The sequence below is a fragment of the Lepidochelys olivacea genome, assembly GCF_965140295.1.
Source record: "Lepidochelys olivacea isolate rLepOli2 genome assembly, chromosome: 15".
Taxonomy (NCBI): domain Eukaryota; kingdom Metazoa; phylum Chordata; order Testudines; family Cheloniidae; genus Lepidochelys; species Lepidochelys olivacea.
Window position 1 is genome coordinate 21555314 of NC_140425.1, and position 288358 is coordinate 21843671.

At 44.3% G+C, this 288358-nt stretch overlaps 6 protein-coding genes across 17 annotated transcripts; 1 reads left to right on the top strand and 5 right to left on the bottom strand.

Annotated features, from left to right (window-relative positions):
• Positions 1 to 11277: 11277 nt before the first annotated feature.
• On the bottom strand, positions 11278 to 34310 carry NOC4L (nucleolar complex associated 4 homolog). The gene is made up of 15 exons (XM_084648759.1): positions 34166 to 34310; positions 26033 to 26153; positions 24564 to 24670; positions 23985 to 24092; positions 23598 to 23747; positions 22672 to 22771; positions 21840 to 21874; positions 21705 to 21755; positions 21031 to 21142; positions 20128 to 20188; positions 18846 to 18956; positions 17255 to 17418; positions 15843 to 15925; positions 14162 to 14275; positions 11278 to 13437 (listed from the first exon to the last, which is right to left on the bottom strand). The coding sequence occupies exons 1-15, from the start codon at positions 34274 to 34276 to the stop codon at positions 13321 to 13323; spliced, it is 1545 nt and encodes a 514-aa protein (XP_084504885.1). The 5' UTR covers positions 34277 to 34310; the 3' UTR covers positions 11278 to 13320.
• Positions 34311 to 35664: 1354 nt separating this feature from the next.
• EP400 (E1A binding protein p400) lies at positions 35665 to 99132 on the bottom strand. Of its 8 annotated transcripts, none has more exons than XM_084649311.1 (55): positions 99070 to 99132; positions 98263 to 98398; positions 96335 to 97684; positions 94064 to 94174; positions 90001 to 90088; positions 89488 to 89595; positions 88385 to 88773; positions 87760 to 88062; positions 86796 to 86981; positions 84564 to 84704; positions 84375 to 84453; positions 84060 to 84112; positions 83191 to 83248; positions 81908 to 81997; positions 80746 to 80853; positions 79796 to 79989; positions 79051 to 79228; positions 77514 to 77650; positions 76922 to 77091; positions 75901 to 76075; positions 74356 to 74492; positions 72780 to 72966; positions 71461 to 71627; positions 69457 to 69611; positions 68685 to 68921; positions 67470 to 67634; positions 66220 to 66387; positions 63636 to 63730; positions 62457 to 62755; positions 59788 to 59990; positions 59523 to 59692; positions 59115 to 59311; positions 57763 to 57874; positions 57019 to 57162; positions 55907 to 56065; positions 55568 to 55651; positions 54737 to 54823; positions 54589 to 54633; positions 54345 to 54498; positions 53197 to 53438; positions 52369 to 52542; positions 52085 to 52132; positions 50917 to 51053; positions 50287 to 50343; positions 50105 to 50183; positions 49226 to 49417; positions 46965 to 47010; positions 46749 to 46858; positions 45384 to 45588; positions 44809 to 44975; positions 44193 to 44402; positions 43656 to 43851; positions 41476 to 41753; positions 40225 to 40302; positions 35665 to 38109 (listed from the first exon to the last, which is right to left on the bottom strand). In XM_084649311.1, exons 3-55 carry the CDS (start codon positions 97652 to 97654, stop codon positions 37837 to 37839), a joined length of 9345 nt encoding a protein of 3114 aa, XP_084505437.1. In that variant the 5' UTR covers positions 97655 to 97684; positions 98263 to 98398; positions 99070 to 99132; the 3' UTR covers positions 35665 to 37836. The 8 variants fall into 8 exon arrangements, with proteins under 8 accessions (XP_084505437.1, XP_084505440.1, XP_084505434.1 ...); XM_084649314.1 differs by having other exon boundaries at positions 41623 to 41753; positions 54737 to 54871; XM_084649308.1 differs by having other exon boundaries at positions 54737 to 54871.
• A 48-nt stretch (positions 99133 to 99180) lies between these two features.
• On the top strand, positions 99181 to 101867 carry LOC311531700 (putative EP400-like protein). Of its 2 annotated transcripts, none has more exons than XM_084649318.1 (2): positions 99181 to 99520; positions 99832 to 101867. In XM_084649318.1, the coding sequence occupies exon 2, from the start codon at positions 99862 to 99864 to the stop codon at positions 100930 to 100932; it is 1071 nt and encodes a 356-aa protein (XP_084505444.1). In that variant the 5' UTR covers positions 99181 to 99520; positions 99832 to 99861; the 3' UTR covers positions 100933 to 101867. The 2 variants fall into 2 exon arrangements, with proteins under 2 accessions (XP_084505444.1, XP_084505445.1); XM_084649319.1 differs by having other exon boundaries at positions 99181 to 99348.
• A 143-nt stretch (positions 101868 to 102010) lies between these two features.
• Positions 102011 to 157261, bottom strand: LOC311531699 (E1A-binding protein p400-like). Of its 2 annotated transcripts, XM_084649316.1 has the most exons (38): positions 157203 to 157261; positions 151136 to 151449; positions 147614 to 147799; positions 146443 to 146583; positions 145665 to 145740; positions 145023 to 145042; positions 144451 to 144508; positions 143054 to 143140; positions 142251 to 142622; positions 141875 to 142011; positions 139668 to 139837; positions 139329 to 139503; positions 139108 to 139244; positions 137994 to 138180; positions 136857 to 137023; positions 135832 to 135869; positions 134283 to 134447; positions 128894 to 128964; positions 128183 to 128481; positions 126992 to 127194; positions 126728 to 126897; positions 124867 to 125063; positions 123595 to 123706; positions 122551 to 122694; positions 120136 to 120288; positions 119291 to 119374; positions 118549 to 118677; positions 117739 to 117783; positions 117499 to 117652; positions 116591 to 116835; positions 116187 to 116360; positions 114008 to 114144; positions 110320 to 110398; positions 106026 to 106212; positions 105745 to 105860; positions 104092 to 104275; positions 103450 to 103565; positions 102011 to 102837 (listed from the first exon to the last, which is right to left on the bottom strand). In XM_084649316.1, exons 2-38 carry the CDS (start codon positions 151208 to 151210, stop codon positions 102775 to 102777), a joined length of 5253 nt encoding a protein of 1750 aa, XP_084505442.1. In that variant the 5' UTR covers positions 151211 to 151449; positions 157203 to 157261; the 3' UTR covers positions 102011 to 102774. The 2 variants fall into 2 exon arrangements, with proteins under 2 accessions (XP_084505442.1, XP_084505443.1); XM_084649317.1 differs by lacking the exons at positions 151136 to 151449; positions 157203 to 157261 and having other exon boundaries at positions 135700 to 135869; positions 146443 to 146656; positions 147614 to 147742.
• Positions 157262 to 158878: 1617 nt separating this feature from the next.
• PUS1 (pseudouridine synthase 1) lies at positions 158879 to 170180 on the bottom strand. Its single transcript, XM_084649616.1, has 6 exons — positions 169996 to 170180; positions 167642 to 167860; positions 166026 to 166163; positions 164906 to 165008; positions 163935 to 164632; positions 158879 to 161434 (listed from the first exon to the last, which is right to left on the bottom strand). The coding sequence occupies exons 1-6, from the start codon at positions 170089 to 170091 to the stop codon at positions 161387 to 161389; spliced, it is 1302 nt and encodes a 433-aa protein (XP_084505742.1). The 5' UTR covers positions 170092 to 170180; the 3' UTR covers positions 158879 to 161386.
• A 17867-nt stretch (positions 170181 to 188047) lies between these two features.
• ULK1 (unc-51 like autophagy activating kinase 1) lies at positions 188048 to 287537 on the bottom strand (the record flags this gene model as incomplete). 3 transcript variants are annotated; one of them, XM_084649216.1, is made up of 29 exons in its annotated part: positions 188048 to 190982; positions 193596 to 193731; positions 194793 to 194950; positions 197750 to 197868; positions 198066 to 198244; positions 201082 to 201269; positions 203273 to 203416; positions 204037 to 204152; positions 205163 to 205347; positions 206199 to 206461; positions 207168 to 207251; positions 208581 to 208732; positions 212516 to 212641; positions 217364 to 217453; positions 218868 to 218928; positions 220210 to 220372; positions 222489 to 222577; positions 229505 to 229555; positions 234156 to 234238; positions 238817 to 238875; positions 248297 to 248398; positions 254656 to 254729; positions 256969 to 257142; positions 267033 to 267069; positions 267645 to 267677; positions 285512 to 285553; positions 285643 to 285735; positions 286586 to 286684; positions 287217 to 287537. In XM_084649216.1, 29 exons carry the CDS (start codon positions 287535 to 287537, stop codon positions 190927 to 190929), a joined length of 3477 nt encoding a protein of 1158 aa, XP_084505342.1. In that variant the 3' UTR covers positions 188048 to 190926. The 3 variants fall into 3 exon arrangements, with proteins under 3 accessions (XP_084505342.1, XP_084505343.1, XP_084505344.1); XM_084649217.1 differs by having other exon boundaries at positions 287200 to 287300; XM_084649218.1 differs by having other exon boundaries at positions 220210 to 220369; positions 286586 to 287334.
• Positions 287538 to 288358: the final 821 nt, after the last annotated feature.

Here is a 288358-nt window from a genome sequence, read left to right on the forward strand (position 1 = left end):
CGTGGGTGGTTGTGTTGGTTTGTATGTGGGTTGTGTTGTGCTAGGGAAGTTGTGTGGATTTGCGCAGCTGATGAATGAGGTGTGTGCGCTGTGGTAAGGGTGTGTGTATGTTTGGGGTTATTGTGTATGCTGGTTGTCTTGGTATGTAAATGATTGTGTTAATTTTTATCAGAGGGGGTGTGATGGGAGATTTATGCACGTGGCAGTTGGGCCAAGTAATCCCCCGTCCGTGCAGTCTCCCTCATATGACCAATGAAATGGTTGCATGCAAATTAGCTGTAGAGTAAGGATGGTGATTGGTTGAGCTACCTCTGATATCACAGTGGTTTAGGACTCTTGGCCTGGCATAGATACATGCCTTACTGTAGCTGCAGATTGCACGAGTGTAATTTGTAAAGTCAAAATGGCTGCAAACTTAACGTTTGGAAGGTTACAGACCACAAAACCCAACCTGAGTCAACCTGGCAATATTCTGAACCACCACCTCACCCATGCTTATAGCTGCTTCCAGCACTTCACACTCACGGTACAGCAGTGGTGGATTAATGATTTTGCCGCCCCTAGGCCCTGAATTAATTGCCCCCCTCGCCCCCACCAGCAGCTCCCCGCCGCCCCTGCTCGCCTCCGCCTCCTCCCCTGAGCGCGCTGCTGGGTCCTGCTTCTCCCCGCTCCCTGCCAGCGCTTGCGTGTGAAACAGCTCCGCAAAGGAGGGGGAACGCGGTACGCTCAGGAGAGGAGGCGGGGCCGGGGCGGGGATTTGGGGAAGGGAAGGGGGGGAGTGGGGGCGGGGTCAGTGGCGGAGGGCGTGAACCGGCGACGGGGGAAGCAGCCTCTGGCTGCTATTATAAATTTGCCGGCCTAGGCCTAGGCCTTGTCGCCTAGGCGTTACTATGCCGCTGCGGTACAGACATTTTAGGCTCCAAAGTGACGCACAGAGTGACAGCCCTGGAATCTTATTTAGATTCCAACTTATTGAGTGGTGATGCTCCTGTGAATTTAGAGTTTACAGCTGCTGGACTGACATCCCTGGAGACTCAATGTCATCGAGTTCAAGGCCAGAAGGGGCCTCCACATCATCCAGTCTGAAGTCCTGTATATCAGAGGCCACTAACACCATCCAGCCTAAGAATGAGAATTAGACCAAAGCATTACAATCCTCAGGAACTTAAACTATGATGTGCCACAGACAAAGAAGAGGCGGGACCACAGCTGCAATGGCAGATGATGTACCTGTTTATCCAGGGTAGATTCAGCCTGGACAAAGGCAAGATTGTCCACGATGTAAAAGATTTCCAATACTACCCTATCAGCCCTGAGCTGGAGGGAGCAGCTATCGGAATGAAAGTGCCTGGTGTCCAATCAATCCTTCACCTCCTTGCCAATGCACCCGTGACTTGGCTATTTCTACACCACGATCTCTCAGACCTGATCCTTGGTGTTTTCTCTCTGGTGACCCCCGTATGCTTTGCCATGCCCTAAAGTTATCTGAAATGGAATTGTTCCTTGGGTTAAGGATACATCCAAGGACAAACGTTCATTTGGGGTTGAATTTTTTGCATTGTTGCTATTTTATTCAGACATTTCTGGATACATGTTTTGCAAAGTCCATTTGCACAGCAGGGAAAGCACTTAAGCACATGTCTAGCATCAAGCACGTGGTTACACCCTGTTAACCCCAGTGGGACTTACTCACGTGCTTAAGTGCTGCCCTGAATCAGGGCCAAAGTGAGGAATCTTTGGGACCAGTTTTAAACCTAGTGAGGTAGAAATCCCATATGCAGATACCTTGGGAACTGCCAGCTCTCAAGGGGGCCTGGTCGTTTTATTTTGTGCATGCCCGCCCAGAAACGCAGCAGCAGCAGCAAAAGTCAAATAACGACTTTAAATGGGCTTTGTAATTGAAATCTGCTACACAAAACTCAGCCAAAACAGCAGAGCCCGTGCTGAATGACAATCTGCTGCTTCGCTGCCCATAAACGCACCACTGGTGCTGAATGAGGGCAGCTGCTTTGCAGAAAAGCCTGCACCATCAGTTAAAAGCATTTTATTCTCATTGCATGCTGACACCGTGAACTACAGCAGTAGCCAAAGAGCGGGTAGACATTACTGTTAGCCTGTGATTTTCTTAATTCCACCTCTATAGCCCGCAGTAGGGATGTCTGATTCAGCTGGCTGGAAGAAATGCCTGCCTGCAATCCTGAAGATAAATATTTTAATAGGATACAACTGTGTCATGGTAGGTCAGTTTCTTATAGGGGCATCAACCTTGATTGCATCCCTTTAACTACCAATGCTCATCTCGTGTTATGAGCCACTCTCTTTGCTGATTTGTCCTCTGGCTATGTAGCCCTCCAATGTGGTTACACTTACTCCATTTATAAGATTCATAATTTAACCTATTAAAGGTTCTGGGAATTCTATAGCACCAAGAAAGCATTAGGGGTCTGAGGCCTCATTTTAATCCATTTGCAAATTACTTTAAAAAATAAAATCCAGGATCCAAGGTCACTGTGAGAAGACGACTATTTATCAGCGCCCACTCCAGGCCCATTCTATCAACAGACGTGTATGGTCTGGCTGTTTAACCAATTGAAACGGTTATTTCGGAGAAGCAGTAAATCAAATGTAACTGACATCATTCCTTAGTAAGCAAATGCTTCTGCACAATTGTATTTCGTTGGACATATTTCTGGGTAACACCACAGCCTCCGTCCTCACATGTTTAACGATTTACTCTGGGAACGCAACATAACCTTTCTCACAGCTACCACCTTGCTGCTCCCCACTCCCTCCTTGCGATGGACTGTCCTCTGGGCAGCCGGCTTGACGCTTAGTCTTTACTGACCTCTAGTGGCACTAATTGCTAATTCATCCATCTAAAAAGCCTCATTCTGTCAGGCAGGACAAAGATGCTGTGGTGAACAACTTCTCCTGCTCACCAGCTCATCTTTGATACCGACCACGTCTGGTGGGAAAAGGTAGCTGGAGATGGACTGGATGGCAGATTGAGATAGATACAGTCAGCCCAGGTTTGGCTTTTTCTGCCCAACATGACTCGCATACGTTCACTGACCCATTGCATCCCTGGCTCACCCATGTAACAGCATGCTCCCTTGCCCACAGTACCACACTGTGCTGTGCCGTTCCTACACACATTTACGTAACTGATCTTTGCCAGCCTGTAACATGGGCTTTGCGTGTCTTTAGACCCACACGATAAGCTGCTGACAACACATCCACTTTGCCCGTCTCCTTGCTCCCCACTTTCAATTTTCACACAAGACATGTGCCCTCTGATGGTAAGAAGAAGGATCGTGATTTACTATTGTAGCAACTTATGCTAATTGTTAAGGCCTTTGGCTTCCTGGTGAGTCAAAACACATAATTGGAAATGGCTGAGAAAAGAAAGTAAAGTCTCACCCTTCGATGTTTCTATAACCTTTAGACAAGCATCCTCCCGGTTAGTCAACAGCACTGCAGGAACAGAACTTGACAGACAGGACCAGGTTTCAAGAGGGACCTAAGCTGGTCAGGGACCTATATTCAGAAATGTACGGCGGGGGCCCGCTCTCAGCATGTGTTAATAAAGCTGTGTTTTGTTCACCTCGCTTGCCTCATCACTGACTGCTAAGGAAATGTGCAGTAATGCAGAGAAGCAGGATTTGGCTGTAGCTGGCCCCTGCCAACAAGGCCCAGCACGCCTTGATGCTGAGGTCTGTCTCTTTCACCCCAGTTTTAGTGTGTCTTCCACTTTAAAATTAGCCAGGGATACACTGAAAGATAGTTCAAATTGCCTACTCTGCCACTGGATCTCTGAGATCTCCACTGGGTTCTCCTTGTGCCACCTGCAACCGACTGGTACAACACAGAACAAAACCACTAAATAATGATGGGGGGAGGACAGGCTTGATGGCACGTTTATTTGCCAAAGGCTAACCATGATAACATCTCCAGAGTATAAATACACTCCACCAAGCAGTAATCACATTGCAATTCCCACACCTAGGCTGGAATGTAACTGATCGGTCAGAGAGCTGCACAGTAAGACCTACAGTAAACAACACAGCACAGGCCTCCTATAGCAATATCTTGCCAATGTATGGCGAGTTTTTCCCCCCCACCCCCATCCGCGCATCAGAATGTTCCCTGCAAACTAATGATCACATATTTCTCTGCCCCATACTGCAAGAATGGAAACATGTTAAGAGTAAACCCAAACACTTTTCCCCATGATCCAGGTCTTCTGGTTTTTTTCTCTTTCTCCACAACAGTAAACACAGATTACTTCCAAAGGCATGACCCTTTGCCACGGTTTTGTACACAGGCAAGTAGATTTGGTGGTAAAGAGGCCAGCATGGGACAAACTCAAGGGAGAACAATTGTTTGCAATACTAAATGTTATACATGAAACATTAAGGGCAAAATTCTCTCAAAGGGCAGCGCGGCACTCTCTGGCCCCCATATCACACAGAGAAGCACGCAACTGCCCCATGTACCCACATGGCTCTCTATACAGAATCAGGGCCAACGCAAGTAGCAAGTGTTTTGTCCTCTCCAGGACACACCAGTAGTTTGGACTCTTAGGACCAAAGCCCTCAATCCATGTATGAAATTTGCAGTGATGGGAATCAGCAGTGCATACCCAGACCGAGGGAGCTCTGTGGCCTAAGAGTGCAATTCAGCCCTCTACCACGTGGCACAAATCACCAGGCACGTGTTCAACGGGAAGCCACTAAAAGAGTTTGGTAAAAAATGGTGGCATTTTTGCACTTCCAAGTGCTTGCATTTTTGCTATTGAATAAGTCTTTCCAGCATGAGACATCAGGCCCCCAGAGCACGTCTCCGATTCAGCAAAGCATGTCTCCAGCCCCATAGCACATGTTTAGGGTTAAGCACATACGTAAGGGCTTTGAGGAACCAGAACTGAACTGTCCTCCAATGTTGTCGGATGTAGCTTTGTACTGTTCAACAGGAGGTGCTGCAATTGGTAACTTCAGTCACCTTCTAGGTTTATGGGATTTAGTAGTAATATTTATTTGCATTCCAGTTGCATCGAAGAGGGCCAGGATTGGACCCCATTGTGCTAGATGCTGTTAAAACACATAGTAAGAGAGGGCCCTTGCCCCAAAGACACCTTTACGTCTGTCTTGCAGCAGGAGCTTCATCCACTTCCACCCGCTTCCACGGTGGTTGAAGCAGGCCCATGGAGCGCATTAAGCTTGTAGCCTCTTACACGAGCAGAGGAAAAACACTCAAAGTAATGTCAGGCTTGTCCCCTGCGATAGCCAAGGTAAGCAACAATTTGCTAGACTACACGGTCCCCTGCGGTGGCACGTGCTGCTGCCCATTACTTGCATAGCAAATACCCCTAAGCAGAGAGATCTGCTGAGCATCCATGGTTAACTCTTCCCTCTCTGTACAATCGAGGGGCTGGCTCACTGGGGCCAGTGCAGCACAGGGATGGCTCCTTGTGCTGTATTGTGACTTTGGCCAAGATGCTGTGGTAACACCTTCATCCTTCTTCCTCAACTCTGAGGGCTTGGCTACACATACAGCACGGCTGTCGCATTCTCCCACCACCAATGTAGTTAATCCACCTCCCCGAGAGGCAGCAGCTCTGGCAATGGGAGCAGCTCTCCCAGCCACACAGTGCTGTCTACACCAGGAGTTAGGTTGGTATAACTACCTGTATGTCGCTCAAAAATATGGATTTTTCACACTGATGTAAGTTTGTAGGGTAGACCTGGCATTAGAAGACAGAGCTGATTTTGCTTTTGTTACATGACAGCTGGAAACAAGCCGCTCCTAGCAACCTGTTGCTTGATTTGGGCAACAGGAGGGGTGATCACTCAATCGCTTGCTAGCTCGGAGACGGATGCTCATTCCTCTCAACTGCAGTGCAGAAATCCCCCTCGCTCCCAGCCTAAACATTTGACAAAAATTAAACAAAACTGCCGGTGATTTATGCTTCTCCCAGCATAAGTACTTCAGCCCCGCTCTCATGGGTCACATGCAGTATTATTAAAGCATCAATTATCTTTAGCCCAAGCAAAGCTGCATTAGCAGAACGGCAGTCTGCTCCGTGATAAGGTTTGCTCGGCTCGTTTATCAGACAAAACGGGGGTGCCAGCAGAGAAAAGATTCTGCACTTTTTAACTCAATTAGGAGGCAGTTTACTGTGAGGGTCCGAGATGCTCATCTCCCCACCGTGGACACTTTAGATGAGATTCCACTGGGTGTGATTGGTGGCCCAATTTGTTGGGTTTATTACGTGTGAGTGAGAGATTGCTTTACTTGGGGAATTAATGCTTGTGGAAGGTGCTGGATCGACACACGAGACACATTCAGCATGGACAGTGACACTGCGGGGCTTTTCTCCATGGCCCCAACCAACCACATGCCTCAGGGTGATGGAAAGGAGCAGTCCTAAGCACGAGAGGACAGACAGTACAATGTATGTCACTTCAATCTCTGGGCTCAGCAGACAGTGGGGGGCATGAATCAGCATTCACCTCGCACTCACCCGGGCCATGGAAGCTAGTGATCCAACCTGCGGACCAAATTCAGTGATGAATCCTGGCCATGTGCCACCAGAGACACCTTGCACATACGCTGAGCAGCAGCAGAGATTGCCAACAAACATGCCAATTGCTGATAATGTTGGAGGAGATTTTTAACAATGTGAACCACAGCCTACTCTGAAGTGGGCTTTCACAGACAGCAGCGAACACCCAGCGCCCCACTTAAAGATTCGACTGGTTGGCGAGGGATTCCCCATACCGATCTCCTCATAGAGGCTAAGCTTTTAAGAATGGAAGATGCTTTTTAAGGGCAACCATTGCCCATTGACAGGTGACAACCTGTTCCTGCCAAACTGACTTAGATTCAAGTGTCTCACTGAACACTTCACATCCCATTACCATCCCCTGGACTACCCCCAAATGCTCTGCCTGTGGGGTTTCATTATCAGACACTGCTAGGACTGCAGGAAGGGTGGTTTGATCACCCAACTCCACCCACCAAAGAATTTCCCACCTAAGCAAGTACCCGTGGAACCCAAGCTTGCCGGCAAGCAGGGGACAGCGCTCCCGAACAGCTTGATCCTCCCGCCACTTGCGTACAAACATGTTACTCGCTTAGAAAAGAAAAAGAGACAGCAATCCCACTACCTCTGAACTGTGACAAATACTGCCCCTCACACCAGCAGCTAGGGTGGCCCTGGGGCTACTTTAAATAAATGTTTCTCCTTTTGTTTATTACATTTTTTCACTTTCGGCAGCTAGCTCTCTGGACTGATCCACACTCTCCCCCGTCAATCGCAGGCTGGGATCTCCTTCAGCACTGGAGAGAGTCTACATGTTTCACTGCTGCAAGGATTGCCATGCCGAGGAACTCTGCAGAAAAGCAAGTTTGGTTTTTGCTTTTTCAAACAGCCCTGAGGCTCCCTTCATGAATTACACACGAACTGGACACCTGCCTTATTATTAACCACAGTGAATCTTCAAGTCCAACAGATTCCAGTTAATGAATATTGATGATAGTGCTGGAAAAGGCAGGTGCCCACTGAACCGAGGGGTCCCATAATCCCTATTTGTCTGGTTTAGGTTGTAATTTACCTCAGGCACAAACCTCGCCTTCACGTACATTTTGTGACATAGTGGTAAAAACACAGGGATGGCAAAGCTGAAAAAGTCGTAAGCCATTGGCAGCCGACGAATTACAATCCAGCTTTCTCCTGGTTTTATTTATAGAGCACTTTGAACATGCCGCTACGCTTGGACACTGTAGCTGACTGCTTATTTACAAACCCCGATTTCTGAACGTCAAGCGTGTATAATCACTATTCATAGAATCATAGGACTGGAAGGGACCTCGAGAGGTCATCTAGTCCAGCCCCCTGCACGGATGGCAGGACTCCGTATTATTGAGACGTGTGTAATTATGCATCTAGTCACTGGGAGTGGTACCACTACATTCCTTGCAGGCTAACTTGTCTCTGGATGGACCAACATGGATCCAGCACCAACGTCTCCGTTTTGGAACAGGGCCACCTCTGCTTTTTCCCCCATCGGGAAACGGTTGCTAATCAGAATAGTAGAAGCCCACCCACCCCCAACCCTCTTCCCAATGCACCAAATCCTTGGGCAGGCCCCTGGTTTGGAACGTGATCAGCGCATGCATTTCCCCCTACCTTGCTCGCCAGTGTCGAGAGCAAACAATTCAATCGGCGCCATGGCTCCAGCTGGTATTTACACATTTCTCTCTCTCTCTGTTTTTTTAATTAAAAATGATAAATATCTTAAAACCAACCAAACAAAACCCAACCAAGCAGATTCAAACCCCCACCAACCCAGTCACTTGGACTTTAACTAGCAAGATAGAAAAATCTCATCCAACTGTGGTGAGCTGCTCCCTCCCTTATCTGGAGCCTGGGACGGCTTTGATATTTACTGCCTTTAAATGAATGGGAGTTTATGAAAATAAACCAAAGGCAGGAAGTACATTGACACACCAACACAACTGCAGGAGAGGGGAGTTTGATTGAAGCTGTTTTCATAAAGGTCCCTTTTGTGCGAGAACAGCTCCCCCCCCGGCTGATAAAAATCAAATAATAGCAGGAGTGATTTATGCCCCTCTCTGCCTGTACTTCAATCTCGCCTCCAGTTAATACCAAGTATGATTAAAACATCTCTAATCTTTAGTCTGCAGGGACCTGGGGAATGGCAGCAACAGCGGGTGTGCAGCCTGATAAGCTTTGTTCTGTGAGGGCAGACGGCGCAGCCAAAACTTAATATTTATAACTTCTGATTTCCGGGGCGGGGGGAGGGAGGGAGTTTAAAGATAAAAGCTCTGTGAAGAGTTGAAGGAAACCCTCTCAAGGACAAGATGGTCTGTAGGTGGGGAAAGGATCTTTTGGTTACCAAAGTACCCAGTTTAAGAAAGTAGCTCTGGGCAAGAAAGGTGCTTAAACCCAGGCTTAACTCGAGAGTGTCAAATTTAGAAAGCAGATCGTAGCTCTTTGGGGCAGGAACTGTGCTTTGATTCTGTTTGTACAGCACCTAGCACAGTGGAGCCATGCCCGGGCTCCTCGGCGCTACCATACTAATACTAACAACATTTATTAGTTTTAAGTCACACTGAAGCCATTTAAGCATGTGCTCAACATGACCCATGTACGCTTTTCCTGAATCAGCACTGTGTTTACAGCTCAGGGCAGTCAGGCCACTGCCACGTCCAGCACGGGGCTCTTCTTACAAAAGTCGCTTCACTTGTCAGGCCAACAGTGGCGTCAATAAAGAGCACAAGGGCCAAAAACTCTCCGTCGGTGCAACTATAGAGGGAGAGTTTTCCAGAATTGCACCTGTTTTCTACAATAATCTAAAGTCCTACTTCCTGAATCTTATTTCTGTTGTTCCAATTCCACACCACCGTGACCGCCAGAGTGGAACCATAAAACCTTCTCCCAGTTCATTTGGCGTTGGAGACACCTGGCTCTGCCTCAAGAGTAGCAGTAGGCTGAATTGTGAACCACATCCCTTCACCGTCCATTACATCCACATCCCTTCAGAAAATAAATCAAATTCTTTTCAAAAGTACAAAAATTTGTCAAAATTGGCCCCCTGCCAGGAAGTTTCGGTTTCCACGAACTGATATTTTCCCCACAAAAGTTCTGTCGACAAATTCCCAGTCAGCTCCACTACTGCGTTGTTGGTTTAAAAAAAGTGCTTTGACGCAAACTAAAATTGTCCGGATCCTGACTCTCAAGCCTCTTCCATGATGGAGGCTGTCGCTACTGACTCACCTGTCCAGCACGGGGGGGAATCTGAATCTTCTGTTCCCTTTTGCACTCCCTGGCTATGATCCTGCCTGACAGGAGCTGAGGAGCTACCAGACAGTTCAGAATTCACACCGCCTGTACTGTCAGCAGCTTTTCCTCATTAATACAGGCTACAAACAAGAGCGGGCACGCAGAGCCGGCGCAGTGCGAGACAGCCTCTCCCAGCTCATTACTCTTTGGTTTATTTAGAAATGCAAGGGCTTGTTCAGAAGCCCAGGGCACAAGAGATCCCTGCACACAGCACTGGTATTTGCAGCAGAGCGTTGATGGGATTAACGTAGATGGGAAAGCGCCACTGCGCTCAAAAGGGGGGGGGGGAGAAATCTGACCTCACCTTGGTTGAAATTCACACCCATGCGGCGGGGCCAGCATGTGGCCCACGTGCTGCTTAAATCCCATGTAAGCCCTTCAAAGATTTCAGCAGTGCCCCTACACGAGGATGAATATCCCCCTAACCCTAGGGCATCTACTTGTCCCTAGCAGATCTTTGTGGATTCCGGTCACACATTTCCAGCGCTCGGACGCACCCCTTCCCCCGTACAACCCTCTGAATCCTGGTGGTGTCAATCTGATTGGTAAGAAAAACTCTGCTTGTCTTCCTGCGTGCGGCATTTTCAGCTCATGAAACACCAGGTTTTCCTTTGCTAGCAGGAATGGGTATCTTCCTCCTGACCACCCAGCCTGCGGTCACACTGAGGCCTTGTCTACACACAACAGTTGTACCAACATAACCTATGTGTATTACACCATAGCACCTAAGATTGCTAGTCATGGACCAGGCCCCACTGTGCTAAGCTGTGAGCAAACATACAACCTCCTCTGCTACAGACACGGTTTTATGATTAGAACAGTGCTTTGAGTGGTATAGCTCGTTCCTGCACAAGAAAGGGAATAAGTTATATTGGTTGGAAGCACCTTTAGATCCACACTTGGGGTTATATCAGCTTCCCCCCCAACCATGCGTGAACCATGCCTAAATGTTCTGCCCATATTACACCTGCAGGTTTCTGATCTCACACAGAATTAATGAGAAGCAAACCATTTGGGGATGAGGATACAATCGGTTTTCCTAGCACCCTCCAGGGTTGGAAGTCTCAGAAGTTGTATTACAAATGCTTACAAATAATGGCTACACTTTCATACATTCTCACATCCAACAACTCTTATTCTTCTAGTCATCATTTGAAACAAGGGACCCTCTCTCATCGATCACAAGATCTAACAGGAGAAGCCCAGTATTAGCTCTGCAGTGAAATTCAAACGATTGCACCGCGCTCATCTTCATGTGCACATCAGTGAAGGCAAAGTCCGGGTGAAGGAAGCTGGAGATAAGGGATCAGGCTCCGCAGCCAGGTCTCGTTTTAACAGTGGTCAATAACACCGAGTGAGGGTAGCAAAGGTCACACATTTCAGACAAAACATATCAAGGACACGTCAGGTTAAAAATCCGACAAGTTTATTCAAGAACATCTTAGGTCCTTACACGGCTCCCATGACTGTTGTGTCTGGGCACCTCACAATCATTAATGTACTGATCCTCACAACATCCCTGTGAGGTAGGGCAGTGCTATCACCCCCCTTTTACAGATATGGAAGAGAGGCACAGTGGGGGGCTTGAACCCAGAACTCCTAAGTCACTGGCTAACGTCACAACCACTGTATCACCCTTCCACTGATATCAGAAGACAGGGAGCCGAGGGCAAGGAGACCGGTTGAGATCACACTCCTGCCTTTGCACGTGAGAAGCCAATAATGAAGGCGGGGGGCTTCCTAAGGAAGTCAGGTGCCCAGCTCCTACTGAAATTCAACTCGAGGTCAGCATGTAATTCCCTAAAGATCCCTTGAATATCCCAGCCAAATCCTTTGGAAGTTTATCTGAAGTGAAAACAGCAGAGGTGCTGGAGAGCAAACAACCCCAGGAGATGTGTTCAGCACTGCACTCTGGGAAGTAGGATCATATCTCCCATAGCCACCGAGAGAAATTATCTATTCAATTCCTTGTATATGGCCCTTGGTAATTTGCTACTTGTTCCACACTTAACAGCTTGGAGAAAATGTAAAGCTGGACAGCTAGAAGACACTATTATAGGATGTACTCTGCCCCAATTTATGCAGGACCCTGGGATTTCTACTTCTGTCCTCCCACCTTTTACCTGCTTCTTGCAGGAGATGGAGAAACATTTTCTGTTCAAATTGTTGCAAGACAAAGCTAAAAATTAACTGGACAAGAGCAACTTGTTAAAGACCATTGGATCCCATTGATTTCAAGGAGACTACTCACATGTTTAAAGTTAAGCATGTGCATAGCTGGATCTACGGCTGCACACTCAATATCTTCAAGATTCAAACACAAGTCAACAGCAAAGGAAATTTCTGCATCACTGCTGGAAATCCAAGTCTGGGACTTTACCAAACTATTCACCTTGCTGCATCGAACAGTGAAAATACACTATTTAAATCCTAATGGGCACTCAGGCTTCCACTGGCTCCGTTCCTCTTCCTCCAAGTTGTAAGTGGAACTATGTTTAGCCAACTCTCAGCACTCGGGAGATAATACCCAGGATCAGCATGGCCTCCCACTGCAATTTGACCAGGCATTTAGCCAGAGAAATCCCCAAGAGTATGCTCATGTTCAAAGCAGGAGAGATTTAGCCTGTGGTAATGTTCTGCTAAGACAACTTTGTACCAAGTGACTGACGTGTATGCAAGAATTTGGTCCCATTGCCACCACAGTAGATGGAGTTAGTTGGTGTCGTGTGTGAACAGCTGCTTTTGGAAATTGAGTCTGTTCTTTCAGCCTCTGCACGTACAGCCAAAACCCAGTACCTGTAAAAGTTTATAATACTTCTCCAATTAAACTAGTTTCTTACTAGCTAAAGTTTGTCAAATATATGTCGACGATAATGGCTGTAGTGTCATTCACCTGACACCAGTTTACAAGCCATATACTGAGATCACCTGCAGCAGGACCAACTCTTCCACCACAAGAGTGCAGCCAGCTCTGGAGTGAAACCTGGGCAGGACCCAGGCCTAATGGGTTGAGCAGGCCCCCGCTCCCCTCACCTTCACACACCCAGAGGCCAACGTGAGGAGTGTACTGCCAGAGTTGATCAGGTCCATCCAGCCCCGTCTCCAGTCAATGACAATAACCCACACCCGACGCTTCACAGGAAGGTGCAAGAACCTAGCAGTGAACAATTATGGAATAACTGCCTACAGAGACAGTTTCTTTCTAACCCCAGGCAGGAGATGAAGATAAAATGCAAAAGGGAGGCCAGTGAGAAACAAGGAATCTGCTATGAGGAAGAGACGGTAGAGTCTATTTGTGGATGCTGACAAAGGTCAGAGGAGCATCTCAACTAGTCCAACCATCGACTTGGATTTCACAGCCAAACCTCAATGGAAATACTCATGAATCAGCTGGGTGTGTCTTCCACCGTCAGAGTCAGCCGTAAAGAAACGTGTATTACCGAAAGGCAGCATCATTCCAATGCAAAATGCTCTGCAAAGAGATCGTTTTTCTTGCCAAACAATCCTCTCACTTGTTCAAACTCCAGGGGCACGCCGGTGGCTTTTTTCTTTAGCTCTCTATCGAAAAGCTATTTAAACAAAGTCAAACGTGTTTGGGGTGTCATTAGAACTCTGTAGCAAAAGGGGAATTTTTTTGGCAATACAGATTCCAGTCATGCAAGGCCAGACATTGATCCCCACACCCAGAGCAGAAAAGGGGAAAGCCAGGGATTCTCGAGGTCTTTTTGGTTATGTGACAATGGGGGGAAAAAGAAATAGTTTTTTAAAGGAGCAGCCCGGAAGCAGACGGCGGTTTAAAGGAGCTGCACCCTTTAGCCCACTGCACAAGGAACAAGGTGAAGGCAGCATCAAGCATTGCATGGAAGACAAAATTCACCCCCCAGTGCAAAGGCCCAGGCACTTAAGCTCTAACAAGGGGCCAACGTGGTGCTCAGAGCTCTGGGCAGCTCCTCTGCCTCACGGCGGCTGCAGCAGGCTCCAATACGAGAAGGTGGGAGGGGGAAATATTTTGGTAGCTGGGATTTCTCCAGGACAAACTAGAGCTGGCAAATGAGTATTAAACTAGCAACAAGTTGGCTGGTGTAATCAGGCCCTGCTGCCGTCACAGCCTCCCACTCCTACATCCCTCCCACCTGGCAGGTGGGAAGGAGCATAGCTCCTCCCAGAGGTTGGCTACCCATTCACCCTGGACAGCAAGTGGTGCAGCCCATGGCTAGCCCCTGCAGGACCTGATCTAACCCGAGCCCCCATCCATTATTAGTGTTCGAACACACACAGAGTGAACAACCCTACCTCATAGGCAGATAGCTCCAGGAGCTCAGATATGTCATCCTCCAGTTCAGACAGCGACTGGTTCACAATGGCAGCTGCTTGGGACACATCAGGGTGATAGTGGCTCTGAAGGGTCTGAAACACCAAGAAGAATGGTACGTTCTATAATCAGGAGCTGGCGAGACGAGTCCATCAGGCATCCCCACCCCCACTGCTGGCATCTGACCCTCTGCTGATCAGTTACAGCACCAGCTTAGTCTGACTAAGGCCCACATCCTCAAAGGTATTTAGGTGCCTAATACCCATGGGAGTTAGGCACCCAAATACCCTGGAAGTTTGGGGCCTTATTGCCTGAGTAACAGTGATGGATCTGCTGCTCTTCCCACCTTCAGCATCGATGCAGAGCATCTAGAAATCCAGCCTCCTGTCATGTGGTCAGCAGCCCCTTAATCCAGGGAGACCCTGCGTAGGGACACTGGTTAGCATAGGCAGGGACTGACTAGAGAGAACTACAGGGCACCACCTGTGTCCATCACAACCAAGGTCCGGCTCCCACAAACATAGCTTCCTGCAGGCTTACTCCCTTAGGCAAAAGCCCCACAGAATTGAAACGAGAAATCGTAACCTCGCTGTAGCGTTTTAGAGCCACCACCCAGAATTTAATGCATTCTACTCCTGCTAGACTCTGACGGGAGAATGCAAAGAAAAGGCGGAAGGGAATAACCTTCTCCAGATTTTCAGTTCCACAGAGCCCAACTGGATTCATCCCAATTAAACTCCACAAGGGTTTAGTGCAGAGGTGGGCAAACTATGGCCCGCGGGACCGTCCTGCCCAGCCCCTGAGCTCCTGGCCGGAGAGGCTAGCCCCCGACCCCTCCCCCGCAGCCACGCCACCATGCAGGCAGCGCCCTGGGCGGCGGGGCTGCGCGCTCCTGCAGGGCAGAGCGGCAGCGTGTGTAGCTCTGAGCAGCATGGTAAGGGGGCCGGCGAGTTGGATAAGGGGCAGGGAGTTCTGGGGGGCAGTCAGGGGACAGGGGGCAGTTGGATGGGGCAGAGGTTCTGGGGGGCAGTTGGGACGGGGTGGGGTGGGGCGGGGCGGGACGGTTGGATAGGGCAGAGGTTCTGGGGGACGGGGTGGGGGGTTAGATAGGGGGTGAGGTCCCGGGGGTGGTCAGGGGACATGGAGCAGGGGGCGTTGGATGGGTCAAGGGTTCTGAGGGGGGCAGTCAGGGGGCGGGGGCCCAAGCTGTTTGGGGAGGCACAGCCTTCCCTACCCAGCCCTCCATACAGTTTTGTACCCCAATGTGACCCTCAGGCCAAAAAGTTTGCCCACCCCTGGTTTAGTGGGATCATTTTTATTCCCGGCCCTAATGTCTTACGTATTCAGTGCAGGATATTTGCTGCTCTCTGCAGCCAACTGTGTGCTTCTGGCTGTGTGGCCAGACAGACTTGCACTTGGGGATCATTTCCCTCCACAGAAATGCAGCCCAGCTTTTGTGCACGTGAAATAATTTGCCTCTTGCCCCTCAGTTCCTATCGTAATGCAAGCAGGACACTGGCCAGGAAGTCATCTCATTTCCAACCATGTTCCTTTAAGTAACACCTCCCACTGTAAAGTCATGCAGCGAAGGGGAGGTGAGCAAAGAAGGGGGGCAGGAGGGTGCCCTGTGTCCTGCACCAGTCAGGTTATTAGAGGACTTACCTGTAGCTCCCACAGCGAGCTCTCCAAAGCCCTGCTTTCGGACGGCTCTTCCTCATCCATAACGTATGGATCTTCTGACAGATCTGAGAGAAAGAAAGAGAGATTAATCGGAACATCTACAACGCACAACTAATAGCTTCCCTGTATGGGGAGACACACACCACCAGGGACACGCGGCAGAAAGAGAGAGCAACAGCCACAGCTAGACTGGGATAAGAAACCATAACCGACACGCCTGCGGTTGAAGAATAAGCCTGCACTGATGTGACCTGGCAGACCTCAGGGCTGCTCGCACTCCAAACAGCGGCTAATTCTGCTGAACTGTAACAAGTCCAGGAGGTGACTGTGAGAACTGGAGGCATGATGCCAGAATGGTTTGAAGTGAAGACAGGAGTCTCTCACAACCCCAGCTTGTCACTCATGTTGTTCAAAACCATCCTCAAGCAGTTCACGGAAAAGGCAATAAAGACCCTGGAGGCTGTTAAGACAACCTGGTGGGAGAAATACTGGGAACTAAGGAAAGACCGAGCACATTTATTCATATCCAAAATAAATTTTCATTCTTTATATTGAGCACAATAAAGTCTGCCCCAGGGCATCCAAGAAAGAGATTAAAACGGCTTAACACACCTACAGACGTGAACATTTTCAAGTGACTAGTGATTTTGTGTGACCAATTTGAAACCCAATGTCCAGAAAGTGCCAAGCAGCCACCTCTGAAAATCAGGCCCTTTGAAGCATCTCAACTTGGGCACCAAAAACCATCAGTTGCGCATCCACATATCCATCCACACAGACGTCCTCTGAAAGCATTTATTTAGATGGAAACCTAAAGAATGGCAGGTTTAGCAGCTAGATCTCAGCACAAGGGATTTACTTACCATGCCCTCCTCCACAACCCTTTGGTTTCTAGATTTACTGGTTCTTTTTAAAATACACATTCCGGCACCACAGTGCCATTAGGGGTATGTGTGGGGATGTGTCAGTCCCGGAGCCCACTCAAACTGGGAGCTGTCGTAGCAGGTCCACATGCCTGCCTCTAGCCATGAGCCCTGCAGACATTCTCAAACAGGGCTTCCAGCCTCTGAGGCAGAAGAACAGATAGGGAGTCCTAGCACCAGGGAAGGACCTAGCAGGAGCTCTGTGCCTCTGCTGGGTGGAAGTGACTGAGAGGAAGACACCAGCAAGGAGCAATAGCTGGCTGGAGGGGACTGGGGAGCTTTGGTAGATGGGCCATGAGAACTGTGAAATCCTGGAGACAAACAAGGGACAGTGAGACTACTCTGAATCTTTGTTAATAAAACCCCAGGAAGGGACCCGGAGATGGGATTTCACTTTCCCCAGCTGGTGGATTGGCCCCTTTGTGAATGCTTCATAGAGCACTGCAAGCCTCCTCTCCGTTCCCCTATTACCTTCAGGCCCGCCGGGTCTGTGCACAAGAACCTTGCAAGCTGGGTGCCTCCGGAAGAGATTGCAGATGAAGGGAATGACCATGAGCAAAGCCTGGGGAGGAGCGGTGAGGGCCAACCTAGAGAGGCGCTTTATGAATGCTGCCACCAGGTATGCTGGCAAGTGCCTATTGGAAACAAGAGAGACCAAGAAGATATGCGAGTGTCAAAGCCTTAGCTAGCGCTCTAGCAAGCAACTCTGCAGCATGTGGCTCCTAAAAATCTAATCGAGACACAACACAGGCAGTCGCTGACAGCACGTCTTTCATGCTGATATGACCACCTTGGACTGTCCAATGTAAAGATGCTACAAGAAAAAAATTTAACCTTTTCATTTAATTGGAGCCTGGCACCCAAGTCCCAGTGAAAGTCAATGAGCTGTGCACCTCATTGCCATCCACAGCCATTTCTGAGCCATGCCTAGAATCTCAAATTTCACTGATCTCTGATCAACTCTTGTGTTCCCCTGTTCTCCCCGCCCCCTGCAATCTTTTGATCTGCATCTGTGGCATCTCTTTATGGACATTTCCAGAAGAAATTGACTCGTAGCTTTGCAATGTGGTAATTTGTACAGGAATTTGCTAAATTGTGAGCGCTTGACTTTGTAGCCTCAATAATGTTCTTTAAATGAAGGGGGGGGGTGAGTGAGAGAGAGAGATTGGTACACAGGCCATGGTGATACATTTATGAAATATCTTTAGGACTAAGGCGAGTGTTCCAACTGCCAATGAAGACCAAACCTGTCTGCAATGCCCAATAAGCGTATGAGCGTTTTCCTTGTTTTTACTAACCAATTCCATTTTACAGCACCCATCAGCCAATCTAGACACTTCCTCTGGGACAGGAGAGCTAGGATTGAGTTACAGCTGAGTTACAGCTACTCAGTCTTGTGGCCTAACACACACACAAATTCACACAGATTTTCTAGTGGTAAATCACAAACTCTGTTACTCTTGGTTTGTGTCATCGCTGCAGTATAGGGATAGAAATATAGCTTCAAATCAGCAGGTTGTTTGTCCAACTTCTTCTTTCCATGCACTGAACTGACAGTGTTAAGACAGGCTGCTGAACCCCTTTGTACAAAAGGCCAGCAACTTCTCAATGGCTTTACAGCCCAAGGCCTGTAAAACCTTGCATGTGCTCTGTATGTTACTCCTGAATTGCACACTTGCTACTAAAGCCATGTTGAGAATGGTGTTTCCTCTCCATTTCCAGTTACTGGTTTAAAACAGCAGCCAACTGACCTGCAGAGCAGCATGAGCTCATAAGGGACTGCCGATAACATTCAGATACACAACCGCCCTTTTCCCTCTATTCATACATATGACAAATCTTCAAAAATTCTGCATGTGCAAAATGAGGGAACAAGACTAAGTCACGTTCTCAAGCTCAGTTTCCTACATGAGGCTAACAAGAATCTGATCCTACAGACAGAGCAAAATACATTTAGTCAGCACGCACAGAGGATTGTTCAAGGGCAGTCTCTGGTTGGACAGAAACGCGGGGGGGGGGAGGGGGGAATAACTGGTCATATAATATCAAAAAAGGTACTTACGATGAAGACAAAAATAAATCAGCTAAATGGAAAAACCGGGCTCGGTACTTCACGTGGTATATGGAGGCGTCTAAGAGGCTGTACAGCTTTTTGTAAAAGTCGGGATACTCCCTGTTAGAAAAAGCAAACAGACGTGCAAATACTTGATTTGTAAGTGACTCAGAGGCACACTGTCACTCTTATAACCTAAACTCAGACCCTGTCCCCTTCTCTAGAGCACCCTCATTTGGCCTCTTTCAACTGAGCGGCCAGATGGAGGCTCCTCTCTCCAGCCACCAAAAAAAATTGTAAGGTGAGTTTTGTGCTTTTGGTAAGTGCTGCCCGGACAGCTTTGGTGCCTGGAGTTCTCACTGGCTTGACCGACTCCCACTGATGTCAATGGCAAAGCTCCCCTTGATGACAATGGCTCAGGATCACTGACAGAGGGAGTGTAAGCTCCCACGCACTGCTAATGTGACTTCACCTTTTCCTGGAGGGGCAATTAGGTCTTCATGCCCATTCACCCCTTGCCCAAACTGCTGGCAAGACAACGGGGACCAAGGAAGTGGACTGAGATGGCCAAAGTCACCAAGGCTCAGATGTGAAGAGACAGAGAGAGAGGTCGTGGAACAAAGGACACCTCAAAAAGGAAAGTGAACTCATTCATGGAGCAGCAGGTGGTGGGGGTGGCAGAAGGGCTGATGCCTATTCAGGGGTGATTTACAACCATAGAGAACACACAGTGAAACAAGTGCAGAGCAAATTCACCCCATCCTACAACACACACAAGCATCTAGCCTCCTTTTCTCCCCCTCTCAGGGATTAAGTCACAACTGGGAGCTTTTCAGCTCAAACCCATACACTACCTGCTGTAAAAATGTGTCCCAGATCTCACTGATGCTAGCTACAACCAGCTCCAAGGGTGTGACCCACGCCTTATTAAAACATATTGCAATATTCTCTCGTAACAGCCCCAAATCCTGCAGTGTCCTTATGAGAACTGCAGCGTTTTGCACAAGTGGTGCTAGATTTTCAAGGGCTCTGCACTCACACGTTCAGAGGGCTTCCGTTTCCATTTAGGCATTTAAAGTAAGGGCCAGATTATTAAAAGAGCCCAACCCCCAATGGGCTGAACCCTAGTGCAGAACCCTGCAGTACTTTGCTTTTTAATGAGGGGGTTTTTAGAGCACAGGGAACTGGGGAATCCATGTCAGTCCCTTTTATATATAAAGAAGGAACCGCAAAACTCTACTCAAACAGAACACTTTCCCCTTTAAACAAGATGACATTCTTTTTTACTTACAGGTTATGCTGATGAATCAGAACAAATAGCCCATTTAAGGCTAGAAGACTGATTGCTCCACCTATAAAAGAGCAAAGTGGGATAGTAAGGTCTAGCAAAGCCGACAAGTCATCACTGGTCTCTGTAGCAAACATTAACGGAAACAGACCCTGAAGGGGGACAAAATTCAGAGCCCTAGAAACTGAAGCAATTAACCTATGTGAAACCCCCCAGTGTAATGGCTGGCTGTAAAATTCAATGGATATGAATTCAACTAAAGGCTTCCAGAGACTCACAAATCACTTAAAGAGCTTTTTGCTACTGACTGATTTTAGCTCTAGTTAAAAGGATACATCCACAAAGAGATAGGAGCTGAAAGAGGCACCATAACGCTGGCCTAATCCCCCCCATGAGGGCAATGTCTGGAGACAAAGAGATTGCCTTGGAATTAACAGTTCCGCAGGAAAGTGGTGCATCTTATATTTAAACACAGCCAAGGTGGAAGCTTATCTTGTTTCACAACAGTATTGATTGAACTCTGTGGTTTAAGAGATCTTTCTGGTACATGCCTCGATCTAAAGCTCTGAGCAGAATCTTCTTACATACAAAGAACCAGAATGAAAAGTTACTTCTCAGAACACAATAGGTACTGGCAACCAATTTGGTTTATTTCTCTTTACCTCACCCTCAAAGCTCCTGAAGTTTTACCTATTTTCCCTGCTTTCCTCAAGGTTGTTTCCCTTCCAGCCAAAAGCAACACACCCCTACTGAATCAGCCAGATGGATCTCTCTTTAAATCATCCCCCGAAAAGGCTGAGGGGATGTGGCTTTCTCAGCCCATACCATACTGTAAAGAAAGACGCAGCAGCACCATCGGTCCTTTGTCATCCCCCAAGATTCACAGAAGCCTATTTCTTTACCCACCTATGTCATAGGCGACTGTCAGAAAGTCTATCATGAGGGTGGGTTCATTCAGGTGAGGCAGGATAGAGTCGTGCAAAATTACAAGAACCTTTTTGTAAAGGCTGGTGGGTAGCTGTGAAGATGGAAACATCACATTAAACACTTGTTCCAGAGAAGAATTCAGAGAAGAGAAACAACACTTAATTAAAGGCTAGAACTGGAAAGGGCTGGACAGATATAGCGTAGTTCAGAGACAAAGGTCCCGATCCTGTGCCTGCAGAGACCCCCTGTGAAATCAATGACACTCTGTGCAGGGCTCTGTTCCCACAGAGTGACTTGCTGGGTCAAGGCCCACAGCAGGATAGGAGAGCTGGCTTCCGTTCTTTTAAGGGTGTAGGTACCAAACAGGGAGAGGAACTCTATAGGGTGACATGGGGCTGATATTAATGAAAAACATTTCGGGTTTATGAGTGGGTGGGTGGAGCAATGCAACAGAGGTGGCCTCAATTCAGCATCTAAACCCAAATCACATGCAAAAGTGAATGTGTCTGCTCTTATCCAGTCCCCCAGGGCATCTGTTCACATTGCCAAGTGTGTTAAGCTGCATGGACGATTTGCAGAAAATTCCAGGACTGGAATAGCAGCAAGAGTTAGATAAGGCTAGATTAAAGCAATAAAGGCCAGCTCACACTCACCTTGTGTTTAAGAAAGCCAAGCCACATCCTTTCAAAGGCTCGCTTATGCTCCTGAAAACAAAAAATGTAAACACTGAGCTAAACATACTGATGAAGAAAAAGTTCAACTCTGCCAATTATCAAATGAAGTGTTACCTTTAGCTTTGATACCTTCCATTCTTCCTGATTAGCTGTTTAAGGGGGGGAAAAAAGCAGGACAAATAATTAACTTGAAATGACCAAAAACCGATACCTTTCCAAATAGCTACACCGTAATTATTACAGTGAGCCAAGCAGAACTGAGTTCAGTTTTATTTCAGGCTGAATCTACATGGAGCTGTGGACATTTGAAAAGCTTTTCACTTCAGACAGCATTACTCAAATTGTTCTCATGCAGATTTAAGCACAGAGGAGTTAAACAAAGTATGATTTTCTCATGTCATTGCACTTTGATCAAAAATATAGAAGGAATAAACTTCTGAGCTAATGAGACTCTAGGCTTGCCAAGGCCATCTCGGTTAAAGAGTGATGGATGGAAAGGAGGAATAAACACCAATTAAAGTGACCATAACCAACCATGCACATTTTGCCCGATTTGAAGCAGGTTTGGATGTTTCAAAGCTTGTTTACAAACAATCTCTCACTAGAGCTCCCGCACCACCATGGTTTGTCTTTCCTCAAGAGCATTTCTCAATTAGCAGCTGGAGATACCTCCATAAAAGGTGATCCAGGGCAGCAGAAGAGGGTAGATCCTCAAAAGCAGTTTTAAAAAAGGACTGTAGAAAGTTTTCTATTTTAAATACATGGTCATGAGTGTGCAGAATACTTGGTTTTAAAGTTCTGCATTGCAGAAGTTGGATTTTGTTACATTTGGTGTCATTCTAATCACATAAGAGCGTTTGCTTGTTAGAACTCACTAAAGCATGCTTTCCCCCTCTACTCACAGGCCATCACATGAAGCTAATATCAACACTACAAAGTCCACTACCTTGCTTTACCATGAAATTGACCACCTCATTCTCTTTGCTTGGCATGCTCATTGATGAAATGAGGGAAAAGACATTCTGCTGGTAAATTGGAAGCGGAACCTGGAGATGGGGGAAAAAGCACATGCATAAGTAAGAGTTGCACAAAGGATCAGTGACTTACACATTAGTCCATTTTACACGCAATGATAGCATTTAACTAGAAAAAAAAATTAACACAAAGCTCTGGATGTTAGAATCAGAGACAAATCAACATTAGAATCGTTCTTACAAACTCTCCCAGTCTTAAATTTTGCTGGTTTGTCTAATATAAAACCTGAGTCTGAACTAACCCTTGTTTTACAAAACAAAAACTTGACTGCTGATGATAGAAATAACAAACTGACAGTGTTTGCGCACTAGAGAATGAAGCGAAAATCAAAACCTTCTATCTGAGCCTTTCAGATTGCTCAGGTTTGGATAAATCAGAACACAATACCCAATCAAGGAGGTTATGCAAAGTAATCCAGAAAAACATTCCTCTTGGCCTATGCCTAGTTAAAATTGAGGACAGCGTTCCGTAAACCTGGCATACAAAGAAAATAGGAAAGAGCTCATGGCACGCAAAGGAGCACACGTCTCTCTCTAGGTCTCAGACACCAACACTGGGACCATGAAGGGCATTCCAGGTATCACAGAATCTCAGGAGGTCATCTAGTCCAACCCCCTGCTCAAAGCAGAACCAATCCCCAATTTTTGCCCCAGATCCCTAAATGGCCCCCTCAAGAATTAAACTCACAACCCTGGGTTTAGCAGACCAATGCTCAAACCACTGAGATAAACGATATGCAGTATGGCTGGAGAACCCCAGACACTCACTTCACCTACAAGTTGCAGCTTCCAAACTGAGGGGTACCCAGACCCACTTCAACTAGAATATTCAAATCACCTCTTTTGTCTTCTGCATGACTTGTCCAATATTTTCAGCAACAGCCTTCATCACAAAGTAGCGAATGTCATCATACTCCAGGTATTCTTGGAAACGTGAAATCAGGAGTGAAGAGTCCTCTTCACAAGGGATCAAGTTCTTCACAACTAACTAGCAAAGGGTTTTGGAAAAAAAAGCAGCATGTCAATATTTATTATTTACAAACACTAGCAGAGATATTTTTGTTAGCCATGAGCTACCCCAGACCTCTTATCTCAGAGAGCATCAGAAAGTCAGTGCCTAGTCTTCTATGGCCTCTGAGCATGAACATATGTCCCCAATGTTTAGGTTTTGTGCATGACACAAAATAGTTGACGACAACAACAACTTTTAAGTCCTGCTACTCACTTTTAAAAGCTCACGAGGAAAACGGAAACTCCCCTTCCATTCTTCTTTGACCAAAGGGTTTTTCCCTTCCAAGTCAACAAACTTCATAAGGGTAGTGAGTGATAATTCCTTTAAAGGAGACAAAAGAGAGATTTAAAAAACCCCACAATAAACCTTAGGGATGCTCACTCTAGTCAGGATGAATATGATGATAGGACAACAACGGAAGTCCCAACTTTATATGATACCACTGGAAGTGCTATTTGAGGGAGGAAGGCAAAAAGTCTTTATGACAGTGGTGGGCCACCTGCGGCCCATCAGGCTAATCTGATTGCAGGCCACAAGACATTCTGCTGATGTTGACCATCTGCAGGCCCAGGCCCTGCAGCTCCCAGTGGCTGCAGTTCACTGTTCCCAGCTAATGGGCGCTGCAGGAAGCGGTGGGCAGCACATCCCTGGGGAAGTAACCTGTTGAAGCAAATATCTTCCCCTGTGTTCACCTCAAAAGCATCCCATCTAAGTATTATTCCTGCCGATTTTGCAAGCTCTGGAAGGGACACCTGGCACAAGGCAGCATATTATTAAACTAACAAAACTTACCTTGACCTGAAAAGACTCATGGCTCATCAGCTCCACCAAACAGTTGACACAACTGTTATAACGATGCCTCATCCATATTTTATACTTGTCTTCTGCACTGTAGTTATCTGAAGGGCAAAATACAAAGCGAGAGGCTTCTGAATGCCAGTGAGCATGACTGAAATGGAGCAAATTAGAGAAGTTAATGTGGTTCCTGATAGTCCTGCTCAGGGAGGGGAGCAGTCTAAGGGTTACAGCTGGTAACAGCATTACGAGGCATGTTCCATCCTTTGTTCAGGAACTAACTCAATCAGTGAGCTTAAGCAAGTTACAACCCCCTTAGGCCTCAATTTATCCATTTGTAATACTTGAATCTCTGGCATCTTCTATCTGAGGATCTCAAAGTGCATTAATGTTAAGCCTCAATCTACCCTGTGGGATAAGGAAGCCTTATCCCCATTTTAATTAGCAAGCTGCCATGCAGATAGGTGAAGTGACTGGCCCAAGGTCGCACAGGAAAGTCTGTGCCAGACCAGGGAACAGAATCCAGATCTCCTGGCTCCAAGTCAGGTGCTTTTGCTACAAGCTCATCCTTTCCAAGTGGTAACTAAGATTTAGGACTTATTCTTTACTGATATCTGGGACTGATTTCACTATAGCAATTTAGGAACAGATCTTGTTAAATCAGTGCAGTCCCCTATAATGAATGCAGTTATGCTAATGCTGATATCAGTGTGGTAGGACCACGTCCACACTAGGGAGTTGCACTGGTTTAAGGACTTTCGTTTCTAAGGCTTGGTCTACACTTGACAGTTATAGTGGTATAGGTATGTTAAGTCAAGGGTGTGAAAAAACCACATTCTTGACCAGCACGGTTCTGCCAACCAAACCTTTGTTGATGTAGCTAGTGCTGTTGGGGGGCAGGTGGGAGGGGGGTGTTTCCTGCGCCCCAGGCTGCATCTACACTAAAGGGTTAAGCCAGAATACGCTGTGTAGTAGAAAACCTGGATTTGTGCTGGAAATGGCCCAACTTGATGATCACTTTAGATAAGCTATTACCAGCAGGAGAGTGGGGTAGGAGGAGGTATTGTTTTATGGTCTCTGTGTGTATAATGTCTTCTGCAGTTTCCACAGTATGCATCCGATGAAGTGAGCTGTAGCTCACGAAAGCTCATGCTCAAATAAATTGGTTAGTCTCTAAGGTGCCACAAGTACTCCTTTTCTTTTTGCGAATACAGACTAACACAGCTGTTACTCTGAAACCTGTGTAGTACAGACATTCCCTAGTTAAACTGGTACAAGACCTCTCTGTGGACCAGGCTTTACCGGCTCCTCTCACCCTCAGGGGTGTTGGGAGATTTAACCTGCTCTGATGAAAGTGGAAATTTATCAAGGCCGCTACAGGATAATGCTGGGAACTGGGGCCACACAAGCACGTGGGCAGGGTATTCCAAGAGCCACAGAGACCAGCCAGGCAGCCGCTCGCTTACCTCTGAGAGAGGTCTCTTCATCTGGCAGCTGGCCTACAAACAGCTCCCCCCGCTCCAGCAGCGCCCCGAACAGCCGGCTGCAGGTTCTGATGGCGCAAAGGACGACGTCCGCCTCCTCCGCCTGGGGGAGAGCAGCAAGGTCAGAGAGCTGGTCCGCAGAGAGACAGGTGGGGAGATGAAGACAGCAGGAAACCTTCCCATCGGGGCTGACCAAGCTTGTCCACAGAACCCCCTGGCATGGCAGTCTGCAAAGCCCCCCCGTGCCTCTGACATTGCCCCCCATTGCCCTCCCAACTGCCTCTGACTCCTAGTCCCAACCCCAGCCCCCTACAGCCACCCCCGCAACTGCCTCTGACTCCTTGTGCCACCCCCGCAACCATCCCTGCCTCCGACTCCTAGTCCCAGCCCTAGCCCCTACTGCCACCCCGCACCTGCCTCTGACTCCTAGTCCCCCCAACCCCCTACTGCCACCCCCCACCTGCCTCTGACTCCTAATCCCACCCCAGCCCCCTACTGCCACCCCCCACCTTCCTCTGACTCCTAGTTCCCCAGTCCCCTACTGCCACCCCGCACCTGCCTCTGACTCCTAGTCCCCCCAACCCCCTACTGCCACCCCCCACCTGCCTCTGACTCCTAGTCCCCCCAGCCCCCTACTGCCATCCCCCCACCTGCCTCTGACCCTAGTCCCCCCCAGCCCCCTACTGCCATCCCCCCACCTGCCTCTGACTCCTAGTCCCACCCCTAGCCCCCTACTGCCATCCCCCCACCTGCCTGACTCCTAGTCCCGCTAGCCCCCTACTGCCACCCCCACCTGCCTCTGACTCCTAGTCCCCCCAACCCCCTACTGCCACCCCCCACCTGCCTCTGACTCCTAGTCCCCCCAGCCCCCTACTGCCAGCCCCCACCTGCCTCTGGCTCCTAGTCCCCCCAACCCCCTACTGCCACCCCCCACCGGCCTCTGACTCCTAGTACCCCCAGCCCCCTACTGCCAGCCCCCCACCTGCCTCTGACTCCTAGTCCCACCCCAGCCCCCTACTGCCAGCCCCCCACCTGCCTCCGATTCCTAGTCCCCCCCCAGCCCCCTACTGCCATCCCCCCACCTGCCTCTGACTCCTAGTCCCCCCCAGCCCCCTACTGCCATCCCCCCCACCTGCCTCTGACTCCTAGTCCCACCCCTAGCCCCCTACTGCCACCCCCACCTGCCTGACTCCTAGTTCCCCCAGCCCCCTACTGCCACCCCCCACCTGCCTCTGACTCCTAGTCCCCCCCAGCCCCCTACTGCCATCCTCGCACCTGCCTCTGACTCCTAGTCCCCCCAGCCCCCTACTGCCAGCCCCCACCTGCCTCAGGCTCCTAGTCCCCCCAGCCCCCTTCTGCCAGCCCCCACCTGCCTCTGATTCCTAGTCCCCCCAGCCCCCTACTGCCATCCCCCACCTGCCTCTGATTCCTAGTCCCCCCCAGCCCCCTACTCCCACCCCCCACCTGCCTCCAACTCCTAGTCCCACCCCCAGCCCCCTACTGCCACCCCCACCTGCCTCCAACTCCTAGTTCCCCCCAGTCCCCTACTGCCATCCCCCCACCTGCCTCCGACTCTTAGTTCCCCCCAGCCCCCTACTGCCATCCCCCCACTGCCATCCCCCCACCTGCCTCCGACTCCTAGTCCCACCCCTAGCCCCCTACTGCCAGCCCCCCACCTGCCTCCGATTCCTAGTCCCCCCCCAGCCCCCTACTGCCATCCCCGCACCTGCCTCTGACTCCTAGTCCCCCCAGCCCCCTACTGCCAACTCCACCTGCCTCCGACTCCTAGTCCCACCCCCAGCCCCCTACTGCCACCCCCACCTGCCTCCAACTCCTAGTCCCCCCCAGCCCCGTACTGCCATCCCCCCACCTGCCTCCGACTCTTAGTTCCCCCCAGCCCCCTACTGCCATCCCCCCACTGCCATCCCCCCACCTGCCTCCGACTCCTAGTCCCACCCCTAGCCCCCTACTGCCAGCCCCCCACCTGCCTCCGATTCCTAGTCCCCCCCCAGCCCCCTACTGCCATCCCCGCACCTGCCTCTGACTCCTAGTCCCCCCAGCCCCCTACTGCCAACTCCACCTGCCTCTGATTCCTAGTCCCCCCCAGCCCCCTACTGCCACCCCCCACCTGCCTCCAACTCCTAGTCCCACCCCCAGCCCCCTACTGCCACCCCACACATGCCTCCAACTCGTAGTCCCCCCCAGCCCCCTACTGCCACCCCCACCTGCCTGACTCCTAGTCCCCCCCCAGCCCCCTACTGCCATCCCCCCACCCGCCTCTGACTCCTAGTCCCCCCCCAGCCCCCTACTGCTATCCCCCCACCTGCCTCTAACTCCTAGTCCCCCCCCAGCCCCCTACTGCCATCCCCCCACCCGCCTCTGACTCCTAGTCCCCCCCCAGCCCCCTACTGCCATCCCCCCACCTGCCTCTAACTCCTAGTTCCCCCCAGCCCCCTACTGCCATCCCCCCACCCGCCTCTGACTCCTAGTCCCCCCCCAGGCCCCTACTGCCATCCCCCCACCCGCCTCTAACTCCTAGTTCCCCCCAGCCCCCTACTGCCATCCCCCCACCCGCCTCTGACTCCTAGTCCCCCCCCAGCCCCCTACTGCCACCCCCCACCCGCCTCTGACTCCTAGTCCCCCCCAGCCCCCTACTGCCATCCCCCCACCTGCCTCTGACTCCTAGTCCCCCCCAGCCCCCTACTGCCATCCCCCCACCTGCCTCCGACTCCTAGTCCCCCCCAGCCCCCTACTACCATCCCCCCACCTGCCTCTGATTCCTAGTCCCCCCCAGCCCCCTACTGCCATCCCCCCACTGCCATCCCCCCACCTGCCTCCGACTCCTAGTCCCACCCCTAGCCCCCTACTGCCAGCCCCCCACCTGCCTCTGACTCCTAGTCCCCCCCAGCCCCCTACTGCCATCCCCCCACCTGCCTCTGACTCCTAGTCCCCCCCAGCCCCCTACTGCCATCCCCCCACCTGCCTCCGACTCCTAGTCCCCCCCAGCCCCCTACTACCATCCCCCCACCTGCCTCTGATTCCTAGTCCCCCCCAGCCCCCTACTGCCATCCCCCCACTGCCATCCCCCCACCTGCCTCCGACTCCTAGTCCCACCCCTAGCCCCCTACTGCCAGCCCCCCACCTGCCTCCAACTCCTAGTCCCACCCCCAGCCCCCTACTGCCAACTCCACCTGCCTCCGACTCCTAGTCCCCCCAGCCCCCTACTGCCACCCCACACATGCCTCTGACTCGTAGTCCCCCCCAGCCCCCTACTGCCATCCCCCCACCTGCCTCTGACTCCTAGTCCCCCCCAGCCCCCACCGGCCTCTGGCTCCTAGTCCCCCCCAACCCCCTACTGCCATCCCCCCACCCGCCTCTGACTCCTAGTCCCCCCCCAGCCCCCTACTGCCATCCCCCCACCCGCCTCTGGCTCCTAGTCCCCCCCAGCCCCCTACTGCCATCCCCCCACCTGCCTCTAACTCCTAGTTCCCCCCAGGCCCCTACTGCCATCCCCCCACCCGCCTCTGACTCCTAGTCCCCCTCAGCCCCCTACTGCCATCCCCGCACCTGCCTCTGACTCCTAGTCCCCCCAGCCCCCTACTGCCAACTCCACCTGCCTCTGATTCCTAGTCCCCCCCAGCCCCCTACTGCCACCCCCCACCTGCCTCCAACTCCTAGTCCCACCCCCAGCCCCCTACTGCCAACTCCACCTGCCTCCGACTCCTAGTCCCCCCAGCCCCCTACTGCCAACTCCACCTGCCTCTGATTCCTAGTCCCCCCCAGCCCCCTACTGCCACCCCCCACCTGCCTCCAACTCCTAGTCCCCCCAGCCCCCTACTGCCAGCCCCCACCTGCCTCTGACTCCTAGTCCCCCCAGCCCCCTACTGCCAGCCCCCCACCTGCCTCTGACTCCTAGTCCCACCCCAGCCCCCTACTGCCAGCCCCCCACCTGCCTCCGATTCCTAGTCCCCCCCCAGCCCCCTACTGCCATCCCCCCACCTGCCTCTGACTCCTAGTCCCCCCCAGCCCCCTACTGCCATCCCCCCACCTGCCTCTGACTCCTAGTCCCACCCCTAGCCCCCTACTGCCAGCCCCCACCTGCCTCTGACTCCTAGTCCCCCCAGCCCCCTACTGCCATCCCCCCACCTGCCTCTAACTCCTAGTCCCACCCCTAGCCCCCTACTGCCACCCCCACCTGCCTGACTCCTAGTTCCCCCAACCCCCTACTGCCACCCCCCACCTGCCTCTGACTCCTAGTCCCCCCCAGCCCCCTACTGCCATCCTCGCACCTGCCTCTGACTCCTAGTCCCCCCAGCCCCCTACTGCCAGCCCCCACCTGCCTCAGGCTCCTAGTCCCCCCAGCCCCCTTCTGCCAGCCCCCACCTGCCTCTGATTCCTAGTCCCCCCAGCCCCCTACTGCCATCCCCCACCTGCCTCTGATTCCTAGTCCCCCCCAGCCCCCTACTCCCACCCCCCACCTGCCTCCAACTCCTAGTCCCACCCCCAGCCCCCTACTGCCACCCCCACCTGCCTCCAACTCCTAGTTCCCCCCAGTCCCCTACTGCCATCCCCCCACCTGCCTCTGACTCCTAGTCCCCCCCAGCCCCGTACTGCCATCCCCCCACCTGCCTCCGACTCTTAGTTCCCCCCAGCCCCCTACTGCCATCCCCCCACTGCCATCCCCCCACCTGCCTCCGACTCCTAGTCCCACCCCTAGCCCCCTACTGCCAGCCCCCCACCTGCCTCCGATTCCTAGTCCCCCCCCAGCCCCCTACTGCCATCCCTGCACCTGCCTCTGACTCCTAGTCCCCCCAGCCCCCTACTGCCAACTCCACCTGCCTCTGATTCCTAGTCCCCCCCAGCCCCCTACTGCCACCCCCCACCTGCCTCCAACTCCTAGTCCCACCCCCAGCCCCCTACTGCCACCCCACACATGCCTCCAACTCGTAGTCCCCCCCAGCCCCCTACTGCCACCCCCACCTGCCTGACTCCTAGTCCCCCCAGCCCCCTACTGCCATCCCCCCACCTGCCTCTGACTCCTAGTCCCCCCCAGCCTCTGGCTCCTAGTTCCCCCCAGCCCCCTACTGCTATCCCCCCACCTGCCTCTAACTCCTAGTCCCCCCCCAGCCCCCTACTGCCATCCCCCCACCCGCCTCTGACTCCTAGTCCCCCCCCAGCCCCCTACTGCCATCCCCCCACCTGCCTCTGACTCCTAGTCCCCCCCCAGCCCCCTACTGCCACCCCCCACCCGCCTCTGACTCCTAGTCCCCCCCAGCCCCCTACTGCCATCCCCCCACCTGCCTCTGACTCCTAGTCCCCCCCAGCCCCCTACTGCCATCCCCCCACCTGCCTCCGACTCCTAGTCCCCCCCAGCCCCCTACTACCATCCCCCCACCTGCCTCTGATTCCTAGTCCCCCCCAGCCCCCTACTGCCATCCCCCCACTGCCATCCCCCCACCTGCCTCCGACTCCTAGTCCCACCCCTAGCCCCCTACTGCCAGCCCCCCACCTGCCTCCGATTCCTAGTCCCCCCCCAGCCCCCTACTGCCATCCCCGCACCTGCCTCTGACTCCTAGTCCCCCCAGCCCCCTACTGCCAACTCCACCTGCCTCTGATTCCTAGTCCCCCCCAGCCCCCTACTGCCACCCCCCACCTGCCTCCAACTCCTAGTCCCACCCCCAGCCCCCTACTGCCAACTCCACCTGCCTCCGACTCCTAGTCCCCCCAGCCCCCTACTGCCACCCCACACATGCCTCTGACTCGTAGTCCCCCCCAGCCCCCTACTGCCACCCCCACCTGCCTGACTCCTAGTCCCCCCAGCCCCCTACTGCCATCCCCCCACCTGCCTCTGACTCCTAGTCCCCCCCAGCCCCCACCGGCCTCTGGCTCCTAGTCCCCCCCAACCCCCTACTGCCATCCCCCCACCCGCCTCTGACTCCTAGTCCCCCCCCAGCCCCCTACTGCCATCCCCCCACCCGCCTCTGGCTCCTAGTCCCCCCCAGCCCCCTACTGCCATCCCCCCACCCGCCTCTAACTCCTAGTTCCCCCCAGCCCCCTACTGCCATCCCCCCACCCGCCTCTAACTCCTAGTCCCCCCCCAGCCCCCTACTGCCACCCCCCACCCGCCTCTGACTCCTAGTCCCCCCCAGCCCCCTACTGCCATCCCCCCACCTGCCTCCGACTCCTAGTCCCCCCCAGCCCCCTACTGCCATCCCCCCACCTGCCTCCGACTCCTAGTCCCCCCAGCCCCCTACTGCCATCCCCCCACCTGCCTCCGACTCCTAGTCCCCCCCAGCCCCCTACTACCATCCCCCCACCTGCCTCTGATTCCTAGTCCCCCCCAGCCCCCTACTGCCATCCCCCCACTGCCATCCCCCCACCTGCCTCCGACTCCTAGTCCCACCCCTAGCCCCCTACTGCCAGCCCCCCACCTGCCTCCGATTCCTAGTCCCCCCCCAGCCCCCTACTGCCATCCCCGCACCTGCCTCTGACTCCTAGTCCCCCCAGCCCCCTACTGCCAACTCCACCTGCCTCTGATTCCTAGTCCCCCCCAGCCCCCTACTGCCACCCCCCACCTGCCTCCAACTCCTAGTCCCACCCCCAGCCCCCTACTGCCAACTCCACCTGCCTCCGACTCCTAGTCCCCCCAGCTCCCTACTGCCACCCCACACATGCCTCTGACTCGTAGTCCCCCCCAGCCCCCTACTGCCACCCCCACCTGCCTGACTCCTAGTCCCCCCAGCCCCCTACTGCCATCCCCCCACCTGCCTCTGACTCCTAGTCCCCCCCAGCCCCCACCGGCCTCTGGCTCCTAGTCCCCCCCAACCCCCTACTGCCATCCCCCCACCCGCCTCTGACTCCTAGTCCCCCCCCAGCCCCCTACTGCCATCCCCCCACCCGCCTCTGGCTCCTAGTCCCCCCCAGCCCCCTACTGCCATCCCCCCACCTGCCTCTAACTCCTAGTTCCCCCCAGGCCCCTACTGCCATCCCCCCACCCGCCTCTGACTCCTAGTCCCCCTCAGCCCCCTACTGCCATCCCCGCACCTGCCTCTGACTCCTAGTCCCCCCAGCCCCCTACTGCCAACTCCACCTGCCTCTGATTCCTAGTCCCCCCCAGCCCCCTACTGCCACCCCCCACCTGCCTCCAACTCCTAGTCCCACCCCCAGCCCCCTACTGCCAACTCCACCTGCCTCCGACTCCTAGTCCCCCCAGCCCCCTACTGCCAACTCCACCTGCCTCTGATTCCTAGTCCCCCCCAGCCCCCTACTGCCACCCCCACCTGCCTCCAACTCCTAGTCCCACCCCCAGCCCCCTACTGCCAACTCCACCTGCCTCCGACTCCTAGTCCCCCCAGCCCCCTACTGCCACCCCACACATGCCTCTGACTCGTAGTCCCCCCCAGCCCCCTACTGCCACCCCCACCTGCCTGACTCCTAGTCCCCCCAGCCCCCTACTGCCATCCCCCCACCCGCCTCTGGCTCCTAGTCCCCCCCAGCCCCCTACTGCCAGCCCCCCACCTGCCTCTGACTCCTAGTCCCACCCCTAGCCCCCTACTGCCATCCCCCCACCTGCCTCTGACTCCTAGTCCCCCTCAGCCCCGTACTGCCAGCCCCCCACCTGCCTCTGACTCCTAGTCCCCCCAGCCCCCTACTGCCAGCCCCCACCTGCCTCTGACTCCTAGTCCCCCCCAGACCCCTACTGCCATCCCCCACCTGCCTCTAACTCCTAGTCCCACCCCAGCCCCCTACTGCCAGCCCCCCACCCGCCTCTGGCTCCTAGTCCCCCCAGCCCCCTACTGCCAGCCCCCCACCTGCCTCTGGCTCCTAGTCCCCCCAGCCCCCTACTGCCACCTCCCACCTGCCTCTGACTCCTAGTCCCACCCCAGCCCCCTACTGCCAGCCCCCCACCCGCCTCTGGCTCCTAGTCCCCCCAGCCCCCTACTGCCATCCCCCCACCTGCCTCTGGCTCCTCGTCCCCGACTCTCCCTTGCCACAGACCCAGCCCGCATCGCCCCCCCCCCGGTCCTCTCACTGTCCCGCCATTGCTGCTGACCCCCAGTCCGCTGCCCCAGCTCCCCGCGCCGCTGCCGGCCCCCGCCCCGCGGCCCCGCTCGCCTGCAGCAGCTCCAGGATGTCGAAGACGCGGTTGGCGCTGCCCCGGCTCCGCAGCACCGACTCCAGGCTGGCGGCCAGCGCGGCGGCCGCGCTCTGCCCGGGCTGCGCCATGGCGGGGCCGCCCCACGTGTGCGGACGCGGCCGCCAGCCCCCAGCCCGCCCCCGGCGGCAGCCACGGGAAGCGCGGCCCGGCGGAGCCGAGTCCCCGCCCCGCCCCGGGCCGAGCCGAGGCGGCCCCCCCGCGTACCCCGAGCAGCCCCCACACCACATGGCAGAAGCCCCCCATGCACCCCGAGCCCCATAGCGGCGGCGGCCCCCTCCCACTGCCCTGCACCCCCGGCAGCAGGGCCAGGGGGCAGCAGCCCGCTGCCAACAGCCATGATTTTATCAGGCGTCTCACCCTGATTATCATCCTTAAAGCCCCAGCTCCTGGAGTCAATCCTCTCCCTGCAGGTAAACATCCCGATTTGGATCGTAAACATCAGTGTAATTTTTACATGCATTAATTCTGCCAGTCCGAGTTAACATTTAAAAAAAAAAAACAGGCAAGCCCCTGGACAAAAATGTCTTTTCCCTCCCAAGAGCAAATTACTAGCAGTCAGTAAAAAAGAACAAGAGGACTTGTGGCACCTTAGAGACTAACATATTTATTGGAGCATAAGCTTTCGTGGGCTACAGCTCACTTCGTCGGATGCATAGAATGGAAAATATAGTAAGAAGATTGCATATATATATATATACACACACAGAGAGAAGGTGGAAGTTGCCATACAAACTGAAAGAGGCTAATTAGTTAAGATGAGCTATTATCAGCAGGAGAAAAAAACTTTCATAGTGATAGTCAAGATGGCCCATTTAGACAGTTGAGAAGAAGGTGTGAGGATACTTAACATGGGGAAATAGATTAAATATGTGCAATGACACAGCCACTCCCAGTCCCTATTCAAACCCAAGTTAATGGTATCTAGTTTGCATATTAATTCAAGCTCAGCAGTTTCTCGCTGGAGTTTGTTTTTGAAGCTTTTCTGTTGCAAAATTGCCACCCTTAAAACTTTTACTGAGTAGCCAGAGAGGTTGAAGTGTTCTCCTACCGGTTTTTGAATGTTATGATTCCTGGTGTCAGATTTGTGTCCATTTATTCTTTTGCATAGAGACTGTCCGCTTTGACCAATGTACATGGCAGAGGGGCATATATCATGTGCACATCTACCAATGTGACATATGCCACCATGTGCCAGCAATGCCCTGTACTATATGTTCCATTCTAGGCATCCAATGGAGTGTGTTGTAGCCCACAAAAGCTTATGCTAAGATGCCCCAAGTACTCCTGTTCTTTTTGCGGATACAGACTAACACAGCTGCATTCTGATAGCAGTCAGTTAGTTACTTTTAAAAGCCAATGCCCTACGCATTTTAACAAAAAAAAACAGTGAAAGTGTATTGAACATTATTTACCCTACAAAGTACTGAAATGACAGATGTGTTATAAAAATGTACACTTTATTACACCTTCAGGTAGGATACATCACTATTCCTTACAATCCTACTGATCAAGTACAAATATTTATGTTCATAAAGTATTTACAGGTAGATTGACTTTCTAACACCTTCTTGGGAGAGTGACAAAGAAAAAAAAATCTGATTTTAATCTTTATTAACTGACCTTAACAATAAAAACAAAATTGCCTCTTTAGACGCTGCCTCTTAGACCCTTTAGACCAGCACATTGATGTAGTCAGCAGTTTTTTCCCAACTGTTGGAAGTGTTCCCCCTTTCAAGTACATAAGAGCTGAACACTTGAAAGTAAAATGGGGTGTACTACTTCTAGGCAATGCTTTTGGATGAGAAACAATATACTGTACATGCTGTCTGTTATCCTGTTGTCATTGCATTTTAACTATTCCACTGCCAGCTCTATTAGTTTGTGTTGCAGAGCTGCTAATAAGGATTAGCTAATGGCCCTGGCTCAGGTGCAATCAGGGGAATCTAAAAAATTGTTCACTAGTTTGCTCATGTACGAACTTAGTAAAAAAAATTCTACAACTTGGGAGTCCAGGAAAATATTAAGATGCAGGAGAAAAGAAGTGATGAGATTAAAAAAAAATTAAAAATCAGGAACGCTGCCTGACCCCAGCGTTTATATTCTGGATCTTAACTGATGACATATTTCCTACTTAAAACAGAGGAGCTGCTTGTGAATTCTCTTATTTAAGCCATTTGTGCTACTGTTTGATACGAATAACTGTATATCTATAGAAATCAGAACAAAAGATATACATATGCTTTTTCCTTTTTAATTAGACTTCCCTCCTAAAATATTGAAAAGATTACAGATTTTTTTAAAAAAATCAATTTTCAGAAATGGAATATTACCATTTTCATTGAATTTCATGTCTGTGTCCTGCAGTTTTGTGGCCAAAGTAAAACAAATCTATTCATCCAAGAGCTTTTTGAATCCTCTCTTAGTGCTGTCAAACAGGCTTTTGCAGCATTTCCCCCCGCCCAGTTCTATGAAGCTTTTTCCTCGTTTGTTTGATAACAATAAGGCAAACTGATGTGGAGGAAGAGGCATCCAAAATACCCACCTGAAGATACATTCATCATTAGCTTTAGTAAAAGAATAGTACAAAAGTTAGATCTTATTCTTTACACAATTGAAGAATTAGTCTTAGATTTACATTTTCTATTCCCCACTCCCCCAAGCTGAAAGATGAGTAGAAAGTACTGAACATTTAAACATGTTGCAAAAGCAGAATTAAACTGATGTATTAAACTCCATCTGTTCACGATTTTCCGATTTGGAAGTCCCATAAGAAACAACTAAGGGCCATTTGTTTAGAGATACCAATTAAACAATTCTTTTACAAAAAAAAGGGGTACACTTTAATACACATCTACTATCAATACAGTATTCAGCACATGCCTAGAATATCCATTATTTTAAAGTGAAGTATGAGAGTGAGCGCACAGGTTGGGTGCTTCAATAAACTGTACACAGAACTACTAACAAACATTTTAAAAGACTTACAAAAATGGAGGATGAAACATGGTTCTTTTCTTTTTAATTACAGATACTTACAAATTTTCACATTTATTGGCTAAACTCTGCAGGGAGAACGTCAAATATAATTGGTTCTTCTGAGAGATGATCACCTCGGGTGAGAACCACATGAATAGCTTTCACAGCCAGGTGGAAAGCACTCTGCTACACAAGTCACACTTAGTTCTTGGTATGGCTTTGCAATGGATATTAAACGCTCATACACATTACAGCAGAGGACTGCATATTCTTATTGGCAGTTATACAATATATTACATGGATGAACTTTACCAACATTTAAGGGATATCACCATTTTTTGTGAAGCTAGGCAGAAATTAAATGTAAATAACATTTGCATCGTATGGTTTGAACAAGCACAGAAAATAAGACCTTTCTGCTGGGGCAGAATGCGCCTTGTATAAACTTTATGAGCATTTTCTGAAGTTTTTTTTGTTTGATTTGTTTTGAGAGTTTCCATGTCAAATGTGCACCGCCAAAATCCTTCTGTTAAAAAATGAAAGGGATTTATCTTCATTTGGATGGAGATCTGCAGAGAACCTGCCCACATTGCCATGGCTTAGCAAACACAAAACGTGGTATATCCATGCTTATTTCAATTTAATCATTAGTTCAACTAGGTTTGGAGGGTGCCTTCAATCTGACAGTAGGCGTCCTCATTTGCACTTTTGCTTGCTGGTTTTGGGCTTCGGACGTTGCTGGTGCCTGGGCTGGGTTCTGTACACCTGGGGCCTGAATTTGGGGAGATGCTGTTGTCACAACTTGCTGCTGTATCAGTTTCTGCTGGACCACTTGAGCTGTAGCAGTTGTTGCTGGAATCACTTGGACTTGTTGTTGACCTGCAGTCGTCTGAGACAGTGTCACAGTTTGGGGCTGAGCCTGAACCTAAAAATATGCAGGTGACAGGAGATGAAAACGTGGTTCAGTATTAAATACATAGAGTTCTTCATTAGTATTCTGCACCACAGTACAGCAGTTTACTTGGTTGGATGTTCTTACTTCTGACTGACAGACAGGCGAACCAATCACAGTAGACAGTTTTTGGGCACACACACCGCACTACCTCTTCCATTTGCAGTAAGGAAAGGAGACAGGGTACCTGTAGCCCTGTGCATTCCAGCTAAAAGCCAAGATAATTATCACCCAGCCTTCTTGCAGTGGGTCAGAGAGCATTCTCCCTTCGCCCCCCACAAGAGAGGTGGGGAGGGTATGGTCATTGGATAGTCAAACATTCCAATACTGTTGTTTCCTTCAGGTGAAGGAAAGCAGGGAGGAGAGGAGAGGGGTTGGAAGAGATCAAGGGAAAAGCATCAGCCATTGTAGGTAAAGCCACTGGAGGTCCCTTGCCCATCTTTAAAGAAGGCAGTGGGGACAGGGGGGCTACAGCAGGCAGTCTCTATCCCCACTTGAGTGAGGGAGCCTGGTCCTAGCACCTAATTTGCACAGCTGTGGCCACTGCAGGGGGGTTTTCAATGCTCTCCAGCTTGTCTATCCATTTTGAGATCACAGGAATGAAAGTGGAGGAGCAACATCAACTGTCACTGCCTTCATCAGAGGCAGAATGAGGAAGGGAGAAGTGAAGCTTAAGCAGAGTGCCCAAGTCTCACCGTGAGAGGTTCAGCAAGCGCCCGCCCGGTCAGTCAAAGAGGAAACCCATCCATTGTGAAGTGTTGCGTTAAGGGTGCAGATAAATTGTAAACATTGAAGGTAGCATTTTCAGAAGTGTTTAGCCCTGGCCTAACTGTGCTCCCACTGAAGTCAATGGTAAAACTCCCACAGCTGTAAAATGGGGAGAAGGATGCATACTTCCTTTGTAAAGGGCTGTGAGATCTACTGATGGAAAGTGCTTTATAAGAGCTATGTTTTTATTGATTGGGAGCAGACTTTAGGTCAGCACTGATCACCTGAAACTCCTACCCTTAATGTTTAGGTCTACTGAAAAAGAGTAAGACATGTTTATTGCTAATGTTCTGAAAGCCTTTATTCCAAACAGTTTAAAGTCAACTATCAGCTACTTAGGGCTTGTCTACACTTACCGGGGGAATCAATGCAGGGCAATCGATACATCAGCAGTCGATTTAGCAGGTCTAGTGAAGACCCACTAAAATGATCGTAGATCGCTCTCCAGTCGACTCCTGTACTCCACCTGAATGAGAAGCACAAGGGGAGTCGACGGGAGAGCGTCTCCTGTCGACATAGCGTAGTGTAGACCCTGTGGTAAGTAGATCTAAGTACGTCGACTTCAGCTACGTTATTCACATAGCTGAAGTTGTATAACTTAGATCGATCTCCCCTCGTAGTGTAGACAAGGCCTTAATTTTTAGTTTCCTCTTCATCTGCCTCATCCTTGCTTGCCCCATTCCATTTTGTGTTGCACTGAATATTTCTTTGTTTTCTGTGAAGCACCTGGCACAACTTTGGCCACTACAAAGTAACAAACAAGCTTGTAATTCTATTATTTTCTCCTATACTTTAAATAGAACAATCACTGAATTGGCTGCCATTAGCTCAATTCTCTTCCTATCCATCATTATCTTCGATTACACATCATGATGAACAGCCACAACTTTTAGAAGCTCTCTTTAGCTGCAGAGGACATAAGAGAAGCTGATTTAGGCTCATCAAGAGTAATAAGAAATAGAAATATATAGCAGTTGATCACATGCCCAGTGACTGCAGTTTTACATAAGAACGACCATACTGGGTCAGACCAAAGGTCCATGTAGCTCAGTATCTTGTCTTCTGACAGTGACCAATGCCAAGTGCCCCAGAGGGAATGAACAGAACAGGTAATCATCAAGTGATCCACTCCTTGTCACCCATTCCCAGCTTCTGGCAAATGGAGGCTAGGGACACCGTTTTAATTTTTAGGAAAGGCAATGAAAATACTAGGTATTTTACAAATTTTACATACTGTACAGGGGAAAGAAAAATACATTTCTCCAAATAAGAAAACCTGCAATAGATTGTTTTCCTGTGTTCAGCCTGAGTGCCCCTTACCTGTTGGGAAACTGAAACCATCTGCTGAATATTGGCAACAGTTGTCTGTTGCTGGACCACCTGTGGAAGCTTTGAAACCTTTAGCAGCATGAAACAGAAAAGGGGATTAGAGAAAAATGACGAATATCTTGTAGATATTTATTTTCTCTATACATGTGGTAAAATAGCTTATGATGGGTCTGTCTATTATCAAGCCACAGCGTTATTTAAAATATGCTATTAACGAACTGTCCTTTGGAATGCCCATCCCAGTGCCATTGGACTGGGTAGTGTGGAATTCTGCACTTTGGTGGTGTTCTTTTTTCATCAAAAGCTTTAGGACTATTGCACTGAAGAAATCTTTTGGGGCCAAATTTTCAACCACACCTTGTATATGTGAGACACTGTTGCTAAGCCATTGAAAAACTACAAGGTTAGCATCCGATGAAGTGAGCTGTAGCTCACGAAAGCTTATGCTCAAATAAATTTGTTAGTCTCTAAGGTGCCACAAGTACTCCTGTTCTTTTTACAGCAAGGTTAGTAATTCCAAAGGGTTGGACTGTCACAGCCCTTACTTGATTGTACAGGGGAATAAAACTTCTTCCCCTCTTTAATCTCCTTGCTTGCCCTGGTTAGATAGTGAGCTAGCTGTGCAGAGGAGAGCAGGAGCCACCTGCCCACTACTCCCCACTGTATGCAGTGTTGATGTAGCCATGTTGGTCCAAAATATTAGAGAGAAAAGGCAGGGGAGGTAATATCTTTCACTGGACCAACTTCTTAGAAGAGCTTGAAAGGTTGTCTCTCTCACCAACACAAGTTGGTCCAATAAAAGAGATCACCTCACCCACCTTGTCTCCCCTTTGCAAACAGGTTGGCAGGAAGGTGATGGCAAATGGGAGTAGAGCCAGGGCTCTACTCCACCTCTTCTTATCACTGGTGAGAACAGCTTGGTGGGTGAGCAGTGGGGAGTAAACTGCTTGACGAAAAGGGTGACGTAACTTACTTCTCCACAAAAGCAAGGAAGGTGTGGGGGACGAGTACTTCATTCTCTGATCTGCTCCCGGGTACAAGACAGAACCTGCGGCAGACTACAAGGTTGCAATCCCACCCAGTGAGTTTTACAACTACAGCCAATTTTTAAGAACATGTAACTAGTATTGAAGCCAGCAGCAACTAAAACTCTAACCTGACTCTACTGCAGTAAGACTGTGGTCTTTGCTACTTTCTAGTCACACAGTATTAACTTCAAGGGGAGAAGTTGTGTCCCTGTACCTGTATCTGTGGTTGCACTTGCTGGGTTCCACCGGGTTTTTGGGCCTGGGAAATTGGAGTTGTCAGGAATTGGGTTTTAATGGCTGGCTGTGCACTATAGGTAACTTTCTGTTGCTGTGAAGTCTGATGTTGGGTTTGGACAGTAACCTTTTGCTGTACAGTAGCTTGACCTTGTGCAACCTGGGGCTGGATGGCTTTCTGTTGCTGTGCTGTTGGGTGATGCTTGAGTTTTAGCAGCTGTTGGACATGCACTGGCTGTGCCACCACTGTCTGTCCTCCTGCAAATTAAAAAAAGAAAAAAGAGGAGTCTTCATTGTAGCACTTCTGCTAAGTGTGTTTAAGGAGTGCTTAAATCCCACCGATCACGGAGTACAGAGATTTATGCTAAACTTTAAGCACATAAGTTATCCCATTGAATTCAACAGGACTTCTCACATATTTAAAGTTAAGGAAAAGTCCTTGCAGGATCGAGTCCTAACAGTGCCTTTCTCTCCAGCTGGGAGTGCGGTAAGAGACCGTAAACATGCAGCAGCCTTTTAAGCAACAGAATCTCTCTCGCCCTTCAAACAAAAGTGAACATTCTAAGCATGTTCTGTGAAATTAGCTACGAAGCATGAGTGTGCCATCACCATCACTGATTTTAAAAGAGATGTGGTAGTATATGCCATTGTATCTAAAGGCAGGATTAAGCAAAATTTCACCGCATTAGTATTAGAATACCCTGTTAGAAGAATTTTTTACATGTCATACTAGACACTGATCTGAAATGAGTATCTGGTACAGAAATATCAGTTAAACTGAATCTCAGCTTGCTACTCAAATGGCTTTTAACTCTATTCTTAATTAAAGACTATTCTTCTCAGAGATTGTGTGATTACTATGGTTTTATACAGAAAACCAGTTCACCACCTATTCTTAAAGGGATACTATCAACTTCAGTAAATATAAGTGCAAAGTACTTCACTTAGGAAGCAAAAATCAAATGCACAACTACAAAATGGGAAATAACTGGTCAGGTGGTAGAACTGTGGAAAAGCATCTGGGTGTATAGCAGATTCCAAATTGACTGAGTCAACATGTGATGCAGTTTCGCAAGGCAAATATCATTCTGGGGTGTATTAATACGACTGTCATATGCAAGATGCAAAAGGCAATTGGGCCCTGCTCTACCGGCATTGGTGAGACCTCAGCTGGAGTACTCTGTCCAATTCTGGGCCCCACCCTTTAGGAAAACAAGTGGACAAATTGGAGTGTCCAGAGGAGAGCAGCAAAAATGATAAACGGACTACAAAACCTGGCCTATGAGGAAAGGTTAAAAAACCTGGGCATGCTTAGTCTTGAACAAGAAGACCTGATAACAGTCTTCAAATATATGTTAAGGGCTGCTACAGAGAGGACTGAGTTCAATTGTTCTCCATGTCCACTGAAGGTAGGACAAGAAGCAATAGCTTAATCTGCAGCAAGGGAGATTTAGGAAAAACTTTCTAACTAGAAAGGTGGTTAAACTCTAGAATAGGCTTCCAGGGGAGGCTGTGGAATCCCGATCACTGGAGGTTTTTAAGAACAGATTGGACAAACACCTGTCAGGAATGGTCTAGCATTTACTCGATCCTGGCTCAGTACAGGGGAATGGACTTGATGACTTCTTTAAGTCTCTTCCAGCCCCATATTTCTAATATTCTATCATTTAAAAAGGAAATCATACTTCTGTCTGAAAATTCCTTACCTACGATTGTTAAAAGTAACACCAAAGATTACTATAACTGAAAGGTTACATTTACTTTTCTCTGTCCTCCTGGTTAATTTTGTACACTTGACAGAAAATCCAGCTGAAGTTATGGGGAGTCTTTACATTAACTTCAATGGGTTTTAGATCAGGCCCTCTGCACATAGATAAGTTTTTCTGATTTGTATTATTTTTCCACAGCGTAGCAGGAAAGAGAGAAAACAGTTTAAAAATAGCCAGATGTGACTGCAGAAGCACGAACTGTCCAGACAAATCTAGTACTTGAAACGTTTTAACTCATTTTTAAAGTAGACTAAATTTCAAACTGTATCCTGTTAAGTCTTGAAATGAGATGGAGACAGCATCTTGTACTAGACATTATTTGAGGTGCCACAGAATTTTTTTAAAGCACAACTTTAAATGACATTGTATTTCAAGAAGCATAACGAAGTACCTGCTGCTTTCTGTGGCTGCCCAATAGCAACGCTAATCCCAGCAACCGTAACAGGGAGAGTTGTAACTCCTGCAGATGACACAACAGCAGCTGGAACAGACACCACGGGAGGCTTTGCCAAAGTAACTTGTGCTGCCTGAGGTGTCTGGGCCTGGATCTGTCCTTGTGCTTGAAGCTGGGAAGCAGGAACACGAGTCTAAGCAGCAAGGAATCAGGATTATTGTACAGAAAAAGAATATCTGGTGTATTTAACTAGGTCATTGCAAGATGATAACTGTATGTTCAGAAACTAAGGACCTGATTCTCATTTACACTAAGACCCCTTTACACTGCTCTAACAACATAAAGCAAGCTTAAAATGGGCTTAAACTACATTTACATTCACTTTACGTCCCCTTTACGCTGCCAGAGCAGTGTAAAGGGGCCTCAGTGTACATGAGAATCAGGTGCTAGATTCAGATACAACATCTCATTCATTTTAACCAGTGTAGAACTAGCTGTTTAAGTGCATTTTTAACTAAGTGTATAGCAACTTACAAGACGAGCAACCTGCAGGTTTGTCACAGTAGTGCCTGTAAGTACTGCTCCAGGCCGTGATGCTGCGACAGCAGCAAGTTGTTGAGTTTGCTGCTGCTGTTGCACTTGTACTTGTGTTGTCTGTTGTTGGGCCCCTGGCTGCGTCTGCTGCTGTGTTGCTTGCTGCTGAGGAAGTTGTAATTTCTGTTTCTGCAACTTGAGCAGCTGCTCCTGAAAGTAGAAACACTTTTATTGCTTTCAATTTCATTATTGATTTTAGGAAAGGCGGATATACCTCCAGTGGGAGCAGACTTTGAAACTTTAAGCTATGGGAGTTCGCCTGCCAGTTTTAATCAATGAGCAACGGAACTAAGAACGTAGCTCCTTTACAGTGTGGCTCTCCAGAGAGCAAATACCTAGTGCTTATTTACTGTTTTACTTCATGGAAGGACTTAACAAACTTGAACCAGTTGGCATGCCCTGTGCTTCCATGAAATTTTAGTCTCACCGGCAGTGAATTTAAGAGAGAACCCCTGTTTTCTGTCTAGTATGAGACCATAGGTCACCGCAGACGACATCACTGGTAAGTGTTTAAAGAAACAGGAAAGAACAGCATTCTTCGGAATGTTTCCCTCACCTGTGATAACTTCCCGACAGGTTTTATTTGGGCTGGAGACTGGGCTTGTGCCTGGGTCTGAATCTGTGGAACCTGCACCTGAGCGGCCTGCTGCTGCTGCTGCTGCCTGAGAAGCTGGAATTGAGCAGGTATGACTGTTTTGCCAGAGAGTTGAACTGTTGGCGCAGCTGTAAATAAAGCAAAAAGGCTCTGAAGAGAAAGTTCCAACATTTGATTAATTTAATCATCTTCACTGAAACAGTTCTAGTACAATTGCTAACCCTGTCCTTTTTCGCGACACTGATTCTGAGGAGAGATTCAGGATTAGATGAAAGGAAATAGACTGGGTAGGGAGGCCCAAATGAACTATATAAGCAGGAACGCAATAGGATCATTGTTAGCAAAACAGAAAGGACAACTAACCCCTGTGATTTCTGGCACTAAGGATAAGCAGGTTAAAAGTTTTCAGCAGTGTTTAACAGCTGTACTGCTGGTAAATTCTGACGCCAATATTCTGAGGCTGAGGTGGTCAAGTAAGTTACAGGAAGTTTAGGCACTTAAAGTACACTAGGAAAGAATCACCACACAATTATTACCTTGCGTAACCTGAGTCACTAAGGATCTCGCCTGGGTCTGTACTGGCGTTAGGTTGGTAGTTACCACGGCTGACGCAGTCACGGATGTCACTGCTCGAACACCCTGGGTAGATGCTATGGTCACCAATTCTGTTGATGCAGCAGGTGCTGCTGCTGTTCGCTGCTGAGTATGTACCACCTGAGCAGAAGAAGTACCTCCTGAAGTCTAAGGAAGAAAAAAAACATTATTCCTCACTACCTTCAACTTACATTTAAAACCATAGAACCTTCTGGAAACAGAGGACATATTTTAAGATACAAATGTCATAAATAAAGGCAAATATGTACATACCTTTCCAGTCTATCTAATAAATGGCCAGTCACCTCATTCTCAGTATTCTGACCTGAAAGCCTTTAACTATACTATTGAAGTGTGAATTTTCCCCCATTTGCACTCATCAGTTTTAGATGTCTTGTCTATAAGAATGGCCATACTGGGTTAGACCAAAGGTCCATCTTGCCCCATATCTTGTCTTCTGACAGTGGCCAATGCGAGGTGCCCCAGAGGAAACGAACAGAACAGATAATCACCAAGTGATCCATTCCCGGTCGCCCATTCCCAGCTTCTGGCAAACAGAGGCTAGGGACAACATCCCTGCCCATCCTGGCTAATAGCCAGTGATGGACTTATCCTCCATGAATTTATCTAGTTCTTTTTTTGAACGCTGTCATAGTTTTGGCCTTCACAACATCCTCTGGCAAAGAGTTCCACAGGTTGACTATGCGTTGTGTGAAGAAATACTTCCTTTTGTTTATTTTAAACCTGCTGCCTATTAATTTCATCTGGTGACGCCTAGTTCTTGTGTTATGAGAAGGAGTAAATAACACTTCCTACCAGTCATGATTTTATAGACCTCAATCATATCCCCCCTTAGTCGTCTCTTTTCCAAGCTGAAAAGTCCCCGTTTTATTAATCTCTCCTCATACAGAAGCGGTTCCATACCCCAATCATTTTTGTTGCCCTTTTCTGAACCTTTTCCAATTACTTTGCTTTTATCAACATTGATTTGTTTGTGTGTATTTCAAAAAAAGGATCACTGATCAGAGATGGACTGGCAGTGGTAAAGGCTGAATGATCTAAGAAGTCTTTTCCCATGTCTCATTTATAACCGTATTTGTTATGCAACACATTTCCATTAGCTGCATCACTCTCTTCTTTGGAAAATATACAGACTGGTGAGAATATACCAGACTAAATGAAGTTAGCTATGGGCAGAGTTATATACATAAAACTAACAAAAAATTAAATGCTAGAAATTTATTGTGCTGCTACAATCTGCAAGTAAAAATAATTAAATTACAGTACAACTACTGAAATTTACTCACTGTCAGTGTCCCAGGTATAACTGGTGAAGCCAGACGTTTATTAATAGGCTGAAAGGTAGCAGCAGGGACTCCAGCAACTGTATTCACTATAACATTCCCACTCACAGTAGCTGAAAGTAAACCCAAAAAAACCATGAGACTACTACAAAAAAAAAGACAAAGGAGTATTTCTGTATTTCTTCACCCATCCCCAGTGCTTCACTAAAAACATCTTACCAGTCTGTATACTTGTCCCAGTGACTGCTGTTTTGATTGTGCCAGCCTGTTTAGAAGACAATTTGAATAATATTTCAGAGACAAATTGGAAAACAACTTAGTGCAGGTCTTTAAAACTACTTTTCTGTTTAACATATATAGCTGCCCTATTGTGAGAATGAGATAACTACCAACATTTATATATAAAAAAAGATCTTATAATAAAAGTGCATAGATACTTATGTGCCATTTCACCATGTAGCACATGTGCAGCTATATATGCATATATTCATCTCTCTCCCAGAGCTGTGGTACTTTGATTCTTCTCTAAAGAAATTAAATCAGCACCTACTATAACGAAGGCTATGACTTTGTCATGGATATTTTTAGTAAAAGTCATGGACAGGTTACGGGCAATAAACAAAAAATCACGGAAGCTGTGAACTGTCCCTGACTTTTACTAAAAACATCCCTGACAAAATGGAGAAGGAGGAGGGTCCAGCACCCTGCCCCCCTGGCAGTGGCTGGGAGCTGCAAGGGAGCTGTGGGGGGAGGCGGGGCCCTGCCAGCGGCGGAGGCTGGGGAACTGTGGGAGGGGGCCCTGCCCTGGGCTGCTGAGCAGCTCCGAGGTTCCTCTGCCGCTTCCGGCTGGGAACTGTGTGTGGGGGCCCCCACCACCTGCTGAGCAACTCCAAGGTCCCTCTGCTGCCGGCAGCAGCAGCTGGGAGCTGTGGGGGGACCCCCATCCATGGCCGCTGAGCAGCTCCAGGATCCCTCTGCTGCTGCCGCAAGCAACCAGTGGCACTGGAGCATTTTTAATAGTGGGGGGGCCCTTATACCTGTCCACCCCCCCACACACCCTGACCTGGGGCTGGGAGCACGGTCGTGTCTCCCGGGGAGGCGGGCGGGCGGGAAGACCCGGACAGGGGTAAGAGGGCTGAGGCTGGAGCCACAGCTGGAGGCAGGGCCAGCAGCTGGGACCCTCAGGCACAGGGTCAGCGGCCATGCACAGGGCCAAAAGTGGAGGCATGGGACTGGGGCTCAGCGTGCAGGGCTGGGAGCAGAGCCCCGCATAAAGCCTGAGGGTGCTGCAGCAATCCCCACACCCGTAGTTCCCGCAGCTATGACAGGACCGGGGGGGGGGCAGAGACTGCTCTCAACGGCTGAGACACTGCAGGGTGAACCCCTGCCAGCGGCAGGTCAGTTCTGGAGCTTAAACTATAACATACAAGATCTGTAGCCTTCGAAACATCAGTCCGACTCCTATTATCAGTTCCACTGGCACAGGCTCTAGAGCTTGTTCGGAGCCCCACTGAAGCTAAGGAGGCATGTCATGGGCCTGTATTCGTGGATCCAGCTGTAGGATCAGGGTCATGGTGTGCTATAACAGTTCTTCTCTCCCCTCCCCAGCGGCTACCTCCCACCCCAGAGCGTATGTTGTTTCACACAACCTTTCGGTTTTGAGCTGCTTAACAGAATCTCTTGGCAAAATTACTCCTTGGTGTCAACTTCTTACATCAATGGGAACAAATCTGGCCTACAGTCTCTTTCGGTTAACATGTATCAACTGGTCTGTAATGAAGACTTGTCCCATACAGTCGGTTATAACTGTCATAAATGAGTTTCTTCTCTCATCTTCCTTTTGACCCAGCAGACAGATGGGCTGAAGAAAGAGGCAGCACCAAAAAGCCTGGCATTTCATCATGTGATTCTTCAGGGACTCTGACACTTGAACTGGTGATCTTGAGGAGAAAGACCCCAAGTCATTCTAAGAAGTTTCACATTACTGTCTGAGCAAAGGAACAAGAGTTCCACAAAGAAAATGCATCTCTTGAACTGCACTGTGCCATATTCCTCCAGATAAAAGATCTCCACAGGTAGAGGGATTTAAAAAAAAACAAACAAAAAACACTACAGAGAAGTTGTACTCCCCAAATTACCTGGATGAATTTTTTTCATGTACCTTGCCCGTATCTGCTCAGATTTATCAGACAAAGAGGTAGTTTTACTGGCTGATGTCCTTGTTGATGGCAGTTTCACATCAGAGACTACCACAGCCTACTATCTCAATTCTAGCATGAATTCTCCAAGGAATCCTAATAAGTGAGTGGATGAAAACCAAGATATGCAACCTATCCAGGAAATGAACAGGGTACTGTGACTTAACCTGCTCTATATCAAGTCAGAATTCTCACTTTCAATATGAAGAACGTATGCATAGATGGTGCACACACAAGAACTGAAGTCGCTGCTTCAGAAGCGGCAAGCCTTCCCTTTCTTACCAATACTGCCGTGTTGGCCACAGTAGTTACTGCAGTCTGTACCACTGCCTGTGGCTGCTGAACTACCTGGGCTTGAGTCTGAGCTTGCGCTTGCTGCACAGCTGATTGCTGAGTTTGCTGCTGGCCAGCTTGCTGTTGCTGCTGAGGCTGTGGGCCTGTCTGCTGCTGTGCCCTCTGCTGTTCAGCCAAAGCCTGGGAAGCGTAAAAGAAATACGTTTAGTAAATTCTTCAAAACAGCACATAAAACAAACCTTCCATACTCAGTCAGGAGTTAGCCATCAACATGCTTAGTAACCGATCTCCAGGTGTGCTCTATATAGCATGCCCTTACATTAGCTGATGAAGCAGGGCAGCTCTTACTGGATAAAATATGAATGGGGGCTACAGAATGAACAACAATAAAATGAGGAAGTAGGTTACTTTTTGAGTGTGTCTCAAGAAAAGAGAGTCCTAGGTGCTTGTGAATACTATTACATTAAGTCAGGCCAATAGGAAACTTCCTGCTTCAGGAATTTGATGTTCAAACTCAACTAAAGAGAAGACTGGAACACTGCATGTGCAGGCCACTATCGTGGCCAACTTCCCTTAGAAGTCAGCTCATGTCACATTCCCATAATTCATTTTCTAGAGCAATTTTATTTTGTTATTATTTAGAAGACAGAAATTAGTGGACTACTGCTGCAGTAGGATATCGAACAGGAAAAGACTGAGCTCAAAAGTAAAAGGAAGTAATACGGGTTTAATGCCCACAAATTACAACTACCCACTCATAGCAAACTCAGAACACAATGTTGGTAAGTTCAGGCATAGGATGGAAGGGCATCTCACTTGATTGCTTTTACTGCAGTCAGTTTATATGATTGAGATGTAAAGATGTACCTTTTTCTCTTTTGCAATACGCTCTGCTCGGAGGGATGCAACCTGAATTGGGGGAAGTGGCTTATCATAGTTGATTCCACTAGGAATAAAAGCAATAAAATAATTTAGAAATGAATATTTTAAAAACAAAATCCCAGTTTTTAAGCCATTTTTAAACCCTTTAAGAGACAGTGACGACCCACCTTTCTGCAAGCACAGAAGCATGCTTTGGATTCTTCTGGAAAGGATTCATGCCAAGTCTGAAATTAACCAAAATTACATTACTGGAGAGAAAAAACCTTAGCAGAAACATTTAATTTTATATGTTTTGTAAGGTAACACTTTGCATTTCTGAGCATTCCCAGCAGCACTCATGCTCATACATGGATGGATGCATTAAGACAGACAGACTTTTACAGTAAACGTTAAATAAATGTAGCTGGCAGGTGCCACACAAATAAGCATAAGATATTACTAGGATTTTTGTAGCTTAGGCAGAAAGAACGTGTGCTGTACGGTGGAGACTTTTCTTAAAGGGTATTCTCTGCCCCACTACCGCCCCTCCCCACCCCCACCGAAAAGGACCAACAATTAACCCACATAAGAAAAGTTATCAGTTCCATCCTCACAGTCACAGGACAACAGGGGTAAGGGGAAGAGTTCAAGAACAGAGAGACAAACAGCTAAGCAGAAAAGCATGTTTGCATCACAAACATGAGAAAGTAAAACGGTCTTTTGCTAGGAGAGTGGTTGAGAATATAATTATGTTTAAAAGGCTGGGGGCACCTTTAGTATATACTGAAATAGGAAATATCCTCATTTAGCTTACTTACAGGGGTTTGATTGGTGGACTTCTCTTTCCTGCAATCATTTTCATCATCTCAAAATGATTAGTATAAAGCTGGGTGTGGGTTGCACCTTCATCTTGGGCATAGATCTGATTGGTACGAAGCGGACGACTATTTTTGGTCTAAAAATAAACACACACAAAAAACCTTTACATTTAAAAAAACCTAAAATGACACTTGTTTATGCACAAATACCTAATGAATGTAGATTCCTTAAAAACACACAGTCCAGCTTAATCGATTACAGACTGATTTCTGCCTAGCATTACTTATAATTTGCTGTCACACAACTCTATGCGAACTACATAACGCAAATACAAAAAAAGAAAAAAAAAAGAGCAGATCCCAAGGTCACACTGTATCTGGAATCTCCACTCTATAGATACACAGAATGGCAAATTCTAATTTGAAAGATACTCTTTGTTTTAGTTTAGATTTTGAGAGTGTATGTGAAGTGACAGCCCACTGGCTATTTGTTTATAGTTATGTTATGCATATCGCATACAAGCACTGTAAAATTACCACAGCACAGCTCTCCTAACAAAGCTATGTTACTCTCCAGCACCATTTTTACTTCTAGAACTTGGCTTCTCCTGAGCAGCAACGGCAAATGAGAGATGAGCCTGACTACTAGTCAGAGAATGGGACCAAAGGCAGAACTTCTGGATCTACTCCCAGTTCTGTCATGTAACTTGCTGTGTGGCTTGGAGAAAGTCACTTAGCTATGTGACTCAGTTTCTTCATCTGTAAAATGGGGATAATACTATACCACGCAAGGGTGTTTTAAAGATTAATTCATTAGTTCTAAATCACTTAAATTTTTATATGAAACGTGCTAGTATAAATGTTAAGTACTATGATAATAATCATGATGAACTATGCGGTGTTTTTGTGAAGTGGACAAATACTCACTAGTGATTAAGCTGAAACAACGGAACTGTGTGTGTGAATTACAAATTTAGCTACTAATTATAGGTGCTGAAATCTGGTGTCAATCTACCGTACCAACAAGCAAAAAGAGAGTCAGAATTTTAACTGCTGTTTCACGATTCAAGAAATACTCAATAGATCTTCAAGGAATCATTTGCCCACCTCTACCAATCTTAAATACCACAGGGTCTAGATTTGATTTGGAAAGAATACCAATACACACCTTATAAATGCTTTTTGTCTTCTTTTTAGGATTAGCTTCATACATTAGCTGTAAAACAAGAAGGAAAGTTAGATCTCTTGTGGCAGATTTTGTTCAGGTGCTTTTTCTTTTCAAAGTAAATCACAAAATAAGTGAAAATTCAAATAAGGATACTCTTACATACTTTTAAAAGTTATTCAGTTATATATAAATTGAAATATATAAGAAAACCATGTTTACAGAGTTCAGAAAAAGAACACTACAAACTGAAATTCAAAAGGATGCACCATTCAACTTCAACTCACTTTTCCTTCTTCTCTTGGAATAATGACATTTTCATATCGGTTTCGGCATTGTTTTGGTGAGCGATAGACTCGGCTACATGAGTTAACAACGTCACTAACGAGATCCCAATTGGGTGTGTGCGCCGGTGACATGACAGCAAGGTTTAAAGGAAGTTCCAGTAATTGCTTCACTGCCTGGAAAATCAAAAGGTGCAAAATTCAGGGTGACAAATAAAATCACTACAAACTTCTAAGCTAAATGTTTTCTGTATGTGTTGTCAGGCCATTAATTTAATCATAAAGAAACCTTATTCTCAGGCTAACCCCAAAAAACCCTTTTAGAGAACCAGCCTGCACTCCTGTGCAGAGGAATAACTGAGTATAAGGTGCTCTTACCGCCCCCCCGCACAAGCTTGCCACAATATTGGTTACAACATGGGGGTGGAAGAGCAGCTGCCTGAAGCTGAAGCATCTGATGGAAGCTTCTCCCTCCCACACAGATGTACAGAATTTCAGCTACATTTTCTATTGCCTCAGCCAGCACAACTGATCTGGCATGTACGGAAAGATGGGCCAGGAAAAGGGCTGGTGCAGCTTACTTCCTTTGTGGAGCAAAGGGAAAACAGGCACTGAACTATGACGGACAGTCACAGTTTTGGTCCCTGATCTGTTCCTGTAGCAGTGCAGCTACGGGCTGCCCCTCACTCAGAACAGACTGCAAAGTGCCAGTCTAGCCCCTAGAAACTAGAAATAGCATTGCAGGGATAAAGTCAGAAAATAGCCAATTCCGAAATTAATAATTACATTATAGCAAAATGATGAGACTGGAAAGGAGAGCATTCATCTTACCTGCAGTAGTGCCCAGTCTTCACTAATCAACCACTCAGGATTGTCCTGTCCAGCCTCAGCAGCTGGTTTGACAAGAGTTGGCAAAGGCTTTGCAAACTGCGTTTGCTGTTTCAACAGTATGTTCTTCTTCTGTTCTTTGCCCTCTCGTCGCATTTTCAACATCCCTGGAGTGGCTCGGTCAAAAAGTGATCGAGGAGGAATAACAGCCTCTCCATGGCGCTGCTTCTTCTTTCTACCTGCAGCTAGAAAAGTGATGCCATCTTCAGTGAGACAGTAAAACAGGTCATTTTGTTATGGCAAGCAACACATAAAAATCAGTAGTGACTATCTGGCTGTGCATAAAACTAATGACTGTAGGTTAAACCAACAGCTACCTATTAAAAAGTATCGTTTAACTCAGTGATATTCAGACCTCAGTGGTGCAGGAGACAAATCGGAGATCAACACTACCCAAAAGAGCCAATTCATTGGGTCATTTACTATGGTACTATATTATATTTATTGTCACAGCAAATAAGTAAATAACCTATTGCAAGTTGATAACTTAATTAACAACATAGTAAAAGCATTCTGGCCAGTTAAGAATTAAAATCACACAGCGTTTTAATATCATCTGATGCAAAAGCTGCAGGAGACACATTAAAGAGCCACTTGCGACTTGCAAGCCTGAGTCGGAGTATCACTGGTTTAACTAAGTCTAATATGCCCAGTAGTTTTTGTAATTGTTCACATTATAAATAATGTGATAAGTTTTAAACAGCTAAGCATATTGCAAATTAACTTTGGCCCAATTACTATATTAAAAGAACAGGTTTAGAAATGAGACATTGTAATTGTTTACAGTATAAAGGAAGACAGACAAAGTAAAAAGGAATCTTAAACAATAAGTCCCAATGTACGAGTGGCAAGAGAGACTGTAATAGGCAAGTTATATAGTTCATGACTATCCTGTTTTGAAATTGATTCTGCAGCTATTAAACAGACAAAACTTTCAGACACTTCAAACCTGACTGTAAAAACTGCATGATCAGACCCTTTGATTTTTTTGGACACCGATTATGTGGCACAAGGTATTGGAAGACACTATGTAAAATTTAATTTTGCCTTCAGCTCATAAGTCTCAGAACTTTTTTGAACCAAACATTTACCAGATGGATCCGTTTTGTGTCGCTTACGCTCCTTCCTGATGTACACTGGGGGCAACTTAGACTCTGGAATTGGGGTGGTATCATACATCAGACACATAACAGAATCGATATAGATGTCATTGTCATCCTGAGGTGGGGTAGGGGGAGTCCAAAGCTGCACAAAACACAGTATACATGTCATTATGTTTTATTAACTAACTACAGATTTCTTCTCTTCAAACAGATTAAAGCCTAAATAACTTACTGGCATTATTTCTGTTTGTCCATCTGGGCCTTCGTAGACATATTCCTATAAAGCAAAGAGAGACAACAGTTCAAATGATGCCAGTGAACTGACTGCATAACACCAAAAATGAATAGCTATTAAGTGACAATAATCTCTAAGTCATTACCTTGTTGTATGCATCCTCCCGAGTGTAGGTAAGTAGTTCCTCCTCCTCTTCTTCCCAAAGCATTTCTTCCTCCTTTTCTTTCAGTTCCTTCATGTGATAAAATTCCCATGCTTTTTTTGCAGCTTTCAATTCCACCTAAGTGACAACTCAGTCCATTTATAAAGCTCGACAGAGTACTACCCGATGGACTAAAATCTTGACAGGGACATTGTCAATTTGCATTTTGGGAAATGGGAATATTCTTTTGAAATTTCTAATTTTCAGGTAGAGCACTATTTAAACATTATAACCTGCATTTTGTTAAACATTTCTTTAACGAAAATTTAATAAGTGGTTTTCTGCTCCCCAGTGATGTTTAAAAGGATCATTTGGGTTAGCCTGTGAATAAATAAGCTCAGATCTGGGGTTCATTACTTGGCTCCGTCAGACACCCCATGTCACCTTGAGCAAGATAGTTGGGCCCCAGTCCTGCAATTTATGCATGTGCTCAACATTACTCAAATAAGCAATCCCTTTGCAGTCAATGGGACTATTCCTACATTTCATGTGATGCACATACATGAGTGTTTGCAGGACCATGGCCATGTGAATGTCCCTGCCTTAGTTTCCCATTTGTAAAATGAGAATAATACTTGCCTACCTCTAAGGGGTCTTGGGAAGAAAAATTCAATACTGTTTGTGAGGTGCTCAGATACTATGGTGCCAAGGCTCATAATAGTGCCTAGGATAAATCAAATATCTTTGGAGGAGTTTTCCACTCATAGTGAAGATGTATCTCTGCTTGTATGTACTGCAGAAGTATACAAGAATGTGTATTCACTGATACCTTACCTCACTTATTCTTGGTTTACTCTCATCAGTGGAAACATGGAAGAGCTCCAAATAATTCAAAGCATACTTCTCAATTGGAGTAAGCTAAGGGAATACATTAGGAGAACACAGTTATTGTTGAGGATAAACAAAGTTACAATGCAAACAGGGATTACCAAAGCTGTCATTTAAAATAAACCTCCTTTGTTTAAGGTATAATGCCCCATGAAAGTCAGCTAGAGTTTTGTCACTGATTTCAACAGGAGCAGAATCAGACTTTTAGAAAGCCAAGCTGCTCCAGGGTCAGAGTGCAGAAAGCTGAAGTTTTTGAACTAAAATGTTTATGGAAAGTCATGGTACCTGATCCACAATAGCAACTAACTCCTGCAATTGCGAGGGCTCTTCATTGTACTTTGGCTCAGACAGTTCTGAAATTAAAGGTTTTATGCTTGATTCTGCTCCTGCTTCTTGTACATGTTTGTTTGGCTCTTCATCTTCTTGTTCAATGCTGTTGAGAGCCTTTAAAAAAATGTAGGTTTTAAAAGATACAATATACGATTACAAAAATAGGCTTAAGAGGGTTGACACAAAGCCCACTGAAGTCTATGGAAAGATTTTCATGGACTTCAATCAGCTTTCGAGCAACCTGAAGACTGTAAATAAAGTCACAAATTAACACAAGTACATGCTTTCACAATAAAAGTGTTAAGCCCTGTCATAGTGGACCAGCTCTACCCACACCCAATATCAACTATTTTGAATGAAAACTATACAAATATACATCCTGTCTACTTTGCCATTAAATGTGCTCTCCCTACACCACACACTATAATGGCATTAAAAAAATTAAATATTTCCAAAAATTACTTTCAACCATTAACAAATGAACAGGCTTTCTTATTCCTATAATTCAAGATACTAGCTGATTTCAAACGCAGAGGACAACAAGCAATTAATTTATTGTGTAGACCAATTGCTCTAGTACCTTGAAGAAATTGGTTAAATAAAAAGCCACACTATTGTAAAAAGCTACACGCGCAGAGGTAGAATTAAGAATTACTTTTGCAGAGGGCTATTAAAAGGAGTACTTTGGTATTTCTGCTCTTCGTGCATGTGTTCATCTCCCATTAGCGTTAATACACATCATGCACACAGGTCAGGTAAGGAAATCCCACTGTTTACATTCTGAATATGTTTAAAAAAAACAGACCATACACGACGCAAATTTTTTCAATAAATATTTACGTATGTATTCAGCAAAGAGACCAAACAGCTCCAATGGACTACTCAGCTATATATATTTTATAAACTTTGCTAAAACAGAAGAAAATTTTATACAAAAAAGCTAAACAATGGAATTCAAAAGTGAGAATTCAAAAAGTTAAGGCAGACATTTCAGACTCAACTCATACTGTTGTACCTTCTCCTCTTGTCCTCTGATGCCCATTAACACAAATGTGTTATGCAATTACCTCTATAAAAGGTCTTGCAACTTTGGGTGAGATTGTTTCTGCTGGAGAGGGCTCCTGAGAAAGTACCACAAACTCCTCTGCTTTCACTCTAAAACCAGAATCCTCCATAGGAGAATGAACCTCAAACAGCTCCTGGATAGTTTGCTTGGTGGAAGGGCAGAGAGGAGAAAAAGTACATTCAGTTCTTCATTCAATTTCTGATGTTACTCACAGTTAACTTGGGGGCAAATGGAGCTTATAAGTAGGATCTTAGTTAAGAGAGAAAAATTAATCTTTAACTTTTCTGACAGTATTTCTGGAAAGATGTTCCTTTTTCTTCAGTACATTTTTGCCAGAGGAGCGTAGAGAAGGATAAGTGTACTTTGTATACCAATTGTACTGTAAGGGAGTTCTGAAGGGCCCACAGTTCACATTTCCCATGCCTGCACTTTATATCCCCATTTTCAAAGCTATATATTGCCACTTCTATCCTTTCGAGCTCCACAGAATTAAATCAATGGGTAAAAGACCAGGCTGAAATCAAACCCAGCTCTTGAGCACAATTGTATATTATCGGGCCACTAGGTGGCCCAAATATATCTTTTAACAACAGTGTATTAACTAGACATATATTAGAATTACTGATTGCTTAACTCAAATACCAATCTAAATACATTTCTACAACCCTCTGGCTTTATGATAAATAAGTCATATCAATTATGAGAAATCTCTTTTGGGGAAAAAAATGAAAAAACATAAAAGTACCTGTGTTAAAAAGGCCATGGAATAGTCATTTCCCTGAGCAGCTACTTCTCGGATCAAATCCTTAGTGCCATTTTTCAGAAGCTTTTCTTCTACAGAATTACCACTTACAAGCCTAGAAAAAATGACAGAGAATTTGTTATACCATTCTCACAATGGTTTCCAGAAATCAAAGAATACCCTGAACAATAAAGCTGAACTTGTCTAGAGGAGGATAAAATGTGTATTCTTAAACAGTGTTAGCTAGCACATTTTAACTAACATATTTTCAAACTCTAGTGTGGACAGGGCAAGTTGTATTTACACATAAGCTGGTTGAGGTGAAGCCTCAACACCCCCTCCCAGCTAACACATGTTAAAAATACACTATAGTTGTAAAATATGCTAGTTAAAACATACTAGGCTAACGCAATTTAAGGACACACCTTTTATCCTAGACAAGCCCTTGACATCGTATTTACTTTGTCTTAGATTTATCACAAAGGGTGGGCTATCATTAATAAAACTGCCATTATTTACAAATAAAAAACAACAGCATTTGTGAAACATATAATTTAATAATAAACATTAGAGAAAGAATCTATACTAGGAGTTTCTACCATTGAGCATTCTTACATTGTGATCGTTATTTATGATTTTTTTCACCTCTCAGTCCGATCTTACCGTAACATTTTCCATGAAGGGAACCCAAACACATCCATTATAAAACTCTCTATTAGTGATCAAATTAACATACCAAAGGGTAGTAATTCATCTAGAAAAATCAAGAGCAATTTAGCAGATTGTTAACGTGAATTTTCCATACTACAGAAGACTTCAGTATAAATGTTTCACAAAATCTATTGTTTTTAAGACAGACTATATTGTTAATTAGAGAGAAAGGTATGTGAAGTAATATCTTTAACTGGACCAACCTCTGTTGGTGGAAGGGACAAACTTTTGAGCGTCACAGAAATGCTGGCACTTCATTTTAAGTGGTCTTCTACAGCATGTGTGAACCTCTTCTGTTTAACAATCTGTCCCTATATGTATTGAGCTCAGACACTCTGGCTACCTTCCCCAGACCTGAAGAAGAGCTCTGGGAAGCTCAAAAACTTCCACCTTCCACCAACAGAAGTTGGTCCAATAAAAGATATTACTTCACAGACCTTGTCTCTCATATATCCTGGGACCAACACAGCTACAAGACACCAAACAAATATTAGTTATTATTGTGTCTGACTTCCTTAATTAGCTAAAAAATTAAGCTTTTTTCCATCTGAATTTTAAATCACATAGAAGCAATGTTTCCTGTTTTAAGTTTTAATTTTAAATTAGAGCATGCTATAGAAAAGGCTACTCTGTCTAACAGTCACCTGTATATGTGGATGTCTTTGCATCTCCCAATTCTGTCGCACCATTCCTGAGCCTTTGCATCCATCACTGGGTTTAAATCATTGTCATAGAATACAACAGTGTCTGCCTCCACAAGATTGACACCTGTGGAACGACTGTGAGAGGAAAGAATGGCACAGAAAATGCGCTTGTCTCTGTTGAAACTTTTCATCAGTTCCTAGATGGGGGGGAAAAATTGTAAGCAGAACCATAAACCAATACTGAAATAAGTTTACACTCACTCTGATGGAATGAAAAGTGAACAAAATCTAGATTTCTCATTCACTTTGAAATGACAAAGCAGGTTTCCTCTTCATGTATCATGCTCAAAATTAAAATTTAGAAGTATATCACAACTATATGTGTGCTAACAGACAAAGTGACCTTACCTGACGTTGTTCATGGTTAGCATATTCATCAATTCTGACAAATGTGAGAAAATGGAAGTTCAAGAACAGCTCCAGTATATCTAACATTAGAATCATCTGTGACAAAATCAGCACACGGCGACCCTCGGCTTTCAGTTTCTGAAGCAAGACAGCAAGAGCTTCCAACTTTCCTATGTTTTAGGGAGAAGAGATTATAAAGACTTTATACACAAGATTCAACTGCTGCCAGAGGAAGCAGATCTGTGTAATACAGGTTCTCCTTTACCTGAATCATACTGCACCAGTCGGAGGTCAGGGAACTGTAGTAAGTGTGGAGTTGTGATCTGGTGCAGCTGATGTAAATATGGAGTTGCCTTCTCCTTAAGATTGTGCTTGAAGATTTTCATCTTATGACTATATGAAGGGGGAGGTTTTGCTATATACAAACATGGGGGAGCAGCAACTGCAGCTGGTAACACACAGCGAGTCCTGTAAAATGCAGCAGAACTATTTCAATAGGCAGGAGGCGAAGAAACTGCATTTTTAAGTGATCAATTCTAGCAATCATCTTTCAGCGTCCCAGGGTAATCCCATTCTTACACCATTATATAGACAGCCTCACAATTCTTTGTAAAAAGAAAAGGAGTACTTGTGGCACCTTAGAGACTAACGAATTTATTTGAGCATAAGCTTTCATGAGCTAGAGCTCACTTCATCAGATGCATTCAGTGGAAAATACAGTGGGGAGATTTATATACATAGAAAACATGAAACAATGGGTGTTACCATACACACTGTAATCACTTAAGTGATCACTTAAGGTGAGCTATTACCAGCAGGAGAGCGGGGGTGGAAAAAACCTTTTGTAGTGATAATCAAGGTGGGCCATTTCCAGCAGTTAACAAGAACGTGTTAGGAACAGTGAGGGGTGGGGTGGGGGAATAAACATGGGGAAATAGTTTTAGTTTGTGTAATGACCCATCCACTCCCAGTCTCTATTCAAGCCTACATTACTTTTATCCAGTTTGCAAATTAATTCCAATTCAGCAGTCTCTTGTTGGAGCCTGTTTTTGAAGTTTTTTTGTTGAAGAATTGCAACTTTTAGGTCTGTAATCGAGTGACCAAAGAGATTGAAGTGTTCTCCAACCGGTTTATCCCCCCCCCCCACCGTTCCTCAGACGTTCTGGTCAACTGCTGGAAATGGCCCACCTTGATTATCACTACGAAAGGTTCCCCCACTCCCTCCCCGCCTCGCCAGTAATAGCTCACCTTATGTGATCACTCTCGTTACAGTGTGTATGGTAACACCCATTGTTTCATGTTTTCTATATATATACACATCTCCCCACTGTATTTTCCACCGAATGCATCCGATGAAGTGAGCTGTAGCTCACGAAAGCTTATGTTCAAATAAATTTGTTAGTCTCTAAGGTGCCACAAGTACTCCTTTTCTTTATGCGGATACAGACTAACACGGCTGCTACTCTGAAACAATTCTTTGTGTATCTTACTAAATATTATAGCTGTCTCAGAGTAAAATGTTTTAATTAGTTTTTGTAGACCAATCTGGATAATGGCTACAAAATAATATTCTGCAATAAAACAATAAAGGATTAAAGCCTTGAGCCTGTAGACTGAGAACTTTACTCCCATGAGTACTCAGACTGTTTGCAGGATCAGGGTCTACGAATCTAAATATTAATTTCTACTCAATATGACATGAGTAGGGCCCTACCAAATTCAGGGTCCATTTTGGTCAATTTCACTGTCATAGGATTTTAAAAATAGTAAATTTCATAATTTCAGCTATTTAAATCTGAAATTTCATGGTGTTGCAATTATAGGGATCCTGACCCAAAAAGGAGTTGAGGGAGTGAGGGGGGTGTCGCAAGGTTATTGTAGGGAGTGCGGGGGTCGCGGTACTGCTACCCTTACTTCTTCGCTGCTGCTGGTGGTGGTGCTGCCTTCAGAGCTGGGCAGCCGGAGAGCGGCGGCTGCTGGCCAGGAGCCCAGCTCTGAAGCCAGGGCTGCCATCAGTAGCAGTGCAGAAGTAAGGACGGCATGGTAGGGTATTGCCACCTTTACTTCTCTGCTGCTGCCTGCAGAGCTGGGCCCTCAGTCAGCAGCCACTGCTCTGAAGGCCGCAGTGCAAAAGGAAGGGTGGCAATACTGCAACCCCCCCTAAAATAACCTTGCGACCCCCCTGCAACTCTCTTTTGGGTCAGGACCCTCAATTTGAGAAACGCTGGTCTCCTCTGTGAAATCTGTATCATATATGGTAAAAGCACACAAAAGGCCAGATTTCACGGTTCGTGACACATTTTTCATGGCCATGAATTTGGTAGGGCCCTATTGATGAGCTAGCGGCAGTTGAATGAATTTCCGTAAGGAAAAAAAACAAACATATTTATTCCATGCAAAGGAGATTGAAACTAGCATTTTTCCTGGCAGTGGCAATGGGTCAATTGCTCTCCAAAGAAGAGAGTGGACAGTCCATGTGTAAATCAATCCTCCATTGTGCCAAAGAATGGCAGCTCAGACATTGGTAAGAAACAGCCCCAACTGTACCAACCCTACTGTAAGCAATTCAAAAGAAGTTTGAAATTCGCTCTCTAACACGTTCCTTTGCACTGTGGGTTTTGAGGAAAACTGCACCCATTTTGCGCTACAGAGCCATCTGAAAGCTCATATGTTGAGAAATTCTTCTCATATCTTAATTGAAACACAGAAGACACGCAGACATATAGGAATAGAGGAGACAGTGACAATTATAAAGAACAAAAGATTCTACACTCAGCCATTAAGAAAAACATAACGATTACTGTAATGCATGTCTGCTACTGCAATGCTAAATGGCCTAAAATGAACAAGCTATGAACAGGAAAAGGCAGTTTTACAGATGTTTGAAAAGAACTATCTTAGTAGAAATCCATAATCATGAAATCCACAAATTACCTATTAACAACACCCTTTAGGGATTCCTGCCGCTGATCGGATGTCAGGATCAGGGCTTGCAGTGGATCACTTCGGCTTTCAGAGGCACTCAAAGAAAGGCAACAGTTCACAAAGCCAGACCACCTCCATTTGTTCTCCCCAGTGGCACAGTGTTGCGGGACCTTTCTTTCGCCAATCAAAGAGCAAAGTCCCAGCAAGTCTCTGCCGTACACTGGCGCTCTGGAACAACGGCGCTCATTGCCAGAGAATATTCGGTCAAGGCGCTCCTTCAGAAGCCTGTTCTTTTCTTCAAATGAGTCCTTTGCCAAGAAACAGTGACAAAAAATGTGCTGCTTATAACGAGATTGACAAGAGCATGAGTTACTTTAGAGCGAAGCTGCAAGCATTAAAACAGCAGAGTAGAGATAAAGGACGTTTTATATCATTCAGTTGCCCAAGTGGTACAGCTACTTGGGTCCAACTGCTAAAGGATTAAAATTCCATGTACAATTGGAAGAGCACAATTCAATTCATCTCTAGTTAAAAGGCTCACTTCCAGCATGACTTTGAATTTCCTTGCTTTTGTTAACTTACATCTTCCTTATAGTTTCATAAAAAAATTTTTGTTAATTTATATGGAACACTCCAATAAATGTATAAACTTCCTAAGATACATCTGACTATTCATCCTGTGGAAGGCTTCTTCAAACGTTGCATAAGTTTGCTGTCTCCCCATATTTTTATGGGTATCCTAAAAATTTCTCACCTTTTCAACAACTTTTAAAAATTTCATCTATTTCTAAGCTTCCTCCATGTTAAGAACACACAGGGAATTTGATGGTTCTCATAATTGTTTCCACAACTGGAGGAAATTGTGTCTTTCTGTGCATTATTGCATACTTATGATCTATTTACTATGTAATATCCTGTATGCCAATACGCAAGCAATCCATTCACTGCTGTGGAGCTTTATTTACCAAAATACGTTTTCATTAATAATTCCTAGCCTGTTTTAAATTCAAAAGTCTAAACAAAATCTGAAATACTGAAAGAAATTGTTTTGCCTACCCTATAAATCAAAACTGCTATATATTCCAGCTGTATTTATTTAGTTTGTAAATTTTATTCCCATACTATTTGGAATTGATACAATATTAATTCTGAGAAGTTTTGTTTACACTGCAAAATAATTACAAGTACCTGTGATTGTCCACCATGGGTAGGTGCAGGTTTTAATGTTGGCCCCGTGTCACCTGATGTTAAGTTAGTAACTGCAGTTCTACCTGGAATACAAACTAAAGATAAACCAAGTGTTTATATTTATATCTATGATGTACAGAACCTCTCAGTCTTTACGGCGATATAACATTCTAACAATGTACCAATCTTGTCAGGATTCAAACAGCTGACAGATGTTCATACCAACTGCTTAAAAAACAAACAAAGCCCCAAAGGCAGAACAAAAGGACCATGGAACAGCCATTAAATACTAGCAAGCCAAGTTGAATTAGGACCAGTGACAGAGGTAAAAATTGCATAACCTGGTTATTCTCACTTCTGACAGAAATTAACCTGTTTTTGCTTCTACTTCAGTATACATACTGCAAGAGCTTTGTCCATTTAAAGTTCTCTTTGGGGAAAAAAGGCTTTGCTTTTTGTCTATAGCTTTGCTCAATTAACCTGCTTTTCTCCTTTAGTGAGAAGGTCTCATTTGTCTACAGGACAGATCTGAAGGAAAAAGTTGTTAAATTTACAAGATAATACAGAGGAGGAGGAGGAGGAGAAATTGATTTACAATCAGCTGGACTGGGCTTGTACTAAATAACCTTAATTTTTGTCCTCAGCTCTATTACTAGGACTTTGATTTATCTTCTCTTACTAGTGCATGTGATTATAAGTGTGGTATATCAAATTATTCTATCGTGATTAAAAAACCTAGTTTTGAGTCTCACCTTATAGGATTGTCAAGTATTCTCCACCATCTTATTTTTTTAAAGATGGTTTTGGTAAGTCTTTTCTGTATTTTTTCCCCTCTGTATTTATTTGTTCAGGGAAGAGCGACATGAAAGAGACAGTATTACTGTTAGGATTTTATATTCAGGCAATTCTTTTTGTACATTTACCATCTAGTATCTGCAGCGTATTGCTTTTGCAGGATTTAAGCAGCAGAGAGATGTTTAAATGTGAAGGCGAACCTAAGGTCACAACAAGTACCTGTGCCATAATAACTTGGCTCTGTATGAAGCACGTTGGTACAAACATGTAAATATATTGCCAATATTCATGTAATTACTTGTCTGTGTTCCTTCCCTTTCCCTACATATTTTGCACCACAAAAAATTATTGTCCTGTAAAGGAACACTAAATGTGTTCAGAAGTTGTGAGAGTGTTTTCGTCTTTCTGAAATTTGACTAAGCAAGTGTACAATCAACATTTCTGAGCAATGCCATTGCCTGGGTTTTGCTTTGCTTATGCAAAGACCTGGTGCTTTCATGATCTGGTGTGTATGCCATTTGCAACATTATTGTATTAGTCTGACAATTCGATAATTATCCAATTTTTAAAAAAATAAAAAAAAGAGTGTCCTGCCAGATAAAATGATGCTGTCATAATCTTAGGGATCTCATAGTAATTTAGATCTTCTTTCCAAAAATATATCAATTCAATATTCATACAATGAAACACAACATTTATATAATTAAAAATGCACCTAATACATCTTTTGTATAACATCTTTGCCTTATCTTGCAGCAGGTGTATGAATGCAGTTGCTTCCAAGTTCTTTCCCAAAACAGCTAAACCAGCTACTAGAATATTACACAATAGTAACAAATAAAACTACATACATCAAGGATAGCATTCACCTAGTGGGAACACAGTATTGTTCTTGATTTCTAGGGAAGATGTATAATTTCTTAGCACACACACTGCTCACCAATACTGAATGCTCTCAGTAGAAAGTTTGTACTAACTCCCTGCTACTCAATATGACACTGCATTTCGGGGCTGAATTGATACACTAATGAACAATTAGACTCAATTAGCACAATCTGTGGCAAATATATTATACAGTTAAGAGGAATAATCAACTGGAAGAAGCAAAGAGAGGACATCTTCTTGTGGAAACATTTTTACATTAAGCAAACGAGCGACTCTGAGCTTCCAGCATACATGCAAGTTTGCAATATACAGACACAAACTAAGCAATTATGGCTTCCCATCATCTGCAATAATGGCATTCATTCAGCATTTAAAGCAAAGTCTTGAAAGTCAAAATAGATACTTCCAAAATATTTTTTACTGTGCTTAAAAGATGAATCACAGAAGTCATTCTTTAGTTTTCCTTTATAATATATAAAAGTAGCCTCAGTAGTTTCAGGGAGACTCTTCTCTCATCTTAAACAAATAGAATGTTTAAGCTTTTTACTTCAGAAATATACGGTCCTGAGAATTACCTGTTTTTCTTGGAGAACTTTAGCAATATTAGTGGTACTGAAACTGCACTGAAACGTGGTATCACGGCTGAAGGATGAAACATTAAGCTATACCACCTTCCAACCTAAGACTGTTTTGGTTTAAAGATTTGTGTTCATTTCCAGTTTAGGTAACTCAATCCCTGCCACTTAAACAGAACAAAATAGCTCCATCAGTTAGCAAGGGCATGTTTCTGAATTAATAATGGCAATTACCTGGTACCAATTAATAAGCAACTTGAAATACATAAAAAGCAATTTTGCTAGGTAGATGTCAAACCGGAGACATAACGTCACGATAGAGCACCTACCTTGCTGTGTTACTGCTGTAGAAGCTGGCACACCTGCTTGGTGCTGGTTTCCCAAAGCATTAAGAGCATTCTGAACAGTTCCAGCTTGAGAGACTGTCTGCATGACAACTGGGCCCTGAGGCCGCAAGTACTGCTGGCCTGGAGCCGAAACAATTTGAAGAACACTTCCTGCAATTGTGAGTTAAATGAAAAAAATTACTCAGCGCAAAAGAGAGAAGAACCAAACGTCTTCTCTGGCAGGGTGTATTGCCGCAACAGGTAAGGCATACCCTGCTGGGAATATCTCATTCAAAGTGAATGGATGTAAAGATACTGTTCATCTAATGCAAGAATTATTAATCTGAAACTAATTGAAGGAAGTTCTTAAAATTACATCATTTCCTTACATGCCAGAAGGAAAAGGCAGCAAGGTATTCGGAATCTATGTAGGTATTTGTTTTTAAAATTACTCCCAATTATGTAATTTCTTTCCCCAAATATACAATATTTTAATTTTAATTTTGCTGTACATCTAATTTACTTACCGGATTCAAAATTTAAGATTTTCTGCTGTGAGGACAACCATTTTCTCAAAGTTACATATAGAAATATCCCCACTTAGGAAAGGAACCTCATAGGCTAAATCATTTTAAAACTAGGAAAAGCCCATCACCTTCCCTCCGCAATTACATCTATTTCATGGGCCTAATTAAAGTCTCTTCTTTTGCAGCTAAGCAAATTTCCCGAGAATCTGGGAGTTTACAAACCACAGAACCTCCATAACCAGAGCCAAGAGGGGCTGTTTCAGAGCAAGAATATCGTATGCCATGTACTCTGCCCATGGCAGTGGCTGGGTTAAAATAGACACACATTAGTTTATTATGGAGAGGTGCAGAAACAAGGTTAAAGATTACTTTAATTTTGCTCCACATGACTGTGTATTTAATTTTTAATTAAAGCATTACTTTACTCTATTTGCACGATATACATATAAGAATATATTCACGAATGAAATATTCAAATAAAATTTATAAAAATGCTGTAACCACATTTCCTCCAACAGGTGTATATTTTTTCTAGAGAGATCTACCTTGCTGCCCCTCACAGCACACACACAGAGGAAAGACACAACAAATGGTATTATCAATGGAAAAAAATACCTCCTTTTTTAATATGCTTAAAGTACAGCAATGAGGAAAGCCTTCCCCGTTCCAATGATCTAGGGTATCAGCATTAGAAAACCCACTGATTGAAGCTGGACAGAAGAGTACCTTGCAGCTGCAGAGGCTGCCCTGCCGTCAGCTGGCGGAGTTGGCTGTGTGATAAAGTAAATTTATTCCCTTGAAACTGCAGTGTTACAGGTGTCTCTGGCTGTGCGATTCTGCCTTGTGCTGATGCTATGGAGGCCAGGTGGGCAATTTTTACTACCTCACCACCTGTTAAGGAGGGAAACATACATTAATGAATGCCCTTCTGTCCCAACAATTCTAAATGTTGGTTAGTAAACTGGTGCTGAAGCGCCTTCCATGCATAATTATATAAAGTGCTTCAAAAGTGTCATATAAAAGTTCAGCAGGTATTGCTTTCTGTGATTGTTGGACAGACTGGAAAAAACCGATCATTTAAAATTAAACATCAACATTTGAGAAGTTATCCATTCTCTTTTAGTTGCAAAAAGTGTAAAAGCTACCTGAAAACTCATGTGACACTTTATAACAGAATAAGTATACATATTAAAGTGATCTCCACTGCCTTTTCAAGAGCACTAAGAAAGGCTTAAAGAAGAGACAAAATATTCACTCAAAATAAAATGAGAAAAAACACATTTTAAAAAGCTTGAAGATTAAAATGTGCAGCGTAAGCAAGATTTATATTAAGTGAGCTGCACTTTTAGACAAGCCAGAAAGCTCTAAAATTATAAGTATCGAGATTTTTCTGATTTAAATGCAGAAAGTTTACAAGCAAAAAGCGTCAAGTATAGTTACAAAATGGTGGCATGAAACTTAGCTTTTGTAAAGGCAGTGCATTACCCCAGAGAGAAAAATTAATACATCGGTGCTCAGTATTCTATATACATGCTAATAGGCAGGGCACATACAACCTTAAAGCAAAGCCTCACTGCTTTTCTCTGCCTAACAGTTGTGACTTTTGTCTCTGCGAGAGAGGTCTTTAAGCAGATGGATTAGTGTTTAATATGAAAAGAATAATTAGGATAGAGCTAAAACATTTGGTCTGAAGGAAGTCTTGCCAGCAGAGGAAACATGCAGAAATAGGAGATTAAGTTGACACCACTAATGTATGTCCACAGCAATTCTATTGTTTCTTATCCAATTTTTGATTTTCCTTGGTCATAAGCAGCGTAGTGAGCAAGGCTAATCAGAAGAGTGAAAAAAAACAAAGATTCTGTACACATTTTAGGGTGCCTAGTAACTTAACCTCATTGTAGTAAAAAGGTGGGAGAAACCTTGAAAGGGGAGGCCACTTACTAGGCAACCGTGCCTGGGCCTGAGAGGTCAGTACCAGCCTCTGAGGCAGCACACTTTGTTGGAGGGTGTGCGAGGGGGCCTGTGGCTGGGTCTGGCCTAGCTGTGAGGCCTGGGCAGTGGTCTGACCCCGCTGCTTCACAGGATGGGCTGTGCTAGTTGCTGTGGTGAAGGTCGCTGCTGGCTGGTGTCTTGGAGCACTGGTAGAAGCCTGAGTTGTCTGAAACTGTGCTGCTGCCGCTGCAATCAATAAGGTTTGTTTGGGCAAGTTGTTAGAGGGTTTAGCTCCAGTGCTTTAAACAACCTGCATTAAAAAGAAACCTTCCAACAGGGTGTTACAATGGCTAAAGGAATGGCTTTTCCTTCCAGACTGGGGTTCCTACCCGTACCTATCGCGCCATCCTATTTTTACAACAGTATATCATTGGTAAGCATTTCTTAAAAAGACGAAGTATATACACAAAAGCCCTGTAAAACCCTAAACTCAAGAGAACATTATATACAGTTGGGGGTTTAAATACCAATTGTGTCCCACTATATTTCATGCATTATCAGTTCGGCTACACCGGATTAGCTTTGCACTACAATGGTAGGTCACACTGTAGCAACTAGTGGAGGAAATGTACTGGCTATTAGCTTGTTTTTATTTTATTTTTTTAAAAGCCATTAGCAATCTAGATCATCAAGCTAGAGGAAAGAAGAGTTCTATTAACAAACTAGCATATGTCAGTATATTCAGAGGCTTAACTAACTCAGGTCGCAATACCTTTCTTACCTTGATTTGCAGATACTGTAGCAATGGGTGACCTTCCTCGCCCTTGTCCCTGCTGAGTTACTGTTGCTGTGGTCACTGTCCGCTGTACTTGAGCACTTGGAAAAACTACAGTCCTGCCCTCAGGCTTCTGCCCATACTGAACTGGCTGAAACAACCTGCAAAGTACATGCAAAATAAAAGCTTAAGAGAAAATGATTAACCCACTCAACTTTCCCAGGGGAACAGGGAGACCAAGCCCACCTGTGCCTGCTAAATTTAAGCTTTCCTTTAAAAAAAAACAAATTTCAACTGACGCAATGCTGATTTCTTGAATCTGCAGACCAACAGCTTCATTGCCTCGGCTGCTGCTCACAGCTTTTCCAAGAGCAGCAACAGCATGACACTGAAAAAGAAGCGGATTGGCTTCATGAACTACTCTTCAAAACCCTTGTGGACAGCAGTGAAACCAACTAAAAATCGCTGACACTGTTGCTTGGAAAAGCTATGACTTGTAACACATAGGTGTGGAGTTGTATGAGGAAAGGAGAAGCCATAAGGAGGAGCGGAGCAAAGATATCCGGCCACTCGACCCAGCTAAGGAGAAGGAAGGAAGACAAGAAGGAAAGTTCCTTCTCCTTTGCAGATGTTTGCGTCTACAAGGGAGCATCTGAATAGGACTCAACACTGGTAGAAATTCCAGCATCCCACTTCTGCCTTCACTGATCAGTCTCTTATCTAATCATATTTAATACCAGACTCTGGCTGGCAGATATCTGATAAAGTTTGCAAGTCTTGTTATTACATACTAGAAAATCTACATGTATGCAGAAGTGCTGCAAAATCTGTACACTAAGCCCCAAGGGGATGAATTGCCACATTTCTTTCACCACAACACCAAGTGATAGATTCCAGCATATACTTGTGTAGTACACATGCAGAAGAATTAAAACTACTACGATGGGCTGCAAGAATCGAGGCAGAAAGCAGGAAAAAGAAGGAGGTCCTCAGAATTTTCAAAGGGAAGTGGGGCACCCCCCTATGGCATCTCTAGAAAAAAAATCTCTACAACCTCCAGATTCTTCAGTACATTGGTTCCTTACAAGAGAAATACTGTTAGAAAGCATACCACTGTTTGTTCCTATGCTATTGCAGACACAGATAAATGTCTGAAGAACTACCTGCAAAATATTCACTAATTCTGCAAGATTTGCTTTCAGTATTTTCGGATTCCTAGACCCAAAGACGATTTACTTCTATATTAGTGTGAACCATAACACCACACTAGCCAAAGTAAAAATTCAGCAAGCCTAGAGATTGACTCAAAGTGGATTTCGTGGCTTGTCTACACTGTGCTGCAGTGCGGACTATGGGAGTGTGAACTGCAGAAAGCACTAAAATGTTGTGCTCTAACTGCCTCACGTGGATGCTGCTGGCACACAGTAAAACGTACCTACCTGGCGTTAACATATGTTAACGCAAACTAGGTACCTTTTAGTTGCGCCAGCAGCACCCACACAAGGCAGTTAGGTTGCAACATTTTGATGCCCTCTGCCATTCACATCTCCACAGTCAACACTGCAGCACAGCACAGACGTAGCCTGTGTCTTGTGTTTCACAAAGCAGCTCCATACAACGTGCCTGTCATGAAAGTGCATCATGTCATAATGATGTTTTGTTGTTGATCTAGAGCCCGAGTCTGCTCAACTAACCCCCATTATCAGTTTATAGCACGCTTTACTAAACCAAAATCTAGTTTTGAGGGCAAACGAGCTGAAAGTGTGCCATACAATACTAACAAAATACAGAGTATGATGTGGTCTGACGAATGTAATGCATTACCAGAAGGGATCTTTAAATCTAACATTCAGTTTCATGGAGAAACATTTTGAAAATACAATGAACCTATAAACTAGATACAGGTAGAACTCAGTGACAGATGACTTCTGACAAGTTTAAGATGAACTGCATTCCTTTTTAAATATTCTAGCTCAAAGCAATAGCATTTTCATATGAAGTTGGGTGTACCTGCTTGGTTTGAGCTTCACGGGGTGGGGTCTGGCTGGATGATGAGGGGAGCTGTAAATCTCTTCAATAAGCTTTCTGGTCACCTTTTGTTTTGGCAGCACTTGTGCTTCATAGTGAGTCATTTTATTTTCTACCCCAATCAGATCAAAAAGACACATGTCTGTATCCTAGGGTTATTGTAAAACAATAAGGTTTACAAGTCAGCACATAAAAATAATAAAGTTCAACATAAATGACACAGAAAAATTAGACTCTCACCTTTTGGCTGTTTAAAGTGAAACTAATATTGCTGGCTTTTCTCATTTACAGCATACATTTCAACGGGGGGTGGGAAAATCAGGATTTTTTTTTAAACTAATAAAAGTTAAACTGAAAATGCCAAATCTCCAGGTATTTTTTTGGCCGTAACTACAGTTGACAGTCCCATCTTTAGTATTAAATTGGCTAGGAGAGGAATTAAACTGAGAAGAGTTAGGGAAATCAGGACTCTGTTTTACCTAAGTTGCAGTTTTCCTGGTATTTCAAATATCATCAACTGAGCAAAATACCAGCAAATACAGTTTGTAAATATAAATACAGGGCATACACAGATTTTTAAGAGTGTGGAAAAAAGGTTCAACTGTCTTTTTAACATGCCCATCATTACGTAGGCATAGTACATACGCACTAAAGACAGCAACAAACCTATCCAAAGGGACCATGCCTTCGACTTTTAGCCTGCTTTCTTAAGGTGAAGAGGTTGTTTTCCCTTGCTCGTCTAGAGCGACACTACTACTTTGGCAATAAGCCATCCCAAGCATCACCAGTGCTAACACAAGAACAATAGTGCAAAGAATCAGAAAGTTCTCACCCTGGTATTAAAAAAGAAAGTCACAGTGTCCCCTGCTATCCCATACTATCCCCAGGCAATTATAAATCCTGAAAGCAGGAAAATTAATTGGAACCCTGTAATTAAATATACTGCTACAGCCTATCCAGATTTTCTTCTCATTGAAGAGTGTTTTTTGGGGCATAGGAAAGCTCCTGAAGACAAAAAAATACATAACAGTAATGCAAAATTAAGCCAATTTCTCTTCGGACAGCTGGAACACGAATGCAAACTTATTACTCGACCATTTCTTAAAACTCATACTGCAGGGAGAAAGAAAAATGTAGTAACGTGTTCAGTTAGGTGGTGGACTCCCAATAGCAAATTCATCCCACTTATAATCTACAGTTGGGCTTGTAGCACAGTCCCGTGAATGAGAGACTGATGCTGTGTTCACTAAACACCAACATTCTGCAAAGACAATTTTTAAACAGTTCACTTTTCCACTCACCTTCCAAATATCCCGCTCTAGTGCTTTTAGAACCAAAGAAGCAGTTCCGTATTCTAGTGCCTCTGATACATATGAGGAACTGGAAAGCCTGGGATTTATCAGGTCAGGGTGATTACAAATCCTTTGCAGCTGCATGAGAACGTAAAGGACACTGACAAAATGTCCACTTTTAAGAGCTTCCTGGGTTCTATCAAATAAAAAAAAATAATTTAAAATTTCTCAGTTTAAGCATAGTTTTTATAAAGCCTGAAACAGATGGCATTGAACTCATAGGGCTAGAATTTGAAGTGTAATGTGTTAAATAGCAATCTTAATATATACTTAGGTTTTAAATGGAGAGATGTTCCAGGAGTATTTAGTGTAACACAATATCATTTCAAAATATGTAAATGTGCATTTGGAATTATGAAACTGAGGAACCAAGGACACTGCCTAAAGTCAAAAACAGTCTAAACCACGGGCAGCATCCGGCCCGCCAGACATTTTAATCTGGCCCTCGAGCTCCTGCTGGGGAGTGGGGTCTGAAGTTTGCCTGGCTCCGGCGCTCCCGCCGGGGAGCAGGGTTGGGGACCGCTCCGCGTGGCTCCTGGAAGTAGCGGCATGCCTCTCCCCGCCCTGGCTCCTATGCGCAGGGCAGCCAGGGGGCTCCGCTCCATACGCTGCCCCCACCCCAAGCAACTCCCATTGGCCGGGAACCACAGCCAAAGGGAGCTGCAGGGGCAGCATGTGCAGACGGGGCAGCGTGCAGTAGAGACACCTGGCCGCACCTCCACATAGGACACAGAGCGGGGACGTGCCACTGCTTCTGGGAGCCACTTGAGGTAAGCGCCACCCAGAGCCTGCACCCCTGAGCCACCCCCTCGTGCCCCAACCCCCTGACCCAGCCCTAATCCCTCTCCTGCCCTGGCACACCCTCCTGCACCCCAAACTCCTCATTCCCAGCCCCACGCCACAGCCCGCACCCCCAGCCAGAGCCCCCTCCTGCACCCTGAACTCCTCATTTCCGGCCCCACCCTGGAGCCCACATCCGCAGCCAGAGCCCTCACCTCCTCCTGCACCCCAGCCCCAATTTCGTGAGCATTCATGACCTGCCATACAATTTCTATAACCAGATGTGGCCCTCGGGCCAAAAAGTTTGCCCACCCCTGGTCTAAACAGACAGGTTCTCCACCCCACAACTCTGTCAGTCAGCAGCATCCTTACCCACACCACTATTCCTATCGTTTCACTCCTGGACATCCCATGAGTAGCAACTGACTGTTCTGTTGAACTCTGGTGGCTTTGTGGTTTGAAGAAGCACCCACAGAGGATAAAAATTATTCCAAAACAGCTTTTAATTGACCATGATAACTTGATTTTAGGCTTCCAGAAGTAACTGGTTGCTTTTTTCAAAGCCCATCATATTATTTGGCTCTAATGTTAGAAGTTTCAGGGTAGTTATGTCATATTCTTTGGTCACGAAAAGGTTAGGAAAAATATTAAATGCAACCACCCAGGACTTAAGTAGTTTTTTAAATCTCCTTATCCAAAGAGTAGAATCATAAGATTTTTTCACTTTGCTATTTGAATTACTTACCCTGGCTGCAATATGACATCTTCATACATAGCCTTTTGCCGGTTAGACAGACGACACTTTAGCACATGTTCATATTTTTTTGTTAGTTGCTTTTCAACATCTCTCTTTGATCTTCGCAAAATAAATGGTTGAATCATCTGAAAAATTTCATAGAATCATAGAATATCAGGGTTGGAAGGGACCTCAGGAGGTCATCTAGTCCAACCCCCTGCTCAAAAGCAGGACCCATACCCAATTAAATCATCCCAGCCAGGGCTTTGTCAAGCCTGACCTTAAAAACTTCTAAGGAAGGAGATTCCGCCACCTCCCTAGGCAACGCATTCCAGTGTTTCACTAGGAGGGTGGTGAAAAAGTTTTTCCTAATATCCAACCTAAACCTCCCCCACTGCAACTTGAGACCATTACTCCTTGTCCTGTCCTCTTCCAACACTGAGAATAGTCTAGAACCATCCTCTCTGGAACTACCTCTCAGGTAGTTGAAAGCAGCTATCAAATCCCCCCTCATTCTTCTCTTCTGCAGACTAAACAATCCCAGTTCCCTCAGCCTCTCCTCATAAGTCATGTGTTCCAGACCCCTAATCATTTTTGTTGCCCTTCGCTGGACTCTTTCCAATTTATCCACATCCTTCTTGTAGTGTGGGGCCCAAAACTGGACACAGTACTCCAGATGAGGCCTCACCAATGTCGAATAGAGGGGGACGATCACGTCCCTCGATCTGCTCGCTAATTCATAATAAATTAAATAATCTTCCCTCACATTAAAGATACTTTGACAACTTGAAGCTAAGATTACCAGATATAATGCACACACAAGCAGCAGTTATGCAGGCACTTGTGTATAACGCGATTACGCTGCTACAAAACTGGCCGCAAAACTGCTGCTTGTTGGTTTTTATAATTTCTGCATAAAGGTGCTCCGAAATCTAAGCTTTCGGTTTTCTTTTGCTTTTTGTTAAAGACAATTTTAGCCCTTATTGGCCGTGGGGAAACCCACACAAATCAAAACCCACCCTACAAGCTGGAAAAAGAATGTAAGTCAACCCTCCCCCAAGTCTGAAATGGCAGCTTTGAGAGAGGTGTGAACTGCTTGTATTCATAGTAAAGAGATGCTAAAGACTGATAATTATTTCAGTGATTATCATTTTAGCAGACACTTCCAGTTTCTCCCCCAACAATTTCTAAAATGCCCTTCTATCAGTATAAAATTCTGTGGCACACATTGAAAATTTGTGCACACCATATAAACAGCCAAACTGAACATGCAAATCTTTCTTAAGGTTTTACTAATGATTGTACTGGATTCCCAGGGGCAGATGGCTTGGGAAGATCCCTGCTGCATAAATTCTGGGCTCCATACTTTAGGCCCAGTGTTCCACATAAGACACAATGCTCTGATCAATGTATAACACAATGCTTATAGAAGGAGTTCCTGTATCAGCTGATCCAAATGTTAAGAAAAGGCAGAGAATTCATCAATCTGAACCCTCCTGAGTCAACTGTGTTTGGATACTGACGTAAAAATGAGAAAAAAATTAAGTGACATACTCTGTGTAATCTTATAACAAGTTTATGGCAATAATCCTGATTCTCCTCATTGGCTGCCTTCACTGGGAAATCTAGATAAGATCTGGAAATTCCTGGAATTAGAAAATGCACCATGGTCCACAACTCCATCAAAGTGTTATGCAAAGGAGTGTCTATCAGGAGCAAACGATGCTGGCTGTGAACAATAAGAAAAAGAAACTCAGTAATGAGGTTTAACAATTAAGTAGTTTTAAATAAAATAATGAGACACTTATCTGAACTCCCTGGGTATCTGACAAAAACTTAAAACACAATTTTTTAAAAAAAGAAAAACAGCAACCCCATAGCATACAACACCACTAAGTATCCACAATAAACCAAATTAACACAAAAATAAAAACTCTACATTTTCCCTAAACATTGCCTCCAACAATATTTGCATCTTCACTAAATAATCAGTTTCCCTGAAAATCTCAGCCATAATGGTTAAGACAGAATGCTAGTTATTAAAATCTGAAATTTAAGACAAAACCAATCAATCAGTGTTACATTAACATTTAGGACAGTTATCTTTATAGTTGTAATATTAAACTACAGAGCTTCCTATATGCTTGAGTGTTTTAATAAAAAGAATTTTTTTAAAAAGTTTTATTAACTTAAGCCTTCTGACACACTCATTGGAGCTTTTATGCAAAACTAGCGAAGCATCCAAAATAAAGCAGTTATCCACCAAACTAGTTTCTTATTTCCATAGCATAAAAAAAATTGTAGGGAATTTTTCTGCTTGAGCAAGTCAAGGTCCAGAACAGAGCAGCTACAGAGCTACGTGAGCTGCTACCATTTGGCGCTAAGCAGGTCTCTGAACCTTGACTGCTCAAGTAAAAGGAACTCTACAGTGTGCAACTATCATACTATCCATGTAAGAACCCGGGCAGATAGAAAAATTAGTTCTACATAATTCTGGAACAGAATTCTTGAATTTTTTAACAGAAAAACTGATCTAAAAGCAACACGAAGGAAAAGTTTTTGATATGCGCCACACCTTCGGAGATGGAAGAGTGCCTCCCAGTGCTTCTCAGTCATGTTTTTAATTTGCTGCATTTCATCTACGACTAGGTACTTCCATCGCATTTTCATGAAGGCATGGTTGCCTTTAAACAGTTGCTTGTACGAAGTGATACATACATTAAAGCTGTTGGGTTCCATCCATTCCTACAAAAACCAAAATAAATTATGATCCATACAGACAATCTCCAACAGTTAATACTAGTAGGACAGAAAAGTAAGGGCAGAATTCCAGTGATTATGATTGCATGCTATCCACTGTACAGCTATTAAAAAAATGCATCCCAAATGATTTATAAGCTAATCCTGGTCTTCAAACTACAGTCGGGGTCCAGAAGTGAGTAAGGGTGCTGTACGTATTGTTCAATACTTAGAACACCCTGTTGCTTCACTTGCATTTTCAAAGAGACTTTTGGGTAAGAAGTGCTTGGTAAATGCAAGAAGCCCACATTACATTATTTCATTGTTCACTTTGTGTTATATCTCAACAAGAACAAGCTGCATAAATCTGTGTACCTAAACAGTGATCTAGTCTCATCACTAAAAATAAACCCTGCAAAACAGAATACCTGTCTCTTTGCTCTAAGTTCTCTTTGGCTGCCAAAGTACAGAAGAATTTTCAATCCAGGGCACCAACGTTTCAATTCAAGCTCCCACTTCAGTATGTTACAACTTCGTACAACAACAAGATGAGGACCCCAATTACCTACAGGAGGAAAAATACAGCAGAGGACAAAACAGACATGGGATAAATATTGAAAACTCATTTTCTCCCTTCTGCTTTTAAAGTTAAGAACTGTACGTACTGAATTCATTGTGTGAGCCAATACTAATGTCAATACAGGACTACTATAAGATCAACTGCTAACTAGTCTGAGAGAATACAAAACTGTAATTCAAGGTTGCAGTTCTGTAACGGCAATTGTCTATCAATGGTTGAGTCTCAGAAGTGAATTGAGTCATTTGTTCATTACACAATATTGATTTTTTAAAAAAATACTGTTAAACTGGAGATTTTTAAAAAATTTGGCCCCCAAAATCCAAGGCAGGGGAATGGCAGATTGAGCAGTGGGCTGTCAACTACTAAAACTGTCCACTTAAAACACGAAGGCACCTGAGTGTCATATTCCAATATAAACAGGTTTTTACTAAAATAATTGTCCTTGCCCATATGCTACCAAAGTCTGATTTGAACCCACAGAATCAAAGAGATGATGATGTAAGACTGAATCTCTGTTTCTCTCTCTCTCTCACATTTTGTCCAGAGTACATTAATTTGTCAGCTTCTGCTACTAGCTTCTGATGTTGCTGGCAGCTGGCTCCTATCCCCTCCTCATCCCACTTACCAACAGCAGCAAATCTAATCTAATACCTGAGCCACCTTCAGGGTATCTGAATAGTGCGTTTTGCTGCCACAACACTTGTGTGCTGCTTATACAGTTCTGCCCCCGATGAACCCAACAGGTTTTCACTGGGACGTGTCAGTACTTCTTAAAACAAAAACCCCCAGATTGTAACTGAAACCCCAGACTGCAGCTACATTAGAAATGACTCATGCAGATCTGAGGAACGTGGTCAGCACATGTCAGATGCAGTCTTTGGGAAGTTAGCATCCTTTTCGGTTTGTAGGTAATATGTATTAAAGTGCAGATAATAGTTTGCAGCTCTGCAGCACCTTTAATCAGGCATCAGAAGAGCTTTATAAATACCTCACCCTTCACCGCTTCTGGAGATAAATACTACCTCTCGCAAACCACAGCAAACAAAGACACAGAGATTTTAGAGGAAGCCAGGAAACAACAATCCCTTATATAACATAATGCAGCTTATTATCAAACACCGATGAGTATTTTGAGTATCTTGACCATTTTTCTTAACCAGAAGGAGATAGTTTAAGAGTGCTTGAGAACAGCACTTCTAGTAGTTACTCAAGAAGTGACTAAAACTGCCAGCTTTTTGCCAATATTCTTAAAAGGAATCACCACAATTGTAGGCAGAGTTTCAAGAAATGTGCAGGACAGCTGTAAACAGGCAAAATAGTGATTTATAATGGTAGTGCTGGTATACCTTAAATTAAAGTTGCATGAAACAGCAGAATTAGCTTACCTTCATTACTAGCCAGGTGTGCAAAAAAGGCAATGACTTGCACAGTTTTGCCAAGCCCAGCCTCATCTGCCAGAATACCATTGAGATTCTTTTTATATAGCTTCGCTAACCAGTCCAGCCCAATCTTCTGATACTCTCTGAGAGTGCCATACAATAAAGATGGAGTATTATATTTTACCTGTGCCAAAAGAATATATGCATTTATGTTGCTGCTTTTGATCAAAGGTTAGAGTATGATTAAGTTCAAGGAAGCAAGTAAACAAACATTGCCTTCTATAACTCCACAATTATGACGATATTTTACTATTAATTGATTATTAAAAAAATAAAATATTTTAAAAATGGTGCAAAATTTCTTGAGGAAATAGCAACACTGCTTGCTTTCTACTTCTAGCATTCCTTTTAGAAGATCCTGACCCACTCATAATTAATCAAGCCTCACAACACTCTCTATGAAGTTGTGCTATACACTTTTACAGATGGAGAAACTGAGTAATGAGGAATTAAGTGAACTGCCTAAGCCCAAGATCCAGTCATTGGAAGAATGGGGAATGGAATCCCAGTACTTTCAATTCCTATTCCCCTCATTAAGTCAGGGTGCAAGGCTGCATCCAATATTATGCTGGCTAAAAGGCAAACAACAAAAGACATTCCTTTATGTAGTATTTCCAGTTTTAAAGCTACACTTTTAAAAAATAATCTTTATGCACAAACACACGATGTAATGGAAAATGAGAAGCTTTACCGCCGTCAAGATACGAGCACTCCCTTTAGGTAACAGTGCTTCCGCAGCTGCAGCAACTTCTGTTATGTCTTTTGTGTGTTTCTTTGCAGCATTTGTTCTCTCTACACCCTTATGCTGATCAATGCTGAGAAGTGAATCGATAAGTACCACTTCCTTCTGAAGGCTTTCTTGGTCTCCTATATGGTCTTCCAATTCTACATAAGATGCAAGTTGATGGTTATTTTACACACAGACATAAAACATCAGACGTAAGTTACTAAATTGTTTTCACTGTTTCTATTATCTTCTGTTTAGCCAAGCTAAAATGAAAATCAAGTTAAGTGCAGCACCATGTTCTGAATGCTCACATTACCTAGTTTGTAGGGGCCATTGGCACAGAAATACATTTTTACACTCCCTCTAAGAAATCCTCTGGCATTTCCCAATTTTCTAAAACTGAACCCAGAATGCATAATTCTGTGACCAATGATAGCTGTGACACATAATATCTAGGACACATCACGATAAGAAAAGTAACCACTCTGCATGCAACCGTATATACTTCATTTATAGGCTTTTCTATGGCTACCCTCACTATAGTTTCTGACCATCTTCAGATGTTACTGGATTTATCCACACAACACTCCTGTTAGGTAGGTTAGGAAGTATTATCCTCACTTTACACATTGGGAACTAATAAACAGAGATTAAATGCTTTGTGCAAGATCATACAGAAAATATTTTGCAGTGCCGGGAATATAACACACAGTTCCCAAGCACCTTTCCAGATCTTTAACCACAAGACAATTCCACCTTTCATACAATCCCATAGACACCAGTACTGTACTTTTTATTAATTTCAGATGTGATTTACTTTATATTTGTTCTCCTATAGCATGAACCATCTTGATAAGATGAGCCCAATGAACAATCAGTTTCTTCTAACAAAAATAAAATAAAAATAAATTTACCTTCTTCACTGGTGTCCTCTTTGCAGTCAGGCTTTGGCTGGGGCCAGTGAAAATTCTCTGAAAATGCACCTTCATACATCTTTACTAAGTCATCCAAAGGCAATTCAGCTGAAGGTTATTGAAGAACAAATACAAGGATATTAATACTAAAAACCAGCAGTTATCAATAACATTACTTTTTAATGACCAAGGATGCTTTGATATACGTTGTAATCCACACAGTACTCAATTCAGAAATTGACTTTAAAGATCATTAACACATGGAAGCAAAGCTACGTTTTTAAAGTCAGTTGGCTCAACCCAGTAGGTTCTTACCACAATGCAAACCCACTATCTAATATGACAATCAGTTACTGCTTAGGAGAATCACAGCACTAAAACAGCAGGCTTGTTAGATATCAAAACTGAAGGACGCTGGCAATCTCTGTGGGGTATTTTGCACAGCAGCAACATGCACCTGCCTCTGACCAGTTTTACAAAAGGGAGGAGGTTACTGGCATAGCATTCTCTGGAAAGGCCCCTTCCCCTCTGATGCTTAGCTTGTCAAGATCTGAAATAGACCAAATCTGCTGGCCTTCCAGCCTTGCTGCAAAGCCATTCTGGTTGAGCAGGCACTGGTGAAGAGCCAAGGCACCTGAGGCTGGTGGGATTTCTATCTAATGGGAAAGTGCTGTGTAGGGTTTTAAGCAGCATTGCTCACATGACCAGTGATCATGGTAGTTGGGAAGAAGGAGAAGTGCTGCCATGTTAGTCAATTTTTAATTTGCATCTCCAATGCTCTTGTGTTTTCAGTGTATATCAAGGGCACTTGGAGATTTGGATGGGACCCTTTTAGTGTAGAGTTTGTATAGGAGCAACATCTAAATAAAAACATTTATACAAACTCTTTTCCAAACCAAATTACTTAAGAATTAGGTAATCATTATACATACCACTCCATAAACACTAACATTCATCACAGTCCACTATTAAAAACAACAAAAAACACACACAGGAATACAAACTATACATGGTTTGAAAGTTGAATGGATTCAGAAAAACAAACACTCATTTGACAGTTACCATATTTGCAAATATAGTAACTACTATACATTTTCACATTTTACTCCAAACCCCACCAATACGTAGCAAACTTGTGTCCACAGGCAATCCACATACCTACCTTCTTTGGCTAAGTTAGAAAGTTCAGCTTGATGGTTTATATTTCCTTCTTTAGCCTCCTGCTCTTCAATTGTCTCCTCTTCATCTTCAACTATCACCGAAACACACATTTATAAAGGCAGCTTAGTTAAACAAGTATAAAAAAAACAGAGTATGACTGTATACATAATAGATCTGCCAGTTTAAGCCTGCTTTGGAGATTGTTCCCAAGTCAAAGGCACTGGATATCACAGTGGAGTTGAGCAAGAGAGAAAGGTCATTAAGGTAGCCTCGTCTCAGTGTAATTGCTGAACTTTGGACAGTGGTAGATTGTAGCATCTCCATTACTTCGTATCTGTGATCTAGTGAGGAGTACAGGTTCTTAAGATCTCACCAGCTCAAGAAGCTATGCAAGTCACTATTTAGGTATCTCTGAATCTCACTATAACCGGATATCACTGAGAACCTTAGCAGGATTCCAAAAAGGATTAGATATTTATATGAACAACAAGAATATCCAAAATTACAATAATATTTTCTTTTTAACAAAAGAGGTTTGGAAGGGATAGAATCCTTCATGCTTCAGGGCATAAGTCAATCTTGAACTTTTGAGTGTTAGTAGGAAACTTTCCCTGGGGCCAGGTTATCCCACAACTGCTAATTGCAGGAGTTTTTCCTCTGAAGCAGTTTGTATGCTGTCAAACAGGATATTAAACTAGATGAACCACTAGTCTGATCCTGTATAGCAATCCCCCTGAAAAAGCAGTGTAAAAAACAAGTAAGGAGGTTGGGGAGAAGTGAGAAAGAGGAGGAGGAGGAGGAGAAAATTATAATCAGATATACTGACCCACAAGAGAAGATTTTCTTCCACTCCCTAGTTCTAGCAATACCAGCATCCATGCTTCTAAAAAAAGTCTCTTTATTAATATTATTTTGTTCTTAAAGTGAAAACTATAGCTCAATTCAGTTGGTAATTCCACAAAAAAGGAGCAGACGATGGAAGAAGCCAATACCACAAAATGTTTATTCATCTCTTTCCTTGGGCATTTAGGGAAGGATTGGGTATAATAGGTAACAATAGTAAAGTCTTGGTAATAAAACGTCACTGAAGCACCTTCCCTCACTCTGCTATTTAATCTTTGCCGAGAAGTGGATAAGGTTGGCAATTATGTGGCGAAAATGCAGGGTATCTGGATCACAAGATTGAAAATCAGTGTTCAGTTTTTAAATATATAAAATACATACCCACACTTCCAAAGACAAATGCATCAAGCATTGTAGACAGAATTTTAAAAAGTGACTAACCTTCCTCATCAGTCAAGGATGTGCTTGCCTTTCTTTTCCTTCCAAATGACAGCGAACCCTAGCATTAAATAATTTAAATGTTCAAACCCATGGAATATAAAGCCAATACATAAACAAGACTTATAGGACAAGAGGAAGCTAAATCTCCATCCAGCTAATCCTTAAATCTAACTATCCATACCAATATTTGTATAATAAGTTGACCAAAGTCAATCAGAGGCATCGACATGAGTTGAATTCCACTGATGTCAATGGGACTGTATGCAGATATAAAGGTCGCTGCAGAGATCACTTTGTAGGATCAGAGCCTATATGTGTGACTGGGAAAATAATATACCCTTTAAAAAAGTCCAAACATCTTTTTCATCCCTAAACACTAGAATGGCCACTTTGAAGCCCTTATAGGTTCCTGGATAAACATTAACTCTCTTTTCAAAAGGTATTATATTATCAATCTCAGACACACAAAAAATTCAGAACATTCAAATGTCAAAGGTTTATGGTTCCTAACAACTAGGGTGACCAGACAGAAAGTGTGAAAAATCAGGACAGGACAGGTGTTATAGGTGCCTATATAAGACAAAGCTTCAAATATTGGGACTGTCCCTATAAAATTAGGACATCTGGTCACCCTACTAACAACATACTGTGTTTTCCCCCCTGCACACAATGATGAATCGTTTAAGGCCAAAAACTCAGCATTAAACTTCCATAAATCTGTTTAGTGTCAGTTTGCGTGTTAGTCTAAAAGAGCTAATGTCAGTTTGTGTGTTTATTTGAAACAGACAAAAAAATTAAATATTTCATAAGAAGCAGTAAAATTTAGAATAAATCTGAGACTCTAAGTAACAAGTAAAAAAGAGACTTACCACCTCACTTTCTTTTTCCAATGAAATGTCTTCTGCAGGTTTTGTATCTTTCCCTGGAAAATTATTACAGACATCCAACAGACACTTCAGTAACTTTGTGTTTCTTATGTTAACATTTAATTGCATCCATGAGAAAAACCATCAAGATAAGTAAAGTCTAACAGTAAAACATAATAAATACCATGATTCACAATTTGGATTTCTACTGTCAAAAAGATGAGACCCCATACTTGAGTAAGTGGATGCAAATATGTAAAAACCGTAGGGTGGCCCATGAATTTATACTCCAGTTTTAATAAACTGAAACACAATTACCTTTATTTGAACTTTTCCTTAAATTCAATGCTTTTTTCCTTTTCTCTTGAAATTCAATTTGCAGTTTTATTTCAACAACCTAATATATAAAATTGCAACAAAAATGTGATTAGAGCCTCTAACAAGACTTTAAAACAATCTGGCAGTCACAAATAATTTTTTTTTTTTTTAAGGAAGTGGACAGTTTACCTGTTCAATATTTGACCAGAAGTATTCGATTTCTCTAGCAATTGAGGCAGCAATACGCCTTAACTTGTTTTGTTCCTCTTTTCTGGCTCTCTCTTCATTAAGTTTCTTTTCCTCATGGTAGCGAGCCACAGTTCTCACCATCTAATAAAAAACATTAGATTCTGAATGAGGTTTCCTCAAAATATACATCAGAACATTTCTTAAAATTAGATTTTTTACCCATCAACTAGATGTTAACTGTAGCATAGTTTCAGTGCACCTATGGTGTAATTAATCTTCAATATTTCTATAATCTTTCTTTGTCAGAAAAGTAACTGGTATGAAATGAAAAAAAAAAAGACAGAAAAGTCTACTAGATTATGGTCTTATTTACATTAAGGCTACTTTACTAATGCAAAACTAAGTCCTAAGGTTATTGGAATAATTTATAAGATGTATTTTAGAATTTCCTTGTGAAATAAAAAGAAAAGGAGTACTTGTGGCACCTTAGAGACTAACAAATTTATTTGAGCATAAGTTTCGTGAGCTACAGTTCACTTCATCGGATGCATCTAGTGTCCTTTTTCTTTTGTAGAGAAGCAAAGTGTGTGTTGTGAATGGCTTATCTAGTTTTTGTAAAGTCCAGCCACAAGGAAGTTTGTGTGGAAGGTTGGTTATTTTATGAGAGTATCCAGTTTTGAGAGCTCATTCTTAATCTTTCCCTGTTTGCTGTATAGGATGCTGTAGCTCACGAAAGCTTATGCTCAAATAAATTTGTTAGTCTCTAACGTGCCACAAGAACTCCTTTTCTTTTTGCGGATACAGATTAACGCAGCTGCTACTCTGAAACTTGTGAAATAAGTATTTCAAATATAAACTAAAATAATTTAAAATTTTTGAACAACAAGGTAAGTGGTGCACTGCATTAGGATATCGCCTGTAAGGAGAAGGGATCTGAATTCACAACAATTTAAAATACAGAATAGGAAATGACATACTGAATTAAACCAGTGGTCCTTAATAATCCTACTTCTTGACCCCAGAAGAGGCCAGTACTAGATACTTCAAAGGAAGGTTTAAGAATCAACACAATAATAACCATGGAATAACATGCCCTGATGGGAAGTTTCTTCCTATCCCCAGGCACTGAGGTTATATCTAACACAGCAAAAAAAAACTCGCGGTTGGCTCGTGCCAGCCAACTCAGGATCACAGGGCTTGGGCTGTGGGGCTGTTTCACTGCCATGTAGACTTCTGCGGGTAGGAGGACCCCAAAGCTTGGGTTTTTCTTTGCTGTGTAGACACACACTTAGTGGTTGGTTTATGTACTGAGGTGTTAAGGATTACAGTCCTTTAAAAAGAGAAAAGAAAAAAATAGCACTTACCATATGGTCACAACTTTGGATGTTCTCTTCTACAGAAGTGTCTAATTCTTTGTTTTTGTTTTTTTTCCAAAACTTTTACTAAATGTTTCTACTCAACAATATCTTCTGGCAGCATGTTCTAAAGGCTAATGCATACTTTTAAAAAAATATATAACTAATACATTTCCGTATCAGTTTCAAATTTATCTTTCAGTAATCGACTATTCCCTTACTTTTGTATTATGAGTACAGATAAACAGTAGTACCTGATTTATCTACTCTGTACTATTTATTATTTTATATCCTTCATTCTGGATCCCTCTTATTAATCTCCTAACTAAATTAAAAGTTTTGTCAGTCTCCTCATACGGAAACCTCTTCATGCCTCATTTTCATTGCCTGTCTCTGAATTCCTTCAATTTCTGCTATATTTTTTACGAGATGGGTTGATCAGAACTGAACAAACTATTAACCACCCAACAGTATACATATATCTACTTGTAATAAAAGTGCTATATATTTATTTTTGGATTGGAGGGCGTGGCTGATGTGAGACACACGCACTATGGCCAAAATTTTCAAACTTGCCTAACGTTAGGATCCTAAATCCTTACTGATGCACCTAAATGAGCGGTCTGATTTTCAGAACTGCTGAGAATGCAGCAATTGCCGCTAAAGTCAATGGCAGATGCTAGGTGCTCAACACTTCCAAAAATCAGGCCAGTTATTTAGGTGAAATGCCAATACTTTACACTCCTGGCACTCCCTTCCATCTAAAAACATAAGGATTTTACTATAACTAGACAAAATACGTGTTTCAATAACATTGTTCCAAAGATGACTGACAGCAAGACCAGTTATTTCTCTTCAAAAACATATTTCAAAGTACCTTCTTAGCAGTAACCATCTTCCATCTTCTCTCTTGAGCAAAATCAGTTGCCATCCATTGCATTTCTTCTAGCAGATAATCCCAGTGAGATTTGGGTCTCGGGGCCTCCTGGAGTTTGGGCAATCGTCTCAGAGACCACAAGCCTTCCTTCCTCAGCTCTGCTATTCGTTGATGGATTTGATTTTCCTACAAAAAAAAAAACACAACAAAAAATCCCTCCACAAATATGTCATGTACAAATACATTTCAATGGCAGATGCCTCTGTCCAGCTGCAGCTATGATAGTAGCTGAATAAAAAAAAAAAAGTGTTATAAAGTCCCAATATCATAAACAAATTTCACATTTAAATTTAATGCTACACCATGGGAAACAAATCAAGTCTGCACATAGCACTGAAGTGCCAAAATTAACAGACTAAATGAGATTCAGTTGTAATAAGAATTACAATAGTTCAAACTGTATTCAACAAAGTGCCTTCGGTAACACAAGACAGACAGACACTTCATATGAAAGCACAGCAAACAACTTACAAGACCTATGAAAACTACACTGAACTATCCTTTTTTACTGAAATCAGAGCTTTACTATATAAGGAAAATATAATAAAGGATAAGACTACTTCACTACAAATCCTTCTTAGCTATTAGGAGAAACAAAATCTACAAGGATCCTGTTAAAGAGGCAGAATGACCTGGCTCAATTTTAGAAAAGTTATCTTACCACAACAGTACATCTTGAGTGATCAGGTGTGATCAATATTATGGAAATACAAAAAAGAAAAATGCATTTAGCAAAGAAGACTGATTTCACTAGCAGTTTTATCTCTAGCTTCTTTGGAACTGCATAAAATATAACCAAAAATGTGAGAAATAAAAATTGGAACTCTCCTGTGTATATTAACAGCTCAACAATGTAACCTTTCTTCACGTTAGCGGTCTTTAGGTTCCGAAAGAAAATTCTTACCAGTTTTACTTGCTCAGCAAGCTTGTCTTGAGAGCTATCCTGAGGTAACACCGCTGCATTCTGAGCTGGGCTCTGTGTTTTAGGTGCTGTAGTTACGGCTAAGCCTGGGGGTTTTGATGCAATAGGAGACAGTGACTTGTTAGTTGCTGGAGAAGTTCTGTTTGTCTGTACTGGATATGAAGAAAGCGGTGCTGTGCCTGAGAGAGCTGCTGGTGGAATAGAGGAGACAGGTGGCAATGAATTCGCCGTAAGACGCTGAGAAGTTTGGGCAGCATCTGCAGATGGTCGTGTCAGCGTCACAGTCTGCGGAGAGATAAGGAACTTTATAATCAAATATTACCTAATGCTGCATTACAGGAGAATATGTTAGCCAGCCAAATGCTGACCTAACTTTAATCCACTAGAAATACTACATTTAAAATGCTTTACAAATGCTTTACTGTTTTACTCAACAAGCTACATCTACATAAGTTTATTTTGTCTTGTAGAGTTTAAAAATTTCAGCCACTTAACATATTTCACATATTTATAAGAACAGACTGCTGTCATTCTCTCCCAGTTATTGCAACAAGAGTTGTTTTAGGAGTAAGCTTTTCACATTAGGCAAACATTAATATTTATATACCTGTTGCTGTATTGCAGCTTGCGGCTGGGACACTTGTGTTGGGGTCTGTCCTTGTATATGGAGTGCTGGCTGTACCTGCTGTTGAACTGGTGTTGGGAGCTGGCTATGTGGAGCAGAAGTGACGGGTACACTTTGGGGCTGGGTCTTCACCTGAATCTGGGGCTGTGCTGGAGACTCTACTATCTGTGGCTGTTGCTGTGAAAGCTGCAGTGCAGCTGGGAGAGACGTTATTGGGACGTTAGCAGGTTGCAGCCTCCCCGGCAGTTGAGGTGGAGGAGTGTGTAAACTTGCTGCATTCTGCACAGGAGGACCTTTGGATGGGTCATACTGTTGCTGGCTTTGTTTCTGTCCAGTGAGCTGTACTGCTTGAGGAGTAGGAGGCATTCCACCTGCAAAGCAAGAGGAAATCAGCACAGATGAATTTAAGTGTCAATGTTCTTTACCACTTTAACCAGAAAATGGTTAGACAGCGAACACATTTTGACTTGTTACTTACTTGGTGATAAGATACCATCACTTTGAAAATACCACATCACAATCACAAAAATAAATCATCATTACAGTAAACAATCTATCAAACAAAGGAATGCAGCTAGCAATTTTTGAATAAGAATCAATTACAATAAAATGCATTCTCTTTACTAAATTGTCTTCTGGATTTCCTAATTGTTTTTTCAACTATTTATGAGTTAGCGGGAGCTCAAAACTCATTGAATGTTATACACGGAGGATGCTGTACATTAACACACTTGGACAAAAAATGACCGTCAGCGAACTAACACCAGTAATGAAGTAAAACCAACATTTATCACACATATGGCAAAGTAGGAGCTACTTTTTTCACAAACCCTTGGTTTAGATCCAGAGCTCCTAAGCTAACCATTTTGCACCAGCACTTGTGACGTACTTCCATGCCCACATGCACCACTGGAGCCCATCACTCAGCTCCTTAAACAAACCAGGCATTGCATACCAAGAATTAATTTACAAGGAGAAGTCTATGGTGGAACTAGGATCTCAGAAGACTAGGAGCCGAAGTTTCTAGTCCCATCACTTTCATCTCCTTGTTAAATTAATTTGCAATTGGCATGTGGTGACAGTACCTTGTGCCGTTGGCATTAGCTGTTGTAGAGGAACTCCTGAAGCCACACCTGGATGCTGAAAAACCATCCCATGACGGCCCACTTCAATTCGTGGTCTCTTAGACGAATCTGTGATATTCAAATTCCATTTATGGCATGGTATAATGGAATGGGTTCAGTTTACAAAGCAAAAGTACTACACATGATTTTAACATCAGCTCAGAAAGCTACAACTCCACTACACATGTGTAGCATTCATGAGGAGTATGCTCCAAGGGCAGAGTTCCTTTATATTTCAAGGTGACCAACTTCACTTTCCCTCAGCCAAATGACAGACTTGTTGATATTTCTACACTTGCCAAATCCAGTCCCATTTGTTGTAAGTGGAACACACTGCACCATACCAGTCACAACGAATAGGCCAAAGGATCTAGCAATTGCCAGAGTGAGGCAAAGCTACATTTCAATAATTATGCAGTAGTGGGTCTTCTATATTCCTTCCAAATAAAATTAAATTGTTGAAGACAAACATACCTGCTGGAGTAAGTGCTTGCTGTCTCTTAAAAGCTTCAATTTCTATGGTATTCACAGTCCCCGTTACTGGAGTCCCTGTGTGCGTTTGCTATTAAAAAAACCAAAAATCATAAAAGTTCAGCTACCTCATCAGTTTCCCTTACAACAACACATGAAGTTACAGTTAATCCAAAGAACACCTACTTGTATTATTAGCGCTTCAAAATGATTGTATACTCTAAAAAGTAAGACTTGTTCAATATCTTCTGGCAATTTTTAAATACTCCTATAACAAAGCTATATAAAGTGACCCTGAGAGTCCTTCATTCAGCTTTCAAGTATAATTATGTTAACTAAAAAGAGGAAATCAGTTATGTGTGTTATAAATTTTGAGTTTCAAGGAAAGTGCTAATAAAACTAGGAAATGGGGTGGGAGAAGAAAATATACTTGGCCATTATTTTTCTGGGTTCCTTTTGCTATTAAGGATTTACATTTATACAAGACCTCTCTCCTCCTGCCATCTGCCTGACGCTGCAATGAAGTTACAACCAAGTGCATGTATCATCACACTGTTATTGCATTAAAAAAAAATAGTCATGTCAAAAATTGAATATTTTTACCTCACTACAGAATTAAATAGATGGCAAATCAGATTGGGAGACACAGCCCTTGCATAGTACTAGTATCAGTAACCAGTAAATATGGTAAAATATAATAAAGACTATTTATTTATTTTTTAAAAATTCAGTATGCAGGGCTAATTTAATTCTGTATGCCAAATATTTGGAAAGCATGTGAATGAAGTTAATTTGGATCTTGAAGAGAGTTTAAGCTTACCAAGAGGCCATCAACATTACTGTGGGCTTCAACAGAAGCTGGTGGTTGGCATGCCTCAGGATTGAGCTCCACAAGTCAGCTGTTTAACTTGGCCAAAAAATGGCTCAGAATCAAAATGTGGAATAAAAAAAATCTCAACCCAGATGTAAATTTCAGCTCCACTTCTCTGAATCCCAGACTTAAATTTATGTTATTATAGCTTGCTATTAGACATAAGCAGCTGACTACTAGAACGTAATGGTACAGCTAGTCAAATGGATATTGAAATTTTGAAGTAAAGCAGGTTGTCTGTATGATCATTTGCATGCTCTTTTGGCCCTCAGCTATTCCACAGCATTGCCGGTAAGGGCTTAAAGTCTAGGAGAGTTTATGGGTGCACAGTTCTTTTGTGCAAATTTCCAAACCAGATTATTAGGTCTTCACTTTTAGCAATCATGCTATCACCACATACTCTATTATGAGATTAACTATGCAAAAAATAAAGGTTACCCAAAGAAAGCTCTTAACAGCTTTTTCTTTTTTTCTTTTCTTTTTTTTTTTTTAAAAAAAGAGGAAATTATGCTAGTCGTTAAAAAGGAATTAATTTACCATTCTGTAGTTCTCTAAGTGCAACTGGCTGTTGAAAGTGGCAAAAACTATGCAAATGTATAGTAAGCACTTCCCAAAGGATTTATCACAACATATCATAACATACCTTTTGTATATCTAAATACATCTATACTGAAGACAGTAATTTCTCAAACGGTACATTTAGTCTATTCACAACTCCAATGCTCTCAGGGATTCCTCCTTTCTCCTTCCTCCCCTCTTTTTATAGAAAGCCATACCAATTTAAATAAAGCACAAGAAAGTAAACACAAAATGATATTGAAATAAATTGTAGGTGTCCAAAAATCTTCAGTGTCCTATTGTACAGTATAAACTAACACACACATCTTATATGCATAGCATCCCATTGTACTTAAGTACTGTAGTATGTATTCTGCTCAACCTCACACATGAGGACCCTGTCCAAGTCTAGGATTAACAGATAGACATTTATGACCACCAGTGGTATGTGTATGGTATTAAGATGTTCATCTGAGTTAAGAATTTTTAGGCAAGCACGGTGGACACTGCCCCAAACTATATGGCATATGCACTCATCCAATATGGTACTCAAATGATTAAGGATTAACTGTCTGCCTTCATTGTTTCCTTTTTAATTCACTACTTTTATTTACATTAACAAACGTAATAATGTTACGTCACGTTGGATATGAAAAACTTTCAAAGAAGTTTTAGTCTGAAGCAGACACCTGGCCCAAACAGTTAAGTTTGGCAAAGTATGATAAATTTAGATGTGTACAATATGACTGATTTCAAATAATGTGTTACAATAAACAATGCACACCTTCCATACAACCATAGAATTGCACAGAATTAATTAATATATCCAACTCAGACACTATTTGTACCAAATGTCTTTCTGAGCAACAACTTAAGCAACCCTTCTCCTCCAAAGCCCACTCTAAAACCCATTTATTTCACCTGACTTCTACTACTGCTCCTGGCTTCGATTTCCAGGTCTATTTGTTTCAGGTTTCTGGACTGACACTTAGTATATGAATGCCTCCAACTTATTTGCATTATTTTTACTGAATTTAGAACATAAGCTTTTGAGAGCAAACACTATGTTTTATATGAAATGCAACTGTACAACACTGGCACTAGAAAATAAATTGTTCTAAATCTTCTTAAAAATAATGAAAAGTTCTGGGTACTATATGGTTATCAGGCAGGATGTCCACCATAATAATTTTAACTTACTGTGCTTACAACACTCCAAATTCAATGACAGAACTGATCAAGATACCTACTATGTTTTATAAACAGCAACAGAGAGAGATGATGTAAGGATGTGAGGCGTACTATCGTTTTTCTGCTAAAAGCTTGGGAATAATCATATTACTCACAGCACTTTGTATATTTTTAGTGTGTCTGCTATTTTCATTTTGAAGTAACTTAGTTCCTATGGAAACTATGATGTCATTAGTATGGGCGGAGCTTACGGACATCCACAAGTGCTATACAAAGTCAACTGATACAATGTTTTCAAATGCATATATTTTAAATGGATTGAACAAAAGATGATATATGACTGACTTTCAAAAACTTTTGAAACCTATGTAATTACTGGCCACATTAAAAAGCATTGGAAACAAACACATCTTCGCTAAACAATTTAATTTTTTTTTAATTTACATAAAATTAATTATATTTGTGAATACAGACAATAATACTGTCTTGACTTAAAGCCCCAGGGCAATCTAGAATGAAGTTAGTGGGGTTGCACAAGTTGTAAGGTAAGGCAGGATATATAGCCCATCAGGTACATTTGCTGTTAAAGATCTTCCTCACCAAAATAGAAGTGCATAACATTTGAGCTGAAAGAGAATATTTCAACTACAGAATTAGGGCTTATCCTTTGTGGGCCAACAGCAAGAGGGTAACAGCCAGGTACACTGAAGTAGGTCTGAAATACCCAGTAGAAGGTAGTGATGTACACACAAGCTAGCCTGTGTTAAAAGTGCATCGCCACAGATCCATATAATTAGTTCTGTTTATAGATGTCATTCCTCTCTTTAGATACCTTCTTCAGTGTGCTCCCATCCAAAAACAAACTTCTGTCTAAAATGGGACCCTCTAAACACTTTTATTTCTTCTACCTGATACCCATGATAAATCTAGTGAAAGTGAGGTAAGTTGGAGTACTTATGATGACTCATTTTGAAGTTTTTCGGTAGAAAAATGCATCATACAATCTATATAGCAAGCAAGGAAAATCTAATACCTTCTGCAGGCATATACAAAAACCTTCAATCAATCAAGAAAAAAGAAAGAAATTGAGAAGAAATCCACAGTTACAATGCCACAGACAGAGAAATCCAAACTACTACTATGCAGAATGCACAAATGAACCAAATGCTTTAGGGAAACAAACGACAAACAAACCAAAGTGAAAAACATTCAAGCTGAAAGTTGATGAAATAAGCCAGCAACTTTGAGACAAGAAAGATTTAACTTTCCTCAACACCCAATAAACATTCATGCGTTTCAAGATTTGAAGTTATTTTTGGTTTTGTTTGTTTTAGATGACAACGGATGGGCTCTTGGGAAAATACGAATTCTGCTAAGAAATATCAAATCTGAATGAAGAAAAAAAAATCTGGGATGAGACTACATTTTAGAACCATTGAAAAGTACCTGAAACGGTTGCTGCTGGGATGAAAAAGCAGCAGAAACATTTGGAGGAAGCTGGGTTGCTATAGCAACAGGAGTACCAGTCTGCCCATCCTTTCCTGTCACAACCTTTACCTGAGAGAAAATATTTTGGGGAAAACAAAAAAACAAAAAAAAAGGGAGAATCATTTTCTTTTTAAAAGTTTTTAAAACTGATCAACACACTTGTTTTACACTGTACTGATGGTACCTCACTGAAGAGGGGATTATAACTAAATGACCATTAGTACAGTTTGGTTTGAATATAGACAATTTTTGAAGAGTTCTGTTTCATTTTTAATAGCAGAACAGAGTGAGAGAGGGACAGACTACCTCCAATGACTCTCACCACTGAAAAACTGTCTTAAATCCAGATTAAGTAACAGTGTGGGTTAAATTTAATTATCTCAGTTCCTAGTTGACAACAAATTAGCATGACAGACAGTCTGAACTCAAGAGAGCCCGAACATTTATTTAAGCAATGAGCATAGCCACCATTCTCTCTCCCCCATTAATTTCCAAAGTGATCAGCCCTTCCAGGCAAGGGATGAGGTGCATTGCTTTAGCAGAAAGTGATAAAGAGGGGGAGAAATAAAAGAGAGGAAGACCAAAAATACAAAGAAAGAAAACATACTCAAAAGGTGCCTTGATTTGCAAAAGCTATCTTAATTTGTTAGGTCAAACAAGTTTATTGGCACAGTTTGCAAAATCCTACAACAGTTAAAATGATTACAACTTTTATGAGCAATTAGCTGTTCACATATAGCATAAATATAACTGTCTGTATAAGTTAAACTGTGCCTTAGAACTAAAAAAAGAGTGAGCAAACTTGAACCCCAAAAGACAGAGGCAGATCCTCAGCTGGTGTGCACTGTCAATGCTCTAGTGACTTCAATGGATCTATGTCAATTTATCAGGTGAGGATGTGCCCCTGAATTTGTACAACAGACCTGGCCATTTCAGCTAGTGACAAATAAATAGACCAACAAGGACAGGCAAACAATTTGACAATAAATTTCAAACCACAAGGAATAATTCATGGACACCCATTGCTGATTTTAAAAAATAAATAAATAAGACATCCTGTTATCACAATTTAAGCTACTGTGTGCAGAAACCAATTATTTCTTCAAAATTATCAGTATCTGATCTTAGTCACAGTTTAATTTCTTCTCCCGTCAAACATACTAAATGCTACACATTATGCTACAACTTCTGACCCATCTGCAAATTCAAACTAAAGCTGGGGCCACTAGTAACCCTTTAGTTTAAAGGTTCATCAACTTTTCATTGAAGATATATGGAACTGTTATAGAAATGTCAAACATACTCAAGTCTTTTTGAATGGAATCCTTTTGCAAACTGGCAAATACATACCCTTCCCTATTTTGGATACATAATTTGAAAAACGGTATTTCAGAGTTTCAAGTGGTATCAATTCACTCATTGTGCCAAACATGACATCACAACTACTTGCTACACAACTGTCAGAGTCTGCTCAAGACAGGTTTTGCTCAGGCCACCAAAATGTACCGGGTAGAGGGGTACCGCAGGTCAGAATTAATATGCACTGATATAACTAATCAGGAAAAGTTGTGCATCATATTTGGTTACCATATTTGGTTCAAGTCACTTGCCATTACTAAGCATGGAATTCATTCAAAGAACTTTAATATTTTGTTTAATTAAAACAGGAAACTGTTTTTTTATGCACAAACTATAAATTCTTTGGACAAAAGCCAAGTTCCAAGTTAAGGTTGTTTTTCCATCTCATTATTTTTTTTAATGTAGGTATTACATGATGATAACTTATAAATTAAAATTACTCTAGGATACATAATAATTTTTTATAAGCTAACATGCTTCCAGCAACAATTCAAAACTTCTGTGGGCTTAGGATAGAGCTTAACTATTTTGTGTGGGGACTTGAATACTGACATGAACTTGGTCAGTGAGAAAACAAGTGTACTTTCCTTCAAAGCCCTAATTCTTTTCCCCTCTATTAAATTACCTCTGTTCTTAAAATACATGCTTCCAATTGTATGCTCAAACCAACCTTCAGTTTCAATCGTCACATAGCAAAATTACAATTCACTCAGAATCTTCATTAAAAAGTTTGCTCTATTACTTCAATCAGAAATAAAATTTAAAATATCTCTAAGGTATAATTTAAGGTAGAATCTAATACATTGGTATCCAATTGCCACAATTTAATTTAGTGTTTTATTCCAAACTATTAAACAATAGATTTCTTACCTCATCATTGATAACCTCAGATTGTTCTTCCTCTTCCTCCTCCTCAAGGTCCAAGTCATTTTGCCTCAGGTATGCTTGTAATGGAACACAGTGTTTCTTCTTAAAAGCTAAGAAGTCCATCATATTCCCTTGAAGATGTTGCAAGAAAAATAGTTCAATCAAATATTCCTTAAAAGTCTCCCTCAGAATCTCCATCTGTTTGTGGTGATGATCCAAACACTGCTTTCTCATCTGAGCAGCTTCTTGGGTGGCAGGCGGAATCTCCTCCAACTTTTTAGGTTGTTTTTTCACTCCTGTACTTACCGTAGGAGTAAGAGGAAGATTAGACAGACCCTGTGGTACAGTGGCTCGTGAAGGGCTCGTAGGAGGGGGTGGTGATGTCATTCCAAAAGCAGGTGGTCCTCCAACTCCAGCTATTAATCCACCAGAAGCCCTATCAAATCCTATGGGTCTGCTCAACTGCTGCCCTTGAAGTGCTTGCTGCTGCTGCATGAGCTGCCCTTGAATAATATTGCTGATCTGCGGTGGCAAGTTAGTCGTTGTAATATGACCGGGGCTAGTCAATGGTTGCATGTTTGCTCCACTAGCTACAGGACTTTGAGGTCCAAGATGATGAATGGTGCCACCAGTCTGTGAATGAGGTTGTGAAAGCCTGCGTTCTCGTACAGTTGCAGGTGCCCCAGAAGATGGAATTTGTACCTGTGCTGCAGTTCCTTGAGCAATTTGTGCAATTCCGGATCCTTCTTGATATACAAAGTGTCCACCATTTGAAGGGCTCAGACTGATCTGTCGCACAAGCAAACTAGCATCTACAAATCCTCTAGTAGGGCTCTGGCTGCACATACCCAAGCCAGAACCTGGAGTGCCTGCCCGAACATTTGGTAGTGACTGCACTGGTACAGGACTGGGTTGTGTAGGGCTTTGAGACTGAACCTGCTGGGGCAATGGTGAAGTAACTTGAATATACGATGGAGATCCATGCTCAAACCTCCTTTGCTGAGGGCTAAACTGAAAATTTGGTGATGTTGGATTTGGTATTGGCAAAGGGGTAAGTGTTATCTGTTGGTTTCCTGATGCTACCGGTCCAACATTCTGCAGTGTGATGTTCACATTCTGCCCAGTTACCGGACTTCTACTCATTATAAATTGCTGTATTTGGTAACTGGGGGACTGTGGTGCAGATGGGCTTGCAGAAGGAGCAAATGAAGTTGCAGGGGACTGCGGTAAGTTTGTCTGCTGCTCTTCTCCCTCACTACCTGTGAAGGATCTGGACCTCTGGAGCTGACGCTGAACATTCTGAGGACCGTTCCCATGGTGCATTTTCACCTTTTTGGTTTTTTAAAGTAAATTCTAAAGGAATACATAAAAACAGAAATTTAGTGACGCTAACTTTTTTGGGGTAACTGAATGTTAGAAGATAGACATTTGAGTAAGAATGTAGAAGTTTTTCTGCCTCAAAATTAGGAACACATTCTACTGTTAGAGTTAATTAAAACAATAACCTTCATGCAATCATTCAAAATATGATTGGTCTGAAACACAACCACCCCAACTATATTTACTATCTAAACCTCTGATACGCTTCTCTAACCGTCTAAGACATTCTGGAATAACCCACAGCAAGATGGTAGTACAAGGCATACGTTCCTCTTTTGACCAACCAAGCTGAGATGAAAGTTAAAAGGCCGCTTTCTTCTTCCAGTTGCTGTGGAAGATCCACAAGAAATGAAGGCTCCATTTTTTAAACATATGTAATTTGGCTCAACAACATTATCTAAAGTGAAAAATGTTCTGGTTTTCAAGTTATTTGGCATTCTAGTGTAGTACAATCTCACTGATGTGCACTGACAGGGAGACTGATTGCCAAAGACTGGGCACTGCAAATTAGCAGGAGAATCAAAAGAAAGCTAATATTTCAAAAAACCTACCTTGCTCATTTATTTTGAAAACTGCAGTTCCATTTCTAATACTTCACTGCATACAAATATGTTGGTCTATAGTGTGCCAAACCTCTTCACTCCCCCGTTTCTTGTCATGGTTGCTGGCTAGTTTAAATCTAAACTCCTAGGAACAAGGAGTTGTTATATTAATTTGTCTGTCAAACACTAATCATGCTTGGCAATCTACAAATGAGTGAAAATGCACAATCAACCCTTGATAATGAGACCTCATCAGCACACCCCGCTATTAACCTCCTGGCTGGAAAGCGGGAAGGGCGATTACCCTTTGAATTACGGGCTCGAGCGGTGCTCCCGTAACACGAATTACTTCAGGCAAGTGAATCCTGATTTCTCAGAACTCCCAGTTTTAACAGGTTGCAATGCGGCCCCACGCCCGGACGGAAACCGAGACCTGTCTGTAGAGACCGGCCCTGGATAGCCCCGAGACTGGCGGGGCAGGCGAGCGTTCACGTCCCCCCCGATCATCATCACACGGCTCGCCGCCACCAGCGCAAAGCGGGAGGATGCTGCTCAGCGGGGAGCCGTGGGGGCGGGGTGTGAATTCCCCTTTACACTTAACTCCTAACGGCCCCGGGAACCCGCCTCCCCGGTCGCCCGCGGCGGGGCAGGAGCAGAGACCAAGGCCCGCGCCGCAGCCTCCCGCCGCGGGTGGGACGGGTGCCCCGCAGCCCGGGCCCGGCCGCAGCCCCGGGCCTGCCCGGCTCCGCGGACGGAGCGGGGCGGAGGGGAGCCCGGCACCCTCCGCTCCGGCACCCCCGGCGGGGATCCACTTACCCCAGCAGCCGGGGCCGCACTTTCCCTTCCCTCCTCACAGGAAGCTGGGGGCCGTCACCCGGGGGGGGGGGGGAAACACATCCGCTACGGGCGCTGATAGGAGACAAACGGCGAATTCCGTTCCTGCACCGAGACTCCCGCACTGCGTATGCGCAGTGGCTCGAACCGAACAGCGGTAGCAGCAGGATTGCGCTAGGGGCAGCGGGCAGCGTAGCGGATGTGTCCGGCCCCCCAGCTTCCTGGGAGGAGGGAAGGGAAAGTGCGGCCCCGGCGCCTGGGGTAAGTGGGTCCCCGCCGGGGCTGCCGAGCTCCCCTGCACCCGTCCCACGCGAGGAGCGGGCCTTGGTCTGGGGATTCCCGGGGCCGTTTGAAAAATGGAGCCTACATTTCTCCTGGATCTTCCACAGCAAGTGGAAGGAGAAAGCGGCCTTTTAACTTTCATCTCAGCTTGGTGGGTCAAAAGAGGAACGTATGCCTTGTTCTACCATCTTGCTGTGGGTTATTCCAGAATGTCTTAGACGGCCAGAGAAGCGTATCAGAGGTTTAGATAGTAAATATAGTTGGGGTGGTTGTGTTTCAGACCAATCATATTTTGAATGATTGCATGAAGGTTATTGTTTTAATTAACTCTAACGGTAGAATGTGTTCCTAATTTTGAGGCAGAAAAACTTCTACATTCTTACTCAAATGTCTATCTTCTAACATTCAGTTACCCCAAAAAAGTTAGCGTCACTAAATTTCTGTTTTTATGTATTCCTTTAGAATTTACTTTAAAAAACCAAAAAGGTGAAAATGCACCATGGGAACGGTCCTCAGAATGTTCAGCGTCAGCTCCAGAGGTCCAGATCCTTCACAGGTAGTGAGGGAGAAGAGCAGCAGACAAACTTACCGCAGTCCCCTGCAACTTCATTTGCTCCTTCTGCAAGCCCATCTGCACCACAGTCCCCCAGTTACCAAATACAGCAATTTATAATGAGTAGAAGTCCGGTAACTGGGCAGAATGTGAACATCACACTGCAGAATGTTGGACCGGTAGCATCAGGAAACCAACAGATAACACTTACCCCTTTGCCAATACCAAATCCAACATCACCAAATTTTCAGTTTAGCCCTCAGCAAAGGAGGTTTGAGCATGGATCTCCATCGTATATTCAAGTTACTTCACCATTGCCCCAGCAGGTTCAGTCTCAAAGCCCTACACAACCCAGTCCTGTACCAGTGCAGTCACTACCAAATGTTCGGGCAGGCACTCCAGGTTCTGGCTTGGGTATGTGCAGCCAGAGCCCTACTAGAGGATTTGTAGATGCTAGTTTGCTTGTGCGACAGATCAGTCTGAGCCCTTCAAATGGTGGACACTTTGTATATCAAGAAGGATCCAGAATTGCACAAATTGCTCAAGGAACTACAGCACAGGTACAAATTCCATCTTCTGGGGCACCTGCAACTGTACGAGAACGCAGGCTTTCACAACCTCATTCACAGACTGGTGGCACCATTCATCATCTTGGACCTCAAAGTCCTGTAGCTAGTGGAGCAAACATGCAACCATTGACTAGCCCCGGTCATGTTACAACTACTAACTTGCCACCGCAGATCAGCAATATTATTCAAGGGCAGCTCATGCAGCAGCAGCAAGCACTTCAAGGGCAGCAGTTGAGCAGACCCATAGGATTTGATAGGGCTTCTGGTGGATTAATAGCTGGAGTTGGAGGACCCAACTCCACAGGCCCGCACCGCAGCTTCTCCCCGCGCATGGGATGGGTGCAGGGCGGAGGGGAGCCCAGCACCTCCCACTCTGGCACCCCCGGAGGGGACCCACTTACCCCAAGAGCTGGGGCCACACTTTCCATTCCCTCCTCATAGGAAGCTGGGGACTGTCACTGGGGATGGGGGAAAATACATCTCTTACGGGCGCTGATAGGAGACAAACCGCGAGTTCCGTTCCTGTACTGTGACTCCCTCACTGCGTATGCGCAATGGCTCAAACCAAACAGTGGGAGCAGCAGGATTGCGCTAGGGGTAGAGGGCAGGTCGCCCCATACGCGTGTCCTGTCTTTGGCATGCTAGGGAGGACAGCCAGGAACCAGGACCCTCATCCTTGCTAATCATATCACCCGCTCAGAGTGTTTGGAGTGAGAGAGCAGGGCAGGGACACAACACAGAGAGCAGTGGGGCAGGAGAGGATTCCCCTCAGGATGGAGCTCAGCATAGGGCACATTAGCAAGCCCTGGGAGATTTTCTACACAGACCCCATACCCACCCTCCAGAGGCATTTAAAGCAGGGCCACCCAAGCTGTGTGTTGGGAATGTCCACAGGGGGTCAGAGGGGAAAGAATCTTAACCCAGGCCACACACTTTGTTAACAGCGTACATAGGAACATGAGACATGCACAGAGGTGAAAGTTAGCTGGTACGGTCCAGTACGGCATACTGGCAAAAGCCAGTATGCCGCACCAGACCAGACCGGCTTCCCCGGTGGTGATTTAAAGGGCCCAGTGCTCCTGCCACTGCGGGGAGCCCCGGGCCCTTTAAATCACCTCCGGAGCTCCAGCAGCGGGGCTTTAAAGGGCCTGGGGCTCCCCGCAGTGGCAGGAGCACCGGGCTCTTTAAATCCCTGCCTGAGCCTGACTGCTGGAGCCCCAGGGCTCCGGCAGGGATTTAAAGGGCCCAGAGCTCTGCAGCAGCCGGAGCCCCAGGCCCTTAAATTTGCCCTGGGGCTCTCAGCCGCCTCTGCAGTCGGTAGCTCCGGGGTGATTTAAAGGCCCTGGGGCTCCCAGCCAGAGTCCCGGGGCCTTTAAATCACCTCTTCCAGTTGAGGCCATGCCCCCTTTAAGTTACTTTCACCCCCAGACACGCACAAAGAAACAGGACAGAAAGAAGGCAATTTATATAAAAAAGAAAGGACACTTTATTGTTCAATTTACACTCGGTTTAGGCAGTATGTCAGTGCTCACTGAATTCCTACTTTACAGCACTAAAGATTCATCTAAAAATTTAGTTTGCATTTTGTTTCCATACACCTAACAGGACACCTATTCAGTTCAGTAGCTCTAACAAAAAAAAGCCAGCAGTTTTTACTTTTACGCATTCCATTTAGTGCAACACTCCACAAGTAAAATGTACTTCTGTTTAAAAAATAACTGGCTATTATTTGATATTGTTCTGGAGACAATAGCCTAGCACAATGATGAACATGTTGATTACACCTCTGTCTCTGTAATTTAGTTATTCACTGCTTTGGTACAGAAAGATGGTTATTTTCTGTCAGCAGAAAGCATTTCATTTTAACAGACCTTTTATCTGTACATTACAATTAATATATTTTCAATGTTGAGTACATTTTTCTTTTTTCAGATTTCAGTAATAACTTCTCTTGCATTTATGTCTGTAAAAAAGTGCTCGAGTCTTCATTTGGAAAATAAAATGTGGACAACCTGCGGATTTTATTGTCATGGTTTAGCAAATATAAAATACTGTACTTTTCTGCTTATTCTAATGTAATCATTAGTTCAACAAGGTTTCATAGATGCTTTCACAGTATGAAAGTAGGTAATCTCCTGTGCACTTTTACTTGCTAATTTTGGTTGAGACTGCTGAGTTCTGTACACCTGGGGTCAGTGAATGGAGAGAGACTATTGTCAGGACCTGTTCCTCTATTGATTTCTGGGGGATCAACTGAGCTGTAGCCATTGCTGCAGAAATCATTTAGGCGTGGTGACCTGCAGGTGGTGACTGGGACACTGCCGCAGTTTGTGACTGAGCCTGAACCTAAATTATAGATGAAGGTAAGTTACTAGCTGATTATACATTTTACACAGTCAAAAATGTGAAACAAAGGTAAGAGATGGCAGAAACTCTGGAGAAGCCAGAGACTAAGAATATAACTGGAAGTCAGGAGAATGAAATGCTGTTCCCAAACATGATACTGATTTACTGTGTGGTTTTCGCCAAATCACTTAATTTCTCTGTAATCAGTTTTGCCATTTATAAAATAAGAGAAATGAGACCAAGATTCTTGGAGTTAATAAGGATAATATTATTTTGCACTTATGTAGCACATATCTGGGGATTTCAAAATCACCTTACAAACATTAATTCTCAGAAAACACCTGTGAGGTGAGTAATGCTTTCATTTTACAGATAAGAAGATACTCATAGAAAGATTGATTGGCTCCAGGTTACAGAACTGATCAGTGGCCGAGCTGACAACAGAACCTTGGAAAACCCAATTTTTAAAAAATCCTTAGCAGGTCACTTAAAGGAGAAGATCATCTCTAGTACCTGGCTTACCGACGAGCAAAGTAGTAGTGATGCAAAACTGTCAAAACAACACTGAAAAGCATATATCATTTGAATGAGACAGCAGGCAAAGGTGCTTACCTTTTCTACACAGTAGCTTGGCCTTGAACCATCTGGGAATGAATGGCTCTGTTGCTGAGCTACTTGATGTGTAAGTTTTGGAAACTGATGGACATGTACATCCAATGTCTGGGCTCCTGCAAATCGGCAGTAAAATAAGGTGCAAATGTTAGTATTTAGAATGTAACACACATTTATTCTAAGAATATCATCAAAATGTCTACCTTTTCCTATTATATTTCTATCTAACCATATATATTATTGTGATATAAAATTTAGTTTCTGACAGGATTTGACAAAAGTCCACTTCCACTGGCAAACAGGACATTTTTCTAGTCTTGCCTACAAATTCCAGTATGCAAAATTAGACACATTCTAGAAATATAAAAATAAATGGAAGGACTATCAATTATTGTGCATCATGGATATTACTACAACTTACAAAGTTACTTTGCAACCAAATATATTGTTTAAAAGGGTGCTTTCAATAAGAGTCTTCTAAAAGCACCAAAAAAGTAGGAAAAATATTAGTCTATGCTATAAATTTAGTAACCTAATTTAAAAACCTTTAAAATTTAAGTGTCAAAGTGGTTCTGAAGTCCAATTAATTTAATAAATTGGAAGAAATTTATAAGATTGCCTCTGAGTGAGATTTCTTTGTACCTGCTGCTTTCTGTGGATGCCCAAGGGCAACAGTAATCTCAGTGACAGAGATCTCAGTAAGAGGGAGCGTTGCAGCTCCTGCAGATGGTACAATTGTTGGTGGAACAGACATCACTGGAAGATTTGCCTGAGGAACTTGTGCTGCCTGAGGTGTTTGGATCTGGATCTGTCCTTGTGCTTGAAGCTGGGAAGCAGAAACAAGAATCTGAGCAGCAAGGAATCAGGATCAAAGAATATTAGTTGTTTTTCACTAGATCTTTGCAACATGACAATTATATGTTCAGAAACTGAATATAAAAGCTTTATCTAATCCACTGGAATCATTTTACATCTAGCTCTGTTGTGTTTGGGACCTTTTGGTTTTTTTTTAAAATACGGTACACTTGAGGTTTGTAACAGTGGTGCTAGTCATGGTAACAGTGAGGGCTGCTCCAGGCCCAAACGCTGTTGACTGCAGTGAGCTGCTAATGTTACAGTTCTTGCTGACAGGTCAGTTGCAATTTCTATTCTGTACTAACATTTAATTTTCCCACTTCTGCTGCACATATGATTTGTGCAAAGGTTTTCAGGTTCTGAGATAAAGATTTCATTCAATTATGGTTCTCTATCCTATTTAATTTAATAATAAAAATACTTTACACTTCTATAGTACCTTCCATCAGAAGTTCTCAAAGCACTTTACAGTTAATACTCACATCCCCTTGCTTAAAGGTAAATAAGTAATAATATCCTCATGCCATGCATGGGTAAGCTGAGATTCTAAATTGCTGTGGTGACTTGCCCCAGATATCACAGTGAGGGGCTGAGTTATGAAGAGAACCTTAGGAATCTGGGCATCTTGTCTCCTGTTCTAACCATTAGAGCACATTTAATGAACTATACTCAAACACTGTACATCTTCAGATGAAGTGGGAAAGTACAGTTTTCTGAACAGCAGAGGACTTACTGAAAGAAAGTGTGTAATGCCAGTCAACAGTGAACCCTGTGACTAAGTAGGAAGAAATGTTGATTAACTTAGAAGCATTATGTTCATTATGTAGAAACATCATGAAAGCAGGCAAAGGAGGGCAGCTTAAAGTAATCAATGGGCATTCTCAAAAGTTCAGCCAGAGAAGAACAAAACCTCCAGCTCCGCCCTTCCAGGCAAAATCAAGCTGGGGAGGGGTCTTGAAAATCTGGTCACCAGAAGCATCAAACCGGCATGAATGCTCATGGTTTAAAACCATATAAACTACAAACAGTACAACAAAAATTTCCCACCAATTCCTTTTCTGTTGGCGAAGAAATACTAAGGAAAGAATTGGAGACATGTTTTTCTTAAAATATCCGTTCCTTGTAAGAGCTTTCCTACACTTTTTATTTGGACTGGAGTCTAAGGCTACATCTGCAGTACAAGCTAACGGCATGATTCCCCTGCTCATGTACACGCACTCACACTAGCTCTCATTCAGCTAGTGCAAGTGTGTATAGCAGTGTACTTTGTGCCTAGTACAAACCCTAGTAGGTATGTACTCATCACAGCTAAGCTGTGTCTCCACTGCTGCTACCAGTGCTATTTACACTCACACTAGCTCAATGAGAGCTCACGAGTATGTGTACAAGCCCAGGAATCACACGCCTAGCTTGTAGTGAAGATGTACCCAAAGTGTGTACCTGGGACTGAATCCGTGGGACTTGCACCTCAACTGCTTCTGTCTCCTGCTGCCCAGGAAGCTGGAAATGGACAGGTGTGACTGTTTTACTAAAAAGCTGAACTTCTGTTGGCTTGGCTATAAAAGGAAAAATATAGAAGACAATCTCTCATCAGAGTGTAAACTGACATTCTTCCCCTCCCATCTTCTTTTACTTAATAATTTGAAAATAACTAACACTTAAAATGCAAGTTTCTAGCAGTTTTATTTTCAGCAGCAGAATGTGAAAAAAACAGCGGTTACCTGACATAACCTGAGCCACTAAGGGCGTTTGGGTCTGCCATGTTGTCAGACTGGTGGTTACTATCGATGATGCTGCCACAGACATTCCTGCTTGAGAACCCTGAGTAGATGTTACAGTCACTAATTCTGTTGGAGCACTGGATGCTGCAGCTGTTTGTACCTGAGCTGTACCTGCACCTCCTGAAGCCTAGAAAGTGTTACACAAAGTAACAAAGTATCATGGTCAATTTATTCTAGAATATAAGGTTGTTGGTTTTTTTAAATATACAATACACAGCATGATGTTTGACACATGCGCCTAGAGCCTGAGATAGACACAGTGAACAAGTATGAATGAATTAATAAATAAGTACATTTGATCTGTTCTTTGTGCTGAATGACATTTTCCATATAATAAAATCTAGCATGGGATAAAGACACAGGAATCTTGTCCATATTAATTATTTGACACCAATTTACAACTTTGAACAGCAAGGCTGTAATATTTAAGAGTTCAGAAGCAAAGGACAATATTTATCAGAATTTTCAATGGAAAATGCTAATTTTTTAGTGCAGGTGGCCTGTGACTGACCCTGCCAAAAGTTAACTAAAAGAATATACACCATCTCCAACCAGGGGGATTTTAGAGAACTCAAGACTGTGTACTCTGTTAGGCCGGGAATAATTAGCTGAACATTTCAAAGCTTTTTCAAAATGATATTGCTACACACAACAGCAAAAATGGATTGCTTCTGTACTGTTTCACAGATTGGAAATTTTCACTTAAAAAAGGGTACTGTTCATGCACTGTGTCTAATAACTACATTTAAAGGGTTTTATAAAGTAAATGTTTTTAAATTAACACTAGTGTTTCATTCACTTATTATCTCTTTTCCTATCATGTTGGATGTATCCCTGACTGGTGGAGATTAAAACCTCACAAGGGACTAGACTGGATGATCTAATAGGCACTTCTGCACATCTAACTGATTTGATCTGAGTTTAGAGCATCATCAACTTTCTCAGTTTAAGTGAAGACAAATGCACCTTTCTCGCCCAACCTGCTCATGCAACACAACACAAAGGGCCCAATCCTGCAATCAGATTTGCTAGCGCAGACTCCTGCAGCTATGTGGCACGCCACTGAAGTCAACTGAACTCTGTAAGGCCATAGGGATCAAGGCTTGCTAATCCAGTTGCAGGGTCGGGACCTAGAAGAGTGCATATCTCTGCACATATTAAGTGGAAAGATCCAAATTTCAGCTTTAGAGATATTTAGTTTCAACTAATCCTGCCAGGTTGGCTACCACAGTCTTTACTACTAACTGTGGCTGTTGCACCATCAGTTGTTCTTGTGGCTGAAGCTGGGCTTCTGCTTGCTGTTCAGCGAGCTGCTGAATTTAGAGTTAGCAAGCACACTGCTGCTGAGGCTCTGGGCCTGTCTGCTGTTCGGTCAAAGCCTAAAACAATAGGAGGTGGGGAAAATATTAATTGTTGCTACCTTTTTCCTTTTGCATTATAGTACTATTTGTTTGTTACAGCTCTTCACTGTAAAAATCCTGCTTTCTCCTGCTAAAGCCCGCAAAAGAGATATCCTGAAATGGGCCATTAGTTGTATGTACCAAAAATTGGATCAGAGGAGTTTGAATGACTTCATAAAAATATTGCAATACAACATGGTGCCTTTCTGCTTCTGATCTGGTATAATTTTGTGGACATTTTAAAAGCCACAAAGTCTGAAAAAGAAATGGATCTGGAATTAACATAGGTAGAAGAAATGCTGATACCTTTGATCTACTGGCAAATGGGGTTTAAATACTAACTCGCCCAGACAACTATCCAATGCCACGCACAGATGAACTATTAGAGAAACTGAGACGGGCCCAGTTCATCTCTACCTTGGACTTAACCAAGTGGTACTGGCAAGTACCGCTAGATGAATCCCCCAAGGAAAGGTCAGCCTTCACCACACGTCGGGCTGTATGAATTTAATGCACTCCCTTTCCGGCTGCGGAATGCACCCACCACCTTCCAAAGACTTGTAGATGGTCTCCTAGTGGGATTAGGAGAATATGCAGTTGCCTACCTTGATGATGTGGCCATATTTTCGGATTCCTGGGCAGAACACCTGGAACATCTACAAAAAGTCTTCGAGCGCATAAGGGAGGCAGGACTAACTGTTAAGGCTAAGAAGTGTCAAATAGGCCTAAACACAGTGACTTACCTTGGACATCACATGGGTCAAGGAACTATTAACCCCCTACAGGCCAAAGTGGATGCTATCCAAAAGTGGCCTGTCCCAAAGTCAAAAAAACAGGTCCAATCCTTCTTAGGCTTGGCCGGTTATTACAGGCAATTTGTACCGCAATACAGCCAAATCGCAGCTGACAGAACTAACCAAAAAGAAACAGCCAAATGCCATTCAGTGGACCGAAGAGTGTCAGAAGGCCTTTAACCAGCTTAAAGCGACACTCATGTCTGACCCTGTACTAAGTACCCCAGACTTTGACAAACCATTCCTAGTAACCACAGATGCATCCGAGCGTGGTGCGCGAGCAGTTTTAATGCAGAAAGGACCGGATCAAGAATTCCACCCTGTAGTGTTTCTCAGCAAGAAGCTGTCTGAGAGGGGAAGCAACTGGTCAGTCAGTGAAAAAGAATGTTACACCAAGCCACTGACTTTCCTGTTGAAAGATCCAGTGTGGACAGCTTTGAAAAGGTCTCAGATGGAGTGAAAGCTGTTAAGAAAGTTAAACAGTCCTATAACCAAGTGGCTTTGTTTGGCCAGCTTGTTGGGGAGACAAGGTTGTTGAGAAAGGAATGTCTCCATGTTAGTTCTGTAAGTGAACACTATGTGGCCCAGGTCAAGATGGGGGCTCTTAACCAAGAGAGCCCGAATTGCAGCCCTCCAGACTGGAGTGCTGGGAGAAGACCCGATCCCAGTTCGACCCCTGGGGGTTTTGGGGTGGCAAAAGGGCACAGGCTGCATAAACCTTTCCATATGTGGCATGCAAGTGCTATCAACCACCCCTGACATAAGGGAGGGCGTGAAACTGGAAGGGCCTGGTGTAACTCTCACCAAGGAATGGGAGAGATGCTGGGGCATCCATGGGAACGTTGGTGGGTTTGAACTTCTCCAGGTCACCGGCTAAAGTGACCCCGCTCAGGTCGGTCTCAAAGGTGATGAAGCAGGACTGTTCTTAATGTTTCCTCTGAATATTGTGGGGGTGCCTCAGTTTCCCCTATGCAGTTCTTAAGTATCTAGGTGGTGGGATAAGGGTGTATGATTGTTGCAGAGCCCTATAGGGCAGGTGTGTGCAGGGGTCTGGACACAGAGAATGGCCGACTCCCTGTTTCCTGGCAACTGATGGCCAGGCCCTTCCCCCCTGCAAGGGGAGAGCTAAAGGGTTGGAGACCAAAGGAATCAGGTGACCTCCTGGCCCGGGAAAGAGATAAAGCCCAGAGGAGGAGGGGCTGGACAGAGTTTTCAGTTGGGGGCTGGCTGGGGACGAGGAGTGAAGTGCAGACGTGGTTGTCTGGCTCACTGCCCCCCAAAATGGACCCAGCTGGGGGATCCTGTTCTCTGCACCTACAAAGCTGTGTTTTAGATCATGTTCCTGTCGTCTAATAAACCTCTGTTTTACTGGCTGGCTGACTGTCACGTCTGACTGCGGAGTTGGGGTGCATGACCCTCTGGCTTCCCCAGGACCCCACCTGGGCGGACTCACTGTGGGAAGCGCACAGGGGGGCAGAGGATGCTGAATGCTCCGAGGTCAGACCCAGGAAGGTGGAAGCTGTGTGAGCTATGTGTCCTGAAGACAGGCTGCTCACAGAAAGGAGACTTCCCCAGAGTCCTGACTGGCTTCACTGGGAGCAGTTCCAGAGCATCGCCCGGGGACTCTGTGACAACTGGTGGGATAAGGGTGTATGATCGTTGTAGAGCCCTAGAAGGTAGGTGTGTGCAGGGGTCTGTACACAGAGAATGGCCAACACCCTGTTTCCTGGCAATTGATAGCCTGGCCCTTCCCCTCTGCAAGGTGAGAGCTAAAGGGTTGAAGACAAAGAAATCAGGTGACCTCCTGGCCCGGGAAAGGGACAAAGCCCAGAGGAATTAACATAGGTAGAAGAAATGCTGATACCTTTGATCTACTGGCAAATGGGGTTTAAATACTCTACACTGCTATAGAATGATTTTGAAATGTCCATGAAAAATATGAATTTTCCACAACCCATTTAAATGTTGCTTATACAAATAATACATACATAAAGCACATGATGACATTACAGAATAAACTTCTAGAGTGAGAGAACATACCTTTTGCTCTTTTGACATAGACTCTGTACAGCAGAATGCAGCGTGAATCATGGAGGATGGCTTATCATAGTTATTTCTACTGGAAGTAAATATGATATAGTTTAAATAGCTGATTTTTGAAAGGCTCTATAAAAACCTCCAGGAACAGAAAATCTTGCATCATGACTAATAGCTTGTGAATAAGAAAAGATTTGAGCACTGAGAATTAGGTCCTCTCTCCCTTTACTACTTAATTCTATCTACTTCTGGGCCTTAGACTTTGCGGTTATCTACACACTTGCACAAGTTTAGTTAAACTAGTTTAGTTAAAGCAGTGCGAACACAAGTAGACATACTCTATTGCAGAGGCCCCCAAACTGTGGGGTTTCAGAGTAACAGCCGTGTTAGTCTGTATTCGCAAAAAGAAAAGGAGTACTTGTGGCACCTTAGAGACTAACCAATTTATTTGAGCATGAGCTTTCGTGAGCTACAGCTCACTTCATCGGATGCATACCGTGGAAACTGCAGCAGACATTATATACACACAGAGATCATGAAACAATACCTCCTCCCACCCCACTGTCCTGCTGGTAATAGCTTATCTAAAGTGATCATCAAGTTGGGCCATTTCCAGCACAAATCCAGGTTGTCTCACCCTCCGTCCCCCCCCCCCAACTCACTCTCCTGCTGGTAATAGCCCATCCAAAGTGACAACTCTGTTCACAATGTGTATGATAAACAAGGTGGGCCATTTCCTGCACAAATCCAGGTTCTCTCACCCCCTCCAAAAACCACACACACAAACTCACTCTCCTGCTGGTAATAGCTCATCCAAAGTGATCACTCTCCCTACAATGTGCATGGTAATCCAGGTGAGCCATTTCCAGCACAAATCCAGGCTCTCTCACCCCCCCTCCCCTTTTTTTTCCTGGGGACACACACACACAAACTCACTCTCCTGCTGGTAATAGCTCATCCAAACTGACCACTCTCCAAGTTTAAATCCAAGTTTAACCAGAACATCGGGGGGGGGGGGGGGGGTTGGAAAAAACAAGGGGAAATAGGCTACCTTGCATAATGACTTAGCCACTCCCAGTCTCTATTTAAGCCTAAATTAATAGTATCCAATTTGCAAATGAATTCCAATTCAGCAGTTTCTCGCTGGAGTCTGGATTTGAAGTTTTTTTGTTTTAAGATAGCGACCTTCATGTCTGTGATTGCGTGACCAGAGAGATTGAAGTGTTCTCCGACTGGTTTATGAATGTTATAATTCTTGACATCTGATTTGTGTCCATTTATTCTTTTACGTAGAGACTGTCCAGTTTGACCAATGTAAATGGCAGAGTGCAAACTGTGGGGTGCGCCCCTGTATGGGGGCTCAGAGGAATGTTTGGGGGAGACATGGGCGGTGGGGGCCAGGCCAGCCCCCACAGCGGACAGGGAGAGAACAACACCCAGCCCTGCTCCACTCCCAGCTCTGGCCCCATCCCCAGCAATGACTCCCAACTGCGGCTCTCCATCTGACCCCAGCCCCTGACCCCAGACTCACCCCCAGCTGCGGCCCCTTTACCCTGTCCATGCTCCTAGTTCTGGGGGGATGCAGACAGGGCGGGGGGGGGCATTACCCTGAAAAGTTTGGGCACCACTGCTCTATTGGTTTAAAACTGGTTATATCGGTTTACCTTGCCCTGAACCTATATAAAGGAGGTTTAAATCTACTTAAGAGCTTGTCTAGATGAACAGTTAGTGTGCAGCAAGCTGGGGTGAAAGACCACAGCATGCCAGCCTGTTGCACACTAAGGGCTTGTCTACACTTGAAACGCTACAGCAGCACAGCAGTTGCACTGCAGCTGTAGTGCTTCAGTGTATACATTACTGATACCAACGGGAAGCTTCTCCCATCAGCATAAGTAATCCACCCCACTCTCCCCGAGAGGCTGTAGCTAAACTGATGGAAGAATTCTGCCTATGGCGGGGGTTGGTCAGTTTAACTACAGAGCTCAGTGGTGTGGACTTTTCACAACTCTGAGGAACACAGCTGAGTCAACCTAACTTTTAGTGTAGACCAGGCCTAATTCTTGGTGTGACCCTGCATGATTTATCCTATTGATGCATGCTAGAAGTTCCCTGGTGCGCTTTATACACTGCTGTTTGAAACAGCAATAGGTCAAATGTACTAGGAATCGTCTAGAGCGCAGGTACCATGCAGCCAGTGCACAGCAGGCTGGAGCAATGTAGATTTACACACACACACAGTTTGTCCAGACATGCCTTAAGAGTGTCCATACACAAAGTATCAAAAAAAAAAAATCACACCTTTAGTTAAACTGATGCATCTGTGTGCATAGACTAGGCTTTGTTTGATGTCTACAAGGTTCAAAAGAGACGACAAAAGACTAAATAAGGACTGGAGTTCAGATTTACACCCTAATCCTGATCTATATCCTGCCCATCATCTTCCCATTCTCCCTTCCTATCAAACATAAAAGTGAAAATCAGCTATTGTTTTTGGATGTCCTAAAAATTGATCCAGGTTGCCAAAATACAGTAACAATGAGGTTTCTCCAATAACCTTCTTTTACAGCAATTCAGACTCCCCCCTCTCTTGATGAGCAGAAGTTGTAGGACTGTGGCTCTCAAGTAACAGTCATGCTATAGCATGTGCAGAGACACTGGAAATCCTTGGAAGGAATTCTGTCTGACCCAAACACACTGCAGCAAGAGTTCTGCCACCCTTTCAACAGATGCAACATGCACTCCAGTCCTTGCCTGGCTAGTTCTGATGGCTAGATATCCTTTTCAGAGTAGCTAGATGTGTGAAGTGCCCAGTTTATATCAATGGCCTTTAAATCTGAAATATGAAGATAACAGTGTTGATGTTTAAGCTGGCAACTATTTCACTGCTGATCATTTTAGCTGAACCAAACTATAGTGCTTATCCCAGTCTTAAAATCGCCTCTCATGCTTCTGCATGTGCCAAAAGACCCAGTGGTCCCGACCCATCTAACAAAACTTCCAACTTCCCTTTTCACTGTTGTTCTACATTGTCCTCAGTTATACCTGTTGTACCCCATAGTTCAGATTTTGGCCTCACTAAGGTTAGAACAACCCTAGTTATACCACAATGGGATGGCACGGGTGTGGTAGAGCGCACAATTCAATCTGCAGACCTTCTTACTGGATATGATGCATGACATGTAAAGAACCCAGTTTGGCTCTAAAAGCTCATTGTAAGTTTGCAGGTTGTCGGTCCTAAAAAAAATGGACAAATCAATGAATTTCACAATGCCATTTTTAAAGAGTCACTCTTAGGGTGGGACCATAGTTGCAGAGTTTTATGCAGGTCTCGTTACCCAAAAGGATGGTAGCCATATTGCTGGGATTAAGAGGGGCATAAAGGAGATAACTAATCAGTGGGGCGTGGCCACCTCACCATTCATACAGCTAGCTGGAGGTGCAATTGAGACATTACAACTTCTGCGACTACTGAAGCATGATTTGGATTCTTCAGGAAGGTAATCATGCCCAAACTGAAATTCACAAGAATATCTGTGGAATCAGAACGCCTTTGACAAGTATAATGGAATTGTCTGTGTGTGTTTGCATCACTCTCTCTCTCACACACACACACACACACAGAATATCATTCTCAACATCATTTTTATCAGATTTAAAACATGTAAATGATATGGGCTTTAAGTAAACATACAGAGGTTTAACTGAGGGACTTCTTCTTCTTGCTATCTTTTTCATTAAATCAAAGTGACTCATGTAAAGTTGGGTGTGTGCAGCATTCGGGTCTTCAGCATAGATATGTCTGGCACAAACAGGGTGACTACTGATGTTCTGAAATAAAAATAGCATCAGATGATAAATGTCATAATTCACCACTGTAATATCTCAAAAATTATGGTTTATATTAAACCAGACTCTGACACATTCTAATTCAATTTTTTGCCACTTGAAGAAACTAAAAAGAAATAACTGCCTTGTCATTTTTGTTTTAAAATTTACCAACAAATCTGTTATTAAATAGTCACTTCTATAGCGCTTTTCACCATCAGGGAATTTTGGAAATGTCAGTTAAACCTGAAAATACCATGTAATTTCCTAATTTTACAGATAGAAAACTGAGTCAAAAGACATGAAGTGACTTGTATAAGGTCATTCATCAAGTGAGTGTCAGAGCAAGGAATAACATATAAGAGTTTTGTTCCCAATGATCAGACCGTGTTTCTTTTTCTGGGGGGAGAAACATATTTGCATAAATAATAAGCTCATATCTGTGGTTCCTCTCTTACTCTATGGACTCAAGAAATGTTTTTATAATAATAGGTGTGTGCATTGTCTCTCTCTCTCTCTCATAACTCAACTTCTCTTAACTGTTAAGTTTGTAATAATCACTGGATTATCTCCCTGACATGATTGCAAAGAGGTAAATCCTTTATATTGATGAAAGAAAGTTAGGAACTTAATTTTTTTTAAACTTGTGGTTTACTATATAGTGCAAAATTAAGTTTAAAATTTGTTTTATTTGATATCATCAGGTGTAAACTCTCTCTGAAAACCACACTCATAACTAGTTTTTGCTTTCTCCTTTAGATGACCTTCAAAATCAGTCATAAAACAGAAGACATTGTTACAATATTTCAGTTTTATTTTTTGCACACTATAGTTATAGCCAATTAACAGCAATGCTTCTAAATTGCACAGATATTTCAGTGAGCCTCACTTATGACTCAATGTTGGTATGTGATAAAGTCTGATAATTTGAGTCCAAAGAATCACTTCCAGAAAGATACAACTAATCCAGGAGGCACTAATTAGAGTTGACCCACAGAATTAATGATTTAACACTAACACGTTTGCCTCTACGCTGTAGAGAAGCAAGAGCTGAGTGAAATATTTTTGGCAAATAGTAAACATTTGTCAAAAAATGCATTTGGGGGACAGGGAGCTCAAACTATTTGTGAATTCAGGTCAAATTCAGCAAATAGTTTCAACCAAAAAAAACTGAAAAAAATTGGAAACATCGACATCTCATTTTGACAATATTGATTTAACACATCATTTCAACAATACTGATTTGATTTGACATTCAAAATATTTCATTTGGCCCAAACAAAAAATGTTTTTGTTCTTTCATTTAGGTGAGGAAAACAAAACAAATTTAGTTGTGGTTAGAAACTAAATCTTTTTTCTGATTTTTTGGTTTGACTACCAAATATAAAATAAATTATTCGTTTAGCTCTAATTAAGATGTATACAAACAGAATTTACTACTGTGCTGTAACTTGTTTCACTGACAAACTCTAAAATCAGTCTGCTCTTCTCTACAAATTATTCTCATTTTATTCCAGAATGTCTGTTTCAATCCATAATTAATGACAGAGATTCAGGCTTTGGTGAAGACTGAACCGCTATTGCTTGGATCAAATGGAAGTACCCAGTTGATAAGTGAAAGTTATAATCTACACCACAGTATCAAAGTTAATTCAGATTTTTTAATTCTTCCTTAATATCAGATGTAATCACAATCATTTATTTTGTTAATCTATATATTCTGTACTCTGTTACACCACTGTAATCTATTCAAACTAGGCAGTCAAAGTAGGCATGTAAAATGTTGTCCTGTATTAGTGGAATACATTTTGTAAATTTATTTAATGTGATATATTAAACATACTCCATATTGATTGTCTGGTGTGAGAAATGTGTATAATGCTTGCCAATAGACCATGGTATACAGAATTTTGCAGTATATGCTTGCTGAACACTAGGGCAGTTTTACAATAAATCAAGCAAAATGCTGTACAGTCTACAATGAAAACTGAATAAATTGGTGCCCCTAGTGTTTTAAAGGAATGCACAATTCAATTTAAACTCACCTTTCCTTCTTCTCTTGGAATAACAACATTTTCATACCGATATTGGCATTGTTTTGGTGAGTGATAAACTTGGCTATAGGAGTTAACAAGGTCACTAACAAGATCCCAATTGAGTGTGTGCACCGGTGACATAATGGCAAGATTTGAAGGATGCTCCAGTAACTGTTTCACTGCCTAGAAAAGAAGAAGGTATAAGACTCAGGATGACACCACTAATACTACAAAGTGTAAAGTAAATGTTTTCTGTGTGTGGATGTCACCAAATTAATTAGACTTCACAGATGCTGGAAATAACTTTGGAGAGAAAAAGTCAGAGAAAAGTTATTTCTGGAGCCAATAAACAAACTATAGTTAAAAGTAAAAAACCCCAAAATCCCAATAATGGAACAGAAGGACTTTGTTACTTGTAGCAGCACCCAGTCTTCACTGATCAGCCACTCAGGATTGTCCTGCCCAGCAGCTGCCTCAGCAGCTGGTTTGACAACAACAGGCAAAGGTTTTGCAAAATATGTTTGCTGTTTCAGCAAGATGGTCTTCTGCTCATTGACCTTTCGACGCATTTTCAACGTTCTTGGAGTCCCTCGGTGAAAAAGTGACCGAGGAGGAATAGCCACCTCTCCATGACGATGTTTATTCCTCCGACCTGCAGCTATCAGTGGAAAGAGGGGACCTTTTCAGTGAAAGGATGGGTGGATCTTTGTTAAAGCAAAAAATCCATAACAAAAAGATGACTATACCAGTCATCTGGCTCTACTGGAGAAGTGTTCACAATCCTGTGTTTTGCATGTAAAAAGGTGTCTACCTCCAATTTATTGTCAACCATAAATAAATTTAATAAGACCAGTGATTTCTAATTTAACTCTTCTATCGTAATAGCTTTGACTTCCTTTAAATATTACTAAACCACAGCTACTATAGTTTTTCACTTTCATTTTTACTGTAGTTTAGATAATGTACTGAATGTGGTTCTCAAGACAGGAAATAAGTCTAATTGGGGCTGGGGGGGTGGGGGAAGAATAACACAGGTTTCACTGCTCAGTTCCTGTTAATTTCATTCATTTCTATTTCAGTTCAGAGAATACAAAAGGTTAAGACTTCTGGCACACAATTTTCAAAAGGCACTCCACCCTGTCTCTAAGTCAGCACTCAAAATCATTCACATATATAAAAAAAATCTAATTTGCTTAGAGAAATGGTATACAAACACCCTAATCTTTGGGTTTGAACATATAAATGTTTTTTTAAAATTTGGCCACTTGAGATTGTAAATAAAATGGAAAATTTCACAAAGAAATAAATAAGGAAAAGCTACCAGGTGGATCCATTCTGAATTGCTTACTCTCCTTTCTGGCAAATAAAGGGGGCAGCTTAGACTCTGAAATTGGTGTGGAATCATACATCAGACACATAACAGAATCAATGTAGACGTTATCATGATCTGAAGGCAGAGTAAGGGGAGTCCAAATCTGCAAAAAACACATATATGTCATCATGATTAATTAACTAACTGAAGATACGTTTATTTCCTCTTCAAAAAAAGTTACTGACTTACTGACATTCTTTCTATTTGTCCATCTGGGTCTTCACAGACATACTCCTGTACAGGAAAGATACAACTCTTAATGACAGGTTTCAGAGTAGCAGCCGTGTTAGTCTGTATTCGCAAAAAGAAAAGGAGTACTTGTGGCACCTTAGAAACTCACAAATTTATTTGAGCATAAGCTTTCGTGAGCTACAGCTCACTTCATCGGATGCAATAAACAAACTATGCATCCGATGAAGTGAGCTGTAGCTCACGAAAGCTTATGCTCAAATAAATTTGTGAGTCTCTAAGGTGCCACAAGTACTCCTTTTCTTTTTACAACTCTTAATGATACCAGTGAAGAGATCCCAACATTTACAAACAAGCAGCTAACAATGAATAGGTATAGTTACAATAACTATAGTAAATATATTTAATTTTGTAGTAAATGTAACTAAGTGCATTAATGAAAAAGATCAGCTTCAAGGTGCAGCACACTATCACTCCCAGACGCTAAGTGCTTTCATCTCCTCCTGCTTCTCCTCTGCCCTCCTCTCTCTCTTGAGCTCCCACTTTTTGCTTAGCACTGCCAACAATGCCAGATGTCAAGACAAATCAGCGTATGGACTTGCTGTTTTTTTCCCCCAACAGAAACCATCAATTCTTCAAAATTAGGATAGATTAGGGTCACTTCTGTGGACAAGACTACAACCTAGAGTTAAAGGATACAAGGTGGGAGCCAGTGTAACAGGTACCACCAACTCACTCTTAAATGCACCAATGATCATCACAAATACATAATTTCATGACAGACGAGGACTAAGGTTACTTTGAAATTACCATGTTATATGCATCTTGCCTGGTGTAGGTTAGGAGCTCTTCCTCTTCTTCCAACTGCATTTTATCTTCCTTTTCCTTCAGCTCTTTGATATGATTGAGTTCCCACTCTCTGTTTGCAGTTTTCGACTTCTTTAACAAGGAAATTCAGTACAATTAAATTAAGCTTTACAGCATTGCAATCTCAGAAAGTAACTGCCTAGCTTTTCACAAAAAATTAAATGATATTTAAAAGTGGATTGCCACATATGTGGATATAACTAAGGAATGGATGTATTTATTGACATGACAACATAGTGGTACGAAGAGTTTACTAAGATCAACCTGCATTCTCATGGAGTAAGACAGGAAATGCCAGGACACAGAAACAAACCTACCACGCCATCCATAGACACAAAACTTATTTTAGCAAGGGATAAAATGCTCACTAAGTCTTTTTCGTCCTATTTAGTCTTTTTTTTTTAATGTAATATTAAGCACAACCATTTTAAACAAAGCTTCAGTGACAAGAGTTCCAGTAGTATTTTTCTAATTTATTTATTTATTTAGCGTGTGCCAAGCGATGGCATCTTCAGTGGCATGATGCAGTTCTTCTAGGCCACCTAGTCAGTGGGCATTCATTGACAATGTGTGTCACCGTCTGTATTGCGCCACAGCTGCACAAAGGGCTGTCACGAAAGCCTCAGCGATACTGGTTACCAATTTTATAATGGTATATTCCCAGTAGTGAAATGTATTTCCTTACCTCATTGACTTTCTGCTTTCCCTGATCATTGTTTTCAGGAAATAATTCCAAGTAATTCAAAGCATACTTTTCAATCGGCGTCAGCTGTTTAGGAAAACACATTTTCACATACCGCTAGTTATTTAGGTTTATAATTAAAATACAAACCTATTTTACCAGTTATTTAGGAAAAAGACCATTATTTATTTCTGATGCACCAAAAGGTAGCATGATCTGATGATCAGAACATAGACCTGAGGGCCAAAAATTCCCAAGTTCTAGTCCTATTACTGACTCTCAATATGGCCAGGGATAGGCCAGAATATCTTGGTCTCCATTTTGCCATCTGAAAAATGAAGGTAATACCACCTGAATACTGTAAAGAAGCCCTAATTGCTTTCCAGTAAGCAGGATATTAACTCTCTGTTTAATCTCTGCACGGGGGTCCGTAGAGCAACAAGGAGGCAGGGATGGGAAATGAAGGCCCAATCAGACTAAGGAAATAGAGGAAACTCTAAAAATAGCTAACTTGATAATTAGGAGGAAGATAGAGGGTTGCACATACATCTGGGGAAGTGCTGGGCTGTAACCCAAGCTGGGGTTGCTTTCTGGTTAAGTAAAACCATTTACTTTTACCCCAGAGCACTCACTCTCTCAAGAGAAAACTTGCTGACTGAAAAGTTTGTGTTGATGACCCAATAGATTGGCATAACTAGCTCAGACTATCACCCAAGGCTTTGCAATTAATTTGATGCCAGTGAGGTGATGTTAGGGTACTTCAATAAAATTCTGTTTCATTACCACACAGGAAGTTATTTTCAAATGTTTCCAAAGGTTAGACATAAAAGTAAGAGACATAATTCTACCAGATCCATAATGTCAGCCAATTCCTCTAACTGTGACGGAGCCTTAATACTTCTTGGACAGCATAACTCTGAAGTTACTTCAGTTCTTGACTCAATTCTTGCCTCTTGTGCATATTTTCCAAGATCCTCTTTTCTCTGTTCAACACTAAGAGCCTTGTGAAAATATTAAAAACATTATAAGAAAAAATAGAGTGTGTGATTGTAGTAAAAAGTTACATTGGAATTGGACTTTACTCTCAATTTTAGAAAAGTAAACACTTATGAGAATGTTAGCTGAATATAAAGCCATTTGTCATTTGAGTCAGTGAACAAAGCCAGGAATAGGGCAATAGCACAACTGCAGAAATAAAGAACTGGTGATGTACGAAAACAATCATGAGAGTTTTCTCATCACTGACCTCTTTTATTTTCTTTATTACCTCAGATTTCAAAAATCACCACACAATTTTTTAGCAGATGTGCTAAAATTAAACAAAATGAGAACACATGATGTGCCCTCATCCATAAAAAAAAATTTCTATGATGGTTAGAGCTTTTATTTCAACTAAGAATTGGGATCAGATTTTAGTAATACAAATCTATGGTATGCTACAGAATGAACAGTTCCAAAGCTTTATTCTCTGGAGTGCTCACTGTAATCATTTAGTTCATTCTTTAAATTTAATCTTAGAAGGATTACCAATAGATCTGTAAAAAGAAAAGGAATACTTGTGGCATCCGATGAAGTGAGCTGTAGCTCACGAAAGCTTATGCTCAAATAAATTTGTTAGTCTCTAAGGTGCCACAAGTACTCCTTTTCTTTTTGCAAATACAGACTAACACGGCTGCTACTCTGAAACCGGTCAATAGATCTGTGTGTAACACTCAGGCATATATCATTACAGTATTTAAATGAAAAAATAACGAGGAGTACTTGTGGCACCTTAGAGACTAACACATTTATTTGGGCATAAGCTTTCGGGGGGCTAAAACCCACTTTATTGGATGCATGCAGTGGAAAATACAGTAGGAAGATATATATACACACAGAGAACATGAAAAAATGGATGTTGCCATGCCAACTGTAACAAGACCAATTAATTAAGGTGGGCTATTACCAGCAGGAGAAAAAAAAAGCCTTTTGTAGTGATAATCAGGATGGCTCATTTCAAACAGTTGACAAGAAGGTGCGAGTAACAGTACAGGGGAAAAATTAGCATGGGGAAATAGTTTTTACTTTGTGTAATGACCCATCCACACCCAGTCTTTATTCAAGCCTAATTTAAAGGTGTCCAGTTTGCAAATTAATTCTAATTCTGCAGTTTCTCATTGGAGTCTGTTTTTGAGGTTTTTTTTGTTGGAGAATTGCGACTTTTAGATCTACAATTGAGTGACCAGGGAGGTTGAAGTGTTCTCTGACTGGTTTTTGAATGTTATAATCCTTGATGTCTGATTTGTGTCCATTTAGTCCTTTGTGTATTGTCCGGTTTGGCCAATGTACATGGCAGAGGGGCACTGTTGGCACATAATGCCATATATCACATTGGTAGATGCGCAGGTGAATGAGCTTCTTATGGTGTGGCTGATGTGATTAGGTCCTATGATGGTGTCCCTTGAATAGAAAGGTGGACAGAGTTGGCAACAGGCTTTGTTGCAAGGATAGGTTCCTGGGTTAGTGTTTTTGTTGTGTAGTATTGTGTGAGTATTTGCTTCAGGTTGGGGGGCTGTCTATAAGCGAGGACTGGCCTGTCTCCCAAGATCTGAGAGAGTGAGGGATCGTCCTTCAGGATAGGTTGTAGATCTTTGATGATGTGCTGGAGGGGTTTAAGTTGGGGGCTGAAGGTGACAGCTAGTGGCATTCTGTTACTTTCTCTGTTGGACCTGTCCTGGAGTAGGTGACTTCTGGGTATTCTTCTGGCTCTGTCAATCTGTTTCTTCACTTCAACAGGTGGGTATTGTAGTTTTAAGATTTGTATTTAAATGATGATTTTGTTTTGTGGACCAAAATCTTTTCTAGGTGTGATTCATGTGGAATTTATATCTCAAGTTTTGTTTTGAGTTTCAGACAAAAACTTCAGCCCAATCACGGACTTTCATACAATTTCAGGTTACAGCCCTGCAAAACCCACTGAATTTATATGGTTTTGATGCCAAAACAATAAAACCTTTGCTTCATCCCAAAACTCTGCCACAGTTCCCCCAAAAGAAGAATCTAAGCAAGTTTTTCAGCAAATCTGGCCAGAATCTGAGTGCGCATGAATGATGCCAGACATCATACTTATCCCTGAGGGACTATGTCTAAATTAAACTTTTTTTCATTCTTGATACAATTTCTACAGAAGTTAAAATACTGGGGTACAAGTAACCTGTCTAAACATAAAAACACTTCAGTCGAAGTGAAGTCAGGCCATTAGTATTTCTGTTCCTCTCTCTTACCTCTGCAAAAAGCCGTGCAACTTTGGACGAGACTGTTTCTGCCAGAGAAGGTTTCTCAGAAAGTACCACAAACTCCCCAGCTTTGACTCTGAAATCAAGGTCCTCTAACGAAGAATGTACTTCAAGTAACTCCTGAGCAGTTTGCTGAAAGTCAAAAAGATGTTTTGGATTCCCAATTATAATTAGAAAATTTGAAATGGCTGATTTTATCTTAAATCCACATTCTTGGTTCTTTCAGTAAACAGTCTGTCAGTGAAGGGAGAATTATAATTGCATTACCTATGAAAATTCTTAACACATAATACAAGATTATCTTAAAGTCATTAAGTTCTCAACTTGACCTGTCTTGACAATGGTATCATATGACAGATCTTGCCTTATGGAATGCAGAGGACATACAGGTTACCCTATTTCTTTCTACAGCCCATCTTGTCCACAGTGGGAAACAGGTGTGCCCCTTTAAATGGGAGCCATTGCTGAAACAACTTATTTTTCATCTAGCCTAATAATGTACCACCAGGAAATTAATTTTAAAAAATCACTCTACACAAATCTGAAAAAATTCTTCTGGATGAAATTTAACTCTCAATGTAAAGAAATGTTTCTACATTCATTTCATAGTTACTAACTGCTACAGAACAATCAATGTAGCTTTTAAACTAGCCTTGTAAAATCATCATGAAAATTTCCTAGGCAGGCACAAAATGTACTACGTTACAATAATAGTTTAATGTTACATGCTTATGAAAAGATATTACTAGCCCCAGGCAAAAGGCTGCTCTTCAAGAGAGCAATGCTGCAAGGTGCACTGTTCCCTCTAAGCTGTGTGCGTGTGTGCGCGCACCCAGATCCGAAACACCATGCACACAAAAATTTGCACAGAAGAAATTTTTTGCGCACACGGCCTGTCAAAAATTAGAGGGAACGTTGGCAAGGTGTTGAGCACTCTGACACCAATCTAGTAAGGCTCTCAAACATGCACATAACTTTAATTTTTATGCATCTTCAATAGTACTACTCACATGCTTAAATATTTTGAAGTACCTGTGTTAAAAATGTCATAGGATAGTTATTTCCCTGAGCAGCTACTTCTTTAATCAAAGATTTTGCGCCATTTTTCAACAGCATCTCTTCTACGGAATTACCACTTACAAGCCTGTGGAACAAAACACCCAGTAAATACAGCAATGTACCATTAAAGGCATGTTCTTCTGAAACTAAGCATTTAACAGCTAACTTTCTTTATATTATAGCAGTGTCTAGCAGCACAAATTTAGTTCAGGGCCTGTTACACATTTTCATTAGAGACCTTGATTTTAAAAACTTCAAAGTTCTTTTACAAGTTCAAAAATCACTTTCAAAACAGATATTTTCAAAATACAGGACAAAGTTTGGCATAAAAAAGCAACTTTATGTAAGAATAACTTCAAAGCATAAAGATGCTTGCAATGCATATCCCCAGTATGAAAAGTCCACAATCTATACCTCCTGTTGATCTCCCTGCCAGGGGAGATGACTGCTCTCTATAAATACATCAGAGGGATAAATACAAGAAAGAAAGAGGGAGTTATTTAAGATAAAGGCCAGTGTTGGCACAAGAACAAATGGATATAAACTGGCTATCCAGAAATTTAGGCTTGAAATTAGATGAAGGTTTCTAACCATCAGAAGAGTGAAGTTTTGGAACAGCCTCTGTAATTGAAGTCTTTAAATCAAGATTTGAGAACTTCACTAACTCAGCCAGAGGTCACGGGCCTATTACAGGAGTGGGTGAGTGAGGTTTGTAATGTGAAGGTTGTCAGACTAGATGATCATGATGATCTCTTTTGGTGGTAAGTCTATGAAATCATGAGACTAGAGCCTCATGATCACCAACATCTCTTGGTCAATGGTTTCCAAAGCTACCAATAGACTTCGATCAGCAAGGACATTTATTGTCCATCACCATCAAGAGACTGTCAGGCATATTAACCGTAACAGTCAGAACAGAATACTGAGAAATACAGATGATTTAGAATATGAGAACAGAAAAATGGAAGAGGAAGACAGAGATATAATGATGGAAAAGAACAAGGTTTTAAATTTCCCTTTAGTCTTAAGGGGGGAAAAAAAGTCTTCAGATGGAGAATATCCCAACATCATAACGCAGATGTTTTATAGTGGAACTGATTTTAGTTGAAGCAGAGTTCAGCCAACATTGAGCACTTTTGAAAACCCCATCCCAAAGCCATCGCTAGGAGCACTTCGGTCAGTCTAAGTATCTTTCCCCTTTTCAGTTTTACAATAGCTACACTGGCTTCTAAATACTAGTGTCACCTGTATATGTGGATGTCTTTGTTTCTCCCAATTATATCACACCATTCCTGAGCTTTTGCATGCATCAGTGGATCTAAATCAGTGTCACAGAACACAACAATGTTTGCCTGTACATGACTGCCACCCATGGAAGGACTGTGGGAGGAAAGAATGGCACAGAAGATTCGCTTATCTCTGTTGAATCTTTTTATCAGCTCCTAAATGGGAAAAAGTTATAGTTACAACTCCAAACTGCTGTACATGAAATCTTTGAACTACGTTTTACTTCACCTTAAGAACAAGAAGATCTTAAACTGCTAACTTTATTATTTATTTTTGTGATCTAGGTCAAAGGTGTTCAGTCTTTTTGTTAATATTTTATAAATTGACACAAATAAATAATCTTAAATTAATTTACATACTATTCTGAAATGTTTTAGAGTCAGGCTTTAGTTGACCAATCTAAATGCTACAGTTCTATGCAGTCATTCCATTTATCCTCCATAGAACACATCACAAATATCTTCTTTTGTTGTTAAATTATGCATACTTTCTTCTTGATTTCTCTTTTTACTTGCCCCATACTGTGCAGATTGCTATGCTGCTTTAAGGCAAAATATTTTTCTTGATGTTTTACACTGTATCCGGCTCAAAGCACAGTGATATATAGGAGATGAAAAATGAGAAAGAAGAACTAACTATGTTACTGAGATTAATGTTTGCTCAAATTGTAGGCCCCAAAGGAAATGCAGAGTCCTATTGGGGAGGGATATGAGCATATTTTTAATTTATCCTCAGGCAATGCCAGGGCACTATACAGGCAAAAAAGCCCCTGGAGTAAGGCTGAGGAAAAGCCAACAAACTTAAAAACACTCACCATGCATTTACAGACAGTATAATCTCAAGCATTAAGTCAAGAATATTGCTAAAACATAAGAGCTACTGTTCATCTGGGATAAAATGATTTAAGGCTCTCTACAAGAAATAATCATGAAGCAGGACGACTCAGGATATGCTGTCTTGGCAACTTCTTCTCTTCACTGACACCTAGCAATTTAATTGATCGGTTTTTACTAACTGTGCTTTCTGTGCTACTACCACTTAGTTGTTCTAGCCAAATACATAATAGGCCTATGGCACTGCCAAATAGGAAGACTTAAATTTTTAAAGGTTTCAGAGTAGCAGCCGTGTTAGTCTGTATCCACAAAAACAAAAGGAGTACTTGTGGCACCTTAGAGACTAACCAATTTATTTGAGCATGAGCTTTCGTGAGCTACAGCTCACTTCATCTGATATATACAGTGGAAAATATAGTGGGGAGATTTTATATACACAGAGAACATGAAACAATGGGTGTTACCATACAGACTGTAACAAGAGTGATCAGGAAAGGTGAGCTATTACCAGCAGGAGAGGCGGGGGGCGATGGATTTAGGCTTGAATAAAGACTGGGAGTGGATGTGTCATTACACAAAGTAAAACTATTTCCCCTTGTTTATTCCCCCCCTACTATTCTTGTCAATTGCTGGAAATGGCCCACCTTGATTATCACTACAAAAGGTCCCCTCACCCCTGCTCTCCTGCTGGTAATAGCTCACTTTTCCTGATCACTCTTGTTACAATCTGTATGGTAATACCCATTGTTTCATGTTCTCTGTGTATATAAAATCTCCCCACTATATTTTCCACTGTATATATCAGATGAAGTGAGCTGTAGCTCATGAAAGCTTATGCTCAAATAAATGTGTTAGTCTCTAAGATGCCACAAGTACTCCTTTAATTTTTCAAAACATTAGAGTGCTGTTGTATAAATCTCCACTTGGGCTTTCTTCCTCCAGTTATACGAATTAGTAATAAACAGATGTTAAGAGGCCTCTCTCACCTGATATTGCTCACAGCTGACATTTTCATCAATTCTTATGTAGGTGAGAAATTGGACATTTAAGAACAGCTCCAGTATATCTAACATTAGAATCATCTGCGTTAGAATCAGCACACGGTGTCCTTTAGATTTCAACTTCTGAAGCAAGCCAGCAAGAGCTTCCAATTTGCCTGTTTTTGAAAGAGAATAATAAAAGGTTTGCATGCAGCATTCAAGTGCCAGAGAAAGGAGGTTTGTAGAATATTGCCACCCATTCTCCTTTACCTGAATCGAACTGCACCAGTCGGCGATCAGGGAACTGTAGTAAGCGTGGAGTTGTAATCTGTTGCAGCTGATATAAATAGGGAGCTGCCTGCTCTTTAAGATTATGCTTGAAAATTTTCATTCCATGCCTATATGAAGGGGGAGGATTTCCGACACGCAAATATGCGGGAGCAGCAACTGCTGCCGGCAGCACACAGAGAGCGCTGTAAAATGAAGCAAAACTTTAATATAGCCTGAGCTGCTAAAAATCCACAGTCTATATGGAACACTGAGTTAAATATTCAAAACTAGTATTAAAATATTCAATGTCTACCAGCATAATACCTCTTCCAAGAATCATCCTTATATTTAATAACTATTAAACCTCATGTGTGCTTTTCTGACTATTACATAATTTTTTATATTCTTGTTCCCAGGGTGTCTTATATACAGTAGGAACTGATCATCCTGCAACCCATCCTCTTAAGTGTAGGTTAAATCAGTGATTTTATCTGCTGCACTGAGAAAGTGAGACAATGAGATTATGGGTTGGAGAGTAGAAAAAGGCACTTGAAAGTAAATGAATGGATAAAACCTTTATGTCATGCCAAGGAGAACCAAGGACTCCTTAGTGTACCTACCTCTACAGACGAACATAGAGTAAGAGAAATCCAAACTAACCAGATATCCACTATTCCTCTGCTCCTTTTATTTTCTCTTTAGTTTATCATTTACTTATCTATATTTGTTGCTCAGTGTGGACCCTAGATTCAACTTTTTTTAAAAAAGAGACAGAAATGTCTGTATGGGTTTTTTTTGTTGTTGATTTAAAAAAGAAGCAATGTAAAATGTTCAATATTTGTAGATAACCTGGGATTACCATGCAATTTACAACCACAGTACCTTCTTACCTGCCAGGATACAAAATGTAGAGACAACATGGGAGACCAATCAAATATGAGGGAAACAAGAAACAGTGCAGGAAACTTGATGTAACAGATTTACTTTCTTTAGCAAAAAGAATAGTTGTCATGATTCTGCAGTTGTAATGTAAATATTTTACAGAAGGGAAAGCTTTGTGGTAAAGTTTGTGTAAGCCAAATGCAAATAAGTCTATTAATAGGACAGCTGAGAGGAATGCCTTCAGAAAATCCCGTATCTTACTACCAGATAAAATATAGATTTGTCAGTTTTATATTAAACTACAGTTACCTATTAATATAATCCTTTAGGGATTCCTGTCGCTGATCGGATGTCAGGATCAGGGCTTGCAGTGGATCATTTTGGCCTCCTGAGCCACTTGAAGAAAGGCAACAGTTCACAAAACCAGCCCACATCCATTTGTTGTCCCTGGTAGAACTCTGCTGAGGAATCTTTTTTTCACCAATCAAAGAGCAAATTCCCAACATGTCTCTGCCATACATTGGGACTCTGGAACAACGTCGCTCATTTCCAGAAAATATTCTGTCCAGGCGCTCTTTTAGGTGCCTGTTCTTTTCGTCAAATGCTGTCTTTTATAATAAAATTGTTATTAATATACTTTGACTAGATATCGCTTATGTAAACAAAAGAACACACAAACATAGGTTGTGCAAGAGAAACTTTACCTTAAGTGTGAATTCCAATAATGGCAGTGTGGGAAGATTAGGTAACAAACAAAATGCAGTAAAGAATTATACAAGTATGATGAAAATGTAGATACTGGGATAGGACATTTTAAAGCAATCAACATCAACATTCCATGTCCTGCCTGCTGCTACAAACTTTTCCTCTACCTTACGCAATGTGTGAATTACAGCAGGAGGTATATTCTGCATGCTTTGTTAACATACTGTTCTACTTGGTGCGTGTGCATGCGCACGCGCACACACACACACACACACACACACACCCCTTCCCTCCCCACCATATCTAGTATTATACCTGTGTTGGACATTCTAGGGTAGATACAGATTTTGATTCAGTTTCTGGATCATCCACGGCCAAATTGGTAACTGCATTTTTTCCAGAAAACAAACAGACAAAAAGAAGGTATTTATTTCATAGCCAATATTCAGATATAGATATACAATTTAATTTGATGCATACAAATGATATTCTGATATAGGAATCTACTGCTCTCTAAAAACTCCACACAGATCAGCAAAAAGGAAAAGATTGACATGTATATTCCACCTTTCATTCAAAGACCCCAGAAGGCTTGACAATTTCACAAAGAACATAACAGATTTCTAATAATATAGAGGGAGTAACTGGTGGCTTTAATAAAACAAAAGAAATAACACTCTTGGGCATAATCTGAAGGAAAAATTATATTTCAATTTTAAATAGACTGAAAAAAGAAATGTTATTTATCTCATATTACATGGCAGAGTTATATTTCCTTGCCTATTAGAAGTCTGATTAGCAACAGAAGACCAATCTCTCATAGATAATATATTAATTAGGTGCGGTCAAAATATATCCAACTACACTAAATGCTCGCATGGATCATTCACTGTAATCCCCTTCAGTCAATTTTTGAAGACAAAACTTAAGTGTCTTTTTGAAACAAACTGACATTTTGAATAGTTCAAAAATTTTAATGCTTGCTCCTAAAAGATTTTTTTAAATATATTATTTTTCCAAAATGCATACTAACAGTCAAAATTCCAGCTGCTCAACTGGGCATCTCACCAAAATTACAGCAAGGCTCAGACTTCATAAGTCACACCATTACAGAAACATATATGCTTCATATACCATGAACCTGTTCTGCTCTGATGAAGGGTTTGCTATTTCAAAGTAACAAGGATCCCATTCTCTGCCTGTTTCAGAAAGCATATCTGTCAGCTCTTAATATTTTCCAGTTCTTACAAATGGAGCTGAGGGGCATAGTTCAAGAACAGTATGATGTACATGCATCCCATCTTTAATTACAATGGTTCTGGTTATTTTTAAATAAATATATTTTTCAGATGAAACAAAACATTTTGCTTGTCAACAGTGTCCATTTAGATTGATCAACTCGACAGTTCCACAGTATTCAATTACATTATACTGCAGACTCAAACAACTGATGATCAATTATACTGTACAAAAATATATTCTAGTATGAACAGATGTATTATGTACCTAACAGAAAGGCACGGTGCCATCTTCTGACAGAACTCCTTATCTGAATTTACATCAACTGTTACACTTCAACAACATCCAGAATATGTAACTACTGTCAGTTTTATATAGACGGATTTTCCTTTCCTTTGTCCTCAGTCTCCAGAACCAGAAAATTAGATCCAAGGTGTATGACAGGTACTTTTAGGTACTCAAATAGATGACAAAGTCTGTAGACCCATGCCACACTCCCCAAAGATGTCAGATGTTATCAGTCATGAAATAAGTTTTTTTCTTTGTTTCTGAATAGAAGCGTCAGAACTCATTCTTAATATTAATACTTCAATCATATTCCAAACTGAATAAATAGTATTTTGCTGAAATGACAGATTATCGTATGCTATCTGGTGAAAGAGTTACTTACTTTGCTGCAGAAAGAAAAGGAGTACTTGTGGCATCTTAGAGACTAACAAATTTATTTGAGCATAAGCTTTCGTGAGCTAAAGGCTCAAATAAATTTGTTAGTCTCTAAGGTGCCACAAGTACTTTTCTTTTCGTGGATACAGACTAACACGGCTGCTACTCTGAAACCTGTCATTATACTTTGCTGCGTTTCTATTGTAGACGTTGGCAAATCTGCTCGATACTTTAAATGCTCTGGGAAGCCAGCATCTTGAACAGTCCCAGCCCCAGCACAATAGAGGAGCAACAAGGCAACTGGCCACTGAGATTGCAAATACCGCAAGCCTGGCACTGAAACAATGTGAAGAACACTTCCTGCAACTGTAAATGCACAATTTAATGAGTAAATTCTGGGAATGGCAAATCTATTCTACACCTATTTTGAACGGAATGTATTTGCCACTTCATGTAATAAAAAAATGAAACCATACAATTAAAGCTACCTAGCCATTTTTCCTATAAATGTTTTTTATGCCCTCACAAATCTCCTGTGCATAATTTCCCCTCTCTCCATGGTCCTGATAAATAATTACATAAGAGCGAATGCAATGAAAATTTGTCCACAAGAGAGCAATCACTCTAAATACCAGACAAGTATCAGACACGTTAATGGATTCCTGCCATTTCTTCATCTGGCCTAAAAAAGGTGAGCTATTTCTTCCAACAGCATAAACCCCCCAAAGCCAACTTTCCCCACAGCTCACACATTTTACTGCCTCAATCTACCTACTTCTAGCGTCTTGGAAGTAATGGCCCTCCAGAAACTCCCCTTCTACACAGTAATATGCATATCTGCTACCGGGCCAGAATAATTTTAGGTTTAAGGTTTTTTGGGGTTTTTTTAAAGACAAGTTATAGATTTCAGTTCCCCATTCCCACCAAAAAGAGCCCTAGAAGACAGCAGATGCATTATCACTCTTCCCCTCCCTGAAAGCTTTTCCTTTCTTTAACTTATCATTGAGGTTAGGTGTTCCAATTCACTTCCCACTCTGGGGTATAAATTTAAATCTTTTCCTGAAGTCTTTTTAGGAGTGTGGAGAACCTGAACTCAAATTCCAAAGAAAAGCCCTCATTCCCATATTGTATATGTTTATTTCCAGGACTCATCAGCTCTCTAAAACTTTGACTATATAGAGTAAATTAGGTCTAACAAGTCTGTCACTGACTATCAAACGCTTTCTCCTTTCCACATTACTCTTAGTAACACTTGCACTTTCATAGTGCCTTTCATCTAAGGATTTCTAATCACGTTACAAATGTTATTTATGCCTTACAACTCCCCTTAGTATCCCCGTGGGGCATAAACCTCAGTATCAATGCAAAAATGGTTATTAACATAACTATAACATTTACTATAATTTTAAAAACTTGCCTTTACTGAATTGTAGGAGATACAATTTCGTTCATACATATAGATTCAGAGATTACAAAGCCAGAAAGGACATTTGTGATCATCTAGTCTGACCTCCAAAGGACTTCCCTGAATTAATTCCTGTTTGAACTAGAGTATATCTTTTAAAAAACATCCAATCTTGATCTAAAAATTGCCAGTGATAGAGATCCACCATAACCTTTGATAAATTATTCTAATAGTTAATTACCCTCACTGTTAAAAATTTGCACCTTATTTCCAGGTTCAATTTGTTTAGCTTCAGCTTTTAAGACTCTGGATCTTGTTATACCTGTCTGCTAGATTGAAGACATAAAAGTTTTGTTCCCAATTTAGGTACCTATAGACTGTAATCAAGTCACCAGTAATCCTCTTTTCGTTAAACAAAACAGATTGAGTTCTTTGAGTCTATCACTGTAAGGCATGTTTTCCAATCCTTTAAAGTATTTCAGCAGAGGTTGCCCATGTAACGTGAAGCATATGTTTATGTTTTTGGCTGCTTATTTTATTAAAAGAAATGTCCAGACAAGCTGAAGAATTCCTAAGAAATCTTTGCTTTCTCCCAGTAAGTACAAATATGAAAAGCTTCAAGGAAAATACCACCTCTTTGGTCATAAATCTGTACTAATCACCTCCAGATCTGATAGCACAAGTTCTGGAATGCAGCTTTATAACTTTATTTTGCTTAAATATTATATATTGTTTTATTGTATATTATGTTAAACAAATACATCTAAATGTTACTTATTGTGATTTTTACCTTGTATAGTGTGACTGGTAGGAGTCTATAATTGTAAATTGTGGGTGAAGCTACTGTAGATTCTAACAACCAACAGGAGTGTCTTTTTAAGGAGCAGGTCACCCTCCCTTATTAAAGAATGTAAAGCTATTCTTTGTCTAGGAGCTCAAAGAGTAGTGATGTGTAGTTCCTAGCTTATCAAGGCCACAAAACCTAAGGCAAGAGCCTCTTATCACCCCCTCTTCTTTTCAAAGAGAAAAAACTTTAGTTTTAAACCCACACAAGGAATTATTGAAATATTTTAATTGAAACTGGTTTCTTTTATACACATTCATTTTACTTTAAGGAAAGCACAAAGACAAAAGTAATCACCTTAAAGTTGAAAATTTACAATCCTACAGCATGTGCATTAGTAGATTGGGTGTTCACAAGCTGAAGATGCTACCGAGACCATCCCCTGAAGGGACTGAACCAATAAAAAAAAAAAGTGACAGCAGCTGATATTTGGATCCTGCCAACACTCTGAAAGAGGTGTGTGTTTAGTGAAACTACAGAAAGAGAAAGGCATAAATCTCCCTGAAATGAGATACCAGCTGTCAGCACTCTCATCTCAGCACTGCCTGTTCACATCATTCAAGCAGGTGGACAAAGCAGCACGCAGTATCAAGCAGCAACTTCCCAGTTCAGCGTTGCTTCTGCAACACAGTAAAATTACCAAGCCATCAACACTGCTGGTAAAATGATGTTTGCAAAAGCATTGCCAAGGGATTGGACTTAAATTGTTCTTGTAATAATTTTAATGTGTGTTGAAATGCTATTGTAATTTAAGGTACTAACAACTTCTCTTGTTAAACACCAGGTTATTTAGACTGTGTACTCCTGAAGAGGAGGCTTACAATAACGATGGTAGACAGAGAGAAATAGCAGGATTTAATTTGAATTTAACATTCTCAGTATTCATTAGTCACCTACCCCGAGACCACCCCTTAAAGTGAATTGTTGGGCTTAAGGAACTTTGCTATTTCAATTGAACTGAACTATGTCCTATGAAACAGAAGAAAGTATTCAGTTAAGATAACTTGCCTCTGCCCGTTTATAAACTGTTTAGGTTATCCATGATAAAACAAGTGAGTACGAGAAGTGGGAGTAGAACCTAGGAATCCCAACTTTCAGTCCACTGCTCCCAATGCCTCCCAAGTATAATTTTGCAACTGAGCTCAAAAAAAAAAAAAAAAAAAGACTTGACAATTTTGACACAATCCCAGCACAAGTGTTACAGGCTTCCTCTCCTTTCTGACATGATGATTTACAACAGTGAAAAATAAAATATTTTTATCCATCGATCATCGAGGTGAGTGGGCCAGTAGAATGTTGCAAGTTAAAGAGAATACAAACCTGTCCATTACTGCAATTAAAATAACCATTTATAAAAGCTATAATATAATACTTTTTATGTAATAAAGTATTGGGGTCCTGTTGTGCCAGGCAGGCACTGTGCAAACATATATGCAGGCATATTCTCTTCTCCAAAAAAGATGATAATCCAAGATGATTTTCAATAAACAGCCAGATGTTTTGCTCCAACGGGTTTAGCAAAAGCAACTGCTTGAAGCTAAACAGTACAGTACCTTGAAGTTGCCGAAGACGTCCTCCAGTAAGCTGGCAGAGTTGGCCATAAGATAAAGTAAATGTTTTCCCTTTAAACTGCAGGGTTACAGGCATGTTTGGATGAATAGTTTTGCTTTGGGCTCCAGCTGTGGAGGCCAGCTGGCTTAGTTTTACTATCTTGTCACCTGGTAAAAACAGAAGGAAAAAGGTGCACAGCATTTAAATTGAGATGTTTCTTAGTCAAAGCCTCAAAACTTGGGGACTGACCCTACACACACATTGCATGTCACATTTCCAGATAGGAAAGCAGATCAGCCAAACTCCACATTTGGGTCATGAGCTGCACTTTGGCCCTGAGCTACTGTAGAGGATTCCCTATTCCAATCATAGCTTCTTCAGTACAATTCAGTGTTTTCTTTACCTCCCCAGAAGACACAAATAAACAGACTAGCTCTACCTCTAATATTCTTCTTAGGTTATGAAGCCACAATTTGTAACTGATTGAAAGAGACAGTCAGGAACAACAGGGCAACAGCTGTGTGGACACATTCCACATTTGCACTGTAAGTAGTATTTGCAATAATGTGCACATACGTTTTAAACTTTTCACACATTTTGCAGGGCTTTAAAAAATATGGCCTGATATAGTTTAGGCAGTAAGTGTATTTATGAAATTGACTGAATTATCTAATAGGCCTTTTCCATCTCCAACTTCTATTTCAATTCAAGATTTGTTTTCTTGCTTACTAAGTAAGCTTTTAGATGGAATCTGATGATTATTATTTTATGGGGTCTTCTCTCTATCTCCAGTCCTACTCAGTACTGAATATGGATACTTTCCAAACAGATTTCTATTTATGTAACTACACAGACCTATATCATACATAGGCTAACCATCAGCATGCAGATAATTTAATAAAGGTGTAACAAGCAGGACTTTAGTTCCTGTTCTCAGTCACCTTAAACGGGTCAAGGTTTCAGAAGGCTGTGTCACATGATTCAAGTCAGTGTTCTGCGACTCTAGTGGTCACTGTTACAGTAAGACCAAGAAAGGCTAGCATGTCTAAGTCTAGTTAGCCTATGCAGAGAGACAGTGAAGGTTGATACATGTCTGACACTAAGGATGGCAGGTGAAATATGTGGAATTGATTTCATCAAGATGAAAATCCATGGAATCCCTAGAGATCCCCGAACATTAAAATTTCCAAGGTTTGCATAGCAATGTTAATCTCCTTACAGAAGAAAAAAATGAATTATCTGTTTTGACTTTGAGAGAGAATTTGGGTTAGAGAACTTGAGCAAGTTACATTTAAGAAAGGGATACAAAAAATCATTGGATATGGATAGTTCTCAGACGACAAGGAATATTTACTGTGTGTTGAAAAAGCTCTGGAGAGAAAAGAAAGTAACAACAATGTGTTGGCATACAGATCAAACCTTTCTTATTATGATTTGCTGAAAACGTGGCAGGAGGCAATCTTCCTTGTTTTTTCCCATGATGTGTTGCCATAACCATTACTGTATTCCCTGTATGCCATGATGAAGGATTTAGGAAATCTATAATCCTACCTTCAGGTTTCTGTCCATATTCCACTGGTTGAAATAACCTAGATATTAAAAAGAAAAAAAACACATACAGAAAAGGCATATTAAGAATTAATAAGAATGCTATTAACCCATTCATCCAAATACAAAACTCAAGTTAAAGGCCCAATTACTCTTTATAGTGGCTTAGAGTTTAAAGGAGCCCCCCAGAGTAAATTCCTTCCTAGAGTGTTCTTTCTCCCAGAGTTTACCAGCATGCAGAGGAAGCACATTCTCTGCTACACCACTTCAGAAGGTGCAGCATATCCCCAGGTACCTAGTCAGCTCTATGGGCTGGTATGGACAGACAACAGGGTCATGGGCCTGCATCCTTCCCACCTCTTTTTGAGTGTTTCACTTCTCCTACCCCCAACTCCCGCAGAGGTGTTAGCAAGGATCAATTTCTGTGCTCTACAAAGCACAAGGCCTCAGTTGCGGCTGGTTGCAGCACAGGGGCATGTGGGACAGGGACCCCTGTAATCTCACATGCTTTGAGCACCTACAGAGCAGAACAGTCTACAGAATAATCTGTAATTAAGCTTAGTGTGTATTTCTCCACTGAGAGTAAGACTGCCTGTCACCAGAATTATGTGAAACTTTCCTTTCTGTATATTAATTTAGCTGCCCTTTCAATTGTTAAGGTTCCTCCAATGACACAGATGTCTAATACAATCCGCATAGGATACTCTTACAGTCATCAACAAGCCAGAGCTCACCTGAGCCCAAAGGTCTACACAGGGATTTTTCAGCCCCGCAACCCAAGCCCCGTGAGCTCGTCAGCTGACCCAGGCCAGGTACAGCCATGCTGCAGGTCTTTTATCCTTGTGTAGACATAACTTTATAAGTTATTATAAACAAAATTATTAAGTGGCAAAAGACAGCCCCCTTTCCTTCAGGGGACAAACATATAGTCTCAAGCAGCTGTCAGGGGGAGCATGAGACAGTTCTGAACCTCCCCCTTTCCCCACTACTGTTCTCTTTTTGACTGGCATTTCCAAAACAGTGTGTACCTGCTTGGTTTGAGCTTCATTGGGTTGGGTCTGGGTGAAAGATGAGGGGAGCTGTAGATCTCTTCAATAAGCTTTCTAGTCACCTTTTGTTTGGGCAGTACTTGTGCCTCATAGTCAGTCATTTTGTTTTCCACCCCAATCAGATCAAAGAGACGTGTGTCTGAATCCTAATTTTAGTTTAAAATAAAAAATATGGAGAAAAATTCTAACAATTCCTAACCAGAAAATTAAGAAATAACAGGTTCTTTGTAATTTTTAGCGATCAAGTGTGATACGAAACAGTAGGAAGACAAAGCAAGGAAAAGAAGAAAGATCAAGCATCACATGATTTTACATAAAGCAGTTACTTTAAAAGATTCTGGCAGAATAAGACAAAAGAGTGATTGGCTCAGGTCACCAAAAGTCAGAGGAACAACACTACGATCCACAAAGCCTGAGTTAGGCACCTAAGGCACCTAACCAATTAACAAGGAGAAATAGGCACCTTAGACTGTGATCCACAAAGCCAGAAGGCTGGGCAGTGGGGCCACTTAAACTAGCCAATTGGAGATGCCAACCGAAGGGGTGTATGGTAAGCCCCATTCCGCTCTGGACTTAGGCTCCTACATTGAGGCTGCAGGGAGGTGCCTATCTCTGTGAGCAACCCACGAACTGGAGCAACATAGGCATTTGGCTGACTGGGCCCAAAACAAAACAGCCGGGGCGGGGGGGAAGCAAATGACACACCTCCCTTATAACCCTTAGGCAAGTGGATAGGGTGCTCACCCGGGATGTGGGAAATCCCCAGTTCAAGTCTCCCCTTCTCCTGAGCAGGAGAAGAAATTTGAACAGGGACCTGCCACCTCTCAGGTGAGTGCCCTAACCACTATGCTACATAATCATTCTAACTCTATCTTGGGCCCAATGAATATTTAATTATTCATCTATTTAATTAAAATGAAATAACTTCAATAAGAAAGACTGAAGGAGCCCCACATGAAAATATTCCATAGTATAGTGATTAGGGCACTCAGGGCACATGCACGCACTCTCACTCGCGAACACACACTTAATGTCTCCAGCTAGATTTGAAAAACAATTTTAAGTGTTAAACCAAGCATACAAGGATTATTTTTAACATTTAACTTTTCCACTAACCTTCCAAAGATCCCGTTCTAGTACCTTTAGTACTAGAGAAGCAGTTGTATATTCCAGTGTCTCTGATACATAGGAGGAGCCAGAAAGCCTCGGTTTTATCAGATCAGGATGATTACAGATCCTTTGGAGCTGCATCAGAACATGAAGGACACTAACAAAGTTTCCATTTTTAAGAGTTTCTTGGATTCTATTCATTAAATGAAAATAAATTTAAATCAAAATTAGATTTAGAAAAGTTAGTTTCCAGTAGCCTAGCCTTTCTATCTCTCTGAACCATTCCAGAGATAATAGACGTGGTAGCATTTTCATTAATTGCTGATTCTAGAGTTATCGTAAGATCAAAAACTTCTGAAAAGTTTTATGGAAAATCTTTTCCACAATTCCTCTGAAGTTTAAGCAAAGCTAGCAGAACTTTAACTGCTTAGGTCCTGATCCTGCAAACACTTAAGCATTAACATAACTTTAATCTCTTGAGTAGTCCTATTGCCTTAAATGGAACTATTAACATGACAGAACTTATGAATGTAAGTAAGCGTTTGCAAGATCAGGCCTTAGATTTTAATACCTGACCTAATACCTCAATTTCTTGAGAGTCAGAACTTGAAAAGTTCACTGCAGAAAAGAACAGCAATTCAGACAAATAGTCAAATAATATTTATGCTAGTTATTCGCATGTCTTTCAGCTAGTAAAATCACTTGAGAACTTAATCTAGATCTGAGGTGTAGTATGTATGCACATATTTGTATGCACATGTTATGCTTATGGGAAACTTTGCATATCATCCCACTGTCTGTAATTATATGTAACTCATCTGTTTTACTTACTTGTCAATTTAATTTACTCTTTCCTGCTCATGAACAATCTGTTAAATATATTTTTAATAAACATTTGTGATTTTGAACATAAAAAGACAGAAAAAGTAAATTAATGTTAAACTAAATGATTACTGCATTTATTATGACATGTCCTTTAGTCAAGAGATTTAAGTTGGATGGCTCACTTCAAAAGCATCTCCCTTGCCACCAATCTCCGTTCCTATTTGCAGTAAGAAAACTTGCATATTCTCTCACTCTAATAAAGGCAACATTATGACTCACTATTTGTTTGCTTTACCTTGGCTGTAATATCACATCTTCATACATAGCCTTCTGCCGATTAGAAAGATGACATTTCAGCACATATTCATATTTCTTTGGTAATTGTTTTTCAACATGTCTTTTGGATCTTCGCAAAATAAATGGCTGAATTATCTAAAAGAATAAAGATAAGTAAGTGATTATTTACCTGTGGCAACTCACAATAGGATTAAAAGAGTATCTTAAAGGTGGACATACTCTGTGCAATCTCGCAGCCACTTTATGGCAATAATCTTGGGTCCCCTCATTGGCTGCTTTAACCAGGAAATCCAGGTAAGGTACGGAAATTCCTGGAATTAGAAAATGCAGCATGGTCCACAACTCCCTCAACGCATTGGGCAAAGGAGTGTCTATCAGGAGCAAACGATGCTGGCTGTGAACAATAAGAAAGACAACTCTAGGATTACAAATGAATTTAATAATTTAAAAAGAGTAATTTCCACATCAAACAAATTAAAAGAAAAAATAAGTTTAAAACTTATCACAAAATAATGGATAGAGACATGCAAGAGGAAATAGTTTATTAATGTTCCAGACCTCTGGAGATGGAAGAGTGCCTCCCAGTGCTTCTCTGTCAGATTTTTGATTTTCTGCACGTCATCTACAACTAAGTACTTCCATCGCATTTTCCTCATCGTTTGGTGGCCTTTAAACAGTTGCTTGTATGAGGTGATACATACATTAAAACTATTGGGTTTCATCAACTCCTGAAACATACAAATCTTAAAGATTTAATCTTTATTCTCTTTTTTATTGGAATGAAGAATAAAGATTGGTGAGTGGGTCTCCTTTTGGGATTCAAATATATTATTTCACAATCTTTTTACATGCAAAGTTTTACATTCAAAAGAGTGTACTGTAAATCAGCCTTATTTAATTTTGGACTGTGGCTAAGCTATTAGGAACACAATAATATAAAATATAATCAATATGACTAGATAAATACTGATTAATAAATAACAGTGATTATTTTTAAACGTGTCAGTGCCTGGGCATAATTTTCTGCCTAACCTTGAGAATCATATATAATCTCGGACATAATTAATGGAGGTTGTTTTTCTCTGTTCAGCAAAATTTGCTTCTGTAAGCCATGCTAAAACAAGTTAAAAACAACTAGCTTTCTAGCAAGCCAAAAACACCTGATAGTAAAAGGAAGTCCATTTAAATTTAAATTATGTTTTAAAATCATTTGCTGAAATTGCAAGGCTTTGATTATACAGAAGCAAGCCTTTAGTTTAAATAAGAAGCAAAGTATTACAATATTTTTAAGAGATTAAAAATAAAGATATCCATAGTATTCAATTTAATAGGAGTGAAACCTGACAAATAATTGATATCTTGTAAAGCCAAGTGAAAATCTTTAGGCTGATTCCACCAACGAGGGCCACAAGGACTATCTACTTGACTGCAAAAGTTGCTAGTCACTTGAGTAACCAGAGACTTGATATTTTGGGGAAATGCAAACTAGGGAACCTATTTAGAAACACAAAAGCACAAATAATTTTAACTACATGACTGAAATGAAAAGTCAACAAAGACACACAAGGTAAAGAGACATATAACTGTCATGACCTGCGATTTCATTAACTGTCTCCTGCTCTGGCACCGTATGAAGCCAAGAGAAAATGCGTATGTGAATTCCGTGGAGTATAAAAGCATCAGAGAGGATGGGAAAACTGCACAAAGTCAGAAATATACACTGCTATGAAGGACCTCCAACTTGAAGAGGAAGTGAAGTCAAACAACAGCAACTAAAAAAGATGGACAACATCCCCACAGAAGGCCCAAAGAACTTTTGCAAAAAGCCTCATATGGCACAACCAGAATATTCTCAGCAGATGTCCAACACATTCTTTGACTGTGAAAGTTTAAAAAATAAGAATCAGAGAAAACTCTATTATTTGTTTTGCACATAAAGTTGGTAAACCTTGAAACCGAAAAAGAAAGCAGATCATCAGCTGGCCACTGCATCAGCTGGCCACTGTAAAGCCGCTCCTGTTGGTAACTATGAAGTGCAGGTCACAAGCAAAACCACGATTAGTGCTCTTTTGCTCACTCACTCTCACACACACGCTCTCTCATTCTCTCTGAAAGGAGACTGCTGCATAATCAGAGAACAACAAAGAATACAGATGTAAGACCACCTTATAGAAGGGTATCTGAACTAAAGCATCTACCCACCTACATCAAGAGGCACCACTCATCCATAATGAGGATCAATAATTCCAAAATCATCTACTCAAAGACTAAAGTATTAGAATAAATTTACCATTCTGTGATTTTAGAATATAAATCTCAGAATAAATTGCTGCATAGCTATATTTAGAAGATCTTGGATTGCAGTGTTTTTATTTCTTGATCGTTAATTTAACTCACAATGATTCATGTTCTTTTAAGTTTTGTAAAACTCTCATCTATAGGGATAATTGGATCCATTATTAATTAACCAGGGAGCAGGAAACAACTTGTAGATACAAAGTGTCTTCTCTTGAGGTAACAGATAGTCATTAATAACTCTTTTCTCTCTCTTTACAATCGACTCTTTCCAAACTGCTTCCTATAAATCTGCATATTATTATAGTGTTTCTACCCACTGAGGTCAATGGAAAAACTCCCTATCAAACAGGCTAAATTAGCCATCCAGACACTTCTGAGATTTGTTTCTTGGTCATAATTTGCTGCCTCTTTTGGCATGTCTATGCTACTGCAAACAACATGTTTTGTGCATGGATTTCTTACAATACCTGTTTTTTTTCTATAAGTTCTCTTTGGCTGCCAAAATACAGAAGAAGTTTCAACCCAGGGCACCAGTGTTTCAGTTCAATCTCCCACTTCAGTATGTTACAGCTCCGAACAACAACAAGATGAGGACCCCAATTACCTACAAGGAGGTATAAATACAACATGTATTAGAGAAAAATGCACATGGCTTCACAATTCATTAAAAACTGATGCACAAACAGAAAAAGCTTACAGTCAGAAGTCTTTATTTATTCTACCGTGATTTTCATGACTGGAACAGATTAGAACAATTATTTTTTATTCTTTAGACATATATTTGACAATGAAGACATTATGTATATGGGTTTACAGTAAAAACTAAAAACTCACACTTCATACCTTCATTACCAGCCAGGTGTGTGAAAAAGGCAATGACTTGAGTAGTTTTGCCAAGTCCTGCCTCATCTCCCAGAATACCATTGAGATTCTTCTTATATAACTTCACTAACCAGTCCAGCCCAATCTTCTGATACTCTCTAAGAGTCCCATACAACAGGGACAGAGTATCACCTTTTACTGTCGTTGTGATTCGAGCACTGTCTTTAGGTAACAGCACTTCTGCAGCAGCAGCAACCTCTACTATGTCTCTCATGTGTTTCATTGCAGCACTTGTTTTCTCTGTACTCGCATGCTGATCAATTCTGAGGAGTGACTCTATGAATACTAGTTCCTTCAGAGGGCTCGCTCTCTCACTTACAGAGTCTTCCATTTCTGAACAAAAGTAATAAAGATCATGAGGTTTCCAGTACCTGTGATGCATGTTTCAGTAACAACTGATGCAATATACAGACATGCCATTCAAAAATGTACATTTCAGCTGTGCTAACCATTGGGATATAAAAATTGTGGACTGGGACAATATCTGCATACATACACACACGCGCACAGACACACATTATATATGCATGCATACATACATGCACACCAAGGTTTTTTTCATATAAAAATAAACCTGACATTTCTCCAGATCAAGTATATTTCAGGAGATCAGCATTATCTTATAAAAAGGTCTCCTACAATATACACATTGGAAAGATACCTAAGGTCTCCTACAATATACACATTGGAAAGATACCTATGCTAGAAAGACTCTTTACAAAAGAAAAACCCTCATACATAAGATTGATAAACAATCTTCCTACCTTCTTTGGCTAAATCAGTCAACTCAGTTTGATGACCCATGTTTTCTTTTTCAAAATTTCTCACTTCAGCATTCTCTTCATCTGTCTCTAAAACCAAGCATTATTGATATTGCGAGTAAAAAATGTGAGCAATTTAATTTCTCTGTTTAAATGACAAGAAGTGACTTTAACTGTAATCTCTAGGAATTTTCTCAGCAATGAGCCAAATTTGCCCCTCATGTAATGCAACTTAGGTCAGCATTACTGTCATTTACTGACATGATATGCATTTACAGTTGTGTTGTACCTGCAGTAGCTCCAAAGATAACCAAGAAGGCTGAGAACTGTCATTTTAAAATGATGTGTGTCAGATTTATTACTGAATAAGGAATAGGTGAGTTTCACCCACTTTACCCTCAGTGAAATTAAAGATAAGCTGCTTTTCACATCATAAGTAAGGCTGTAAGAAAGTTGTGATATTTTTGTTCAAAAGTTGTGGCCATAGTTTGTTAAAGCTGCAGTTTTGGTGTGGTCACACTAAAACCGCAACCTCGCCCCATATCCAGGCTTGCTCCACCCCATCATGAGGAGACTGGGAAGGAATTTCCATTGCAGCATGGAGCAGGCAGGAGCGCACTAACTGGGCAACCCTGCCCCAGTGACAGCAGCACAGACTCCTCCTTTCCATCCCTCCCCTCATACCACAGATCCCTACCGGGCCAGGCTGCCAGGGGTTCATTTCAGCACTGCCTGCCCCTGGACGCTACTGCCCGCGGCAGGGGCTAGACTTTTTGCAGCTGGCTCCAGATATCTCTGTTCCCTGCCTGTCCGACAAGGAGAACAACTTGGCTTGACCCTGGTGAACAGGCAGCCAGGCCAAATTTGAGTAAGTGGTGTGGCAACCGGATGCACGTGGTCAAAACACAGGGATGCCATTTCAAACCAGACTGTTCTCCTTGTTGGCAGGGAGTAGAAGCACACAGAGCCAGCTGCAGAGAGGCTGGTTCTTGCTGCTGGAAGCCGCATCTAAGGGCTGGAGGCGCTGAAATTTGTGACAACTATAAAAACTTGTTTTGTCTGCTAAAAGATGCAGTTCACAAAACAAAGTTGTTGCTCATGATTTTCTTACAGCCTTAATCACAAGGACATCTTGGCAGAAGATATTCCTTACTAATTATTTCCGTGTTCCACAATGTGTTTCCTTAAAAGCTTCTTCAAAATTTAAGTCTAAAGGAACAAGCATACGATTAAACAATCATTAGGCCTTGTAAGCCCCATTTCAAAACAACACATACACTTGGGGCAATTTTGTCTTTGAGTGAGTTTATGTTCTTAAATTTCTAATTTAAATAAGTCTTACAGATAGCTTTATAACAAACCTATAACTACAACTGGGAAAAAAAAAAAAAAAAACAGACCTTCGTGATCAGTAAGCAATGTGATTGCTTTTCTTTTTCTCCCAGATATTGCTGAATCCTAAACAATAGAAAATAGAGCTTATTTTACACAAATTATAAATCCCAAACCTTCAACATGCAAGATGCAAAATAATCAGTAAGCAGCTGCAATTTCGTTAGACCATTCCAAAACTTCCAAAGACAATTCTCATGCTACTTTCCCTCCTTGCCCAGACTCCCTCCCAAATATAATTATACAATAGTACAAGGCCCCAATCCCGCAAACACAGGCATTAATCTCGACAACTATACACCTCGAGTCCACACTGACTTAAATGAAACTGTGTTGGGACAGGAGACTATGCTAATGCATCTAGTTTCTGGACTGAGGTTTAAGCATGTTTTTACTGAGACTAGGTTGGATTTTTAACAATGAACTAAAACAACCACCATTAACTATCTGAATGTCTTATATTGACCACATGAAAACAAAAAATCTCACTGTAATTAGCACTCATTTCAGGACTGTAAAATTAGCATAAATAAAATAAGTAAGCTAGCTCACTAATGCATTCTGATTTAACAGTAGTTACCTGAATTCTTGTATCTTGACCTGAAAGATTATAATAGCATATTAGACACCATTTTTTCCACTGATTAACAAAGCACATCCTATTGAAAATTATTCAACATGTTTCTTCATTTTTTTAATCAATTTCTTCAAGAATGTATGAGATCATTCATGATTATGTGCCAAGGAAAAAGTTATAAAAAAGCATGAAGAACTGAAATCAATGAGGTCCTATAGCTTTAATTTATGTTCAAATTTAATTCTCGGACCAAATTCAGCTTTGGCATAAGCAGGTGCAACTCCACTGAAGTAAGTGAGAGAGAGAGAGTTTGTTTGTTTGATGGAAATGGTGCATCCCGTCTCTCAGAAAATCATGAGATGTGCCATATTAAACCCACATAGGAACAAGAGTTCAGCAACAAAGGCTGCAGGCTAATGAACTCTCAGTGAGAGCCTTGGTACTTCTGGGTATTATGTTCAAATATATCCATTCTAACAGCAGCACAAGTAAAGTTCTAATTAAACTAGGAAAGAGAAAAGTTAATTAGGATACAAAACTATGACCAAGACATTTGTTTTTAAATAGTATTTTGATGGCCTTTCACCATTTCCACCTTGTGAGAATCTTCTGAAAAATGTCTTGATAAAAAAAACATCCATGTACCTCTTTTTGAAATTTCTTGTACATTTGAGGTATTTTTCATTCTTTTTTCTTCTACTTGCAGTTTTAATTCTACCACCTAAAAAAGGAAGTGTGAGGTGAAAGGAAAGCAGTAAACATTAATGAAGTTAACTGCATTTAATCTTAAAGAGAACTATGAATTTCCTTCTATTCCTTCACCAACAGGACAGGCAACCTTTACATGCACTCCTCATTCCAATCAAGTCACACAATTGCTGCTTTTTGTCATTTTAAGAAGTCTTCGAATATAGAAGATTTTAAACCAGTGTAGAACTCTGAAATTTTACAGATACTGATTTTTAAATGAGATCCTGAGGCAAGGGTGGCTCTTCCTTCCAGAAGAAACTAATGAATCTTTAATCTTGAAGAATACCTGGATATTACAGTGATAGGCAGTTTAGAAATTATAATTATATTGGGCCAGATCTTCAGCTATGGCCATAATGCAGAGTTCCATTAACGGGGAGGAGTGCCAAAATGGCTTTAAAGTTCTCCTTGGCACTGCTGCCCAGATCCTGATGCTGTTCTATACATGCCATTCTATTAAATCTGCCTGCGGAATGATCCAAATTATGTCAAGTACTACTTGAGTCCTTGCCTTGGCTCTAGTACACTGCAAGATCATCCCTGTAACATACTACTCTGTCACTGCAGGACAAACCAAACCAACCACATATGAGGATATAGCCCAATAACTTTTCAATAGCACTACACTACCTCTTTAAACATTTTTGCATTTATACTTTCACAATACATTTACCTGTTTAATGCTGGACCAAAAATGTTCAATTTCTCTAGCAGTAGAAGCAGCAATGCGCCTCAGTCGATTTTGTTCTGTTTTCTTTCTTCTCTCCTTATGAAGTCTCTTATCTTCATGATAGCACACCACATTTCTGATCAGCTGGATAAAAGCATTAGTTTTATTTTAAAGTGTAGCACCAGCTAGCTCTATGCTTCTTGCTTTGTGCCTCACACTGGAGAAGAAAGCAAAAAAATATACCCTGAAAAGATATACCACTAAAAAAAAAACAACCCTAGGCCTACATACGCACACTTTAAGCAAAGCACACCAGGAATACACACACTCTAAGGGTATGTTTACACCATAAAGAAAAACCTATCGCCAAGTCTCAGAGCCCAGGTCATTGACTTGGGTTCATGGGGCTTGGGCTGCAGGGCTAAACACAGCAGTATAGACATTCAAGTCCAGGCTGGAGCCCAGGCTCTGCAACCTGGTGAGAACCAGGGAGATGGAGAGGGTATAATTCTCCCCACTCCCCAAGGTTCAGAGCTTGGGCTCCAGTCTGAGACACAACATCTATGCTGCTATTTTTAGTCCAGGAGACTGTGCTCCACAAGCCAAAATCAACCGACCTGGACTCTGACACTCTGTGCTGCGGGCATTTCGTTGCAGTGTAGACATGCCCATAATTATATATTAGGGTAACCATTAACTGATCTCTTGGTGAGGAGAGAATAATGCTCAATAATTTAATGCTCATGGATTGAACCGTTTTTGCAGTCTTTCATCACGTAAATGAATCCAAGACACAGAGAAGAGATTTCTTATGTTCTAATCTACATTCATGTCACCTACATTACAGGATACCAGAATAACCTAGTGCCCCAATATATAATCACCTAGCACCAGTGCTGATGAGAGACCTAGGTTCCTATACTTAAGACAAAAGGTCACTCCTTTTAGAACTTTAGAATTCTCTGAAAATATAAGTGTTTTATGAAGTGCTTTACAAACTTTACACGTTTACAAATATGCTTGTTTTGCTCGGGGAGATTGAAAATGGCCCAATGTCAGTGGCAGAGCCAGAAATAAAACTCTTGCATTCTGACTCTCAGTGTCCAGGTTCTAACCATGAGAATGCTGCCTATTTTTCCATGCTGTGTGTTAGAAAGAATCATATCCATATTACCTTCTTAGCAGTTGCTGTTTTCCACCTTCGCTCTTGAACAAAATCAGTTGCCATCCATTGCATTTCTTCCAGTAGATAATCCTGGTGAGATTTGGGTCTTGCAGCCTCTTGAAGTTTGGGCAATCGCCTTAGGGACCATAAACCTTCTTTCCTGAGGTCTGCTATTCGTTGATGCACTTGGGTTTCCTTAAAAATATGCAAAACTATACTTAGTTCTCTTGTTACATAAAAAAAAAGGATGATCACAGAAAGAAGACATGACTTCTTCACTGAAATGAATGATGGAAAGAAAGTATTACTATCTGCAGAAACAATTCACACATTTTACATCACACTATCCAAATAAAGAATATGAATAACGGTTCAGGTAACATTAATGGTTTGCATAAATCCTCAAAAGGAGAGGAACTCAGGATGGAGTGGTGCTCTCTCTTGAAGACTTCAGAATAGATGTTTTGAAAAGGTGAAAATAATCATCAGCATAGTAGCTTTTCCCCCCCAATGCAGCGTATCACACTTTAAACAAAAAATTTCAAAGCCTACACATCTGACTAATGATTATTGATGGCTGGCTCAGATACAATTTCAATTCCATCCTCCTTTCTTATTCTGAGAACCAAGTAGGGAATAATTTGATGAATAAGTTTTAATACAAATTAACATTAAAATAGAGAGCAGAAAACTACATGCGGAGTTCCCCCATTTATCCTATCATTTCATAGATGGAAGCTTTGCAAAGCTAGTGCCAACGCATGAACTTGCACAATTTACTGGATTTTTTTTAAGAATATCTGTAATCATTCTCTAGTTGGCTCTTGTGCATACACAAGTTATACAACTACTGTTTGGGATAATTTATTTTGTTTAATTGCATCTCTGCTTACAAAACAGGTTATACCACCTCTCGGATACCATTATATGGAACAGATTCTATTTCCTTGGAGGAGTGTCTGTCACACCTTTTCATGCCTTTTCTTACTAGAGATAAAAGGATAAATGTCTCATAATGATGTCTCCGATAATTGTCTCGCATAATTGATATCATGAGGCCCAAGTTCTTTTCCTCCAAGAAAATCTTTTTAAAGCATTTCCTTTCTAGAAAAGGAAGGATGCCTCTCACTCAAGTCAAATATAATACCCTATCAGAATTTATAAAGCACATCTCGCTGTAGTATGCAGGTGGCTGCATGATATCTGCATGCTGAGTGAATTTTACACCAGTGCAAAGGATCTGCATAAGACTCTTATGCAAAACTTTTCATGAAACTCTGTGCAAAACTTAGTAGATTCATAATACTGCTTTCCTTTTCAACAAAGGATTACTCTATCAGTCTCTTCAGTGTATAGTCCGGGGCGGGGGGGGGCAAACTATGGCCTGTGGGATTGCCAGCCCCGTGGTGCAGTGGGGCTAAAACAGGCTCCCTGTCCACCCTGGCCCCGCGCCGCTCCCTGAAGCCTTGGAGGGGGCGGGGTGGCAAGGAGGGAACAGGGCTCCACGTGCTGCCCTCACCTGCAGGCATTGCCCCAGCAGTTCCCATTAGCTGGGAACTTCAGGGGAGGTACCCAGAGGCAGGGGCAGCGCAAAGAGCCCTCGGCCCCTCCCGCAGGGGCCGTGGTACTGGCCACTTCCAGGAGCGATGTGGCGCTAGGGCAGGCAGGGAGCCTGCCTTAGTCCCTCTGTGCACAGCTGCCACCCCAGAGCCCCTCAGTGTAAGTGGCACTGGGCCGGAGCCCGCACCCTGAGCCCCTCCTTCACCCCAACTCCCTGCCGCACCCCAATCCCCTGCCCTGAGCTGCCAACCCTCGACCTGAGCCCCCACTCGAACGCCGCATCCCCTCCTGCACCACAACCCCTTGCCCTGAGTTCCTTCCTGCACACCACACTCCACTCCCACCCCACACTCCCCTCCCACACCCCAACCCCTACCCCAGCCCTACATTCATGGCCTGCATGAAATTTCCCCACCCAGATGTGGCCCTCGGGCCAAAAAGTTTGCCCACCCCTGGTATAGTCTGAAGTCCAGAATTTTCAAAAGAGACCAGTTGAAGAATCACCCTTTCCTCCACTAGATTGTAATACTGTTTGTTTGAATGATGCATCTTGAGACAGAGACCTTTCATTTTTCAGCTGAAAGCAACCATTTAACCTGATGGCCATTACTAAATCCAAGTTGAAAGAAAAGCAACCACCCGCTACTGGAGTCTTTTGCTAAATCACAACTGGACAAATATTATTTTCAACAAAATACAGATTGATATATTAGGTCCTGAAGAAAATAATTCCAGCAAAGACAAGGTAGATATCTTGGCCCTCTCCTAGGCACCACTCTCTCCAGAACTACCACAGACACTGACTTTTGTTTTTGCCAGCGGGTATTTCTCTTCACTCCCTTCCTCTCTCCCTCCCACCCACCCCCGTGCAAGCGGTGGTTGGGGCCTTGGGAGAAACAGGCCGAGTAGGGACAAGACCTTGGGGCGGAGCAGCAGGAGGAGCCTCGGGGCTGGGCCAGGTGCTGGGGCCCACAAAAGATTAATCCAGCCCTGCAGGTGCTGAACATCTCTTTTTTTTTTTTTGGTGGGTGCTTGTGCCCCAGAACACCCACGGAGTCAGCACCTATGAGAGCTACCACTGTATGATAAGAGAAACTGGAATACAGATACTATTAGCTACAGAATAAGTGAAGTGTGCATGGACACAAAGATTTTCATCTACAAATTAATAATCAAAATCCAGTTTTACTATGTGATGGCTCTCTGAAGTGAGCCATTGGTTCCTAATAAGTTCCAGTAAAAAACCCACGATTATTGGCCCTACTTTGCTCCCTTACTGACAGTATCAGAAATGCATAGGACTAAATGGGCACAGGAAATCAATAACTCTCTCTTCCCCAGAGATCTCAGACCTAACATACAGGGTTCATCTTGTCAGGGCACTGTGAAAAAGTTTGCATGCCCCTCCTTATGTTGTACACGTTAGGCAGGTGACTTCAATCTTCAAGGCTGTCAATCTGAATGAAACCTTCCACATGTATTAAATACACTTAAATATAAAAATTAATTTGGTGAAGTAAAAGGAAATAAAAACAAAACTAAAGATTCTTAAAGTTCCTGGGGTTGAGTATTAGACCAACTAGAAAAAAGAAGATTAAGGAATATTTACTTCACAAAAGTAAATCCTTAAGAGAATAAAGCAGCAGAAAGGCTATGAACAGAGTTTACCTACCTTCAAACTTGACATGGTAAGAGACCCAAAACTAGACAAAAAGATTACAACATTATGTCTTTGTTCCTAGGATTCTCTCTCTATCACAGTCAAACAGAACTACCCAATTGTGTTAAACAAACAACATAATAGAGGAAAACCTGCATGCATTTCCCAGAACACCACACACAAAACCACACTTTCTATAGATTTCATACAAGACAGTGCTTGTATAAAAGAAGTTTTAATCAGAATACCAGCTCCAACACAGCAACAGGTAACAGTGGCACCTGCCTCTGTACATGGAGTGCTGGCTGTACCTGCTGTTGAAGAGATATCATGAGGTGGCTATATGGAGCCGAAACGATGGAAATACTTTGTGGCTGGGACTCCATTTTCTGAGGCTGTTCTGGAAACTCTCCGACAGGTGGTTGATGCTGTGAAAGCTGCAATGAAGCTGGGAAAGCCACTGTGAAGACGTCAGCAGGTTGCTGCCTCCCGAGCAGCTGAGATGGAGGAGTGTGTGAACTTGCCACATTTTCCACAGACAGATGCTTGGATGGATTATTTTACTGTTGTTGGCTTTGTTTCTGTCCTGCAAATTGCACTGTTGGAGGAGTGGGAGGCATTCTACCTGCAAAGCAAAAGAAAACCATAACATATCCATTTTAAGGGTTGACGTTCTGCTAATTTAACTAGTGAAATATTAAGATAGCAAAAGGGAAAACACAGAGATTTTTGTTAACCAAGTTGCTTTATCACAGGACACCATCACTATAATATAATTACATACCAAAAAACTACAGCTACCAAGCTGCAAAGCAATCAGTGTTTTAAAGTGTCCTGTATAGCAATGCTGCTCTTTAAGCTGACGATAAACTAATTTTCTGTTTATGAATATGCAAGATAAAGAGATGTGAATCAGGCAATCAATTTTATATTAGTCAGAGTATCAAATGATCAAAGGAACAACTTCACTAAAACAACAATTAAGAAAAACAGCAAATTAGACACAGAGGGGTAAAATATCCAACCCAGAGCTCTGAGAATGAGATGTGCAACTCTCACCAAGGTTACCAGGAATTTACCCCAGAGAGTTTTTATGTTAGATTAATTGGTATTAGGTGTAATGTTCCAATTAGAGAAAAAATAATGTAAGCAATTATCTTTAATGAGAAAGGTAAAACTAGACTAGTCATGGTCATTTGCATTATTAAACATTAACTATAAATCTTTGGTATCAGTAGTGGGTATATCAGCTTTATTCTAAAACTTTTACCTTGTATCATTGGCATTAGCTGTTGAAGAGGAACATCTGAAGCCACAAACTTCCATTATAACTGTGTTTTCACAGTCAGTCATTTTCTTTCCAGACATTCATTCTCACTGGAATCACTCTGGTCATTTTTACGGTAGTACAATGGGCCCAATACCAAAACCCTTACTTGTTAGAGTGGTCTCATTAACAAGAGTGGCCCAGTTCTACCATGGAACACCTCAAGTCCCACTGATTTAAAAGGAAATTGAGGGCATTTAGCAATTTACAGGTAGATCATAACTCTTAATCTTTACTTTAGTTCTGTAATTGACACTCTCATATTTGCATCACTTGAACAAATTCTAGGTATGATCTATTCTGAAAACTGTACAGCAACAAGCAGGATGCAAAATCCCCCTTAAAATGCCAGGAGAAGGGAAACCCAAACAGTGCACAGTCCAGAAGTAAATAAATTAGATGAAATTAACAACAAACTAAGGAACTAAGCTGTTTGCTGTACTGTTATCAAAACTAGCCATGCAAGTTTAGGGGCAACATTTTATTGTTTTTAATTGATGAGAGATGCAGTCAAAAGTAGTGAATTCTTCTATAACATATCAAATTTAATGAAGGAAAAAATCTTGGGATGATACATAAATTAGAACTTTTGAACAGTATTTGAAATAGTTGCTGCTAAGATGAAAAAAAAAACAATTTCTAACTTGTATCTAGGTGGGCAGTTGCAGGAATATATCTCCATCTGCCTTGTTCTGTCACAATCTTTTCCCGAGAGAAAATATTGTGAAAAAAGAAAATAATTATCCTTTTAAAATTTCTGAGAACTATGCAGCATTTTATTGATAATACTCCATTATACAGCTGTTTCACTGAAATCATAAGAGGAAAAAGCATATTTTGCTGTGAATCATGTATTGTTTCTAATAGATTTCTATCACAGTGGAAGTGTGTGCAATTGTGAAGGCCTATCACAACTGGAACCCTTGTATTAAGTTCAACTCAAATCAAAAGGGTTTTTTAAACGTCCTTCCTAATATATAAGAATTACAAAGCTTCCCATAATAGAAACCCATAACATTTTATAAACAACAGGCACTTCAACCATTGCCTTTATTGATACTAGGGATCATGACTGAGGTGCAGCAATATAGCAGGGTGGTTGAGAGAGGTGGAACAAAGGGAGAAAGAAAAGAGAAAATGAGTCAGAGCCTATACAGGTAACAAAGAGAATTAAGCCATTTGTATTTCTGTTACTGTATGACAACTTTCTAAGGAGATAAACTAATTAATAACTTTGGAAAGGAAGGAAAACAATTCAGTTTTGAAATTAACTAGGCTTTAAATTGCCAGCAGCGGACACTGCGCGATTACAAAACTTGCTTCTGGTCACAAAAGGGCCATGATCCAAATAAGAGCACAGCTAAGTGACACAATTAAGAACAAAAATGGTTCAAGTTAAGCAGAGTAAAGGCACCCCCCCGTAGGTGAATATATCAACATTTATATCAACAAGAATTAATCTCATTCCCAAAGTTAATATATGCTTTTTAATTAAGAAAGAAAGTTTTCATGTCATCTTTCATTTTGTGACACTGTTTTACAAAATCCAGTTACAGCTGCTGTAGTTAAATAGGGGGAAAATGGAATCCTCAGCTTTAGGCAACAGACTTTACACCACACACACAATTTTAAGAACCCTTACGTCTGTTCAGATAGCAAACCACAATGTAATTAAACTACCTTGAAGATTTCACTAATTGCTATATAATTACTTGCCAAAGGAAGAAGACTGTGACTTTATTTTAAAATTACAATGAAAATGTATATGATTACGAGGATGTACATACTAAGCATCCCAATTCTTCTCCTTCACATTACTTACCTCCTGTGTGTTTCTGATGGCCTTCACCAAATTCTTCACTTGCTTGAAAAACACTTCTCTAGCAAAATCACTGTTCTTCGGAACTTGGGATCTCATGAGTACAAATATTTGTGCTACGTCTGTGCTTTCACTAATATTTCCTTTAGTGTCCCCATTCCAAGTTACTAAAGGTTTTTTACCTCATGATTGATAATCTCAGATTTTTCCTCCTCCTCCAGATCCAAACTACTTTGCCTAAGGTATGCTTGTAATGGCACACGGTATTTTTTCTTAAAAGCTAAGAAGTTCATCATATTCCTTTTGACAATGTAGCAAGAAATAGTTCAATCAAGTATTCCTTCAGAACCCTCATCCATTCGTAGTGGCAATCTAAGCACTGCTTTCTTATCAGCAGTTTCTTGAGTTGTAGGTTGAATCTCTTCTAGCTTTTAGGGATTTTGCCCCCCTACTACTGTATATCTGTAGCGAAGCAAACAAGGTTAAACAAATCCTGTACAAGAGTAGCTCAAAAAGGAGGTGATGGTCAGCCAGGGCCTCAGTGGCCATATGGGCCTGCCTGCCAGTCCTCACACTGCCAGCCCAGGGGCTGCCACTGAAGATCAGCTATAGAAAGCACGGGGCTGGCCACTGAGACCTGGTCTTTTCCCCTTCCCCCAAACTCAAGAGCTTCTCCCTCAGCCCTTCAAGACCGCCTCCTCAGAACTTCTCCCCTTTTCCTCCAGGAGACCCCCCTCAGCATTTTCCCCACACCTCTTTTAGCTCCAGCTTTTAATCTACTTGATGTCCCATCATATACAATGGATCTGCTCAATTATTTTCCTTGAAACACTTGATGCTGTTAGAAGCTGCCCTTGGATACTAGTATTGACTCATGGTGGAAAATTAGTAGTTTTCATATGACATCGGCTAGTCACTGACAATGTTTGCTTCACTAGCTATAGGTCCAAGATGCTGAATGAAACAATCTGTGAATGAGGTTGTCAAAACCTGAATTCTCATACAACAGCAGTTGCTCCAGAATATGGAAGTTGTACCCATGCTTGAGCTTTCTTGATACACAAAAAGTCCATAATTTGAAGGCCTCAGATTAATTAATCTCCCAACACACCAACATTTACAAATCTTGGTGTTAAATATTGAAGCCAGGATCTAGAACGTCTACCTAAACATTTGGTAACAACAGCACCAGTACAGAGCTGGATTGTGTAGGGCTTTGAGACTGAACCTGTTGGAGCAATGGCAAAATAACTAGACTATGTGCTAGAGATCAATGCTCAAACCTCCTTTGGACAACGTTGGATTTGTGATTAGCAATAGGATAAACGTTATCTGCTGGATTCCTAGAGCTACTGGTCAAACTGCAGTGTCATGTTCCCATTCTGCCCAGCTACTGGAATTCAACTCATTATAAATAGTTATATTTGGTAACTGTGGTGCAGGCAGGCTTCCAGAGGAGATATATCCCTTAAGGGCGGGGGATACAGGGAAGCAGCACAGCAACATAGATATCATACATCGAGACAGAAAATAGATCGGATAGGCAGCTCCTTGTATTTCTCTGCATGCCCAATTTACCTTAACAATAGAGATGACTAAGTCCAAACAACATTAACACAGTAATTAATATCCATAAAAGCAAGGAAGATCTGAGTTAAAGTAAAACATACATGTATCCAATATACACCATATATCCCTCATTTGGGTACCTGCTTAGGCCATGTCTAGACTAGGAATCTTGTTTGTGTTAGTACTACATTTCTTTGCTTTAGTCTTCTATTGCAAGTTAAATATTTAGGTTTGTGTGTCATTTTGTGCTTGTCAATCTATTTGATGCTTCTTCTAGCACCAACCCTGGAAACAGCAACATTTTCAAGGCAAGAGCGAAGCAGTAAATGTTCTTACTATATATATATCCAGGTCTGAAGTAAGGGTGCCCAGTGTGTCTTGTTTCAAGCGATGCCCCAGATTTTTAGAGGACTCCCCTTGCGCCTTCCCGAGGCCTAAAAACCAGCCGGAGGGGGGCCACGCAGCACCAAGCTTAACTCAGCCTGTGTTTTGTTGGGTTGTTTTTAACAAACCAGCGGTTAAGGAGCGTCTGTCCCAGGAGCACAGAGAGTCAAGCAGCCTATTCTGGGGGTAACCTTAAACCCCAGAAAGGCACAGACACCTGCGTGGAGGCATCAAGCTTTAGGGGCGGTGTAAGGCTCAGCAAGGAGACAGGTCGTCCCCTGCCCCGGACAACGGCAGCACGGGGCTGCACCCACCACAGCGCTGACAACTGCGTGACAGGGTCCCTGCGGGAAAACGGGACAGACACTCGCTCAGCCAGGGCCTCGGGGGCCCCAGGGGTCTGCCAGCCCGCCCACCAGCCCAGGGGCTGCCACTGATGATCAGGGACAGAAGGCACCGGGCTGCTGTCCACCGGGATCTGGCGCCAGCCTCTTCCCCGCCCCCAAGAGCTTACCCCTCGCCCCCCGAGCTTCTCTCCCTCAACCGAGCGAGGCCCGCCCCCTCCGAGCCTCTCCCCTTCAACCGAGCGAGCCCAGCCCCGCCCCCTCCGAGCTTCTCCCCCGTTCAACAGAGCGAGCCCAGCCCAGCCCCGCCCCCTCCGAGCCTCTCCCCCGTTCAACAGAGCGAGCCCAGCCCCGCCCGAGCTTCTCCCCCCTCAACCGAGCGAGCCCCGCCCCCTCCGAGCTTCTCCCCCTTCAACCGAGCGAGGCCCGCCCCCTCCAAGCTTCTCCCCTTCAACCGAGCGAGCCCAGCCCCGCCCGAGCTTCTCCCCCCTCAACCGAGCGAGCCCCGCCCCCTCCGAGCTTCTCCCCCTTCAACCGAGCGAGGCCCGCCCCCTCCGAGCCTCTCCCCTTCAACCGAGCGAGCCCCGCCCCGCCCCCTCCGAGCCTCTCCCCCTTCAACCGAGCGAGCCCCGCCCCGCCCCCTCCGAGCCTCTCCCCCTTCAACCGAGCGAGCCCAGCCCCGCCCGAGCTTGTCCTCCACCCCCTCGGGGACCGTCTCGCCTCTGAACACCCCCCTCTCAGAGCTGGTCCCCCGCCCTCAGGCAGCTCCCCTCGACCCCGCCCCGCCGCGGGAGTGTCTCCGGCCTAGCCCCGCCTCCCAGCGGCCCTTCGGCCCGGCTCAGAGAAGTCCCGGGTGGTACCACCGCAAGCTCACCCTGAAGGGGGAGAAATGCCGGGTGGGGTGTACCACTCCGGGCCCTGGCGCAGTGACTCACCTTAGCCGGGAAGAGCGAGGCTGTCGGGCGAGGGGCGATCACAAGCGCGCGGGGGGGGGGGACAGAGAATGGCGGAGGACTCCGCTACGGGCACCCGGCAGGGACAGAACAGCGAGGGTTCCCAGCCACCTCCACTTCCCCTCTGCTCTGTGCTCACCAGAGGCGCTGTTGTCGGACAAGAGCAAGGGGAGGCAGGAAGGGGGGACAACCCTCATCTTGCTACACAAGTTGCTAGGGTGCCTGCACCGCTTCACGGCCCAATTCCAACGGGACAGGGCTGCCAACTCCCCATGTGTTGCCTTCTAGCTGGGGGTAAGTGGTGCGTGTCCGTAAGCCCCAGCTCCTGGAGTCATGTTACTATGGAAGAATCACCACTTTCCTATTAAAAAAACAAGTAAGTTAGGACCCACCTGCACCCTGCAGGCGCACAAGGCAAATAAGAACCAATCTGTCTTTTCTCTAAATCACATTAGTTCTGAGCGTCTGACTAATGCTGCCTGGCAAGATGAGCTGGGCCAGACTTATTACGCATGGCTGGTCTGTGCTAGAAAGTTGGACCAGCTTAACTACATTGCTCAGGGCTGTGAACAAATTCATGCACCAGGCGAGTAACTAAGCCTAAACCCCACTCCTAATCCTACCACTAAGTTGATAGGAAAATTCTTCCATTGACCTAGCTACCATCTCTTGGAGAGGTAGACAGGGCAGCACAGCTGTTAACAGTGCTGCTTATAATTTTTCTAGTGTAGACGTACCCACAGACACAGGCAGCTGCCCAGACAAGTGTGGACCAAGTTTTCAATTGTAGAAGGCCTGGTCTGTACATGAAGTTATATTGGTATAACAATGTGAGTTAGGAGTCTTTTTTTTAAAACCATTATAGTTTGAGTTCAAGCCCTAGTGTAGTCTAAGTTATCCAGTATAAAGGGAACATCACTTACGGTCTAGATAATACTTAGTCCTGCCTGTGCCATGAGTGCAGGGGACTGAACTAGATGACCTCTCAAGGTCCCTTCCAGTCTTATGATTCTATTTCACTTCACAAACCACAATATGACTTGGTCTACACTACAAACTTCTGGCAGCATAGTTACGTCTGCTAGGGGTGAGAAAAATTCACAAAGCTCTGGGCAACATAGCTATGCCTGCAGAACGTCCACTGTCGGTGGAACTATGCTGACAAAAGAGTGCTTTGGCAATTTAGCTACCTACCATTGTTTTTAGTATGTTGGTGAAAAAGCTGCACCTTAAATAGGGGGGTATGCTGGCATAGACTCTGTAGTTTAGACATCGCTTAAGATACTGGCATAAACAACCACACCCACACTGCAGGTAGGGGAAGCTTGCTACTTTAATTGTACTAGCACAGTTAAAGCAACAGAAAACCTTCTAGTGTAAGCAAGTGCTAAAAGCAGATTTTATAAAAGCCCACGTCTATCTCCAGGAATCTTTACATTAAATTTGAAGAAGTATCCCAATGAACAAACAATGGGTTTATTTGCTTTCAAATCAAACATTCCTGTGTGGAATCTGCAACCCAGACATTGTAGTATTATGCCAGCGAATGAGAACTCAGAACTGGAACGGACAGCAGCCTCTCCAAGGTAAGGGGCACAAAGTAAACAACACACAGAGAGCAAATAAAGTAAAAAATTTCAATTTTAATGATCAGGGCAGTTTCCTCTAAAGGTTACAAATGAAAGTTCCCATTGAGTTGACAATATTCCCATGGTTATTTTATTAAGAATGACCCAAACTTTGCTCACAGATTGAGGTTGATTTAAAAAAAAAAAAAGGAAGAGATGATAAAGATGATACAAGTTATACAAAATATTGAGGGATGTAAAAGAATATCTAGGGGAAGAGAGCATCTCCTGAAGGCACACTGAGACATACCCCTCACATTCCTGCTTTTACCTACAAGACAAAATATGGATCAAGACCTTCTGCGGATAAAAATAAAACTCCTAATTAAAACACAAGAGCATAATATTGGCAGCAACTTATTAATAAAGGTAAAAGGACAAACCACTCTGGCAGAAGTGGAGTCCACAAGGAATCCTAAGTCCAGAGGCCTTAAGACAGAAACCATTTAATACATTGCACAGAACTAAACAGAGGAGACAGCCCTTCAAAAAGAGAACAGTATTACATTCAGTGGAGACCATAGGCTTAATTCACATCCACAGGTGCTATCGTTTGTGTGTCAAACCCACAGGGAATGTTGTGCCAGTAGGAATTTACATCCATTGCCATCAATGCCACTGCCCTCCCCCAGGACCAGCTCAGGAAGGGAGCTTTAATTTACACAGCTCTGAGCCTCTTTTGAAGCCCACCTGGTGAAGTTTAGCTGGAAAGGGCTCAATCAGCATGTTTCCTAGGCCTGGTCTCTGCTTCAAATGCAGGTTGACATAGCTATGGTGATCGGGGTGTGAAAAAGCTACACCCCGAGTGCTGTAGCTATGTTGACCTAACTCCTGGTGTAGATGCAGCTAGACTGACAGAAGCATGCTTCCGTCAACCTACCTACAGCATCCCTACAGTGAAAGAAAAATCCCTCTGTCGCTATATCTACCCTGTGGGTTATGCTACCATAGCTATGGTGCTGTACCTATGCCATACAGTCCCGATAATGTAGAGATGCCTTTAGGCATCCCATTCCTAAGGCACCAGCTGGCTCCAGGGCCCCCGTTAAGTACGAGGGTTGTGGGAGGCTTGCACCACTGCTACTTCTCTCTCCCACCCCCAAAGGAAGTTGGTCCCACAGATGGTGAATTAAGCCCAAAGTCTGACCAAAAAAATCCGTAGCAGCTTCATATGCCCAAAACACAGAAGACTAAAATGTAACTCATGGAGGAACAATGGCCGTCAGGCCTTGGTTAAAAGCAGCTGTCTCTTAAGCAGTGTTGCATACTCTCCCCTCTAAACTCTTTCAAGGTTAGGGGCTTATTCTCCTCTTCTTCTTCCAAATTTTCAGCCACAACCTCTGAAACCATGTGTGTAGGTGTGCACAACTACTTGACAGCACATAAAATTCCCACATTATTGCACACAACCCCCCCATCTGAATGGGCAGATGAATAATGAGGATTTGTCCATGCAACGTTTCTGCGTGCTAGGTTGAAGCCTACTGAAAATTTGAACCTTACATTTTACACATTTAGGCCAAAATGTAACCAAGAGCTACCTAGCAAGTAGAGCGGGATGCCAAACCACCAGCAATATACCTGGCAATCTACCACAGGCAGTACTGAACCCCTTCTAAGGTTTCGTTGTTTGTGATAACAGTACACTACATGTTCAAAGTGGTTTAACAAACCTTAATTAAAGGGTTTGTGAAACAATTACTTGGGCTGGAGATACTCTGCATACATAGGCAGCTATACATCTATGTTCTGGGATTGTCCAAGTACAAGAACACATTGGAACCATCTGTTGTTAATAACATCTTTAAAATAAAAGGATCAACGTATCCCCTCATACACACATACCAGCCCGCTTTCCAAAAGTAGATCTCATTCATGAAAGGGACAGTTTCTTAAGCTTAGAGATGGCAAAGAAAGTTAAGTCTCTATCTAGCCAGAGAATCCATTGGTATAACAATAGATTTCTGATCCCACACAAATTGCATGTGAAAGTCATGGACAGTATGCAAAAAAAAAAAAAGAAAAAAGTCTCTCTCTCAAATTTTGGAAATCACTCCAGCTACAGATGAAGAAATTCTGTAAACTAAAGAGATTTTTAAAATAGTACATAGATGTCTTCAATTTATAAAAGAAAAAGAAAAAAATCTATTTTAAAATGTTTTGCACTTGCCTTATGTAGAGATTACATATGTTTAAATAACTGTATGTTTCATATAAGCACTTTTACTGTAATAAAAACATAATTCAAATTACATAATTCCTGCACAATAAGATTCCTTTATAAAGTACATTTTTTGTTACTTTAGTTTTCAAGTATTCCACGTTTCAATGCATCAGTTAGTGGTGTACACAGTCACTTTCAGGGTCACTGCTGCATTATTCTCCCCCCCCCAGTTCCTTTTGGTCATCTGTGACAACTCATTTTCAGCATGCAAGAAAACCTCTGCTTTAATGGATTGCTGGATTTAGAAAGGCCACTTAGTTCTACCCAAACTGAATCACAAGCAGCAAAGATCCCAGCTCCTGCTATTTACTGACTCAGTCAGAGTCATCGTCACAACCATCACTGCCTTCAAGATCGTTGCTCTGCAAAGTAGAATGAAAAAAAAATGGTTTTGTCATCAGCTTATTATAGACCCAAATCAAAAGACTGGATCGAAACTGCTCCAAAGTCTAGGGAAAGGTGAATCTGGATCCAAACTTCATGACTTGGACCCACCTCTAGTTACTGCATTTGAAATTATAGGGAGTCGGGGGGGGGGAGAAATACGGTCTTTTACTTCTTATGGCAGATAGTGAAATGGAAGAATCCAGTTCCATATAGCTCCACGGAAGCAATAACTTACAGGGATGCTGTCAGGTCAATTTAGATGCCTAATAGGAATAACAATTCTGTCATTATTGTTAGCACAGCAGAGCCAATACATCTTAAGATGAGAAGCAGGATTTTATTCTCTCATACCTCATTAATAGAATTGTTTACTAAATTCTAAGCAATTGCTGAAGGACTCTGTTCAGTTAAGTGTGAAACTGAATGATGACAATCTGCAGCATACTGAAAACACAGGGAGAGCATATAAAACTTAATTTAAAAACACAATGAACGACACAGGGCTCCTGTACCTAGTGTATTCTTCCTTTTCATATTTAAGTCAACGAAAACCTCCACATTTCTTGAAGCCGTCACAAAACTGAGAATTTCCCCAGAGCATTCCAGAATCTATGGACCTCACTGCAAAATTTAGGTCCAAATTGTCATAGAAATAGGGCCCTGTGTACAAGTGCTGAAAAGTAAGTTCCTTTTTTAAAAATGTGTTCAGTTGTACAGTAACAATCCAAGGGGCTATTAGTAACACATATAAGGAAACTGGTTTAAAGTTTGAATTCTACACTGACATTGTCCCTTGAAAGAACGAGCCAATGTGACTGAATAAAGTCAAGGGTTCTGCAGTGTTTTCTTAGCACAAATATTCAGAGTGCAGTTATAATAAAGAAAAGCACTGTCAGCAATGATCACGGTATGGCTTAGGATGATGGATTTCCAACTGTTGATTTAAAACCAAATGCAAACAGCTGTATGTAGCTTTGAAAAGGAAATGGCCTTTTCTATTATAAAATAAAAAGACTGTAAATGTATCCAACTACAAAACCATCAGCACAACATGCTGCAGTGTAAATAGGCTAAAAAACTTTTATTATGGAATCTGTCACAAAACTCCTTATTTATCTGTTCCCAGCCAGCCCGTGACAACTGCAAATCTGATGTATTTGTTTGAGTTTATTGGTAACAAGCACAAATGGTTTCTGCTAGCCCAGCAGCTCAGTGCTTCTTTAACATGTCATCAGTGAGCCTTCATTATATCATCATCAAACAGCACTGGAGGCAGGAGAGAATTCTTTGTACCTTTCTGAGTCACATTAAACCAAATTAAGGTGGCATGTGGTATAAGCATTTTACATCAAGTGACAACAGTGTTTCCATGCACTGTATCTACATCAGCACCACCACAGCAAAACAATTACCAGAAGTACAAAAATAACCCTGACAAGTCTCTAGTTGTCCTTATTCATGCAGTTCATCCAGGCTGTGGATTTTAATTTCAATATTAGAATTTTGTTTCATGCCAAAACAAATCATAAAATGTTAGCGGTGGAAGAGACCTAGTCTGACCCTTGTCAGTGCAGGATTGTTCCCAACACAGCGAGACCCTAATTTAAAGAACTCCTGCTAACTAAAGATTATTCAATCACCACTCCAAGTTTTCAGGTGTGCTGCAAGACATTCATTAAAAAAATAAATTAGGATTCCATTGAGTTGTTTTTCTAGTACTGTCTCCAGCTTAGTTTTAACAGGTCCCAAGCAAACAATGTTTCCACGACTCCCTTGGGAGACTATTCCCCAGCCCAACATATCTCTCAGGAAGATCTGAATTTCAGTCTACAAATTCCCTTTCTTAATACTATATCCCATATCTCCTCGTTATACCTATTCAAATCAATAGCAGTTCCATGCACTAAAAGTTTCATCTTACAACTTCCTATTAAGCTCAGTGGGAGTTTTGGCTACTGGTGGGTTTGCAGGATTGGGTGCAGAGTAATTAAACTTACTTTCCTCTGAGTTTAAGATTCTTTGCAAGTGAACAGACCATTAAACAAAACAGAAAATTAGATAAAGGATAAGAGAGTTCTCCGTGCAAATTGGTATTTAAAGGGACCCTACCAATTTGAAATTTAGTCTATCTTGAATTCAAGTTAGTTACAGATAGCAACATCTGCCCCTGGCTCCCAACCCAGATTTATATGGTTTAGCAATCACATCTTCCTGCGCTTTAATATATTTCTTCCTTTTTCCACTTGCCATGTGCAAAACTAACAAAAAGCAGTGAAAGGGACTATCCGCAAAATGCTGTCATATATATATGTATTTCTCGACATGTGGATATGATTATTTTAGACTAGTCTCTTTAAGTGATAGTTATGTTAGGTGGTGTAGTGACAGCAGGTAAAAGTGTTCAGGAAGAAAAGCAATTTTTTTTTTTTTAAATTGACAGTATCCCTCTAAAAAGATAATAGTTTCAATCATTACCTTTGAGTTTCTGTCATTGACTTGTACCCCTGAAGAAGTGGCATTGAAGTCATGGATGGAGAGCGTGCTCAGCCAGTTCACCATGGATTGCTCCTCCCTTTCAGTGTTGATAATAGTGGGATAGATATGTTGCTCTTTGAAAACAGCGATCTTCTCCTCCTCCTCCGTCCATTCCAGTGGCTCATGTAAACCATCATTTCCAAAGCGTCTATTGTACTTTTCAAAGTGCACCTTTTCCAAGACCAGCCCAAGCCCTGGAGCTTTGGGGACATCCACCTTTTCCTCTCCCCAGCTGCGCTCCATGATGGACTCCGGTGCATAGCCTTTCACTACAGCTATCACCAAACCAATCATCTTCCTTATTTGGTGCATCATAAAACTCTGTCCTTTCACCTTTATCACTGCAAATTCCATGCACTCCTTCACAAAGGGCTCTTCGCAATATATCTCCATGATGTACCGTTTGGCACTGGGGTCTTTGGGTCCCTTCTGAGAAGTGAAGTTGTGGAAGTTATGGGTCCCTTTGTAGCAAGCAAGAAGCTTGTTGACTTTCTCAAGAGTCTCTTTGTTCAGACGGTAAGTTTTGTCTTGGATATCACGGTCTTTATGAGCAAAGGCAAACGTTGGTAGCATGTAGAAGTAGGTTCTGGCATCACACTTGTTCTTGGAGCTGAATCCTCCGGTGACTCTTTTCAGTCCTCATTTTAAAAATGACATTTTGTTAACAAAACTTTTGAATCAGCCAATTTCAGCCACATTACAATCCCCGCCCACCAAGAAGAAACTATATAAAATAGAAGGTGTGGGGGGGACAGGGGGTAGAACAAAAAAACCCTTTTCACATTGAAATATTTGAGGGGGAAAAAAATCTGAATGATATAGCAAAAAGCTCCATGATAAAGAATTCCTCTTTAAACTAAAATCAGTGTTTGTACAGACTGCTGGGATACCCACTTTTTCATTATTCTTACCCAGAATTCTGATATGAGAAGGAAGACAGTTATTGATCTTTTCTAAAACGTCATCTATCAGCCAGATCTTCAGTGACACAATCTGTCCAGCGGCAGACACGCCCTATGAAAACAAAAACAACGAGAACACACATTGGTAGTTGTGCCACAGTGAAAGATCTGTATGAGAACAAAAATTTAAAATGGATAGTCTGTTTACATTCTCAGTTCATTTTTTTTTGCTGTTATTGGTCATTGCAAACTGAAGTGAAGAACCATAAAGTCAAAATCACACAGAAAGACACACAAGTAAATTCAGCACCACTGCAAACCTAAAGATGCATGGTATTTTTCCCCCACTTGTAAAACTGCGATAACAAAGAGTTTAAAGGATTTTCCCTGAATCACATAGAAGCCTACTGTAGCAAAGCCATGAACAGAACCCAGATCTCCCAACTGTGTGCTTCAGCCACAAAATCATCTGTCCACTCATGGGCTAGCAGTGTAGTTTGGTTAGTGTGGAGGAAGGGATAAGGTTGAAAATATATTATACTATCACTCTCTGCTGTGGTATTTCACTGCATTTGAGTCATACAAAACCAAACACATGCTGTATGCAAGTCTGTACATCATGGTAGCATCTATGAATCTCAGTTAAGAATTAGGGCCCCCTTTGTGCTAGACACCACATAGTCAAAGAACAAAAACAGTCCCCAACCCAAAAAATTCCTAATATATCAAACAGGATGGAACAAACAGGGCAGGAGTGGGTTGGGAGGAAGAAGTAACAAATAGATGAACACAGTTAAAGTAAAAAGAAAAGGAGTACTTGTGGCACCTTAAAGACTAACCAATTTATTTGAGCATAAGCTTTCGTGAGCTACAGCTCACTTCATCGGATGCATACTTTCCACAGTATGCATCCGATGAAGTGAGCTGTAGCTCACGAAAGCTTATGCTCAAATAAATGTGTTAGTCTCTAAGGTGCCACAAGTACTCCTTTTCTTTTTGCGGACTAACATGGCTGCTACTCTGAAACCTATTTCTCATCTGTGATCCAAAATGCACATGACCAGAGACAGTCACAACAATCTCAGTGCTACTAGCTTCTGTTAGAGCATGAAAGAAAGAGCTTCAACACCTTGTCTGTTCGCGCACACCTCTGAAAGGACATTTTTTTCATATCTTCACCGTGGTTTTCTGGAATGCACCCTGACCGAATGAGGGCAGATACTAAATCATCCTCGATCGTCTTGAACTGCGAGGACCCCACGTTTCGCTGAAGATAAAATAGAGGAAGAAAACTATAATTAATACTTTCTTTGAAGACCCATCGTTACCCAGAACCCAATAACCACTAGAGTCCCAATCAATTTTCAAAGTTATCTCTTCACAAAACAAACAGCACTGCCCCTCTCTAGCAAACCCTACCAAGTATATTTTACCTGGAGTTATGAATGAGACAGATACATTTTCAGTATTTCTTTTACTATTGTAGCTGGTAACAAATAGAAGTGATTTCAGATGATTCCTCAACCTCTGCCCAAACCATGAGTAACTGGATTTATATGGAGATTACAAATGACCCATCTGTGGGTCTGCAACACGAGACCAAAGGAGATGTTATTCCAGTACAGCCAGCGTCACTCCAAAGCCAGCACACTGGAATTGAGTCACCATATTCATAAATTAGATTTATACATGCTTCGATTGTATAAATCTAAGGGTTCACAACTTTGCTGCTACTATTGCATTAGAAAAGTCACTTTCTGCACAGCGTGGTTAAGAGAGCAGCCATGTATCTGTGGGCTTGTCTATCCTGGAGACATTTTGTAGCAGTTTTGTTATACTGCTGCTACACCAACACAAACCCACCCCCGCTATGTAATTTAGCTGCAGCAGGGCAGTTTAGCCTGTTTCCAAACTGAAGTAAGCCACTCCAGTGCAGCACATCAAAACCATGGGGCTGCATTAGGGCAAGTATCCCCAGTATAGACAGGTTCAAAAAATGCAACAGAAAGAGGCAGAAATGTAATCTGCATGTTTTGGGGCCATGTGCCGTGTTTCAATGGTACACTGAATACCCATCTACACTACAGGACACATTCCGGAATGTAATGCTTATTACCATTTTTGCTTGTACACATCTAAACGTAAGAACATACGAATGGCCATACTGGGTCAGACCAAAGGTCCATCCAGCCCACAGATGCTTGTGTCCTGTCTTCCGACAGTGGCCAAACACATTTTAGAAGTGAAATGAGCAGGGCGGGGAAAATCCAAGAGCCAGTGAAACAGCCACAACTGCAGAGCCTCAACCAGAGAGCTCAATGGAAAGGTAGCAGGGACGTTATAAGATAGCACTAGGGTCATTCATTGAACTGGTGGAGCTGCAGCATGGTGCTTTCAGTGCACACAGCAGGCTTATCTACAGCAAGGTTTTTCTGAAAAATCTCCCTTCATTGCTACAGCTCTGGTACAGTTCTACCAGGATCTGCACTGGTGGGAAAGCTGGTGCGGACTGGCTGCTAGCATAACAAACTATGTTCTCTGAATGACACTAACACATCTGAATCTGAGGTTAAGCGAGGCGTGTCCCAGCCTCCTGGATTTCTGGAGCCTACAGCTTCTCGTCCTTCTTGGTTACCACCTCCCTCCCCTCATTTCAGACACAGCACTACTTTGGACATATTGATGGAGACAGACATGCACCCCAAACACAAGAGGCTGAATAGTATTTATTGCCTAACCACATACTTGCATCCCATGGTAGCCTTTCCCAGAATATGCCATCAACAGAACAATCTTCCTTTTGGGAAATTTTTTATTCTGATCCTCCACATCCTTTTGGCTTCTCTTGAACCGTTTGTCTTGGTGTCCATTTTCCTCTTGGTTTTCTGTTTCCTCATTGCTGCTCTTAAATCTTTTTGCCTGACTGGCAGCAGTTGCTCTCATATCCCCAGCCATTGCAAACCACTGAAAGTGACAGAGCAGGAAGCAGGCTTCAGCAAGTAGTCGAACAACAAAACGGCACCTCCATCAGTGGAAAAAACAAACAGCGAATGGATCACACCCAGCACTTGGGCCGCAGTTTAATATTTTTGGTTGTGAGCTGGAGAAACTGTGGGGAAAGTAATTTAAGAAAATTTCCACTTGGCTGTGTCTACACTATTGACACTACAGTGGCATAGCTACCTCTGCATAGATTAAGCCTACGCCCATGGAAGGGATTTTTCCATCAGTGTAGGACACCACCTCTACACTCCTCTTCCCCAGCTAAACTACAGTAGCTAGTTTTTTTTCACACCCCGGATCAACGTAGCGATGTCAACCTAACTTAGACCAAGCCTGTGCCAGTATTTTGCAATTTGGTCACATTCTCACCCTTTCTTGTCCAACATTGGTCCAAACAGGGTTGCACAGCTGTTGGTCCACAGCTGTTCCTTGAGCAAGGTGCCCAATGGTGCTCCCCCTGTTTATAAATGAACTAACAATATTATTCCTAGCTCTTTAATAGTGCTTTTCATACAATCACAAAGCACTTTACAAGCATCTTTAGCCTCATTTTACTTATCAGGAAACTAAGATGTACGGGAGGAGACTTGTCCAAGGTCACCCAACAAGCCACTGACAGAGCTAGGAATGGAACCCAGCTTTCTCCTGGATCCCCCACTGTTGTCTCTCTCCACTAGGCCACACTCTCGTATGAAGTTTCAGTCAGCCGGGTGGCCAGAGGGAGCTACGAAGCCAGCGCTCTGGGCGGAGGCAGCACACAAAGCTGCTTGGCCATGCCTCCGCCTAGGAGCTGAGCTAGGGGGATGTCCCCGCTTCTGGGGAGGCACGGAGCCAGGTAGGGAGCCTGCTGGCCCCACCACGCACACACCCAGCACCAGCAGGGTCCTGGGCCCCGAACCACCGCCGCTCCCCAGCACCCATGGCACCCCCAGGGCCACCCCTCCCCAGCACCTTTGGCACCCCCAGGCCACCCCCCCCCAAGATTTAGTCTGGGGCATATAGTAGAAATCATGGAGAGATCACGGGCTATGAATTTTTGTTTACTGCCTATGACTTATCCATAAATTTTACTAAAAATACCCATGACTAAAACGCAGCCTTAGTGATGGCATATGCCACAGCATATATTATCTAATACAGAATGCTTGAGAACGGCCACCTTGAGAGAGTGAGGCAGGGAAGTGCATAAGAGACACAGAATCAAGGAAGTGTAGGACTGGTTAGTTGACAAGAAGTCATCTAACCCAGTCCCCTGCACTCAAGGCAGGACTACCTACCAACTTGACCATTCCTGACAGGTGTTTGTCTCACCTGTTCTTACAAACCTCCAGTGAGGAGATGCTGCAAACTCCCCAGGCAATTTGTGCCAGTGCTGAACTACCCTGACAGTTAGAAACAGTGGGGTGGGAGGAGGTATTGTTTCATATTTTCTGTGTATATATAAAGTCTGCTGCAGTTTCCACGGTATGCATCCGATGAAGTGAGCTGTAGCTCACGAAAGCTCATGCTCAAATAAATGTGTTAGTCTCTAAGGTGCCACAAGTCCTCCTTTTCTTTTTTCCTTAATGTGCAACCTAAACCGCCCGGGCTGCAATTGAAGCCCACTGCATCTTATCCTAGCCTCAGAGACTCACAAGAACCACTTTTCACCCTCCTCCTTCGGGCACTTTATGGACTTGAAAACCGTTATCACAGAATCTCAGGGTTGGAAGGGACCTCAGGAGGTCACCTAGTCCAACCCTCTTCCCCCCCAGCTTCTCCTCTCCACACTAACCAAACCCAGCTTTTTCTCTCTTCCCTCACAGGGCATGTATCCTAGACCTTTAATCGTCTGTGTTGCGCTCCTCCGGACGTTCTCCAATTCGTCCCCCTTTTTCCTGAAATCTGGCGCCCACGACGGGGGGTCACCCCACCCCCCGCTGAGGCGCTGGACGCCCCCCGCGAGGACCTAGCCCTGAATGGAGGAAGCTGCACCATCAGGATCAGACACTTTCCCCCTCCCTGCGCCCATCTTCCAGCCTGCGAGCCCAGCCGCGCCCCCCCGGAGGAGCCCGGGGGCCAGGCGAAGGGCCCGCCCGCCAGACACGGGTACATACGCCGGGCGCGCTCTTCAGCCCCCCGCCGCCGCCGCCGCCCGATCTCGCCGAGAGGCCCCGGGCCACCGCCCTGAGAAGTCGCCACCGCCCAGCCATGGCCCCCGCCAGGTCCGCCCGCCCCGGGGGAGTCCGGGGGAACAGCCCCGCCCCCAGCAAGGGCGCCACGAGGTGCAGCGGCCGCGGCCACTTACGCGGCTCTCGCAGGGCTGGGGCTCGGCGGCCGGCACCACGTGGGCACAGTCACCGCCACCCCCCGCCCGGGATCCCCTACGGGCGCCGGCTCGGGACACGCTTCCCTTCCCAGCGCGCCGCGCGGCCCCGGTGCTGAGAGGAGCTGGCGGAGGAGCGCGGGGCGAGCGCCAGGCGGGCCGGCCAGGGCGTGCTGCTGGGGGGCTGCCCGCGCCCTGCGAGCCACCTCGGCCCCCGCAGGGGACCGGGCAGCCTGCAGAACGGAGCCCCGCCCGGATCCGCGCTCCCCTGGCGCTGCGCAGACCCCGGAGGGCCGGTCCCAGGCAGCCAGGAGCCCGCTGGATTCCGGATTCCCCAGCATCGGGGCCGGGCCGGGCCGGGCCGGGCCGGGGGGGGGGGGGGGCGCCGAGCTCTGTCAGTGTAACGAAGGCGGCTTGGCTCAGCCCCGCCTGTCCCCTGGCATCCAGGCCCCGCCTCCGCCCCCTTCATCTGTGGTGACATTCGCTCCAGCGCGGGCCCTGGCCTTCCCTCCTGCCCCACAGCCAGATCTCCCCCCCCCCCCGCCCGCCTTGCGCTACCCTCCTCAGCCTCACGCCCTCTCCCTGGTGCCCCTAGGGTGACCAGACAGCGAGCGTGAAAAAAGCCGGACAGGGTGGGGGGTAATAGGAGCCTATATAAGAAAAAGCCCCCAACTATGGACTGTCCCTATAAAATCGGGACATCTGGTCACCCGAGCTGCCCCTGCCCCTTCTCTTGCTGGCTCCGGCGTGCCCCCTCCGTCTCTAAACAGATCTCGGCCCTCCACAACCTTGTCATATTTCATCCCTCCACCTCCTGGCTCTCCCCTTTTCTGAGCCTGCCCAGCCTCTCTCTCCCCTTCCGTGGGGCTGTCATCCACCGTCCACCCAACTCCTCCCCCTCAGCTTCCACCTCTCTCTCCTCACTCATCCTCAGTGACTTCAGCCTCCACCTGACCCCTTGGCCGCATGTTTCCTTACCTCTTCATTCGACCTGTAGCCCTGGTTCAACCCTCCAAAACGGCCATTCACGTGACTTGGTCCAGCTCTCTCTGTGGCCAAGTTCCCCTTCTCCAACCATCAGCCAGTCTCTTTCAGCATCACCTGTCAGCCTCCCCCTGCACACGATTCCAGGAAAGGCAAAGCTGCTTTTGTAATGAGCCAGCCACGCCCAGTCCCTATTCAAGCCCCAATTAATGGTGTTAAATTTGCAAATGAATTTTAGTTCTTCCCTTTGAAGTCTGTTTCTGAAGTTTTTTTTGTTCAAGTATAGCTACTTTTAAATCTGTTATAGAATGTCCAGGAAGATTGAAGTGTTCTCCTACTGGCTTTTGTATGTTACTGTTCCTGATGTCCGATTTGTGTCCCTTTATTCTTTTAGGTAGGGACTGTCCGGTTTGGCTAATGTACAGAGCAAAGGGGCACTGTTCACGCATCATGGCATATATAACATTAGTAGACGTGCAGGTGAATGAGCCTCTGATGGTGTGGCTGAGTCCTCTGATGGTGTCACTAGAGTAGATATGGGGACAGAAACAGACTTCAAAAGAGAAACAGCAGAACTAAAATTCATTTGCAAATTTAACACCATTTATTGCTAATTCATTTGCAAATTTAACACCATTAATTTGGGCTTGAATAGGGACTGGGAGTGGCTGGCTCATCACAAAAGCAGCTTTGCCTCTCCTGGAATTGACACCTCCTCATCTTTTATCGGGAGTGGACCACATCCACCCTGATCCAATTGGCCCTGTCAACACTGGTTCTCCACTTGTGAGGTAACTCCCTTCCCTTCATGTGTCATTATAAAATGCCTGCATCTGTCACTCCATGCATCTGAAGAAGTGGTGTTTTACCCACAAAAGCTTATGCCCAAATAAATCGGTTAGTCTTTAAGGTGCCACCAGACTCCTTGTTGTTTTTATGTATGAGCCAAGAGCTCACTTTTTCTCCTGAATTAATTGGTCATGCAAGATTTTCCTGAGGAGTATTTTAATCCTCACTGTATCTCTGAGAAGCATAGGTGCTGGAACTAGGGGTGCTGCTGCACCCCCAGGGCTTGAAGTGGTTTCCATCATATACAGGGTTTAGAGTTTGGTTCAATGGCTCACAACACCCCCACAATACAAATTATTTCAGCACTCCTGCTGGGAGGTAATAAGTATGATTACTATCCTTGTTTTAGGGATGGTGAAACAGAGGCACATAAAGCAATTTACCCAAAGTCACAGACAGCATCAATGCCAGAGCTGGGAAAAGTCACCCACAAAAGTCTAAATTTACTGCATTATTGCCTAATGGACAATGTTTCAGCGGAATGGGAGGCAACAAGCTGATAATACATCATGAGAGGGCTGCCCCTGCAATGACATGTTACATTAATATATTATCAGAGCAGGACAGCACTGTGGGTCTGATGATGTATAAGCTTAATATATCACCCAAGAACCAGCAGTCTGATAATGTATTGCTCGCTGCTCAGACTTCATCGCTGTCCAGTGGAATAGCGCTGGGCAAATAATGGATTTTTTGGTTTGCTGGCGCTTCTGAAAAAATTAAACGCAAATCATTTCAGATTGAACAGTAAATTGAAATTTTTTAAACTTTTGGTGAATTGAACAAAATTTCTTCTCAGGTCAAATGAAATGCTTCGTTTGACTTGAAACAGAATGTTTCATTTCAATTTAGAGCATTTTTAATTTTTTAAAACATTTTCAAAATAAAATTAAAGGAAACATCTAAACAAAATGTCATTTTGAATCAAAATCAATCAAAAGTTTTGTTACAAAAATATCAAAATTAAACGTTTTGAATTTTGGGGAAAATTTTTAGGGGGTTTATTTCTGATGGAAAGAATTTGGCAAAATTAACACAAATTTTCAATATGTGTTGGTGTCACCAAATCTGCATTTTTGCCCCAAAAAAGGTTGGATCAAAAAAAAAATTGCCCTGATCTACTTGGGACTCTGAACATTTTCTTTTCCCCACCTATCTTATCATTCTTTACGAAACTATCTGGCAGTGTATTCTGCAGCAAACTTTATCTGTATTGATTTGCACAATTATAACATGAGGTGTCACCTTATCAGGCACCAGCATGTATCTCCTGAAAAGCAGAGTGCATCTGGAAATTGCGTTCTCATGCTCTGAGTCTCTGTGCTTTATAGCAGTGGTTCTCAACCTTTCCAGACAACTGTACCCCTTTCAGGAGTCTGATTTGTTTTGTGTACCCCACATCACTTAAAAACTACTTGCTTACAAAATCAGACATAAAAATATAAAAGTGTCACAGCACACTGTTACTGAAAAATTGTTTACTTTCTCATTTTTACCATGTAATTATAAAATAAATCGATTGGAATATAAATATTGTACTTACATTTCAGCGTATAGTATACAGAGCAGTATAAACAAGTCATTGTCTGTATGAAATTTTAATTTGTACTGACTTCGCTAGTGCTTTTTATGTAGCCGGTTGTAAAACTAAGCAAATATCTAGATGAGTTGATGCACCCCTTGAAGACCTCTATGTACTCGGAGGCATAGGCACCGACTCCGTGGGTGCTTCGGGGCTGGAGCACCCACGGGGAAAAATTGGCGTGGCAAGCGCTGGAGGGTGGGAGGGAGGAGGAATTCAGCATGCTTAGGGAAGAGGTGGGGCCGGGGATTTGGGGAGGGGGCGGGGCTGGGGGCGAGCACCCACCAGCGCCAAGGAAATTTGGCGCCTGTGCTCGGAGGGGTATGTGTACCCCTGGTTGAGAACCACTTGCTTTATAGGGCAGAACCACATGAATGGGACTCTGGTTTCTTTCCATATTAGTAAGAAGGGTCTACAGATTAGCATCAGGGAGCAACGTCTGTTTATTCAGTTGGAAACTGGGATGGTTGGCAATTATAAACAGGCCAGATTATCAACTACGGACTTGTTGTTTCTGCTAATAAGGGAAAGAAATACAGCATGTCCCTTTCAGGACCAACACATCTGACTTATTTCAGAGGCAATGTGGGATGGGGAAGATTCATCACCTGATCCCAGCCGCATTTTGTTTAGAGAAGTGATAAAAGCCAGCCTGTCAAAATAAGATGAAGCAGACCCACTGCCAATGAAACCATTAAGAGCAATCTATAGATTGCTTGGACCAGGGCTTCTCAAAACATTTTTTATTTCATGGAGTCAACTTCACTGTAATAGACTATTGTCTCATGGCCAAGTACAAGCACATGAGCCCATTTACCCTCCCACAGGTTCATGGACAAACATCAATTTGGCTCCCCCCCCCGCAATTGATAGTTGCACAGTCCCCTCCTAATGCATTTTCAGTTCATACAGGCCTCTTTTCCCTTCCCATCCTCAGCCCCATGGACCCCCCACCCCAATCTGCAGTTGCATAACATCCTCGTCACAACAGCCACAATTGCTTATGTGGTAAAGGAATATTGTGAGTAGTACTGAATGGACTTCACCTGTCTTTAGTGCAGTTTAGCAGCCAGAAAGAAGGAAGAACAGCTAGCACCATGTGATCAGCCAGCTGTGTACAGATCACCAGCAAGTGCCCCATGGAGCCTAGTTATGAACAGCTGCCTTAGATTAGATTAGATATTCAGGTTTTCTTAAGAAAATCTATCTATCGCAGGGTTTTCTATAGTGCCCATCTCTGTAGAATCAAAACCCCATTAATGGTGTCACCATCACTGTGGTAATGCCTAGAGGCCCCAGCTTAGATTAAGGTCCCGTTATTGCTATATGCGGTACAAATACATAGTAAGAGAACACATCTAACCCCAAGGAGTTTGCAAACTAAACAGACAAGACTGCTAAAGGAAGGATCGTTCATTATCCTCTGTGTCTGTTGGGAGGCGGGAAAGGGGGGTGAGGAGCTATTTGGTTGATTTTTAACATGGGGAACTGAGGCACAAGGAGCTTAAGTGACTTGCCCAAGATCACAGAGTAAGTCTGTGGTAGAGTTGGGAAGTGCCTCTTCCCCTCCTGCCGTCCCCAAAGGATAGAAGCTTTAATATTGCAGTAGTTGGTGAAGGTGGCTTGTGATTCCTGCATTTGATTGTTGGTGATGATCATGAGGTCTATGCAGCCATAGAATCAGGGCAGTAGCTTGGATTTGATATGCAGTACACAGCTAGCTCTTACCTAGCATCTTTGGGAATGAAATTAACGAGGGGTTTAATTCCCTGCACATGCATTTCTGCTGCATGATCAAAACTAAATTGGAGTCTGTACAGGAAATCATAAAGTTCCCTGCTGTTTTTATGAGAGCAGCATAATGTTTCATGTATGTTTAGTAGCAATAACAACATTGAAGTGTGCTGAATGGTGCATCTACCTGCCCTGAGCTGCAGTTGCTACTCTCAAGTTCACGCAGTTGTGAAATCAACGTCCTAAAACCTTTCAATGGATTCAAGTGAATCCAGGGACTATGGGACATTTACACACGTGTCAAACAGCAATTCAGCACAGCATGACAAATAGCTTAGACTTTCTCGATGGGAGCAGAGGGAGAAGTTAGTGCATATGGATTATTTTTCTAGTGCGAAAATACTCCTTAAACGTAGTCAGCGTCATTCCTCGCTCTCTCAGGTTCAGTTTATAAAAGAAAAGAACTTCGTTCACACAAGCCCTTGAAAATCTCACTGGGAAAAATCCCAAGGTGCATCCTCCTGAACTAATTACTCAGCTCATCCTAGTCACAGGTATTGTATCTTCTGCCTACAGCATACAATACTGTGCACTAAATTCTGCCATCAGCCCCCTTCTGGGAATGTAAACCAGAGCAGAATTTGAACCGCTGCCTTATCTCGGACAAAGGTGGGTAGCTTGCATGACACTGATGTCTAATCGATCTAGCGAGTGTTAAAACACTTTTCAGGTCTCTGCATGCCCATGGTAATAGCTACCAGAGAAAAGGCATGTTGCAGCAGGCATGCATGCTCGGGGCCTGTGCTCTGCTTGTGGTCACTCTAAGGAGCAGGTATACCAAACTCAGCTACATTTGCTCTCACCTGCCCCCCCAGGCAAGCAGACTGCCTGTGTCCGGTGGGCTTAAAGTCTTTTTTTTTTTTTTTTTTTTTTAAAAGTCTAAAGGGAGTTTTACTATTGACTTTAATGGATGCAGGATAGAGCCAGTGGTCTCTGCTGCTGCAGTGGGGACCCTCAGAAGGTTTGCCTGGAATTGCTCCTCAAAGTCACTGCAGAGCTCAGCTGCCACAATGCTAATTAATCATGCTGACAACACTGTTTTTTCCTTCATGCTTTGCACGGGGGGGAGGGGGGGGGCGCTGAACAGATCTGAAGTTAGTGGTTCACTTGCTGCCTGTACTGGCAACCACAGTCCCTACTGCTGGGGCTGCGAATCAGAAGGTTTGCCCTCTCCAGGCTGCAGAATGAGGAGTACCAAAACAGCAGATAGGTACTGCTAAAGTAACTCACCTTTAAAAATAAAACACAACTTACCTTAGCACACTGGAAATCTTCCGTTCCCTGCTCCTTTCAGCGATGAGAGTCAGGGTCCTCTGTCTCAGTCCATTGGGCCCAGTCCAAAAACTAACGGCACAAAATTTCCCACTGCTAATACCATTCACTAACCTGAGATATGGAAAAGATACAGAAGAGGATTGTCTAAGGCACTGTTCTGAGAATCCATATGTTCTTGTACTAATCCATTCATATTTTGCTGTGTAAGCTCTTATAGCTCATCAGAGCAGTCTTGAAAGCGAGCCCGCATGCCGTTCTCAATATTTACCTTAATAGCTACTTTGTCTAGTGTTCCCTTCTGTTGGTCTTAGCTTTACACTAGACATTGGTACTTTCTGCTCTTTTTGCCTTATCTCTGGGTTTCTTGTTGGCTCCCAAGATACCCTCAGAGAAGGCCTGGAGTTCCCCAGCTCAGGTTCCCTCTCACTGCTTTGCATTCACTTACTCTCCAATTTCCAGACTTGAACTGACCCTCACACCAGCTCCCTCTAGTAGAAGTGGTCACCGTGCTTAAAAGGTTGCCGTATTTTAGAGACCAAGCACCTGCCATATCTTCATTCATTGCCCACCTACTACTGTTGCAATGCCTTCAACTGCATTATTTATATTACTGTAGCACGTGGGAGCCCCAGTCCTGGGCCGGGACCCCACTGTGCCTGTACAAACATAGAATGAAAAGACAGTCCCTGCCCCCAAAGAGCTTACAGTCTCCGTACAGGACAAGAGACAGCAGCTGGATACAGACAGCCAGGGGAGCTCAAGGCGACAATAGTGGTCAGCATGAAAGATAGTCGTCACAGCACTTTAGCTGCGTAACCATGGCCAACATTAGTTATTTTAAGCTGCCAGGATCAGTTCTCAGGAGCAAGAGCATAGCTGGTGAACTGCTGGATTGAGTTTAAAAAATTTAGAGGTAATTCGAGATTTTTGATGTTACCTCAGTGGTTTGAGCATTGGCCGGCTAAACCCAGGGTTGTGAGTTCAATCCTTGAGGGGGCCCATTTAGGGATCTGGGGCAAAAATTGGGGATTGGTCCTGCTTTGAGCAGGGGGTTGGATTAGATGACATGCTGAGGTCCCTTCCAACCCTGAGATTCTATGATTCTATTCTATGATTAATAGTGGGTGCCTATTTGGATTGCTTTCCCCCCACTAGCCCAGGACTCATCTAATTTGGGGATATCACCCAAAATATCAGATACAATGTTTTGGCAGAAACAGACACACGTCTCACAATCAGTGGGTCCAGAAGCTGGATACTATGGCAATTGCGTAATGAGCCTTTAATGCCAGCCTGAGTCGAATCTAAAACAAGGACGGGAACCAGCAGATGGTGCTCTTTTACAACAGAAGAGATCAGACTGTGACTTAAAACAAAAAGAGACAAAGTGGGTGAGGTAATATCTTTTACTGGACCGACTTGTCTTGGTGGAAGGTGCAGTACAAGCTTTCAAGCTTCACCAAGCTCTTCTTCTGATCTGGGAAGGAAACAGAAGTTGGTTCAATAAAAGATGTGACTTCACCTGCCTTGTTTCTCACATAGCCTGGGACCAACACAGCAACACCACCACTGTCAGAAAAGATGTGGGTATGGTTGTGTGTGTGTCTGTCACTCTTTACATGGCTCTGGATGCATCATTGCCTGTGAAAATTATTTGCAGTTACCTGCCTCTTGATGCAGTCTGGTGCAACTCAAGAGCTCAGCTATTGAACTGCAGGAGTAACTTTGAGCCAGACGGGCTTTAGAGCATTGCCCGGAGAGAGGGAGTGAGCAAAGCCACCAGAGGCAGCAGAGAAATCCCATGGCTCCTACCTGTTACCGTTTGAAGTTCGCAGATCCAGGGGAGTGGCTAGACGGATAATGGAAAGCCCCTTCATTGCAGTGTTGAGGGGATGAAACCAAGACAGGGAAGCTTTGGTTACTGCATGGAGAGGAAAGGAGGCAGCTCATGACTTCACGGAGGAAATTCCATTCTCGATGCTGGAAGGCCTCATGGCAGTGGTTCTGCTACACAGAGGGTGAGAGGATTTGGTAGCCGAGCAGGGGGATGAACACCCCCGTTGCATCAGAAAGTCCAATTGCATAGGAACCACCATGCAGTAGGGTTTGGGGAAGCAGAGCCTATTGGTCTCCCACTCTTCAGTCTCCCTGGCCCGTCCAGCTGGAAGCAGCAGGGGCACAAACCTACAATACCCTTAAAGCTGGAGCAGAGGCTACAGAACGGCACAAGGGGCCGAGAATAGGAGCTCTTCCCATGATGGCCTTAGAGAATCTCCACAGCGGGCATCAAAACTCAGCCCCATGTTCACTGTATCCTGAACTCACTGTTTTGAGCCCTGCTCCACTTCAGAATGGATGCAAAAACAACACATTCCCATCACCTCCTTGCCGATCTTTTCCTACTGTATAGAGGGCCCAGCCAAACAGCCCTGCCACCTTTGCCAGACAGGTCTCAGCAACCCATGCCATGTTACGGGCCTTAATTTTAATTAGATAATAGAAGGCTGAAATCTTACTAACCACTTATCATACATCAGACAGCGTGACCTGAAGAGCAGTGGAAGGGAGCAAATTGTTTGCTTCTGCAATTTGCTCAAATCTTTTATTTGGCCGGTGAAATATTATTTATTTGATTTTTAAAGCCTGTATAAAGGTTACAAGTTTGTTGTGAATTCCCCTCCGAACCCCAACCTCTCTTCAGACTCACGCAATTCAAGGAGTGGACTCTGGCTTCTCTGCCTTAGCATCGGCCCCTTCAGTTTGTCCATTTGGAGTTTTTGAGAGGACAGTGTTTTTAACATTTAAAATGCATTTTAATGCGAGATCAAGGGGATTACTCCGACTGCAGCTCCCCTAGTCCTGGAGTAAGGCTGTGGAAATTTACCACTTTACCCACACTTTAACCATAACCACTTTACATTTTGAAATTAATGACTTTTGCTGGGTGAGTTCTTCCTTGTGTATTATTGCAATTCTAACAAAAAAAATTGTTTTGCCAGTGCAATAGCTATACAGGGATAGTTAACAACTTGGTATATCAAGATCATAGATCACATCAGAGACTTATCCCTGGATTTGGTATAAAATTACCTTTCTTTACTTTCTTGCTCTTATTGCATGGCCTTTAACAGCTAATTGTCCGGGAGAAATTAAAAGATCAAACATCCACAGTGCCCCAATTCATACTTAATACAGAAGCCAGATTTTTTTTTTTAAATGTCAGAGGAAACAGACTCTGATTCAGCAAATAACAAACATGGGCCTAACTGTAAGTTGCATAGACTTCAAATGGGAAAAAAACCCACTTAAGAAATGTACTAAGTAGAGATGGATTTAGGCATGTGCTTAAGAACTTTGCTGAATTGGGGCCCAGCTGGGGATGTAGGGAGAGATTTTATATACTCTTGTCAAAGGGTCTGGCTACATTGCAAAGAAAAACCCTCAGCACTGAGTCTCAGACCCCAGGTCAATTGTCTTAGACTTGCAGGGCTCAGGCTGCGGGGCTAAAAATAGCAGTGTAGATGTTTTGGCTTGGACTGGAGGCCCAGGTTCTGAAACCCAGCGAGTGGGGAAGGTCTCAGAACCCAGGCTCCAGCCCAAGTGGGAATGGCTACACTGCTATTTTTAGCCCTGCAAGCCTGAGTTAATTGACCAGCGCTCTGAGATTCAGTGCCCTGGGTTTTTCTTTGCAGAGTAGATAAACCCACAGTGTTTAGCTTTTTCTTGATTTCATGTTATCAGAGAGAAAGTCTGCGTCATGGGGAAAGGTAGCACAGTCTGGCAGTGGGAAGTACAGCTCTCTTATCTAATCGGGTTAGACATTAGCTGTGGGAGTTTGCCTGCATGCAGGGGTGCACCAGTTTAACATACAGCGTGATTCTAAACCGATGCAAAAAGCTAAACTTGACATTCTTATTTGGGTTTAAATCAGGCTTATTGAGGTTTAGCTTAAGTTAATTAAGAACAGGTTTAAGCTAACCTGAAATTGTATATTGCAGTGCATAACATCAAGTACCAGAAGTTCCCCCTTCCACAAGAAATTCCTATATTTAAAAAAGAATAGGTCCAATTTGGAATAGAAATGCAAACTTTTCTACAAACTGAAAATTTGGGGAAAAAATTGTTGACAGTATCACTTAATTTCACTTACAAAATCAATACAGTGTTGTTTTGATTAATTTCATTTTTCCATATTAAAATGTTAAATATATCTACAAAATATTAAATACATAAAAATATTTAAATTAATTGGCGTAGACTATAAAAGTAGAAATGAATCAAATCAACACTGTTGAAACAAAACATTTTGAAAAAAGAAAAGGAGGACTTGTGGCACCTTAGAGACTAACCAATTTATTTGAGCATAAGCTTTTGTGAGCTACAGCTCACTTCACTCAAATAAATTGGTTAGTCTCTAAGGTGCCACAAGTACTCCTTTTCTTTTTGCGAATACAGACTAACACGGCTGCTACTCAAAAACATTTTGACTTTCCCCCCATCAAAAAAATTGTCACGATCAACACATTCATTTTGACCCAATTGTGTTTTTCAATGAAAAATTGTTGCCAAATTTTCCAGCCAGCTCTACCCAGCACAACGGGTCCCAGTTCTCTAAGCGCTACTGTAATACAAACAGGCACAAAATTCTGCTGGTTGGAAAAAAAAATAATTATGTTAAAAATATAGGGAGATCCCTGCAGTAAAAATATTGCTGATGGGCATTTCTGGTGCACTCACCCAATCCTCCTTTCTAGGAGCACAGTGGAGAGGCTGTACATCTGACAGACCCTTTGTGCACAAAACTACATGGTTTCCACCTGCAAACGCCCATTTGCATTGCACAGGTTGGGGGCGTTTCCGGTTTAATAGCCACCTGCACCTTCTTACACCTTCCTTTGATACTTTGGCCCTCTACGATTAGTGGAATTTAAACCCTGTCCTTTCCTTTTGGACGGCGCGATAGCGATGGCTGATCGGGTCTGAAGCAATGGCTCCATATTTGTACTTCCAGCCAGTATAATCAGTCTAAGCTGAACATGTGCCAATATGTGGGAGGTGGGCCTGAACACCCTGAAACTCAGAGGAACTGCTCACCCAGAGCTGAATGTGTGGTGTGGGCCCATCTCTGATACGCACAGTGAAGCCTTCACTTTGAAACACGCATCCTTGTCAAACCTAACAGCCCAGCAGCATAGCGAATTAGCCTGACTTGAGGACGAAACATACTGTCTTCAGCTGCAATGCCCAGACAGCTGATCCAGCACAGCCTGCTCCTACTACCCTCAATGCCATTTTCTCCTATCCTGTGCCTGACTGTTAATGGCGCAGAATCACACATTCAGTAGCTGAGTGCTGCTGGTTACACAAGGACTCAACACATGCTAGTTAAGCAGGAAGAAATACAGCATTCTGGGGCACATCCTGCTGAGAAAGATATGCCCCATGCTGGCTTTGCAGCAAAGGCATGGCTGGAGTGATGCCCCAAGGAGGAGATGCCCATAAGGAGGAGACCAGATCCAAGAAGAGATAAGTAGGAGCCCTGCTCAGCAGCTGTATGTGGGCTAGACAGTAAGGGAGCTCCTGCCACCTTTGAGAGAAAAATGCCAAATGGTTACATAGATTAACAATAGTTCTGCTTTGTTCCTCCCTGCTTTTAATGGCTGACCCCCGTTTAATGGTTTCAAGCTCTACATGGAAGGCTAGGGGTAGGTTGTAAACTTGTGGCACATGGCTCTCTGTGGGACTTCCAAGTTTAATGTCTTCTTTCATTAACTTGGATGTGTTAAAGCTTTAAGAGACCATTTCAAGTTGAGTGCTCCCTCTTGGTGACATATTTGATCTACAAAGCCAGCCTGTCCAGTCTCACCTGGAAACTAGTAAAGATCCACAGTAACTACATATGAAATGTTGCAGGTGTGGCCATTTAATTTTTAATAGTAATACATATGACACTAAGCAAATATTTTTAATATACTTGTAACTCCATGCTTACAAAAAACAGTATTAATAGCAGCAAGCACTCAAGTCAGAAACGTTAGTGTTAAGGCTGTACACTTAACCTTAATTCTACCCCTTTGCGCTAAAATATGACTCCTATCATAAGAGAAAAATCAGTCAATAAAGGTTGGTGTGTGTGTGTGTGTGTGTTTTATAGACTACGATAGTGGAAGTTTCAATATTTCAAGTCTTCAGCCTTGGCTTGGTTTTTTTAATCTTGAGAAAGTTATTATGGAAGGAATGGCGGAGGATCACAGAGCTGGGGCTGAGCAGCAAGAAGATGGATGGATGGTGTGGGGCAGATCATTGGAAGATCAGCTGCTGAGAGCTCCAAGATAGGGATGGATCCGGAAAGCTTCTGAAAAGTCTGTGATGATGTCACTGATATTTAGACATGAATAAATGGATTTACTTTACTTTTTTAATGAGGGCTACAAAACAAGCCATGTGTGAATAAAACGAGTTCAGTGGTATTAAAGTGATGGATATTTAGAGCTAAAAGACCTTAAGAGTCAGATATTCATAACCACACTAGTTTAGCATCAATATAAAAAAAATGGAATGAGAAAGTTTCACCTTCCTAATGACCAAGTGTTAGGAACTTTAAGACTCCTGACTGACCCAGTTTTCCTTCCAACTGGAGCTACTGTAACTCCAGGGGATCTTGATAATAGCTTTCCATGCTTTACAATTAGTGACACTCACCCAAGATCCCTTAATTAAGCCTCCCAGCACCCCATTTTACAGATGGAGAAAGTGAGTCCCACAGAGGTGAAGTGACTGGCCCCAGGGCACAGACAGATCCTGGAGCAAAACTACTATTTGAAACTCCCAGAAGGGCCTGGATCTCAGGTCAGCATTCAGCCCACACCCAACGTTCAGTCCCCTATTCATCCCTGCTGTAACCCCATTGAAGCAAGTGATGAATTTAGCACCTCAAATCCACCAGCTGGGCTCTGAGCTACTAGAGTTTGCAGGGCTTCACTGTGACAGCCTAGTTTCTAATATTTGCTGGATCATGTGAGGAACAGTAGCCGTAACTATTTGTACTGTGGCAGAACCCAAAGCCCATAGTCAGGACTGGGGGACGGTTGTGCTGGGCGCAGTAAGGAGACAGCAACAATCCCTGCTCTGACGTGCGTACACTAACCCGAGAGATTTCAGTCCAGCCCCCTGAGGGAGACTGCCTCACAAAACTACCGTACGTTTTGCCCTCCTGCTACACACGCCATGCCCTGCTGGAGAATGACGGAAGCTAACTTCCTGGGCTGTCAAGCCAGCACCTATCGTCTGCACTCCATTGATAGCAGTATATTTAAGGCACACAGAGTCCATTAAACTAAGCAGTGGGGTTTGTCTGAATGGTGTTAATTCTCTGCTCACAAAAATCCACTTTAGCATATTACCCATTCTGCTGCACCATCTCCTGCAACTCCCACCCAAAAAAATCCATCAGTCGTTCAAAGTTCTTCAGCTTCTAAGTCTGATCAGTTCCAAGAGCACCATCAATCCGCACAGACAAACAGTACGCTTCTAAGGTTAGCTCGCTATAAAACTAGCCACAAAGCCCGGCTGAAGGGGAAGGTAGAGGACTATCATTTTTCTGATGGTAGTTTGAAGTAGGTGGTTAAAACGGCCTTTCGTTGAGTTAGCTCCCCATTTTAAAAAATGGAGCTTAAAAAAAAGAAGGGATTTGTGCATGGAACTAAAGTTAGAACACTTGAGCTTTGTAGCCTCTGGGTTTTCAAACACCCACTTCTTGAGCATTTCCTTGCTGGCACCATCCTCCCTTTGAACTTTGACAGTGGACTGAACAGGATTTTACTGACGTGTTTACCAGCTAAGAAATATAAAATGGGAACGAAGCCAAACTTGCTGGAGAAATTTCTTGGCTTATGTTTTTAGACTAAAAAAGCAACAGCTCTAAAATAGCTCATGATTGTCTGAGAGGCTGTGCAATTTACACTAGTGCCACCAAAATCCACGGGCCCCTCAAGTGCATTTTTAACACTTTTATAAAACAGAAGAGAGCACTGGTTTCCCTTGTGTTCATTCCTTCCCCTGAGGTTTGCTGCCTACGCACAGAGTCCCATGGACTCAGCAGAAAGTTGTCAACCTACTGTGTAAAGTGCTGTTTATGTGGTTCTTCTCTGAACTTTGCTTGGCTAGAAGTTTTCCCCACAGTCCTTTAACTCCCCAAAGGGCAGCCTCAAAAGAAAAGCCCTGCCCCCCAGCCCTTGGTACTTTCCAGCATGCAAAGACTCTGCTACATACTGTGACAACTCTTCTAATTCTTGCCCTGACCACATCACAGCGAGTTGATGCACATCTCAGCCATCCCACAGAGCAAGGTTTTATACCCACTCAAAATAAATACATGGCTTCTGAGCGTGCCTCAGGAGCTACACACTAGGCGGTGACGTATTGAGCTGCCAAGCCAGCTGTCATTTCAATGTCTCCAGGAGCTTTGTTTTGGCTGGAATGGGGAGGCTGACCGTGCACACTTACAAAATGCTTGTCAAACCTGTGCCAAGAGGACTTTTTCCCATTGCTTTAAACTACACCAGCGGTTCTCAAACTTCATTGCGCCGTGACCCTCTTCTGGCAACAAAAATTACTACACAACTCCAGGAGTGGGGACCGAAGTCCTGCCACCCGGGTGGGGATGGGGGGGGGGGCAAAGCCGAAGGGCTTCAGCCCCAGGCAGGGGGCCTGTAACCTGAGCCCTGCCACCCAGGGCAGAAGCCCTCGGACTTCGGCCCTGGGCAGTGGGGCTCGGGCTTCAGTCCTGGAGGCCCAGAAAGCCTAACGCCAGCCCTGGCGACCCCATTAAAACGGGGTCACGACAGACAGTTTGAGAACCACTGAACTACACGGTCTCAAGACCAGCCTCTGCACTGGGCAATTCTGCTGAGAAAAGCAAGTCCCGCCTCTCCTAGTGAACGAATCAGTATAAACAATAACTTACGCAAGACCAGCATTTCAAGGAAAAAAATGTTCTCAGCGAAAGCCAGTATGAATCAAATTCCCTTCGGTGGGAAAGACGGGGGTGGGAGAGCGAAAGGACAGTATTCAGCAGGGCTGGCTGGAAAACAGTAATTGTGCTTCATGAAGAATTTCAAGGTTTGAAGTAGCCTCTCTGAATTTTTTAATGAAAAAACACCAAAGATCCAGACTAGCCAAGTGGTTAGGTCACTCACTGGGTATGTCGGAGAGACAGGTTCAAGCGTGGCTTTGCAGCAATGCTTTTCCATCACAGAGCTCTCTAAATCAGGCAGAGTAGGGACTTGAACCAGGGATTCCCACATCCCAGGTACGTGCTCTAAACATTTGGCTGTAGAATGAGAGAGGCAGGAATCAGACATTTGCACACTTGCTCCTATGCACACAGGCCCGTATGTTTCAGCTTTGATGAACCAGCATATTCTGGAATTACATTTCATCAGACTGTTCCCATCATTTCTACGTACTACAGCCCACACAAAGAACTAGGTTACAGAGTAAGATTGCAAACATTCAAGAAATTAGGAAGTGCCAGAATTAAAGATGCCTATGCAACCTTCATTTGCCCCGATGGCATTTCCTAGCTTTGAGTGCTTAACTTTGCAATTTAATAAGGTTCTTTTAATAGAACGTTGTGTGTCATTTTCCAACTTTTTAAAAAAAGCAAACTGGAAAAAAACGAGAAATTCCTTGATGTGGCCTCCGAGTGACACCCACATGGGTCATCAGCAGGGGTGGAAGCTTTAGATCGACCACACAGAACTCTGTCACTGGAGCTAACCGAGTAACTGATAGCCGCAGGATGTTGTCATCCCCGATGAGAGCCGGCATGAGAAGGGGATGGAGAACACACTGTGCCCCTGGGGTTCACAGAGACTTGCCGACGGCAGAGGAATGGGGAGATTCAGGAATCTTGGATTGTGCTCTGGGGTCTGGATGGGAGTGTGCTCCAGCGGGCACAGACTTTTCTAACCCATTCCTTCCAAGTGTGACCCCTACTATCCCATCCCCTCCAACCTGTCTTGTCTCAGTTCCACACCCCTGGCTCCTCATCCCACTCCAATTCTCAAGTAGCTCATCCCAATCTCTACTCCTCAAGATTCTCATCCCAGTCCCCAACTCTTTACATGGCAAGGTCACCCCTCAGGACTCCCCCTCCCAATTTCCTCTCATTCTCCCCCGTTCCCAATCTCCTTGCCCAGCCAGTTCCAGTCTCCCACACTCCAACTCCAGTTTCTCTCCCACCCACTCTGCCAGCCTCCAGTTTGCATCTCCTCCCACCAGACTCCTTGTCCCAATCTATTCCCCCTGCATTCAAACGAGGCATCCTCCTCCTCCATGTGTTCATTTAGAACACAGGAGAGACAGGCTCCTTGCTCTCAGTTCTGATGCTTGGCTTTGCAGCAGCTCAGAGCTCCAACTACAGGGAAGTTCTGCTCAGCCCTGGGCTGGAACAGGCCCCAGTATAGATGGAACCTTCCGTGAATTTAGCTGCAAAGCTCTAGCAAGTCTCTACTGAGCATGTGCAAGCTGCAATTTTTCAGAAGTTTATAGCTTGGCCAAATGTGGGCAGATTTTCATGGGAAAGGCAAGAGGCACATCCCTGGCACAAAGGCTACCCCCTGCCAAATTTCAAGACCCTGCTCCAAAGGATGGGGGCACTAGAGCTTCTCAAAGGAAAAGTCGCCAGAGTTGGTTTTAATATGGGCAAGACAATGAATTTTTCTCAGAAACTTTTTGGCTGAAATTTCCTCTACCCCCCCGCAAAACAACAACAAAACCTCCAGCCTAAGGCAGACACTTGGATTAGAAAAGCTGGTAGATCAAGGGAATTTGTTACCATATCAATAAAACAGAAGTTTTTTAAACTACCAAAAACCACATTTCTTATAAAAACGTTCAAAACGTAAAACACTACACACAACCCTAGTATTTGGGACATCATCTGACTATGTGCTTCTAACCTGCCCTCAGGCCTCTGAACCACGACATGTAATGTTAGCCTGACAGTGCAGCAAATCGCTCCAGCACCCCAATGCTGAAAATACTTAAGCATGAGAGGAAGCTTTAGTCCACCAGGAGTACTCATATACATAAATTTAAGCCCAGGCTTAAGTGCTTGCAGGACTGGTGGGATCTAGTTATCTGCTTATCACAGGGATTCCTCAGTTGCAAACTGATACTGACCTCCACTTTGAGTTCTACTGATGAGAAGCGTTCAACAACAGCGAGGTATCATTAGCCTTAATGCTACCAACTAAGTGACACTGGAGAATGGAGACACAATCACGGACAATTTCAAATCAGTTTTATTTTCTTAAATCAGTGTTTTACAATTTAAAGCCAAAAAAAAGTCACACAAAACACAAATTAAAAAAAAAGTTGACAATCAAGCATTACCTTATAAAGAAGATCATCATACACTTTCTCACAAACCTGAAGATACATGTTATTAGATTGAGGTTTCTTGAAATCTAGTTAAGACACTACATACAAACGCTGCAACAAGTAACAAACCCATAACGATAGTGAATAGACTACACTAGTAACTTCAAATTTTCTTCTTTTTTGCATTCCTTATTGTCTACAAAGCAATAAATACTATTTTTACCCCAAAAAAAGTTGGTTTCACGCTACATGCATTTAGATAACAAATAGAGTCACCAAAGTGATGGCAAAAGAAATCATCTGTCTTCTTTGTTTTGTCTTTCTCTTGTTGTTTGTTTATTTTTTAAATCCAAGCACAGTGGCTAAGTTTCAAGTATTGAGAAAATATATATAATATGTACACACACACTCACATACATATATATATTTATTTATATATTGGTTGAAGATCTGTAAACCACTTTTTTTTGGAGCAATATATATTTATATACGTTGAATGTGGACAAAAATTGATACATTCAAGTAATTAAGTACAGCTGGAAGGTTAGTGCTGAGCTTGCCGTGTCCACGGATCGGTACACCTGTGGCATAAACACAAATCCTGGGATGCAACTGACTAATACTTGGCAATAAGCTATTAAGTTTGGGGGGGTTGGCATTCAGTGTGAAAAGCAGGTGTCTGCTGGGAAGTTTGTTCTGGCTTGCTGTTTCCACGCTGCATCCAGGTTAACGTATTGCACTTGTAGAATTGCCTATGGCAGGACTGGTGGCGATCCTTTCCGAAGTGGTCTGCTTCTTGCTTAACATCTCCAACCGCAGGTTTGTTTTTATTTTAGGCGTAGGCACACGGAGCCACAGCAACAGCAAGCTGTGAATGAATGAAGCAATGAAGGCCTGATACTGAAGCGACACATTATGTAATCAAACTCCCCTGGAGAGGGACGGGGGTTTCTTTGCTTTTGTGTTCTGCCACCAGAAGCGTCCATCTTGCCACAGATGAAGCTGGTTCACACGTCAGAGTTGTTCCTTGCATAATATTTTGTCCAAAGAGTGTCATACAAAAACGTGCAAAAAATTACAGTGGCAGAGAGAGAGAGAGAGAGAGAGAGAAGTAATGAAGATTTAACCACCATACGCAAAATGTTATTGGATCCCAAAAGCTAAGCCCCAGGTTCGCATTTCGCCCATGGAGGTTACTTTTTCCACTCAGCGCTAAGAAAATACTGCCATGACTCTGATAAGTTAAAACACACACACACACACACACAGGCAGCCAGTTTCCCGCCCCACACACTCGCAGCATCCAAGCCTCAACAAGTCTTCAACCGCCCACACCCACAGGCCTGGTCTGGCTACACAGTCTCTGAAAAAGAAATGCTGAAGGTAACTGAACACTAAACGGGCTGGTTGGTTGGTTTTATAAAAATTAAGCAGCAAAACAATAAAAAATGCATTTTCGGTTGTAAATATGTAAGATCTCAATGTCTGTTCTTGAGCTCTTAAAAACCATGGAGCTTTGTACGGACGGTCCTTAAAAAGAACATTTAAATAAAAAAAGCCTCTTGGTACTGCTGGATTTCAAGTCAGCTTTGCCTGGCACGGAGGGGAACAGCACATGGACCGGGGGCTGCTGTTTGCTGCTCATGCACAAGATACAGTACAGTTAAATACACACAGTGACACACTCGATATATCGATACATATTCTCCTTGAGGAATATGTATTAATATAGACACACAAACGTAGTGCAAAAGAATAACGAGGAACAAAAGAACAGCATTCCCAGCAGTCGTGAAGTTCCGGGGCCACCGTGTGATGCAAAGGCAACTTGTCAAAGTTCCCATAGTGTGTAAAGTGCTTCTTTGATTCACAAAGTTAGTGTTTTTGGGGGGCAGTGGGGGAAAGGGTTATCTAACCAACAGCTGAAAGTAGGACAGCATGGGCGTGGATATGTACTGATGGGCCAAGCTGTGCAGTCAAGGGTTTAGGATACTGACCCCAATGGGGGAAAAACCATCGGGGCTTCTTGTAACGCTAGAGTTGTTTTTAAATATATATACACAACTTTCTTGTCCTTTGTTGCTCCCCGTCCAGGTAGGGATGTGACCTGCCTCCTCATGCTTGGTACAAGGGAGCCTCCTCAGTGGCAATGCTGTTCCAGCATTGCTCAGGAAGTCTTTCAGAAGGTTGCAGCTGTCTTCAGCAACGCTCCAGGAAAAGAGATCCAGCTTCCCCACGGTACTCCTCTCCCCCACACAGGAAGTGCTCTGTGGCATGACATATACAAGAAGGGCGAGAATGGAGATGGGGCAGGGGAAAGGAGCAGCTGCAGGTCAACAGCAAGTTCCTGAGTGCTTGGCTATCAGTGGGGACGGGGAAAGTATGCAACTGGCCTTGAATTCTACCCTTCTCAATTCACTGAACAGTCCACCTGAAAGTTCCTGCTAACGGTTTCAGCACATCCACTGCCAGCAATGGATGCAGCACTAAAATACTCCAGCTCTGAGCAGGAGGGCAAGGCAGCAGCCTTGTCCTTTGAAGTGGAAGTGGGAGGAAGGGAATTCTCTCCTTTGCCCCCTCCACCAAGAGAGGGAAAAACCCTGCATCTCTCCTACGTCTTCCCCCGGTCTATACGGTGGGGAAGTGCTTGCAATCGCTGCTGTCATATGTCCCCCAAAAGAGAATCCAAATCCCTACTGCGGAAAACCTTCCTGACTACTACAAATAAGATCAAGCAGTGTGTCTTGCAGGTTTCCCACAGCCAGGCTCCTTCTCCACCACTGCAGCAGGCGATCGGAAACCGAAGGCGATTGGCTGGCGTGAGATTCGTGGCAAGCAGCACTTTTAAAATCACGCACAGATCCCCGATAACAGAGCCGACAACCGGCGTTCGATACACATCTTACCTGTCAGAGAGAAAGGACACAGGAAATCAGTCTCTTGCCCTCCAGCAATATTAAAGCTAACAGAATAAGCAGGAGACATACAGGATCAGCTCCTCAGCCGATGTTAATGGATGCAGCTCTGTTAAGTCAATGGAGTTACATCCATTTACACCAGCTGAGTACCTGCCTCAAAACGTCCTCATGCATAGAGGAGCATGAGAAGTGGGAATCATTAGAGACGTCAGAGAACAGTACTTTGGACACTGTTCCTCATTGGGACTTCGAGTTCTCAGCAAGAAAGGGCCCTAATTCGCCTCTAAAATCAGTGGGGTTGTAGCTATTTAAACCAAGGAAGTGGTTTACGCCAGTAGTGAAGATGGCTCAAGATCTCAATAATATTTGCCAGTCTGGGACACAAAGAAATCAGGGTCTGATCAGACTCTTACGGAGGCAGGAAGTTCAAAGTAATGTGGGATTAATTCCTAAAGCTTCAGGCTCAAGATTCGGAATTCCTGATGTAAATAATTAATACCAGTAGGTGTGTGTAGCTGGGATGTACACTGGGATCTAAAATACAGCCTGTCGCACTATAACAAGAGACACGCAAGAGAGATTGTCTCATTCAGGAAGCTGTGAAATAAACTGGATTAAAGACCGTATGCTGTGTTGTTATAGCTGTGTTGGTCCCAGGATATAAGAGAGACAAGGTGGGTGAGGTAATATTTTTTATTGGACCTATTTTTGTTGGTGAGAGAGAGAGAGAGACAAGCTTTCTGGGACTACGTCTACCTCACAAATTACTTCGGTATAACACACATTGCTCAGGGGTGCGAATAATCCACTCCCCTGAGCAACGTAACTTACACCATCCAAAGTCGACAGGGTTACGTCGGCGGGAGAGCGTCTCCCGCCGACAGCTTCAGCTACCGCCTCTCCCACCGGTTGAGGGCGCCTTCGTCAGGAGCATGACAGTGGCGCAGCGGCATCGGTGCAGCTGTGCCTCTGTAACTGACGTAGCGTAGACAAAGCCTCAGTTAAAAAGTCAGTGACTAGATCTCTGCTGGGGAGAGGTGTCTTTCAGGTGGATTAGCCAGAGAGCTCTCTCTCTGAATAAGAGACATGCCTGAGACTGATGAGAAGTGTCTGCAATAGAAACCACACAGCATTCCTTAATAATCCAGTCAGTGCCTACCAGGCACTGTTAAAGCAGCAGCCCCCCCCCACCCCCCGCCTTTAGTAACACTTCAGATCAGCTGTTAAAGTTTGATCATTCTTGGTATTATTTAACTGACTTATTAATAAGTATTATACATACTGTATTATTTAACTGATTGCGGGCTGGAATTCTCTTCTTTCATAAGGTACCCAGTGTCACTGAACACCTAGGTGCGGATTAGGACAACGGCCCCGCCCCTGCTGAGGAACAGGTGCAATCTAACTGGCAATTTTTGTGCCTCCAGGGGAAGAGTGTAGTTGGTGGCCGTGTAATTCCCCCGCCGGGAAGCCAGCCAGTTAGACAGCGATAATGGTTTTGCCATTGCAGTTACGTTGCCAGATTTAGCTTAGCCAGAGTTGCATTTAACCCACTCTCCTGCTTTTTGACATGATGCTAATTAGACTTTTCCCGCTGCCCCAGCATGCGCAGGCAGGTTCTGTAACTGAGCCATACTGACCAAGGGCAGAGAGCACGGGCTCTGGGTCCACGCTAGCTCAGTGCTCTCAGAATGACACCCAACACTCGTGACAGCATGGGGTCGGAGCAGCGGGACAGAGTGTCCACTCACAAGGACAGAGGATGGGTGCTAACTGGGAGGGATCTGTTTGTCTTGGGGTGGGAAAACTAAAAGAGGGCTGGTTTGTTCTCTGAAGGGTACAAAGAGACGGGGGGGGGGGGGGAGGTGCATCAGGAGGGGTTGCAAGGAGGTAGAAGTTCAGGTTTCAGCACTGACTGCTGATGAACAAAACCTGCCTGCCACGGTCTCAGCCATTTTGGGCTCTTTGGTTAACGGAGGGGAGGGAGGATTTGGTAAAGGGTTCGCAAGCTGACACAGGGTATGTCTACACTGCAGCCGGAGGTCTGATCGCAGGATGAGTGCTGCGTCATTACTGATGCTTTTAGCGGCGCTAGCATGATCAAAGCTAGCTTGGGTATAACCTACATGAGCTGCAATCACACCTCTGCCTGCAGGGGGGACGTACCCTTAGACGTGCATTCGGAAGAGCTGCCGCAGCCCTGATTGTGTCATGCAGTGCCCTTCACACCACAGCGACTGCTGCTTTGCTTGCCCGAGTGACCAGACTAACAGTCCCAGCTGGGAACCAAACCCACACCTTCACTTCTGCCAAACCCACTGCCCTGAGCCAGCTCCTTCACGCAGCACAAGGCTGCATTACAGCCCTAGCAATCTCTGCCGGGGCGGCTCCCACAGGAGCAGGTCCTTACAGCAGCGTCCTGCCACTCTGTAAGCAGGAGGCAGGTAGCTGAGCACTGAAGGAGTTATTCCAAACAAAGACATCTTTGGTGCATCCATAAGAACTTAGCTCTGGTGGAAGGAACCCTGGAGACAGACCCTGGATCCACAGGTGGAAAAATACTTGAGGCTCTAGTAAGAAACTCCGTGCCCAGCTGCTCACATTTATTGATGTTCTCGATGTCCCCCTGCTCCGTTATGATGTTCAAGAGCCCCTCCATCAGCAGCAGAGCCTTCTGGTACCTCTGTGCGCAGTCCTCCCTGTGATGGAACATCTCGTCCAGGGCTGCAGACTGCACCTGTGTGCAAACCCCGCCCAGTTACTCCATGCAGCAGGTACAGGGGTACTATTGCCATGGAGGCTGCACCGTCAAGCCACACTCAGCAGCACGCCCACCGAGAGCCGGGCGCCATTTAATAATTGTTTATTCGCCCTAAAACGCCGTTTCGGTCAATCCAAAACCATCCACGAATTTGTGCAGAGTTTGCCAAATAGTTTTGAGGGGACTGAAAAATCGAAACGGCTCGATGGCGTCGAAAGGCAACGTTTTGTTTCAATGTTACCAACACATTTCGGGCCGGAGCTACAAAACGGCCGGAAAAGGAGGAGGAGGAAATGGTGGGGACAGCACAGACCACGGTGGCAATTCAGAGCCACAATGAACAGCCACTGGGCCAGCGAAAGAAGAGTAAAAATGACTCTATAGTCCCGTGGTTACAGCACCCACCTAGGATGTGCGAGACCCACATTCAAGTTCCTGCTGCAAGAACTATTTAATGTTTTTTATAAAAAGTGGAACAGCTTTACCAGGAGAGAGAGAGATGCCTGCCTCAGAATACCCCACAGCCCAGTGGCTTGGATACTCCCCCTGGAATGGGGGAGAGGCAAGTTCAGATCCCTTCTCCACATCAGGCAGAGAGGGGAATTGATCCTCGGTCTTCCCACATCCCAGGCGAGTGTCCTCACCACTGGGCTAAAAGCAGGGCACCATCTCCACTCTGTGCCTAGTCCTCCTTTGCTTTTGTTAAAATGTCCCAGATCAAAACGAAGAATTTCAAGTCAGGGTTAAACGAAATGTTTCAGTCAACTCAACTCTAAATGTTTTCTGACTTTTCAATTCGCTAAACATTTGTTTTTGGTTTACCCCAAAATGAAACATTTGTCAGATTTTTCTGAATTGCCAGCAACTGAAAAATCCATTATTCACCCAGTGCTACGTACGTCCCTTCCCAGCCCTCCAACGTGCAACGAGCCAGGCGTGAAAACAACCTGCCCGCACCCTGTATGTGAGCTGTGACCAATCATGCTAAGCCACGATGCACGCTGGACACTGCTCCTACAGGGCTGCGAGATCTTTACCATCTGCACGGCATAGCTGAAAATGAGCTTCTCTGCTGTGATGCTGTTGATCCGATCCATGAGCTTTTGTTTATCCAAGAAGAATCTCTGGAGTCTCATGTTCAGAGAGTGGCAGGCTGACACGCTGGATTTATAAAGTTCGTTCAGCTTCTTCACAACTAGAGCAAAAGAAACAAAATGTTCATCTCATCTTCCCGCTTTGCCTCTTTCACCTACTCCCCACGCTCCAGACCTTGGAGGAGTGTCTCAAAGGTGCTTTGTTTAAGGCAAAGCTTCACCCGTTCAGTAGCATACAGACTGTGACATACCTGTCACTATCATGGGCTTTGACTTAGCCTTGTGCAGTAGCTTTAAGGCTCGGATATGGAGATACCCACAGATGCTTCTGCTTCCCCTGCCACCAGATCTAGTTTTGTTTCTTTTAGCTGAAACAAGGTTTAGGCAATTCAGTGTGTGCACTTTGCCACACACACCACTGGGAACAGCAAACACTCCAGAAACGGAGCCTCTCTGATCCGATGGCTGGAGGCGTGATGCCAACTTGCCTCACCTATGGTAGCTGATGGAGCCTACAATGCCAAGAGTGGGCGAAGCAATGGAGCGGAGCAGGGATAGATCAATTATTTGCTGAGCAGCACTTTGCTGCCCTGCCAGGTGAACGTACGAGGACACCTGACCTCCCTTCCTGCAGGGCAGCTAGGATTTTAAGGCTCCAGGACTGCGTGATGGAGAAGAGCAAGAAGAATTTATGTAAACGTTACTGTACGTGGCCAGCAACAACAATCCAAAAGGGTGTTCAACAAAGCAAGAGACTGAGCCACTTTTAGTAGCTCGGATACACTACTGAACCAGGAGATTTTTCGAAGGCACACAGGTCTAACCTACAGAGCTAATGGGACTTGGTGCCTTTGAAGGTCTCCCTCTAATGCATTCAACTTTACATGTTAAAAAGGGAGCGTTCATCACAAAGTACCGTCAGTGCCTTTCAAACTGCTCTCACTTCCTCATTTACTTTTGAGACCCTGAATTCTAAGCAGTGCTTCATGGGGAGAGAAGGAAGAATGGAATAGCTTGCCTAATCCCCAGTGCATTTTGGTGAAAGTGCAGCTGTAGATCTAGAGGCTACAATCCACAAGGTACACAACAAGCATCTGGGAAAAGAGGTTCAGACTTCTCTATAAATGCTCAGAACAATTTGTTATTCAGGCTACAAAGGACAGCCATAGCTTTGGCTGGCCACAGCTTCTGCAAACTCATTCCCATTCTCCCTGAATATGCTCTACTTCAGAGTTCGGAGACTAGTCTCAGAAGCTCATCCCGGTTCTTAGAGAGCCCGGTGGGTAAACTGAGTGGCACCAGCCAGTGTACAGTAACGTACAGCGGATTTGGGACCTGGAAAGTTTCAGCCTCTGCCATCTTCTCTTTCAATGGGGAAGTTAGAGTCAGTTACAGAAAACCCACGGAGTGGAGTAAAATTCCAGCCACCGGGATTTACTGGTGCAGTATTTCCTTTGGCCACTGCCTCATGCCTGAACAAAACACAGTGCAGCTAGAGTCACTGAGCGGGGAGAGCTGAGCGTTACGGCCTCTGCGGGCAAACTGCTCTGCAAAGGCTAACCTTTCAGCCACTGAACAGGAGAAGGTTTTCTCAGTGGCAAGGAGGAGATGTAGCGTCATGACTTTCCATTGACATGAGTGGAAATTGTGTAGCTAAGCCTCTGCACTGGCCACTGCAGAAAGAGAGGGTGTGCAGTTATTGACACCAATCCCCCTAATGCAGAGAGGTGATTTTCAAAGGCACAAAGCACAGTTAGACGGCAGCCAGCGGGAGATGGGCCTCTAATTGCCCTTGGTGCCTTTGAAAGGCTCCCCAATAGCGTCCCAGTGCTAAGACAAAAACCCAGCCACTAGCTGGGTACTGAACAGTGGCCACCTTGTGCGATGACAGAGACGCATAACATGTCAGAACCAATGGAAGGGCATAACAGGCTGATAAATAAATGGCTTCCTGCGTTGCCATTGGGTATTGTTACTTCCTGTTTTTTTGTTTCTTTCACTTGAAAGTCATGACTGCCAAGAAATGACTCAACTTGCCAAGTAAGCACACATTACGAATACACACAGCACGTAATTAAGTTGCACCCCCATCATGTATAATTAAGCACCTGTGTACAGAGACATGCTGAGATATTCAGATCAGATGCTTTCTTTCTAACTGGCTGTGAGGATTCATACAGTGGTACAAGCAAGAACCTGGGTTCCTGCATAAACTGAATGTCACGCGAGGAGCAGGTCCTTTGAGCTGTATGAAAAGCATCCCTGAGGAGGCCAGCAATGCCAGGAGGTTCATGTGCTCCTCTTCCACGCCACCGGGCAGAGGGCGGATAACTTTGCAAACAGACCGTAATACTTGGGAGAAGGTCGGGGAGAGACAAGGCAGGCTGCTGGCACAGAGTGGGGGTGCGTGTGTGCGCTGGCAGAGGATGGCAGCGTGTAAGGAAACTGCCAGCACAGGTGGGTGGAGAGGGGCAGAGGAGTGTGAGGAAGGCTGACTACATGCATCAGTGGCGCTCACTATTGAGTGTGAGGCCACTAGCCGAGTTCAGTGGCGATGGCTCATATATGTGGATGGGGGAAGGGGCATGCGTGTGCACGCATGTGTAAAAGCTGCTCCTCCAGGAGCTCCAAAGAGAAGAGGGAGGCAGCTGGTTATCCACGCAAATGATCCCAGACAGCCTGCGCTGTGTTCATCCAGGGCACTCAGTATATAATAGAGAGGGTCAGCACTAGCTAGCAGGATGAACTCAGCTTCTCACTCTGCTCTTACTGCTGAAGTCTCAGGGCAACGCAGTGGGGGGTGGGTGGCCTTTGGGGGTACAGCAGCCTCATTCCAAGCTCCTTTCCACAGCTCCAGCATTCCAGACGCATCCCTTGTACTTGCGCTCAGGGGCCCTTACCTTGTTTGACAGTGGAGGAGAGGCACAGCTTGCCTGCCTTGATCTGTTCTATGGCTGTCTGCAGGCCCGAGGACAGCAGCTCTGCTACTTTCAGGTACAGTACCAGCTGCTCTGCATAGCTGCAAAGGAAGCACATTTCACTGCACGCAGGTCAATGGGCTGGTCAGTGTATTTACAGCACGACCGCTACAATAAAAGTGTCCCAGAGTGCTTTCCAAATGCACACCGCAGGCACATGGCAGAGAGAAGCAATGCACAGCAGCTAGGGTGGTTTTCAGAACAGACCAAGGTAACCTGGCTTCTCCCCGGGCCTTACCTCCATTCCCTGCTGAGAAGGCTGATCTGGTCAGCCACCACACTCTCCTGAAGCTGGTACTCGGAGGCCACCGAGCTGCTCATCTCGCTGGTGCTCCCTTTGATGGTGGCGATTTCCAGCACGTAGTGGACGAAGGCAAGCATGAAGCGCAAGCTGCGCAGGGTGTCCGTGTGCTCTTGCTGGAGAAGGAAACACCAACACAGAGGTTACGTGCAGGATGCAGCATGTGAGGGAGGCAGGGCACACTGGCAACAGCGCCAGTGCATAGAGGACTCATCCCTGGGTTATGAAAGCAGAAGCTGAGGATGTAATTCTAACAAGGAGTTGTTATTGTGTCTGGGCATGAAATCCCCGGACTCGGACCCAAGCCCAGACACCAATCCTCCTCCTTCACAGATTAACAGAGCACAGCTTCAGGCCACCAGTTTACAAGCAGTGCCTCACAGGAGCTGAGTTGACATGGTCACGGAACTGACTTCTCCAGAGTTGCTTCCTGTTTCAGGTCAGGAGTGAGGCACGCTGACAGGGCGTGGTGGGCAAGCTTGTCCCGCAGCTACCTGAGCATCTGTTCTATGGGTGAACCATGGCCTTTGGCCTCCTGGCTCTCAATCCATTACCTTGAGCTACGAGCACCTTCATTTAATAGGGGGAAGAAACCCCTCAGCAGTGGGCTCAGCTCAAAGGGGCACTTCCCCATTTCACGCGGAGTTTTACTGAATAAACCCCACCCAGTATAGCCTGCGGGCTAACTACTCATAGGACCTACAGTAACTATCAGCTCTTTGAGCTGACTATAAAACCTGTTAGAACTTATCGCTGGAACTTCTTGTGGAATTCCCTTTTTGGTATTTTCTATCAAAATGATCGGAAGAGCTAGCAGGTCTATCATGCATTCAATGGATGCATGCAGTGTCATAGTTGTGTGGATCCCAGGATATTAGAGAGACATTGGGGAGGAGGGGGGGCTATAAAAGACATTACCTCACCCACCTTGGCTCTCTATTCATACAGTGGGTCAGTCCTCCTCTCAAAGCGACAGGTTAATGCCCTTTAGTCTAGGAGTTATGGGAGAAATACATCCCTCACATTGAGCAACCAATCATATAGGTTTCTTCATTCATTCATCAGTTCAGCTTCTTGGTTCATGGGTTTCATATGTACCTGGCCTCCATTGCACCTCAAAATCTCTAGTATCTTTACCCTCACAATACCCCTGTGAAATAGGGAATTAGTATTATCTCAATTTTACAGATGGGGAACTGTGGCACAGAGAGATTAAGTGACTTGCCCAAGGTCACATATGATGGAACAGGAATTGAACCCGAGTCTCCCAACTGCCAGGTTAGCACCCAACTCAGTGGACCTTCCTTTCTCTCTACCCATAAAGAGCCCATGGTACTTTCCAGTCCTGCCATCAGTAATCATTCAGAACCTCTCCTGCCCCAGTCCCCAATATGTACTTTGTTTTAGCACTGCACATCAAACTTTTAAATACAGTCCTGAATTTGTTGTGTTTTCCCCTAAAGGAACTTTTTCAAAGAAAAAACATCTACTTACTTTTTACAACTGAACCTGAGATAAATAATAGGTTTCAAAATGCCAACATTTCAGTGTGCTGTAAAAACGTCAGCAGAAAGCATCTGGGTGGAAAATTTGTCAGGTTGGCATTCCGGACAGATCCGCAGGGCACAAAAGGGGTTACAAATAAGCCAAAAAAATCTGGGTGCCAGGAAGGTTTTGCAACATGTGAATGGATTATTAAAGCCTGCGTTCAGCAGAAATGAGGACCAAACCAGAATGACTCATTGCAGACATCTGAAGCAGAACTGCACAGCATTAACAAGATCAAGCTGACATTTCCTTCGGAAGATTCTGTTCAGGCCCACAGAGCAGGTGTGGCTGCCACATTCCCATGCTTCTGGGACTCTTAAGGCGGCAGGAAATTTAGTTAACCCCCACACAACATGGATCACATCCATGTTAAAATCTCAGCCCTATGGCTCTGCAGAAACCGTAGCAGATGAAACCAACTCAGTGCATACCTGACAACTCAAGTCTCATTTCCCTAACCTGATTTTGTAAAAAAATTTGTTTTTAAAAGGAACAATCAAACCTTAATTCTTAAACCAAAGTGCACAGGTCTCTGCATGTATCCAGAGGATGATTTTTTGATATTGGACTCGAGGCTTGGTTGTAAAGAACCTTCCATAGTCCTACATGAGCTACCGCAAGATTATGAATAAAGATGAAACCATGCCTTAGTTCTTCCCCTCTCCCCAGCTCCACTGCAAATGGATAACCTGACTTACATCTCAAATGGACTTGGGCAGAGGGAGCATTTGCTATGTTTTCCGCTCCATTCACTTTGGGGAAAAGGCGGTGTCTGGCTGCCTTTCAACTTGACAAAGATGGTTCAACAGCCTATTTTGTTGGTTCAGAGTCTCTCTCTCTCCCCCTGCTATCAATACAAGCCTCAAGTTTATTTTCTTTTAGGTCCTTTCATCGGAGATTGTAACGCTAACGGAATCCCCAGTGCATGCAGAAGATAATAGTGGGAGATATTAAATAGCTCGCTGGCTGCATTCTGGCTAGACATCAGGAGCACTTTTTGTGTTTTTTTTCCTTTTAAAAAGAAACAACCCAGACTTTCTTCACAACCAGCTGATTTTCAGTCAAAGAAGAACATGCAATATTGAGTGCGGTTTCCAACCTTCAATTTCAGCTTTAGAAATGGCAAAATTATACCCCCTGTCACACCAGTAACCAGCCACAAGAACTAAAAAGCTCAGTAACTTTGTTCCCTCCCAGACAAGCAGGACCAATATGCTGAAAGCATTTTTTACTTATTGAACTTTATGGGCCAGATCTGGTGTAAACTGGCCTTGCTCCCTTGCAGAGGGTCTGATCCCCTCAGCTGCAAATATCCAATATTTTAGCTTTTTGGACTTGCTTTTGGTGATTCACCCCTCCACCCCCACCCCTCCTTTTCTGTTTTAAGTCCATAGGATGTACCCACCTCCATGAGCGTCTCCTCAGGCAGTTCTGGTGCCTCAAATGTAACTGCCCCTTCCAGATTAGCCGCAATGGGATCCACAAGAGTGTACCGGAGACTAGACAGAGCTTCCATGGCATCCCCACCAGCTCCCACTAGCAAGGGTCTGCCACTGAATGAGCCTCCTGAACTCAGAGAACTTGAAGAACCCACTGAGAAGAAAAGTACACATGGCAATGACTTAGACATTAATACCAGGCAGAACTGCAGCATAGCCATTGCTTAGACGATGTACAATCCCCTCCACCACATAGACACCCTGCTAGGAAGTAGAGTATTGGGTTTCTTGATTAGATGCCTAACAAAGAAAGCAGTAGATCCCAGGCAACGTAACTGTGTATGCCACAATCTTGGAGCCCGTTATTTGCCATCTCTAGTAGTTATGACCCTATGGACAACAGCATGTCACTACCCGGGCTCCTGGTTCATTTGGGTGGAACTGTTCTCCTCCCCCATTTTACAGATGGGGAAGTGAGGTACAAAACAGATTAAGCTGTCCAAGGTTCCACACTGTGGCTGGGCCAGAAACTGAACCCAGGTCTCTTGAGTCCTAGTCCAGTGTCCCATCAACTAGACCACCACCATCCACGTCCCCTTGGGCCAATCATACTCAAGCCCAGAGAGCACCACAGACACATTGTTTACTATAAGATTTATCAATAGCAAAAGGACTCTCCAAAGTCACGCAGTTATAATAAGAGAATTAAATATATTCATCATCACCCGCATTGAAGCATATGTTGTCGATGGGGAACATTCTCTTTGAGACACAGAGGATTCCAATCCTGGCTGTAATGCATATCTATCTAATCCAGCTATGCAAATTCTGCTAAGATGGGATTCCCTACGGTCACTGAACATCGCAGTTGGAAAAGACACAGCCTTTCCCCTCTGGATTCCATCTGCTGCTTTATACAGCCTTCAAAAGGCTCAGCCACATAATTTGCTGCTGAGTTACTCATGTACAGAGTTGTATGCGGCTTTCTTTCCCTTAAGGCCACCTTGCTTGAGAACTACACCTCAAAGCCCGCAAAGAAGGTCTGAGTATTTCCAGTTCTTTGAGGAGAGACGAATGGAACAGGCAAAGCTGTAGGAATCTCAGGTTTAGGGTGTCCCTGAATCTGCAGGCCACCGTTTTCAGAAGCTTTAATCTGGCCTGTACAATTGCTCTGTTGTTATACTTGTCTAATGACCCTATTTATGGTCACTCCAAACTTGTCATGCGTTGAGGCCGTGTATAGCTTCAGCTTACGTCACACTGCCTCCGAGCCCCCTCCCTCCCAATAATGATAGCCTGCTATCCCATTTCTGTACATGAACTAGAAAACATGAAGTACTTAATGGAATAGGGGTAATAAGGACCAGTCACAGCTCTTCAAGCTCAACTCTTATCCAGTTGCAACATTTAGCGAACTTGTCATAATATACACTGCACGGCTTGCATTGGAAAGGCTTAGGGGTGGCTTGGCATCTTTTCCAGAGGACTCTGAAGAAAATGGAGCCTACGTATGATGTACAGGACGCTCTCAGCAGGTTAGGGAATGATTCATCTTCATACCCTCTGGTCTCTATAATCAATTTTCATGCTATCCTGGGGATTTTCTGCTCAATGCCAAAAAGCCCACATTTAGGACAGGGACTGAGGGAGAAAGAAAGAGGGCTCTCAGCATGGTCTCCTTAATCAGGTGTTAAAGCCAGTCCTTTAATTAAACTCTACATCTTGACTGAACAATGCAGAGTCATAATGGTGAGCATAAGTGTTCCCCAAGTTAACTATTAAGCACACAGTCATTTCCTATTGAACAGCATTATTTAGAGGGGGTGAACTGACTGACACGGACACTTGTTCTGATAGGAAAGCACTAAAAACGGGCTATTCCTGAAGTAGAGAGAGATATCAAATAACAAATATTTGCACCTCTCTTGATCATCCACAATCCTCCTCGAAGCAACGGAAAGAGCTTTCAGTGATAACTTGTTTTAGTATTTGCTAGGGTTATAATCTCAATGGCGTTCAGGCCAGGAACAAATGCATTCTGCTAAACCTTTCAGAGCTGCCAGTGCTCCCACAACAGAAAGCAAAGTCTGTGGCATGAAGGCCTGTGGCCACCGTCTTCCAGACAGACCCATCACAGCAGAAGGGCAGGGCCATTACCTGAAAACATCCTGGTCCTAGTGGTTTGTGGTGGTGTTGTCCCACTTGGAGGGGATCCAACCGTGAAGATCACTGGGGAAGGGCTCACAGAGCCCCCAGCTCTAGCCCCACAGTATAGGTTTCCTCCATAAGCAGCAGGCAGAGCTACAGAGGAAGAGTGAAAAGGAGCAGCTTTTACCAGGATTATTACTCAGAGGACAGGATTCCTCTCCCCACAACCTCAAGCTGTTCCCACCCGTTCTTTTTAGATTCCACTGCTTCCTTTCCAAGCATCCCGCTGACAAAGGAAATGACACAGGCTTGCATACAAACAGGGCGCAACCAAGGAGCACCGGCAGCGTTACATGGCCTCACTGCCAACTAGATTGCCGACTCCTGCAGCTCTTCAGAGGAGGACCCCTTCCACACGCTACTTCCCAGTTGGGAAATGGAGATCATATGTCCCCCTATCTCAAAGGGACACGGTGAGGGTGAAGGCACGTTTGAGCTGCACTTTGAAAAGCATCCGATGCTTATTCAATTGTCCCCGTTAAAATATCCATCATAAAAAAGACCTCAGAGATAATAAGTAATAAGGATACCCAGCTCTTCCACAGCGCTTTTCATCCCTAGGTCTCCAAGTGCTTTACAAAGGAAGAAGCATTATCCCCATTTCAGATACAGCAGTCAGTTCCTGCTCCCAGGCTAGGAGACCAGAGACCTCCCACTCACACAAAGCCCTGGAAAGCAAGAACCAGGCAAGGCCGCATGGCCTCCCCTCATACCTGTGATCTCCATTGGCTTCTCATTGTTCAGGCTGTCGTTGCTGCCAGCTTCTGAGATCTGAGCCCCAAAGGCAGCCTTGAGAAGCAGGTCAGTGAGGCGGCCGGTGCTCAGAGATCTAGAGAGAAAATTAAAGGTGAAGCAGGAAGACAAAGACAGTTTCAGGAGGGGCTGAGGTTTCAGTGAACTTCCACTCCCTAATCTGCACCATTCTGCCTCCCTGCCCGTTCTGCACATTGCACGGCAAAGGGCTTAACGCTGAAGCAGCTGTTGGCCTGTGAGGCTCTTTACTCCACTATATCAGAACCGTAGGGGCATCTCCTGCTGGAACAGGGAACAGTTAGCAGCGCAGCTACCTGCATCAACACCTTCCTTTCGTGGATCTCTCCTTCCCTCAGCATTCACCAATGGAGCTCTGCCACAGAAACGGTTTCCTTCAGACCTCACTCCGTCCTCTGCAACAAACCCTGCCGCCTCCCCCCGATAGACAGGCAGAACTGCAACACTCGATATGGGGCTATTCAGGATGAACCCAGGAGAGAGCTGAGCTTGCACCACAAATGCCATGCTGCTTCAGGAGGATAATTAGAGAAGACTAATGACAGCACAGTAGGGTTAGGCCCTGAAATGGCCTCAATGGTAGGACACTGCAGGAACCATTTCCAAATGGAGCAATCGGTGTGTTCGTGCAACTGATGGCAGTCTGGTCTAACTGACTGAGCCTGGATCCCAGCTGGGTGAAGGGCTGGGGTCCTAATCCCAGCTCTACCACCAATCTGCTGGGTGGGCCATTCTCCTGGTCTAAATTTTCAGGAGTGCCTGGTGATTGTGGTTGCTTCAGTTTTGGGGCACCCAACCTGAAACACCTTAAAGGAGCCTGATTTGCAGAGAGTGGGTCTTCATCACCGATTGAAGATCAGGCCCCTTTATACAGCCAAAAATTAGGATGCCCAAAGTCACTAATTTAGGTCATGGTCTGCCTCTGCCTGCGAAGCCTATAGAAGTCAGGGTAGTATGAGCCTGCAACACAGGCGTATTGTGAATATTAGCTGATGACTGTAAAACGCACTGTAGCCGTGAGTGTGCACGATATGACGTACTTTATGACAGAACACGCCGATATCTCACCTGCCCTTAATCTCTTCCACAGGCCTCAAGCCCAGGCCAGCCTGTTGGCAATGGAAGTGCCCCATCTCCTTCAGGTCTGGCAGAGTCTTGTTCCGTGTCGGGGTCATCATGACTCCCTGCTGGGCCAAGAGCGTGAGCAGGTTCTGGGAGCTGGGGGTTTTGGGGAACTCAAAAGGGGACATAGCCTAGAAAGGAGAGAGTTGGGGTTTCTCGCTGAGTTATTTGTAAATATTCTCATCAAGCTGGTTTGGGTTTTTCTACATGAAGCTGTCTATACAAAACTGTGACTGAAACCATCTCGGCCCTCCCCCCGCCCCAGAGGAAAGGCAGCTGTCGCACACATTTTTGAATTTTAAGTGCCGCTTCAGAGCTGTGCCTGACTGACTCAGTTCTCTCCACTGCAGGGGCCTCGGACACTGGGGGCAATTCAACCTCTCCTGTTCTCTGTCTTTGGCTCAGGACCAACGTAGTCTCCTGAAGTCTGAAATGCTCTAGCCTAATCCAACTTCTTGGGCTGAGCATGTTGGTGACGTGTTGTGGCCTATGATAGACAGGAAGGCAGCCTGGAGGATCTGGTGATCCCTTCTCGCCTTAAACTCTGTGAGCTCTCGGATATAAGTGGAGACCAAAGGTAACCATAGCATCCGCTTCACAGGCAGAAATCAGGTATCCCATCTCTACTGCTACCACCCTCAGGATGCCTGCAGGGCAAAACCTTGTGTTACAAGTCCAGCCGCACTGTGGAACTCAGCCCCACACAGAAGCCCACTGCTATGCCTCAGTCCTAATCTGTAGGGATAGGGCAGCTCATTTGCAGGGCCCTCTCAGACCCTTGAACTCACTGCTCAGATGCTGATGCCAAGCGAGATCTGTCCACTAGGAATAGGAGCATTGACTCATTGCACACAGATGACTAAATAGCCCTTGAGGAACAACTAACCAGCCACGGCAAATCCAAACCAGTTTTATCTAAACACAGTTAGTTACTCCAGAATAACCCACCAGACTGAGCTGCAAGACACAGTCCACAGAATACCTTTGTAGGGGAGCCCAAGATAGTTGGCAAGGGACTTCTCTGCATGAATTCAGACAGCTTTGGTGAGGACCTCAGCTGTCGGCAGGGCTGCAAGCCATGAACCTGCAGGGGCTGACTGACCGGAGCGTGGCCAAAGTGAGCAACTAGAGGGTCAGAGTGCTGCTTGGTAATCTTCTGCCTGCAGGAATGCAAGTCTGACAGGTTGGGAGCGCTGTGAAGCCGGCAGCCCATCCCTCGGGAAGAGTGGTCAGGCACTGAGGCACCTAGAGAATCCGAACACCCCCCACCCCACACACACACAGTCATTCTCCGGTTCTAACAATGGGAGCTGGTTTGCTCTCAGGACCTACAGGGAAGCCTTAAGAAAGCAGAGGAGGCAAGTTTGTCCTTGGCACCTACAGATCAAATCCTTCAATACATGGTCAAGTCCAGACTCTGTTCTCAGCAACATGCCACCAAACTTCAGGCCTGATTTAGGCTTTGACCTGTGGGTGCATGAACTCCAGGGGCTCATGAAATGAGGGGGCATCATTGCTCAAGTTCATCTGCTGGGACCCTGCACATTGTCAGAGCTCTCTGGCCCAGCAAATTAGCAAGGAGGGCTTAGGAGAACATGGGGGTAGGGAGGAGGAGGAGGAATCAGGACTTCCACTGGGATTCCACACCGCACAAACCAGTAACTTCCAAGACACAAGCCAGAGTTTCTATCATGTGCAATCCACAAGCACCATTAAAACATGTTAATTTCACGGCCCTGTGGTATAAGGACAGCTGGGAAGCGGCGGGGGAGGAGCCAATGGGTAAGGATTCTCTTCTCATCACAAAGCATTTCCTGTCTGAGCCAAGCATCAGAGAAGGATAATACTGTACCCAAGGCCCTTTGGAGAGCAAATTTCTGTTGTGTCTAGCCCCTTATTCATGTGAGGCAGGCAGAAAGAGAAGAGGAAGATAAACACAATATGGACATACCAGGCATGGGGATCCTGCTTCTCATTTCTGCTCCAGGTGGGGAGAAGAAAACAGTCTGGCCGGGCTGCTCTGGAATTGTTCCAACTTTAAGAGGGACACAATCAAAAGGTTTATACAGTATTAGGTTTTCCCAGACGATGCCACAACCACTTTAGATAAATAAGTTTCACCGCAGACCCATCTGAGCGCAAGACGCACTTACACAGCTACCTCTCCCCTTCTCCTCCCTCAGTGTAGGAATAAAGGACTGAAAAGCTCCAGAGAAAGGAGTTTGAGAGCTTTAGGAAGCTTGATCAGAAGCTCATCATAACAGACTGGGGTCTAATTAGAGAAATCAAATAGGAAAAACATTGGCTCCCCACCTATATGAGTCCTGTAAACATGGGATTGGAGACTTCAGAGATGTAAAGGATCTAGTAAAATCCAAGTCCGTCCCTTTAGCTAGTTCTCCATATCACAACACATGCAGAACAGGGCTAATCTTATCCCCAAATGCCCTGCCCTTGAATTGCTCTGTAGCGTCTGGGTCAGATTGTCTGATACCGAGAAGGCTACCCCTGGGGATTCCACTGACCTTGCCAAAATACTGGCCCCACTGAAGTCAGCAAGAGTTTTGCCATTGATTTGAGTGAGACCAGAATGTCACCCCCTGTTTGTTAATCAGTAACGACACCAAACCCTGATAAGACCGAATGTATAATGATTGGGATGTGGACCCAACTCTCTGAGGTAAAATTCATTTTAACTGAAATCAGCACTGGAAAAGATTCTGGATTCCCAAGACACACAACTGGGGCCAGATTTTCTAAAGAGCTCAAAAGCCAGCAGGTCCCTTTGAGAACAAGGGGGAATCCACCCTCGCCCTCCACAGATAGCAATGGGAGCTGTTGGGTGCTGATGAGTTCTTTTGAAAATCTGGCCCTTCTTTCTTGCGTTTCTCTGCCCTTGCCCCTCATTCGGGACAAGGCTGCTGCAGGACAACAGATCAAACAAGGGCTCAGTGCAGCAGCTGAACATCGGTTCCTTTCATCAGCAGGCCCCAAGCGAAGATCCACTGGTTACTTCACCATGGGAAAGGCTGATGGGCAGGTCCCAAGGAAGCAGTTGAAGCCTTTCATTCCGAACTCGTCTGCCTTGCTTTCAAATGTAACATGAACATTCTGATTTGCATGGAGTCTTTCACCAGAGGACTGCAAGGTGTTTCCCCAAGCACTAAGCAAACCTCATGTCTCATGCAGCAGATGGGTATTATCCGCGTATTACAGATGGCAAAATTGAGGTACACACACTTGTCAGGCAAATCAGCGCCAGGACCAGGGATACAACCCAGCAATCCCAACCCGTACTGTAACCATTAGGCCATCTTCCTTTTTTCTAGTGAAATGGGGTGCCCTTACCTGGCTGGCACCTTACCTTGCGGGGATGGTGTGTAAGGCTTAGCACCGCCGAAGGAGAACCGTCTGGGGGATGGCACAGCTCCATGCTCTCCAGAGAAAGGAGGGGAAGCACCGATTTTAGCAAACCCAAGAGGGCTTGTACTGCTTGATCTTCGGACTGTGCCAGACCTTATTGGAAACAGCAATAATGCACAGGTTATTCAAGATGCCACTAAAGAAGGGCAACGAAAACAACAGCACCACACATTTGAGCTCACCCAGCTACTTTCCACCAAGCCAAATCTTCATTGTTTATGATTTGTATTGCAGTAGTACCGAGGACCAGGCCCCACTGTGCTATGTGCCATACAAAACACAGAACAAGGAGCTTACAATGTAAGCTGAAAAAAAAGAATACAATTAGCTTAGCTATAAAAGGGAAATCAGGGGGTTCTCATCGTTTTTAGTCTCTCTCTCTCTCTCTCTCTCTCTCTCTCTCTCTCACACACACACATATTTACAGCACCCTCTTGGAAGCCAGAGACTCAGATCTTTCATGTTACCAGTTTGTTTTAATAACCATCAAAAACGTCCAGTGATTAGTTATCCTAGTTGTTGCCTATCAATGTTGGGCTGCTGGTTAGAGCAGACTTTTAATTAGATAGCTTCATAGGCTCGCGTGGCATTGTACAATAGGTGAGCTGTGCCAAATGAGTTACTGCCTCAGAGAGCTTTGAGTCATGTCAGGAATGGGTACAAAGCAACACAGAGTGGTGTGTGGCCAATACAACTGGAATGACTGAGTGCTACACAGGAATTTTTTTAGGCTCAGATTTTCAAGAGAGAGTCCGAGCTACTAACTCCCTTAAGCTCCCTTGAAAAACCTCAGCCTTAAGGAGTAAAAATTACACTTATCTATCCTCCTAAAGTATTCCCCAGATCCTGCAAACAAATAGAAGGGGAAACAGAGTACAGTGGATCCATCAAAACCTTGATCCTTTAAAGAGACAGGAATACTGGTTTTGGTATCTCACTCTATTTTTTTCTTTACAGGAAAAAATAATTACACACACGCGCACATCAAAGAACAGAATGTCTTTTTACCAGGGTAACCTCCTTCACCAAGATTCCCTTCTGCAGTCATTGGGCATGGCACTCAGACTCCACGAATAACCAAAAAAACCCTTTTCTCACATGGAATCCCTATTTTCACTCTCAGTCATCTCTTGCAAAAAAAAAAAATTAATTTTCAATCAATCATTTCCAAAAATACGTGGTGGTCGCAAGCCACAGGTGGCTTTTTTGGAAAGGGATCGGTGAGTGATTTGAAAGAACTACTCAACTCAATGCATCATACCGTCATGAATACACACTATACTTTCTCTCCTTTGTAAGATTAAGGTGCAGGTATGCAGGCATATGTAATCTGATGGCATAAAGATTCTACTGGTGTGAATATACACTTTACTCGTGAATGATGAAGCCAAGAGGTCATATCAAATAAATGCCATTACATTCTTTAAGAAACACCATTATATGTTTCATTATGCCACCTGCTTTACAGGAACAATGCCTTAAGTGGAACAAGATTTAAAATATTTACTGGTACTTTCCTGCATGTCATACTGCATATAAAAATACTCTAAAAAAGCTTTTCTGTAAGTGAAGATGTTCCAAATTTATAGCTCTGGTATCGTCCAACTGACCTGGCCTTGAAATAAAATTATGGATTACACTCTCCCCCCCAAAAAAATTATTTGTGGCACACAAACATGAAAGAGAAGCCTGGCACAGAGAAAAGATTTTTAGACCCTTCAATGGGATCCAGAAAGCATTTGTACTCCATATGGTTTACTAGGTATCAGATCTCAATAATATCATTGATTCAAGACTGAACGCCGTCTGCCCTGAACTTGCTTCAGCATAACTTTAAAGGGGCTAGTCCATCTTTGGACCATAAAAAGAGAAGAGTTTAAAAATGACAGCGGCTTGAAACTGCGTGGAGACATGGAACATTAGAAGCAGTCCTGTGAGAGAGATGGAATTAGCAAGCAGAGAGCAGGTGAGGTGGCCACAGATAAATGCAAATTACCACATGGTTATCACTACCACATGTCACATCTGGACACAGACAAACTCCGCCCACCAGGTACATACCTTCCAGTCACACTGCCAAATTATCTCATTAACTGATAAAACTTTTAGTCTGTTTGCATCACGTGGTCCTAGGTCATTTCGTAAAATGGTCAAAGTTTGCCCCCCAGATACCTGGCATTCAACTTTCCCTGACTTCTGTGGGAGCTGTGAGCTAGTAGCCGAGAGCCAAATTTGGGTCTAAAACTTTAAAACGTTTGGTCAAATGACTGATAAGGAAGACCAGCCATTATGGTCACTGTCCTTCTAAGTATGCTTGATAAGGTTTTCCCTCTGTTCTTGGAGGATGTGCACTGCACCTGCTGCATGGAGGAAGAAACCAATTTACTGAGCACAAGGCTCCTGGACACAAGGATGCTGCTCTGCATGAGCCTGATAATTTTTAGAAGATACAGTGGGTTTTCTTTAGATTGCAGAGATTATGTTAGTCTCATCATTGCACCCATGCTAAATAAAGCAGCCTAACACAATACTTTAATCCGACTGGTAGGCTATAGTTTGTGAATCTGAACCAGCAATTCCAGGCCCTGGTATCCACATCACAGGTACACTCTATATCTGCAAATTTTCCAGATCCTTGACTTTGCAGACAGCAAGGATTATTAAGGGGGATAGTCAATTCTTTTCTCATGCTTAACTCCCAGCAGCTGCAGCGAGCTCGGCTCCAGGAAATAGGGGGCATCTAAGAGCAGAAAGGCGTTTAGCCAGAATGTAAGAATGTGTTCAAAAAACTGGCACACCATGATCTGTTTGCTGACTCCCGGTTAGGTCAGACTGACCCATCACATCTTAGGTGTTATCAGCCTTTGCAAAACGGGTTGAGGCCTCTCGGCAGACCAGTCTGACAGGAATATCAAACCCCCGCTGAAAGCTAACCCTAATGAATGTAAACATAAAAGAAACTCACCTTGGCAAGAAGTCATACTTCTGCTGAGACTTGGTTCTTTGCTTGCTGCTTACATGCCGCAACTTGTCAATAATTTGAACATATTCCACCTTTGGTACGTGGACTTTCTTTAAGGTCTCGTGCTTCTCGTATGCCTCTCCTTTCAATTCGTTTTTAACTGGGAGTGCCATGGTTAAGCCACAGGACAAGTCTGTAAGACTAGCGTGTGTGTGGCAATCTCAATAGAAAGAAGTCAAGTGCTCCTCAGAGGTGTGACCCATCTATGCAGTACGCAAAGCGTCACTCCCATGGTCCAAGACTAATATCCGGTTCATCCTGATTGGTTCCCCAATGTGCGCTCTACCTCGCAGGCATGAATTGCTCATGCACTAATTGTGTTGCATCATCACATTAACATGGAAGTGTCACATAGGACACATCGTTTTGTGGTGTGACTAAGCGTGTGAACAGATTTTTATAAAAATGAGTTTCAATCATTTTCAGTAGTTTGACCAAAAATGTCTAAGTTTTAGCCATTTGCCAAATAAAAGACCATTTTCCCTTGGATGTTCCATCAGAGAGATTGATCTGACAGTGGGGAAGGGACATACGGTGCCCAACTCCTATTGAAACTTGAGGGGAGCTAAGTAACTAAGTGTGCCTTTGAAAATCTTACACACACACACTCTTACAGCGCTCAGTCACAAATAGATTCTATTACTGGTGTCAAAATGCCACAAACAATGTTAGCACACGGCATGCTGGGCTGCCCACCTACTGCCAGGGAGAGGGCCCGCAGTACAGGAAATTGTGCACAGGGATGGAGATGGATCACACTGTAAAACCTTCTTATGATATAGTCAGTGCAGATCTGGAGGCTCCTGCAAGGAGCAGGAGGTGGCATTACCTCCTGCCAGCACCTTGGCACTTACTGTGGCAAAGCATGTTGAATGGGAGACTGTAGGTTCTGTTCGATCCGCCGGTAGTTGTGGATTTGCGTTGGGACCGGGATGGGGACAGAGTGTTTGTACTTGCTGCTGGAAAACTGGCCTTGCCGGCTGTGGAATTCAAAGAGAAATAAAGACTCTTGTGAGGAGATAGTGTTTAATGACACAATCTAATGTATTAACTTGCTTAAGCGACTGTCTGCAGGGCAGCATCCACCTCGCTCCTCTCCTCAGGTTGCGAGTTTGTATTAGAAGAGCCATTAAAGGAAGGGCCACCGCACACCTCCAAAAACCACTCACCTCTCCTTCCTCAGGGCGATTCCCGCCCACTGATTGTGTTAGAAACATGATGCACCACACCCGCCAGGAAAACTAGACCTCAGCTATTTCAAGCTGCATCCAGCCTACTTTCCAGCAGCCTCAGAACCACAGCCAAGGAGCACATCACTGAACAAAGGCTAAACCGCAGCTGCTTACAAAGGACACTGGCCAAGAGTCACTTGTTGCCCAAAGCTACTTGCGACTCATGCAGCAGCATCGCCAAAGAGACGGCATCTCCACGAGTCTCAGCATTCCTAGGCAGACACACAACCCTGGGAATATGAGCACGTCTGCAAGTGAACCAAGTGTGGGGCGGGCGACCTGCTGGAGAGGAAAGTCGCTATACAGTGTGTGCAGAATTCCCATTGAGGTCAAGAGGAGTTGAGTGTTTTAGACTCATCCTGCAAACTACAGATTGCTCTCCAGTTAAGTCTGAATAGGGTACTCAGTTCAGGCTCCAATACTTATCCCCTTCAGCTAGCAGTTTTCTCCATTATTCTTTGCCTGTATACTATACTGCACAAAACGAAGAAAACGCACCCCTGTATGATTAAACTAAGTAGCTTCCTAAAATCCTTTCCCAAATCCTTAGGTCTTCAGGGAATTCCAGGATTAATTGCCATGGCAGTGTCACTCACGGCAGCCAACCCCAAATAGGTAGCTGTTGCACGGCTACAGGAAGATCTTATCAGCAATGGAGGTTCTTGTAATCTTCTCTTGGTCAATCTGGGACACAGAAATCACTGCCCTTAGGAAATCTGGGTTCACCTTGTAGAGGCTACACGGCCAACAGTTCTACTGGTACATAACCCACACCAGAAATGCTTCACACAAGCAGAAGAGGAAACAAGAAAAGTAAAGTAAAGTAAAGTAGACTACCACTGCTGTCTTATACAGCTGCCAAAAGAGTTAAAGACCAAAAAGCACGTTTTTGCAAAGGCCTCCACAGTTGCTGGTGACAATGTTTGGCCATGCCTATATGCTGTAGCTTACTGGCAGATTTCCAGGACATTGTCCATAGCCCATGAAGAAGTCACTCACCACTGGAGCAGCACCAGTGGGTTGAAAAAGACCCTCTCGCACAGCAGGAAGACATAGAAGTGACCCACTTTTCCTCTTTTCCTCCTTAACATCTACCGTTTGCTAATTCTATGCAGTTCTAGTTTCTGTTCTGTATATTCATATTTTCTCCAAACTCCCAGGGATGTCAGCACAAGTGCTCCAGAAACAGCAACTACAGGATCAAGAGCCTGGTTTTCAGGATGCTGAGCACCCACACTTCCCAATCAAGTCTATGTGAACTACTGCTGCTTCGCACCTCAGAATAATCAGGCTAGGAATGTCCCATAAGCTCAGCCCCACAACAACAAGCTAGTGCGTGTGCATGCAAAAGGAGTGGGGAAAAACCAGGAATGATGATGTAGATTTAAGGTCCAGGCTATTGAAGCGTTTGTCAGCAGAACAGCGACACTTTGGTAAGGGGAATTTACAGGGCATATCATACGGATGGATACACGGGTGCAATAAGATATAAATTGAACGGTGATTTGGCTGAGATATCTGGGAGCTAACGTAGAGCCGTCTGTGGGGGCAACAGCTGAAGTTTTAAGGGATAAAGGATTGACTCTTCACCTTGCAGGTTGCCTGACTGACTGAACTTCTAACCCAGGCCTGCATCTTTCAAAGAAGAGAAGTTACTGAGTCAAAGAGTGGCCTCATATAAGAGCTACTGTATATCAAGTCCCACTACGGGCCAACCTTCCATACTGCATGTATGCTGTAAACGAGGAGGTCAAATTTAGATGACATGCAGGGAACTTACCAATTGATTCAGACAACAAATAGCTGGTAACTAAACCTGAACCTAGTACGTATTAGACATTGGAAATATCTGGAGGTCTTTCAAACCACAGCGGTCCAGAAGTTCTCAGAGCCCAACAGATCAAGAAGGAAAGAGAGTTCAGCTAATTAGTTGTAACTAAAAGTGCTCGGAGAGAGTGGCATTAAACCCATCAATCTGAGACACAGCAAAAGTAGTACATAGACACAATTTTATGAGACATCTTCAATGGGGAAGTGATTGAAAAAAAGCCTAGCAGTTAATATGGGTTAATCCTGGTCAGGTGACATTCTAGTTAACATTCAGGAGCGTAGTTCCAGAAAGCACACTGACATCTGGAGGCAAACACTTCTCTACCAGCCAATCTCAAACAGCCTTTGCTATCTGTCCCATTTGGGCTGCCTCCAGCGCTGCAGGGAGGGGCGGGAGAGGGAGGTAAAATGCTGATTGCAAGACAAAAGGTACAAACGAAGGGAGAGCTCCAGCCTGCTAAGAAGTGGTGCCAAAGGGAGAGTGAAAAGCCAGTGTTGCCTCCTGCTGCCAATGGCATGCAGTGAAGCGCTGAAGGCCTGAGCGACATCACGCAGTCAAAGGGCAGCAGAGCCCATGCTCAAGTACGGTGAAGACACCTTGCTGGGACCAGCTCAGAAGCACCCGCAGGGTGGCTGAGGTCCCCACATACTCAGTTTTGTTGGGGTGGAGTGGTGGGTCCAGTCCTACATTACCGTGGTCTCTTCCCCTTCCTGGAAGGGTAGATAGTTTCTCTTTGGGGTCTCTGTAGACGCAGGGTTTGAGGTCCGTTCCACACAGGCTACTGGGAATGAGTGAGTGGGAGTGGGGTAGTGGCACGCTAGACCCTCATGTAACTAGCAGTGATTTTCCACCTTCCACGCCAATGGGACGCAGGCATCCTGATTTGGAGGAGAGAGGGCATGGTGAAAAGCGAGCTAGCATTTGCAATGACCTTCCGTGCATTTCCACCCACCGCTCTTTAGGACAAGCCCGAATCCTCTAATGAACACTGATCCCATGGCTGTACACGAATCAGTTAAAGAACAAGCTGTTAAAAAGCTTAGCAGGTGACGGCATGAGAAGCCTCATGCAGTTAAACTCTGAGCCGTGGTACGTGCCAGCCAATTAGTCCGATCATGTCAGCAAGGCTTTGAGCTCTCTTTCTTCCCTATGTTTATATGGGTTTAAGCAATGGCACGTAATTATGGGCTCTCTCTGGGTGAGGAGTGTTTTCACAACGCAAGGCTGGGACTTCTTTAGCATTTTAAGTTTTTTCAGGGTGAATTTCCCCACTCGTAAGTGGTGCCCGGTCGACAGGTTAAGACACGCAAGTCCTCCCTGTTATTCAGAGAGCAGAGGCAGTGCGAGCTTTCTTATGCCAATGGACCACCTTGAAGGGTGGGAGTCAATCAAATCAGTCTCCATGTGCATTCAATCTTTACGAGCAAATAGAGACAAGGAGAGTCACTGGTGGAGCTGGATTTCGGTGTGTGGCCAGCTGGACTGTAAACTCATTTCACATGGGCCGTTGTCAGCACTGGCCTAGCTAGATTTGAACCTGTGACCAAAAGGAGGAAGGTTCTTGACCACTGCTGTTCCCGTCAGCCGAGCCAGTTATACCAATACACACGACAGTTCATCACTACAAACCGAACAGCTCTATCTGGCAGCAGGACCGACCCGTCTCAGGTATGGAGCAGAGAGCTGCTTGGGGTCTTACGCAGACTCAAAATATCTGAGCTGGCCGAACCGCCTCCTTCGACAGCAGGAACAAATGGGGAGACAACCTTCCCACAGATTCAGCCGCCTACCCACCAGACCAGCCACTCACAGCCGCAGTACTATTGTGGCCTCAGAAGATAAGAAACTCCATCTCGCAGCCTCTTCGCAGCAAGGCGGCTATATCTGTGGTGGGTTCCAGCACTGCAGTGAGCAGCGAGGTCCTTTCCCCTAGTTAAATACAATGTTCTTTCTTTCCTGCTCCACAAAGACAAACAAAAATCGCTCCCAAATAAGCCTCACAGACACGTGATGCAAGCGAGGAGCCGCCCTACGAAAAACATGGTGGTATTGGAAAAGCCCCAGCCAAAGCAGTGCCTTTGGGCTCCTGTGACGGTCGCCACTGCGGCTGGCACACTGGGGATTGAACTTGGACTCTGCAGTGCTAAAAGTGAGAGTGGCTACAGCTTGAGCTAAAGAGCCAAGTTCTCTAGCTGTAACACTCGTATTCTCCGTGGACTGGGCACAGAGGGGGACTCCACCAATGGGTTGCACTCAGCTCAGTCTCACGTCTGTGTAGTATTAGTAAAGTTCTGGATGGGGGCTGAGGGCGCTCCCTGGTCTCCAGAGCACAGGGGGTTAACTCCAGCTCAGATTCCTTCTCCCCTTGCCTTTCTTGGGGGGAGGGAATGCCTTTGAGGAGTTCAGGCTCCACATCCAGGACTGGGCTGAGCCTGAAGCTGCTGAGTTTTTCTGGTTAGTTTTTTTTATTGTAGCTGCTGCCCTTTGACTCGAGGACTCAAGGCCAAGCCTCACTGTGAGGTTCTGACCCCACCCCCAAATTGACATTGGTGGAAAGACACCTTGATTTCAGCAGGAGTTAGATCAAGACCTAAAACTTGTTTTTTTGGGGTGAACAATCTCACCAGCTTCCCTCTTACCCTGCCGGGCTGGGAGAAGTGCTGTACGGGGGCGAAGGGGATGGGGTCCTTGCCTGGCTCTCCACTCCGGCTGAAGTCACCAGAGAACTCCTGGAAAGGGAGAGAGAGAGTTCTGTTAGAGCCCAGGGGGCAACAGCACTTCCCCGCTCCTTACCGCTCCCCCCAGCTTTGCCCCCCAAGGCTTCGTGTCCTTTTCACATGTGTCGGAATGTAAGTTAACTGTGCCCCGGCACACGCTGTGGGAAGCAATCCATTCCCCTCTCCTCTCCTTTGCCCTTGCCAGGGGGCCTCAATGGGGGTGTACATGTAATTTCTGCCCTGTTTAAAAGGGCCTCAGTGTAAATGAGAATCAGGTCCTCAGAGTTTTTTGTTTTTTTTTTTAAAGAGGAATTGGAGGCTAGTTTTAACCACTCTTCCTTGTCCCTCAGCTCTGTCCCAAGAAACCCAATGGAACGGCAACTCAATTATCAGGAAGGCTGTGAATTTGGCTGAGAGTAGGCTGAGGTTAGATTAAATCAATAATAGAAAGATAGTAACAGCAGCATCTGCTCCAAACCCACTGCACTATTCATCAGTCTAGTAATAAATTGTCAGCCTTTATCCCTTGTGCAGCTCCTTTCATACAAGGATCTCAAAAAGCTTTGCAAAGGTGTACGGTTACCAACCCCCCACCATTTTACAGCTGATATAACCGAGCCATCAGGAGGTAAAGACTTGCTCACGGTCATGCAGTGAGTCAGTGGCAAAGTCTAGAAGCCAACACAGGTCTCCCGATTCCCAGGCCCGCGGAGTGGATAGGACACAACACCCCCTCCTCAAGACAAGGCTGAGGGACTGTGGACAAGTCACCCTCAGTTTTCTTAGGACAAAGACTTTTCTCTCCCTCCCCAGTTTCTCTAGAAAAAAAATGCTCCCTGGCAGAGGGGTACAGAAGGGAAGAGTCGGAGTTCTTCCTATTACTGACCTCATCGTAGAGTCTAGTCCTGCCGCAAGTCTGCAGCAAGGCTCTGCATACGGGCAGGAGAAAAGGGCTTGGGAACTTTGCCTGGCAGATGGAAAAGCGGCTAGCCAGCAAGCTGGGCTGGGTTCCAACCCAAATCTCTTCCAGTGAATGCTGGCATACTGCTGGGAATGGAATCAGAGAGCATTGCAGTTCCCCGGTGTCCCTGCTTTCTCTCTACGAGTCACTAAATTTCCCCATCCCAAAGGCCTAGAAAATTGTAAAGGTTTCTCTATGCTAAAAATACAGCCCATGTCTGGGGGGCCCATTACAATACATCTCCAGGCTGCTGTATAGGCAGGACCTTAAGGAGACTCTATGGTGCAAACAGGAAGCAATTTGCAACTAGGTCACTGAGAGAGTCATCTCTGAAGCAAAGAGAGGGCCTCATATAGAGTTAAGTGAGCAAAATCCCTTCTCCATCCCCTCAAGCCCAGCAGCGTTTAATGCAGTGTCCGTGCCAGAGGCTAACCATTCTAATTCTTAAGAGGCTAACGCTCTTACTCGCTGTACATCAGGCTGTCCTGGACGGGTTTCCCTCCTGCTGCCTCAGCAGTTAGATCACCTGTGTGTCAAGAAAGTGAAGAAATGGATTAGGTTTGGGTCATGTCCTTAAAAGCTTTTATATGTTCAGAGTGACTGATTTTAATCTCCTGCTTCTCCAAGACCAGGGGGAATGTGGATCCTAAGCAGCCTTTAAGATCTCTGTTTCGCTGAACCAGTGCAGCCAGCAGCTGGTTTCATTCTGATCCCCACGGCCTCAGGCTTTGACGGATTTGGTTTAAAAGGAGGTATTTTTGGAAAGGGGCAGAGACTTGACAGAGATGTTTCGGAGCATAGACACGCGTCCCTTGTTGCAAGCCGTTAGCTGCTTTGCAAATGCAGTGGCATGTTTTGCACGTAGGGCTCAAACACATCTATGCCCCATGTGGCAAGATTCCAATCTGACCCCGTGAGGTGGCAGCTGGATACACAGAAGAGCTCACCCCTGCCAAATGCTCTAAATGCTGGAAATGTGAACAGTGTCAGACGTTAGTACCCGGCTCCCACTGCTGTTACTGGGGAGAGTAAAAGCAACGCTGAGTTCTTCTCTCACACTCTAATTACACGCACCGACACACACTGCAGAGCCCATTCTCCCTTCCAAGCCTACAGGAAAGTTCAAATGTTTGCAAGAGAGATGAGGAAGGGAGGGCCTCATCCCCAGTTCAGCAAAGCACCATAAGCACATGCTTAACTGGAAGAATGTTCTTCAGTGCTCTGCTGAACAGGCACAGACTTAAGCACATGCCTAGGTGCATTGCTGAATGGGGGTCCTCTTCTTTGTGTACATGTGTTTATATGAACACACTTACTGCTACATACAGGGGGGAGGCATAGCTCAGTGGTTTGAGCATTGGCCCGCTAAACCCAGGCTTCTGAGTTCAAACCCTGAGGGGGCCATTTAGCAATCTGGGGCAAAAATTGGGGATTGGTCCTGCTTTGAGCAGGGGGTTGGACTAGATGACCTCCTGAGGTGTCTTCCAATCCTGAGGTTCTATGATCTATGTAAGCCTACATTGCTTCTCCCCCACTGGGGTTTTCAGTTCTTATGCTCAATTCAGGTCCATGTCCTGAAAGATTCCTTATTCTCAAATCCTTTCTTTGAAGCTATTTAGTTACAGAATGTATTACAATGCAATCACCGTGCCAGATGTTTCCTCAGTCTGGGAAACCAAAACATTCCTACTTTACAGTCAAAACGCACAGATCTATCAGTGTTTTGGCTTTCCAGAAGCGGTCTTCAGTGTACAAACAGCCTCACTTCTGCACGGTCTCTAAACACACTACAAACAGCGTGCCTTACTTGCGAACTGTGCTGGGACCATAACAAAGTCGTCAGTGTCACAGGAGGAATTCTTGCTGCTGCTTTCAGCGGAGTCCTTAGACCCATGCAGAAAACCAGGGGAATCCTGGGCAGGAGACACCAGAGCCTTCTCCCGCAGCTGCTGCATCTCTCCTATGGACTGCTTGAAGCAAAGAAAACAAACACGGAGTTTAATACAGCTATGCATCATTCTGCTAGATTCTCTAAATTAAATTGTGCAAAGCCAGAGCCAAAATTCTGCTGATAAACGGGGGCTGCCAACTCGCCACAAACAGATGCTTCCTTTACTGAGTGCAAAAGAACCGTATCTTTCAAAGCTAAACCCAAGTCAGAACAGTGCCTCTTTTGATCACCAAAACATGGCCCTGGTACATCAAATGCACCCCAGATAAGAATAGTTTCTCCGAGGTAGGCACCACGCTTTGCTTAGACTTTCCTGATGGATAGACCACCAGCTCACCACAGAAGGAATACAAGGAGAACTAGGAAGAGATGGGAAGGGAGGGGGGTTAGTTTTGTTGCTGGCACGCGGCTGCTATCCACTCACTCCACGGCAGTAGCTGGATTTTGGGTATGTTTACAGAACGTAGGGTCATCAGCGAGGCACTGACCTGTGCAAATATATTTCACTGGGGCTGGGACGCAATAAGTGGGGAGTGAAGCCTGGGGAGCAGGGCTTGTGGGAATCAAGAGCAGCTCAGAGTGGTCAGTCAATACCAAATGGTCCTTTCAGTGGCAGGACAGGCTCCAGGGAGAGCTGCATTATACCTTCCCCTCAGCCAGAAGGGACGAGTGCCACGACATCGACACTTTAAGGATGGGAATGGGGAAACGTGAGTGGTTCAGAAGGATCCCTTCTGCCATCCCTTAGGCAGGAAGCATATCGACCATGTCTGCTATATAGGCCTTAGCCATTCCTCAACCAAGTGCTGTTTGGGGCTGGGAGAGATCTCCAAGGGGTTGAATTAAAGCAACTTTCATTTGGGTCCCTAGAGCAAGGTCAGTATATGAAACCTCTTGCTAACTCAGTGGCTTGACAGGGAGTTTGTACCTCTCATGTGCTGCTCAAGCCAGAGAGCAGGCTAGGCGTTCTTGATGCTCAGGGACAGGAGAGACGGCCACAATGTTCTCTAATCAAGTGTGACGTGAGTGCTAGAGATCTCACGACCTAGGCCAGCCCCTCCTCTCCAGAGAAGAGAGATGATAATTGCAGGAGGAAGAGAAATGAACAAAACTCTTGCCCCCAGTGACCCAACTCGGTGAAGTCCAAAGGATATGAAGAGCAAAGAGCCCCTCTTCCAGATCACCCTGAACATCAGAGCTCCTGGGTTAGCTTAGGGCAGGGGTTCCAACCTTTCCCATACCAGGAATGCGCACCCCACCCACCCCCAGACTCTCTTCTCCTCAGAACCTCGTAACACCTACTCACGACACCGCTTGAGGCGTGTAACCTGCAAATTCAGAGCCCCTGGTCTAGGGACATTAGGAAGAACAAAATGCCTAATAGGAAAGCAATCTTGCAAAGGAGGAACAAGAAAATTCATAACCATTTCCCTCTTCCCTTATCCCCATCACATCAATATTCCTCTGCACAAAGAAGTTCAAAAGGCAACTTTCACCGACAGTCTCTGAAATCTACTCGGTGAGCTGGGGGGATGTCACTTTGCTGGCAGGTTAACATTCAGCCCTTCAGAGGAAAGTTTTAGTGGTTAAGTAATGAGGGGGGACAGACGTCCGTTCAGATCCACTCTCCTAAGCCTACCACACTGTGGCAGGTCTGGGCCTGAGCAGACAGCTTTGGCGAACGTGCGTCTGGGCAGGTTCACCTTGCAAAAGAAGGTGGATTGTGCTGTCAAACTTGGCTCGAGGGCAGAGAGCTGGCAGCCAGCGTTAGATGCTGAATTAATGACTTGTTCTGGTTCTTAGGAGTCTTACAGCTCTACTGACACCAGCTGGTGTCATTAATGCAAGCCTCGCTCACTGCAGGCTCTTTGCATAATAGATAAAGACAAACTGAAGCACTCCTTGTGGAGACAGAAAGTCACTTTAGGACCCCAACCCACATCATACTGCATAGGAGCTTGCAACAGGCACAGCCTGAATTACTAAGGTATTACAATCTTCAGCAACTTCAGACAGTGACAGCAAAGGACCTATTTCAAATGATCCAACAAGATGGCGAAGCAGAAAGGGACAGCAGCCAAGGCACCATCAGGAATGTTAACAACCCCCCCCAGATATCTGTGGGTTGTACTTACAGGAGGTGAGGCCAGGTGGGAAGTGGAAGAGCTGCTGGAGGAACTACCAGAGCCTGAGCTTGGATAAGAAGGCATTGGCACAGAAGCAGCTGGGAACAGAAAGAAATCATTAAACGTTCTGACCGGCCAACAATGCAATGATTAAAAAGGATTTTCTAGTCTTCTTTCCCATCAGGTTTATCTCATATACCAGTTGGTGCCATTTAATGGAGGGAAAACCAACATTTGGTCCAGTTTAAATGAGAAAAAACTTGCCTCCCCCACACGGTCATTTGACATCTGTTATCTTTATTATGGTACTCCTGCAGGACACATGGCCACCTTAGCTGTGAATGTGCTTACTGGTCAGCTCTAAGGCAGCCCATTCCCAGTAACCTGGGAGATGTTTTGGTATTTTAATGGTTTACGTGGATCCAGAAGATAGTCATTTCACTTCTCTTCTCTCCTACCTGCATTGTCAGAAAATTACAGCCTTGCCTTAGTTTTATTAACCCACAGGATTGGGCATACTTACTCCATGTACACGGTATAGAGCAGGGGTAGTCAACAGGCAGACCGTGGGTCAAATCCATACCACCAGACACTTTTGAATGGACCCCAAAATCTTTTTATTTACTTATTATCATCATTACTGTTATGGTTTTTTAAAATTATTTTCTCTGGAGTCTGGACCTTGACTATACCTTGACTAAGAAATCTGGACCTTGATAAAAAATAATTGACTATCCCGATAGGGTAATTATGAAGAGGAAAGCTTTCTTCTCCATGTAAAACTGCTTCATGGTGAACAATGTTAAAATATTACAATGAAAGGCTTATGTTTATTTTAACAGCCAGGTAACTACATGGAGATACATTCATTTCTTTAACCCTTAGGGCAATGTTCAGTGATGGTGTGTGTGCATGGGTGGTAGGGGAAGAGATGGTCTACTGGCAAGAAGAGCTGGGATCCTTTGGGCTCTTGACAGGGCAGAAATTAAAACTGTTCCCATCATACAAGTCTCCTTTTATTCTGGCCTGCCTGTGGACCTTGCCTTACACTTCCCCTGCCCCAGCTTATACCAGTAAAAAGTGGCTCCATGATCACAGGCTGGGAGTGAGGATCAGAGTGAGGGAGCAAGAGCTGAAGGAGGTGTCCCAAGAGAAGGTAGGAGGGCTTCCTCAGTAGCCAGAGATAAAGGGAGGATACTACAAAGAAAGCAGAATCATTGACAAGGGCCAGAGAAGAGGAGAGAGATGGGTCTCCCGTCCCTTGTATTGGAACCCCAAGGATGTCGTCTATTCATCCTCAGGGTTCTAAGGGTTAAGCCCATAGACAAGGACATCTCTGTGAGAGGAAAGCTTCCTTTTCTGTAACTCCCATGCCTATACCGAGGGTGGGTTTGACTGCAATCTCAGTAAGTCATGTTGTTATAACACGCTGCCCTGCCGAGAAAGAAAAGTATCCCCAAAATGGGAATTCTGGAAGGAAGATCAGAGGCTCAGGGTGCTCAGTTAAATATTAAATACCCAGAATGCATTTTCAGCTCCCATGTCTAACAGCATGGCCGGCTCTCACGCCCTATGCTTGAGGAACAAACCAGAAAGTCTGGGTGAACTCACATGTAGGTGGAGAGCCCAATTCCATGCAGCACTTCTTTGAAATCACTGGGATTCCTACATGTAGACAGCTTGCAGGTCAGTCCCAACCGCCTTCTCAATGTCTTGGAAAACAAGAAGCCTGAAAGAATCTCCCCAGTTTTAGCCTGCAAACTGTGACAGGAAGTACAAACAACTGCAGCTGCCAAATCTGCACAAAGAAACTAGGAACCCTCCTCAACTCTTAGCGGAGGCCTCACAGATGAGTACTGTAGTGAGGTCTCCCACTACCAAGATTTTATTGTTTTTACAAAATAAACTGCACCATGTACTGTACACTAACTGCCATATCTGCTTTAATGTTTATTTTTCCCTTGGACGATCATTTTTACTATTTGGGAACTCGGCTGAATTTGGAGCTTTTCCTTCTATTTTTGTCTATTTGCACTGGAAAGGTGCTCCATAAATCTAAGGGCAGGAAGAAAGACTTTTCCACGATGTAGCTGAATTCAAACTAAATGACAGCTGCTAAAGTAAATGAACTAAACGCATCTTTGGATGCAGCCTCCTTGATTGTTATTTTATTATTTCTTCCCTGGGCCCCCATTGACTTCATTGCAGGATCAGAAGGCTAGCTCACAAGATCTGGTCATTTACAGCAGGGGCTTTCAGTCTCTGTGAATTAGTCAGATTCCACTGTAATTATATGTTTGATTCCCCCTTTACCCAAAAAAGGCACAATCAGGTAATGACAGCAATACACAACCGCTTGAAAGAAATGCACTCAGTCCTGTTTTCTGCCCGCAAGGCATTCACTTTCAGTTTAAAATTTTAAAGGAATAAACTTTTTGGAACATGATGTTTTCACCTGGAAACTGGACAGAGAGACAGTAACATGAATTATGTTCCGCACCCCAAATCCTAAAATTGCCAGGCATCATGGTAACAAAGGCATTAGCTCTCATAATTATCTTCTCCAGCTTGTCCCAACAATGGAGTTATCATCCAGCTGGTAGCAACATCAGTAGTCTCATGCCAACAGAATTCAAAACAGAGCACTGCCCAAAGGGGCAGTTTTGCTCTGAGAAGCAAGTAGGCGCAGCCCTGAACGATTCTTAGTGCAGGACTGAGGCCTACGCAAAAGCAGTTGCAACCAATAGGGTGCCATGATTTCCAGCAGAAACTTTATTTCGCCAGGGGCTTTTGTCTTGAAAAGTGATTTGGGGCTGAAACGTGGTGTAAAAAGTCTCCATCTGGCATCCACTTGTCATATAAACCAGCTGGATAGAATTTGGTAAATCTCTGTAGCTCTCTTGTTTTGTTGATGTTTAACCGCTGAAGCCTCAGCATCAATTCCTGATGAGGCAGTATTTTGGAGGTTGCAAGGTACAGAAGCAAAAGATGAATTAAGTAAAAATTCCCCTTTAAACCTTTGAGTTTCAGAAAATACCATATTTGAAATGTAGCTATTGTACCATGTGCAGGTAGTTAGATTTACAGATGATTTTGCTGGTCTTTGCTTTGTGAGTACGCACAGTAAGATCAGAAAGTTGGCATCAGAGCTATAGGTCAAGTGCACCAAACTGAACATATTGTTCCAGACACTGAACCATCTCACCAGTATTATGTATCACATTAATGCATAATATTTGCTCATGCTACCTGGCATCTCTCTTGCAAGCCAGGTTCAAAGAGACATCAAGTGATACATTAGTCATAAATAGGGGGAAAAAGAGAGGACAATATAGACTCATAGACTTTAAGGTCATAAAGGACCATCATGATCATCTAGTTTGACCTCTATCACACTGCAGGCCACAGAACCTCACCCACCCCACTCCTGATTAGACCCTTAACCTCTGACCAAGTTACTGAAGTCCTGAAATCATGGTTTAAAGACTTCAAGTTATAGAGAATTCACCATTTATGTTAGTTTAAATCTGCAAGTGACCCATGTCCCATGCTGCAGAAGAAGGCAAAAAACCTCCAGGGTCTCTGCTAATCTGACCTGGGGGAAAATTCCTTCCCAACCCCCAATATGGTGATCAGTATACACCCCAGCTAATGCAATTGTATTTACTGGTCACAACAGCCTTAATTATGCTTCCTCGTGCTCGGTTCCGATAATGCACTGTAACCAATATCACGCGCCTATCCAAGGTCCTACAGCATCTATCTACAGACAAATGACATTCTTACTAGAAGGGTGTATTTTAGGATTTTATTGATATTTTTACACTTCTAAGATACATCTCTCATCGCAGGTACAAAACCCACAAGTTAAATAAATAACAAAGACAGACAACACAAGTTAACAAAACCCAAGGCCCCAAACCCACCACTCAGGCTAAAGCCAGTGGCAAGCAGATCACTCTTGCAGCATGCCCTGAAGGCCAACAGACTTGAGGCCCTTGTCTCACCATGGAGGAGGATGGATGTGGGAGGGAAATACACCTCAGAACAGGCCATTAGATGGCTTCAGGAGGCCTGGGTTGCATTCCTAGCTCTGCTGCAGACTGCCATGTGGCCTGGAGCAAATCACCTCGCCTACACAGGCCTGTTTCCTCTCCCACCCTCTGTCTGTCTTCACTGTGTAATCTGTGAGCCCTTTAGCGCAGGAACTGTCTTGAAGTGTATGTCTCTAAGTGCTGCGCCTCCCACAATAGGGCCTTGAGCTTAGTTGATGCTTCTACCTGATCCCCAAATACAAATATTTCATAATAATTGTTACTTGGAAACAAACTGGAAGCCAGAGCAGGTAATGGGCTACAGGTGTCCTAATCTCTTAGACAGAAATGCTAGAGACCCAGTCCTGCTTCTGATGAAGTCAGTGGCAGTTTTCTTATCAGTTCCAGTGTGAAGAGGATATCAGAGAAGCAATGAGGCAACCTCTAAAATTATTCCCATTATGATCCTGGCACGGGGATTCTCACAAATGAATCCATTCTGGGAGTGACATACTCTCCATCTAAGGTCAGATGCAGCTACCCAGACCTCACCACCTCCGCCATCCTCCCTACTCCCATGTCGAGTGGAATGGCTAGATGGACTAACAGGAGGGCTATAGCAGCACCCAGCCAGGTCCATGTTCTGCGTCAGAAGTCAGGGGGCTTCATCCCTGAGCAAGTCAAAGTGTAACTGCTAGGCATGGACCTCGCATTAAACTGCATCAATCACAAGGGAGACCCTTGTCAGATGATGTCCTGCATGCCTCAGACGAGACTTCAAGTGACAGCGATATTATACCCCATGCCCCTGGCTTACCTCTCTCAAGTTGGCTCTTCCTGCCTTATCTCCCCTATGCAGGGATCAAAAGGACCCAAGTTAACCCCCGTCATCTCACCTCTTAGCAGTCCAAGCCACACACCCCAGGAACTCTCTCAATCTCCTGAAGGCCTCCATCCATTGGGTGCATCCACTACAGCCAATTGTCAGAGTACAGACCAGGGCAGGCCGCAAGAGCCATCGACCCAAACAACAGGCCTCCCCACAAAAGACCACAGTCCAAGACCTCTGAGGTCAATGACAGGAACTTCTTCCCTCTCCTTGTTTAAAGAAATATCAGTCTTTCCCTGTCCCAGGCTTTACACATATGTCTAGTGGTGGGGACGGGGAAGGCTGGTGGGCAGCTTCAGATAAGGAAGGTCCTTACCTGCCCGCAGGGGTGGCCGTTGTACAGGGCCAGTGCCCCGCACCAGTAGCCTAGGTGCACTTGGAGGCGAAGGCCGAGACAGGAGAACCCTCCCCTGGCTGTGGTGGTGCGCTTGCTTTCCGCACTCCGAGGGTGTGGGTGATGCTGGAAATGGAGGGCAAGTCAGGAGAATCCTTTCCTGCTTGCTTGGGGTTCCCTGTGGTACAGGGCTGGCCCTCCATGGTGACAGTGCAGCTGGACATGAGAGCTGGGCCGGTGGGTGAGCAAGCCAGGGTTGCGAGAATCGTTGCCTGCCTGCAGGTAGGTCAGAGACTGAGGGTCTCATCCCCCAGAGTGGTGGTGTGGCGAGAGATGAGGGGCGAGCTGGCTTTGGAGCTTCCCGAGGCAGGCAGAGTCCTTCCTTGTCTGCAGGGCGGTCAGGCTTTGAAGGGCTTGTCCTGCACAGTGGCGGCGTGGCTGGTGCTGGGGGCCAGGCTGGCTTGGGAGTTTCCTTAAGCAAGCAGAGTCCTTTCCCGCCTGCAGGACAACCCCGCTTTGCAGGGCTCACCCCACATGGCGATGGTGCAGCTGGCGGTAGGGGCCGGGCTGGCTTGTAAGTGGCCCTAAACCAGAAGAATCTTTTCCTGCCCGTGGTATGGTCACCTAAGCACACAGTTAAGGTGGGGGAGTGTTTACAATGCGTATCAGGGATAAACCAGAACTCCTGCCTCGGAGCCATGTGTTCCTACAGCAAGACTGTCAAGAGCGACAAGCAACACCTCGTTTTTTTGGCATCCACTTTGAGACCCATTAAAGAGGCCTGATGTTCAGAAAGTGCCGGGCACTCACCCTCTGAAAATGAGGCCCTTTCGAGATAGTTCAAGGTTGGCCTCCAAAAATCGCCAGCCACTGCTGAAAATCTTGGCTCCAGTATTTAAACAGAAGCTTAAGAAGAGGTCTAATGAGAGTCCTTCTGTAAAAGCAATGGTCGTGCACTCTCGATAGAGCTCTTATAAGGGGGGGGCCATCTTGGTCAGGGGGAAAATTACCCAGTACTGTGATAGTGATTCTGGGTTGGCCACTGAATTCCACTTTTAATTTAAAAGGAGATGATAAAGCTGGTTGGAAAATTGCAACAGATACAAAACATTTTGATAAAAAAAAAAAAAAAAAAAGAGGGGGAGGAATTGCCAGTGGAAAACATTTTTCAATTTTTCAACTGGCTTCAGTCACAAGTATCCAAAATAAACCCCTCTAAAGCAAGAGAACTTGGAAGAACCTGGAGTTAAAACCTGGATTTGGTCCAAAAGACTGCACTGCTCTCCAGTATCTGCTATTCAGTGCAACCCAACAAATGGGTAATGGATACATGGCTTGGGGCATTTTCACAATTAGATCATTAGTTTACAACCTGGCCACCATCCACTGTTATTAATTGTCTTATACACGCAGGTGAGAGGGAGATATAAGCAGCATAATGCTGTTTACCCACAAGTACCTATAAGACTGTAAGGTCAGTCATTTCCAAGAAGAAAGCCATCCCCACACACACACACACAAGCTAGATTTACTCCACTTTAGGTCCTTAAACAGACCAAGGAAATCCAGCTTTTGAAGATAATTCAGCAGATTCAAATAAATTTCAGCTGCAATATCCAGAGATCTTGAACTCAACCCAGTGGTGAAGCCCAAGTCAATGCTCAAATAACCAAAAGGACTTGGAGACAGCTCTCTCTTTTGGGGCTTAGTGGTTAGGGGAAGGTAAATCATGGCTTGTTAAAGTTTTAAGAAAAATATTAACACTTACATTTTTTCATAGAGGCACTTGCATCCAAGAAAGGGTGATGGAAAAACTCATCTGAAAATAGAGGAATAACGGTTCAATGTAAGTAAAATGCTGTGTGTCCAAACAGTTTACAAAGCTGGGAAAGTTATTTGGTATTTTTCCATTCTGTGATCTACAGTCTGCTTGTCCCAGTTAGACTATCCATACACTGCAGTTATACTTAGCATTGTTCTAAGGAGACAGGCTGGGGACTGGACGGAGGGCCAGTTCAAGGAAGCCTGTTGTGTCCTTGGAAGTCACAAGAGCGTGTACATTGCTGGAGAATCAGAGGGGTGAAGGCACGATTAGACATGTCTGGATTGGATGCTTTTGTGAAGGAAGTAAGGGAGATTGCAGATGATAAGGGGGAGAAAATGCCCCTTGCCAAAACACGATAAAAGGAGAATTATCCTGATTCCTCAAGAGGTCACCACAGAGCAACTCTTTCTGCATGGCACTGGAGAAGGAGTAGACAGTCAGCCTGTTCTAGTCGCTCTTTCTCCTGTCTGCACATGACAGTAAAGAGTAAGACAAATTCCACTGCAAGCTTCAACCCTGGCATGCACTCTAGCACATGTTCAGAGTCTATTAACTGCATTAGAAATGGAAGGAGAGGTTTTTCTGGGTACCAAAATGATGGAGGCTTGACAAATGTTAGGTTCAAGATGGTCTTCCCACCAGCACTGAACTCCTATGCCATGCCATGCCAGCCAGGGATGGGGAATCACTCCCATTGCAAGAAGCCACGGAGAAGAATAGGGAACATGTCGAAAACTGGGGTGGGTGCAGATAGGATTTAGGGGATAAGTGAAGGAGGTTTCTGTTACACAAGAGAAGGAGAAAACCTAACGTGGCCCAACAATTAAGAGGGCGATAACTTGAGATCTCTGGGTAATCGGGGCATCATTAAGGAGCAACAAATCAACTCAGAGCTTTTTCTCCTCTGCACTACACAGCAGAGGAGCCTATATACTTATCACACTAAATTATAACCCGTCCATAAGGGAGCTAGAGCCTCCATGACTTGCAGTCAAACCTGCAGTCTCGGGGGCCCCACTGCCTGGAAAGTCTAACCAGTCCTGCCGCGATAGGCAGGAACTTCCTTTTCCAAGGCTGTCCATCCAGCACTCGGGTCACAAGCAGAGAGCCCTGGGCTTTCCTAAATGCCAGCTGCAGGCAGCCACTCTTGACTGATGGCAGTAGAACCCCTTCTTACCTCCCACAGTGCTCCTGTTCTAGCTCACTGCAGAGACTTTCCGAACCTTTTTCATCCCTCACTCCCAACCCTCCCTCCGAGACTCACCCCATCTCTCACCTTCTGCCCCCACACTGTCACCCTCCTGTATTAGTCTTTCAGGGTTCAGCAGCGTGAGTCACTGCCCACGAATGATCATCCGGCTAACCCAGGGGGTTCAGCTTGTTTTCCCAGTGAGGATTTCCTGTTGCAACATCCACGATTTTATAAATGTTAAGTGCAATGTAAACAGCTGCCAAATCAACAACAGGAAACGTACAAACTTGGGACTCGTGTGGTTTTCCTTTAAATGATGGTGGAATTAAGAGAGGCACCAAACCATGGAGACCAGGTTCTAAGCCTCCCGGCTGCTGTTCTCCTTGCCAATTAAATGACATTCAGAATATCACATAATGCTGTTACATGAACCTGCTGTAGCGCAGGGGGGCTATATGCTCACAAGGCCATCCACGCACCTCAAGGGGGATTAACAGAAACCAGGGTCAGCAAACTGATCCTCACTGAGAGCTCCAGGGAGAAAGGGGAAACAATATACCTGAGTCCTCACAGAAGAGCTCCTCACTACTTAATCCTGGCCATACACAGAATATATATGGTGACCAGATAGCAAATATGAAAAATCGGGATAAAGTGTGGGGGATAATAGGCACCTATATAAGAAAAATCCCCAAATATTGGGACTGTCTCTATCAAATCAGGACATCTGGTCACCCATTTATTATATTTTATATATATATATATATTATAATTCTCTGAGCACTAGAAGATGTAAGTCCTCCCCTTATAAAATATATACTTTTGTATCCACTTGCTGTGAAAGCAACAGGGATTTTTTTTTTTAAATACCAAAAATTGGAGAGGCAAAGGGAGGGGCCAATAGACCCATTCAGCCTGTGTGTGTTCAATAGAAAACAGCCTCCAGACCCACAGAATAGTCCAAGGCTTGACATTGGAAAGGAGAGCCTGGAAAGAGAAGACGGTTGGGTAGTTTCGTCACAAGTAGGGAGGGAGCTCAAACGCTCTCTGCGGGAGGGAAGACTTAGCCCCGCGAGGAGAGGAAGAAAGAATCAGACCAGGGTGCTGAGGCATACACGGTTCTCAATAAATCATGGCCTGGCTCTCTCCTGACTGATTGGCAGCACTCTGGCATGGCCAGTAGCATCAAGATGTGTGAATTATAATCACAGCAAAGCAGCTGATAAAGGAGTGGCTTGGCTGAAGTTTATGGACAGAATATAGGCGACTCCACCACAGAAAGGGGTGAATCGTATACGAGTGTCACTTAAGGAACGTCCCCCCCCACCCCAACACACACAGTAATAAGAACCAGGCAGCAGCCATAAACCAGTAGAATCTACTGCAAGTGTCATGACTGTTATTCCCAATGCAATCTAAGGTCACTACCCCCAGCGGATCATGAACCAGTCCGGGGCAGGCGGCTATGGACATTCAGCTCATCACTAGATGGGAAGGGGACCCCCCAATTATTTTCTTTTGTAACATGAGGTCACTGGAAAAGGTTGAAACCCACAGCACTAGGTGAATACCACTCTCAACAGAAGACCTATACGCAACCATTGAACAGGCTCTGGCCTGTCTGTGTATCTGTTGAATTGGCTAGCACTCCTTTGAAAATGCACATTTCCTCTAATCCATGCGTCCTGCTCCACATCCAAACTTCCATAACCAGGGTGATGTAATTACGTTCAGTCCTGGTTAATCCATGCACACATTTTATCTAGATATTAGGGGATTCAAGAAAAGGTTCCACTCTGAAAGAACAACCGAGAGAGCAAACCAATTTGCATTAACCAGGACTGACAGCATCAGGGAAACCCAGATAGCCAATTCTAAAATCAAGCACTTCTATCTGAAGCCTAGACAAAGAGCAACAACATTTCAGACACGCAGCCACACCCACGTGGCTAGCCACGCATAGAATCATAGAATATCAGGGTTGGAAGGGACCTCAGGAGGTCATCTAGTCCAACCCCCTCCCCTGCTCAAAGCAGGACCAATCCCCAGTTTTTGCCCCAAATCCCTAAATGGCCCCCTCAAGGATTGAACTCACAACCCTGGGTTTAGCAGGTCAATGCTCAAACCACTGAGCTATCCCTCCCCTGTTCCACTTCATTCTGAGGGCAACTGCTGCTAGCTAGGTAAAGGCATATGTAGCCATTCACTTTGCATCACACTACATTAATATTTAGCACAAAGATGAAACATGGCTTCTATTCCAGGAGATTAGTTTCAGGGAAGCCACTTAAAGAGCCCTGCACAGGGCCAGGACTAAGAGGCTGGTAGATGAAACGGATCTATTTGGCTACTGGCATTGTGACAATGAAAACATAGCTTTTAATTTTCTTTATTATTTGCTCCCCTGTGTATGAATGCATTCTATAATGCCCAAAACCCTCTCTGACGTATGGTCGTCTTCTTCTGTCTTCTACCCCGTCGAAAAGGGTTTAGCTGCCGGCTGTGCTGTGGGTGGAAACAGATCAAACAGAACTGTCAAAAGGGGAGCTGGCTCCTTTCAGGGACTTTGGGTACCTGTGCCTTGTTTTCCCCTGAAACATGGGATTGAGGAGCCCTGTGTGGAGCCCTGACCAGAGTAAGCATCACAGGTCACAGGAGTAGGATTGGCTGGAAGTGGCACCTGTGATGAAGGACCTAGATGCAGGCTCTCCAAGCCAGCCAGGCACAAAGCCTGGGTGAGATATCTGCAGGGAATAAGAAGTGCCAGGCGACCCTCTGAGGGTGAGGGCTGGAAGGGCCATATGAGCCCTGGGAAGGGAACATGGATGGTTCTGTGAAAACCCTACTGGCAAGGGAAGGAACTGATAAACAGGTTGAGGTTTCTTGTGCTGGCTTCCCGGGTGGAGGGGAGAATGTACAATGGATCACCTATCATACATATTGTGTATGGTGTGCGAGTAGCAACGGACACAGGAGAGGAACCGGAGGTGAGGTGGTGCATGCAGACTAGTGATAAGGACACAGATAGATGTTCATCTGTCGTGTCATTTTGGCACACACAAAGCAGGTTGCAAAAGTTGAAGGCCAGACTGCCGGGAGTGGGTGTCCACGAGGGAGGGCAGGTGGCATTCAGCACCAAAAACGGGAATGAAATTCTGATGCAAAAGTTCAAAGCCAACTGGGGTCAACACTGATTGCAGTTGGCACATCCAGCTGGAATAAAATTCAAGGATCATGCTGACCCTTGGGCAGCTGGAACTGCCTGGAATTCTATCCACCGCACGATGTAGCATCAGCAAGCCCTCAGAGACCTGGAGTGTCATGATACTAAAGAGGTAGAGCCAACACAGACACCATTTTCATTCGTTTTGTCTTAATCATTAGAACAGGTGACTCTCTTACCAAAGTCCATGCGGTCCTTATGATTGCGCTGCAGAAGACCCAGTAGCAGCTGCCTCAGGTGGCTGGATGTCTCTCTGGGGATGCTAGGATTTTTAGACCGTTGAAAACAAAAGTTAAACTTACAGACACCTTGAACAGCTCTTAAATATGAGTTAATGCAAACTAAAAGCCCCACCTCACACTTGTTGGGCTAGAAACAGAATCCACGCTCACTGCAGAGGAGCTGAAAGAGGAAACCACTTTATTTTTGTCCCAGTGGTGCTCACACCCAAATCCCTGTTTTGCTAGTGTTAAAGCTCTGGCTCCTCTAAGTGTAAAGACCTCTTCCACGAACATCGGCAGAGCCTTGCTTTTGAGAATGATTTTATAGCAATCTGGTTGGGTTCTCAGTAGTGTCTATTTCACGTACAACATATAGCACAGAGTAAATAAAACAGATCACCAAGATGGAGCCCTTTATTCAATAGAAGCTTCTTGTTAAACCCCACAATGGGTCCTGAAGATCAGCTTTACCAATTTACAACTGATTTCATTAGATGTTTATGTTAAAAGACACAGACAGTTTACATAAGACCAGCACCCGCCCTTCAAAAAAATGACGTGTTCAATAGTATTTACAGTAGGTGCCCCAAAATCTGGGCCTTTGCCACCTACAAGAAGTTAACATGAATGCCATATTTCCCCACGGTAAGTAAAAAGAAAAGTGGGATAAAGGCATATGCCTTGGGGGAAAAAGGTGTGTCATGTCCAGTCCTGGGGCCAAGTTCTTGATACACAGGCACACAGCGAGGAGCGGAGAATCACTGTATATGTTAGGGACGGGAAAAGATAATTCAGCTTTTGCATGAGTGGAGAGAGCTTTGTTGATTTCCCTCGGCAACTAGGAAGGACTGCGCCGGGGAATAATGTCTGAGACCTGCCCCCAGAGACAGCAGAGCTCTTCAAATGAGATGGAGCCAGATCCAGGCTCTGTCAGCATTAGCTCCGTTTATCACGGCTGGGCACAGCACCATCCCTGCAGTCGAACAGCCTCCCCTGCCTCCCCTCCCATCCTGGGGGTCAGCTAAGGTAATGCCCTGCACCATCTGCACAGGAATTATAACTACACAGAGCCTCCAGCCAACCGTTGTTGTGGAACACACAGCCTGCTCGGGCCCACCTCCGCGGAGCCGGGTTAACCCCACCCCAGGACAGGCGGGCAACAAACTTAACTTTGAGAAGGGGAGCAGATACCTATTTACCCCTGCCTGCCAATTCTGCTCTGCTTCCACCTTCCCCCTCCCCAGCAGAGATATGAATGAAAACAAAGCGAAAGGAGAGCGGCTGGGGCCAGAGGGGAGAGTGCTGGCGAGCATTAACACTGTCTTGCTCAGTCACGAGCGAAACAGAAGCCATTAGGCACGATCTATATTGGAAGGCTTTGAAACTAGTCAGTTATTTTTTCTGCGAAGCCCTGGGCCTCTCTCTCAGAGGAATTCGGACCCAGCAATTCCTAGAACAGTCTTTGCAAGCATCACACCAGCCTTGTTTGTGCAGAAGGAGGTGTTTTGCAATCTCTCCCAGGCACAAAACATTAACAAATGCCTGCCCAGGGCAGGGTATCTAGACCCCCCCAGAGAGGATGCATCTAAGGATGTGTTTATGTTGCAATCACGGGGTATGATTGCATAAGGTGTAGGCATAGCTGATCTAATTTTAAGGTAGCCAGCACAGGTCCCGGACCAGCGAAGCTCCAGCAGAGAGAACTTCAGCACAGGCTAGCCACATGAGTAGTTACCCTGGGAAGGCTTGCAAAGCCCACAGTAAAGCCCATGCTGCCGTGACTTCACTGCTCCTTGACCCAAAGTAGCTATATTAAGCTAGCTCAGGTACATCTACACGAGCCGCAATCACAGCCCACAACTGCAGTGTAGACCGACCCCAATATTAAACTGAGGCTACATGTGGTCACAGCCAAGAGGACAGGCAGTTCAAGGTAGTTGTCAGAAAGCGGAACCCCTAGAAACACACTATAGAAGTAGTCCAAGACCACAGCTTTGCAAGCTATCCTGACCAATATGCCACTGCTTATGGACTCCAGTCCCCGAGTCCTGTGGTGGTAATTTATTTATCCATTGCACACAGGCGATGGGTAACCTAAATAGCTCATCTAAGACACAGCTTCCTTTTCCTAGCAAGGTTCAGCTTTTATGCAGTTTTACAGCCAAAAATCAAGCAGGTCAAGTGCAATGCGTAAGGTCACATGGCAGAGGACGCGCACACTTTGAGCTGAAAGTATAACCACCAGCTGGAGGAGACATGCCCACGCTAGCTCTGATAGTTAGTGGGCTAAAAATAGACTGTCGCTGCAGTGCCATGGAGGGCTAGCTGCCCCAAGTACATACCAGTTTGAGATGCTAGGTACGTGCCCCACTTGCCTTGCTGCGGCTACACTCCGTTCTCAGCATGCTAGCTAGATCAGAGCCAGCGTGGGCATGTCTCCTCACCTTGGGAATCACCCCCCCCCCCAGCTCCAAGTGTCGATATCCCCTCTGCCACCTTATACGCTGCCTCTCAGAAGTGACAAGCTTGGCCACCCTTCAGCATTGTTTTTCCAAGGCCTAGGCCAAGCAATTTAACATGAACAATAAAAGCAGTTCCTCCTCCACACCCCACCCAGAGCGTGTTAACTTGCTGTGCAAATCCAGACGATGAATGTTCGTTATTTTGACTGGTACTAAATTACCATAAAATAATGAGGCCGTCTGGCTTGCTGCTCCCAGTGCGAGCTTTCCACCCCAGAGTGACATTTTATCCATCCACAGTCATGTCAGTTCACGAGGAACAGAGATTTCTACTGAGAGTTTAAAGAGCCTTCTCTCCCTTCCCCCCCAACCAAACTACATTTCTTCTCTAGTGACTGTACCAGTGGGTGGGGAAACAGGTGTGCCCTGCTGATTAGCCCCGAGGAGAATGTAACAAGAGCCTGGCACTGCCCAGGCAGATGAGGGCGAGGGCTCTTGGGTGGTTTTGGGTTTCACTAGCCAGGCTGAGGAGGCCGTTTTATCCAGGTTTACTCAAGAAATGGCACAGAGCGTTGCACACATTATAAAGACACTCTCCAAAATCCAGGCGTTGGAAGAAAAATGGTAACACAAGGAAGGCTGGGGGTCTGCTTTTTTAGCAGGGCCTTGCTAATTCAGATGCAGCGCTGATAAATAAGGAGGTCTCTCACTTTATCATTGCCCCGTTTCATTTTTAATCACTGAATGCCTCCTCCCGAGCGCTCAGCAATTCACAATGCTGACAGGGCAGAACGCTCCTACTGGTGGAAAAAGGCTTTTCCTGGAAATGATTATATTTCCCAGGCATTAAAAATGTACAGATTCATAAGGGAACATGAATTTATTTTTAGGGATGAGCGGGGCGGGCGCATCTGCTTCACTTTCTGCCACGGGCTCCTCCCACCATAAGGCTGTTCTGACTCCCATGATCCCTTGGGCTACAAGCACAGGGAGGGGGCAGGGCTCACAACGTTCAACACTTTGATCAAAACCATCATTTTCGTCACAAGAAAAGAAAAAAATTCACGCACGTTGTGCATCGTTATGGATTTATAAAGCTTTGATTTCTTGACTCCCCTTTGGTGGCTGCTTTAGTGGATAAATTAACTATATACCCTCTGACACAATGAACTCACACCCTACAAAGTTATACACACTATTAAGCTATACACCCTCTACGCCAATTCCGCCTAGCAGGTCGGGATAGGACGTCAGGTCCGACAAGACAGTTTATGTGCAGTTCACTTTTCTTTCGTCCCCCACCTCAGGTAAATGTCATGCTGGGTTTGAGCTTCCCAAGTTGGGATCCAATTTTTCCCAAGGTTCAGAGGATCTGGAGTGTGGGTTTAAGTCCATCTCTAGAGAGTCAGAGGGAGGTTTCTAAAGGAGACAGCGTGGCTCTCATTTAAGAGCATAGCATCAAAATAAAAGCTCCCACCCATTTAACAAAAAAGCACTCTGTACGTCAGCTATTTCATTATTCCAGCAGTGAGTTCATACCACTCTGGGATGAGAACGCTGCTCTCCTGACACACCCTGGGAACTGAAACAATTTCCACATGCCAAGGGCACGCACTCAGCTCTGTATTTCCCTCTGAAAGGGTTACAGGCTCAGGAAGTGGCTTTCCTGGCACATGGGAAACTGGGTATGTGACCTACATGCAGTGAATAAGTGCTACAGGATTGGTGCTGCTAGGAAGGCCTGCAGTATTGGATGCTACCTTGGGATGCTTGCAATGGGGAAAATCATGGCTGCTCTTGAACCCAGTAGGTAGTACCCGACACAGGAAGGCCAACTTGCACATGGGGAACAAGGCCTTTGGAAATCGCTTGCAAAAAGTCTCTATTCAGCAGGGCAGCTTCCATACAAAGCATGTTCTAGGGTGCATGCAGCAGCGAAATGGGTGTTTGTGGGAGGAGACAGAGCCAATTCGGGAAATCTACAAGCAGCTTGACACTCTCTGGACCACACTGCTGCTGCTTAAGGAATGTAGAGGCAGGTGGCCAAATAGTTAAGTCATATCCCCAACATGATGAGCTGATGGCACAAGAGGACAGGTGTAAATACAGACAGAGTAAGCAAGTAGGAAAAAATAGTAATGCTGGAAGAATGCTTACTTGGGCATCAGCATCTTGTTTTTCTCATAGAAGAGACGAAGATCTTGAGGGCTGCTGGCCTATGGAGAAGAAAGAAAACGTGTCTAGAGCAGCTTGCAATAACGCAGGGAGAGGAATTATTATTATTTTAACCTATTTCACAATTGCTTTGAAGTGTACTGTGGTTGCTTTCCTGCTGCTGGACTAGCAGGGAGAGCAGCTCCTATTTCAGGAGACCCTACAGACTGCAATACCCAGACTGCGGTGTGAACTGAAAATACAGTATTTCAGCCTCCTGTATTTTTGTCCCTGACCTGATTCTATTTTCCTCTCCTTTTCTGAAGGCTCAGCTTCATTTCCATGAGTTCTGCAGCTCAGTTCTAAGCTGCCCGAATAACCTTCTCCCAGGAGGCTAAATAATTGCAGACGTGAGGAGTTCCAAATGATGAATGGCAGCTCCTGCAGAGAACATGGATTAGTGCTTCAGGGTCTTAAGAAAGGGAGCAGGGAGGTTGTTGACGTGAAAGGCATCAGTTGAGAACACCAGTTCTCCTGAGAAACTGAAAAATCAAGACAACCAGACCCTAGCGTCTTTTGCCAGCAATTCTCAAGCTACAGGTGTTATCACGGATGAGAAAGTGTTTTTGGTCATGAACATAAAGAAATCAAATTCTGGGAGAGACAAGAGTTAAAAAAATAATGCTACCCACTATGAGAGGTTAGCCTCCAGAGTTAAAAATAAAGTCTCCAGGAAATAAGCAAAGTCCCATACAGCCTCCTCATGCTGTTCCTCTTTTGTTTGTTTTTTATGAACTAAATAATACAGAACCTGTAAATTTCCCCGAGAGTGTTCTTCGTGTCCAGAAGCTTTCAGCCTAGACCAATGGTCTCTAATGCAACGCAGTGTGGACTGGCTGGCATGCAAACCACAGACATGGAGGCAAGTGGGAATGGGGAAGAGAGAAGGGAAAGAGTCACGCTCTGGCCCGATCACTGCTGCAGGATGCACTGTTTGCAAAAGGTGGGAGGCACTGGGAGGTCACAGGCAGTTTGTCCTGACCCTAGGGATCAGCAGAGAACCAGGCAGATTTACCAAAAGACCTCAAAAGACCATTTCGGAATTGGAAGCATTTCAGGTCAACTAACCTGCTTAAGGAGCCAGCAGGGGCCATGCAGACAAACTGGGCCGTGGACAGGTGTGAGCTGTCACGGCTGCAGCATGCTTAGAGGCTGGACAAGCAGTCACATGGTTGTTTTGCCATTGGTGTTTAGCCAGCACTTCACAGCATGCTGCCCGTCTTCAACAGCACCTGCAGGCCTGAAGGTGAAAACTCAGCTAACGACAGCTACTGGGACAAATCGGAAGCCGAGCGAAGCCAATGGGAGATCAGTTGACTTCTGTATGTTTTGGATCAGGCCCTTCGTGAGCTGCAAAACTTCGGCTGATCAGAGTTTGTGACAAAGCTATTGTTTCTAAGCTCGCACGTGTGCTCATGCACGCACACCCCCACGCACGCACACACACCCCTTCCTACAAGGAAGCGGAGCTTCTCTTTCAGTGGAACAAGAAAGCTGTCCCAGATTTCCTTTCTGCGGCAACCGATCCCTCGTTATCATATGGAAAGAGCTGGGACAAAACTGGGACACAGCGATATGCTCCGTTTTCCAGATTCACAAAAATGTTAAGCGACCCCCTGTGCAGCAGAGGTGGCCGCGTCACCGAAGACAATCCATGGGACGGCGTTTCCAAGCCTGGCAGTCTAACCTGATTTATTTCAGTACAGATCTGCCTTTTTTTTTGGTACCCTTCCCCCACATGGATCCTGCTCTGTGATTCGCATCTCATTGTTCGTCCAATTTCAAACAAGCCTGGACACACATGGCACAGAAGAGCTTGACAGCAAGGCTATGGACACACACACACACAGAACCCTACAAGTGGGAATACAGTTCCACGACGATCAGGTTAAGTGTTCATTCATGTCAGCAAGAGACAGAAGGATTGTCTGTCTTCTTTATTCACTCCCTGGGTCAACAGCTCAATTGTTTTAGACATGCAATGAATCTCTGATCTATTTCAAACATTTTGTCAGAAGCTTCCTAGAAGTAACAGCTGCAGTATATCAAAGGAGCACGTCTTTAAAGTGAAAGTTAATTGGGAGCATGTTTTTTGAGCACAAATAAAACCCTTTAACAAAACTCCCCCTTTTAAAATTTAATAAAAAGGCAATTTAGGGACTATGGAAAGTTTGGACGCACAGGTTTGGAGAAGGGAGTCTTGCATTTATTTTCTGAACAGGTTTTATTGCAATTTTCCCCCACACTGGCTTAGCGATTAGCTTCTCACCTGTTCTGGAGGCAACACATCTAGCAGTGGTAGGGTGGTTTAATCCCTGCCCAACTAAACTTTGGTCTCTTAGCTGGCGCTGCCCAAGAGGGTCCTTTCTGCAGCATTGGTAACTACAATGTAATCATGTGTCTGCTGGGAAATGGACTCACACTACCAAACCCAGTTCACATTGGCCACCAAACCCCCTCAGATGACACTTCTGATCACCAATGGCCCAGACAAGCCTGCATCATAGTGTAACCGTGTGACTAATCAGCTGAGCCATCCGGCTCCACGTCTAGGAATAAGTTAAGACTAGACCTACAATAACCATCTCACTATACAGGCAGTGCTGCTCAAGGCTGCGCACTGTTGGGAGAGCTCAGACGTCAATGATCTATTGACTGCACTAACTATTCCATGCTTTTGGGGGGTAATATACTGCCCCCCCCAGAATAGAAATTCACAGGTACAGCTGGGCAAATAATGGCCGTTTCCATTTGCTGGCAATTCTGAAAAATTGAAAATAAATTTTGTTTCAGGTCAAATCAAAAACAAAAAGTTGCAATGAACTCAAGTTAAAAAAATAAGAATCTGAACCTTTCATTTCAACCAACCCACTTTGTTTGCTTTGACAAAAACCAGGGATGACTAGATTCACAAAACACTGCGGGAGGGAAGTAGGCAGATCACCTTCAGCCCAGTGGTTAGGGTACTCTTCTGGGACGAGACACACCCAGGTTCAATTCCCATCTCTGCCTAATGTGGAGAAGAGATCTGAACTTGGATCTCCTACATTTCAGCAGGTCTCTCTCAATCTCTCCTGTTCTACTGCGTATAAATAATTAGTCACTGGAGCAGGTACTTGAATCTGGATCTCCCAAATCCTAGGTGAGCATGCTAAGCACCAGCCTATAGTGTCATTCTCACTCTCTTCCCCTAGCTGACTAACTTGTTGTCACCTAGCCACTATCTGCTTCTGGTGTGTGTTTAAATCAGCACAGTTTCCCCAAATCCTGCAAAAACCAGCAGCAATTCTAGAAACGGAATTTCTCATCCCTAACAACACAGGACTGGCTCTGGTTAACTCAGTTTGGGGCTATAAAACCAGCCTGCTTTCCAAACAAAAGGTTTGTTTAAGTTCCAGGTATAAAAACCTTCCTTCATCAGTTGCACTGGAGGCTCATTTCAGAGTGTAAATTCCTTATGGTTGTTATAAATGGCACATAATCCTAGTACTTATCTAGGCAGAATGAACTGGGAAAGAATAGCGCAGCAGGCTCAGTGCATCAGGCTTGGAAATTAATTTTTCATCTAGCAGCTAGCTGGGATGAGAACACACACAGACAGCTTAACTTTTTCAGAGCTGGCAGACCAGCACTTTTAAGTGTTTGAACTATTGCCATTCTCATTTGTCTCTCTCTCTCTCATAGGCATAGAAAGTTGCAACACAAGCCTTAAACCCCACCCCACCCCACAAAATTGCACCCTGATTTTTAGAGGCGCCCTGCACCGGGAACTCTCAGGAACATCAGTGGTACTTGCTCCTCTGAAAAATTAAATCAAGACTGTACAACCTGGCCAAGTCTTACAAATAAATCAAGACCATAAGGAATCAAATTGTTTAGTCTCTAAGGTGCCACAAGTACTCCTTTTCTTTTTGTGAATACAGACTAACACGGCTGCTACTCTGAAACAAGTTAATTTTTAACTCTTGTGCCTGGTTCGAGCTCTGTCCCCAGGCTAAGAGACAGGCCACTGGACTGGGACTCAGGAGTTTGGGATTCTATTCTTAGCTCTGCCAGTGACCTGCTGTGTCCCTAGGCAAATCTCTTCCCCTCTCTGTGGCTGTTCCCCCCTCCTTCCCGTCTGCCTTGCCTATTTTATTGGTAAGGTCTTTAGGGAGAGACTGTGTCTATGTATTTGTCCAGGGCGCAGCACAAAAGGGCTCTGATCTCTGTTGGAGTTTCTAGATGTTACCATAACACAAACAAATAAAACAGCAAGAGAAGGGAAAACACCGTGCGAGCCCTCAGTCATATAAGGCAGAAAAGCCACAACTCTGGACCACCACCTCATTCGTTAGGCCAGGCATATTAACAATTCAACATTAATACAAAGCTCAGCAAATCTGTCAATAGGGATTATGCATCCTATTAATCTTACCCCCCTGGCAGGCTCTTTGTTTTGTTGATGGACATGTTTAAGATACAAAGCTCCTTTGGACAGCCTGGACAGTCACGCTACCAACTGTCCAGGTCTGACAATCAGACATGGTGTGTTTGTTGGGTGAGGAGAGGAATGGTGAAGTCAGGGAAGTTGGCTCGGGTGACCTGGCTGCTGTTCATTTTCATTTCTACAAACAGCTATAAAGAAGAAGAAAACCCACCCACCCTCTTCTGCCTTGATTTGGGAGGTTACATTTCCCCAGTAGAAAAGCAAGACAGTTGGACCCAGCCTTTCCACACGTGCTAGCTCCTTATCCATCTACCCAAGTCCCTTGAAGTCTATTGTACGTTTAAAGACTCATCTTCTTGCTGAGGACAACCTTTTGCATGTACAGCACACCTGTGAGCCTCTCCAGATGTAGCAATGGATGCTCATGACAGGTGAAACGCAGGCAGATGTCGGAGGGGCTGGATCCCATATTCCATTGCACTAGGGGAAACGGCAGTCAGCCGTTCTCTGGCTCGGCTTGAGGAATCTAACAAAATCTTAACCAGACGTGCAAGTGTCCTCCCCAGGCACGGGCTAAATAAGCTACCTTGGCCGACGAACAAACTTCCACCCAGAAGGGTGAAACTCAAGGGGACCTTGCTCTCTGAGACAGCAAAATCTACAGGAAACAGATCACTGCTGAGGGGCAGCCACCATCTCCCGCTAGACCCAGCCAGGTTTGGGACAGGAAGAGGGGGTTGCATTCCTCTGAAACATCAGGCACTGGCCATTGCCAGGGGAAGGACACTGGACTAACAGGCTCGTCCAGCCAGAGTTTCTTTGTTCTGCATTTGGGTTATTTCAGGCTCAAGACACACTCCAAGCGGTCTCAGTTGGACAGTAGAAAACAGGCACCTTTACGAGTGTTGGAGGGATGCAGCTGCCTCTTTACCTTCTTTCCTTGGCTGATCTGTCCAGGCGGGTCTGGGCACCCTAGCCACCTCCCCACTCTGTGCTAATTTTGCTGCTCTGCAATCCGCTCAGAAATGTCAAAACCGAACCCTGCTTTATCCAGTCCGCACCTACCAACAATTGCACTCCATGCTCTCCCCACCTCTTTGCACAATTGATTATTATCGACTCCAAGACCTTCAGCTGTTGCAGCACCTCTTGCAAAGCCTCCAATGGTGCAAATGAGGGAATAAAGTCCTTTAACATTTAACTAGCTCTCGCAACATCTGCCACAGGCCGGCTTCATTTGCCTAGAACTTACAATCTGGGAAAAGCGGTTGGTAACCTCTGTCTTAAGTGTAAACACACGATCTCAACACACACACATACTCAGAGGACCATCTGGACTGGGCTTTGCTTTCTCCCTGATCAAACAGATTCATAACGGTTACTGTAGGAACAAAACAGGGCTCAGTATTTTGTTGCCAAAGCACAACCCCCAAAAAATAGAGGCAAGGAAATCAAGACAGATGTGCAACATGTACCCACTAAAGAAAAACACTCATTCCAACCCATGCACGCTGCATCATCACTCTTCTCATGCCAAGGAGTTAGGTGACCCCTTATTTCCCTATGCAAGCTACCCAGATCGCTGATCTGACAGCACTGTAGGGTTGCCTCATCGCCGCATAAGTAAGTGGGCAGAACAATAGAAAGAGCTTGGACTCTGCCCTTCCCCTTCACTGGAGCCTCAGCCCCAGCCCCAGGCTGGCAGAGTTGAGTACAGCAGGCTGGGTAACATATTTGCTATGCCAATTTTCTAAAAAGAATATTGTCACAGGAAAATTTCCATGTAGTTACAAAGGCATTTGTCACTGAATAATAATAATGGACATACGTAAGGCTTTTCAAAGAAGTCAGCCACCCCAGGGTTGCCTGTGAGTGCAGCATGCCTACAATGCCAGCTTTGGCCAACAATGTCAGGGAAATTTCCATCAGTAGTTTGTGTGGAGCTTTGAGATACTTTAATAGTGGGCAAGGATCTCATTTATATGTGTGAGTCAAAGCTTTGTGTGTATACACACACAGCTTTATTTTAAACAAACACAATATTTATTTTGTTTTCTCCTAACAGTTATTTCTTCCCCCTTCCCCATTAAACAAAGCTGTTGAGACTGAGAACAAGAAAATGTAACCAGCCACTATGAAATGGTCAAAATTTCCATGCCAACCATAGGAGATACTGTAAAACCAAAAATTACACATGCAGGGAAGATGAAGGCTCACTTTTGTTACAGAGCGAGGTGGGCAAACCAGAAAGCATTGTCAGAGAAGATCCCAAAACGGAGATGAAAAAATAACCCTGGCATCTAGAAAGGAAAACATGCCCTCAGCACTGAGACCACACCAAAATAAAAGCCTCAGTTTACGGCCACACTCAACCATTCCTTCCTGTAAGATTTCTAACAGGCTTGTAAATCACCTTATCCCTCCCGGTTACATAACTTCATAAACATTCAAGATCTCACTTTAAGTTACGAAAGTTCTGAATCTAAAGCAGAGAAAATCCAGCAGCTTGTAAAACGGGGCTTATGTCACTGGAGAGTTTTCTTTTAGTTATCTTCATTTTCAGTGAGTCAGTCATTCGGATGGATTGGGGGATGGCGGGGAAAATCAGGTTTCAGTGGCCGCTGCAACAGTGATCAGGGTTTCAAAATTCAGCCCCCCCAAAAAGAGCGACCTGAGATCAATTCATATCGGATGAGAAGAACTGACGTTTTCATGGCCGTTGTCCCCATGTCGCTCTGCACTGATACGCAGAAAACCCTGGTTTGATTCTTGGTCTCTTGCTTCCTGGGCTAAACAAGAGACAGGAGCCCACACACTGAGACTCTGGGTAGGTCTACGCTGCAGTTGGGGGGTGCCATTTCTGCACGTATAGGCAGACCTTGCTAAAAATAGCCGTCTAACCACAGAGGTATGGACTGAGGTTCCTGTGCACTCTGGGGCTATGCCTACACATACGGCAATCTCACCTCGCGGCTGCAGTGTAGAAATAGCTTCTGAAAAGTAGGAAGCAAATTGCACATCACTCTGCAATGCACCCATCGACGCGGATGAATAGGCTCCAAAAGGAAGTCCCTTGATAGTGCTCCCCTGGCTAGAAAGGAGGCGATCATGCTAGGGAAAGGTTTTAAGTCTGTATGAATGTCCTGGAAAGGGGTATGGAATGGGAGGATTTGGGGAGTTCAACAGGTAGGTGGAGGAAACCATGGACCCCCCGTTGCTTGGCATAAGAGGAACAAAGCAAGATGAGTATAACCATATGTGAGCAACTGGTGCTTGGGAGGAGAAAACTGGAAGCTGAAGCTAGATGGAAACAAGGTGAACAGTGTGGGTAATTCACTACTGGAACAATTCACCGAGGGATGTGCTAGATTCTTCATCGCTTGGCATCTTTAAATCAAGTATGGGTGTCTTTCTTAAAGACAGGCTTGAGTTTAACCAGAAGTTATGGGCACGTTAGGTGGAATTCTAAGGCCTGGGTTAGATGCTAGATGATCATAATGGTCCCTTTCTGGTCTTGAAAAAAAACCAATATTTACACAGAAGACTTCTTCAATAAGACCTTCCTAATCTACTCCAGAAGCCAGGCTATTTCAGCTACAATGCACCATTTCAAAGCAGAGTCATACCAATCAGCCATAATATTTCCCTTCCGATTAGTTGATCTTCCTCATAGTTCCTACACCAGAGGTGGGCAAACTACGGCCCGTGGGCCACATCCAGCCCACGGGACTGTCCTGCCCGGCCCCTGAGCTCCTGGCCCAGGAGGCTGTCCCCACTCCCCCGCAGCCACGCCGCAAAATGCTCTGGGTGGCAGGGCTGCAGAGCACAGCCCGACCTAGTGCTCTGTGCTGCGTGGCTGCCTGTCCTGGTGCAGCCACACTGCCAGCCACCAGTGCTCCAGGCAGCGCGGTAAGGGGGCAGGGAGTGGGTGGGTGGGGGGGTTGTATAGAGGACAGGGGACTTCAGGGGGTGGGCAGGGGCGTGGATAGGGGTCTGGGCAGTCAGAGGGCAGGGAACGGGGGTTGAATGGGGGCACGGGACGGACAGTCAGGAAGGAGAGGAGGGGTTGGATGGGACGGCGGGGGGCAGTCAGGGGACAGGGAGCAGGGGGGTTGAGGAGGCAAGGGTTCCAGGGGTCGGCAGTCAGGAAGGAGAAGGGAGTTGAATAGAGTAGTGGGGGGCAGTTAGGGGCGATGGGTCCGGGGGTGGTCAGGGAGAAAGGGTGGTTGGATGGGACAGGGGTCCCGGGGGGCAGTCAGGAAATAAGGGGGGGGGTTGGATGGGGCAGTGGGGGGCAGTTAGGGTGGGCGGTCCGGGGGCAGTCAGGGGACCGAGAGCAGGGGAGGTGGATGGGGCAGCGGTTCCCGCAGGGCTGTCAGGGATCAAGGGGGTTTGATGAGGCAGGAGTCCCGGGGGGACCGTCAGGGGGCGAGAAGCGGGGGGGTTGGATGGGGGCAGGGGCTGAGCCATGCCTGGCTGTTTTGGGAGGCACAGCCTCCCCTAACTGTCCCTCCATACAATTTCAGAAACCCGATGCGGCCCTCAGGCCAAAACATTTGCCCACCCCTGCCCTACACCCTCAAGCGTAACAGAATATATATATTCCCTGTGCACAGTCGTAAAGGGAAACTGATTTTAAAGCAAGCTGCTGGGGACACCATTGCTTTAAGGGTCCAAGATAATCTTCTGAAAAGCTGGCCTTTCACAAGAACACACGCACATGGGGATATATTTCCGCTGCTGCCCTGAGGCAGACTCTGGAGAAGAAGCATCGGCCTCTACCAATATTTGCAGCACTGAAAAAAGATGGAGCATCCCATTGATTTGAGAATTAATGAGCCTATCTCGCTCAGTGGGATGGACAGACAGACAGGCTGATTTGCCTGGAGACTGGGTTCCTCATGCTCAGTATTGTATGTGACCCCTGGTGTGGGTGAAACAGATGAAAAACAGCAAGAAACTCATCAAGCATTAATAGCCATAGAGCCACTCACCTGGAAGGGAGCCTTTCCTGTCAGACACTGGTAAATGATGGTTCCTATACTCCAAAGGTCAGCTTTAGCATCATAGTGTTGGGACATAATGACTTCTGGGGCCTGCGTGGAGAGAGAACACAGCGTTCTGTTTACAAAGACTTGGCTCTTTTCTTGGCAGCTGCCAGAGAAACAGAAGCCCCTAATTTTTAAAAAAAGCACTGGGCCAAGATTCCACAAAAGAAGAGAGATTAAAAACTTTTCCCCCTGCTTTAAAGTGCTGCATTCATATTAGCAAGGAGGCAGTTTCATAACACTAATCTGGTTACTTGAGGCATGGTGTTACTTTAGGCACTGCCCACTTTACTTTTGCCTGATGCACTGTAGGCAAAAACAGTGCTTCCCCTTGTCAGGCATGACAATCTCTATTGAATCAACTTGCAAACAAAGGAGTCCCTTTAGAACAGCACAGGCATCCCTTCTAAAACAAAGCAAATGCACACACACACACTCCAGTTCAAGTCCCAACTTTACCAATTACAGCCATGACAAACAAGGGATCAAGTTGGTACAGGTAACTCAGCCCTTCCTACTCCATGGATTTCTTAAGAGGCTAACCCAAGCAGGCAGCTGTGACGTGTGGCAGCAGTCATGCCAGTGGACGTGACTGGAGTTCAAAAGCAGGCCCATGTGTTTATCCAAAAGAGGTCAGTCCCCACAATCTCTGTGGTCTGTAACCTTCCACAAAATGCACACCACTCCTCACGGCAGGTTTGCTCCAGAAGCTAAAGATAGCATGGATTCAGAGTGATCAATAGCTCAGAATGCAATGTGCCTCTTGATCTGTGCAGAGGTGAAGGTGGGAGAAGGACAGGCTAGCTTAAAACCTATATTTATAAAAGAGACTTCCTCTAACGCTCACAGAAGACAGGACTGGAAGGGGATCAGTTTTCTAGCTCTGCCACAAGCAAAGGACAAGAAAAGATTTGTTCCCTTTGGACTGGCGGTGGTGTTGGGAGGAGAGGGGACAAAACAAAAACACCCCACTCTGAACAACGCACGGACAGGAAGTCCTGCCTGTCTGCCTCAACACCAAATGAACAGAGTCAAGGAAACGGTTGTCAGTGGAAGATGTGGATGCTCAGGACCATTCTGGGTGAGGACCCAGATTTCCGTAGGGGTCAGACACAGCCCCCTTTGCTGCATCCTCACACTGACATAGCATTCCTCTTACTGTGGCCAGGCAAGAAAGTAGGGCTGATGATGAGCATGCATGAGGACACGCAGATAGGGAATGCAGAGGCCACCCCACCCATCTGTTGCTCAGCATGCACACACAGGGACCCATGACAGCAGCAGAGTAAACCCCTTAATGCCCCCCAGAACTCAGAACACATTTTACTCAGAACTTAGCACCCCCGCACATCCCCAAAAAAATCACCTTTGAACCAAGAACATAGAACATTTTAAACCCAAAAGGAATTCCCAGAGTACTTCCAAAAAAAAAAAAATGGTCTTCTCTCACTTTAAACGTGAACCAGATATCTGATCTACTTGCAAGAGAACGTAAAAGAAAAAGCGTCACTAAAAATAGACAGTTCAGGGAAGTTTCTCAAGAGGTTACATCACCCTTATATACAGCACGTCAACAAACAACTGGCTTCAACAATAAAGCGAGAGGAAGTCAGGCTTGCTTTGGTTTGCACCGACAGACACAGTTTTAAACACAGTGGAGCTATAGGCCACTGTGTAATGCAGCCAAGACCTGTGCCAGGATGAAGGCTCAGGCTGGGGGTTTTAAAAGGAGCTTAAGGAAAGTAGGCATTTAAACCACATTGAAATTCAATGAGAGTTGGCCATCTCAGGCAATGTCTATAATAAAAACACAGCAGTGGCCCAGCTGCACCGTAGACACTACAGTGACCGAAGGGGCTTTTCTATCCCTGTAGTAAATCCACCTCTCCCAGAGGCAGTAACTAGGTCAACAGAAGAATTCTTCCCTCGACCTAGCACGGTCAACAATGGGGCTTAGGTCAGCTTCACTACATTGCACAGCCCTGAGCGACTTAGTTAAGCTAATCTACCTTTATAGGGCAGACCAGGTCTAATTCCCCATATCACCTTTGAAAACCCCAGCCTGAATTAATGGGAGAGCATCGACTTTCCAATGAATCAAGCAGAGCAGTCGCACGGACCACATCGAAGGCCTGGTTTGGTCATTTTTAATTTTGCTGCCTTTGTGTGAGTGATACACCGAGGTTATTTTATACCAGTTGACTCCATGCACACGAACAAGCAATTATCACATTACATTTCATCCCTAAGGGTTGTGGGTGGGGTGGTTTTTATTTTAGTATGTCTGTTTGCAATCTAAGCAAATATCCTGCAGGCAACTGGCTCGACCAAGGCACAAAGCTGATGTGGATCGCAATAGAAGCCAGGCGAACTTCACTTACAGTCATTGTTTTAGAATTAGGTTAGGCTGTGAAATAATATTTAGCAGCAGGTTTAAAGACTGTAGGGGTAGATTCTCCAGGTTACCTACGGAAAGCTGAGAATTCACCTCTCTCCTTGAGAGATGGGTCATGAGAGCAGATATCCAGATATTTATAACCCGAAATCTCTCTCGTTTGGAGTTTAATTTTAGTGCTTGTGACAACAGAGAGGGTGATTTGGAAAGCAGTGAGGTGCAGGCACTATGCCAGCTTCCTAACATAGCCCTACATTCTTGACTAGTCACAATCCTCTCTGCTATCCTACAACCTCCTCTGGAGCATGCTTTAAACACATAAAAGCATGGTCTCCTTTGTTTGAAAGTAGGTGTCACCTTGTATCTCAGTAGCTTGCTCTGAAGCTCAGCCTGATGCAGGACAGGTTTCTAATCAAGATTTGGAGGCTACAATTCTTCCATCAGTCCCACTTTATCCCTCTACTAATGGGGCACAACTCTTACCGACAGCGAGGAGATGTCTATACACAAATGTATAGGGAATAAACAGGAAGAACTGGAAATATTAGTACGTAAGTCCAGTTATGACTTAACTGGCATCACAGGACTTGGTGGGAATAAGTCTCACGACTGGAATGCTTGTATAGGGGGAGATATTTGATCAGGAAGGGCAGGCAGGGTATAAAAAGGGAGGCGGTGTTTCATTATACATCAAGAATATATACACTTGTTCTGAGGCCCAGAAAGAGGTGAGAGGCAGACCATTTGAGAGTCTCTTGGTAAAGACAACAAGGGTAAAAGACAGTAGTGCCGTCACAGTATGGATCTGCTATGAACTACCAAATCAGGAGGAGGAGACGGATGAGGCATTTCTAGAACACCACAAATATCCAAAACACAAGATCTGGTAGTAATGGGAGACTTAACTACCTAGTCATCTGTTGGAAAAGTAATACGACAAATCACAAAATTTCCAGTAAGTTCTTGGAATGTATTGGCCTCAATTTGTTGTTCTGGAAAATAGGGAAGTAATCAGGGAAACAGCCATTTTAGACTTGATTCTGACTAACAGGGAGGAATTGGTAACATGTATGCAGGTTGAAGGCAATTTGGGTGAAAGTGATTATGAAATGATAGATTTCACAATTCTAAGGAAAGGAAGGAGTGAGAGTGGCAGAATAAAGGACAAAGCAGACTTTGACAAACTCAGAAAACTGGTGGGAAACATCCTGTGGGAAGAACATCTGAAAGAAAAAGGAATTCAGGAGCGCTGGCAGTTTCTCAAGTAGACAATATTAAAGGCACAACTGCAAACTATCCTGTAACGAAGGAAAGATAGAAAGAATAGTAAGAGGTAATATGGCTCCATCAGTAGATCTTTAATGACCTGAAACATCAAAAAGGAATCCTACAAAAAAGTGAAAACATGGACAAATTCCTAAGAAGACACAAACGAATAGCACAAGCATGTAGGAACAAAATCAGACAGACTAAGGTGCAAAATGAATTACAACTAGCAAGGGACATAAAAGGCAGTAAGAAAAGGTTCTTCAAATACATCAGGAGCCAGAGAAAGATGAAGGAAAGTGTAGGGCCTCTACTTAGGGGGAGAAGCAGAGCTAATAGCTGATGACATCAAGAATCCTGAGGTGTTTAATGCCTATTTTGCTACAGTCGTCTCTAAAAAGGTTAATGGTAACAGATACTCAGCACAATTAATATTAACAACAAGGGGGAAGGAACCCAAGCCAAAAGAGGGAAAGAACAGGTTAAAGAATATTTAGATAAGTTAGATATAGTCAAGTTGGCAGGGCCTGATGAAATTCATCCTAAGGTATTTAAGGACCTAGCTGAAGCAATCTCAGAACTATTAGCAATTATCTTTGGGAACTCATGAAGGATTGGTGAGGTCCCAGAAGACTGGGGAAGGGCAAACATACCTGTCTTTAAAAAGGGGGAGCAAAGAGGACACATGAACTTATAGACCAATCAGCCTAACTTCGATACCTGGAAAGATACTGAAACAAATGATTATTTAATCAGTTTGTGAGCACCTGGAAAGTAATAGTGTTATATAGAGTAGCCAGGATGGATTTGTCAAGAACAAATTACGCCAAGCGAGCCTAATTCTTTCTTTGACAGTTACTGGCCTAGTGATGTACACAGTCCCCCATGACATTCTCATTTGCAAAGTAAGAAAATGTGGTCTAGATGAAATTACTATATGGTGAGTGCACAACTGTCTGGAAAAATGTACTCAAAGACTAGTTATCAATGGTTCATTATCAAACTCAGGGGACATATCTAGTGATCACAGAGATCTATCGCAGGTCTGGTATTATTCAGTATTTTCATTAATGACTTGGACAATGGAGTGGCGAGTATGGTTAGAAAATCTGCAGATGGGATCAAGCTGCTGTGATGGTTGCAAGCATTTTGGAGGTCAGGATTAGAATTTAAAATGACCTTGACAAATTGGAGAATTGGTCTGAATTTAATAAGATTAAATTCAATAAAGACAAGTGCAAAGTACTTCACTTAGGAATTCAAAATCAAATGTACCGCTACAAAATGGGGAATAACGGGCTAGCTGGTAGTACTGGTGAAAAGGATTGGGGGGTTATAGAGGATCACAAATGGAACAATGTGATGCAGCTGAGAAAAATGGGTAATAATATAATTCTGGGATGTATTAACAAGAATGTCATATGTAAGACACAGGAGGTAACTGTCGTCTTGCTCTATTCACTGCTGAAGAACTGTGTCCAGTTCTGGGCACAAGACTTTAGGAAAGATCTGGACAAATTGGAGAGAGTCCAGAGGAGAGCAACATAAATATAAAAGGTTTAAAAAACTTGACTTCTGAGAAAAGGTTAAAAAACTGGGTGTGTTTAATCGTCAGAAAAGAAGATTGATGGGGGACCTGATAAGAGTCTTCCAATATGTTAAGGGCTGTTATAAAGAGGACTGTGATCAATTGTTCCCAATGTCCAGTGAAGGTAGGACAAGAAATAAAGGGCTTAATCTGCAGCAAGGGAGATTTAAGTTAGATATGAGGAAAAGCTTTCTAATGGTAAGAGTAGCTAACCACTGGAATAGGCTACCAAGGTTGTGGAATCCCCATCATCAGAGGTTTTTAAAAACAGGTTGGATGAACACCTGTCAGGGAAGGTCTAGGTTTACTTGGTCCTGCCACAGTGCAGAGGGCTGGACTTGATGATTTCTCAAGGACCCTTCCAGCCCTGCATTTCTATGATTCTGTGCTCACATATCACACCAGAAAAAAAATGTATCCAGCTTGCTATCATCTAGCCCAATCAATATATACAGCAGGTACACCACGGGCTGGCTGAAGGACAAACAGAGGGCCACTGTCTCTCAACACTGGGAACAGAGAGCAACGGAAGAGAGGACGCTTTGTCCGGAAGGCCCTTTATCAAGGCAGCACCTTGGAAAAAGCCTTATGGCTGCAATGTCATTCCTATTCCTAGTTTGCATCTTTGCTACTCAGCCTGCAGTAAAGGGATAGCACTGATTTTAGATCCCAAAGCCTTAACTGAAGGGCCCTGCTTCCTATCTGGAAGAGGCAATTTCTGAATGGGGTCAATCAATAGTCTATTATTATTTACCAGTGGTTGCCTGAAAGGCAGATGCCAGCACAGCAACATAGATGTTTGCCATCTTGCCGCTCAGAGAATCTTTATCAGGTCTCCCACTAGGGTTTCACTTTACAGCAACAGCTTTAAGAACCCAAAATCCAGGTCTTGGGGGGAGGAAAGGAAGAACTAGGCTTAACGGTTGCACAGCGCTTTGACTGGAATAACCTAAATAACCACTGCAGGTTCCACATGTCAGGTAGGGCCTGCTTTTTGCTAGCCCATACAATACCGCAGTTTGACCACAAAAAGGTACATAAACAGAGAGCACTTACCATGTACATAGGTGAACCACACAGTGTTGCTGCCATCATGTTGCTTTGCAGGTACCGGGCAAATCCAAAATCAGCTGCAAACACAAAGAAAAAAAGTTCATACACTTGTTCTAGAGAAGCCCAACCTTTCTTCAGTTGCCTCAATCCCCAGCGTGGGCCCTCCTGTGTCTCCATGGTCCCTCAATAGAAGGGACGTCCCCCATTTTGAATACAGAACTTGTACTCTCCCCCCGAGCTAACCCAAGTTTCTCTCACTCATTATTACACATTCCATACAACAGAAAGGGTTGAGACAATGCAGCTATAAAAAGCATTCTATATGAAAAGGAAGGAATCCCAATTCACTTAAAGGTGCCCACAGTCACTATTTTTCCTGTGTCTGTTGTTCAATATTTGTTGTTTTCAGGTGGACTCCAGTGGCCAGATTCTCAGCTGGTGGACACTGGGAAGCCTCTGTTGACTGCTATGGAGCTATGCCTCTTTACACTAGCTGAGCATCTCGTCCGAGATTTATGAATGCAGCGAAGGTCCAGCATAGCTTGATAGCTTTCCCTCATTACTTGCTACTACTTCAGATTTGGGGAACTGATCATTACACTGCATGACATAGGGCAGGAAGCAGGGTTGGACCACAATGTAACAAACATCAGCAGGGACCCACCACCATCTGTATCTTTGGAACATGCTCGGTTGAAGCAGTATTTGACACTGCTGTTTATATTGCCATCTGTCATTAGAATGATATTATGTCTGACTAGTCCCACTCCTGGACCACACACTGTCCTTCTTAAGGAAAAGGGATGGTTAAACAGCAATGTGCGTGAAGGGTACGACGAACCGAGACTAATGCAGCACACATTAGCTAGGACTGCTGTTTAGATGGCCCTCCATTTTTATGTGCCTGTGGGTTATTAAACACTTCTACTTTCCATCCATGCTTGAATTCTGGAGAACGCTTCAGCTACAGCTGAACGGCTGCAAAATTTCACACAGTCTTCTCCGGCAGACCTCATTTCTCAGCCAAAAGGCACTCATGCTTTCTCCTCAAGACAGAGTTGAAACAGAGCATGGTGTAATTTAACTGGTGTCAGTCAACATGCAGTATAGTCCAACAAGTGTCCATGAATCAAGAAGAGACTACACAGCTCTCCTTTAAGAGAGACCTTGGGTTCAATAACTGGGTTTCTGGTGTGTGTTTGTGTAGCCCGTTGATCAGCATATGATACATGGACCCCTCTGTGCTTGATCCACAGGGGATGTGGGTCCATCACATCCAACCTGGTTCTTAAGCTTGAGCTGTAAACGGACATTTTTAGCTCTGGAGGTTTCTGAGTCAATCCCTGGTGTCAACCAAGATGGCAGCCATTATGTGCTGTTTTTTAAATCAGAGCTCAGCATTCACAAAGTATGTAGGGATTGCAGTCTTGGGACACCAAAATTCCCTAACTCTCCTACTGCACTCTGCCAGCATGCCCCACCTCTCATTTAAAAGGCCAGGACAAATCAATCAATATCACTGCCTAGACCACTGTTGCCCAGGGGAAAATGAATGACTGGTTTTTCTGAGAAAGACACCTCTCAACTTGTAACTGGACTGAGTCCACCCAATTCATTTTGCATATGTCACAGAACAGCCAGAGCATAAGAACTCTGTCACTCACTAACTACCAGGGATGGTCTGGAATGAACGATCCAGACAATCACTAGATTAGCAAAACAGGTCATGTTTAAAAACGAAAGACTTGCTAATTAAAACAGGTTAGGTTATGTTTAAAATGTGCTAGCTATTTTCCTAGTCTAGACAGAGCCCGAGAGATGAAAGGCTCCATATCTGAATACTCATCCTTAGGCTAGGAAGTCAAACTATATATAATCCACATGATTACCCATGATTTCATTTAAACATCACGGGGAGCTTGGGTGGATACAGCTGATGCACTAGAATTTAAGACTTAACCACAATAGTTATCCAGCAGAGCAGTGCTGATCGGCATCCACTTCTTTTGGAACAAGTGTAAGAAACAAAACAAATGGATACCGGGGGGGACAGACATTCAGTTGGTGTGAGCTAGCATAGCTCTACTGATTTCACCAGCATTACACTGCTGCACACCAGCTGAGGATCTGGCCTGGAGAGCTTTCAGGACATTCCACTGCAATGGTGAAACACTAATCCTAATTCCCCTCTGATCAGTTCACTTGTTTCTTATCCAGTTGCAGCAGTCTGGATTGGCTAGTTAGCCATTTCCAAAACCATGTTGATGGTTCTTGGGAAAGTGTTTCTTAAAGCAGGATATAAAGAAAGGTTCTTACCAATCTTTATACGAATGTTGTTAGGATTTGACTTCTTGCCTCCAGCGTAAGAAAGGAGGATATTCTGTGGTTTCAAATCCCGATGGATGATACCTTTGCTGTGTAGCATTTTCATGGCACCTGCTATCTGCTGGAGAAAGAGCCTGATGGTATCTTCGCTAAGCGTCCGCATAGCTGGAAGGAAAAACAGACAGAACGATTGTAACACCAGCCATCACGAAGCAAAGCAGAAGGCAGCTTCCCCACAGAGATGAACAAGGATAACTCTGGATCCAGCACTTCCAACGCTCCCTCAAGCTACTCAGTGAGAAAGTAACTACACGTGGCTTTTATTAAACTGGTTCTTGAAGAGCATCCCTTGAAGTATTGGTGACTAGACTGCATTCTCCTCCAGATCTGAAACGATGCAAAGAACCGTGAGCCAGATCCTCAGCTGCTATAAATCAGCATAGCATCACTGACTTCAGTGGCAGCTCCATTGACTATGGTGAAGATCCTCCCCTGGTGTACATTGGTGTATCTGGCCCTGTAACGGTACGCACCAACAGGGACAAGACTGAATATACATCGCTCTAGTAAACAACGTTTTTTTTTTTAAATTAATAAAGTTCTATAAATGTGCACGCAGCTAACTGCATTCTCCTCGGAGGCAGGCCTTCTAGGACCTTTTGATTTTAAAAACAAAGAAATACAGAAAGGATCAAGAAGCTAAACAGGATCCCACATCTAATGAGGTTGATCCAAAATTAACTCCAGCTATTTTATGAATCATCTTTCCCCCCACCTCTACAAGACATCTGTAAGACACGCCTACCAGAGACGGGATCCGGCCCACTGAACACAGAACAAGCCTCAATAGCAATACTGTGACACGCCTTCCTGGATGGATGCTAATATTCAAGAACAAATAAGGTTCAAAGACATACATTTCACTTGAATAAAACCATCTCTCTCGTAAATGCCCCAGTAATTATTGGGGGGTCCATTAATTGGGGGCACCAGCTGTTCTCTGGTAAGGCCTTAAACCATCCTGGCAAGAGCATCAAAACACTATTCTACCATCTCAGCTAAAGTGGAGGAAACCTTAAGACAACACAGAGCAGGGCACAAGCAGTTTTAGCCCAACACAGGAAATTAAATATTTTACTTTAAAACACGTGCATGCAAAACAGCAAGAGACGTGGGCTGACTGAACCTCATTAGAATAGAAAAACTCCCATCCCAACTTCCAAATCTTCGCAGGGAGACTCACGACTAGCAGACCTAAAATGTCAGTCAACCAGCTGATCATTGCTTCATACATGTGACACCAATGTACAGGTATGCAGAGCTTCTCTTCCCCCACTGGACTCTGTTCTCATGAGCCAGCACGCTACTGGAATTTACAAGACACCTACTCTTCAAGTGGAGTCTTGGTGAATGGAATATACTAATTGTTACAAAGGCATCTTGAAATTTTAGTCCGACTAATCCTGACAGTATCTTATATGAAAAGCATGGTCTCATCTTTAACACTACATACTCTCAGGAGCATGAAGGGGGAGATCCGCACCTGGTGTACATTAGGGAATACTCCATTCATTTCAATGGAGCCATGTTGATTTACACCAGCGAAAAGACAAGTCTAGTATGTCCAGCAAGACTGGTTACATTCTCCTCCATGCCAGTTTCTCTTGAATAGACTGTTCCTCATGATATCTATCCATCCATCCATCTGTGGTACTTTTATATGGCTCCCATCACCACAGTATCTGCTCACCTCACAATCGTTAATGTACTCAACATCCTGTGCTATTACCTCAGTTTAACAGATGAGGGAACAGAGACCCAAAGAAACTAGGTGACTTGCCCTAGAACTTCTGTGGTGGAGCTAAGAGTTGAACCCAGGTCTCCCAAGTGCCAGGTTAGCGTCCTAATCGCTGGATCATCCTTCCTCCCAACACCTTAGCTGATTAGAAGTCATGATTCACCTGTCTACAACCACAGCATCAGGTCTTCTGAACAGGCAACACTGACTCAAAAAATCTGCTACAGAACCTTTGGAACAGGGACCATCATCACTAAAAGAGTACGACAGCCCCTCCCCCTCCACAAATAATCTCTTTCAAGATTTATTTTGGACCCACAAATCTAATGGGCCCCACTGTCTCACTATCTGCCTAACAAAAAAGTACAACTCTAAACTCAGCAGTACGTATGCTGTCAAGCTACCAGGCTATTCTAGATTCCTTTAGCTTAACACCCTTTGCCTCTAGCAGTGAAACAGTCTTGCAAAAGTCTTGTTCTGACCTGCAGTGCTGCCAGCAAGCCACAATGTTTTCAAGGCATTACCCTCTCTGAGCCGTTTCCATATAATTTACCAGCTAAGAGAGTTAAATGCATGATAAGCCATCTCCCCGCCCATGTTAAGAGTACATAACCTGGAGCTAGTCTTCTACTGCTTTACACTGCAAAAATAGATTAATAGGGGGATTTACAAAAATCCACTCATTTTGGAGAAAACAGTGGAGAATTTAAGCTTCCACTTAAACAAAAGTTAAGTGCCACGTTCTTAAGCGTGTGAAGACATAAGCTCCCAAACATGAGTAGTATGCAAACCAATGCCTGGCTGCGGCCTTGAACTGGCAGACAGACTGCTCCAGTACATCTGCTGCCTCTCTGCGAAGCGACGAAGCAGCAACAGAATAAAACTGATACAAGACTGAGGTCCGTTGCACAGACGCTGCTACTCAGAAGCCTGTGGGCAGCAACAAAATAAAAGGGTCAAGTCAGTTTCATGCTGCTGCTCTGCGGGGCGGGGCGGGGACGGACGGACGGACACGTGTTGCAATCTGGGGAGTGCTGGGAAGGAAACCCCTTTCCTCACTGCAAAAAACAATGAGAGAAAAGAAAAACAGTTTTCCTAGCTCTCGTTTACCTCTCACCCCCATCCTGCCCCACAGCAGCTGGGAAGCTGTGGAGGGGTAGAATGGCAAAGGGTCTTTTTGCTGCATTGCTTCCTCCACTCTGCTCTCAGGAGTCGCTGGACAGCGGGGAAGAGAGAGCTCCTTTTCCCTTACAGCCAGGGTCTCCAGAACCCCACGAGCCGGAGGCAGAAACAATACATGGCCTAAGTCCTGGCACCTTCCCACCTCCCAGCAGCTATGCTTGATGCAAGCGCACAGCCCCTGGATCTCATTGGTAGCTTTCCCAGTTGTAACTTCCCTATTTACCTTCCGGCTAGCTGGTTTAGTCCCCACACTAGCTGTCTAGCAAGATTTTCTTGCCCTACTGGGCTAAGAGATCGGGGAAAGGGGGACTGTCGCTATTCCACCAGAAAGGTTTCTGAAGGGCAGTAATGTGCTGAGGTTTGCCCGTGGCTGATCTCCAGGGCAGTATCCCATAAGCAGAGAGAGGGAGGGAGAAGATACAGCAGAGCAGACCTGTCCAATTCCTGGGCCATTCAAGCAAAGTAGAGCATGATCCAATTTAACATTTCTCTGCTGTTACAGCTTCATCCTGAGCAAGGAACTTGTGCCAATGTCCCTATAAAAAGAGGGAGCATTTGCTCATCTTCACCATTGCTAGGGCCCTACCAAATTCACAGTCCATTTTGGTCAATTTCACGGCCGCAGGATTTTAAAAAGAATAAATGTTATGATTTCAGCTATTTAAATCTGAAATGTCACGGTGTTGTAATTGTAGGGGTCCTGATCCAAAAAGAAGTTGTGGGGTGGGCACAAGGGAGGGGGGGTCGCGGTATTGCTACCCTTACTTCTTCGCTGCTGCTGGTGGCGGCGGCGCTGCCTTCAGAGCTGGGCAGCTGGAGAGCGGCGGCTGCTGGCCAGGAGCCCAGCTCTGAAGCCAGGGCTGCCATCAGTAGCAGTGCAGAAGTAAGGACGGCATGGTAGGGTATTGCCACCTTTATTTCTCTGCTGCTGGTGGGCTGCCGCCTTCAGAGCTGGGCGGCTGGCCAGCGGCTGCCGCTCTCCGGCTGCCCAGCTCTGAAGTCAGTGCAGAAGTAAGGGTGGCAATGCTGCAACTCCCCTAAAATATCCTTGTGACCCCCCCTTGCAACTCCCTTTTGGGTCAGGGCCCCCAATTTGAGAAATGCTGGTCTCCTCTGTGAAATCCGCATAGCATAGGGTAAAAGCACACAAAAGGCCAGATTTCCCAGTGGGAGGCCAGATTTCCCAGCGGGAGGCCAGATTTCATGGTCCGTGACCCGTTTTTCATGGCCCTGAATTTGGTAGGGCCCTAACCATAGCATAGCTGGCAAGGTATTAAAACATGCAATGGGGATTGAGCACTCCCCAACCTGAGCGTCCTCAGCCTGCGTTCTCTGCAAGGCCATGTTACTGTTTCACGAGCCTTGCTCTGCCATACCTAAGAAGTAACAATATTCATGCGTTTATTTTTGTGGGCTCGACAAGCAATAAGGCTTTCAGCTGACTGTCTCAGGGACTGCTAGGGACAGGTCAGTAGAACAGAGCAAATATTTACAGCAGATCAGTCACAGGCCTGCATGGCTCCAAGCTCAGAGTCTGAAAAAAGCTGAAATCACCTGAAAGCACCCTGGTCAGCATTCTGTCGACAGGGAAGGAGTGCTTCACCTGCCAGGAGGCTGCAAAGTGACCTAGAGCAAACACAGGGGGCCTGTATCAGATGACTCTAGCACAGACATACTGACATGTTTCAGAGTAGCAGCCGTGTTAGTCTGTATTCGCAAAAAGAAAAGGAGGACTTGTGGTACCTTAGAGACTAACAAATTTATTTGAGCATAAGCTTTCGTGAGCTACAGCTCACTTCATCGGATGCATCCGATGAAGTGAGCTGTAGCTCACGAAAGCTCATGCTCAAATAAATTTGTTAGTCTCTAAGGTGCCACAAGTCCTCCTGTTCTTTTTGAACTAGACATGACAACTTTATGGACAGGATATTTAGGATTGGGGGAGGGGAGGGAAGAGTAACATCTTATCTTACCCACGAGGGTCATCTGAGTCTGCCCTCAATACGGGCCTGATCCAAAGGCCATTAAAGTCAATGAGCGGGCTTTGGGTCAGGCCCTATAAGTAAGGCCCGATTTAACTTGCGATATTGCAGAAATTGCTTCCACCGCAATTTTGACAGTGGGAGCCCTGGGTGGCCGTTAGTGGGGGCCCCGCTCTCAGTCCCGGGTGAGAAATGCAAAGGGGTGCCCAAGAGCTCAGGGGCGTCCTTCTTGCAGCTTTCCTAACTCATTAGAATTCAACCTACAGTAGTTATTACACGCCCCTTTCAAAACACATGCTCTCATGGTCTATCTTAAAAAAAAGACAGATGTTGCTCTGGTGAGAAATTCTCCTCACAAAGATGGCTACTCCATCTATCTGCCTCACTACCAATAGATGCCCAGAGCTGGAGGCCAAGAGAGACCATTAGTTCACCTAGTCTGACGTTCCGCATAACTGGATGAAATTTTATGGCCTGTGTTACTCCTGTGTTGAGATCAACCACTTGGGTGACACTTTCCACTGCTCCGATAACCTACAGGGCAACGCAGAGCTGTACTGTACTCTCTCACTTCAATACATGACACCTGATGAGCTACAACTGAAGACAAAGTAAACAGAGCTGCCAAAAGGAAAGACACGTCGCACAGTGAAATCAAATTCCTGTTCCCTGGAAGCAGTGCAATCGCAGCAAGCCACATATCCAAGGGATAGGACTGAAGATGAGGGGGAAACCAAAACCAATGCATTTCACACTGAAGCACACACACACACCCCCCTTTTGCTTTATGATGGGATGGAAAATTAGAGTTGCTTTGGGTGCAAAAAAGAATTAAAATATCGCCTAACATTTTTAATTAGAGGGCAAAATGGATCAGTAGGCTTAAGAGCCTATTCTTCCAATGATAAGGGGATTTGCATGTGTAGCTCACATTAGCATTAACAAGAATTACCTGCAGAAATACTCCATGAATGGATGGGAAAAAGAGATGCCACAATTAAAGAGCATGATGCAGCTATTAAAATAAGCAGAGCAGTCAAGTAGCAGCTCCTCATAGCAGGGAATTCAGGCTACAGAGCAAAAGTTTGCTTGGGTTTTTGCACTTCAGTGAAATGCACTGGAAGAAACATGAGCTTTCAGAAATGTTTAACAGGAGGACGAGCTTTAAAAAAAAAATTCTAAATCTAAGAAGGGCACCGAAGGGCCTGCACACAATGACAAGGACCGTACCCGGGCAATAAGAGAACACCCAGTCAAATGAAAACACAAACAGCCGTGCGGGGAACAGGCAAACCAGCAGGAAATAGGACGGATGTTGCTGAAGGAACAGATATGAACATTCCATGCCTCGTTTGCAAACTCATTCTGGAAGTTCATTGAAGGCTGGATGCCAAACCAAGCAGAGGAGCTTGGGAGAAGGTGGCAGGAGGTAGAGAGGCTTTTTCCAAAAAAACAAAAAAAAAAACAAAAACAAAAAACAAAACGCTAAAGCAGCCTGAATAATCTTAAAAGCAAAGTTACTAATCTGAAACTCCTGTTTGCTGCTACTCCAGACATACGAGCACCTCATTGCTTGGATACATCCCTAAAAGATGTCTCCTATGTGATTTGGAGATGGGATCTGCTGGTAAAAATTTCTCTAAAAATAGGATCAGTGGGGTTTTTTTAATCTATGGAGTTCATCTGATGAGGTTTGCCCTTTGGTGCGTATAGCTCACTTAGGTTTTATTAGCCACTGTTATTCATAATTGTCCCCTAGATGTAAAGAGTCAGAGAAGCAAGACTACACATGTCCTTCAATTTATTCTTACCTGGTAGCTGTGCCTCATCATTGTAAAAAGTAAATTAGTTTAGGGAAGGAAAAAGCCCAACATAACCACCTTTGAATAACCCAGGGATCAAAGCAGCAACCAGTAGCCCACTGGACATTAAAGCTCCAAAAACAAAGAGGTTGGATGGCAACTAAAATTAAACGTCACCTTCTAGAAGTAACTACCAAGCTCCTTATAATAGTCAGTTTTGGATGCAAAGAATGCAAGTCATGATAGCAAGCAAATGAGTTTAATTAGCAGCCTAACCTAATAGCATAGGGTGCTCCACTTTTGTGCTGCCAGGCGTGCACGTGCGAGTGGCAATACCAGCCGGTGCATTTTTCTATGAGCTGCTGCTGGAAGCTTAACATTCAAATAGGGTGTGTGTGCGTGTGCGTCTGTGTTTGTATACACGTGCGCGGTTCTGAGTCATAGATGCATAGCTCAGTGGTTTACCCTCTAGAGCAGGGTTTCTCAATCCATGGGTCGTGACCCAAAATTGGGTCACCAGAACGTGTCAAAGGGTTGTGTGGCAGGCCCGGAGGGGCAAGGGAAGGAGCATGGCTGGGCCAAATCTGAGTGAGTGGCACTGCAAACCCATACACCAGGTTGCAATTCTCGGTGCAGGGAGCTGAGCCGAGCCCAGGAAGCCTTGTGGGATTGGAACCGCAGAAGCTGACACAATGGTATGCACAAGTGTATATTATGCATCATGGGTAAGAAATATTTAATAAGCCAGATGTTTTTTGTGCTAAAGCCATTTACTAAGTTGCAACAGGCCATCAAGGTTTACAACTGGGGTCCTGAGCTCTAGAGCTCAGGTCAGCTAGGCTGAAAAAAGTGAGATACCATGCGTGCAATTTGCCGACTGATGAAGAAGCGCAAATCCCACTGGCTTACAGTGGGACTTGTGCTCCTAACTCACCCCAGTTGCTGCAAAAATCCCACCCTACAACTCACATTTTCAAAATGGGCAGAAGCAGCCACCTGTGTGCACAGCACTTTGCAATTGCGCATACAAGGAAAGCTTTGGGCACATAGCTCAGGAGACCGCTTGAAACCATGGACTCCTAAATTTTATGACATTCCTTACCTCTTGTCTCCCCAGCTGCACCCCCATTTCATTGCTACAGATCACAGATCGTAGTTAGTCTAGTTGAACAATTTTAATGCCATAGTAAATCAACTAAGGTTTAGCTATTTTTAAAGTGCTCCATTATTAAAAATTCCAATTATAGTCAGCAAAAAAGCTCCAGAGTACAAACACATTAATTTGGCACTCATGAAACTGTCCGTGCTCCAGGAAAGGGTGTTCCATTTCTGCACACCATTACCTAATGGATGTAAAAGCATCACAACAGAACTAATGTCCAGCATGCAAAACTCGGAATTAAAATGCAAGTCTAGGTCCCCTGACTCATCTCTACAAAAATTCTGTGAAGAGTAAATTGATTCTTCACATTTCTTCAGCTACCAATACCCTTCCACAGACTAAAATCAACAGTTAAATGTCATTTACTATTCCATATGAACGGGTTGGAGCACATTAGCATGAGTCCTGAATTCATCATTCATGAGACACTGACGTTAGCTCTAAGGCAAATCTTAACTTAGCTTTTAATCCTTCAATTTCCACCGTGTCCAGTCATCATCTAATTTAAATAAAAAGTGTCAAGTAACATCCAATAAAATCATTATTACTATTATTTTAATACTGTCTCATAATGTTAACAACAAATGCAGAAGACACCCTGGATTGGCACTGTTTGTTTGTTTAAACATGACCCAAAAGCCACACAGAAAGAGAGATTAATAAATACTAAGAGACAGCTTTAATATTTTAGTCAGCCTGCAAGACAAAAATAAAATACTTCAAAAAGAACAATGAGTTTTAAATCCAGTGTAGCTCCAGCAAAGCTATTAGTTAAGCATCCAGGAAACGGGCTCTCTTTTCTCCATTCTAAGGTGGCAAATGTCTGTCTTTCAATAGAAGCCTTGAGTTCTAGGTGTTGTTCATTTAGGCCATGATCCTGCAAGCTGCTCAGTGGGTCTCTGGACTGGCAGAGCAGCTTGTAGGATCAGCGTCTTAGTCCCTGCATCACAAGTAACCTTCAGGTGATTACTTTCAGCTCAAACTAATGAAAGAAGAGGACACACAGGCAATACCAATACCCTGAAGCTAATGAACACATACAGGTCAAAACCATCTGACAACTACATTGCACTGTACAACAGTTTCTGAATGTTTGTACTTATCACTACTCTACACGGTGCAGGCTCTAAATTTCCCCTGGCGTTTCAATTGGACGCATGCTGTTCTTAACGTCCGACCCTGTACTGTTGGGCAGTAGTTCCGTGTGCTGTTAAATACACGTGGTGTTACATCCCAGAGGCGACTGCATTTCGCCTACGTTTGTTTAAAAAAGAAACACCCAACTTTCTTTGGAATCCTTGAAGATGAAACACTATGCAAATGCAAGGCATCAGTATAAACAAGTTCGCAATTTTTTTTTTCAGCTGATGAGCAAGATGCCAGTTGTGCCTAAAGCCGCTTGTAGCCACTGGTGGAATTCAAACAGTCTAATTACAATGACCTTATAGATTAAACAGGACAACTGCGGACAGCAGCCCATTCCCAATAGTCATCATTGACCTACATTGCAGAGCTTGCAAGCAATCCTAGTTGGCTTCCATGGACTTACTATTTGCAAAGCATATGTACGTTCACCAATGAAGAAGCACTTGGCAAAGGGAAAAGAAGAGCTATGATGCTGTATTTGTTTCATAGGGGAAAGGATCAGATCCACAGGCTTCATACAAGAACCTGGGGTCACCCAATGAAATTAATATGCAGCAGGTTTAAAACAAAAAACATAAGGAAGTCTTTCTTCACACAGTGCACAGTCAACCTGTGGAACTCATTGCCAGGGGATGTTGTAAAGGCCAAAACTATAACTGGATTCAAAAAAGAATTAGATAAGTTCATGGAAGATAGGTCCATCAATGGCTATTAGCCAAAATGGTCAGGGATGCAAAACCATTCTCTGGGTGCCAGATGCTGGGACTGGACGACAGCGGATGGATCACTTGATGATTGCCCTGTTCTGTTCCTTTGCTTTGAAGTGTCTGCATTGGGCACCATTGGAAGACAGGATACTGGACTAGATGGACCATTGGTCTGACCTGGTATGGTCATTCTTATGTTCCAACAACTCTAACAAATAAAAATTCAAAATGTTTCCTTTGGAACATAAAGGATGTCCTCCCCTTTGGTCTACTTACTGTGCAGGTAATCAGCCAGGTCACCACCATTGCAGTACTGGAAACAGAAGAGAACAACAGAAGTTTAGTTAGCATTGGGCAGGTTGGCAAAGATTTAAAGAACAGAGGAAGCAAAATTAAGTAAAATGGGAACTCCATAATGATGTTTATATCATGGGATCAGGAAAGGAACCTGGGAGTGACTACGAGTAAGTGTTCAAAGCTCACTCAATTATGCTCCCTCGCCAGTAAGGAAGCATCCAATGAGATCTCAGAAGAGAACATAGAGTATATATGAGGTTTGGCAGCTCTACAAATATAACGTGTGGAGAAGTTGTTCTTTCTATGAAATTGCTCATTAGTGAATAGTAGGTGGTAATGTATATTCCCCTTCAAGATAAAAAGTCTTCCCAGTCAAGCCTAAATGCTAAACAGGCATTCCGGCAATAGAGAGATTAAAAACAGCCTAGGGCTTGAGCTCTGTTATGCTTGAACTTAGTGCTCTTCACCCCCTTCAGCTTCACGGACGTGCACCTGCAGATTCGATAGCAAGAGGAGCTCCAACTAGACCATGCAACAGAGCTATCCAAATAAAAGGTCTATCCGCTTTGTAAGGGTATCAGAATAACTCACCTCCATAACCAAGTAGACAGAGTTTGCCAGTTCCTGGGGAAAAGGAAAAAAAACAAAAGATTTAAGCATTTGAAGGTCAGAAAAGTTAGCGCTATTGTGCACCTGAAGGAAAAAAATAAGTTAGTAGTTTTGGGGGGTAAAACCTCCTCTCTGCCTCATGATCCCCAAACTGGGGATGGGAAACTATCACAGATCTTCCTTGCAATGGGCATTACGAGGATTAATTAATGAAGACAAAGTGTGCCGATTAAAATGCTATATAAGCGCCAAGTATTTCACAGAATATTAGGGTTGGAAGAGACCTCAGGACGTCATCTAGTCCAATCCCCTGCTCAAAGCAGGGCCAACACCAACTAAATCATCCCAGCCAAGGCTTTGTCAAGCCAGGCCTTAAAAACCTCTAAGGCTGGAGATTCCACCACCTCCCTAGGTAACCCATTTTTCACACAGAGTTGAGCAAGTTATTCATTTCTGAGAGCATATCCCTTTAACAATGCAAGTCTCTTCTTCCGGCTTTGGTCTTGGTATTCCTTTAGGGCTCCCAGAGATTACCAGCATTATTTCCATACAAGGAGCACCTATGTGAGGGAAGGGGAAAGGAAACGTGCAACTTAGCTCAGAACTGGAGGTGCTGCTGAAACACAGAATTGGGATCTGCATTTCAACCCCTCTAGCTCAGGTTTGTTTGGAGGAAAAGTCTTGGTTTTGCCCATTGTGGAGGTTGGAGGGCAGAACACAAATGTTGATCTAAACTCCTATCAAGTTCAAAGTGTTCAAATCTTGGGCTTTTGGTTGGAGACATTTCTAATTAAAATTTATCTTAAAGGAGTTGTTAAGGGGGAAAAAAAAGAATAATTAAGGATTCCAGGAGCTACTAAAGAATCAGCCCCTGAACCAGTAGCCAAGATGCAGGCATGACTCTGGGACACATTTCATTCTAACAATAACATGACTCAGTAATCAAGGACATACAGAAAACAAGCCCTTCCCAGCCTGCTGGTGGCGTTTGACCTTTCCTCTGAGGCCTTAGAATGTAAGCAAGGCACCAGGGAATCCTAGTGCAACTGTGCACCTTATCACATCATGCTGTGTTCACACAGATTGTAAATTCAAATTGAAGTCTTGGTTGAGCAGTGTAGCTTTTTTGCCTTATTTCTAAATAAACATGAACATAGAGCAATATTTAAAGACACCAACACATGAAAGGGCTTGATGTCAGCATGCAGCTAAGGTTCTCTCCAAATGTGGAACTTTGTGAGAGCCAAGTCTGGCATCAAATCCCAAATGGACAGTTGTTCTTCGAGAGTTTGTTATGTGCACTGCCTTGGAATGCTCTCTCCCACCTTAAATGCCCTCTCTATCGGTCCCCAGTCTTGGCTTTGTACACTGCATACAAGTATGGGGCCTGATGGAGCAGTGTTCAGAATGGAGAAGGCTGTTTAGAATAATACATTGAAGGGAGCATCTATTTACACAGTAGTTCAATGCTAGCAGCTTCTCACTCCTAACTACATGGAATTGCCATGAGAAGGTAGGCCAGAGGTGTTATCCTTACTACCCCCTGATGAATGGGTTATTCTCAACCTCCTTGCCCCAGCAAAAGCCAGACAGATGTTATGAAGGAAGTAACAGATTCAGTAGAACCATGATAATAGTAGCTATGCTAGTATTTTCTATCAGAGTAGGGCAACCTAGACTTAACCAATGATACAAGCTCTTCCAAATTCCCAGAGGAGTTCAAATCCTGCTCAGGCCCTCTATGGAACGAGCAATATGGTCTTCAAAAATGGGACAATTATCAAGGAAAATGTGACATCCATTCTTTAATAATGGCCCTAGTTTTTCCTTGTCACTCCTGTGTCTCCTTTAACATATTATTATTGAGGTACTGCCTCTGGACCCCCCTCAGAACTCCATTGTGCTAGAAACTGTACAAACAAGTAAAACACAGACTGTCCCTGCCCCTGAGAGCTCACAGTCTAGGACTATGACAAGACGCAGCACCGGGTGGGGACAGGACAAGGTAACTAACTGTGAGAGCATTTGCAAAACTCAGTAGTCAGTGGCATTCAGTTGCTAAAAACATGCCTATTCTAAGCTCTGGGCACCTGTACAAGAACACACCCAAAAATGTTATTAATTTAAGGATAACATTTTTCAGAAGTACCTAACGTAGGTGCATAAGACCCATTGACTTTCATTTAGCCTTAGGCACTGAAGTCAGTTCTGAAAATGTTACCCTAAATAATCATCAGCCAGAGGCTCTCCTTCACCCTCCCTGCCTCAAGGTCCCCACCTCTGTCTATTTACAGACTCCTTAAATGGGTCTTGCTGTGTCTCTCTTAAATCAATCTGAGGACATACCTGTCCACATCCTAAAAGCCACTCTCAGCTCAAGTAAGACCTGGCACTGGAAAACAAAGGTTGCAACAACTTATTTATGTGGAGGTGCTTTGACATCTGGGGCAGAGCAAGGAACTGAGCCCCTCTCTACCTTATCCCAGTCCAAAGCCTTAGCTACCAAATCATTCAGCATTTGCCACACTGTTCTCCTCATTTTGCAGGGCTTCAAAAAGCATCAATCTTCACCCCCACCTCAAAAATGTGAGCTTTAAAAGCAGCCCCCAACCCCTCCCCATTGCTCCTTTCATCCCTGCCTGCTCAAAGGATTCTGCAGTCTGTCAAGTCTGTCATAACAGCTCCTTTTGTCAGGGCCTCGCCCACCTCTTAGTAGTTCAGCTTCAGATGCATGGTGGAAATGACATTTAGAGTTTCAAGGGTTGCAAGCAAGAGTTAAATATATTTTAGTTGATCTCTAACTACCTGCATAGAAGCCAAGAAACAGAAACATGCAAAGTAAGCGGCCTTCCCCCAACAATGCATTTTAAGAGGGGATGCAAATGATCAGCAGCCTGGCAGCGTGTGTTCCAACGGTTCCCCAGGTTCAAAGTGCTCACCAGAGCAAAGGGCTGGCAGTTTGCAGCTTTCACAGCTGTTCCAGTTACCAGGCCAAGCTGAATTTTAAAAGGTCTCTTGCGTTCGGCCAATGAGCAATTTACTGCGATACTTTCGAGAGTGTCTCTATTGCATTTCTGTCTAGGACAACAACTGCATGAGACAGGGCCTGGATTCCAGCCCCTGCATTGAAAAGAAATGCAAGCTTCGACCCAACCTGCTTTCACATTCTATTCAAAACGGTCTGTGCTTCCAGCACTGATCAGGAGTCGGAGAGTCTGCGGATTATTCCCAGATGTATAGCCAGAGACAGTCACTTGGCACCCAATTTTCAGAAATGCTGAACACCCATCAACAGGCATGAACTTCAGCTGAAACCCGTGAGAGATCAGAACATCTGAAAAAAAGAATCAAGGCCCTTTAACCTCTTTGTGCCTTAATCTCTCTGCCTGTAAAACAACACTACTTACTTAACTAGCAAGGGTGTTGGGAGGATTAATTCATTACTGATGGAGGCATATTCTAGCTTATGCAAGTTAAGCACCATACATGCTTGCAAAACCCTCTTATCATTGATGACACAAGAGCGAGTATGGATGGAACAGATCTGTTAGGTTATTGTATAATTTGGTCTTCCACCTTCGTAATTTGTCTTGAAGTCAGTGGAAATGTAACAGAAGAGGACTTGGTTCGGTAGTTAGTGTGCATACACGACACTCCATTCAACTTGCCTAGCAACAGAGTGTGCTTCAGGTTCTACCATTCCAGCCTAGGAGGCAGAAGAAGCAAAGAAATACCTGAAAGTCACTCATCAGACAGCAAGCTTCTAGCTGCTCTAATTAAGAGATACAGTGTCCCTCCTCCAGCGACAGCATTGTTGGTGTGTTTCAAACCTCGCTAGGAAGCAGTATGACATTTCTGCTATAGATCAGGTTTGATGCAAATTCATGCTAAGATTGTGCACAATCATCCATCATTTCCAATGGAAAGTGCAATGGTCTCCCCTCGTTTCCATTTTTTAAAAAGCTACAGATTCATAATCCAAAATGTGTTGTGTGTGTCACTCTTCCATTTATGACGCAAACATTTCACATGAGCATAGCTCACAGCTTCTCTGTAGCCAGGCTGTGTCTGGAGTCAGGGAACAAACTGAATGGGGCTTGAGGCAGGGTTGCATTTGAAATGTAGTTATCTAGAGGGGGTTTACAAGTACACGCCAGGAGGCTTTCCATACTTTTAGCCATCTTAGCCAGCATTGTTTACGTCATCAGGCGGGTCTGGGGTATCATGCTGAAGATCCCCAAAGACAAACTACGGTCATACACTTTGCTTGGGGAAAACTCACTGTCACTAGGATTGTAATAGATGGAGTAGTTTAAGAAGACTCCGAATATTCTCTCTTTTAAAGATCATTTACAAAAACCCTTGGAAGTTCAGAACCGAAACCTGTTTCTTTTCACTTGTCATCCCTCCAGTGCAGCTGGGTTTTGTTCATTAAGAAACAAAACAAGGAAAAATACGGCAGGCCAGACTTTGGGCCTACCAACCTCTTTGGGCTCTTTGAGGCAAACTGAAGTGCCCAGAACATTCACTTGCACGTTAATCCTGAGAATACTATTCCAGTTCTTTATTCCATTGCAGAGTTAGTGTACAAAATGCTCTACTTAGGGCCTCTTGCTCGTGTTTGTCAGTTTCTGTAGCAGCAGCTAATTTTGCGACTAGTTGAGGGAAAAAATACATGGAGACAACACCTTCACTTCGGCCCCTTCTCAGGCAACAGCAGCCCACTGACTGCAATCCGCTTACATGGAATACACATATAGGTATAGCGTCTCAGGGACACCGCCAGAGGCGTTCAGCAGGACTATGAATCACCCTGGATTGTTGTTCTGCTATTGGAGACTCTAGCAGTGAAGTTTCTCTTTAATTGAGTGTTAAAAATAAGGAAAGGGGAGGGAAATAGTTACTGACAATTTACTATCTACAAACCAACACGCATGCACTGGGAGAGACAAACCAATAGTTAAGGAAACATGATTTTAATTTAGCAGTGCAGCAGAAGTTGCTGTAGACCAGCACTGTGCTGGACTCCTTAATGTTGTCCAATTGTGGAAAGCTATCAAGGATGGTTCAGTTTGTTACACCATCTAAGGCCTAACAATAGTGTGACCCTTTACATTCCCCTTCCAGACAGATTGGAAGGTGGCATATCAAAAGTGAAGCAGACATATCAAAATTAGTTTTTCCTGACCTAGTTTGTCATCCTCATACCACTGCTTTAAAAAAACACATCCATCAAGGATGTTTGCTCTCACAATGCCATCATTCTCCTGTATCTATCCTGGAGCCTGGCCTACAGCCAAATTTAACACAATGGTTAGGAGACAAAAGGTAGAGGTGTCATTTTTCTTGCAACTATGACAACCCCATTCAATAAATGCACTATTTACACTGGTCTGTATGGGACTGGGGACAACAGGAGACCAGAAAAAAAATATACAGCCCACCTTTCCTAGTAAGTTTGAACAGAGTAGAAAAGAAATACATAGCAGCAGCATGGACAAGGAAGTTCACTCTCACACTGCCTTTGTGTAAATGGCTTTTTAATCCTGTATTAAAAGTTTGCCATCAGGAATTTAAAACATTTGACAGCTACAAAATCCAGAACTTGAAAGTCACCAGGGATTGCTGTATGGGGCCTATCCTTAAAATTCCTCATTCTCAGACACAAACTAGACATCAAGGGAGAGAAAAATCTGCCATTAACGGGTCTCAGCACTGACCTGAACAGACCACTCCAGGGAAAGGAAGGGTTAGGCCAGACTGATGCCAAGGATATCCTTGGTCTCTCCTCAGAGATGCCCAGCATGATGGCCGCCATCTTGGTTCACACAGCAGGGACTGAACTCAGGACCTCCAGAGCTAATAGCAGGAGATGCTACAGTTTGAGCTAGACAGCCAAGGTGTCCCGGCTGGCAGCTGGAGCCATAAGAGACTCGCATCCTCTGTGGATCAGGCACAGAGCAGGGACCGGTAACACACACGCACGAGTGGCCCATTGTGAGGATGGTTTGACAATGTGGACAACAGTCAACTCAGATGTGCACAGACTCTAAAATCATTCCACTGAGACCACCAAAATAGTAACAACTTACAGAACTCTACACCAGTCTGGCCCAGACTAGTAGTGACCAAATCTCATAACCAACCCCAATATGTAAAATTCACAAATGAATGGTGTCACTAAATGTGGACTACAAAGGCCCTCACGTTCAAAACAACCTTATATGACATGACTCCAGTGTAAACTAACTTCACACTACAAAACAACAAAGCCTCTAGGCAAGTCATTTATGTAGGCTGGTGGAGATAACCTAGAAGACTTCAGCCTCCAGAGCTGTCAATCAGGTACCTCACAAAAGCAGTAAGTACCTAATCCAACTGCCACTGAAGTAAGTCAAAGAGTGGCTTTCCATTGACTTCAATGGGCTTGAATCGGGATCTACATTTACAGAGATAGTCTATTCGGGATGGAATCAGTAACAAATGGAGACACAACCTATCCTGGAAATTACCTGAACCACGTACTTCTGTCTAGAAAAGATCACACAGGCAGAACAGCTACAATTACTGTACATAACCAAACGTTCAACAAAGCAGTTCCCATAGGCCAGGCCTAGAAATCAATGAATGAAAAAGCACTGTCCACACCAAAAACCTTCTAGCTAATAAAACATCACTGAGAGGTTGTCACTTTATTGGCCATGAAGTATAGTTTCTGAAAACTTTTCTTGCTGGTAAAGTTTCTTTTACAGGACAAATACAGTTCCGTAGTCACCCCAGAGGGCTGAAGATAGCCTTGCTAATAGGAATACTTCCACTCATGTGTGCAAAGGAATCTTATGGAGATAGATCATGCAGTCAACACCCCATCAGCTCCCACAGACAAACCCAAATGCAAAGGATCTCCTGGCTTGGGAGCTTTTCCTCTGGCTGCGAAGGCTCCTGCTTCTTACAACAGATGCAGAATGCACTGCGGTCTACAGCCTCCCAAACTATCTGGAGACAGCTGCTGAGGAAAGATAGCCAGGGATACAGAGGCCATCTGTTGTGAATGAGATTCTCATGAGGGCCCACTGATTGCACCAACAAAAGGAGAAGCCTACAGTATAGTTCAGAGCACAGCCTAAGGGTTACTAAATGGGTGCGGGGAAAGAACGTTTGATACAAGCTGAACTTAAAAACAAAATATCACCACCTAACGCAGGGGTGGCCAACCTGTGGCTCCGGAGCCGCGTGCAGCTCTTCAGGGGTTAATACGCAGCTCCTTGCATAGGCGCTGACTCCGGGGCTGGAGCTACAGGGGCCAACTTTCCAGTGGGCCGGGTGGTGCCCACTGCTCAACCCCCATCTCTGACCGAGCCCTGCCCCCCCTCCATACCTTCCCCCAAGGCCCGTGCTCCCTTCCCCCGAGTCTGCCATGCCCTCACTCCTCCCCACCAAAGCTTCCTGCACATGTGAAACAGCTGACTGCAGCAGGTGGGAAGCGCTGACTGGCAGGGCTGCTGGGGGGCGGGAGGTGCTGGGGGGCTGGAGCTGATGGGGGGCTGCTGACGTATTGCTGTGGTTCTTTGGCAATGTACACTGGTAAATTCTGGCCCCTTCTCAGGCTCAGGCTGGCCACCCGACCTAACCTTACCTCCTCGACTCTCTGCAGGGACCCTATGGACAGGCCCTGCATCATACCGCACCCTTTTCTTTTGTTGGTGTAATCAGTGGACTCTGGTGCCCTGGCTGCCTCTGGAACACGGTGGGTATGTCTACACCGCAGATAAACACCCACGGCTGGCGTGTCAGGCCATGGAAGTGCAGTGCAGATGCAAAGGGGACAGGGTCCCAGAGCTCAGGCTCCAGCATTATAGCCCCGCAGCCCCACGAGCCCAGTCAGCTGACATGGGCCAGCCGCAGGGGTTTAACTGTAGCGTAGACAAACCCATAGCCTTTTCATCTCTCTCCTACTCATCCGCTGGCTCAGTGTTAGAAAGATTGTGGGAGTGAATTCTAGATCATCTGTGGATAGAGCAAGGAACTCCACTTAGCAGGTCCTGTCCTTTTGCTGCCTGAAAAGCCTGCAGCTACTGTGTAGGTCCCTGTTACTAGCTGGATGGACTGGGGTGATGGAACCTACATCCTTAGACAGGAGGGAACGGTTAAACCTCGCTCCTCCCACCCTCTGAGCTCGGACTGAATAGGCTACTCTCTAAAAAGAGGAGGGAAGGTTGGTGTTATGGAAGGAGTGCTCTGTCTTGATGCAAGCATTAGGACTGAAGCAAGAAAAGAGACAATAGCCACTTTGATCTGAATAGCAGGAGCACTTATCAATAACCACCTTTCTCTAAATAAACATGGCTGGAAAACATTCACATGACTTTTGGCCTAACATGCAGCAACACCCTGGAGCGTGTCCCCATGCTACCCTGTTCATCCACATGGCTGCCACCGGCACCTTGCTCCTACCGTTCACCTCCTTCCTTTCCCTGGCAGTAAAGAATTGAGGAATATTTTTAGACAAGCTATTGGAAAGGCAAACATTCATTTAGACGCAAAAGAAACAAACGTGGGAGGCGGGGGGGGGGGGGAAGAGAGATGAAGTGGAGAAATCACTAAGTTAATATTAGCTGGTTTACTAGAACATAACACTCTCTCTGCATGGATACATGGTAACATGGCAATGCCACTGGCCCCCGCACACAGCTTTAAAGACATATCAACAGGGCCAAGTTTCAGGAAGGACCTTTGTGATCCAGGCCCTGCAGCTGGAGTGGACCAGCAAGGCACCACCAAGCGGGCAACAGGCAGTATGGCTGCCACCTGCTTCTGGCAGAAGTCCTACACCGGGAAGAGGAGACACACCCATATCACCTCATATACTCCAGGAAACAAAAGAGCTTATGTGGGGGGGGTGGAAAGCAGAGAGCAGCTGGGGGTCACATCATAGATTCCACTCACCCTCCTGGGGCACATTTTCCAAGATTTTGGTGGATCCAGGCCCAGCATACTTCAAATTCAGCCCTAATTAAGACCTACACTAGCCAACTAGAAAAACCTTCTCCCGACGAAGGCACAAGAGTTCAGATACCTCAGTGCCAGATCTTACTGGGTTGTGAGAGACCTGCAACCACCCACACAGAGGGTTTGTGCGTCTGTAACCCACACACCTTCTGGGTGTGGTGTTCTGTCCCATCGAGGGGCACCAAGACCACTTAGAGAGAGTTAAATGAGTCTGCTCTACAGCCTTAGCTAATAACCAGCTGACTTTTATGTCATGCACTAGAGGCTTGGGCGCTAAGCTCCAGAGGTCCCTGGTTCGATCCCACCCGACGATGACCAGGGTCTGTCGGCGTTATACTTCCTCTCTGACTCTTGGTCACACTTTGTCCACACACTCCCATCTCCCTCAGTGACAGCTGGATCCAGAACACCTCTTGGGGGAAGGAAGTTGCTGACACATGGAGGTGATCAGAAAAAGGAACAGTGCCACCTCCCTTTGCCCCTACAGATCTCAGGGAACCCTTGTAGATGGGCTTCTGTGGGATCAGCAGAAGTATAAAGTAGCAGTGTCCCTTCCACATACCATGTACCTTCTGCTTATGAAATGGATGGGACAACGTGACCCGAAGTCAATAGGAAAAACAATTCTCAAGTTTCTAAGTGGATTTCATGAAAAGAAGGAAAGTGCTCCACATATAAATAATTCCCTAGGCAGCTGTCCTCAGTGTCTGGTTGCATGTTGGTTGAAAACCCTTCAAGATAAATAGTCTAATGTCCATTTAATTATTATTTGCAAGACGACATAATGACCAGTTTAGCCAAATGAAAGCAACACCTTTCTGCTTTCCTGGTGGCCCCCAACCAGGTGAAACCTCAGCTCACCTGAAGGAGACCATCCATCACCTTCTGACTGACAAGTCTTCCAAAATGTAGCCTTCCCTTCAAACAAGAGTCTCTCCTTCTCCAGGCCCTAGTAGCCTGTAAGAGTACATCGACCCTGCAATGTAGGCCCAGGGTTACTAGAACCCAAGTTAACCCAACAAACCCAAACCCTGGATTTGTTAACATAGGACTTGAGAGTCTACACTCATTTGCAACCCTGCTCCCAAGCTGGGGCTCCAGCAACTACACTGCACTGTGCAGACCTGAGTCCAACCACCCAACTCCTACCGGACTATCAATGAGAGTTGATGAGAGACTATCAATGACTACCTGGCCTTTGTAAATTTCCCTTTTTATGACTCTTTACTATATCCCTAGTTTTCAAGTGTCTGTTTCTGGAAATCAAATGTACTTCACGTCACTGTGAAATACTGATAACAGAAAAACAAGATTCTCCCTTAGAACAAGTCTGGGCCTTTGTATACGAGAAAACTGACAGAGTCAGAAGATAGAGAGTACCAGAGCCTTAAATGTCCAGTAGTTTAACAGCAAGGAACGGGAGAGAAGAAATAACTCATCTCAATGTTCCTTTGCTGGCTGCTGCATTACAAGATACACCATGTGCCGACTAGATTTTCACAGGAAAACACATTTGGACCAGCCTGAAAAATCCTCCAGCCAGTACGATTCCCCACTTGTTGGCGACGTGTACATTAAGAAGGGATTAGAGACTCTATTGGTTACACAACTACAAATTGGCACTCTCTCTTTTTGTCTCTGTGTACGTGCCGCTTCACCTCTCAACACCTGCAGTGTGATTTCTCATCTCACCAGCAGCTCCCACTCACCACCATCTGGGAATACAAAGATGGACTGGAACAGGCAGGAAGGTTTTCCTTTCTTTAGATGTAAGATGCTTCGCTAAATAGGATCAATAAAGGCTTTAACTTCAGCATCTTTCATTCCCTACAAGTGATACTTAATGTCTAGCTGATTACTAAGATGCTAGCTCAGATGACGTAATCCCTCCTGTTGTCCTGATGTTAACTTCTTTACTGGCTACAAGGCAGCTAGATGCTCAAACTGTCCAGACACAACATTTCAAGCATAAGTGCCCTAGAGGATAATGCATGGACTGGGATTCAGGAGACCTGGGTTCTTTTTCCAGCTCCAACACTAGCCTGCTGGGTGACTGTGGGCATGTGACCTCCCCACTCTGTGACTCAGTTTCTCCCATCTGTAAAATAAGGATAATGTTTTGACTTGCTTGGTTAATCTGTGAGCTGGACACTTGGCCTTCTGGCAAAATCTCCTCAGAAGACCCAAACAAAGATAAATGAGACACAAAATCTGTCTCTACCCAGCCTTTTTACAGGGTCCCATTTCTCCCTCAAGGGCTGTCCGTCTTCTCCCTTCTCCAGGGAGTAACAAGCACTTTCCTCTCCACAGACCACAGCTTCCTTTTCCAAACCCTTCCTCTTGGGTGCGGGGAGTTTACCCCACCACCATTAGGTGGCACCGTAGACAAGCCAGGGGGAGGGGGAGGGGGAGGGTGTCTCTTCCCTCCCCTCATGTCTCCACCCCTGGGACCCTAATACTATATAGGCTACTGGCTGCCCTCCAAACTCCAAATCGCCCTGCTCTTCCTATTCAGACTAAATGTTTTTACAGTCCAATCACAAAGATTTCATAGTGAAAGTTGTCATCATGGAAATGCTGACACAGCCTAAACATCAGCAGCACAAACGGCACCTCAACAGTAACAGTAACTGGAGCGTCACTGTTCAATTCAAAACACAACCACACTCCAGTTTCCAATTACTCTTTGGAGACATCCCTTAACCTCTCTCGTTACAGGCTGAGTAATGCTGCCTTTTCTAGAAGGAAGCTACAGAGACTATTAACTCTCCCTATCACCAGCTCGTGTGGGACATGGCATCATGAGAGGAAAACACAGGTAGAAGGCCCAGCCATATAAGAACATGGTGAGTAAAACAGTGATCATGATTTCAAAATTGCAACAAGGCCACTCCCTCTAAAAATATCACCTCACTATTCAGAGGGTTATAATTAGTGGAAACTAAACATTTGCCAGCGGTTTCCTTGGCCTTTAGAAGAGTGTGGACATTTAGGAGACCTTTTAATTCATTTATTTTTTGTTGGTTCCACAAGATTATAAAAAACAGTTACCTGCGTACCAGTTAAGCCCCTCTGAACACAGAAATGATGATTCACTAGACTCTCAGACCTTCCTCCGGAAGACTATGGAATCTTCACCAGGTTTTCGCAATGAAGCCCAACCCCATCTTCAGTCTACAGGGTATTTCCCATGTGTGGAAGTTGAGGGTGACCATGCATAGCAGGGATTCCCACCATTACCATCCACAACTGAGGCACAGAGAAGATTGGCCATCCTGATATGCCTGCATGTGACACCCAACTCTCAAGGCGATTTGCCAACTTCACTTCGGGACAGAACAAGAGAAGGCTTTAGATGGGCCTGAATGACCTCAGAAGTGCAACCTCTCAGACAAAGCATGTTTTCTTAGGGATTTCAAATGGCATACGGGAGTCCTGTGTCCTGAGACACAAACGTCAAAAAGTCATTCCTCAAGAGCAAGAGACCCAGTATTAGCTGGCATCTGAGGCTGCCAGGCACAGCAGTGGCTTTGCCGCCGGTGATACAGGAATCGGCCAACACCACAAAGGATGCCAGAGCAATGCAGCAGGTACCTGCAGTGCATGAGGATAAGCCCCAGGATAACAAGATCACACAAAACCAATTTCAAGTCAAAGGATAGAGCCTATATGGGGGCACGGGGGAAACACGTACAAGACGTGGGAAAACCGCACATTTGGCCAATCTCCTTCCAGCAAAGGCCATCATTCAGGCACCCATGCTAATTTTAGCCTTTGATCCCACTGACTATGAGGCACTGCTGCCTGACAAGCAGGCCCCAGGAGAGAACGAGGTCATTCTTTGCTGGCTTTGTTCCTTTCCGAGACTGGCATTGGATAGCTGATCATCAAGCCCAACGGCCTTCTCTCATGCAGCCTTTCTTCCGGTTGTCCTGTGATCTGTTCAATGTGCATGAGTCCTGCAAGGAGGATTGGTCCTGGATGGCCATCAGTATGGCTGATGCCGCTCTGCTCTTCGTCTCCTTTTCATTCAATCCAGGGGGTGGAATCTCCTGGCTTTTCCAGAAACGAAAGCGAGGTGCAATTTTTCAGCCAAGCCTTTGCGGTAGCATGGGGGGAACTAAGGTGGGGTCTCTTTTCCGGTTCCTAGTTAGTGAGTGATGTCTGTTTAACGCCGACGACTGAGAGACCCCAGTCATCGGCGAGTGGGATCAAACCTGGGACCTCTGGAGCTTAGTACATGAGCCTGTACCACATGAGCTAAAAGCCAACCAGCTGTTAGATAAGGCTGTAGAGCAAACTCATTAATCTCTCTCTCTAAGTGGTCCCAGTGCCACTGGATAGGACAGAACACCACACCCAGGAGGTGTGTGGGTTACATTTGCTTTCCCTGTGATATGCCTGATGCTGCAGTGATGGACATACCGAATTACTGACAATATTAATAACCCCCTTACTTAAGTAGGTCCCCTGTGGGAGTAACAGCACGATTAGGTGTATGTCCTGAATTACATTCTATATAGCATCTATATAGCAAACCCTTCTTTTTGCAAAAAAGGACAAGATCATCTGAAGAAGTGGGTTTTTTACCCAGGAAAGTTTATGCCCAAATAAATCTGTTCGTCTTTAAGGTGTCACCGGACTCCTTGTTGTTTTTGTGGATACAGACTAACACGGCTACCTCTCTGATACTTAACGTGATCATTAGCATCTACACAGACCGGACGGGAAAAGGACATTGGGGTAGCTGTGTTAGGGCAACTTTGCACTGTGTTACCGGCATAAGCTGCCCTGAAGCCAGCAGAGGTGCTCACCAGGAAATCACCCCAGCGCTGTGAAATCTTCAGGTGGTACAACACCTACATCACCACCGCTCCGAGCAGCTGGCACAGGGGACACAACCGTGAGAAACAAGGCACAACCCATGCTTCCCTATGTCCTAGTGACCCGAGCCACCAACAACAGCCTGCAGGCACCTTTAAACTAGTGCTGGCAGTAAGCAGCCCAGAACAGAGCATTCCCAACATCAGGCAGACTCAGAGGCACCTTACCATTCCCACTCCTCTCAACTGATCCTTCATCACAGCTGAATATTCATCCCCCCGGTTTCTAAGGTCTCTAAAATGAAGTTGAGTTCATCCACACACGGGTGTCGAACCCCTGGTTCTAAGGAGCCTAGTTATTTCCAACCCTGATCCTTATGCTGCCACGGCATCATTATCTCCAAATCCTTGTCTCTTTAGACACCCCGTTCCACCCTCTTTAAAAAGAGCCTGAAGTCCTCTATTTTCTATATTTCCTATCTGGTGAGGCTTCTAGGATACATCAGCAGACTGGCACCATATACTATAAACCAGCTGTGCCAGTAGGCCTCTCTGTTTGAATTGCATTGGACAAAGGTAAAAGGGTAACAACCCAAAAGGTCTATCCATGGCTTAAGCACAGAGACACAAGCTAAGTTTTCTGAAAGCAGCTGGAAATGGTGGTTAATAAAATGAGTGTTTTTTTGAAAAGAGAGGAAAGATAATGAAAGGGATGCTCACCCCTAGTGGTTTTAAACAGGAGGAAAAAAAATCTGTGTGTCTTGAAAGATCATTGAGACAAACTACAGTACTTTCTCCACTGTAAAAGCTCTCTCTGTCTCTCCCCATCCACGTATTTATATTTCACTCATTAGAGTACTTTCTGAGGGCCTCAACACCTTGAAGGCATTTATCCTCAGCACTCTTGGGAGGACAGGAAGATCTGTTATCCCCATTTTACATGTAGGGAGCTGGAGCACTGAGATGCTAAGCAACTTGCCCAAGGTCACACAGGAAGTTTGTGACAGGCTGGGACTTGAATCCAGGTCTCCCAAGAGCTAGTGCCCTAAACACCTCTCTCCAAAAGACGGGCTAAGAATCTGTGATCATTCAGTGGCAGTAATACACTTTGATATAGGGCAAACCCAAAATTCAACTTCTCCAACTGTTTATTGCTCCAAGGACAGGTTTGCAGCTCAGATCTATTCTGCATGTGCTCACAAATGAGTATTTTTAAGGCAAAACTCAAAAAAACCTGATTCCATCCCCCTCCTTGTGCAGAGACTGTCTCATTGGGATCCCTGGACCAAGCTGAGCACATCAGTGATAGTTGAGCATATAATAATTGGAACATATTTTTCATTTTATGAGCCCATTCCAATTTAATGATGCTACGGTTAAACACTCCCCTTCACAGCTCCTAAAAGGCCAGATACGGTTTCCTTATGCATCATTAAATATTCACCTATGTCAAATGTCATGCCAGTAAAGCTCTTATTTTATTATTATTCATGATCCAGTATCATAAAGCTCTGTGCAAAAAGGACTGAATGCAGCAGGTTTCTGGGTGAAGGTGGTGGTGGGGTAAATAGGGGTAAGTGGAACTGCTGCTGCAAGCCTGATGGAGTTACTCAATGTTCTTGTATAAGAAATCTAGTATTACATCAGGCTTTATTTTCACATGCAAAAAAACCACCAAAAATATCCGCAATCACTAACCTACACCCTCTGTGATTTTCCCAACCATTTCCTTGAGTGTACAGGAGTCAGAATTAAAGAAGCCACTGGTGACAGGGGTGGTGGAGAGGAATAATTAAAAAAACCAACCCAATACTACAACAATGCAACAGAAACAAAAGCCACAGAACAACAGGAAGATTAGCAAATCTATTCATAGCTTCACAGTTGCGAAGGCCAAAAACACTAAAGTGAGGGAAAAGTCTCTTCAGTTTTATGATTCAGGGAAATAAAAGTGTAAGTAATTGCAGTTGGCTGTTTTCATGGGGAAATAAAAATGAAGCGATCAAGTTTGCTTTCAGAGAAATACAACCAGTCAGAAATGTTCCCATTCCACAAAACAAGGTGGGGTATAGAACCACCACACTCCAATGACTCCTTTCAAAGACATTTATTTAGGGAACCCTCCACACACACACCCTTCCATCACACCAGGGAGTTAGGGGGAGCAGGAGCTAAACAAAAAAGTTTTGAATATGCTGACAGAGGTCAGCCCTGCAACGTAACAATTTATGGAAATGAGAACTGCAGCAATGAACATTTAGAGGCAGGACCAGTAATTGGGGTGCAGGGAGTGCAAATGGAGAACTGCACACACACAAAATCGGTGATCCCACTTCCCCATAGGAACCTCTCCCCTACCACAAATTCTACCTCCTTTATTATCTCTGCATCTCCAAATCTGCAGCTTTACAGACTGAAAGAGCTCACATAACCCATGACTGTGCACGACTTTTTTGCAACCATCTCCACATCCTGTACAGGTTTAAGAAACAGGCAGGGCGGAGGGAGGGATAGCTCAGTGGTTTGAGCATTGGCCTGCTAAACCCAGGGTTGTGAGCTCAATCCTTGAGGGGGCCATTTAGGGATCTGGGGAAAAAACTGGAGATTGGTCCTGCTTTGAGCAGGGGGGTGGACTAGATGACCTCCTGAGATCCCTTCCAACCCTGATATTTTATGATTCTTTTCAGAACAGTGGGGCTCTTGGCACAAGACATGCTGCCATGAACTAATCCTATTCCCAACTCCCCCACCGCACCCCCACAAAAAAAGGGTTTGAAAAATCCATCCTCATCTGCCTTTAAAAAAAAAAAAAGAAGCATTAAACCCTTCCCGAGTACTATACCTGACCCAAAATAACCTCCCCTAGGCAGCATCTACCCCATCTCCCAGCAGAGAGAGATGCATGGTGGGTAATGTAGTCCTATCTAAAAGAACACTAATACCAAGTGAGGAATGCAGACTACAGCTCCCAGAAGGCATTGCTGGCAGCCTCTACCACCCAGCTGGGGATCTCGTTGCACAGTGATGCAAAGGGCTGGCTGCACCAATGGAGGAGGGCAGGACGAATGTCAACAAACAAGGAGGCCTGCAGGCCACGTGACATCACTTAGAGCAGTGAACCACAGATAAGCAACAAAAACAGCAACCCTGGTGCTGCATGGTCTCATTGCAGCAACTAAAGCTGTCATTCCCAAACGAGAGAGGTTAGGCTGGAAATACACCCTCCGACTTCTCCCATGCTAGGACTGCATATGTACACAACAGGATTCCAGTCTACTGAGAATCTAGAGTCACTAAAAACAAAATCATCATGTGTGCAATAAAACCTGTCCCAAAGAACAGTAAGAAGGGAGGGCTGCCTAGTAGAGTTGGTTTTTATAATCAGAGTACCTCAGAATGGTCTCTTAGGATCAGGGCTTGCCTGTTAGAAGCGATCCTCAGAGCTGACATCTGAGGGGAAAAAGCAACTTTACAGGAAGCAGCAACCTTCTAAAAATAAGTCTACTGCAATTTATAGGAGCCACTGAATGCCATAAGGACAAATGAAAAATTTTAATGAAACTATCCACTACCTGGAAACAAAACGTAGGCCACAAAGTCAACCTCACCCCTCTTCAATACCCTAGATAAGTTCAAATTATTGAATAACAGGAAATGTATGTGCACCCTCAGAAAAAAAGGAACTTGTGCCAAAAAGAATGACTGTATTTTTGTGTTTATAATGCCACAATGAGACATTAACATATACACCATGCATTAAACTTCACCGCACAACATCTAAGGACATTAGCAAAATAGTTCTCCCCCTCCCCATCTCAAGCAATCATGGTCTGGAATACAATTAAATAGAAGTGATCTGTTCGGACATGTTAGTATATTTCCCTGTCTTACAAAGGGGAGATTTTTCATCATATAAGTAGGCTCTAAGTGGACCATCTGTCCAAACATTCTAAGATCTACACTTTTTACCCAACTTCCCCCCACCCTCAAATACTTCAATGTAATCAGACGTATTACCTGGAAGTCATACAAGGCAACGATATTTTCATGTTTCAGTTCCTAGAAAAAACAAGACAGGAATGCTAAACTAGGAATAACAGAGCATATATAACAGATATTCAGAGAGAAAAAGTAATTTCTGCCTTTACCTTAAGTATTTTGATTTCCTTCCCCAGCAGAGTTTGAGATTTTGCAAGGTTTTTCTTGTTAATACACTTCACAGCTACCTCCAGCCCAGGTTTCTGAAAGTTAAATGTGTATGTATAGTTTAAAAGATAAATGTCAATTTCAGTATTAAATAACATTAAGAAACAAGGGTCTCTCCCAGATTACAATTATATCTGACAAAGGGGTTACAGAGCATTGGTAAAGGGCCCTAATTCAGTATCCCAGTACATACCCTGTACTTGTTCAGACTTGCCCTTTGCTGAATTAGCCTGGTCAGCACAAAAAAGAAAAGTTGAAGGTTTGGATTTTTCTTATTACTTTATACTACAGTTATCCTCTTATTTAAGCAATGCAAATAAATGGATTGTAGGAACCAGGGCTTATCCTGAGCTTTAATGATGAAAAATCCAGATTGATTGTATCCTCTTATTTAACCCTAACTGATCCAAAAAAAAAAAAAAAACCCACCACAACAAAACCCACAACAGCCCTCCTCTAAAAGCCACACATTTAATAAATGCAAATACACTTCAGAAACTGAACTGGTTTGAGGGAAGGTTATTTTGATCTATTATGTTTCTACGGGACACCAGAGCACGACCCAATATTGATACTGTAGTTCACTGCTGCGTATATCTTGTTGACTTTTAAACTCTTTATTTATTCTGGCCAACCACAAACAAAGACTTTTTCAAGGCTTCTGCTCATTTACATGCACCTCAACAACATATAATAATGCATATGTATTTATATGGCACCTAGCTACAAACGTGACTGGGGAGCTTTGTAATAAACCAAACAAAACACAGACTATGAGATTCGAGACAACAGTACAGAGCCATAGGGACAACCACAGACAAAGAGGGGTAAACCCTCCCCACTTAAGTCGTGGAAAAGACAAACAAAAGAGCAAAACCTATTTACCTCTTTGTGTCTCCCTTTGAAAACAACAGCAAAAGCTCCATGTCCGATCAGATCTTTCCTGCTGAACTCAAACTTTCCTATTGTCTCCATGTCTTTATCCTTTTGGATTTCCAGTATGTGTCCGAGAGAGGGGGTTGGCAGTAAATAATAATAATAGTTGATAGTTTTAAAACCAAAATTAACGACAAACAAAAACAACCCACCCACCCCCCTCCTTAAGAACAATCAGGAGCTGGAGACTTGTTGGAAAAGTAAAGTCTCTCTTCTATCAACCTCTCGGCAGCTAAACATCTGGCTTTTCACTCCCACCTCTTCTTCTTCCATGGGCTGCCTTTTCCTGGAGAAGGGTTGGGGTTTAGTCATTGTTAGAGTCTGGAGAGACGTCTGTTCCCTAACAACAGGGCCTTTCCCATCCCCTGCTAGCAGCCTAGTGATATCAAGAGGAGTTGTCCCGCCGACTTTGTGCTAAGAACCTCTACCCAGGATGAAATCCCAGCCCTTCCCACCCCAAAGCCGCTGATGCAAGAGCAAGTCCGCTTTAAAAAACAACAAAAATAATTCCACTTTAAAAAATCCACCTTAAGAGCAAGTCCACCTTAAAAAAAAAATTCCACCTTAAGAGCAAGTCCACCTTAAGAGTTGCCTTCCTCCCCCCATTTGTTTGTATACAGGAGCCAGCGGTGCTAGGGTCACCCCTAGAATGGCCCGGCGCCTGGGATCCGATGCTCCGCACGGGCTCCCCGGCTCCTTCTTCGCGGGCCGGGAGCGATCCGGGCCGCAGCCGCCGCTGCCCAGCCTCAGACAAAAGATCTGCGGACTCCGGAGCGCAGGAGAGGAGAGTCCTGGCTCCGGCAGCCGCGGCGCAGGCGCGGTGAGCACGGTGGGGGAGGTAGAGGCAGATAGACCGGAGACGGCGGCAGCAACCTAAGGCGGAGGGGCTGAGCTGACACATTTAAAGCCACAGCCTGCAGCAGCCGCCGCCACCCGTGAGTCACCCTGCCCAGGCAGGGCACACGCTGGCCCACTCGGTTCTGGGAGTTAGCAGCTCATCACCTGAGGAGACATGTGAACAGCGATTCCCTGGAACCAGACAATAAAGCCCCTACTAGAGCACACCTTCGCCTGGTTACAGGCTGTACACTACAGTGATCCCCTTGTCACAGGATATTCCATCAGCGGCTCCAAGTTTTACTGCTTGCAACGGTCAAAACACAGATGAGATCTCCCCCCCCCCCCCAGTGATTTTTTGCTATTTTAACCAATCATTCAAAATGGATTAACTGCAGAAAAGTTTTGAAAATTCACACCCCCTCCTAAAAGTTTCAGCCAGCTGTGTCTACTCACTGTGGCAAGGCATATGGGTCTCTCTCTACAGTATCAGTTACAGGATATCAGCTCTTAGTTGTCTATAAAACACTCAGCACACTTAGGGTGCTATATAATAATAATCGGAACCTCAATAACAACCATGCACATATTCCAAACACAATAATAATATCCCATGATTATACCCCACAAACACTTCTTTCAATTTTGATTGTGAAAGGGGATGCAGTGTTGTTCCAAGGCCTTTCAGGGATGCAAAAATGTACCATAAGTAACTGTTTTAAGGATGGTGCATGAAAAGGTCATTGGTCCTGTTGGTATTTCATTCTGTCACGACACAAGCTGATAACATGATGGTTTCATTGCTCCTGAGGGTAGATTTGTGATATTATGTAAACACTGCTCTCAGAATCCTGTGTCAACATGCAGTCATGTCCTTGAGCACCT

Excerpts from the sequence above, each read along its gene's own strand:
- NOC4L (XM_084648759.1), bottom strand. The coding sequence starts at position 34,276 with ATGGCGCAGCCCGGGCAGAGCGCGGCCGCCGCGCTGGCCGCCAGCCTG. Across the intron at positions 18,957-20,127 it reads CTGATTCATCAGCATAACCT|GGAGTATCCCGACTTTTACA; the intron begins GTAAGTAAAAAA and ends TTTTTCTAACAG. Across the intron at positions 14,276-15,842 it reads GCTCGCTGTGGGAGCTACAG|ACCCTTCAGAGCCACTATCA; the intron begins GTAAGTCCTCTA and ends TTGGTGTTTCAG.
- EP400 (XM_084649308.1), bottom strand. The coding sequence starts at position 97,654 with ATGCACCATGGGAACGGTCCTCAGAATGTTCAGCGTCAGCTCCAGAGG. Across the intron at positions 72,967-74,355 it reads GATGTCATATTGCAGCCAGG|AACCCAGGAAGCTCTTAAAA; the intron begins GTAAGTAATTCA and ends TTTATTTGATAG. Across the intron at positions 66,388-67,469 it reads GCAGCCTCTGCAGCTGCAAG|GAAGTGTTCTTCAAATTGTT; the intron begins GTACTCTTCTGT and ends TCACAATTGCAG.
- LOC311531700 (XM_084649318.1), top strand. The coding sequence starts at position 99,862 with ATGCACCATGGGAACGGTCCTCAGAATGTTCAGCGTCAGCTCCAGAGG.
- LOC311531699 (XM_084649316.1), bottom strand. The coding sequence starts at position 151,210 with ATGGAGTCCCAGCCACAAAGTATTTCCATCGTTTCGGCTCCATATAGC. Across the intron at positions 145,043-145,664 it reads ACAAGAAATTTCAAAAAGAG|GTCAAGATACAAGAATTCAG; the intron begins GTACATGGATGT and ends ATAATCTTTCAG. Across the intron at positions 104,276-105,744 it reads TCCCACGGATTCAGTCCCAG|CTTCAAGCACAAGGACAGAT; the intron begins GTACACACTTTG and ends TCTGCTTCCCAG.
- PUS1 (XM_084649616.1), bottom strand. The coding sequence starts at position 170,091 with ATGGCTGGGCGGTGGCGACTTCTCAGGGCGGTGGCCCGGGGCCTCTCG. Across the intron at positions 164,633-164,905 it reads TTCTCATATCAGAATTCTGG|GACTGAAAAGAGTCACCGGA; the intron begins GTAAGAATAATG and ends TTTTAAAATGAG. Across the intron at positions 161,435-163,934 it reads TCAATGACAGAAACTCAAAG|AGCAACGATCTTGAAGGCAG; the intron begins GTAATGATTGAA and ends TCTACTTTGCAG.